Raw genomic sequence first — 288,358 nt, forward strand, 5'->3', positions numbered from 1 at the left:
ATATCACGTAAGTAGCTGAAAACTATTACAACTACCTAATTGTAAAATGTTTAATATAATCCCAATCTTTATTCACTTAATTCTAAAATAACTAATTATTATTAATTATTTTTGTAGTTTCAAATACAATATACATAAAATTTATAAATTATTGAAAATTTTGTGACTCAATAAAAAAGTCATAATTTTAATATGCCTTCATATTTTTATGATGGCATAACAATAATAACATACTATACTTGATATAAATAAAAATATAGAAACATTATTAAGCTTTATAAAACTAGTAACCTTCACTCAACAACATAAAAACATTTCGAGAGTGTATTCAATAGTATAATTTGATTGAATTAAGACGTATATAAGTTGACTACAAATAAATCAGAATAATAAGAAAAAATAACTAAAACTCAATTTTCACATTAATATAAAGTAATTTATACTAGTGGTATAAATAGTACAATACAAATATTGTATACTATTGAGACTTATTTATGACATTTAAAATTTTGGTAATAGTTTCGAACGTTTCGATGCTCTTGGATTGTTTATTTTGTTGTACATCTTTATCTCACAAATAATAATAATAATAATAATGATTACAATCTATTCAAAATTTAATACATTATGTAAATTAGTGAACAATATTATTATAATACAATGACGTGGAGGTGAATTGCTTGAGTAGAAAGTTTCACGATTGTGACACCATCCACGGACCAGTTCCGTTATAATCGCCTTTTAGGATTACAAAGTAGTGCGTATTTGATATACCAGTCGAGTAATAAGAAGGGTTTCGCGAGAAATTAGTTTAGAGTAGATAATATATATTCTATAGACTATTTTCATAGTTTCAGCAAATTTATTTATATTGAGTTTTGAACGAAGTGAGATGTTTATGATATGCTATATAAAGGCTTTGTAATTATTTCTGTGTATAGAAATGTTTGAATGGTCGGAGATACAGAAGGTAGATCTGTAAAGCAGTATTTATTAAGGCATTTTTAAGAGAAATCGTGCTATTAACATATCATTAAACTAGAATTATTTTTGGTATGTTTGTTTTTCAAATATGTATATGCGGACGATGAATGAAGGTTTCAAAAAAACGTCTACCAATTAATATTAAGGCTTAACTATTATATTTGAGATCATTTGGAAAGGAAGATCTTGTTCTATGAAACAGCTGTAGGTACATTCCTATAATAAACAAGCCAGAAAACTGTATAAACACTATAAACGTATTAACATAGTGTGTTATGCTTTTGATTCTTTATTTTTTATTTTTAAGTAAATTAATCATATTTATGGTGAGCTTACAAATTACAATGATTTTGTATATTATATTATATGTTGTATACATATATTATTGAGTGGATTTTCATAAGTTATATCAGAACACAAATCTCGTTTGATTATATTGTAATTTGGTTATAATATATGGACAACCATATTTTAAGTGATAATTTAGTCGTAAATTTAGACGATAAAAGAAAGAAATAGTGCAGAAAAATGGTTACACATTTAGTATTTACCTCAATTTATATCGTTTGATGATTTTTAATATAGGCAATTATATCAATATTTGGAAAAAACATATTTTATATAACATCTAATCGATGTAATTAATAATTATAAAGCCAACATAACAATTATTTATATTAAGTACAGGTACTCTAAATAACAACATTTATTATTTAAGACATAATCATAATTTCTAAGACAATTTTAGAAAATTTAATTGATCTTAGAAAAATTAAAGATTTAAATGTTATTTGAGAGTAAAAGTAAATAGATACTGTATTTAATATCAAAATTATACTATGACGATTTAAAAATCAATAATATTATAATATTTTTACCTATTTTAAAAGTTTAATTTAATTTAATAAAAATTAAGTTATGATTTTTAAAAATAGATTGTTGATTCTTTGATAAATCGAGACACATTTATTTAAAATAGTCTATATAGCTACCAATAATTTTTAATTGTTATAAAAATTAAAAACTGAGAATTATTACAACGTTCAACAAATTGTATACCTATATTTTACTTAATAAACTAAAATCTAAATACAAATTTGCATCTTGTTGGTTGATGTTATAGTAATTTTATACAATAAGTCTCGAAGAAAAAAGTTTTTTATTTTGGTTTTTTTTAAAAAGTAATTTAACTTTCGGACATTCGAAGAAATTCATATTTTAACAAACATATTTTTTAAAACGCCCTGAGCCAGATCATATTTCAATTTAGAAAATATTTTTCCTCTATACTTCGAATGCCGTATTAAATAATAATAAATATTATACATCTACCTGTGAAAGTTATATTTTTCAGTTTGAATCATTATAATAAAAATTCCATTGACGTAAAACATTTAATTCACACTTTTCAAAACAATAATAATAAGTCTTGATAACAAAATTTCAACTGTTGAACAAACAATAAAAATGTATTATTTAAGTAAAATCACAGTATTTTAGCAAACATAAGCAAACAAATATTTGTCTTCTTAAGGGGGTTTTTTATACTATTGAAATTATATTTACCGCAAGTGAAAAAACATTTAAAAATAATAATTTGTTATAAATTTTTATAAGAATAAAAATATTTAGTTTATATTTAAAAATTCTGATTTTAATTTTATAATAAATTACAATAAACTAAAGAACACAGTTAAGATATATTATGATTATAGTATTTGAATTTCCAAAAAAAAATTTGGGAGGCTGAGAGGAGTTAATCTACTACATGTGTTGAAAAAAAAATAGTTAGATACGAGTACAACGTGCATTATTTAAGCATAATAACGTAATGTCAAGAGAATCAGAAGAATATTTCCAAGTTGATTTTATAATGTTTTTCATAAAGTATTCAATGAACCTAATCCTAAAAAAATGCAACGTTCTAAATGTTCTCGTTTTATACTGCCGCAATCTCTTCGTTGGATAATACTCGTATTTCAAAAATCAAATTATTTGTAAAATATTGAAATTCGTAGTAATATCCGCTACTCTTATACCAACAATATTTAGATATCACAATTGCAGATTTTTTGTAGAACAACTTTTCTATACTACACGTAAAACCATCGAACTCAGTTTCGCGGATATGGCTATAGTAAATGGGCTTGTAACCGATAAAAAAAAAGATTATAGGTACCTAAAGCTGAACGTTTTTTTTTTTTTTTTTAAAGATTTTTGAATTTGTTGTATGATAGAGGCGTACTCGTGACTTAATACACCCCGTCGTTGATGTGACGATTATCATGAACGGAAATAGCAGTCTAGATACCATCGAAGACAACCCACGACGGCCGCCGTATATATAATAATATCGTCTTACCAGGGACTCGCAATAGTTTCTACGTTTTAATTTCCGATGCATACGCGTGTTTTCCCTCAGCTCCGGTCGTGTGCGTTTCTTTCCAATCGATTTTAAGGCGTGCGCTTGAACCAGTGGGTTGCACCCCCCCTCCCCCTCCCCGGGATTATCATCACACGTGACTGCCGTTTTTGCACCGCGAATCACCCTACTTCATCCCACTACGAACGCAATAACTAATTAATTATCCAAAACGCAATGTGCCAGAGGTGGATGTGTGGACGGCAAGCGACGAGAAGCCAACGTCTGCACCTTCCCAGCCTTCCACCGACCAACACACCAACAGCCTCCACCATCGCCAAGGATTGAGAGTTTTTACGATAAACTCTGAATAGAATTTTCGCCGCAAGGTTGATAAACGACACCGGATGCGTTTGAGGTCCTCGCGCGATGCTGAACGTCGTCTTTCACGTGCCACCATGCATTTATATGATATTGCATAGAATATCGTTTATTCGATGTGAATAAACTTGCGATACTCGAGCGGGGTGTGATGAAAGATGCTGTCTAAAAAGTTCACCGTATATTATGCTTGTATGCACGAGCATATATAATTAAATTATGGACTCGTGGGAGAAAATTAATCCTGCCCATCCAATATTAGATCATGCTCATCAGTGATAATTAGATTTCATAAACGTTGTGTGCGACGACCGATCCTATATGGTATTTAGATATTCACTTTTCAACCGAAGCGACAATGTTACGATGTTGCTACGTACACTCTGGGAAAATGAAGACGTTTATGGGTGTTCACTGATCTGAATCGGCCTGCTTTAGAGATCGGATACTGACGAATCCAACGATTTTCGGATGACTGTGGCTGTTTTTGCGAACCACCCTTGATCTCCTGAATTTGGCAGGTGAATCTTAAGGGATCGACACAAAAACTCAATATAATCGTGTTATTGTTTCTTTGTCTATCAACTGGTGATGGATTTAAGCTCTATCTTCCTAACCTACCACAGCCTCCACCGTTTATGGTTAAATCTATCGCATTACTAGACGACCAGGATTAAAAAAGTTGAACTAGTTTTTTTAAAATTTTTATCTTATACACATATATTATAAAAATATTAAGTTTTAAATTATTTGATGTAAGATGCAAAAAACTAAATATCTTACATTTATGATTTATAACTATCTCCCCTAAGTTAGAAATAGTGTTTATACTTACATTAACTTACATTAGTAACGTGGATAAATAATTTTACAAACGTCTTTATGATATTTTATGAACCATAATCACAATTTATAAAATGTGCTCTCTGATCAAGTGATCAAAATATTTTGTTATATCAATATTCCTAACTTCTTGTTCTCCATTTTAATTTTATTTATATTAATTAACAAAAAAAAAAAAAAAATAGTTTTATTTAATTTAAGTTATATCCAAATAGATCTTCTATACGTCCACTCATACATTTTTTTTTAAATTTAAAATACTGTTTTTTTCATTTCTTGTAACAAATGTAGTAAAATATTAGGATAACATAATATAACCAACCTCGGTACATAAAGGTATACTCGGTTTGCGTTTTCAGCATAATTTTTTGCCCACCAATTGATACATTTTCCCTGTATCTCAAGTTAGATTTTCGTATAAATCATTAATTCAATAGAATAATACCACACTGGCCACACGGCGATATGTATAGGCAATTCAGCTACGCTTGTGGGTTAAAATAAACGCATCTGTAGCCTATTCTATGCTCATGAAAAAAACGAATACAACAAATTTTAAATTATGAAATATCAGTTCGATCCATTGCGTTGTTTTATTCGACTTGAGGGGCAGGTTGTGATTTCGTGGTGGTTCCTTAGTTATGACATACAGTAATCCCTCGTTATCTTCGAAGGTTACGTTCCAGCAAACCTGCGCGGATAACGAAAATGCGGATAACGAGACCACAAATGAATGTAAAAGGGAGGTTTATTTATTTATTTTTTAAATTTTAAAAATCAATTAATAATTTTTAATTCATACAACTAATTTATTTACTATCTATTATTATTATTATATATTCAAACATTAAGAAGGATGGAAAATTCAGTAATAAATGTTTGTTTTCTTTTATTTTCTACATCTTACTTGTAATTCACCGTACCGTATGATATGATATTAGTATATTGCATTATAATGATTATAACTACTGTACCAACTATTTAATAATTATAACTATTATAGTAGTTCATTGTAATTTTTGTTAGAAAATTGGCTGAAGAATTATATTGTACACGATATCGAAAATTGAGTTATATCTCTAATCCGAATGATTTGATAACGTTACGTCATGGTCATTGTAACTTCGTCGTTTTCGTATGAAAGTTTCAATTTTCCAAGAATAACCTACTGGCATCAGTGACCTTCAAAGATAAAATTACCAGCGACGTGCAAGTATTCTGGAAGTTGTGACCCACGGGTAAATATTCAGGGAACACTAAAATTTAAACTCTTTAGCTAGGTACCATAACAAAAATACCAAATACGATACACTTTAATTCTTTTTATTTATTCACTGACGTCTCACCACTGCATTCCAATTGTATCTAGTTATTTTTTCTGATTTTTACCATGGCCGTGCAAATATTAGTGTTTTTTTTATCAGACGGGATTACTAATTTATCTATTCATTCCGTGGATATCTAATAAATTGGAAAACGTCAGAAAAATTGTGCAGGTGGTCCTTATGTAAACATCATCTAAATCACACGGTTAGAAAATAATTATGTTATAAAAGGAATCTTCTATGAGAAATTATGATGAAATATGGAATTTATGATGTCTGCATATAGCGTTATTACGACAACCGGTAAATTTCTCATACACCACTAAAAGGCATTGATGCATTAAGTGGGACAACATTTTGCTATCTATAGTTACGATGTGTTTTATTTGACATATTTAATATATGTTTATTTTTGTCAAACAATAGGTGATATCACAACAAATGCACTTTATCGAAGTCCATGTAAAATATGGGTAAGTAAAATAAAATATCTTTAAGCACTATAAATATGTGACAGCATAAATAAAGTTTACCTAAGTAAATTCAATTTATATACAATTATTTTGTTTCAATAATTTATTTATTATTATAAAACGTAAAATTAATTTTACAAAATACGTAGAAATGTCCATTATAATATAATATTATTATAATTATGTTCTTATTATTTGTATTTATTTTGTTCTGTTTATTTCCATTTATGTAACATTTCTTGTCAAGTAAATCAATTATTGAAACAAAATAAATTTACTTTGCATTTATTCGTAATATCACATATGTATAGTGCTTAAAGATACGCTTTTTTTTTTACTTACTCATGTTTTACAAGAAGTTTACTCAGTGGTTTTGTTATGATAATTTTTAATATTAAAACATTCGTAGATATGTATAGTACATTAATATGTTAGCAGCCTTCGTACTCACGCTCCGTTGCATAAATTTAATACATATTAATATACACACACTTGTAATGTCACTAGAGTAAAAACAGGAATAAATGCGTATATGCGTAGATGGACGTGTAAATGTTACTACAATCACTATAAGTCAGCGAATGATAATAATATATAATACATATAATACATATAATATGGCGCTTAAATTGGATCGGTAAACCACTAGGCCCGCAGACGAGATACTTATCCTCTCACCATTTCTACCAGTCCGCAGGCGACTATACCTATACATAATATAGATAATATCACCCGGCCATATTACACGTTACTTGTCAGTCATCGCAGTCATTTGATGTCTCCAGACAGGCTCAGATATTAGGATTATTATTATTATTGCGTGCTACAATATCGCTAATATTCTGTAAATATATAGTTAGGTAATAAATAACACGACCATGTTCTTATTTTTTTAAATCAGCCGACGACAGTGTGAAGTGGTCGAACTAATGATTTTACATCTTAAAAATACAATACAATATAAGCTGTATAGCCGCATTTTTACAGTATTAAAAAAAAAAAAACCAGTACTAAAATATTATCATAGGTTGAATTGATTTACTAACGTTGTGTTACTAGTTTAAAAACATTATAGGCATGTCGTCATTAAACTATATATTTTATGAGTATTATTCAATATACAACTGCTGAGTTTTTTTTTTTTCAAAATAAGACTACATCATTATAATTTATAATACGTATCTGCATTTATTGCAACTATGTTTCTGAAACACTGCTCTAATCCAACAACAGCAGCAGGTTCAACGTTTCCGGTCAATGTTTTTAGGTGTTTTTGTTTTTTGTTTACAGTCAATGTAGACATAAATAATAATATCATATTATGTACACAATAATATAAAGTGTTACTACTCGAAGTGACAATAATATGTTCTTTGCAAACCTTCGTTTTAGATATCATCTGGGTACTTAAACACCAATAACGAAAGGCGTATAGTGGGCGGCAAACTTTACGGTCTGATGCGTATTCATCTGTTTTACGACGTCACGAAATCGATTTTGACGTACATACAAGTATTTGTGCGTATGTGTGTGAGCGCACAATAGCCGTTATATGTGCCATTAAACTTCATCATCATCTATCTAGTCATCATCGTGTAGAGCAATCAACAGACTATTTTGTGTGCCGTTTAACTGCAGCATTGACCTAGAGCCTAATGAAACGGGCATACTGTCTGACTATCTAACTATATATATAATATATACATGTTATAAGTGGTATTAGTGTTTTTCGTGGGGGGGGGGGGGAGGAGTATAATAGGCATGACGAATCGAACGATGAAAACGAAAACAAAAAATATAATAATAATAAAACATTTGAAAAACCGCCCGGTACCGTTTAATTTTATTTTGCTTCATGTTTCTCCGGAGAACAATAATATAACAAAAAACACACGAAAAAAGAACACGTCGTAGAAACAATTATTGCATTTCCGTCTTATTATTTATATTGGGTATAATATATATATATCTTATATTGCTTTTTCTCAAGGGACCAATTTTCTTCTTATATTTTTTAAAACCTTAACGCATCCAATAAAAACTCGTCGCAATATCTAACGCATTTATCTTTTAGCGGGGGAAATAAAAGAGGGGGAGGAACAATTTTGTTGTGTTGGATTATGACTAAAAACATGTAGTGTTGACAAGTATCAGATATAAAACGAAAAATTGTTGGGGAATCATTTTAGCTATTGAGTATTCAATACACCTAACTTTCTCAAAAATAAATGAATATTGACGACACCAGCGTGGTTTAAAACTACAGCAATATGGGGATTATAGAAATTGTTTGGTATATTCCATTTCGTTACATTTAAAACTGATAATAGAGATTATTTGTTTTAGTCTAAGAAGCATACTGTCAATATGATTATTGATGTTCTATATATATAATAAATATAACATTTTTTTTTTTTTTGTAAAGCTGCAGTTCATGTTTTTTTCTTGATGTTTTGTTGGTGTTACTATACGTAACAATATATTTTTTATTATTCCTTGTATTTAGTAAATTTAAATTTATGGGTATTATATATACACATTCTACATATTTCAGGTTTATATTATATTGTGTATACAGGTCAATAGAGGTAAAATAATGTATGCACATCAAAAGCCGGTTGTTTTATGAATTACTGATTATCATGATAATCTGATTATAATAATAAAAGATGATAAAGACAATAAAACACAAAATTTTATATCTGAATAAATTTAAAATATAAGTATATATTTTGATAGCAGTTAATTTAGACGTACATTTAACACTTAATTTAAAACCACAACAATACTTATATACCTAACTATATATTTATAAAAAATAAAATAAAAATGACTTCAAAAATAGGTAATTAATAATTATATTCATTGAGATAAATTATTCACATTTTAATTTATTAATTTTCAGTACACATTTTATACTGTTTTGTTTTGATAATTCAATCTCAAATAAACCAATGAAAATATTAAGGTAAAAGTTTAAACTGAGAAATATATTAGTTCAAACAACTTGTATTCAAATTGAAATAGCTTATTTATGATGCGGGTCATAATGAATTATGCGTTGCAAGTAAGTAACTAATTAATGTTTGGTATAAATAACTATTTAACTCGTTCGATCATATAGCCTTATTTTGATTAATTCATCAACTTCTAGATCTTAATAAGTTTCTAACGAATATCAATTAGTCTTACATATATTCTTGTACAGTTTAATTGTTTTCGATTATAACAATGAATAAATTCACATCGTTGTAGAAAATGTTATAAAAATTATGATTCAAAATGTGTTGTATTTAGGTTATATCATGTTATATTATGTCCACCTCTCAAGATAATTGGTAAATATTTGTTGAAATTTTATATTTTATTGAAAAATTTAATTTAATATTAAATTATAGGAGATACATCTAGGGTGTTACCACTGGGTTAATCTCTAATCTTACGATTAATGCTATCTACTTTTATTTGTCGCGTATTATCAAACCTACTAATTTAAATAGAATATGCATAGATTATAGCTTTAATTCAATAAAATAAGAGATATTATCAACAGTCTAAATATTATAAACATTCTTACACACTTACTAATTAACTGTTAACTAAAATTATAAAAAAAGTATAAATATTTTACCATTCTGAATAAAAAATTCTGAATATTATTTTCAAGGGTATTTTTATTGATACTAGTTGGTATAATATGTGTATACTGTATACATGGTGATACATTAAGGTGTCTATAGCACTCTTTACTTGAAAAATTGAATAAACGAGTCCATCAAAATGTAGGTATACTTTACCCCAGTCATCTAAACATAAGTACTAACAAACGATTTAATACATTTTTTTTTTGTTATTCGATTTGTAGGTAATGAATAACTTCAAAAAATGTTCTGGATAAGAATAATATGTATAATTAAGCGAGAAAGAAGTCAGTCAAAAATTAATAAGTTAAAAATGATTAAAAAAGTGTAAAATATATAACTATAATCTATAAAAATGTTGCTATGACTAAGAATTATGTAAAATTATATTAATAATTATTAAACATAGGAAATACACTTTGCATATTAAGTATAAGAGTATAATATTATTACTGTTTCCAATATATTTTGATCATTGATCTTTAATTATTTACCCGGACATAATTTAGATTATTTAGTTCTTTGTTTAACGTATATTTCGAATTCCTATAACTGTTGTTAACGACAGTATCATAATAATATAATATACATTACCCGTGAATATAATATTACGATTATTAAAATACTCTGGTTAAGGATTTCAATTGATTGATTAACGTAGTATAATATGCCTAACATAGGTATTATTAAATGTTATACGCAAAGGTTCTCTATTCATATTAAGCCAACCTATGCGTCTGCTGCATGAATTGATTTTTGTTGATATGCACTTGTCAACATTAAACATGAAAATAATATACGGGGTAGGGAATCCGCCAACGATTACTAACATTAATAAATAAATTCTTATCATATTTATACTTTTTGAAAAAAAAAAAACTATGTTATTGATGTGAAAGTATAATATTAAAAATATGTTGTTGTATGTATAAATGAAGTTATATTCAACTACTGAACACAAACTAATTTATTGAAATTTATTTATATTCCTTTTATTTCAAGTATAAATAATTGAGTTAACATATTAATATTATATTCAATGATCATGATACACTTCAGGGTCTATTGAAACGTTTATTGCATTTTTCATTCATTTGAATTTATATAATATGAAGTACATTATAATACATTATACAGAACGCATACATATTTAAAGTATATATTATATAGAAGATACCTACACAACATTTTTAATTTAATACAGATTATAAATATATTTGTCTTATTATTAATAAAAAAAAGTTTAATACATTTCTATACAATATACACGTTTAAAAAAGAAAACATTTTCACATATTCAATCGATTAAAATAATATATAAATTTAAAGTAACTACCTAATCGGTATATGATTTCATTATAAAAAGTTATTACTTTTATGAATATTATTGGATGTATTTTATCTTCAATGTGCATCAATGATTATATCTGGAACTTTCGAGTAAATTAGATTTCTGTTTTTGTTTTTATCAACTTTATATTACAGGTATCAAATTGTCTTATAATTATTTATGGCAATATTATTAAATATAGTTATTATATTTATTTTTTATTATAAAAGTTATAAAAAATATTAAACTTTTTAAAAATTTGTTATGCAGGTATCTAATGATTAAAATTACCTATAAATATCTTTTAACGGTACAAAACCTATTACAATAAATTATAGTTATCTCACATTTTTTCATTGAAAAGAAATCATTGATTAATGGCTATAAAAGTAATGAGTATAGGTTTAGAGTTTAAAAATGTATCGATTTTATTAACAGATGGAAATTTAATTTACTATTCGTTGCATATATGTTGTATATATGTATCAGTATAAAATTATTTTATTCAATCAATTAAAACGTGAAAACCCGTAGATACCTTTTTTTTCTTAATTGGTATTGTTAATACTGAACAATAAAATACGTAACCTAATGGATCTAAAATTTAATGGATTCACATTATCATTTTCAATTTATAAGGAACGTAAAAAGAAATGTATACATTTGAAATTTAAATCAATTTTTCGTGATAATTATTGATTACTAATATTTCAGAATTGATAGTAATTTTTAACCTATAATTTATATATTATGTTTAATATAATTTAACAATTATTATTTATTTCAAGGAATTTATTCTCTAGAAATGTTTGATAAATAATAAAATAATTAACGACAAAAAACTATACCAACAGTAAGTCATCAATCTGATGTATAATTATAAATTTATAATTTATAAAAAAGTAATACATTTGATTAACCGTATGATATCTTGTCACCAAAAAATTAAAATTAAAACCAAAGCAAAACTTACAAATAGCTGATTAATCGTACAAATTAATCTATATTATGTTTAGAGTTACTGTAGAAAAAAATCAATAGTAAAAATAGTATGCCACTCTTAATAATATTTTTTTTCCGTTATAAAGGAAAAATCATTGATATGATTTTTAAATAAAATGATAATGATTAAAAAAAAAAAATAATTTACTTAGTTTCTAATACTTTTTATGATTAAATAATTATTATATTATGCATCAGATGCTAAAGCTGCAACCTTGGAAATGTAATGCGAAATCATAACGTTTTTAACTCTTTAACGAAAACTCCATCGCAATTATTTAGCTAGGTACCCTGCTTTAATATAATATATCTGTTTAAAAAAAAAGCGGGTAAGTGGATGTCGCTCTGCTGTACATTAGGTGGCGGAGTGGACCTCTGACTAGGGTAGGTTAGATTTGAATGCAATGATAGGTATCATTGTATACGAAAAACGATTCTGAACGAAGATGATTTGTCAGTCAAGGATATATTATATTTAAATATTGTCATATATTCTATTTTGAAACAAATATTTTATTTTTCAATTAGGACGAATTTTACATAAGGCATGGTTAATCAATTTTTCCAAAAACATTGCATGTAGTTATCATAATTCATAATATCTTATATTATCATATATATACGAATACCTGGTTTGAGGATAAATCGTTATCGTTACCTACGTGATTTCATAAAAATTTAAAACTCAAACGCTCAAAACATTTTTCCTATAATGACGCTTCAAATTTCCTTTATAGCTATTTGAAGAAAAACTTATGGAAAACGTAGTGTTGTATTTTTAATCCCGAGTTATAAACACAAACAATTTTATGATTTTTCATCTTCAAAATTACTTGCAAATTTTCGCGTTTTCTACAGATTTCGTAAAAATTTGAACTATAAACGCTTATATAAAAAAAAATTGACTAACAAATTTTTAATTTTTTTTAGCTACGATAATAACAACCCATAAGGAACCTTCTATTAAATTTTCAAGTTTTTTTGGTAATCCAACATTTTTTTACCGACACTTCAAAAAAAAATTCTCAAAAAAATCGAAAATTTCAGTGGTCTATCAATAACACAAAGAAAGTCAAACATTTTTGAAAATTAACTGTATATATTTATCACTAACAAAAACATTTGGTGAAAATTTCAATTATTTATAGTGATGAGTTTTTGAATTACAACCATATGAAAAAAATCGATTTGGTCGAAAACTCGTGTCGTGTAAAAATTCCCGTTTTTCTGTTATCTCGATTTTTTTTAAAACTGTTAGAAAATGTTAACTTTTTACCTCTATAATGCACCAAGGATATTCAATTTTACATCAGAAACCGCCCCCAAAAATTGAAATTGAATTATTATTTCGAGTAGTTATGCTGTACACAGACACAAAAAAAAACACACACACACACATCATTGTAAAATCAATAAATTCATCACTTCGTTCAGAATCTAAAATGTTTAAATAATGTTGTCAGCATTTGAACATAAACTATTTTTCAATAAATAGTTTATATTATGTGGGTTAGATATATTTAATTATTTTTTTAAATTTGTAATAACAACTTATGTGGGTCTTTTTTGTTAAAATTCTTAATCGCAGTTTATTGAAAAAAATCAAATATTAAATGTCACAAACTAAAATTGAAAATCAAAATATATTTTTATACTAGATTTTAACGTGGAAAACACATCGTAAAACAAATATATTCATTTTTTCGCTCAGAATCAAAAAACATAACGTTGAATATTTAAAATTTTTTTAAATGTAATCAATGTTCTTATATCCAATGTATTATAATGCAAACAGTTATAGACTATCATATTTTAAACATAATTATTATGTTGTCTTTATATGTAATTAAATTATCTTCTTGTGTCAACATCCATACATAATAAAATATTCTGTTTAATCCGAAATGGTGTTGTATATTAAAAGCATCATAGAATATTATAGTTACACGTGTGTGTACCTATTTAATATTAATATAAGCATTGACATAAAAAAAATTAACTTTCTGTATTTGATATTTTAATTTTAAAAAAATTCTCTGTAAATCCGATTGTTTCAAATTTTTAAGAACATTTTTTTCTGGATAATTATATAATTTTCTCATATTATTCTATAGTAATATTCCTACTGGGATTTACATATGTATATAAGCTTCGAAATGATTTCCAAATTAATTCAGTGTGTATATCAATGTTAATACAATTGAATCATGCCTGGTATGTGAATCTTCAAATTATATTAATTATATTATTTGGACTTGAATAATATAATATATATTGAATACTATAATTTGACATATAGAATACCTATAGATATTGGAATGATATAAATGTTGAACTATAGTATCCTTACTTTGATAAATGTATATACATTAGACCTATTAATTTCAATGTGTATGTACCATTATAATTATCAGGGTACTAATATAAATTATTAATACATTCAATTTACTAAAGTTATAGTTATATATATATACACTTTTCATATGTAAAAGTGCGTAATACATTGTTCATCTAGTGTATGCCAATAAATTGTTTATTACTAATACTTCTGTTACTAATAATTGTGTATTTTGGTATTTAAAGGGTTAAAAAATATGTTAAGATATAAATAAAATGTTTGCATACCTACATCATAATGAAAAAAACATAAATTAGTCATAATATACTCATATTAATTGCTCGATTATGTAATTATTTTACAACAATTAACAATAAAAACAATATTATGCAATCAGTTACATATTTATTAATTATTAGTTATTTCTTATTACTATATTATGCAAATAACAAAAAGTGTGTCATAATAACATTTAACAATCTTCTAAGGTTTTAACCTTTCAACTTAATATTTGATTATCTCTGGTAAAATTAATGTAATCCTAATAAAATAATTCATAGTTCATACTATTATCATACTAAATTTCAAATACTATAATACAATAGTTACTCGTAAAGGGATAAACCTCAATTGCGCATAATCCTTTCTTCCTACTAAACGAGTCTGTTGGTTCAACGGTGGTCTAAAACGTTAGTTTAGCAAGCGTCGACTAAGCGTTTTATCGAAGGGCATGTATAGGTACTTGCAACATAACTGCTAAGGGAATCCAATGGAATATTGTATACGGTATTCAAACGAAACTATATAAGTGCATAATTCGGGTTTTATGCCAAGTTTCTGTATGTAAATTAAATATCTTGAATAATGTAATCAAATGTTGTTTTTAGGTTTTTGTTGTGTATTTATAATCTTAATTATTACTGTATGTAGCTTTAATGTCCGTTTAACGTTTTTTTTGGTCCATAATTCGTTCGTTGATTTATCGTGTAATTGTATATCATTGTAATCAATCACCGGTAATATAATTATTGCTGATTTATTAAGAATATGATCGATTATTAATGGTTTTTTTTTTTGCTATTGATAATTACAGAAAACTAAAAATTATTTTTAAATTCGAAGTGTATTACGATTTTATTTTATTTGGAAATTATAAATTATATGTTTATAATTTTAAATCAATACCATACTTTATCTATGTATTATGAGGAATATAGATATTTAATACTTAAGATTATCAGTTATATATGTATAATTATAAATTATATATATAATATATATACATATGTGGTAGGTATAATATATTATATTCTATCTATACAAAATTAAGTTTTATGTTAGAATTTGAACTAGAATTGTTATTATGTTTTTGTAATAGACAATTCGTGGTATCTATGACGTTTAGATAATACAAATATTGGCATCGTAACAATGATTTAAAGTTTAAATTGCAGTGTTTTTACAGTTTCGATACTTATAATAGATACATTTTCTTTGTAAGTTATAAGTTATTAAATACAAGATAAAATTAAATATACATCAAACAAAATACAATATTCTAATAATATACTATATTCATGCTATTATCAATATAAAAGTATTGAAAACAAATACTGGGAATCAATCTGTGTAAAAAATAATAATGCATTTCACATCAGTTACCTTTGTATCTAATATTTTTGATTATACGCCTTTATTTTTATATTATTCATATTATGAGTTCAGCGTTTATTAAAAAGACAAAATATTATAATATCTTCAAAATATATTAGTTATTATTAAAATGGTAAAACCATATAATTCTAAATTCAATTTATAGTTACAAATTATCAAAGATGGATAGAATATTTATTAAATATAATGAAGTTTATTAGATTTTGTGCTGAGTGAGAGGAATCTATTGATCTTACAAATTATGTATGTCTATTTTTTTCATATTTCACCGTGTTTTGGAACAGTAAAATTGCTTCAATCGTCGAATTAAGGGTTTTTGACATAATACCTAAATAAATATCGAAAATTAATTACCAAAACGTCTCTAAGTTATTGAGAAAAGCTATCGAAAATTGTAAGAAAACTGGAAGTGTTTTGCTTATTCTGTTTTTGAATTCAAAAATCAGTTTTATGCTCTTTTTATACTTCAATAGGAAATAATTAATAATCATTAAAACTTGAAATTACCATCTAGTTTGCAATTAGAATTTTATAAAAAATGGTATAATTCTAAAAAGATGTTCGGCATTTTTAAGCCAGTTAAATATGTTTCACATTATTTTCTTATAATTTAAATTAAAACATTTTTGTTTCTCCTTTAAAAACCTTGACAGTTTAATAAAAGGTTCTTCATAACATTTTATCTATATTGAAAATACTTTGTCACCATTTTCCTCCATAAGCGTTTGATATTCAGATGATAACAGTATTTGTCATTTGTCAAAACCAAAAACATCATAAAATTATATTGTAGTTAAGACTTTAAAAGTCATCAAAATGTTTAACTGTTATACTTTAAATATGTTATGATTTTTAAATGATCATAATACAAACAATGGTATAATACAGTTATTATTTTCTATTATAGGTTTATCAAACATTGTATTCAAAATTTTGTTTTAATAGAGTTTAAATTTTAGATAAAATTCCTTAATCTGTTTAATGCTGAAAATTAATTGCAAACCACTGGAAAATTAGTTATCTTCTTAAAACTGTACAACAGTAAAAAAAATAATACATTTTAGTTAAAATCATTACTTATTGTGATATAAATAAATGATTCCAAGACGTAAGTCTCAGTTCAAATTGTTTTCTGTTATAACCTTAATTGAATTTATATAAGTATGTATAACTCAATAATGAGTTTTACTTTAATTCTTCACAGCAGAGTAAGTATTTAGTTATTTATGTATATATATAATATTTTATATATATAAAACTAGGTTTGCAGTACAATATTTTTTATATGCTCATATAATTACGTCTAAAAATTTAAGTTAAGTAGATAAACAACAAAATATCGTAAACATTAATATTCAATAATACTTTTCTTGAAATAAGACATGTAATACGATAGGTATTCTATTACTATCTATTTTAAATAGTATTATGATATTATAATATTATTTAGGACTATATATTGTTAAGCTATTATTTGGAATTTAAAAACAGTATAGTTATAAAATATTCTGGAAGGCTTTAAAAAATAGATTGATTATTAAAAAATGGAAATCTGTACCTACCGATTTCAAAGAAAAACATTTTTCACAATAATTTAGTTCATAATAATCTGTCACAATTTAACACGAATTTATTATTAATTAACCAATATTCTGAGCTTCGGAATTGCATGTTTAATACTATGTTGATATTCCGAAAAATTTACCTATAAGTTGCCTACTGCACACCAATGGTCCATTTCAAACAATAACTATTTGTTTGTTCTACTATTACACCAGTGCACGCATGATAGTCGAGTCGGTTCGAGCTCTATACTGATGATTCTTTTATCAAACAACATTCATTATTTTAAAAACTAATGATTTTTTTTCAAATTTTAAATCCATCTTGTTGTAGAACTATATATTTTTAAAATATTTTCACCCTTACATTTATCAGGTAAACCATTATCAACTTTTGATTTTCAAATGACAACCTATACTTAAAATATCATAAACTAAAAAGGCTATTTTTCAATGAATTTTCACGTTTAAATTTTCATTTTTCGTTAATCCGTTTACAAGATATATCCTCCAAAGTTGGGTGATTTTGGGTGGTTTTTGTATGTTATAGGTGTATCTTAGGTGGTATTTACACACAAACACCCTATAAGTGTTGTTTGATAAAATAATCATCCTGTATAATTAGATATTACACGACTACATAATATATAAATGGCTATAATTGTATGCGCTATAATATATTGTTCACGGCTTTCCTTTGAGTTTCCTACAAGGCATTCTTCTGGATTCGTTTTTATTTAATTATAAATTATTCTTAATTTCTATTATCGATCACCTAATCTTATTTTTGTAACTGGAGACCAAGGTGTTTTAGAGGAAAAAAAGATCCAACATTGTGTTCAACGACGCTTCTACTTGGATCAGAAATAAGAGTCAACTCATATAAATTATTATAAACGCTTCAATTCTATTTTAATTACAATATATTCATAACAGAAATATTACTATCTAACATACAACATTGAAACTCAACTCATTATTATTATGTTTGTAAACGTCATATCAAACACAGTTAACCGCATCTCTCGTGGAAATCAGTTCGTTGAAAATATCTAAATTCAGTCTTCAATACCAGGACAAACATTCTGTTTAAAATGGTATATAATATTTTTATTATAGGTAGCATGCCGTCGCATTACAGTGTGACAGTGTCTACATATTATATAATTATATTTCCCTTATACGATTTAAATACGAACATGATGTTCGAATTATGAATTAAGTATTATAGTAGCCTTAAACTGAAATGAAATACAATATAAAACGTTTTTCATTTTTTTGAAAACTGATCTTTGAGTGAACACACTGTGAATAAAGTTAAGTACATTTGCAATTTATCATAATATAGACTATATATAGGTATTTTTTAAGATTCGCTGTTTATATCCATCATCAGAAAGATATATATCATATTTTACACAGACGTTTATATATTAACAGTGAGTACATTTTTAATATAATATGTAAAAATGTGTACGATACAATATTAGATTTTACAAACAAAGAATAAACGTATTATAAAATGTCTAAAATTCTAATAAATGTCTAAATCGGATGGTGTTATAACACATGGTATGATACCTTCAATTAAAAATTATAAAACGATTATTAAAAATAATTCTATGTCTATTCATATAGTATGCAATAGTTATATATTTTGAGTTTCAGTCAAGCGATGTGGATTAGTCCATGATCAAATGTTCGATTCCAAAACTTAGCTTCAAGTTGCCTCTGCATACTTGCCTCTGCAAAGGTCTATCATTCGTGTTAATGCATGTATTTCAAAATGTCAATAATTGAGACCAAAAATATTATCACAAAGTCGTATTATTAACGACTCTATAATTACTATACTTTTGATGGTGGCGTGGGGTGAGTTAATTTTAAGGAAAACGAAAATTATTATCGTGTGTTAGATCCCGATTTTTTTTTATTGTGTTTTGTGTGAGGGTAAATCGTTTTAAAATTACATTGGATACAATTTTTTTTCTGAAATTTTTGTTGTACACTTACTTTCATAGATACTAGGGAGGTATACTGTGTTTTGTTGGAGAAAGGGGTGGGAGAGAGGCGTCTACTGGTAGAAAATCGCATTATGTCCGCCAGAGGCTAATCGATATTTTTCTTGCGCTTACGGGTCAGCTAATATTTAAGCGTAATTGATGAAATAATAATAATAATAATAATGACAATAACTGCAACGATAATAATTCGGTTAGGAGATGGAGGAAAAAACCAAGCAAATAAAACAAACCGCCGCTGAGTACAACAAGGTCGCCACGGCACGTAACGTTCGGTCGCCGTCGGCCGTCAGATGGCGGTTTCTGCTGTCGTCGCCGGTCCCGCCGGCCACCGTCCCTAGAAACGTGTGCGAGTTCCAAGTGCGTCGCCTTTCTGCCCGGACCCTCCGAGCACGTTTTTTCTCTCTCCCTCGTCGTTCCTTTCGATCGTCCGCAGACGTCTTCCGCGTGTGCGTTTCCAATTTTCAGCCCTTGTTTTTGCGATTTGCACAACACTACAAATCACTGTTATAATATTGTTATTTGTATTATTAATATTAATTACATTTTTATCGAGTACCAACCTAATAATTCATACGGTTCTTCGTCTAAAGAAGCCGTGGAAATGAACGACTTTCGTGAAATCCCTGAAAACGAAACGAATCACCAGAAAATAGAACTTTAAAAACCGTAAGCCATACGATATTCTAACACCACAACCATCCATCCGTCGTCGTTCTCGTTGTCACCGTCACAACCTTTTATACGACAAAATTATTCAGATTGAATAGAAAACCCGTCGAATCCACAGATATCCACTTGATTTACTTCGGTCCCCAATGGCGGACCGGCGAGTGACGTGGTACGTGGCCACGCTGTCAGCAATAATAATTTCCGTCGCTGCTGGAATAGGTGAGTGATAATTATTTTGGTGTAGAGACTAGAGACCACTTGACGACGTTTAGTAGTGTGTACGAAAAACAAAAAAAAAAGCTAAAAATCCACCCCATATAATGACGGAAAAAAAAATCGTTTGCACAAGTGCGTGGAAAACGACAGATGGTACTCCTCATCAAGGAATTCCTTAAAATTAATTTTGAACGAAAAATAGTAATTATAATAATAATAATAGTAATAATAATAATAACACTATTATTTTATTTCCTAAGTATGTATACGAAACACGTCTAACATAACGCGATTTAATAACCTATAACCTCAGACGTAGTTTTAAAGTTAAAATTGTACACGAAAATTCCATTTTAATCATCCGGTAGTAAAATTGCTTATTTTTCGGTAAGCCGAACCAACCATAACGATATTATGTCATTACGAACTATTTCCAAACAGACATTTGATAATTTTAGTTCTATCTGTACAGCATACCAACAGTTATTGCAATTAACCATAGTTGACAGATATTAGTCGTTTTTCGTTACATAGTTCGACTTATTAAATACTCATATAGTCATATATGAGTTCGTATGAAAAAAATATATCTGAGTTATTGTTTAATGCACTGCTATTCGGTATGTAAAAGTTCAGCGCGTTATCCTATTGTGATGGCAGTAGTTGAAATATTCGCCGAGTTGAAAGTTTCAATTATTCTTATGAAACATAATTTCGTTTTAACGTAGTTTTTATCTACGAAAAAAATTCTTTGAAACTAATTTTAACTTAAATTTAAGTCAATTATAATTTTAATTAATATTTTCTTTGTTTAATTTCTTTATTCATCATAGTACTAAAAATTAGTTTTCTAATTCATGATTTATGTCATCAAAAATAAAAGTATTATCATAATTATAACTTAATGGTGTGTTATTAATAATTAACCTAGTTTTTTTTACTTTATTAGCTTTTCATGTATTATATTAAACGATTTTGTTAATTACACGTAACTTTTTTTTTTTTATATATATATGAAGGTAGGAAATACGTGTCGAAACAAATAAAATTAACTTAGTAATGATGCTTATCTGTTAAATTGTACGTTTGAAACAAATTAAAAACAATAGATTAAATTGGAATTAAGCGTTAAACTTTAAATTGAGAAAGAAATTGCATTCGTGTTAAATCTGATCTTACCTTTTTTCTATTTTTTTCAAGATTTCAGGGACTATTTTCTTAACTGAAATTCAGGGATGTAAACGATTTGTGATTTAGAAGCACTTTTATTTCAAATGTCTTTTATATCAATCGTTTTTTCACACCCTTTTACTTCAAACATTCAGGTTGTACTAACCAGAATTTATTATTGGTCTAATTTAACCAAAAGTACTCTGTAAAATTTGGTAGGTACTTATAGGAAAATCAATAGCTATAGGTTTTTTTTTAAGAACCTTACAATTTTTTTTCTCTTCACATTCAGATATTCAGTGTGTTAAAACACGTCATGGCTACGAACAATACTATTACAATGTAAACTACATAACAATTTTATTAAGAGTTAGTAATAATAAAAATTATTACCATTCACCTTCAATAAACTATTTTAATGTTAAGGTTTATGCTACACGGTGAAAGCATTTGACAAACCGTGTAGATCGTGGGGATTTTAATCATAACGAGTTTGGATGTAAAGCCGTTCAAAAAGGATTTAAAAAGAAAACCCGATTACATCGGCCGTAATCCCAATAAATACTGTGTATAATACATGGGTAGAATGGTACACATATATAATATATGAATTTAACCGAGATTATTGTTGAAACTGATAGTCACTTTTAGTCGAACGAATAGCTATCTCAGCGTTAACATTTTTGGGGGAATGGTGCTCCAAACTGTAAACAAATTAAAATTAAATAAAAACGAATTTGACATACGATCCACGATATCTAAACGTACGTAAGCAATTCTATATAATTCTAATTTAATGTTTACTAATTAGTAATTACCAACAGTAATACCTATTATTATACCATGGTATAATAAAATACCTACACCACACATGCACACCTATAGATCACTGACAAACTCAGTGCTGTATGGAGTTATATCGAGACAATGTGATCATGTGACTTGTCGGTTTGCCGAGATAGCGTATTATGAGTAATATGTTCTGTGTTTCACTTGATAATCATAATGATATTATATTATATTGTAGCATTGTACAGTGGTAATAATAATAATTAACTCCCCGACGTATGTACACTGCACATAGTGCACTGCATAATATATTCAAGGTGTAACAGATAGAACTGAATTTTGGAATAACTTCTGTTCTAATTAATACGTATAGGTATATTTGTTTTTCATTAAGAGACCTTAGAGCTACATGTATAATTTTTTTAGAACTGAAAATAAAAAAATGTAATTTAACTAAAATTATTTTAGATACCTAAATTAAAAATAGCCTATTTAGAATCTGGTTATAAGAACAATTTTGGTGGTAAAAATATTTATCTAAGTGACGTAGTCAATTTTTAGAATTTTTTAAAATTAAATATTATATCGTTTAAATTAATTTAGAACGTAATAACTTATTTAAAAATATGATTTTTGAGAATTAGCTGACATGAGTATATTTCTTAAATTATTTTTTTGTCATACGTTTAGCTAGCATATTTTTTTTCAGGTCTTTCTGTTACACCCTATATATATTATATATATATATAATATCATATATTACATTAATTATAAATACGAGAAATACACGTAGTATACAACAGAGTTTGAAATCCGTCGATACATAGTGTATTTATTATTTATACAATGTGCTCGGTGTTATATTTTATTCGAACGAGTCTGTCTTCGGATGACAAGACGCGTGTGTCAATGTATATGGGCCGCTGCAACGGCGTAAAGCCGTCATCGCAAAGAGTTTCGTAGTCCTAAGAAACTTTTGTGAAACATTGTTCTACGTTCAAACGAACGAATGAATAAACGAATGGTAATATTGTAATAATGACATCTTGCGTAATGAAAGCCTTTTGTTCTCGGGGCTGGTCGCAGTCGTCGGCAAAACTGTTGAAGAATATTTTTACATATATATATATATATATAATATTTTTACATATTTATATATATATATATAGTTCTTATATTCACATATTTTTGTTTCATCGTGCTAACTTATAATATTCACGTTACCTATTTAGTCCAAACACTCGTCGTCGCAGTTATAAGACGACTGGGTGTTGGCGGCCAAGGACAGGCTGGGGACCATGGGCTTAACAAGTTTTAAGATAAATATTGCTTGCTCTATTATTTTTCTTTCTCTTTACCGACATAAATATAAAATAAAACTTACGATAAATATATACTGGGAAAATGTCGTTTTCACGTGCGCGCACGGGAAACAGCCGAGTGATTTAGGAGACGCACTCGTCCTCTCTCCATCCCCCCTGACTAAATGGCTAGCAGTCGATGGAATTGGAAAACTTGTTACCTACTCGCGGCCTTGTATGACGACGACGAAAACTTACAGTATAATATAATGTCATTATAATAGTCCATGTATAAGGAGGGTACGGGCCAGGACTGCCGTCGAACGGTTTTGGTCTCATAAGTCCATTAATCACGCGCTCTGGTGATACAAATCCAGCCCGATGTTTTCGGAACGTTATGACATTATTATAATAATATATGATATTTATCTTACGTGCAATTATTATTGTTTTCGAAGTCGAATGGCTGAAAGTCGTTTGTTAATTATTGTTCAGTTGCGATTTCCGTACATTATTGGTTCGGGATTTGAGATTCACTCGAATATATTTATTACAAATAATAATAAGTAATAACAAAGAAAAAAAATAACCCATATGTGTATTATAATAAGCGAACCTTGAGTGCTTGCGCGCTCGTCGAATCAGTTTGTTCATGTATTATAGTGGTAGCGATGTTGGTTGTGGAATTATGGTGGAGTAGTTGTGGTTGGATGGCGGTGGACATTGCTATTTCTTGTTTATAAGGGATTTATACCCGAATTATCGTGCCGGTCGATCTTTAATTACATCAACCAAAATTATTTCATTTCATTTTTTTTTTTTTTTTGTTACTGTTATTATTTTTATCTCCAACTCTGACCCATATACGTCGGTTTTAGTGTAAACAGCTGTCATCCGCATAATTAATATAATTGAATGCGACTGGTTTTAAAAAAGTACGCTTTATTTTTGTTTGAAGTTCAATTACGATGAATTAAAAATAACTTCTATTTTAAATTACTTTATTTTTATAAATTATGAAAAAAACTACAAATATATGTTTATACTAAATATATTATGTACCTACCTATGTGGTCAGATTAACATTATCGGAACCTTAATTTAATGCAATTCGGTGGATGGGCGTATTTAGTTAATTTTTCTGTGCATGTAATGTATACAAAAAATAATTTTAATTTAAATTCTAAATTTATTTTAAATTAAAATATGCATAAATAAATACACATTATTTCTGATAATGTTACGTACTTTTTATGGAAACATTACTCAAAATAAACTAAAATATATTTATAGTCACATATAATAGGTAAGTATACATCATATAACCGTAGTAAATATCTGAGAACCAGCGTTTGTACTTAATCAGTTATCATGGATGGTGAAAAAAAATATGATATAGCGCTCCAACACGTATAAATGGAGTCCCCGAGGTGCTTTAAATTGTTGTTGAATACATAAAATACATCTTATACGGGGGAGTCGTCATTACGACGTGCACAGTATACAACCGTTTCACTCCGCAAAGAAAATAATAATATAATAGCCATAATACAATAATGATGCATAATAAAAAGTGATATTCAGGTGTAAACCATGACGTCAAATACTGAATAATAATAATAATAATAATAATCTGAAAATGCATGTTATTCCACGAAAACCATCAATAAATTATATTGGTTCTCATTATTATTAATATCGGCTATATAGTCATGTTAAAATATTATGTTTATAATAATATTGTCTTGACTAAATGTGTACATGACGTCTGCATGACTGTATGACTGTGACTATTATATTTCCATTATTTTGTATATTAAGCACGTGGCTATAAAATGGGTCTAATGCAATATTGATAATAATACTAGGTTTACAATGTTCACAGAGGTCCACTGAGACTTTTAACGATGATTATTTGTCTCTATGATTAGTGTATACAAAGGTCAAGCGATCGTTAAGACGTTCACATAACAATAATAATATGATAATGTACGGACTTCGCTAGTGTCTAAAATATTATATGTTACTATATCTTAAACAATAAAAACTAAAAATTTATTTTTATTTCGCAGTCGAATACAGTCACAACACATTCTTTATTAACCGGTGAAAACCAGACAAAAAACTAGCCGTTGTATTATCATTCAACTATTTTCACTCAGTACTTTGTAATTTTCTGCTGAAAATTAATATAAGATAATTTGCACTTACCTGTATTTCAGTGTCTGTCCGTATGTTTCAGCACGCTATACTGAAAGATTTAAATTTGAAGAGACTGTCTATGAGCAATACATTGTGCTAATGCGTCTCTGCGTCTTAAATCTTATCATACCAAAATCAAGGACACACGATCCGACTATTCCATATAAGTTATATTGGTAGTTGATATCACCCACGACATAGTATTACGTTCAATTTGATCAATTACCGTGAACTTACAACTAAAAAAACTACATCATAATAATATTATCGATAATACTTCACTTTTTCTTTGTATCACACGTTTACAGTAATTTCCTTTGTATATTACCATTGGCATATATTTTGTTTAAATTACATTAGAGATATTGAATCAATAATATGCATCAATATTTTAAGTTTTTTTTTATTTGTTCAATTCACTATTTTAAATAAATTGCACACTTCATAAAACAATTGTTTTTAAAAACCTTAATTTAAAAGAATCATAACAAATTACGCATTGTTTTTGACAAAAATGTTTCACTCTTTGTCGGACCTTCACACTAATAATATATAACCTATGTTAATTATAAATTTATCATAACCCAACTGTATTTTAACTTGTTTTATAATACGCTCGATGATATTTATAAATAAGACCAAGATAATTATGATAAAACTGCTTGTGACAAAGAAAATAAATGTACGTCAAAAGTAACACATATATATATTCTAGACACATTATTTACTCAGTTTGTATCACAAGTCCGGAAATTGAAGAATATTAACATATATAAGGGATGAATATTATATATTCTGACAACTTTGTTGTCTCCACCTATGACAGTTTCTACAATGTATCACATGGACACTAAAAATGCATTCAATCATTTTTACATGAAATTGGATTCAAAATAAAATACCTAGTTTAATGTTTATAATATGCAACCGTGATCCTAGTACCAATAAAAACTTTATACATTTTTTTTACTGTTATTGCATTATTATATTCATCTTTATTATTTCTATAGCATTGTTTACTATTAATTAAAACCACGTCTTGTATATTAAGCTGTACCTTTTTATACATTTATTTTTCCAGCGAATAAGGAACGTATTTATAATGCTAATTCAATATTTATACTCAGGTAGTTTATAATATTTTGAAATTGCAATAGTGCACAAGTGCAAATAGTGCATAACATATGTCAATAGTTTAAACATAATTTATCTAATTATCGGGTTCGATGTTAATAAATAATAATCTTATAAATTATAACAAAAACATGAATTTCATCTATGTAGATACTATAATATTATTAAAGTACATATCCATATAATGTTTTTGTTATTTTTTAGATGTATAAACTGAAATTGGTTTTGATCGTTAAATATTAAGCAATATTATATATTTATTATAGCTAGGTACCTCTTACACGTATTTAACAGTAAAATATTAATTGTATGCTACATATTGCATATATATATATATATATATGTATAATCCTACCGGAGTTAAAATATTATAAGCAAGACTAACAAATTTACTTATTATGTTAAGAATTTCATAAAAAAAAAACTTTTTTCATAATATAGTCATTACCATTTACATTTGACGATTATTGGTTTATATTTTCAGGCGTTTTCTCGTTTAGATAATCAAAAAGTTTGAAGTTTTTAACGAACTACCTATATAAAAAAAAAGTTTTTATAAACAATCTTAAATGCTGGAATATAATACGGCTTATTATAGCGAATCAGTTTTATACAACAAAAAAATAAAAATTATAATAATAATAATAGTAGGTAATTAATAATTGTTACCGATAAGAAGTTAAAAAATCGTGTGATTCGTTTTATTTGGTCAACCATTCAGTCATAATTATATAAACAGCTATATTTTTCAAAAATTAATCATTACCGTTTGCACTTGACAATTATCGGTTTAAATTTTTCAAACGTTTTCTCATTTAGATAATCAAAAAGTTTGAAGTTATTATCTAAATGTATAAAAAGTTTTAAATGTTTGAATATTATATGGCATATTATTATTGAGAGTCATTGTAACATTTACGAGTATAATAGTAATTAATAAATGTTACAAATAAAAAGTAAAAATTACTAACTCAATTATCAATAACTTCAGTTATTCACAGTAGTTTAAAAATGTGTCATTCATAATCAATTATATTGGTTTTTTTCGTGAACAAGAGCTGGTTTCTATTGTATAATGGCATAGGTCGTCGTCCGACCTTCGTCATACAAAATAAAGTAGCTTAAATTCTGTGTCCAATTAGTTTTTTAAAATTAGTTTCTTATACTATGTAGTTTTTTTTTTTACTATAATTAATGGTGTAAGGTTCGATAAAAATATTCATCGATTCGATTTACAACACCAGGAAATGCTATTTTCGCTTATTATTTATTTATTACACTCCTGTTCTAAATTCGAATACTTAACGACAAAGCTATAGATTATGTATTCGCAATGCGTATAAATCGCGTCACGATGCGTGGACAAGGCGACAGTAAAAAATAAAATAAAACCATATTGAATTTTTTCAAGTCATTGTAATATGGGTAAAATATCAGCGACCGACTGCGCAGAAATTCCCTTTGGCGTTCGTCCGGTATACGTGGTTATAAACAGCTACGTCCTCTGTCACGCGTACAAGCACACATCGCATAATGTAGCATACAATACCGTACTCCCGGGTTTCTTATACCTAATTAAATGTAAATATGGTGGTGACAAGCAAAAAATTAGATCGCAAACGCAAACATCTTAGCCGGATAAACTCTGAGCGAGAGACCCAGTCAATAGAAGTCAATTGACTGCCAACAATATAATGCCGCCACCGTATTACAATGAAATGTGTATGACAATGCACATGTATGTTGTGCGATTTATAATATTATTATTGTGTTATTATGACGTCATGTCCGGCGTGTGTGTTTTTTATTGCCTAAAAATGAAAAAAATAAAAACGGAAGCGGTGTTGCAGGTGCTCGAAACGACGGTGCAAAATACAAGAAAAGATATTTTGTAAACTTGTTTGTGGATGAATGTTACATAATAATAAAATATATTGCATTATAAATATAATATGAAATAAAATATATTACCTACTTATTCATTCACATTGTAATGTCCACATTAAATCTGTGTGTTTGCGTTTATTTATGATTACTCAATAGAAGTTAATATTTTGTAGCTTAATTTTTCGGTGATACCCATAAGCACAAATTGTTTATAATAATTATTATTTTTTAATAGCACATTTCAAAGTGTAAAATTGATTTGTTGTTTTGTACCTTAGTAGGAGGATAAAATCGTGAAAATAAGCTGCATTACCTGCAGGTATCATAATATATCAATTGCACTTTACAGCTTATAAGTTTTAATTTGAAATTTGACTACCTATTTATTTAGTTCTCAAAAATGCATAATACATTTTTCTATTTCAAAAAACAATGGTGATCGAATCTGATAAAATGTTGTGCATAATCATTTAAGATAACCATTTACAATTAAATATAATATACAGTATAAATAGCATACGCTTAGGTACATGCAATGTGTTTTTAAATAGAATTGCTATCTACATATTAGTTTTATTGAAAATGACAGCAAATATTCGTCACACCTATGTGCTGAGTTACCTTAAACGAACCAGAATCAAACTACCATCATTAATTGAAAGACTAACTTTACAATCCACCCACATAAAAAATATTTAGTAATTTTATTGAAGCACTTAAAGTAAATGACGTTTACTTAAAACTACAATCAAATGAACAAAAAATTAAAACTTATTATTTGCACTCGTGGGTTGTTAAAAAGGTAATTTTTTTGCGACCATGGGATGTTGATTTTTGTGCTTTTGAGTTGCGTTTGTGTCATATTTTGTGTTTATGAGTAACATCCACATGTTATATGTATCCACAGTTATATGTATACTTAAAAAAGGTAATTACAATTTTTGAATTTTTCTATAACAACTCATTTCTGAGTAGATATACTACTCGTGTTAGATATAAAATCAAAATATCATATCAATAAATTCAATTTTTTTATGTAACATAACTTCATTAAAATGTGTCATTAATAAAAATATGTATCTAATATACCTAATAGCTATGCATAATTTGATTCTCTAGAGGGATTTTGAAGGACCATAATATTAATTTTTAACAAAAATTATTGGATACTTAAAGATGATTCATTTGTTTTATTTAAACCGAAATAGGTTATGTTGATTAGTAGAAAAACAATAACATACATCTAGTTAAAAACAAAACATTATTACATTAATCGTTATTCTATAATTAGTTGTTTGGTAGAGTATTTAATGCTGGGTTGTAAAGATTGGCACGAGTACCATCTAGGTTATCTTTATAATTTATCAAGTCATCATAGTTTTGGTATCGATTTTTGGTTTGATAATTGATTGTGGGATCAAATTCATTCATTGCCGCAATATATTGTATAACATATTTGAACCACTGATTTTGGGACTTGAGAAGTTCATTTCTTGCTCTTTCTACAGCAGGAAATTCGACTTTTCTATCAAAATATTCTGTTTTCATGTCGTTCAATGCCTGCAAATCGTCCATCAAGTTCATTTCAGCTTCTCCCAATTTATAAAGATAGCTTTTTGTTGTATATAAATCTTGGTTTGATAATGGTTCAAATGATTCTGCATTGCATTCTATTGCACTGTAGCTTAAGATGGCGACCATCTAAAATTATAAAAATATTTTATCTTATAAATTATTAGACACCTAGTTTATACATTAAAATTGAGTATCTATTTAATGATTATTGGTAAGCGAATTATTACTAAAATGTAGTGAAAATCTCTTAAATTATAATTTTGTTTAAAGATAAAAAAAAAAAAAAAACACAGGTGTATTAATTTTTTCAAGATTTATAATAATTAATTTTTAATTTTTTGTAGTGGTAACATACTAATTTTACTACCATGGCAATGAATTGCATATATTTAACAGATTAGTAGATCATTGTATGTAAAATGATATATTTTAATATAGTTTTTACTTAAACATCTAACTATATTCCGGTTAAATTTAAGGGAACATAATATGAATATACTATAGATATAACAATACATTTATGTGAACTGTTATATTAACTTGTATAATTTTAATGTTCAATATGTTAATCAATTTTTATTTAATACGTAACGAAAGTCTATAATATAATAATACCAAAATGAGTATAGATATTAAAATGTTCTATGTAAATGTATAGTATTATTAACATACGATTATTAACTTACTAACGTATTGTTTGTAAAACATAACCCAAATAAGTAAAAGTTTTTCAGCAATTTTAATTTATTTCATTATATACGTATTATAAGTCCGTTACTCAAATTCAGTAGTATTTTATTTTATTTTTTTTAATTCTAAAATGTTAGACTTTTTTCTTACTTTTATAAATTGTAATTTAATTGTAACCTTATTTATATATTAAAAAAAAAGGTTTATTATTATAATGTATACACTACAAAAATACATACCACCAGACTGGAAAACATTGAAATTTCCTTGAAAGCCATATTTGGTTGGAATTTCCTCAAGTGTATTAAATATTTGTGTCAATTTTAAATGAATAAAATATTTAAATTCTGAACGGTATATATACGATTTGTTTTATGTTTGATCTCTACAATTTGTTGACGCAAGTGAAATTCATAATGTTTTACAAATAAAAAAAATATTAGTATGTATGTAAAGTAAATATTATGACGATGATATTCATTTCATTGTTTATACGGGGTACATACAATAATTCAAAATATGAACATATTTTGAATGAACTCATATTCGTTTTTTTTTATTGTTTTGTTTAATATATAAAAATATTTAATTGTTATCTATAACTATGAGGTTATTTTTTAAAATACGATTCAAACCTATAACAACAAAATTATAGTACATCAATAGGTGTGTTATGTATAGCGTGATATTTTATAGGACGTTTAATTATAGTTTTGATATGGTAAAGTAAAAACAATCAAAATAATAATCATTTAAAATCATTTTTCTATTACTTGTGAAATTGAACATCCTATACAGTACTTTTTGATGGTTGATTGAATGGTTTTTTTATTGATTTCAAAATCTATGTGAATATTACAATATGGCAAACAAAACCTTCATTTTAGATATTTTGAAACACACATGACAATATAACTAATGCAAGCAATATGATATTATTTTAATTACGTCATAATATTCACGATAATCGAAATCACACATAAATTTATGAAAATTAAATCAGTTATTTATTTAATAGTCGGATAGTATATCAAAAACTTGAAAAGTTATAGTGTGTTTTAAGCAAAAAACCATATTAAATTGTCCAATAAGTCTTTAAAGAGTTTTTCAATTTTTAATTTTTTTTCAACAAATATATTAAAATATCTTTTTAATATTCCTTTTATCTTAGATAAATGTTTTTGAAATTAATAATAAAATGTTATGTAGAACATGCATTTAGGTTTAGTGCTTAAACCGAGAAAGCTATTAGTTTCACGATAATGTTTTTTTTTTTTTTTTTTTAACAGCATTTTTTTTTTTACTTTGAGCAGTAAGAATGATTATTAAGACCCAAAATCCAGACAAAAACTGTTTAATTATTATTAATTCAGCATTTGTAAATTTAAAACTTTCTGATAAAATTAAATGTATAAGTTTTACCTACCGATTGGTAAAAATAATAGTATCCTAAAAATACTTTTTTTCTTTATTTAAATATACAGGATATAATTCTAAATCATTTTAATGTTCTTTAAGTTGGAGTATGGGGTTAGGTTAACTCTACATGATGAGGTAATTACTACTTATTCGTAATACTATCAAAAGTTAATGTAAATATTGTGTATTGTTATACGAATTATTAGAAAAGATCTCATTAATTTATTGTAATTATTAATTAAATGATTATAAATTTTCAAATATAATTTTCAAAGTTACTATCATTTGTACATTTCACGCTTCAAAATACGTTTTTCAATGTTTTTTTTTTTATTAATTGTTTATGGCATCAACTACGTGGTTATTAGCCGGCGTTATATATTAAATTTACATTCATTACTTACATACTTGCTTAATTTCTACTTATTACCTATATTTAAAGATTTACATTTTAATCTAAGTTAGAATATTCAAATCAGTTGACGCATTTCGGTTGAGTTGACGAAATTGAAGAGTTTTTTGGTCGTCTCGGGAGTGGGTGATAGCATCTCGTATAGTGTATCGGGTAGTTTTAGTTCAATGCGCCTTTCACTGAATTTATGACATTCTGTTAGTATATGCTTGACTGTAATGATTGTTCCACACGTCAGCCACGATGGAGGGTCTTCTTTGGCCAATGATGTTTAGATTTATATTAAGCATACCTATTACGAAATTTATGAATACAAAATTATTGCAGATTGTAAATTACTAATGCATTTGTCACTCATTTTATAGAAAGTTTGCATTGGAAAAAATAATTTATTTTTATTTTATGTATTAAAAAAAATATGAGCATTTTAATGAAGATTTAATGAAAACAATAACATATTATATATTTTATTAATTCATTGGTGAGAAATGTTAGGAAAATTTTACTTACTACAACCAAATATGAGTAAGTACGTAATAGATATATATATATCTTCTAGCCGTTATAATAAGTATTTTATTAAATTCATAAAATATACAATAAATGTTGTCTATATGATTGTATTACAATCAAGCACCGTGCGAACTACTTTTTCTGAATTCCGTAGTTAAAGGCACATGAATTAATTTATACTACAATTATTGGCACGTTGGAAAATATTTGAAGTGGAATATATTATTGTTATTTATTTGATAATGGTCAATATTTGATTGGGTTTAACACCGATGATTATTTACTAACACTTAAACTATCAAGGACGACTTGTTTAATTTTGTTGTTAAAAACTAAAAAGTTTGAAATTATCGATGCAAATTGGCATATTATTGTTGAGAAGGATATGATATTTTATTATTTTCCATATTTGATAACGATATAGGAGGAACATCATATGTAAATTAAGTTCAAAACTAATTACAATTTTTAATTTTACACACTCACATTCGTGATGGTTCTCACGTAACCCATCGTTGTTGTGTAGCAATACAATTATGATATACTATCTTTGTTATGTAAAACTCATTACAATAATTTCTTCCACGCCATTAAAATACTATATCCAAGTGCATGTATTACAGTGGTAACTGGGCAACTTTTATGTGTTTATCATTTTTTAATTCGTGATTGAGCGTCAACATAATTATATTTTCCTTATGTGTCTTGATTAAACCATTATGTGATGGTTTATACAAATCTATGTAGTCACGTGTTTGTGGTTTATTTTTAACTAATTTAACTATTATTGAATGAACGTTTACTGACAGTATTTAAAATATAATTGTTTCAACTATTTCATTGTACTCTTTAAGAAATAAAAATGCCAGTTTTGATCTGTATTAAATATAATAACAAATAATAAAATATCTATAGATATAATGGACAGACCAAACATATGAAACTAGATATAGTATTAATTAGTTTTAAAAAGTTTTAAAAAGTTACGATAAATATTTTGGTCCCGCAGTTCATGAAGGCAGTGAGCATGTATATGATTTTTGATTCATGGCAGTTAGTAGTAACCTGGCTAGAGAATTAACTGGCTTATAACCTTCTATTCCAATTAATCTATTTTTTATTGAGCCCCTTGATCTGGGTCAAAACTACTTCACTAACTATAAAGTTTTACTGAATAGTTTTAAATGTTTAAATAGTCAGATTACCGTTAACACTTAAATAATCAATATTTTACAATGTAGAACAAACCGTAAAACATATTTCAAAATACGTTGTTTTTTAAATAAATATAATGTAATTTATTTGTCATACATTTTTTTTTCTGTAGTAAATTATGTAATTGTATAAATAAATGTATATCGTACAATCGTATGAAATATATACGTGTAAACATATGAAAACCAAAGAATATAAATATATTATAACCAATATATTATTTTATTTATATATTTATTTATTTGAAGAAAAGTTTCGATTAAAAAAAAAGTGATTACCCACTTTAAGAATAAAATTGAAATGGGTTGAATACAAAATAAGTCATCCTTCCCAAGGTTGTGCTTTATCTTTTTTACGGTAGTGACAGTTAATTAGAATGGAGAAAAAACAATTGTTTCTTTTCATTTGAACGCTTTTAAAAAAGTTAAGCGACAGTATTAAAGAAAACATAAAAATTGTTTTTAACCATAGTTTTTGTAAAAACATCAATTTTTGAAACTTATAAATAAATATTAGCATCTTTTGTTTATGCAAATTACTTATTACACACATAACTTAATTCAATATCACTTCATAAGATTAGTCTTATTGACTATTTTTAGATAATAATTGGTTAACACTTAAATTTAAATATAACTTAAATTTATATACGTTTTATATTTTAAATAACAATAACATAAATAAAATTTATGAAGGATACCATAAAGGTCGATAAATGTTAAGGATTGGAAATAAGAAATTGGAATTTTATCAGTCATGATAATTTTAAAAAAAACTACAAGTAGTTATGTTTGAAAATATTTTGTAAATGAATTTATTAACAGACAACTAAAATTATGTAATATTTAAAGGTTACAATAAAATATTAGGGTCGATGGAAACACGGTCGTCCGTGTGATACACTGGAGAGTCTATAAACCCTAACTCATTTTTGTATTTTATCAGTGATTGGCGGTATTTAAGCAACTTATTTTCAAAGTAGTCTATAGCTTTTTCGAATTTGCTTAATTTTTCACTTATATCTAAATTGAGGTTATCTTGGTCTTTGTATAATGAACGGTAGTCGAAAGCACTTCTTGCAGAGCCAATTAAATTTAATAAAGCTTGGTTCATAGTGTATACACTTTTCTTGAAATCATTGAAGTTTGGAGTGGAGATTGGATAGTAGGGCATAGATGGCAAGTACATTGTTAATGTTGGCGGTTGCTGGAAATCAGCTTTGACATAAGCCAGAATCTGAAAAAAAAAATTGTTTTAATACTCGGCAATTGATTGGAAATGTACAAACGATTATAAAATAATAATAATTTAATATATTTCAACTTTTCAATAAAATCTTTGAAAAATGAAACTTTTATATTACATTTTTAAATAAAAAATAAACATAAAAAACTTATTTTTTTGTTTTTAAGATATATAATATTATATTATGCATGTTCAGGGTGCAAAATTTATTTTAGATGTTCACGTAAAAATTTCAATTTTACAATTTATTTAATGCAAACTAATAAGTGACTATATTATTATCATCATAACATAAAATATAATAGTTAATAACGTTAAGCGATACAATATAATATAATATTATGAATTATTTCGGAAATGATAGTTATTATTAAAATATACGTACCAGAACGACAGCAAAAACTGAAATTTTAGCCGTCATCTTCGTAACAGTGTTATTTACTGCTGACAATATAGAAAACCCAAAATTGATGTCTAAAGCAGAGACTATGGGTTTTATACAGTTTTTCAAACAGCGTAATTTCGATTATGTTATTTCAGGTGTTTTCAGACGTGATTGTTACCTGTCATCTGCAGTAAAGTGTAACAAAACAAATATGGATTATGCTATTCACTTTAAAATATTGTACAGGTCGATATTGAAAAGCCTACATAGAACCAAGAACAAACACGTTATTAAAACTATGACGATCAAATATTATAGATAGTGAATGGACACAGTCAAGAAGACTTGATAGAGTTATAATAGGATTTTTATTTATTTCTCAAAAACAATATATACACTTTCAATAATATGTTATGTATAGGTTGAATAGTGGTGACCCTGTATATATTTATATACGGTTCAAATGTGCTTTGACTTAAATGACTTTGACTTTCCGTAAAATGTAAATACATTTTGACATTGGTATTGACATATTTACTATTTTAAATAAACATACGTAATATTTTATGGTAGCTATCACAAAATTTTTCCGTGGAAGTAATGATGGTTATTGATTTGATATCTTGAATATTTGACGTCAATAATACTTACATCATTTACTCTTGAATATATGAACCGAAATATATTACGACGATCGAAAAAAGAATTAGGAAATCATTCTCTAGCCTGATATAAATACAATAAGATGGGATTACCTGATTCACACATCCACGCACTCTTATCTTTTTCTCCTTTGAGGTAGAACTTCATACTTTATTGATCATAAAAACTATCTTTATATAATGCATTTTTATGATAAACTTTTTTAGTTGAACTAATTTGATTTAAATTCCAAAATGTATAAGTAATATGTAAGTTAATAATTAGTTTTTAATAATGCTATACCTATTTGGCTAAATGAGCCAATTTTGAACATTACCTACTATGTTTACCAATCTAAAAACAAATATAACTATGAGTGTTTTATGAAATAGTACAAAATCCTAAAATCATGCCTGACCCCTAACAGAAATAAATATATTTACGGTACTTATAATACTTAAGCTAAGGAATTATATTTATTTTATACCTATTTTGATAGTTTGCACCATCATAAATGTTGAATACTTATATTATGTGTGAAACTTGATCAATTAAAATAAAAAGTGTGTGCATTCGATAATAATACTTTTTAATTTATTTACATTGAAAACTGTTAGTAAATTCAATTTTTTAATATTAAAATCTAAATTAATTTTCCCGCCAAAATAAATTTTCAGAGAAGTATTTTGTATTCCCTTCAAGTATAAAACTCATTATATTGCAATACCAACTAATAGCTCTGAGCCTAAAGCTCTTAAATTTTTCTTCTTAATCGTTATAGTATATTAATCTGTGTCTTAATCATTGACATTATTAAATTTGCATTTATATGATAACATTGGTAGGTAGTATAATTTATAATATATATATATATAATCAGTACTATTTTCGATGATTGAATTTAAAGTAATAGAAGAATTAAATATCCTAGAGTACCCAGTAAAATCATTAACCAAAGTTAAGAACGAAGATAAAACCCCAACCCCACTAATGGCAGTTCAACTGATAAATTATCGTAAATCACAAGAATTTTCAAACTCTGCAAGCTTCTAAATTGCCTAATTAAAACCAAAAACCATGTCGGAAATCGAAAGATTCTCTCCAATATACAAATTTCTAAAGATTTGGTTACTTACACAAACATTGTAAACTCCAAATACGATGTGAGAAATGTAATATCTCACATAATTATTCAAACTGTTGTAAAACATCAGAAATCCCTCCTAACTACGTAAATTGCAATGGAGTTCACCCAGTTTGTTATAAGGGTTGCACCTATTTTAAAAATATCAAAAGAAAAAAAAACTACACCAAAAAAACCCCACTTAACCGAAAATTATCCCTACCATACTCTTAGGAGATTTAAAATCTAAAAATGAAATATGGGGTCGCCTAAAAAACAAACCCAAATGGTAATAAATTATTCCAATTCACTTCTGAATTAAGAATCATACTATTACAACCCTTCAAACCCACCTTCCACATAACAGGTAGACAACCAAACATATTAAACATTTATCTTGTTTCAAATTTCACGACACAATTACATCACAAAGTTTCGAATGAATTAGAGTCTGATCACGCTCCAGTTATCATAACTTTGTATAAACAAATAGTATTAATTTCTCAAACCCCAAAATTAATAAATCGGCCATTTAACTATGACATTTTCAGAGAAAATTAATAAAAGAAAACCAATTAATACGAAGAGTCAAGTAGGAACTTGATAACAATAGATTTAAATCTTACAAAACATATCTATCAATAATGAATCCAAACGCTACAATAAGAATACCTAGTCAAACAAAGGGACACTATTTCTCCGCTTTATGTTGGACTAGCAAACTACGGAACAAACATTAACAAATGCAAAATTTTTACCCAGCACTTTGAAAATTGTTTCACAACTGGGGCTACTAACACAAATACAACACAGCAAATAGACTCTATAATTACATATTCTACGGAAATATATACTATCCATCCATGCAGTCCCGAGAAATCAAAATAGATAATAGACAGACTTGCAAATAAAAAAATTCCTGGACACGGCCTTATTACCAATAAAATTCTCAAAAACCTTATCCAAAAAGCCCTCTCATTCTTAGCTAGGCTTTTAAACGGACAAACTCGAGTTGGGTCCCAGATTTCAAAAACAGCACGAGTTGGGTCCCGGTATACTTTATGGAGTACATTAGTTGGGTCCCGGTATATTTTATGCAAAGGTGGGCAAGTTAATGAAAATAATTGAATCAAATTAATTAAAATTAAAGTTAAGATATAAAATAAAATTAACTTAATTCAGTAAAAAATTGTACATCAGTTGGGACTAGCCTATTTGCGTTACCCAGGAGACATTACCGCGGACCCAATTCGAGTATTATCAAATATTACCGCGGACCCGATTCGAGTATTATATCATTTATATCAAATAATACTGCGGACCCTGTTCGATCCTTTTGTCCAAAATTGATTACCGCCGGTCTTGGACATAGGTATGATAAGTGACCGCGCTCGGTAACTCGCGTTGTTGGCAGCACTGACGTGTCCGTCACCCTGGTCCGGGCAACAACGTATACGCCGCCGCCAACGGTCGTCGCTGTTGTTTACGTTTGTTATGATCCGTTCGCCGTTGCGTATTATTCACGTGCTCTTGTGTTAACGGCCATCTTGTCGCCAAAAAGTGTGCTCTCACAACAAGATTATTGTTCTTTTTGCTATTGCTATATCAGCATATTATAAATCCGATCGATTTATCCGTCGACCTCATCGAGCTCCCGATCGAAACAGTTATTTAATATGCAAGTGTCGATACGACGTTGATCCGCGTGTGAGACGTTCCGGTGCTCCCCGTTACTCACGTGTTCTTAAAATCTTCAGTTCCGAGATATAGCCGCTCCGCCTTCAATCGACGATCCACCAGCAGTTCAGCTAAGTCACTGGAAGTTCCGCCCGACATTGAGTGTTCCCTCAGAGCGGTGTTCCCCGCCCCCTTATTTCGCTTGTTAATATACATATTGCATATATATATGTAATTATGTAAAATATATCAATTGTGTCGTTAATATTTAAATCGCTGTTATTCATTACCACAAGGTGTTATCTATTTCTCACAAGGCTCCGGATGACCGTGTGCCCGACGACAACCTTATTAAAAGGCTCGTTGGTACAAACAGACCCAACTCGTGTTTTTTTTAAGAGATCAAATATCTCAGGACCCAACTCGCGTTTTCCCTTTTAAAATCCATTTTAAGAATAGGATATTTTCCAAACACCTGGAAACAAGCAATTATCATTCTTATACACAAACCTGGGAAACTTAAACAGTTTACCGGAAAGCTATAGACGTATTAGTTCACTACCTAATCTCTCCAAACTACCAGATATGATACTGCTACACAGATCGAAACTATACTTAAAAATTATTCCACTTCATCAATTCGACTTCAAACCTCACTACTCCACATGTCATAAGCTTCAACGAATATCAGAAACAATAATAGATGAATTTGAAAATTAAATAAAACCAAAATCGTTATCGTGGTTGTACTTTATATCATGTTTATGTTTAATATCATAAGTATTTGACATAGATATTACAATATAATGGGTATATGAGTCAAATATATTAAACAATATTATAATTATATATAATCATTATTTATCAACCATGCTGAAAAAATGTGATTCTTTGTTTAATAATCTAAATTTATAATGATAGCATATTAAAAGTATAAACGACACGTTCATCTATTATTTAATCGTCATTAATTAATGATTTTTCAATTGAAATCCATTAATTAGTTTCATTCAGAATGAAAATTAAACAAAGAGTAAAATATTATATGACAATATTATATTAGGAGAATGCTAGGTTATTTACATTTTAATTGATTCGATTAAAAATGTAAATCATTCTACATTGTGAAAATAATCAATACACGTTTTACATTGTATGATAATTATGATTTATTAATAGGTATCTACTTATATACGTTACAAGTTAAGCTAGAACAAAAAAAATGTCTGGACAGTTAATACAACATTATATAATACAACATTTTATCAAAACAAAAAAAAAAAATTCCACTAAATAGTTTTTGTATAGTAGTTACATAGAAATAAATTATCTAATTTTCCAGACAATATTGAGTTCAAATACATTAACATTTTTTTTTTTAAAGTTTTTTTTATAAAATTTTTCCATGTAAGATATTTTTGAGACCAAATGAAATTATTGTTAAAAGTTATTATAAATATGTATTATTATTTTTGAAAAAAATGTCATGCTACTCTGATCACATGTGTATATTGATGTATTTCATTGCGTTTCAATTATTATTTTGATTAGTTTTTAAAACCATGAATAATTCAAAATTTTTATTCTTTAATCTCTATACAAAACTGCATGTTTGTACGTAGATAATTAGAAATACATATATTTATGATTTATAACCTTTTATTATTTAAAATTTTACATATTATAATACGCATTATCTTGATATACTTTATTCATCGATTAAAATCTGTTTTATTATTTGGAGGAAACTATAACTATATATAAGAAGAAAAAAATAATTTGATTTTATTTTAGAAAAATTTACATAATACAAACTAATTATCAAATTTGATTGACAGGTAGATTTTCCTCATTTTCTCTTACTTGCCAAATCATAAAATATTATTAACATTTGCTAGACATTTAAAAATTAAGTTGTTTTTGATTCTTCATGTCCCTGTTATACCCATGGTAGCAGTTTTATTTTATTTCAAATATTGTTTTTGCGTAAATATGATTATTTTTAGTCATGAACAAGATACGAGTTATGTAAATAATAAAACATCAATCATAATAATCAAAATCATATTATTTGTGTAATGTAGATCACGAAATTTTGACAACAGTATGTTATGTAATTTATGTATAGCATTTAATTCGTTTATGGTGAATGTAGGTTTGTACACACAATGAACAACAAAATAAATAACAATATTTAGAAAAATTCAAAAAAGTTTTTATAATAATGTCATTTGGTAAAAATTCATTTTAAAACGGTTTTTTTTTTTGTTCTTTTAAAAGCAAACTCAGAGCAATCAGTCATTAAATCGGAAATAGACAAATAGTTTTATTACCGTTTTGTGTTAAGATGTTAAAGAACAAATACGATAGGTATCTTTGAAATATAACGTGGCCATTTGTGAGACAAATCGGTCTTGTGACATAAACCACCGGTATCAGTATATTTGCTGCGTTACGCGTTCCATTGATTTTACGTTTATTGCCTATAATATAGCACAATGTTTTCTAAAATACATGAACAATAGCTAGGTATAGTGAGATGTTATCAAAATAATTTGAAACTATAAATTAATATACCTCGTTCTTAATTTTAGAGCATTTAATATTCGGTGAAATAATACAAATCGACGTTCTGAAGCAAAGATCTATTATTATAAATCAGTTACTTAACATGATAATAATCGGGGGTTATTTATTTCCAGGTGGTGAGTGATAATATTATGTTGAAGTCTAAGATCAAGATTATATAAGGCATTAAGGCACGGTTAAAAACACGTAAATCTTTTGCATGAGTTTTAACAAATGACTTTTAAAATGTACACCGAACAAATAGAAATCTGTTTAGTTTAAAAGCAAGTTTGAGAATGGATTTTGATGGCCGTCAAAAAAACAAAATATCGGAAAAATATTTGAACGAAATAAATAAGTATGGCATTAGGTATTTGCGATTAAAAACAGCACTGACATTTTGATAATAAGAAGGGATTATCGGGAACAAATTAAAAATAGTTACAGTTTATATTATATATAGGTGGCACGTTAATATGAATTGAATAATCGATAAAACGTGTAATGCCGATAATATAATATACATATATATAATATATATATACCCTTAATATTACATGGTTCTGAGTACCTACCCACCTACTCGAATATAGCAGTAACGGAATTAAAATCATTTCTGGATGCTTTTTCGTGAATGGGATAATGTAAATTACGTGAAATTATATAATAATATTCCACCATTTAGGTGATCAATGTAATATGTATATATTATTATTATATTGTGTACCTATAATGTATATTATTGTGATGTTGGTTTCATTGCTAAATACTCTGCCAACAATATTGTTATTAAATTAATAGCGGAGGGAATTGAATACCAAACTGAGTATGTTTAATGGGATTTAATTTTGGTTCAGATATACTTGCAGCGTACGCCCTCGAGAAACCGAAAACTGTTTCCCTGGGGTTAAACGTCACCCGCCGGTACGTCATCGACGTACGGTCCACGAGGGATACGTCATCGAAAATAAAATCATATTATAGTTCATATATCGAAAGTATTACAACCCTCTTGATAGAAAAAAAAAATCCATAATATCATGACGGATTTGGAGAAAAAAATCGACGAAACCATTCACAGCTAACTTCCGTCATGGAGTCCAGGGAGAAACACGACAATATGTCAATGCATTTATTTTGCGTACAACATAAAATACATATCTCTTCGTAGGTACCTATGGGGACGTTTTAGGACGCTAATCAAACGCACCGGCATCCGGTCGGACTGGCCGCAAACGCATTGCACTGTTTCGTAAACAAATAAGACGTGGGCGAAATAAATGTTAGCTGTGGTGTGCGGGTGGAGTGTGCGTAGTGCACGGCTACGTGGAATACCGGCGACCGGAAAGATCGCATTGCAGTGTAATGCAAAAAGGATTGCATGAAAAAGGAACACCGCATTTAATACAACAATCTCGGACGTGACGTTTTTCTGGTTAGAGAAACGAAAAAAATGTTTTCTAGGTATATAACGATACGACTACAACGTACGGCATCGCGTTGAAACACTACATAAACCCATTTACTCGACTACCTATACACACCTACGAAATAGTTCCAAAACATGAAAGTAGATTTTAAAATTAGGATCATAGGACATTGGGTAGGTGATAATGTGATATTGAAATTATTAATTAAACATATATACGTGTTTTTATAACGTTTAAACACTAACGACATAAATCCAATTTGTTTTCAATTTTATTTGTATGCTCAAAAATATAATGTTACAATACTATGCCAATCGAATATAATAATAGGTACTTATTAATAAAGTAAAAACAGAAATTTTAATACTTTAGACGAAGAGGTGATCGTTTGTAATTAATTTTAAAGCCGCGGGGTTTCCGATTAGTTTTAAGCTGATTTGTACTCTGCTGCCGCCTGCCGGTGCATTGTCACGACTAAATATAATATTCAGTCGGTAATTATTATTATCACCAAGCTCGAATGCGTCGTCGTATCTGAAAATAGGTATTATTATCGTTGTGAAAACCTCGCGTGTAGATTATTGTCGACAATAACCGAAATACGATCGGCCCGATATTAAAATAACACACTAATACGCAACGTCGTCAGGATCTCACTGCTGGGGTGGTGCTAGTTTTGTGCATCATGATTGCACATTTTTACTTTCACCTAAAAAAAATATAACTCAATTACGCGCTCAAGCCGAAAAATAAATAAACTCAAAATATTTTCTGCTTAAAACTTTTTAAAGCATAATAGAAATATTATTGAACAAGTATTTATTTTATATCGACTGTTAAAAAACGAATAGTTGACTTGGTAAACTATGTAAACACTTTGAAATTTTAGGTGCCTTAATTACACCTATAGTTATTATTGTTTTGAACAAAAATGTATTTTAAAGATAAACAAATGTCAGTTGATCATCATAAATATTATATTATATTATTATACATAGAATTCATAGCGCCTCATGGAGAAATTCGTCTAATTTATATATTTTATTGTTTATGACCTGATTAACATTATAATTAGTATTATTTACGAAATTTTATGAAAGGATCTGGAAAAATAAATACGAATTATTAACTAGAAATACAACATTTTTTTACTCATGAAAAGAGAAATATCGGGAATTCAAAATTGTCCGATTATGTGATTTTTTCCAGGTAAAAAAAGGAGAAAGTGTACGCACTTGCGTTGGTTCACGCAATACATTCAGAATTTTTACACGCATCGTCAATATACGCCGTATAGTTGGTCATTTTGGAATTTTAGAGTATTTATTGTAATTATTCAGGTACAACATCCAATTTCACTCATGAAAGCTGTTGCTGTCGGGTAAACTCGTACAACCGTGAAATTATTGGATCACATGGACAAGAAATTCTAATCACCCGGCGGCTGCTGAAGAACCGTCGGGTAAGTGTCCTAAAAGTACCAAATGGGTATCTAAAGAGTGTCGAAATAGTATCCAAAGTATGACCGACGCGACGGCTGTCTCTGTACCACCGTTTACGCCGTCGTTATCGACTCAACCAGGAGACAAACATACGTACAACAATAAATTAAATTCGAATACTTTCCAGTTTTGGGATTGGTCTCTCGGTTTCTTTCGCTGTTGTGAATTTTGCTTTAATAATCATTCAGTGTTACCGTGGAAGGACGGTTCGAATTGCCAGGACCGAATATGCAGCCCCGCGGGATCAAAAGATTTAACGTGAAACCGCTCGCCAAACGGGTTTCGCGGATTAATAACCGTATCCCAACGGTGCATTAAGTCCAAGCTTTTCTCGATCTAGAATCGATTTACTGAGGAATCAATTTTATATTAAAAATACATATATAACATAATAATAATATAGCAGAATAAAATAAATAAATTTTCCATCTTTAATATTGTTTGAATTTATAACCTGTTCATGTATCGCCAAATCTTAATATTTTATTTCGTATTTCAATAACATATAAAATGTGTGTTTGACCGTTTAAATAATATAATAACGTCTACTCGTCGAGTGAATTGCATTATGTAGATACTTGGAAATGAACTGTTGTACCCCTTCATTTTAGAGGGTGAACAAAAGTCGTTTTTAGTCACAAAAACATATTTTTGTGTACATACTGAGTAACTCACAGACTATATTACTATTAAATAACCGTTCAACAATAATTTGTGTACATTTCATTAAGTTTTATCAGATTGTATTGTTCTAACATTAAAAATAGATTTTCTCTTAAATGAAATACATTAGATGCTATTATTAATATCCCAAGTTTCAACGCAGTATAAGATTTGGATTCGTAAACAAGTATAAAATTTAAAAAAAAATCAATATCAACTAAAAATAATAATATAAAATAACAATATTTACACAATGAGGTTAATACAGTCAATATTATGCGTGATTAGTATAATCTAAATAAGTATACTTTAAAGAAAAATATTCGTATACAACTAAAATACTCCTAAGCAAATATTCTAAACCATATTTTTAATGGTATTAAAAATGTCTTCTTACGACAATAGTGCTCACGGAATTATCACAGTGGATTATTAATTACTTCTGGATTTATAAGAAAAAAGCATGAAATAAAAGTTAGGTACAGCAGACGTGGCTTGTATGTCAAAGTTCTTGTGAGCTCTTTCGCGTTAGTGAATTTGGATTATATTTTCAATTAAAACGGATTTAATCTGTTTCCTGGGTTTTATCAAAACTTCCAAAACATTAAATCAAAACTTAAAATAAATATGATATTTGAAAGCAATGCCATTAAATCAGAAACGATTTAATTTACTAATAATATTACAAGTATTTTGGTAGGTACAGAAAAATTGAAAAAAAAAATTCAAATACAAATTATCGATAAGAAATCGGACGCTTCAACTCAAAAATACATACAAATAATTACGAAAAAAAAAATTGTAAAAATGATAATGTATTAGTTTTATAATAATTATGAGTTAGTGTTTTAATGTTATGTTATATTATATTATTATTTTTTTTTTTTTTGGCCGTCATTTCATCATATTATTTTAAGAAATATTCAACTTTGAGATTGGTCTATAGTTTCTACTTTAATATTATGTTAGTTGTACTTTAGGTTGTAAAAGGCAGAAAAATTCTTGAATTTATCAAAATTGGAGTGTAAAAATAAAATTAGAGAAAACAGGAATGTTTATGTAAAATAAGTTTTTAATAATACTTTGTTTATTTGTTGTTATTCAAAAATGAATTATATTTTATCCGAAAATATTTCTTTATTATCACAATATGCTATAAAAAATATTAAAATATTATTTTTTAGTAAACATTTGAATGTTATGGATTTTTTAGATTTTTGTTGATTTATGTACCTTTAATATATTTTTGTTATTATATCAAAATTCATAGATAATGACATTATTATGCGAGGTTTTAGACAGCAGATTTTACAGAAAAATAAATACGTTATAAATAAATGAGACATTTTTTTTTTAATGTTAATTTTGACTTTGGAACGGATTTTTTTTAAATTATATTATTTTATTTTATTTATTTATATTATTTATATACTCGTATATATATTTATATACCTATGAAAATATTGAATTTTCCTGAAATGATTTTAACGTTATAATATCACAAACATTTTTCACTGTAAACGTATACAACTTGTTGGAACTATGTTCATCATAATTTTATATACACAATGAAAATTTTAATATATTTTATTCGGATTAATTTGAAATATTCTATTGGCCAATATTCACACAATATTTTTATAGTTATTATGTAAAATTGGTATTTAATATGAGATTTTTTTGGCAAGAATTAGTTTAACATACTAGAGTACTAATAATAGAAAACTAAATTATAAATAGTACTATTTTAATAAAATATTGTTATTATCTACGTCGTATCAGCTCGAGTACAGTAATAAGATGATTAAAATATTTAAACAGTAAAGTATATACAACGATGGGCATGATAATATAAAATATTATTCATACGTAAATAGTAAAATGTATATTAAACATAAATTACATTTTTAATATAAACAGTGGAATGTGATTTTTGCTAATAATCTATATTTGTTTTATTATAATAAATTATAAATATAATATTTCATGTTTTCGATTAATCCATTCTATTACTTGTAATATTTTCAGAAGTAATCAATTCTGCAAAGCTATATTTGACGATATATTATAATATTATGTATAGTTCACAATATAAACATACAGGGAAATTTATGAGAAATACCTGTTCTGAATTCATTGTTAATTTTAGTTCACACACTAAAATCTTGTATTTATAATTAATGGAATATTCTGAGCTATAATCGATTTGATTGTTCGTCGCCCTTTTGCGTACAAATTGATCAATCGGGTGTATAAGGTTATATAGTTACACCATAAACAGCATAACTAAAATTGTTGAATTCATAGATATGTCTGTAAACGACCCTTTCCTGTATACAATGACCCAGAAACAAAGAAACCTTTTGGTTCGTTGTTAATCACTCTGAATTCTGGAGTATCAAATGTTTCAGGGAGGTCTTAGTGACATTTTGGTTATGTCGAAACTGTCTAAATTGGAAGTACTCTATTAAACGATTCAAGCCGGCCTAGCGAACAGTAAGCTCGTATTTATAGTAGTCATCTAAACAGTGGTAATAATAAGCTCAAATTTGTTAGTTTTACTGATCAGTAATATGCATTAAATGATGTCAACCATGTCATGGTTATAATATTGCTTTTTCCTTTTGATAAGCTTACATAATTATACTAAAAGTAAAATGACTAAACGATAAATTATAAAGTCTATGATGACAATAAATATGAATCATACACAGTTTTGACCAGTGCAGTTTTTTTTTTTTTAGATACTCCTTTCAGAGGATTCATGTTTTTTTTTTTTAAACCATTCCATTCATCATTGCAATACTCGTTTTAAAAATTTTAAAACCAGTGAACATAGGATTAACTTAGGCAACGCTCCTAAAGTATTTAATATCACTTCTATCCGTTGATTTTTTTTACATATAAAAATAAAACATTTAAATAAAGAAATTATCCCAAGGTGGTAGTTGTCAATGCACTCTTAATAATTTTCAAAATAGCTATATATGTTGCTAATTTAAGTTTTAACTGTATATAAATTCAATTTGATTAATTCATTAGAACTATATTTAAAATTGTATAACTAAACAACATATCTATGTAACATTAACTTTAATTGGATTATAACAAAATATAATGTTCATTATTTTTCATTTAAATTTTAAAAACAACTATGAGATATTATTATTATTATATATATATATATATATATATATATATATATGTAGATAATTTATTTTAATTTTTTAATATATATAATCATCATTTAAAATAGTTGGTTTATAATAATATCCATAATATATGCTAATATATATTATATATATTATATACTTACATTAAATTATTATTAAAAATATATATATATATATATATTTGTTGATAATATATGTATTAGGGTGTTCCTTAACTATATATGATGAAAAAAATATATCAGTTGTATATTAACTATAATGATTACTTTACAATGATTTTAGTAACATAATACACAAAAATATGAATTAATCTTAAAATAATAATAAAAATATTTACCTACCATAAATTACAGATACATATTATAAATATTTTATTTGATATGAATGATTTATTTTCATTTTGTATATTATTTTCTCTAATGTTATTATTTTATAAGGTTTTTTTTTTTTTTTTTTTATTGAACTTAAAATCATCAACATCAATGTGAATTATAGTTTTTCGTTTAATACATAATAAGTGATTTATAGAACTAAAATTATATAGTTAATATGGTGTTAATTTTGTGTGATTTCCACTAACATTAATATTATGATTATCGTTAGCAGAAGGTTTAAATTGTATTGTATAGGTTGGTTTTTCTTAGGAAAGCTAACTCTTTATTAGTCTATTTGAATACAAACATACATTTATATTACAAATTTTTGTCAAATTAGTTATTTTCAAAACTAAAACATTTATTTCAGCAGCATTTTAATTAATATGAAACCTTGAATTAAGTAGAATATAATATATGTAAATATATTATACACAATTTACATTGTTTACTATAATTTTAGAAGAGTTGTTAGAAATATTGATATTTCAGTTTCATTATCGTAACTATACGTAACTATATATTTTAGATTTTTATTTTGATATGAATTCGAATACCAAAAATGGTATTGAATTGTCTAAGAGTAATTTAAGTTCAATAAAATAAATAATATTTTTGTTAATTTCAAATATATGAGAAATATTTAACTGCAATAAACTGAATAGACTTAGCGATTATGCAAGTAGACTCGTTCCTTTTACAGGATGTTGGCTGATTGATTGCTGCTGTGCAGGGATGACATTTTCAGTGTACTATTTGAAATGAAAGGGTGTATGTGACTATGAGGGGGCTTCTATTGCTAATTGTCCCCTGAAAAATGTATGGAGAAATAATACATTTCACTGGCTATGGTCCTAATAATAAATTGCCATGTTATTTTTTTCAAAACAGAAAAAAATAACTAAATAATAGTAAAAATAATAAAAATCGTACAATAGAAAAAAGGTTTTTTTAATACGAATAAAAACTAAAAAAATCAAAAGGAATAAAAGAAACTTAAAGAACCTATTAACTATCCAAGCCCTTAGTGGCAATTTTCTGTTATTTTCCGGTATTGCTCCCGGTCTCTTAATGACTTTCAGGGCTAATTAGTTTTCTGTGGTCGAGTAGAAGGGTTGTTGGATTATTGTTAATTACATAGAAAGATATATTATTCATTTTTAAACAATTCGAAATGCTTACTTAAGGTGTTGTATTATTTTAATTCGATTGTTTTACACTGGAATTAATTAAAGGCAATTTATTCCACCTCCTCCCAAAAAAGTCACTTATTAACTTATCACGTTCTACTTAGCACTATTAGTAGTGTTTGATTATGTGTCGATGTGCGACAAATCAAACACAAGACCTCTTTCTGAATACATTGTATAGTTTTATATGTTTCTGAAACAATGAACATTTGTACTTTATACACACACATATATATGTATATAATATAATTAATATAACTTTGTTAGATCAGTATTGTTAAAGCGTAATTCATAAGGGTAAGAAATGTAGGAACTAATTCAAATTTAATTTTCTGAATACATTTTTAAATGTTAATCTTTTCCAATTGTATTAGTATTTTTAAATTATTACACGTAGTATTTGTTCACATATAAGAAGTTGATAAAAAAATAAAAAAATAAACTGCAATCGTTAAGTAAAGAAAATATCATACCAATTTTGTTGTTTTCATTAAAAGCTTCAAACAAACATAATAAGTTTACGTCATATAGTTTTACTACTGTTTTTGAGAATGTACTCAATATATTCAACAGCAGTAAAGTTACATTAAGTAAGTACATGAATATGCATTAGAAATACGTGTATGAATAATAATATACATTGTTCTGATTTAACAGAGTTAATTCCTTTTTATACATTGCAAACACTGTTCTGTTTTCATTTTCGTACTCGACTTACATATATTTCAATAAACTTGAATCAATATTATCCAATATGAAATATCTTATTCATAAAATACATACCTTCATGAGTACTAAAAAATATGAAGAAACACACGAATCACCACTATTAAACAAACAACAGATACTGATAACAAACAATACACGGACCTGGGAAAAGGTTAGCAGATTGGGTTGCAAGTAACCAGTAAATGACTACAATGAATAAGACAAATAAAAATGGGAAAATAAAAATAAAATTTGATCGCATCGCTTTCGAGCAATCACCTAAGAATTATTACAGCACAATGTGTTGAACACGTTGCCGCGGTGAAATTCGTACATGACTCTATGAGTAAAAGTATTTTATATTTATTGTAAGTGATGTGGGTCAATGAATAACACCTTACCTCCATATTTTTATAACACATCTTCTTCACAAACTTCATTGTTTTGGTATAGGTACTTTTCATGAGAATGGATATTAATATTTTAAAATAAATTTTTTAAGTGTTCCACTATTATAACCATAAAAACTTATTTAGGTGCTTTTAAAATATGTTTTATTTACGTAAAAATTATTACTATCTTAAGACACCTTAAACATTATACGAGTATACTTTAACTTTTAGTAGATATCATGTTCAAAACTCTAAATAATTTTCGAGCATTATAAAAATAGTTCTATAATTGTAGCTGATTCTTAAAAATAAAAACTAAGATTAAATATTGTAAATATAATATGCGATACTATAATTCGTGAAAATATACATAACGTATAACGTTAAGTTTATTCACTAAAAATACTTTTGTTTATAATTAAAAAAAAAAGTTTTTTATTTTATATAACTGACATGGAAGTTATGTTGTTTTGATTCCGAAAGAGTGGTACATGCAAATAATTTCCAATAGACATTTCAAACGACAGTAAGTTGTGCTGTGAGTTTGTAGTGCAGTTAATTAATATTTTAACTTCTCACCACCTCGATAACACAATTAAAACCCATGGTAGATACTCAATATATTACTCAGGTGTTGTTGTTTGTTATTGTTGTGCTTAGTCCTCATACTTAAAAATATCGTTTTGAATCTCAAACATCTTGTCTTCTCTTAAAATTATTCCTTGAATTATATTCCATAACCTTTTCCACTGATAAATTAAAATGATCAAAGAGATTTTATATTTTTATAATTTATGATGTAATGTATGAACAAAAAATTATAAATAAAAAATATTATCAAATAGTATTAAAACAATGTTCATCTTTTATGTGTGATGTGTACTCATTCAGACTAATTCAAAAGTCCATTTTTCCTGCATTTGTTTATATAATAAATTATCAAAACAACGCATTTTTTGTTGGACTCGATTTTTAACTGTGTAAGCTGCAAATAATGGTCACAGATTGTCTTGGCAACACCTTTATATTGGTTTTTATGTGACGGATATTCTGCTAGAGAAGGCTGGCATACGGGTGAAAGTAGATTTAAGTGACGGGGTTAAAGCAAAAAAAGAAAGTGGTTAATTTTTAGGGTTCACGAATGCGGAAAAACGGGAAATTGCCGTAGGACAGGATATTGGGGAGATTTTTCCGTCTTCTATCCGCTTTTCTGGGACGTAAAGCGAACGTGATGTGAATATCCAATGGACAGCTTCCGTTTACTATGAAAAACGAAGGAGAAGGGTAGTTAGGTTCAAAATGAAGGATCGTCCGGTTTGATGGTAGTAGTGGTGTGGTGTATATTGGGGTTAAATTGTCCTCCTTTCCTTACAAACTATCGCTGAATGAGCGTGTAAATAAATAGATGTATGCATGTGTGTAAATTTAGCTATTGGATTTCCGGAAATTAACATGAAATAAAATATACGTGATCAATTTCATTCAGTATAAAAACATATATCACTGTTATAGTGTTATTAAGTACTCGTGGTGAAAGGTGTTGAATATACTTAAAAGTACTAACTATGGTCTTCAATAAAAAATAAACTAAATCTGCTTAATATTAAATAGTAACTATATTTGTTAATTTATAGTATAATTAGTTCAACATTATTTCTCGTATACGACGGGTTTTGTTTTAGAATATTTATATCTTTTTTTAAAATTTATCGCATGAATTTTATTTTATTTCATTTCAGTACAACGTTTGATTCATACCTGATTTTGATAAATCAACTGTATTGAATAGTTAGATTACTCACGAATCATTAGAGTATTTATTACTTTTAATAGGTAAAGAATCTAAAACGAATAAACCTAGCATAAAATATGAACTCTATTCTATATACTCAATCATACCTAAAATAGGCTTCAAATGAAAATGAATTATCAAATATTAAATTAAAGTGCCATACAATATATATGTATATAATAATGATAAATTATTATCAGAGACATAATATACCATTTAGATGGGCATATATATTATGTAATAATTAATTTTAACTTTTAATGGCTGTATAATTATTATGTACCACACTGCTGTACACAAAAGCTGCTTTATAATAACCTTATTATAGAAGACAAAAATTATTAACAGATCTTCAACAATTTTTCTATAATTTATGCGTTTATAAATGTTCGATAAAACCGGTACATCTATATAATATGCTATAAAATAGAATCACCAATCTTTTAGTTTAAAATAACTACTACTCATCGTATAACATCAATAATCTTGGTCCATAAAAAAAATAAGTCAATATTAGTTACACATCATAAGTTGAAAAATAATATACATGTGTAATAATAAAAACATATTTTTTATTGTGCGATTATTTATTGTTATGATGACCGTAATAGTATTTCTATAATTTTTTTTTGGTCCAACTAAATATTTCATAAGATAAATAAATTAATAATTAAGAGGCATAATAATATGTGATTATGCAATTAAATCATTATAATATTATATAATTTCATGTAAAAAATAGTATAGATTTGTCAGTAAATATATTATAATAAACGCTGTGGTGATAAATAACAGTTTTAATTTTACTATTTTTTAATAGAATTTAGGTGTAGCAATACAAATAATTGTAACCTAAACAAAAGGTTCATGTTTTTTTTTATCTTATGTCTAATTTGTTTGAGGTCAAGTTTACTATTTTAAAAATTTTATTTCATTTTAAATTATATTTTATATACAATGAAGTTTATCTTATTAAAAAATAAAAAACTTTTAAAATTTATATTTTGAGTTTTATTTTGCTTTAAGTTTATGTAACTTTACAATAATGCATATTTTATTCTATATATGTAATTTGCTCGTAGTATAGAGTTTACTCAGTACAGTATATACTTGAACATAGTTTTATCTATTATAAAAATGTATTTTTGAAAATGTGTGTATTGGCTTGAATATTAGTGAAAACCCAAAGAATTATTTGATCTTAGTATCATTGTGAGTTAAAATTGTTAGTCCGTTACCACGGGCAACGTTGAAAAGTGTTTCTTTTTTGTTTGGTTGGTAAAAGAAAAATCGTTAGTGGTTATAGACTATTTCATTCCTAAATCATTAGGGTCCCTAAAGGGAAACTCTCATAATAATGTTTAAGTGCATCACAACATTATTTAGAGGTATTTTAGAAGCCATCGTACTAATAAAAGTTTGTTTTGACTTAAGTTACGTTTTTCACAACAACGTCATCATGGGAAATGTTATTCACTAAATAATATTCGATAAACCATTCTATTGACATAGATTTTTATAATATCAATTTTTGATAAATAATTTATTGTTATTATGGCTGTTTAAAAAAAAAATAATGTATAAAATATATATATTATATTTATATTTAAACTTATATATTTATATTTTGCGTTGACATAAATAAAATACTTTATATATTTTATGACCATATTTTCTTAGTAATGGTTTATAAACATAAAAGTTTAGGTTCTATACATAGAAGTTAAAAACAAAAGAACTAAGATTTGGAAAAATAACTCAACACTAGTATTATCTACGAACTCAATAAATGAAGGTTTTGAAACTATTGTATTTTTTTGGTATGATGTATTTATATTTATAATATAAATAGTGCGTTTTAAGCAAAATTTAATGTTGGTAAATAATTGTTACCTATTAACTTTTTCTTAAAATTTGAAAGATTTTGAACGTGTCTCTAAATAATAAAATACTGTTAATCAATAGGTAATTTATAATGCCATAATTATATTTACACATGAAAAATAAAGGTATAAATTTAAAATAAGCAAATTAAAATGTACATACATTTATGCATTGCAAATTGTAAATAACTAGTGTTCATTTAACACATAAATATAAAAAGGGTCAATATTTTTTAGTACTTTGAGATATATTTTAACGATTAAAAATTACTTTCGACGTTGAGTTACTGTTTTAAATGTTGATTAAAAATATATACACGTATTTAAACATTATCATAGTTGGTTATTAATCTCTAATTATTTATATATTATTTTTGTCTGTTTCAGGTAAAGTATTGATCAATCTAGATTACTTATCAAGTTTCATCAATTGTAAGACATATTAGTACTCGTATATAATATTATGTTATGTATAACCAATCGATAATAAGATTAATTTACTATTGAAAATAATTGTATCGGGAAGTGAGTATTTAATTTATATCATAAAAATCGAATACATTATATCAAAGATGGTTTTTGAATAGGAAACTTTAATTTTTATATAACCAAAAACTGAAGTACACATGTATAACTGTATAAGCTTAAAATTAATACATTTATAATAGAATAGTGTATTTTAAAATATTACAATGGAATACGAATATTGTTTACAATGGCATGCGTTTCATGAACTACTATTCAACAGTTGAATCGTTTATTTCCTCAGAAGCTTGTACCTAATTAATTTAAAAATGTGATATCTTTAGTTATATTATATAAAACTATGTTTCTATGATAGTCGACTAAATGTAAATATATTATTAAACTTTAATGGATTAATAACAGTTATATAATAATTCTGGTTTTATATTTATAAGAAATTTAGATAAATAAAAATTTGATGTACTAGGTATATAATATTGTCATCAAACTTGAGTGATGAACTGCTGAAAGAAATTATCGTTATCGTGTGATACCATCATAAAAATTAAAATTAACGCCAACACGCAGGTTGGGCATATTTCTCTTTGACGAATATAATATATTGTAAGAAAAACAACGTGGCATAGGATATTCCTGTTGGCACGCGATTGGAAACCCTTCTAATAAGCTTAAGTACTGCTTTCAAATTTCCTGTTGTGTACATATTTGAGTAAGGTGATGTACTACTGCATAATATTGACGAGAATATAATACAAATATCCAATAAAATATATATACATATTATATTGTATATTGCTAAAAGCAAAAAAGCTATTTTAGATTTACATAATATATATATATATAAATAACATTCAAAAAGTTGAAAATATAATCATCAAACGGATAAATGCTTTTACATGTCTAACTTTATACTTACATATTTATGTTTAAAACTATTAGTATACATTTTTTTTTTTTTTCACAAAACTATCAACTGAAAAATGACAAATGTAGATGATGTTCGGAAAAGTTTTAACATATTTCAAAAAGAAAAGTTCACATATTAACGTAATCACATTTTCTTTCCTGATAAAAAAAAACTTGTTTGGAAGATATTTAGCGTGAAATTTAAAGCGCAGAAAATGGGTACCTTTTATGGAATACATTTCTTCCAAAGTTTTAAATTGTTACCTTTCTATTAAAGTTAAAATTTTATTGATAGGTATTAGTTTTTTTTCTAACCTTGAATTATTAATTTAATGTTAATATGATTATTATTATTATTATTATTATTTTTTTTTAAAGGTGTATATTTTGTTCAAATGAGTATACCTTAATAAAATAAAAATATATTGAAATAATTGTTATTGTGTAATTACAATATTATTTAGTATATTTTTGTATTGTGGTATTATAATTTATATGATAAATAAACACCGTAAAATAAACTAAATAAATCATTAATTTCTTCATCAAAAATCCACTCATTGATTTTTAAAACATTGTAATATGTTACAATCATAAATAATATGTTTGTATATTGAAGAATATTTATAATTTAAAGTCCATTATTAATAATATATACATTATATATGCTAATATCTTTGAAATAATTAGAACTTTATTTATTTATCTCTCTTAGTAAGAACAATGATTGTAAGTAACCGTTTTAGTATACAGTTTAAATTTAGTTATATAAATTGAAAATTGTATACGTTTTTAACAACAAAATGATCTTCAAATTTCTTGATTTAAATGAATTTCGTCAACATTTGAACTTTAAGTGCACAAAAAAAAAAAAAAAACGTGTGATATATATCTTTAATGTTTTTTTAAAATTCAAATACTTTAATTTTGTTATATATTCCTAGTTATTATGAAATGTTTTGAACACTTCATTTTTGAACCACCAAAGTAGGTTTTCCTCTAAAAAATGTAATATACGAAATAAAAACACACCATCTCTCCAGTCAAAATTTAAATCTTATTATTATTCTAATATGATATTATTATTTTCAATAAATTGTATGCAGTTGTAAAAATTTTAATTCCCGATATGATACGTAATTGTTTTTAAGTTATTATATAATTCATAGTATTTTATAGCTGGCGAATCGTTCCTACGAGAATTTAAAATAGGGTTGAACGTCAGGAAGACGAGCTGGAAAATAGTATAATGGACATTTATACCACATAAAAACCGGAGCGAATAACTTTTTCTGTGCAAGTCGGCTATTTTTCGTAGCCATTTTTGTTTTCTTAAGAACGAGTCGTGAATCACTCCACGTAATCTAGTGCATCGCATTTTACCATCTCGGATTCAGTAAAACGAACTATTATTTATGCCAGTCTCGGGCGTATTTTAAGAATAATATGGACGTTGCGGAAAGCACAAATATTTTCTCCTGATGGAGTTTCGTTTTAAGAAAAAATAAAATAAAAATATTTCACATGCATAAGCAAAATATTTGATATGTTTGTCGTTGAGTTCCTATCCAACAAAAAAGTGATACTTTTTGCAATTAGTAAGGGTCACTTCAGAAGTATTCTGAAGACAACATTATTATTATTGTTTAGATGGAAAAAAAGTACCTCCTGTACGTAATACCTATCTATCTACCTATAGAATATGTACTTGCGTGCTTACATGAAGTACTGTCCAACGCATGGACCACAACACATTTCGTTATAAAGTTTAAAAATACGAAACACATGTATATAGTAAACGTGTTTTATTAGAAGTATCGAATATTAATTTATATTTTTGACGTCAAACCTATGCTATATTTTTTGTCGGATATCATGTGAACACAAAAAACAAAAAAAACAAAATGATAAAGTACGATGTTGTGAGATGGCCAAAAGAGAAAAAGTACGAAAATTGTCAAACCTGAATAAAGGTTTACCAATAAAAAAAGTAATTATGTCAGGTCAGTCACCTCGGTCGTCAATTCTCAAAATTTAGGTAGTATGTTTTATCACAATTTATGGTATGCAATTATCCCTCTTCATATAATAATCTAGTCGATCTATTTTGGGGTTTTGATTTTCCTTCAAATCCTTTCACGCCAATTTCCTGAATAATATTATTCACTTTTTGTTTGTCTATTCTGTTCAAAACTCCGCCTTAATGCACCCTTATATATTTTATTATTATTATCGAATATTTTTAATTTTTTTCTTATGACAATACTGAACTTATATTAATAATTTATATAATTTGAAAATTGGTAAATTTGTGATACGTCATATCAGTATATGACTATTTCGTACCTTAAAATAAATTTCAAGAAAAATTAGTTATGTACTACCTATAAGAAACAAATTAAAAAACAAAAGTTTAAAATTACGTAATTCATAACTTGATAATTCGAAAGTCTCAATGTCTCAATAACATCTCTTTATACTATTTTAAATTTATAACTCTTACGAAAGACGGAGTTTTATCATTCTCTTGAATTTCAATTCACTTATATCATTCAATCGTATTCAATTTACCCACAATTGGTTACATAATGTGGTCGCATAATGCAACTACACAATGGAATTCTTGTTAAATCATCAGATTCTATACCCGTGATTATTTTCATCAACTTAGAGTTTAATAACAATAAAAATTAACATATTTTAAAATATTGATTCGTTTCGATGTTCTTGTTTCTCATAATACACTGCCATAGTTTCATAGTGTCCAATATTCGTGAACGCATCATATTATATCGTGATTCATATATTAATAGGTGATATATTATTATCTGAGTATATTAATACTATCTGCATAATAAGAATAAACAAATAAATAATACAACGCTATCGGATAACGCCCCCGAACGAGTGCATTATACGTTTTTCATATTATACTTTTTTTTTTTGGGGGGGGGGGGCAGCTTTTTTCATAGAACTGTTAAAATAATTTTAATCGAGGGTTATACCATAATAATACTTCGCATGTAGAATATAGCATCTGAAACTGAATCACGCCCACCAATAATATCCACACACGTCTGTTTAATGACTTCGGGTACAAAATTTATTAATTTTTGTATATTTACCCGCAAAAACGAAGTTTCCAATCTAGCTCGATGAATTATAAATTATAATAATAAGCGTTTGAACAATGAATATATAATGCACCGATTGTTTTCGTTTGTTTAGTGACACGCACAAAAACGATGACACATAAAGTTTGGCTGTCATCAAATACCTAAACAAAATAAATCAATTGCTACATTTGATTTTATAATTGTTTTTTTTTTTATTATCATTATATCTGAGCCCAGATATTATCTGAATACTTAATGTAATATGTGTTTTTCATCCTCCATATTTTATATTTGAAAATTTAAAATAGTTATTATAATATAAACGCATATTTTATTATGAGTGAACATCGAAATTCAATTTGGTTACCCACGTTAAATATGACAAACAAATTTGAACAAAAATGTTATTTTCAGCAAATTTTTAAACAAACGAATTGTCACTTTGATATAATCTTTTTTATTTCCAAAAACAACGTTCAACTTATAATAATACTACAGTTTATCACGATAAGTGCATCAAGAAATTAGTAAAACCTTGTAACTACGTGCAAAGGCATAATAGGTATACATTACATCCTCATTTCCTATTGTTCTATTTTAGTTTTTTTTTTTACAGAACCCTATAGGACATTTTTCAATACTTCATTCAACGACTATACTATAAACTTTTACTAAGTTCCATGAAAACTTATACGAGCAATTTTATTATGTGTTGAAAAATACTGCTTTTCCGATAAATGTTCAATTATAATGTCCAATAATTTAATTGATTTTCAGAAACAATCAATCTATTTTTTTAAATTAAAAAAGAATGGCAGACAAATTAATGTATAGTATTATTTTTTCTTTAGTCTATATAACATAATCATAAATTTGGTATAAATTAAACACATTTTGTTCTGTTTGCATTCAATTTAAATCACAAACGTATTTGAACAATACACTATGTGAAAAATTGAAAGGCCATATTAGTTGTATTTACCAGATTGTTTGTAAACAAAAGAAGATAATATAATAAATTCACAGTGAAATATATTAAAACAATTACTGGTTAATAGTCTCTTTTAATGTGATTGAAATTTGTTCGTTGAATTTACAGTAGGTATTTACAATTATAGTGGTAATTTTCAATGAAAATATTGTGTCTGTATGATATGAAGAATATGATTGTTGAAATTGTCTGGGGAAAATGAAAGGACAATAATATTATTTGTAATCTATAAAATAAAATATTAATTGATATGATGATTATAAAACGTTAAATATCTAATCAAATTTAATTAGGAAAACAATAGTATTATCTATCAAGATATTTTAGAGTAGTTTATTTCTTTAGTAATTGAATATAAATGATAAAATTGAATGTTTCTTACCGTCATATAGATTTTAATTATAGTATATATATACATTATATATGTAAAAAAACAAAAAAAAACTTTAAACTACAAACTAAGATTAATTTTTGAGACTAAACAATTATTTGTCAGGTATTAGTGTATTACACTTTTATATTATTATAGCTAAAATAAATTTAAAAATAAATGTTAATTTAATAAATATGACTTAATTAACTTACTGTATGGTTGATAAAATATACAAAATATATAGGTTGTGGAAGTGTTTCAGATTTACAATATATTTTACTTTATTCCTGAATAGGTGTAATTTTAAAAACGTTGTAATATATTTAAATATTAATGGTTACGCTTTAAAATATGTTAAATAATATGAATAATTCAAGAAAATCATACAAATAAAATATGAAATGTTTTTTTCTTTAAATTTGTGAAAGCAATGGAAATTTTTATTAGTGATATAAATCATCCATCCAAAAATGAATAGTAAATTAAATCTAACAATACAAAATGTAGCATTTTATTTTTAGATTTTTAATGACTTGTTTTTATTTCAACTTTATAGATAACTATATAAGTAAATCTATAACTTGCCCATAATATCTTAAAATTATTCAAACTAATTTTTATCGTACATTTTACGTGAGTAATAAATACTTATATTCCAACATTACATTATTACAAATTTTTAAAATTATTTGGTTGTAGGTAAATGTTCATATATACTAATACTATAATATATACATTATATCCATAAAGTCTATAATGTTATATACATAATTTATGTTGTTCGAAATCATTTTCACAGATTACGGTCGTTTAAAAATAACCATATACAATGTTTATCCATTATTTCCTTTTTGAATTAATAATTTAAAAGTTTTTTTGTTTTTTTTTTTTTAATTTGACACACATTATGTAGCAAAGTTACTTATCTGCTATTTCTGTATTGCAAACCGTTTTAATTTTAATTTTTTTCCAAAACGATGTTTTGTATGACTTTTGTCATATTAGGCCACATTTACAAATGCAAGAGTTAAACACCTCTATTATAAATTCACAACAAAATGTATATAGCATTTTCAGAAGTAAAAAAAATATGAGCTCAAACATTTATTTTGACATAAAAATAAATAAAATTTGTTATATATAAAGTTTTAACTAAAATACGAACTCTATCTTCTGAAAACTACTTTTCAAGAAATTAAATAATACTAACAACTATTTATAAGTGTTAACATATAAAAAAAATATAACAACAGTGATCATTATAAGTCCATTAAATTCTAACAGTAGATACAAACCAATATAAATATGCTGAGTTCAGTTAAAGACTTAAAGTACAAAGAACCTTTACCTGAACCAACTTATATTATCATAAAATTATTATTATTAAAGTTCTCCATTAATATTTTTGAATGGTTAAAAAAAATATAAAAATGAATAGTTTTTTTTTTTTTTTTTAAATTTGAATGAGGTTCAATGGTTGAAAATACAAAAGGTAAATATGAGTTTTATTGATCTGCAAAATATTGAATTGAATATTTCTTTAAGGCCACAGGTATGTGCAATTAAATCATTAAAATTTACTAACCACACATTTTTTTATTAGTCGAGTAAAATGAAAAATTAAGCGCAAGAGGTACCAGCAATTATACCATGCTAACGTTTTTGACTACCAGTAATTCATGCAAGTGTTTTTAATGAGATTTAAATAGTTTTAACTAAATGTTTAGTCTTTATATAAATAAACCATAATAAAAATAAACGAGATATTTTGACTCAATTACACTTTTAACATGCAGAAAAATAATTAATATTTAATATTTCTATAAGTAGGTATATTATATTCTGCAATAAACTTTATATTTTTAGGTATCTTATTATTTGTTATTCTTATTAATATATATATAATAAATAATAAAAATAAACAAAATATGCATATTAATAATTATTTATATAGCTATGAATCACTATTTACCTAATATAAATTTAAAAAAAAATAAATACAATACAAGAATGTTATAATAATTAGAAACCTAAATTATTCTTAAGATTAAAGAAAGTAGTAATTTATGAAGTGCTTTACTAGTAATCATCACATTTTTTTTTATTCAGAAAATTAATATAGCTATATCACAATAAATGCTTAAAATATCTAAAAGTTTGATATTTAAATAGCTAAACTATTATAATCTTGTGATATCAGCCGACTGCGTTTAATATATGTTATTAGGTATAGTATATTATTCTGATTATTACAAGTTAAAAAATGTATCTTTTTTACATTGAAAAACCACAAAAAAATCTCAACACACAATAACGAAATAAAATACTAAAATACTGCAATCTAATAACATTATAATATTATATATTTTATATAGTAACATCAATTATTATATTTTTTATGATTATGAGTTTTTGTACTTAAAGTTATTTTTTTTTCTTTTTGACAATTTAGAAAATATGATTGATATTAGTAAGCTTTTGTATACATTATATATTATTGCATCATATTGCTTAGACTTATTTCAATTAAATAATTAATAAAACAAAAAGATACTCGACATAACATGTTGTAAACACAATAACAACATGGCGTTCTTCTTCTAATAATGTTCGATCAATTGTGTAACATGTTGTATTTATCGCAGAAAGCCAGGCTTCGATTATGGAGTTCGTTTAATCTTCCTGTATATAAATGTAAAATTATTGTCGGTAGGTGTATATTTTACAGTAGAGAAAAGTGGTTTAACATGTTTCTTGTTTTTGAATGACTTATTATGTGAATTGTTACACCCTTGAAAAAAAAAAAAATAAAATACTGTCTTACTTGGTATTTTGATGTCCTAAAGGTAATTTTCCTCTCAGATATGATTTCATCGTGGAAATGTCTGTCTAAATGATTTTATTTCATAGTCTGTTAATTATAATTCATATTTTATCTGTTTGTTAATAAAAATTCAAAGTCCAAAACATTAAATTTAAAATGGCAGTTTATGTTTTATTGACATTAAAGATAGATAAGACAAGTTAAAAAATTTAATAATATGCATTAACTCATTACCTAGTTGTTAATACAGAGTGATTCATTTAAGTGAGTACACTAATTATCTCGAAAAGTATTACTTAAAAAAAATTGTTTTTTAACTTTTAGGTTTATGTTTTTCTAAGCTCGTGAAAAAAATTCACAAGTATATTTATTGGTTAGTCATTTATTGGTGAAATCACTATCAACTTTTGATTTTAAAATGGTCACATATAATTAAAATATCATGAATTAATAAAACCATTTTTTTTTTTTTTTCATGAATTAAAGTGCTAACATTTTTATTTTTCATTGATTAGTTTATGAAATACAGTTCTTAAAAATATAAGTGGTTTTTACTATTTTTCCAATAATTGTAAAGACCAGGAGATAGTGATAAATTCGATATCGCTGATGAGTCCAAGGTAATAAAATAAATAACAATTAATATAAGATTACTATTGTACATTGAACCCTGATCACTTTTTAACTTTTAGACTAATTGGATTTATTTTGTTTCCTTGGATTCAGCGATATCGAATTTATCACTATCTCCTGCAGATCTTTACAATTATTGGAAAAATAGTAAAAAACCACCAATACTTTGAAGAGCTATATCTCACAAACTAATCAACAAAAAATAAAACTGTTAACACTTAATTCATGAAACAAATGGTTTTGTTAATTCATGATATTTAAACATTTTAAAATCAAAATTTGATTGTGATTTCACCAATTAATAGAATTGTGCATAAAATTAAAATATTATATGGATTTACAAACACATAAACTTAAAAGTTTAGGGGAAAAAAAGTTAATACTTTTCGAGATAGTTAGTTTACCCACTTAAATGGATCACCTGTATATTATTTAATCAAAGCTGACTAAACTGCTCCACTAAAGTAAATAAATTTCATACTAAGATTAAAATTGTGTGCTACGTTTAATATTATAGTATCATATATCCATTATTTTTCCTTGTATTAATTTATGTCTATGGAGAACACAAATATATAATTTGATTGTTTTACATTGTTTTGAACTACAATTGGATGAATGTTTTTTATTTTAATGAAGATAATATGAAAATATCGTACGACGTAATAATGATAATTTCACATCTTAAAATCCAATCCCGTCCAATTTCAAAGATTTCAGCGAGCCGGATATGTGTCCAACAACAAATTATAACCACCACGTACTTCAATAGCTTTCAAGGAAGTCTTTGAAAATATCTTCAAAGGAAACGTTGTAATAGGCCTACGCAATCAGTAGAAATATGAGATCACGCCATAATAATTATTTCCTGTTTGATATTCTTATTAAAAATTATCGTAAATAATTAAAACAATATAAAATTATTGTTACCTGTTTTTGTAACTTTATAATATAATATTTTTTTACATTTAATGTGTGTTTTGAATTTAAAAAATTTAATAGATAATAATAATAATGATAATAGTAATACTTATATTTTATATATAAAAAAGTTCCATTGTGTATGAAATTATTATAAACAGTAACATAAATAGATAAGGTGCAACGTTAACTGTGTTTTAGCTGAAGCCAAAATTATGAGCTCACAAAATCATTTGTTATATTATAACATGTATATTTTATCAGAACCCCTTTTTTGTTGACGTTTTCTTTTTTTTTTCAAACAGTTTATATTATAGTACGACTGAAGATAAAACCATAGTTTGAGCATAATATGGCAGTTATTTGGTTTGTGAACAGCCATCGTACTTATACATCTCATATACACACATCGGAATGTAAAAACAATTTGGCTTACGATTTATTTTTAGAGGATCGAATCTATCGAATCTAATGAAAACGAATAGCCTTTCGTCATTTATTGAAATTGATAATATTATCAAATGCTCTGCATTCGGTGACTCGAGTTTTATATTTTATTTATAGACGGATTTTTATTTATGCAACGGTCGTAATACCTAATGCCTGGGCATAAATAATTTGTCGATGATCACATGAGTTGTACTACAGTCGTACACACATAATATCGACAAAATATAAACTAAAAACTTCTCCGAATGATGATATAAAAATTGATCCGCCATCACCTGGGCATCATAAACACGACAAGCAAATTATCCTGGTAGTACCAACGTTGTTGTAGTGAAATTGCGTTCTTCGATCATCACGTGGTCTTTTTATTTTTGTTCTCTTACCCTAATGAAATCAAACGGCCCTTAAAATGATAATAATAAAAACAATTTCACATTGTGTATTCAAATCAATTTCAACAGGATGAAATTCCTTCTTTTTTTTTAGATTGAAAATGCATTAAAAATTAAATGCAATTTAACTTTGATTTTATCCACCGTGTAAATTGTTCAATGTATCCATGGTAAATCCATTACATAATAGAAAAGCTACATAATACTTAATCCTTAACGCCAAAAACTCGATCGGAATGAGTATGATTTATTTGTTTTTACTATAGTATTGTGCTAAGAATTGGCAACATCAATCAAGTTTCAATATATACCGTCCCAGATAGCTCGTCTATACTATGATGATGCCACGTCTGAAAATAGCGTATAACATTGAATGTTTCGTCGATAGTATTTTGTCATACAAATTATCTAAAAGAAAAAAACCCATGTCGACCATGGCGGAAGGTTAGGGTTAGGTTAAGGGTGTGTAAAAATAAAAATCACAGCACACACACTCGCCAACTGCTGAAACGACAGTGTGAAATTCTCTACTGACAACAAATATGACGTAGAAATAGAGGGGACGTGCGAAAAGCTTGCGGGTGGAGTGACGATTTTATGCGGTCAGTCGTCGAGACGGATGTCAGTATGGAACTCGTAATATTGAACACTGGTGGGCGTATGATTTGTTTTAATGACCAGGTCAGCATGGATCGATTTGGATACTGTTTTTATTATTAATTTATTTTTAACGTTTTTGTTTTATTAATAATATAATAATATAGTACAAGGGTTGTGAAACTGCGAGGGTGTGTCATCGGTGGTATAATGAATTTTGACCGTGGCATCCGCGAACGGTTGTGCGGGTGGTTACACACGGCCAATATTTTAATCACAGGCCCAGGGTACGGTTAAGCTATATCATTTTACGCGCGGACGACGAACGAACAAAAACGATAATATACGCTTTCCGATTCCCAATAAACTCGTGGACCCGTGACGCTTCGTATAATAATCATACGACATAAAAATTATTACGGAATTATTCTGATATTTCGCTATAATACAACGTACACGAACAATCAACTGCAGTCATAAGCTATTTTTTGCAGTAGACTTGTTGTTGAATACACCGTGACGACGAAGGTTAGAGAATTATCATATTTTAGATGGTCGGACAAAGTTGCAAAACGGTAAAGCGTACAACGTAGTGACATAGAAAAAGTAAACTATTTATAGTTATTATATCATTATTATCGTTAAATTGATGTATTAACAAATATAAATTATACTACTATGGTATGCAATATCCGTCAACACAAAGAGCGAACACGTTTTAACGGTGAGATATATTTGCCTGCACTGAGCATTTCAGATATTTTGTATTATTATGGCCTTAAAACGAAAATCGTGTGATAGCAAGCACCCTAAGCGAATTGAATCATGACACCATGACATTATAGCCGCATGCGGTATCAGGAAACTCATTACTTATTACACTTGACACTGTCTCTCGGTTCGCGTATCTGAGCGCATTATAATACGGCAATGAATAATGATTTACTCGCGTATATTCGATATTGTCAAATGTACGTTAATTAATGTCCCTTTTTTTCGGTTTCTCTCCATTAATTCGTTCGTACCTACCATCACTATAATAATAATAATAATATTATACGTGAGATGCTTACACGTTGTTTTCCACAAACACCTCACTAAAAATGTGTGATACTTCAACGTCGCATATCGTTCGCGATTTGTAAAACATATCTACGGTCCAAACAAATAATAGTTGGTACCAGATCTTCTTTCTAGTTTCTTCGAAAGTTTATGTTTCTTCGAAATCAATCATATTTTTTTTGATTTATTGAACGCACGCAGCAATAAAACAAAGCCTGACGAATGATCATGTGTATAGTATAATATGCACTACACACGAACACAGAGAAAGTTAATGTTTTCCAGTTAATTACAGCATTAGTTGAAATGCGTTTAAGGTGGAGTTGGTGGTAAAGGTGAATTTTTCGGTGGAGAACCAACGTATACCTTACTATGACTAACGTATACCAACTCATAGGGTTGTAAAAACAATTTGGCTTAAGATTTATTTTTAGCGGACCAAATCGATCAAGTCTAATGGAAGCGAATAGCGTTTCGGCAGTTATTAAAATTGATAATATTATCGAATGTGCTTACATTCGGTGGTTCGAATTATATTTATTTATACTCGTATCGTTCGTGTAATGACATCAAGACATAAATAATAATTTGATAGTGACATTATTCGAACTACTTGTATAAATACATAATATTGGTGTAATTAGAAATAAAAACTCTGTCGACCAATAGTATAAATATTGATTCGTTGTCGAAAGACTGGGCAAAGACGACTCACAAACTAATAAGTATAATTCTACGACAAGAGTGTAGTGAAATTGCCTACTTCGAACGCCGTGCAATGTTTTTATTTTAGTTTTTCTACCCCAATAAAATTAAATGGCTCTTAAAATGATAAGATTAAATTACTTTTTTGAGATCGATACACTAAATAATCAGCGTAATATTAACTGTGATTCACACTGCCTATTTATTTTCAAGAGAGAATCCACTAATGTATGTATGACATCAACAAATCCAAAAATTTGAAGAAATATGATACGATTTTTTGATTTGTACCATACATTTGGCATTAGTCCTAATTAATAATATTCATCAAGTTTCGTTACTCTTTTTTAAAAATCTTGTCTGTTAACTCATTATATATTATTTTTTCTCTGCAATATTAAATAGCTAAGTAAATTATAGATGGTTCACTGAATTTGGTTGCTGTTCTGAATATATGCCTGTGTTATAATTGTTTTTTTTTTTACCTATATAATTTATAAAACTCTCAGTTCTAGAAAACGAGAAATATCAAATTAAAAATATACAAATTTCTATTCGTCAGTTCATCAGTCAAAATCTGTCATAATGGTAATATTGCCTTAGATTTTTGATAACAGTGATGAAGTTTAGTAAAGTTGATGATTAAACCAGCATAAATACGCATTCATATACATTTAAATCAGATTTTTACATGCACTAATACTATTATACAATACAGAGTGTAGCAAAAGTCGGTTCCTGAATTTACACAACAAAGAAATTGCATCAAATAAAGTGTTAAGTGTTTATGTTGTATATTGATTTATTAAATATCATAGATTATAGATAATAAGCAGTCTTTCGATAACAAGACAGCAGGAACCGACATATGCCGCTCCCTGTATATCTATTAATCTAACCTAACACATAATTATTATTCTATATTTTATAATATAATATTTTCTTAATTATTTATGAATGGATTCTTATAAAATTAATCTAGCGTAAATCATCAAAAATATAACTATACTGATACAATTAATTGTTAGAATAAACGATTTCTGTCTTTTTCGTGAGTTGTGAATTAGTTGAACGTGATTATTAGGTATGGTTAACGTCGCTTAACCGAATAATTATCATTTTATATGAATAAAGTGACCAAAGACACTACAAATAAGTATGTATAGACCATAATTGTAATTTATTATATGTTTATTTATAAATATAATTTTAATGAATTCAAACCCGTCTCTAGTTCAATCAATCATTAATGACAACTATTTTTTGATCTTATGATTTTAGATGTATTAAGTTTGAACTTAATTTAAAATTAATTTTTACAATGTCCATCGAAGGTTTTTCAACACATTTTCACAAACTAAGAGGCCCGTTGCTAAAAGATTGATATAGTATGATTCATTATTGCAATATTCAACCAAAATATAATTTTGAGTTAACCATGATATATTAATCATACATTTAATTCATATATAATAATAAAACTAAATATAAATTTCTTTTAAATATACAGCCTTAACATTACAAGACCGAAATAACCTAATAAATCTCTTACTATTTATTCAATAATACATATTATAAACGGTTATGTAGGTTTTTCATCACTATTTGTATCACATTTTGAAACTATCGATTGGTAGATTGTTATACAATACGCAAATAAATAATTTTAAGACTCAGTATATACTTAAATGCAGTAACTTTAATATGTACTTAAAATAATATCTTTACTGAATTTTAATTTAATGTAATTAAATAAATACTCAGTCTTGTAGTGGTATTTTATGATTTCCATAATAATCGAGTTTTTTAATTAATATTCAAATGTTGACTATATCATGCTAATAATTCAGAATGTATTGTATATTTATTAATTATGGCTCATTTTGAATCATAAACTATCTAAAAAATTGTCAATAAATTACCATCCCGTTATAATTTACTGGGTTTTTAATTATTATTTGTATTAAAAAATAGCAATATATTAATTATACATTTTTATTTTAAGAAAAGTTTTATTAGAAAGCAAAATGTAAATAGAAAAAAGAGCAGTGCATGTTTTGAAAAGTTTTAAAGTTTTCATATAACTTTATCGTGTTTTCTAGACAGTTCAAACTAAGCTTCCATATAGAATAACATTGAAAAAAATCATATACATTTATTTGTTATACACCGTTGGATTGTTTCACTTCTGGCCTTGAATCAAAAACTTATGCCAAGCGTATCATAATTTTATATTTGATATGACTCATAAGTACAAAGAATAGTTTCTTGTATGATATTATACGATTTAATTTGATTATTATATCCTTATGCTTTCTTTACATTTTCATATTTTATCGAAACAAATGATCACACGTTTATTTGAAATTTTGATTCAAACTAAGAAATTGCAATAATATGTTTGATTGTTTCATTAGCACTTTTCTAACCACGAAAATCTAACCACCATCATTTTAAAGTTTAAACACACAATCTAGTAACGAATAGTATATTCAATAAATCATTTTTAATTAATTTACCTGAATGTTTATTACTTAATTTTCGTGTGTCAAACGCCAATCGATAGATTTGATACAATTATAAAATATCTGGTTTAGATGTATAGATTGTAAATACATACATTTAATACAGACAAGAATAGGTTAGTTAAGATGTAACCTAAATCTTAGCTAGTATCAAATATATCTTATATTAACATATGAAATTTTTATATAAAATCAAACTATGCAGATATATAAATTAACTTACTCTATGTTTGTGTCTCAGAGAGTGTGGTTTAGTATATAATTATAATTATAATATGTTTTAATTATATAACTATTAATCAGTAAGCATTTTATTTAAATTAAAACAAATTGAAAACTGATTGCAAAACAAACAATTTTATAAAAATAAAAACATGCTGTGGGTAGAATATTTAGTTCAAGTGTTGAACTAATGAATCAAACGGTACCTATCTTACAAAACACTTTGTATCACAATGTAATTGTTATACCTATCAACAAAAAATGTTTTTGAGAGTTGAAAAAAAAAAATCACAAACACCAATAAGAACGCAGATATGGTGTACCTATGTTAGTGAAATCGTTGAACTCTGTGAAATTGCCCACTGTAGTATAACGAATTGCGCTTGAAAACCGCAGTGATGTTCAAAGAGAGAGAATAAAAGAGCACAAAAAGTAGGGCACAATATTTTACTTCACAACGAATATATTATATCGATCAACTACTATAAGTTTGGCGTATTTCAATTTTTATTCAGAACACTTGTAATAATATTATTTAAATTTAAAAACAATTCCGATACCATGATTCCGCTTTGCACCGTATCATAAATGTAAATCCAATGCCATCTCAGAAATTTAAGCAATCACGATTCGATCGCAGCAATGTGCGTTTATTATATAACTACGTCCAATCGTGTTCGTCCGACTATATTATAGCAACGATGACATCAATATAATAACTGTACGACATCGCGGCGTCCGATGGTTTTAACCGAGGAATATATTATATTAATTGACACGACTTAATTGTGTCGTCGAATAATATATTATATCCTGCAGTGAATTAATTCATCCAATCTCTGCGGACCATTTGTGTCATGTGTGACAATGCGCACTATAGTCGCGTTTTTCGTTAGGAATAATAATATTGTTAAAAATAAAATTACACTTTTCAAATATAACCCTGCACCTACTTACCTACCGATTTTTTAGTGTCTTTTACGACATTTTCTTTGCGGGAAAAATGACGTTATCGCGAGTGTTAGCCTTGGGGGGGGGGGGGGGTGGGTGAATACAATTTCGGATATACAGTTATATCATACACGATAATCGGTAAAATCGCACGCACAATTTGTCGACGACTTAATCGTACGACCGACGCAACGCCTAGGTTGTTTTTATCGTCATTTTCCCGTCATTTTTCCGTCATTCTTCCTCGTCCGACGAACAGGATGAGCTGGCGGACGGGACGGGTGGGTGCATGACGACACAAATCATGCTCAATTCATCTTCTCGCCGTGTAGCACGTTGGGTTAGGTTTTTTTTGTTATTTCCATGCAAAGCGATAAAACACATTTGTGCGAGCGAGGAAAGGGCACGCGCACGGTCATTTACCGTGTGACGTGTCTATTCGGCGGCGGGGCCACACCGTTTGCCATGTTTTATTCATATAAAAGAAGAAAAAAAAAGCTACGGGAGAGAATCGAACAAATATTTATCCGGAGCACACGCGCGACGGCGGCAGAAGCAATGGCGGCAGTGGCAGACACCGTGCCGAAAGACACAGCACGCGCGAGCTTCACCCACCGCCAACGCGCCGACGCCGCCCGCACGGCTTGTATCGTGTCTTATTTTTCCGTCGCTCTTTCCTCGTCCACACGCGCCCTTTTCCGCGCACGTGTGTATCCGCGGAAACTTCTCCGGTCTTATAATATATCCGCGACGCGATAGACCCGCAGAAACATATAATATTATGTCACCCGTACACATATTTTATTATATATACGCCGCGCGTGTTCGGCCGGTTTGTAGGTTATATACGCTTGTAACCGAATGGCCGCGAGACGAATGATTTATAATAATCATATATTTATATATACATGAAATATATACAGAAGTATATAAACTGCAATATGTGATATATATATATATCATCGCACATTGAGCCGGGGTGGGACGAGTATCGGCGGGGTCCGGCGAGGAGTGGTAGAATATAATAGTAGTCGTACTATATCATATACATATAATAATATATTGTACAGTGATCGGTGTGGTGCTGCAGTGTACAGGGATCGAGGGGGGTCGAGGTGGGCATGGGGGTTAAGGGATTTAAACGGTCCGGAAAAACCGACCTCCGACAGAAGCGGCCGCGCGCATATAATAATAATAATAACAATCGCGTATATCTCGTGTGTGTGTGTGTGTGTGTGTGTAAGCGCGATTTTTTGGTGTCGCTGAACGACGAAGAAAATATGTGGCTGGAAAACAGCGGGGAGGTTTATGAAACGTTGTCGGCCGGCATGAAAGAGGTGTAAGCGGTCGCGCGGAATACGCCACACGTGTGTGTATTAAATACGATGATAAATTTACAACTTTTGCATTTAGATCCACAGCCGTTTCCGACCCTCACCCCCCCCCCCCCCCACTACACATCCCTAACACACACACACACACACACACACACTCGTATTTTAATACAGCTGTTGTTGTTGTATTGCTTTTACCATCTCAGCCCACTCTGGGATTTTGCCTACGCCGCCGTACTAATTTCGCACACGCGAACGAGCGCTGCTTTTAGGTTTATTATAATAAGCGCCACCGCAGACACCGGAAGACGACGGGACGGGACGAATGGTCGTAATAATAATCACTGTCACACAGAGTTAACCGTCCGTACGAAACGAGTCCGTTGCACGTTGGTCGGCTGACGGGGGAAAGGGAGAACGAAGAAGTTTGCAATGACTGCGAATAATTATTTTATTTTTTTTGTTTTTAATGATACAAGAGACGACAAGGACATTCCTGCTAATGCAACTCCACGTCACGTCACGGCGTGATTATAATTATATTATATTAATATTGTGATCCCGAAGAGTTATAGTTGGGCTCGGCAACACGCCTAAAATGTTATTATAATAATATTATTATAGTATACATCAGACACCGAAACGGCGGTGGCCGAGCAGAGACCAGTAGTCCGTTTGATTTCCGCTACGACTGTGAATAAAATGTATGTACGAATATTGCAATTATTTTAATGTTCATTTTACGCGTGACCACAACGTACCGCTGTACTTCCGACTGATGCGACTACCACATAAATTACGCGATGAAATAATAATAAATTAATTTTAATTTTAATGGTTGCATCTCCATCTTGCATCGTTTCCGTTTTTATGAATGCGGCAAGTATCCTCTCAAAAGTGTACCTGAATGTATATAGGTGCCTGTCGTGACTTAATTACAATTTGTGGTCATTAAACATAGACGACATACTCGTATATATATATCAATGTCGAATAATATTACTAGCATAATCGTCAACCCGAATTATATAATAATAATATGTAGTTATTTCTATCGTATATAATAATTGTGCCATGGAACACACCTAATAATTTTAAATTATAACAATAAGAATTGCAAACAAATTAATATTTTTTATACAAACTGTATATTTATATGATTTTTTATTTAAATATATACAAAACCACTTAATAGAAAATGTCATAGGTATTATTATATCGAGTTTCTATGATACATATTAACTTTTATTTTTATGAATTTGTTATGGTATTCTTTGAAAAGTTATAACAAATGTTTAATATAGTTTTTAGTACAACATTTTAAGAACATGTATCTCAACTTTTGAGTATAATTTTTAGTAGCGGCGAATTTAAAATTATATTGTCTTATATTTTATTCAAATAAGCACAAAATAATAAAGAAATATATTATTATAGTTCACATATAACTTATTTTGTATAGTAATCGGTATTAAATTTACGAATTATTATGAACTGTAAATTATTTAAGACGTATGGCTTATAGTATAAACTTTATATTGCAATAAACCTTTTATGTATAAATTCAAACCATCGATAAAAGATCATCATAACCCCCAAAATTTAGCACCCTTAAAATTGCAAATAAAATAAAACACATTAAGTATTCACTATAATAAAAAAAGATGCTATAGACTAGCCATTCAATTATGTTTACTAAATTATATCACGAATTCTACTAGTTGATAGCAAACTATGATTTAAAATTTTATAAATAAAAATAAAATTAACTGTAAATATTATTGTACAGTGTTATAATATATTTTACATGTATTTAAACTTGTTAAGGCAGCGTGTATCGTAAATATTTTTACTTTCAAAACAAATATAACATTTAATGTTTAAGCATTGAAAACGGTCACATCTCACATATATTTGATCAACATTAGTTTTTACTTTCATATTGGTTTCCGATTATTCGTAGGTATACTGTTAAATTTAAAACCATGTTTTCTTGAGTGAATGAAACACGATTTATTTAAATTATTGTATTATCTAACAAATAATGATACGCATGCAATTTAAAATTAGTAGATTATGTTAAACAACATATTTTAGTTGAATAAGAAATGCGTTTCACCACAAGATTTGTGATTTCAACGCATCAGCAAATTCAATATTTACGTTGAAAAAATAATAAAGATATGGTCAAATTGGTTGAGAAACCATTAGCCATTAGGACTAGAATTTCGTGGTAGTTTCAGGCTACTCGGAGTGAGTGAGTAGAAACCCAACCCATTGACTATATTCACGTTAGATCAGGGTGATATATTGCTAGGGAAATGATTCGCAGTTCTACATTGTAGGTTATTTACAATCCTATATTTTACAACCTAACCGAAGAAAAAGTAGAAACGAATATCTATACGCTGTGTGCACGCGCTTATATGTATTTATCTATAAGTATATGGATATATGTAATATATATTCATTTCTGTAGCGTCCCTTTTTCCGGCCTCATACACGCACAAAAGGCAGATATTTGAGACCCGAACAAAAGCGGAACACCTCAGACGGTACACGATAATTGGAACTCGTGTCTCATTCGGCGGAAGTTCCACCTTAACATTATCTTCTTGTTCAATAAATTTCCTTCCCGCAATGTCGGTGGTTAGTAGCTGAATGAGGTTTTCGCCTTTTAAAACTTCTTTTACCTCCAGCTTTAAATCGGATTTTGTCATCATTCTATAAAATATAATAAAATATATTTTATACATATATATATATATATACATTTGAATTTATCGTTGATAGTTTCTCCAACACCAAACATGATAATATTTTCAGCCGTAGATCTTGCATTTAATAATAAAAAAAACTTCTAAGTCTTCATTTCTTTTGTAGTTCATTTATTTATTACATTTGTTATTTTATTAGTAATTTTTAAAGATGTGCATTATAAATTTATAACTAGTGCAGTGCCTCATTATATACTTTTTAAGAAATACATAAGATTTGGGCTGGACATCAGTTAACTATATCAAAAAAGTTCTTAAGATCTAAGTGTTGAAAAGTAGGAACATATTTTATTGTATAAGCCAAACACCTAGTTTAAAATATAAATCATCACCTGTTATTTTGCCTACGCATTCATACATACTAAAAAGGACACTTTTCTAACCACTCTATGATATATTGTATAAATTCGAATAAATAATTATATTTGTAATATTTCTTATACATTCCATGTAATAATATGTTGCCAAAAATACATATTGTACATAATATTTTTAAATTTTTTAAATACTTGATTTTGGTAATTTGAAATGATTGTACTATGGATATTTTAAAAAATAATACCTAATAAAAGAATACTTCCTTATACCATAGGTAATTCATCATCGTATATTATTTATAAAAAAATATATCATATAATCTATATTCTACACAGATGCATGGATTTAGGTACTAACTTTGTTTACTTTGGTACACATGTCATATGTTATAACATTTATAAAGAATGATCACTTATAAGTAACGGTTTTGTATACAGCCCAGTCAAAACAGAGCTTGTTGATTTTTCTTCAAACATTTTTAAAATGTTGCTGTCAGTGTTTTTGCTTATGGTTCGAGAAACTACAAAGAAAATCGGAAAATTACCTCTTTAAAACGCCATATAGATAAGATTTAAAATCTATAAAGGTCCAATGTTAAACTTTTGATACACTCTTTTGAATCCCAAAAAAGTGTTTGTTGTAAAAGATAAAAATAAAACATGATTTAAAAACCTTTATTTTATACATTTCACATTGAGTTTAAAATATTATAAATCTAACGCCAGTTATAATCTTTATATTTTATCAGATAAGTAATGAAAATTTGTAATTACTATCAATATATAGTCACAATAGAATAAAAAAATATGAACGAACAATATTGTCTTGATATAAATTAAATGTTATATTACTAGTAGTTATAATGATTACGATAATTTCAATCTGTTTATTTACCATAATATGTTTACCGTTCAATTAGTGTACAATACATGTTTTAAAATTACTTGAATAACTTTAACAGCTAGACATGGAGCTCTTGTTACTAGATTCAATATTCAGCTCAAAAACAGACCATCTAAGTGTGCCCCAATAAAATTCAAATGACTACATCTGTGTAATATACCTTGTTACAACGCTGTATGTAAAATAACAGCGTTTTATGGGGCCCATTGTTGAATAATCGCTGTCAAAAGGGGTGAATATTGTTCATTTTGGGGCCAAAATACTATGTAAAATAATATATTTCTAAAGAAACCCTAACGGTGAGCTGAATGATAAGAAGTGGCTAAATTAAAATCTAATTTCACACGGTTTCCGCGTAGGTAAGAAAAAAAATCACGTTTCACCGTGAACCCTCGTTATCGTGTCTTATATGTTGGAGAGCAGAGATGTAAGCATATATAGGTGTGGTGTACGCAATATTTGAACCTAGTACCGGTGAAATACGGAATGTGGAGGTAAAGGAGGAAAAAAGAGAAAAAAATCGTGGAATAAAAATACCGAGGCTGAGGACAAACTCTCTAGATGGATGTGATAATATTAAAACGTAATCTACGACACCGTGAACAGTATTTTCTTGCCAAGTGTTACAGAGGTAGCGATGGTGATACCCATGAAGGCGGAGGTGGCAAATATACATAAATAAATATATATACACATACATAAATAAATATATATATATATATACACATAAATAAATAAATATATATATAAATTATATAAGGGATATATCTGACGCTTAGACGGGTTCGCGCAACTCTCCTTAACAAGTTTTTACATCGGATGGGATTATGATATTGGGTGCGTTGCTGGTATGGACGAAAGAGGGATGAAAACTAAAAGGGAAATGACAACAGGCCTACGAGTTAACAAGGGAAATAAAAACATAGCGCGAACATTGACCAAAACATCTTAACTTTTTTTGACGTTTATTGTTTACAGATTCTCTAAGACCTAGGCTATTCAAACTAGGCTAGGATTTTTGTTTTGCGTCTGTCAACTTTCATTAATCGTTTTAATCCTGTGTTCGAAATTATATATATGGACCATTCTTTGTGGTGAAAACATATTATTATTATATGTGAAAGATTTGTGTTTTTTGTAATCCCAGAAAAAACAGTTTTTTTTTGTACGCATTTTTCCTGCTCTCAAACATTCAATCAGCTATAAGATACTTAAGAGTTAAGACATGCGATGTAGTTGCGAACCTTCAATGAAACAAAAAAATATAAAATTAACTTTGACTGTTGCACCGTTCCACATAACAATGCATACTAATATTTTTTACAAGCATCCAGCACAAAAATATACGCTTCGATTTAATATTGTTTTATGTTCATTTTATTTTTATTTTTACGTAACAACGCAAAGATAAAACCGAACGTAATTTAATATATCAAAATTACAAAAATAAATTGAAAGAAAGTATCAAAAAAAAAAAAATGTATATTTATACCGTTACTTAATACTAAAAAAAAAAAATGCTTTGAAAGGTTAGTTTATTTCATTTATTTTTACAGAAATCCAAACGAATTTATCAATTATCTCGTTACGTTTTTTTTTTCTTAATATTTGTTCCTTATCAATATATTTCACAAAATCTTCTTTTTATGTTCACTTAAATTATCGTCGTTAAATTCATAGAGTATTTAAATTAATTTAATAACACAAGACGTGCCACTCCATTTACCTTCTCAAGGATAAAATTGCAAAAACAAGTATCCAAATAAATTATTACACACAATGGTTTTTTTTTCAAGTAGATTATATATATATATATAACTTTATATATGGTTATTATGTGTAGAGGGTCAGTTCTACCACTCGAAACGCTATTATTTGATACTCGAAAATTGGATACTTTTGATTCAATACAGTAATATTAATATATGCTCCTGCATCCCTTAATGCCGATATTCCACAGATATTACACTTTTACAGAAGTATATCGTCACTATAGTCGTTTATTTGTTATGACGTAAATTATTATTATACCACTGTAACATGCTTTGGAGGCCGTATATATAATTAACCGTTGTTGACGGATGATTTAGTGAATTAAAAATTAAAAGATCATTCCTAGAAAATGTTTAATATTCAGATAAAATAAGTTATAGTTAAAGTTTTGTGTTGTTTAAATTCACTAAAAACTTAATGGTTACATTACAGATATAATGAACAGTATTTTTCATGCGCTTTTTTCAAGCTAATTAATACAATAACACAAGAAACTTATGCATTATGTTACACACGGGTACCGTGTGCGATATTATTACATCGTGTATTTGAACAGAAAACATATTATGTTGAGTATATATTATTTTTATAAAACAAAAGACTCATACAATGTATTAATATGTACAATAAATTGCATATTAAAAATGATAAAGAATTAAACAAACTGTGTTCTAATATATAAAATGAGATGATCAAAAAAAAAAAAATAATAATAATAATACCTACTAATCATAATTTATCAAATAAATTTGAAATGTTGATTTTAAAACAAACTTCTTCTTATTTAATTTTAATATGAATGAAATAAAATAAAGTTTATGTTGTTTAATAATCAATGATTGTGATGATAATATCCAAAAAACACTCATTGTAATTTTATGTAAATAATACTTATTTAATTAATTTTATTTTTTCATAGGTAAGAATGATTATATCCTAGATGATGGATTATGCTAAAAATTATTTCAAACAAAGTGCAAGTAACACCTATTTAGTAATTTTTAAACTGGTATTATTATAATATTATATGTCTTTGATATTTAAATTTAAATTTCGTATACGTTATACTATTATAAATGCAAATTATATGAATTTTTAACGTAAGAGAGGTACTAATTATTTGAGAGAACATTTAATTTCTACTATTTTATCGAGAAAATATACTATAAATTTTAAACATCTACTCACGCCATATCGCCATTATCGCTATTATTGAATAGTTTCTTCAACAAGCCAACCAAGCTCTTTTATGTATCCCTCCATCTATTGTACTTATTGTACAAATATTAGTGCAGATTGTGCAAATTAAAATAAATTCTTAACATATAAAAATAATTTTTGAAATACTGGTTAGATTTTTTAACGTTTTTACATTTCAGTCAATATTTATTCATTTATTTTAAAATTGTGTTATTTTTATGAAAATTGTGATAAACATAATAATCGAATCATTAAATAATTAACTATTAGTATTAAACGTCTAGAATAATTAAATACCTACATATGAATTCAATGTAATTTTGTGCTAATTAAAATTAAATAATAACAAGTAGTTAATTCAATATAACCAATTATTTTATAAAAACGCATAATGCTAACAATGATGAATAATAAAATATTAGTAAAAACATTATGAACATGACTATATACTGTATAATTGAAAAAAATAATAGTTAATTGATTCTGGAAAAAAAAAAAATCACGATAGTCATTGGAATGAAATTTGGTAAGTAACAAATACCATTCGATAATCGTATCACATTTTAAAATTAATTAAATAAAAAATAATTTTTTTTTATTAAAAGATAAAGTAAATTTAAAACGAAAATCTAATAACTTTAATTTTAAGACTTTTATCTGCGTTCAATACTATACCTAAATGCCCTGTGAAAAATTTAGCTGATGAACTGCAGTGTTTTGGAATTTACCGACCAGGTATTGCATTGAAGATGATATAGTTTGGTAGCAAATATTAAAGTAATAATAATATTAATGCGTTCTTCTTTCGAAACACATACCTACCGCATGTGTTACGGATTTGACAAACTTTAAATCTCCATATATGTATACGTATATAAGAAGAATCGCGGGTGTGTGATAGAATAAAACGCCCTGTAAAGCTGTCCTTCGAAACTTCAGGCGATTATTTCAAGTCACCTCATAGGACACGCATAGATGGGCGCATCGAGTTCGGGAGCGAGACTATAATATAAACTATACCGCATGCAGTTGTTACGGTACAAACGACTTTTTATATTCCGTTTTTCTCGAATATGTATATTCGTTTATATATGGGTAGGTTAGGTACATAATATATACATTTTGTAGTATACATTGTAGTCTAACGCCGCCCGGGAATCCCTTCGATCGCAACCCAACGGAGCGAACGCTCAAGCGACGCCGCCGCCATCGTTAGCGGAAACAGTGTGGAATTTAGCATAGAGATTACTGGTGCAGTTCACGATATTATACCGCGACTTGTGTAGAAGAAAAAGTTTCCGGATCCACACACACACACATGCAACCGCTGCACCACGAGACAAACCGCTGCACATGGTCAAACGTGTTTAACCATGTATTATTGTTCTATATCATTATTATTGTGATATTGCATACCCTTGGAACTGCGTACAAGTGGTGCACGCTCCTTACGATATGAATATGTATGGCATTGAACTTTTAAAATCCATTTGTTAACATAATAATAATATCTTATATTTACATAATATTATAAACACACTGTACACACCTACCTATGCACGTATGATGCTATATGCACTGTATGTTAATAAATTATTTAACTGCGTATTATTGCGCACAACACGCGTTTAATGGTATAATGTCTGCCTGCGAAATTATTAACATCCCGGGGTTGACGTACGAATATTACATAATAATATAATATATGCACTGTCGTATTCGAACAAATACGATTTCGGAACTTCTATATATATTATCATATCATTTACATCGTTATTTCAAATTTAACGAGGTTGAAAATTGGCAATGACTTTATTTTATATTCAGAAGAACGTTAAATTCTATTTAGATCATAAAAATCTAATAAAACGTTTGTCATTGAAAATGGGGATTATTTACGTCGTTACAAAAACGTGCCCGGTTTCGTTAACTTAAAGCGCCTAAACCATTGAATTATTTTTTAATTTTCTCGAAATTATGTTTAGGTAGTTGGATTAATTAAATGGAATTAAATTACAGAAAATTCCAGTCATTAACTGTATTCAATCATGTGTAATTCGAATTGTAAGCGTCGTAATTTTTAAAATAATTATGCCCATTAGTATTTTTTTTTTTTTTTTACTTGACAGCGTAATGATTTTATATTTTAATATATTAACAATATACTCGTTTGTATAGTATTATCTGGACTAATATTATAAATCTGAAGAATTAAAAAATTTGAAAGCGCTAATCTCAGGAACTACTATTTCAAATTTAAAAATTATTTTTTGTTGGATTGTCCATTTATCGAGGAAGGCTATAGGCTATATAATATGTTTAAAAAGTTCACAGGTTAAATTGGAACTTAAGAATTTATAAGAAATTTAAGATTTTCCTATTTAAAAACCGTAAAAAATATCATAATTTTAAAATAACTAAGCAAAAAAATAATATTAATAAGACGTATTCGTATTAATTTGTATTAATTTTTTTTATTAAAGTTGTATTATTATTGTATATATTAAAACTGCATAAACATTGTACATCAAAATGGTGCTACTAGATCTAAACCTGTATCATGTATGCAGTTTTATGCCTTTAGACTCATTGCGAGAACAGATGACTTTAATAGCTTATATTATTTCAAAGGATTATTAAATCAATATTCTGTTGATATGGTGGAAAAAATATATCTGGGGGGCTTAATTCTGTTAAAAGAAATTTAAAAAAAAAAATGAATGAAGAAGAATACATTCATTTAAAAGATGCCAAGACTAATGAAGACAATTAATATAGACGCTTTTAATATTAGCCTGCATACTATTTTTCCATCGTCATTAATAGGATCTCCAAGATACATGAATGAAAAAGCTCAAGATGGCATAATATACTTCAGAAAGTTGGAAAGACTAGACCTCTTATCATTAAATTCACCTGTAATCCAGAATAGTTAGAAATACAAAATAAACTATTACCTGATCAAAAATCTTACGATAGACAAATAAGTATGATTATTTAATTTAGTATGGAATAATGTATCAACAATTTGTTATTAGGTACCAATTTTAAAAATTTTTTCACCTTTACAAAGCTAAAAATTCGAGAAAATATCACTATAATTTGTCAAGGGAAGTGTTGAACAAGACCAGGTGGATATTAAACGACGAATTAATAATCATATACAGTTGGTATTTTTTTTAACGGGCGACGAAAAGCACATCAGGGTTCAACTAGTATTTTTTAAAGTACGAAATAATATTTTTTAGGAATTTTGTATTAAAATCCCAATTATTGTTCATAGTTAAAATTGCAGTTTGTGCACAATATAATTTACATATACTACTAAACTTGTGCATAATGATATACTACAACAGATATATCCATATAATTTATTAAATATTACAAAATATATGTTCACTTCACGTATTAACAAATCTGTAAAATAATTAAGATACAAAGTCACATAGCCATAATTTTACATTGTACATAACTAAGAATCAATTATGCAAGGTAACTATCCAAATGAAAATATATGGATTTTTATATTTTATATATTTTAATAAAATTAGTTATTGTAGATCGTTCATTGCTTGTAACACTATCTTAAATCTATTCATGATATCGCTAATTTGTTAACCTAGTTATTTACTACTAATTGTGTTAATATTGTTTTTATAAATAGCTAAACATTTTGTACATTATACCTAAGTTTAGATTATTTTATCAGGGAAATTTTATAAATAATAATATTATTAAAAAAAAAAAATAATGATTTTCGTGATTTTCATGTTTAATAATGCGTTTGTATATTGAAAATATGTTTTGTCTTATTAAAATTCTAAATAAATGAAAAATCAACATATTGTTGTACACAGTACGTTAAACTTATGCATTCCAATATTTATTTAAAAATACATTTTATTAGATACTAAATCATGTACATTTTTTTCATAAAGGAGTTGAAAAATCTTTACGCTAAAATAATAATATAGTTATTATCTATTGTTGTTAATAATTTGTTCTAGCATTGGGAGAAAAAAATGTATTGTAAAAAGTATTTACAAATAAATTATCTTTCTGATAAGTGAATATTGAAACGTATGACGGCGCACAATATATGCAATTTTACTGCACTATTGTGTAGGAGGTCATTTGTTTAGTTTTCAATATAACTAAAATATAGTATGGACAAATGTACCATGGTTATAAAAATATTTGAAGTTATTTGAAATTCACTAAGAAATATTAAAATATTATTCAAAAAGTGATTTCTATTTCAATTTTATATTATAAATGAATAATTATTTCCACTAGGGAAAAAATCTCTAAATGAATGTTTAAAAAAATCTAATAATACTAAGTATTACATTTGTTCTTACGTTTAAATATAATTATTTTGTAAATGTTTAACTAAAATATTTATTTTCAGTTAATTATTAATTACTTTATATTATTATAAGATGCTTACAAAAATAATAGTTTCAATGAAATATTATTATAACATGATATGATATAATAAATTAAAAAATGACTTATTTAGTTCTGAATTTTTATTCTTTTAAACAATATAAACTGCATAGAACAAAACGATTTGGATAATTTTAGGCTGTTTTTAATGAAAAAATTAAATTCTATATATTTTAAGAATATAATATATGGTTATATTTTCATTAAATCGTTTAAAATACATAGACAATTTAATAATGTACACAATTATATTTGGTATTTGAATTTCGAATACTAATACTAATACTTAATGAAATCATATTGTATTAAAATACAATACTACTTATCTAAATAAAATTTAAGACCTCATATTTAAAATTCACTTATCATATGATTAAATACTAAACTTGAATAGTGACCAAACAATAACTAGAATACCACATTTTAAAATATTTTTAATAGACAAAACTGTGACTTTTAACATTTTTATTTTTGAATAAAAATGATTATGATATAATACATAGAAAAATAATACATTGTGAAATCGATCGTACTTTTTATTGAGAAAATAAATAAACACCAAATTACATAAATATTGATACCGTACAGAAAATGATGTGTATTATGCCTCATTTGATCCATTACGTGATATTTTATTTTACTATCAATGAATTTAAAAGTCATAGTTCTTAGCACTTTTTTTCGCATTCAAAATTGCCAGTATTTCCACTTCCACCAGGTTGGAAGCGTACATTCCACTTTTATGGACGTGCGACCAATAGCCCGTAACGACCGTGCTCCTGTCGAAATACCCCATCCAAGAACAAATATAATCCTGAAGTAAAACGTCTTCTATGTGCCTAGTACCACTATAGTGCACTTTGAGAGTGTGAAACATTTTCGACAGCGGTAAAAGGTCAGTCGATTCATACAATGAAGAAATTTCTTGACGTCGGAATCTCGATCAACACGAGAATAAAGTCAAAAATGGAGAAAAACACACTTAGGATCTAACTTTATTGAAAAGCGTTTTAAGGTTTTTTTTCTTTTCATTTGATAAGAATATATTTATCGAGAAATCAACAGAGATTATAGATAGGAAATTCTATTGACTTTTAATTATTTGCGTCCGACCTGAAGCACATTCATTGTGACACTCAATAAGTTTTTTTATCTTTTAAAATATGTATATTAAAATAAAATTCAATGTTTGTAGTACAGTATTGTAAATACTCAAATGTGTCTTTATATTCAATAACATTGCTATGTCTATATAATATATAGTTATAATATTATTATGAAAATACATTGACATACTCGTGTTGTTTTGTTTGAATTTTAGTTTAACACCAACCAGAAAGCCTTAATATTGAACAATTATTCGATTCAATATGTTATCATTACTATAAACATATTTTAGGTAGAGATTTTTTTGCTAATACAAATAAAATATGATATACATAATCACATATAACAATTTTGACTATTAGAATCCCTTAGTTTTTAATTTTTTTTTTTATATAACCATTGAAAGTTTTTCATTTATTTATACGTATGAATAAAATTAATCATGGATATTTGTATTCATGACTTTCTTAGTATTTATTTTGAGGTGAGTTATGCAGTGCTACGATATTTTTTATTTTGTTTTTTACAAATTATGGTTCAAAAATTATAGCTGATATATATATAAAAAAAAAATAAAAAAAAAAAAAAAACAGACAACCAATTATTATTCTCTATACACAAACAATATATTATTATTATTATAATATATTATATTTACATATCACATTTTCACATAAATACAAATAATCGTTATTATTATTGTTATTTTGTTCCCTTATTAGTTAAGCATCAACTACAAAGGTTATTAGCTTTTTACAAAAACGTTATTGTTATCCGTTACACAGTATGATATTTTTTTCTGGGAAAAACTTTATAAAATACACATTTTTAAGCAATACTAATATTGTAGTGATTTATTTAATATACCTCTGCTTTCAATATTAATAAAATTTTATGTGAACCAAGTGGCTAATGATTCCGGTGTTATATATACAATTAAAAAATATATATACATATATATATATTAAAATTTTAAATGATAATAAAGTAGAAACAAAGAGTTGGCCTATTAATTGATATCCCTACAAACTTCTTGTGACGTCTATGTGTATATAAATATTTGCGCCTGACAGCCTTAAAATTTTAGACAAGTTTATAGAAACCAATAAAATCATAGAATGCAATTTTTGTTCACTCGATCACTCAATATTTCTGGTACTGTACTATAATAGGGTAAGATACATAGATACATAATCTATTGTATTTTGTCATCAAAACATCATACATCACAGCGAAGAGCGAAATGTAGTTATATAGCTCGTATTTCTGTTGTAATACACAGTTCTTGTCTAGTAGTATAAGGTCTATAGACGTTATGTGTAAATGTAATAATTTAATTTATTCAACTTCAAATACATTCACACATATGTATTTTAGTGTGATGTAACGTGCAGATTGACGGATAAAAAAAAATACAAACTATGAAACGCGTATATAGGTATAAAAAACCTACTCACCTATGTATTTTATAGAAATTATTAGACACATTCATGCATAAGCATTATTTTGAGTTATGATAACGATACGTTGATATAATCTTTGGTTCATTTTAATTTCTAACAGAGATAGCGAATACATTCTACACGACGGTAGTCTGCAGTAGTACAATTGAAATCTATATTATCGTTCTCTGGTGGATTATTCAATAAACTACACCCCGAGCGATGACCAATTTATTTTTATTATATCAATTCACCGAACTTAACCTGAACTACATATCAACTCCCTCTTTGTTCGAACGTTGCTCGTGTATAAATTATTATGTATTTACGTGATCTCAAGGTTTATGATGAACACACTTTCAAGTCATCGCCGATCATCTGACCCGATTATCAACCCAGAAGTCATTCTTCGGTATAGGGGTTTTCGGTTCGACATAGAAAATTACTGTCGTAGAAAAGGGATCGCCGAGTGGATAGATGCAATTCATTTTGTGCGTACAAATAAAAATGGCACTCAGTAACTTTTGAATGACCAATTTGATTGCTTTTTCTTAAGGTTTTTTGGCACATTTCGATAATATTGATCATGACTTAAAAAAATGGATTAACGCTAAAATAATATAATGAGCTTTTTATGCGTATTATTAAATTATTACAGATTTTATGTACCTATATATTATTCATTCAACAAGTCATCTTTATTCATAAAATATTGTAAGTGATTTTTATTTTATTTTATTTCAATAATTTCAACCCGATGTACACATACTCGCAATATTTAAAAATCATAAATTGTTTTAATCATGCATAATTCTTTTCAAGTCAAAAGCAATTAGTATTAAACATCAAGTAGGTACTTGTTAATAGTTTAATTCAACAGTCATACAGGTATAATTCAATTATTGAGCATATAAATCTATTTTAATAAATTTAAGTCCATTTTATGTTCTTTTTAGTTTAACGGAAAATGTATACATCATTAAATATATATTTTAAGTCATATTATAATCCCCTGATTTCCGAACTATCTACCAACACTATTCCTGGTGACCCCAGAAGGCGTCTAAAACGTACCTGGTGTCGTGACCTACTAATCTAAAATTGTTTATACCTCTATCTCCCTTAATTTTGTAATCACACCCTCTCCTACTAGCAAACTAAAATCCTAGCCTAAAATCCTAACCTTAAGTGCCTCCAATGGGCGGTTTCTTATTTCCAGCCTCTCAAAAACCATATCACCTCCATCACATGCACTTATTGTAAAACAACATTTACAGATTGTGTATATTTAAATAAACGTTAAAAAAAAAAAAAAAAGTCATATTATATTATACATAACATACATAATAAACCTATATACATATATTTAGTTAATGTTATGTATTTATAGAATCTTTAATACAAAATCATAAAATATGTTTCATTCAAAATACCTAAATTTAAATTTGATATAATATACTTAAGTTGATTCTTAAATTGACTTACATCCCTTCCTAAATTTATAGTATTTAATATCAACTCTTAAGATACCGTTTCGGTAAAAGTTAAAAATATATGGAATTATAAATATGACGAGAAAATTGTTCGGTAAAATAGTAAACCAAATTTTATACTCAAGTAAGTAGTAATTTAGTTTTAATTACAAAAATAATTTTTGATCAACCATTATATAAATATAAAATTTAATGATATTTAACTTTAGTAAGTTTATTTTTTTTTACGTCCATTTAAGAGGTAAATTATTCGTTTAATGAGATCCTGTTTCAAATTTGAACCGTGTAATTTATATTTGTTGTAATTTTTGATTGTTGTACCTACAAGAAAATGTTAAAATATATATATACGAGTATATATATATATATATATATATTCAGAAAATAATCAACAGCTGGGCCAGTAGTCTACTTAAATCTTGGATTTACTTTAATTGTTGAAAAATTTTTGGCATTTGCTAATTTAAATGATTAAAATAAACTAGAACGCTGAAATAATAAAATTACTTACACATGCAAGTAAACCAAAACTGCGTCTTTCAAACTCCACGTTATTTATATTTTATTTATTTTCCTTTGATCAATTAAAAATAAAATATTTATTCTTACTTTAATTAAAAACTTAAAAGCTCAAAAGTTTTAGAATATAATTAGAAAATGTAAATATATTCCTTTTATACATTTGAATGGAATTGAAATTCAGTCATTTACTCTTCAAATAAGTAAATAATATATATGTCTACTCACATACATTCTCTAAATTTTGTAAAAAAATATTTACAATTGAATGAGATGATAATTATTGCGTAATAAGTTAATTTTATACATTCTTGAACATGTTTAAAACAATTTATAATACGCATAGATTTAAACTTTTTTAATTAGAGCGTTTTTGCGTGAGCTTTTACATTCATACAGTTCATTATTTACATCAGTGTCTTCTCATATATAGTGCTGTGCAATGTGTGTTTGCAATTTTTGAACAAATGAGTAGTAGATAAATACTTTTTTCAATCAACCACGTAAATCAGAAAAAGTGCAAAAGATAATAATTTATTTCATTTGAGGCATTTGGACACTTTTTGAGTGTCGAACAGAATGAGTAAACTATAGAATTATTATATCATAAATATTTTATGAACACGGTGTGTTGTCCCAACATATTTGAAATTGGAAAATTTGCTTGAATTAAAACGTTTTGAAAGCCTCTTGAACGATGGGGCATGTTTTTTTTTTTTTTAAATAGCGTTTATTGAAAATTTACAATCTATACAAGTTTTGTGCAATGAGAAATTGGAGGGAGGTATGACAATGATGGGGCGGTGGAGGGAAGCTCAAAGTTTAGCTACTTTTTAATGAGTCTTAAATATGGTTAGATAAATATAATAGAATAGAATTTTAGACAAGGTCTCGGGGCCAATTTCTGTTTAGTCGGCGAGAATGGGGCATGTTACAATAAAAATAGCAAATCTTGGAGTTATATAATACGTATATTATGCGCGATGAAAGTGTGGCACGTTATAAGGTGCGAGCTCGTTTGCTATGACCGTAACCGCGGTTTCGATTGCGGTTAAACGTCATTGTCGTAGTTTCCGGCCAAAAGTGTAGTCATAAACTTAGGAACCTATACAATAATAGTGGTAAAGAGTACGTATACACGGGCGTTGGCATCGTTCGTGAGGGGCGTCCAAAGTCGTTTATTTACCATTACAGGCATTTTCACGGTCTACAAAACGACCGACTTATGTAATATTATATATTTAGAGACCCACCCACACACGTCACGACACAATAATAATAATAATATCGTACTTTATTCGGCCACCGTCCCGCGTAATCTCGTCGGGTATTTACATCAGTGTTATCCTATTGTTACACGTGTGTGCTTGTGTGTGTTTGTGCGTACGTGCGTGCGAGCGAACAGGTTTTGACGAGAAAAAAAACCATAATACCTCGGCCTTTTTACACGGTTCAACGATCGGTATGTGAAATTATCGGCCTGCGTGCCCCGTTATTGGTAAGCATCGGCCATTTGTATGGAAAAAATAGTATAAAGAACCACCACATAAATACACACATAATAAGAACGGTGTATTGGCTTGGTGTGCGATGCAAAGACGACGTAGGTCCGAGGGACCATATTATTGTTGTGTACACTACGAAATTTGGCAGTCGACCAAGTCGAAGAGGCTACCATGCATGTCGCTGAAACACGACGCTAGTATAGTCAGTCCGCGCCATCCCTTCTCCCCATCAACCGATCGCGATATCCATGGTGGGGTTGAACGTGACGGGGATTGCGGTGGAGACGCGTGGGTTGGTTTTGTGGTCTTATAGTGTGGATGAGGGGGATTATTCGAAATTCGAAGTTTCAGCGTCTAATGACGTGTGTATTATATAAGGTCAGAAACGCGTAACCCGCTCTACTCGGACAGAGTCTATTCAATATTATTGACGACACGACGACGGCGACAGCGACGGTCGTTTGTTGTGCGCGATTCGGTGACGTGTTGCAATTGAACTTAATGAACTTAATACAAAAAATCGTTAATTTTTTAATGATGTAATTCATTAAGTTGCACAACAATAATTAATAGACAAATAGGTGATATTCAGCATGAAATTTATAATTAAAATATAAAATTGGTCTGAAGAAATAAAATATATTATACATAATACATTTAATTCTCCTGGCTACAAAAAACTCATTTAGGCTTTGCGTCCGTGTTATAATTTTACGTACCACAATGACATCGATCTCCTAACCAAGATGTTGTTCAAAATTAATTAACATATTGTCACTATAATAATTTTATAGTATTTAATAGATTTTTTAATAGAAAATACCTAATATGAAAAATAACCATATTCTTCAAGTAATGTATTGCTTAATAATTTCCTATATTAATAATATTCAGTTCAAACTGTAGTTGTTACAAAGTGTTAATATTTTTCATTTTCTGTATGATCGTTTGGTTATTTTAATAAGTTTTTATTTTTTCTTTTGGCACCGATCTCAGAGATATATAATTTTTTTTTTTTTTGGCTACCACAATAAAAATGTAATGGAACGGCGTTGGGGGATTTATGGTCGGTTGATTGAGTTTGACGACGGAATGTACTCAAGAATTGTGCGCTTTATTACGCTATACGTTTTGTTCATCTGTCTTGTTGTTATTAAATTGGGCGGTTTTAAAGGCTGCAGTCTGCGAGAATGCAATGGGACACGGAAAAATGAATGTATACACGAGAACCGCTCTCGCTCCACCATCCTCCTGTCATCGACTCGCGAATTACGTTGGTAACATTTTCCAGGGAAACATTTTGCCCGGTCCCATACAACTGAATATCATAACTGTCGTTCACATTTCTTACATTATGTTGACATTTTTATTGGTTTTAACGTTTTCGGGACATCATCTGTGTTTTGTACCAAAACGATTTTATATGAAAAAATGAACCTGGTTTTTGATGGCATTTAAATACACAGAATCGTGAAAATTTATGAATTGTTATTAGAAAAAAGTCACTTTATTTTACTAGAATAAAAAACAAAATATTTTTAATTACATTTGTTGACAGTGTCAAGCATACCAGTAAATAATTAGTTTTCAAATTATATTTTGTGATACAAAATACACATAAATATTAAAATAGTATACAAGTTAAGAGTACAGATGTAAAATTAAATTTGTACATTTCTGCTATTGATTCTCATAATTATTGTATGTAAATTAAAATAAACGAAATCATGATTAATTAATCATTATAGCTTGGTCGATGTGGTAATGCTAATCAGATGAAAATACGAAAACCGTCTTATCCGTGAAATAATATTGATGGTTTAAATTTCGGTGAACGTCAACGCATTGATATTTTAATTTTCCATGAGGATAACCATGATCATTTAAGCTTAACTAATTTATTTTGAATTTATTATAAGTAAAAATAATAATAGTATCAACGAAACAAAAAGAGAAAAGAAAAAAAAAAAAACGTTCCATACTGTAAACCGTGAATCCGAAAAATGATGGTAATGTTGTAGCGTATCTGCGTATATGATTATATACATATATATGACGAAAAACTATATTTCATGAAATTATTACAGTATCATAATATTATATTACACCACGGAATACAGTGCGAGATATAATAATATGCTATGGGATTTAAAGTCTAGGTCAACCATTTAAAAAAAAATTTAAAAGGGACTAATATTTTGACTCTTATAACCCAAATAAAACAATACACTATGTTTTATCTGTTTTTTACTATTCAACAAAATAATAAATTAAAAAATTATACTATACTTTTATTCGATTTTGACCTTCATTATTTCAAAACATATTTTTTATATCACATTTTTATTCAACTATTTTGTTTTTGTAATGTCTGTGTTATATTTTCTTATCTAACTATTTACTTTGAATAGAAAATACCATTTAACACTATTAAAAAAAAATAATTATTCTGTCTCATTTGAATCTTTTAAAATCAGAAAATTAAAAAAACCATCACGTAAATAAAAAAGTAAAAAATTAATTTTTGCACCTAATATATATTATATTCTAAATAGTAGTTTATTCTAATCATTGTACGTATTGTAAACTTAATTTTTCAGTGCCCGTTAATTGAACAACGCCAGAATACGAGAACCTACAGTTTCGTTTTGTATTAAAACGCTGCATACATAAATTATAGAACTCATCTCTGCCCACATGCACACTAACAAGAGTAAATGTTATGCTTGATGTGAAAATATGACATTATGCATTTTTATTTTGCATGTTTTATAACGGTGTTATTAAAGATAAAACTTTTAAAATTAAGTATAAATTATATATTTTTAATCCTATAAACTACTTATTTTCACGTTAATTTAATTTTGGAAATATACCTACTAGAAGCTACACACTATAATTATTAATAATATATGTAAGAGGACCGTTTCTAAATTCTAAAAAAAATTCCATTATGAAAATATTATTTGTGTTTGTATATAGGCTGTTAATTTGACACGTAAACTATCCAACTTTTAAAAGCTCATTAAAATGTGACTTAGTCATAAAAATGTATAAATAATTTATGATTTCAAAATTAATCATTTTAAAAATAATAATACGTATATGTAGTAAGATAAAACGTTATTTTAACCATATTAAAATAAACATTTTTCTTAACTTTTTTATGATCTTATGTACTTGACGGTTTTATACTCAAACCTAAAAATTATATTACTGTTTTAAGAATTTCAGAAACTTCACAACACCAAGCAGAAAATAGTTTGCATAAAACGGGTTTATCGTACATTTTGCTAATTTGTTTTTAATTTTCGATAGTTTTTTCCCTATATTCTCTAGAATCAATTTAAAATACGTTTTCACATAGAACTTATATCACTTTAAGTCTGAATAAACAAAACAACGGTCAAACGTGATATTGAATCAATAGTATAGTATGATTATAGTGTAACTACATCATCAACGAATAGGTATGTCACTGTAATATTATTGATAACACTTTTTTTAAATAGAACTTATATACCATATTGTCCTTATTAGTTTTCTAAAAACTATTCCGATGATAAATGGTTTACCATTCTTTATTTCTAAGGATATTTTTTACAATTTAATTATTTTTGATATTAAATATTAAAAATTTATTTTTTATTTTTTATAAAATATATGTAGAACTATTTTTTTTTTAAATTAATTGTATTTATATTCTTTATATTAAGTTTACTATATTTAAATTTCTACAAAAAAAAAAAAAATGTATACCATAACTGTTATGTTTTGTTTGATTATCGTTAATTTTATTAAAAACTGAACTTCAAACGTTTAAAAATATAATGTTTGTTATTTGTAAACTTCTGTAAGACCAACTTTCTACGAGCAATATTTTATTATATTTTTATCATTTTCATAAAACCCTATTTACCTATTTATAAAAATTGAAAATATAAACTTGTTAAATGTCTAAAATCTATAGCTATAATCAATTAGATTAAATAACTTCAAATTTCTATTCTAAAATTATAACTTTATTATAACCTAACCTAACCTAACCTTAGTAATGGAAAAATGTTTTAATTTTTCACTGGTAATATTTGTTGAATGACAACAAACTTAGTCAAGTCGTAAGGAAATCGTTATTACACATTTTATTGTTTGAATGTCCATTTTTCAAAATTAAAAGTAACTTTACTGAAAAAAACTTAGCTTTACATCATTAAACTTATATTTTTATTCAATTTAAACAACTAAATAATATACATTTTTTTACTAAATCTTAAAGTTTTATCAGTCCATTTAAATGTCCATGAATAACTGAAAATGATCTCAATATTTTTTAATTTACCTATACAATTATTTGAAAAGATTAAATAAATTTTTAATGAAAATTCTATACACCTACGCACATGGTTATTTCATTTTGAATCACAAAAAAAAATTGATTCCTCCCGAAAATTGGTATTGTGTAAATATTCTGTTATTCCTTTGGTTTTTTTTTGTTTTTTAGCTTATGTACTGCTTCTAAAGGCGACGCAATAAAAAAATAAAAAATGAAAAAAGACACATCATTGTAAAACCTATGCATTCTTTACCCGCTTAGAATCTGAAACTATAAATTTACAAACACAATAATATTTCAAATTTTTTTTTATTTGCAATTCTAGGTTAGGGTAAATTATGCTTGTAATTTTCTTATTTATTAACTAAGTATATATTACAACTATTCCTAGATGTTTTGATGTAACCTATACTAGAAATTAGAAAACAGATTTATTTGGAAACTATATTGAAACCTACTTCAGATAACTGTTATCAAATTTATAATATCATGACCATTTTTTGAATAATTTAACTGCCTTAATTGTTTTATCTATCGTTCGTTAAAAATATGCTACCTTTATCATATATAGGTATCTTCACTATCGCCAAAAAAATAATAGAATAAACCCTTCTGTCTTCGATGCTTCTATACCTCACCATATCAACCACACATGTCATAGCACGTCAACAGGTGTAACCAATTGTCTCTACAAGCTAGACCTCGGAGTCATTTACAATAACTAACAAGAAAACGTATTTCATGTAAGGTGCAGTCTCAATGCCTTTTAAGCGAAATTCGATCTTAATGTTCTCGTAAGTTGAAGAGAATGTGTAACGAATGGTGTCGATGACATTATGAAATTACTTTTAACATGAAAAGTCTATTTCGATTACGAAGTCGTTATTTCGAAAGAGTTTTATTGAAGACGCGAGCGCCGGTCATTCTAGGTTGGAGTTGATTGCCGACGTTAAATAATTAAGGTGAATTCTCTCGATGACTGTTACTGATGGCGTCAACAACGTCACCGATGACGGAGTGATCATTGGCCGCAGTTCTGTGCGTGGGAAAGTAGGGCGGGAAATAGGATATCCGATTATAATTCTGATGGAATCAAAATTGGTCCATCGGAAAGAGAGGACGCTCATCAATCCATCAGAGTAGCTGCTGCAAGCCACACCGTCGCTACTGCCGGAGAGTATCAAGGCTGCTTCCTTCCGCCAACGGCAATGTCGGCAGCCAATCATCAATCTTATTCGCCTTCGGCTCCGACTTCGGCAGCGGTGATAGCGCATTTATACCCGTCAGCGAAGTTTTCCACTTTCATACCACCACCGCACCATCGCCGCTGCCGATGACGTCGTCGCCTTCGTCAGTCGACCGTTTCCGTTGACTGTGGTCGAAAACAAAGCGGAGGAATAACCGAGTGGGGCAGTAACTCTCCGATGCTGATGGTGGCGACGGCCCTAAAGTTAAAATATCGAAAATATCAATCGTTCGGTCGTACGATTTTGTTTTTTTTCCGATACATGTACGCACGCACACACATTTTTCACTACCAAAATACCATATATAAATATTTACATGAGTATTGCATGTGCACTCACTGAGGTGGTTATTGCGCCGTATTTAATCAATTCACGAGAAGCTGATAACTTTTAGATACGATGCCCTGTCAAAAGTGCATATGTGTCCTTGACGGGATAGGTGGAAAACGGGTGTTAGGTCCGGTATGGTGTACGGGTCATATTTCAAAACGAATGCCGTTAACCAGGTCTCCCTACTACCATTGCGTTCCCTTAAAATTAGCGATAGTCAGGAGGAACGGGAAGGGAAAAAAGGATCGACGATTAACATCGGGTCGTTACTGCCCACCTCCTATCCTCTCCCTTCGCTGTCACCCACGTTCTTGACGTCGTTTTCTCTGCCAAAATTATTACACCTCGGGAAATCGTTTTCATTTAAACGGAAATTGACTATAATTTATGTGGCTAACGGCTTATTAAAATTTTAAATCGATACTCTGGAATATGTATAAATAAGAATATATAATACTAAAAAAATAGAATTATAAGTGCATGCTGAAATTAATTATTGTAATACAAAAAAAATTAAGAACCGTTTTCATATAATAAATAAAATGACAACCAAATATAATTTTAAAGAATTGTCTGCAAAAATTATAAATAATTATTTATTTTAGCTGTGCATGCAATTAATATATGAATGATTATAAAATTATATACCATTAATTTTATAATTAATAAAATAGAACCATATTTTTTTAATATTTGAACATTTTATAATATAACCACAATTAATGAGAGTTATATAATATTATAATAATAGTTATATAAATACATTATTATAGGTAAAACAATTATTTTTTATTTTTCACTTATCTATTTGGCTGTTAAATATTTAGTATCAAATTAAAATAATCTTTGAATTATGTGTGAAGGATATCTGCAACAAAAATAAAAACATTTTAATAAAATTAATGTTTAACTTTGACAATTCGTATTATTGGTGTTGAAAAATGGAAATTATCTTAGATAGAAGTAAGGAAACATTTTAAACTTGTAATATTCAGAAACATATTATTTTAATGCAATGATGAGTGTAAGCTTATAAATGGCTTTGATAATATTATTTTAATAAGCCATTTCTAATGAATACAAAAGAGTAATTCAACATTTTCAATGGCATCTCATTGTTTATACTTTAAATTAAAAAAACTGAATTAAAATACTTTAGTATATAAAATATTAACACAATAGAATCATTAGGATATAAAAGTAGTGAATGAAAATATTTAATCATCAGATTGAAAATTATATAAAATAAAATAATTAATAAGCACTATCATATTATCTGCAAGTCAAATTGCCATACTAGTTAAACCTAACGAGTGGAATAATGACTGAAAACTTTAACATTCACAACTTTCTACTTTACTTTACACAATAGGTATGTTTATTAATTAAACAGTCAATAAACCTAATAAATAATATAGTACTAATATTTTAATGGAGTTATTTTAAATCAACGAATGGCATTCCCTTATTTACTGTAATTTTAAAATTTAAAATTTGTAAAACCATTTATATGAACTACTATTCTTAATACAAACATTTAAATGAATGAAAAAATAATAATCATCAAATTTTGAACTATGTACTTCTTGAATTTATAAAGGAACTTTCAATAAAGTTATCCCCCAAATTATATACAGTAAAAAAGGGTAGTTCTCATTTGAAAAAAAAAACAAAAGTTTGAATCTCTACAGGATACTCTATAGTCTTTAATTAGTACAAAACATATCAATGATTTAAAAATATAGTCAACAAGTATATTTCAAAATTTCAAAATTTAGATTTTAACTTTTAAGTAACTGCATCATTTAAGATAAAATGGGGTAAGCATATAGCGGGTGATTCTTTTATTATTGAACACTCATTTTGACTGTATTGTTTGAAATAAAAATGTCACTGTGGAAAAAATCGATTCAAGTAAAATATGTCTCAAAAAATATAAAATATAATATTAAAGTGTAAAATATGTCCTACAAAACCAAAACAACGTAAAATATGCATTTATATGCACAATAAAAATTTCAAAACTAGCTTTGTGGAAGCATGAAACGTATTTGTTTCGCACTCATATTGGCCTCAATATTTTCAAAACAATAAAGGGATTATATTTTTTGCAGTCACTATGATATACCAGAGGTAAATGTAATTTTTTTAATCATTTATAATCTCAGGATTGAATATAACTACGTTTGGATTTATTCTTTCGTGTATCTAGATTTAAGTTTAAACGCAAATCGTTTTAAATTAATAAAAAAAGATATAAATAATTATTTACCCTGTATAGGTTTTTATATTATTATTTTTTAAATGCATAAACATTTATCGGCTGCTGTGATAAAAAAGTGGAAAATACCTCACCCTAAAAAACCTACCATGCCCCAACAGTTATAATATGCAAACGTTTATGGTAAGGTAAGAAAAAAAAAAGACAGCTTTTTGTAAACTTGTAGTCGCTTAAATGAAAACGTTCGATAGGTATTTCGCACCTTTTTTTCACCCCAATCTAGTTCGACCAACCTATATTGGACGTCCAAAAGTTTTTATGCAGCCAGGAAATTCATTAAACTTTTACGGTCAGTGAATTTTGAAGTTGGAATCTCAATCTCGTTCTAATGTATTTTATTTATAGTATTTTTTTTTCGTGCATAGTCAATTGAAAATGAACATTTAATGAAGACCACTGAGTAGAAGTTCTTACAATTATTATTGATGATGAACGGGTGTAGAAGACGTCATGTATTATAGTTTTATATTGACCCTAGTAAAAACTTCTCGCACGGCCTTCCTTTCTTTATAATTATATAAACAATAGCAGGTCTGATGAGAAACTCCGTTAATTGAATAACCACCTTACAAAAATCAATAATCTCATTTAAATGAAAAATAGACAGTTTGAAAAAGTTCAGATTTAAGAAAGAAAAACAATTAAAAAATAAAGCTAAATGGTATTTTTTTATCATTATTCATAATACAATTCTAAATTATAGAAGTTCAATAGCTATAAAAAAAAAAATAATAATAATAATAATAAAATGTTAAAATAATTATAATTATAATAAATTATTCCATTTTTTCTTTTATATAATATCAGTATAGTATTTATAATACAATATAATATTAGAGAATTATATTTATTTATTGATAGTGTACATTTAAAATTGTATGATCGTTGCTCGTATAATATATTTTATATTTTATAAGTAGATAACCAAACATTAGAATAATTTTTATAGATAATATTATAATTTTATTGAATCTGAAACTGTAAAAAACAATCTCATATACGAAGTTTAAAGTGACTATTGTATAATTTTATTTCAAGTCTATAAAAAAAAAAAATAATTTATATTATTTTTTAAGTTGATTCCATCATTAATATACTATTGTATAACACTGTAAAAATAACATTTCAGTTAAGTTATTGAAATTTTAATATTTTTTCCAAACATTGGCGACGACAGTTAGTTTTCGTTTCACAATATTTGTGGGTATAGTACAAAATATTATTATAACATGAAACAATCGCTTTATTTTAAAATTATTATTTGCCGTTTGTTTGTTTTTAATTTTAATATTAATTTGATCGTTAATGCAGAACATAATTTGTTCAATTCAATTTTCAGATATTATTATTTTTTAATTTGTCAATAAATTGAATATTAGTATAATATATCTATAATACATTCTGAATTAATTTTGTAATTGTCCATCATTATTACAGATGTTTTCGAAAGTGAAATGCTTTTGGTATGTACTCCAAATACTAGTTCTATAACATAAATCTCTCTTCATAACGCTGAAAAATATTTTTTTAAATACACACAATTGTTCTCAGTTAAAGGTTTGTGTTTATCTATAAACAAATTATAAATAATTTTAGAACGAATAAACCATGTGATACCAATAAGCAATCAGTTAAAAATTGTGAAGTTTGTCATTTCAATGATAAAAAAATTATTAATTAACAATAATCATAATAATTAGTTTAATGTTTTAAAAAATGTTTATTAGATATCTAGTATGATATTAATTTCTTCCTTAAATGGAAATATTTTTTATATAACGTATAACCTACCTAGATAAAATTATGACTATTTATTAATTCATAAAATCTGAATAAATGCGGTAATATTTACTCATTAGTACCTATTGTCATTCAAATATATGAAATAAATAAATTAAAAATTAAATATTTTCTAATTGAATTTGTCTTTTTTTTTTAGGAATTTATATTTCCATTGATTTAATTAATTGAACCGTAAATAATCCTTTTTTTCCGTTCTAAGGTAAATTATTTTATTTAATAATAATAAATTGAGAATTTCAAGCGGCTGTCACGTTTAAACAACAATATAGTAAAATTCAATAAACAGTAGAAAGAAAATATATCACCTTGTTATAATAATATGTAAAACAAAATTTCTGAGTAGATGGTTTTTTTTTTTTAGTAAATCATTAATTACAACGATTATTTTATATAAATACGTGAATTCCATGTATAATAGTCTCATTAAGTAAATATATCTCTCTGAATTAGAAATATTATTAATCAATTCTATGGTACAGTTGTATGATCATAAACTATATAACGGCTGTAACATTTATAATATCTAATTCTCTTCCGAATTAATTCTTAGAACACCATGTATGCTACCAATGGGTAGAAAATTAAACGTTTTTATACAAATAACATATTAAGCATAAAACCCGTATGTGAATACTTAAATCATGTGTCATATTTTGACATTTTAGTATAATTAAGGACTTAATATTTAAAGAAAGACCTACATATTTGCAATTCTCTATAAAATCATTTACATCATAAAATTTTCAAATATTTTACAAGTTTAAATAAAGGCACTCCTCGAAAACAATGTCTTTATTATATTATTTAAAATAACAACTAATATGATATTGAAGAGAGTGAACATTACTACAGAGTGTTACCTGAGTCGTAGCCTACGTTAAATATTTGCCCATCATGATGGTTTAATCCCAGTTTAATACTGAACGAATTAGTTTTGAATAGTAATCTCCATTCGTTGGTCACGTGATTATATCAAGATAAAATACCATTTTTGGTGTTTGAGAAACAATTAATATGGATAGTCGGTGGATGGGTTCTCTGAATCGGTTGATATCCGAAAAGCTTTCATGTCGCACATTGGAGTTGCGGAACCTTGGCACATAAAGTAGACAGATTTGATGTCCAAAACGCAAATTAGAAAGTTAGTTCAAAACGCGGTCGACTAATAATAAAGTCCTTGTCCAGAAACGAAGAAAGTTTTCTAAATTAGATGTCATGCACAGACGAAATCCACTCTATTCTAGTATAGGCAACCTATATATAACCTAGGTATACTGATAACACATTATATATTTTGAACACTTAAATACGTCCTCCATAATTTCGTGAAGTATAAATAAGCAATTCATAGTATCGATTATAAATAATATTCATTTGGAAACAATAGAATAGTCTCTCTTTGAGCGTATAACTTAATATTATGTAATGAAATTCGTATTCATATTGTGATGACGATATTCCCTTTTCAATTTGTATCAAAATAGTTACAATTTTTATGAAAGAACCTATTTGAATTGATTACCATAACATAATATACATTGAACAAGAATTAAGTTTATTATTTTAATAGTATCATATTATGCAAATGACTTATCATGAAACACTTATTCTTATTTTTTTAAAGTATGTTAACTATTATGAAATAAAATATATATTATATATAAATACAGGGTGATTCTTTTAAGTGAGTACACTAATTATCTCGAAAAGTATTTACTTTTTTCAAAATATTTTTTTACATGGTTTCAGGTTGTTAAAAAACCAACGTTTTTATTAAAAAATTATATTTTTAAATATTTTTTATCCTTATCATTTTTTAAGTTTTTTCCTTTTTTGAATGACAACATAGAGTTTTAATTTCATATTCCAAAGCAGAATATTTTTCTAAGTATTTTGATTCATAAAAATCGAATTTAGGGCTAGTAGTTTTTGAGTTATAAGTATTTTAAGTTTAGACAAGCGGAGTAGTGGACAAACACTTTGCGGGGTAACCCTGTACCACTCCACTCTGCCAATCTAAACTTTAAATACTTATAACTCAAAAACTACTAGCCCTAAATTCGATTTTTATGAATTAAAATACTTAGAAAAATATTCTGCTTTGGAATATGAAATTAAAACTCTATGTTGTCATTCAAAAAAGTAAAAAACTTAAAAATGATAAGGATAAAAAATATTTAAAAATATAATTTTTTAATTAAAACGTTGGTTTTTTAACATTTTGAAACCATGTAAAAAAATATTTTGAAAAAAGTAAATACTTTTCGAGATAATTAGTGTACCCACTTAAAAGAATCACCTTGTACCTATATATTTTACACCCTGCCATTAATCAATAATATACTAACGTTATTTTTATATCTCAAATAAAATATTTTAGCGGTATTTACCTATATTTTCCTATAAAATGCATGCATGGCAATATTTAAATAGGAAAAAAAAAATCTAAACCAGTAGATAAAAATAATCATGTTTGAGCTACTGCCAATGTAATAAATTCAACGTTATTTGTGTTGCTCTTTCCGTTTGCCATTACTATACGTCTCTACCTGTGTTTAACTACTTATATCAATTTTTGAACAAGATTTAGAGTGAACACCTATTAAACGTCAGGAAACGAACCCGGATAAAGTTCAGTCTACATCACGAAGACTATTGTATAGTGAACTCACACAGATGTAGATACATGAAAAAATAAAATACTCGATCTCCGGGAGTTTTGTGATTTTTACAGTGATTCGTATTTGCAGTGTCAGATTATCTGAAAGGTTATAGAACAACAATTGGACACCACATCCCGCAATATGCATACAGTAGATGCATACATATTTGGCTAAATTAATTTTATAAAAAGAATAAAGCTGGTACAAACTAAAAATATACGGGTTGTTTAATCCGTTCAATCTGATTTATAATCTCGTCAAATTAAAAATGCATATACTAAGAGCCAATTAAATGATAATTAAGTTTAAAACAATAATTAAATAGGCGATGGTCATATTTATTTATTTTTTATAATGTAAAATATTAATATATATTTATCGATATTTTTATAATTTATTTTCTTTGTGGATTTTTGATTTATGACAATTATATTCAAGTGCACTTACCAATATGATAACAATATTAGTATATTATAGAGTTAATAAATCATCATCAATACCTGCTGAGGTTATATTTTAATAAAATCTGGTGAGATAATCGAGGAGTTATATCAGTACGATTTTAATCGAGTTTTATACCTTTTAATGCACTTTCATATTGTTTACTTCGTTGACCTTTTGTCATCACATATTCTAATTTATTATTTAAACCTTTATAATCGATATTTGGATGAGATAAAACAATCGTTTCGCTTTAATACTTAAATTAAAAATAATAATAATAGTAAACTAAAATTTAAAGAAAGAACTTTTTTGTGGCAGAATCCGTTACAATATGCATTTGGCACAGTCGTTTAATGTTCGTAATTATCATTCGTAATGTTTATAGTATACATATATATATATTTATAAACATTATACGCATATAATTTTATTTCATTATATTTGGCATACATCCAAAGTCATTTAGCATCAACTTTTAGCAATTTTTCACGGCCAACTTTTTTCCTCTCGCGGTGGTAGTTTGGAGTCATTATTATTTAGAACCCTTTGAAACTTCGCAATAATTATTAATCCTTTCATGAGTATTTCAGTGGAATCACATTAAACTTTTATTACAACCACAGTTTTATTTTTTTACGAAAGTCTCGACTTTTAGTTAAAACCACCCGGCTAATTTGACTATGGCAGTGTGGTCTTTGAAAATTCAAGAACACAATGTCTAAATTTTCGGAACAGTCCCACGAGGCTGCGGTGTTCATTGACGAATAACTATATTATATAATAGGGCCAATTTATTTATACCATTAAAACGACTGCACTACTGAGGTGATTCTTTATTTTTTGCTCATACGCATGCGATCGAGCTCTTGAACCGGTCTAGGTCAAATTTCAACAACTCATTTTTATCTAGAGATCATTAATTCGTTTACGCGATTTGAATACATTACGTGATATCGTAGTCAAGCTGTTGGAACAAGGCCAACCACGCTAGGTTGTACGTTTATGTACCGGAGTGTCAGCCCATAGGTACAATCGACCCTTTTTACAAAAGCTCATTTTTCAAGATTACGTGACAGTGTACGTGTGCGAGTGTTGGTATTATGTGTACATTTGGATTACGACAATTCCCGCCATGGATAGATATACGTATACGCTTACCTTAAAAAATGTGGCTGTAAATCAAATCTTTATTAAGAGATCAGACTGTTATGGTCATGAAATCGTTGAAAAATAAATAAAATATTCATGTAGGAACATCGGATGGAAATTGTATAGCGCGTGTAGTTTATTTCCCTCCAAATTTACTTTGTGGTACACTTTTAGGCCGTGCGTACGGGAAAATACGATGATTGCTACGTGTATAAAAGTATAAATAATAAATTTGATAGTTGAAAACTTTAACAAATATCATCGATTATTTGACGATTTTTTTAAAACGCCAATAAAACGATCATCATATTATATCTTCCAAATTTTCAACACTTAGATTTTACTTTTAAACAAGTATATCTTATTTTTTCCTGTATCCATAAAAATAAATCAGAGTTGTAATTACTAGCATAATAACAAAGAATTTTAAATCTTAAAATAAATTATCATAAATTATTTTTCTATATTAATTTTTCAAGAAATAGAAATAAATATTAATAAGATCTTATAAAATAACACAAAATTAACTAATACTATTAGAAACACGAGTTGCAGAATTTCAATGATTTCCTTGATATTTTTAAATTTTTATGATTATATAAAATCTTAAATGTAAAAATATTATCATGCTAAACATAATATATGAATAATGAATTAATCTTATAATTAAATTATTCTCATTGGTTGAAGTTATGTGAACAAAATTCTTGATAATAATTCAAAATGGGAATTAATGCATAAAGTGTTAATGTAACAAATTATTATTTTACTAGCTTTAAAATTGGATATAGTTCCAGAAATGTATCATCTACGCTAACAGGCTTCTTCTAATATTGTTCCTACGGCTATCTTATTTACCATTTAAGCATTACACGATAGACCAATATGAGCATGTATAGAATTCATAATTTCACTTTGATCATCACACCGAGAATATCACTTTGCATACATTTTGGTTAAAATCTAAGTCATGGTAAACTTTATAATTTGAATAAATGTCAATGTAGTGCAGATAAGTTAATATGAGGTAGGTATAGTTATAAATTGTTCATAAGGAAAGTTTCATATTGTATTTTATTTTTATTTAAAAAATACATTAAGTTAAATAACACCTATTATATAAAACATATATAGTACATTATATATTATGTCGTATCGTATATTGTAAAAAATATACATTTAAATACGAAATAATTATAATACCGCTTATTACATAGGTAACTACATTAATTCGTATTATACGTGGTTAATAAATTAAACGTATTATTTATATTCCAAGTGGAACACTCGATTTCTGAAATAACGATGTTATTTTTTTTAACATTACATACTTTTAATTGTACCAAATCAAATTCGTGTTTGCAATCAATGTTAGTTTTGATTTTTTTCGCCATGCAGGCAAAAAGGGTCAGATGATTGGAAAAAACAGTTTTTTTTTAACTCTTCGACGTTCATTCTATCGTCGAATGTCCAATATTATTCCATTTCGTAATGACATCCTGGGGTGGAAAAAAAAACCTTGGGAAAAGGGAGAAATAATGCGGACACAATTATAGTCGATGATTGCGTTCTATTGTTGTGTCCGTCCAAAATCGATTCAGTTTGACTTTCCATTAGCATCACTTTCTATGGCCCTTGTATTATAACATTTAATGCGCATATTTAGTTTAAGCTTATGTTTATGTATGTGAGAGTGTGTGTGGGTTCTACTATAATAATAATAATTATTATTATTAATGTTGCACATTATTCGCGGGTGGCCTCTATGCTGCCATGTATATTTACATACGTAACGAGCCGGCGCATACCGGAAGTAACTTCCTGCCACTCTTCTTCATCGCCGTGGTAACTGACTGGATGGAGCTTTTAACTGGACCGGATTTATTTGGTAGTTGTAACGCACCGTGTGTCTAGGACCGGAAACTTCATTTTCGAATGCACGTAGAAAAAAGAAGAAAAGCGACAAGACACGAAATCAACAGCAAAGTTACATTATTTTTATGTTACATGTTATTCATTCTGTGCGTAGTGCGAACAAAAATGTTTAACCCTTTCACTGATGTGAAAGTGTATACACTTCAGAGCAAGGTACCTCCCGTGTGCTGTGGACGTGTATACACGTTTTTATCAATTAAAATTATTTAAAACGTCATGAAAAAATAAATTATATTCTATAGATTTTTAAATTGTCTATCCAATGAAAGAAAAATCAAAAGCCTATCATAAAAACTTCATTGTTATGAAAATTTACGTGTTTGGTGAAGATAAATGTATCCCAAAATGGTGATATTTCTTATCACGAATTTTTTTATCAGGCAAAAAATACTGTTGACTGTTTATTTTTTTTAATTTTCTGGCCAAAAGTAAAAATAGCTGCTTAGCTGTTTATACTTATATTTTTTTCAATAAAAAATTTTTAATTGTGTTGAAAAAATATTTGTGACTTAAAAAGATTGAAAAACTTAATGTATTATTAATAATAATGTCTTAATTATTTAGTACTTTAATTTATTTAAGCGAGTGCATTTTGAGAACCACCGTCTAAGAGTTTTACAATTATCTATAACTTAGTAAGTTTTGGTCCAAATTTTTTTTTAAAATTTTTTTCTGATTCGTTGAGCATAGATCTATTCTTTATGGTAGCTAAACCATTTATATAATTTATGAAATGTAGTCAGCACACAGCAGGTGCTTTAGATTTTATTGGTCAGCATTGAAAGGGTTTTAATATAGAATAGTTACAAGAATAACGAAAATTGAAAACCGTGAGAAAATTATTTTTACAATGGTAAGAATAAAACGCACATCCAGTCACAATATATGTTGAATACAAATATAATCAGTGTTTAATCTTTAGTATTGATCTAGCTATTATTGTATTATAATATTTAAAACATTCCATTCTTAATATGATTTATTAATTTAATCATCCAAACCATGATGTTTTATTCCTTGAAATAAACGATTTATAAATTATAAGTATTATGAATATTAAAAATAAGTGCAGAAAACTTAAAACCATAGTTGAAAATGGTATAATATGATTGTTTGATATTGATATATTTCTAATTGTTATTAGTCGAATGATGCTACATGATGATGACAATGGTGATTGATCATAATATTATTATTCTTTATTGAGTATTCATATTCAGTTAAAAGTTTTATCGGTAACTATTTTTTATTTATGGCAAACACAAAGCAATTGAGACAACAATACGGTTTGAAACTTCAACAAATCCATTAAATAAATAAAAAAAACAAATAATATTCAGAGGTGTTTAAAATGTAACGTGATTAAATCGAGAAGGGTTTCTGTTCAAAATTAGGTCGTATTTATTTTCCAGCTTCTGTTGGTAACGAAGTAGACAATATACTATATATCAGTATTTGTTTACATTGAAAAATTACGATAACTCTAATTTTAAATTCTATATTGGATTGATTCGTTACCTATTTACATTTAAAACAAATCTTCCTTAATGTTGGTAATATCAATATGTCAACTGTATTTTTATTTTTAAAATAAATAATTAATTCCTTATAAAAAAATACATATAACAATAACAATTTTCATCGATTTTTAATTTAATTTATACTATTGATTATCGTACATAAATAAATCAATTAAAATTAAAGTAGTATGATATTTATTAGATTTTAATTACTATGAAAATAAAAATAAAAATAAATAAGACAATCGATAAATCGTTGATTAAAGTAGTTATTGCTTTATTTATTATTCATTTTAGACATAATATTTTTACGTTGAATATTTTGTATGAAATAAGGAACTAATTATAACAACTAGACCAACTTACAAAAACAGCACATCATTAGATAGTGAATTTTCCTCGTAATTGAGTAGGCAATGTTAAACTGTATGCTCTTTTTCTTTGTATATGAAATTTTTTTATACCTAATTATAAGATAAGTATAACTTATTTTATATAGAAAAAAAACCTAGTGTAAAGATGTTTCACGATTTAAATCAGTTTAGAATTTAATTTACTTATAATAATAGAGGAACTATCAACATCAAATTTTCAATCGATTGAACACCGTTTTAGTAAGTTTTGAATGATTTTCAATTTTAAATACTTTAATCTAGATTCTTGGTGTAACGAGGAAAGAAATACATTTTTTTTTAATAGAAAAATAAGGTTGCTGAAATTCTAGTACCTTAAATATTAAGTAGAAAATCAAAAACAAAACATGACAAACGATGATTAAAACATCTTCAAAATATGTAAAGGAATTCACAAAAATTCCTTTTATTAATTTTCATATGCATCCTTTTATTTTTTCTAAACTTTAGAATGTTTTACCATGCTTTTTTAACGTAAAAAGCAATTCCTGGTCTGTTGTATTTTTTAATTATTCTGAAATAATGCTTTAATGTGTTTCATTGTTTTTTAATTTTTAAAGTTTTGAAAATAATAATTTAGAACGAACAGTTTGCAATTCATAGTATAATTAATTTAAACATTTGTTATTTTTTCTAACCTAAAATATTCAAACAAAATAAAATAAAATGATAATGTTTGATTCGTTTTGTTTTTTTTTTTTTTATTCTGATTATTTTAATAATTTTGTTATAAATTCTGTAGTGAATATGTATCAAAACATAATTAATAGCTTTAAAATGTTTTTAAATTTATAAAGTTTAAAATAAACAATATCCAAATACATGTGTATAAACGAGGGAGTGTAATTTTTAAGGATTGTTTCAAAATAAGTACTTCAACCAATCGCCATGGGAATAGGGGACGTAAAACGTTGTACGCGATACTCGATGGTATAATAACATAATTCACGGATTATGCAAATAAGTGTTCAATTTTTTGCAATGCATAAATAAGCATGATTATATATTATTAGTGTTGTAGTCATACTAATAATAATAGCGATAATGAGACTATAACCATCCATCGTGTAGTTGATCCTGAGCGTCGCCCGTCATAAAATGTGTTTTTTCGCCAGAACGAGCCCCATCCGTTCGCATTTTAAGACCTGTTCGCGATCAGAATTGTTAGCTCAGCATTATCGCGAACGTCTCTGTAATAATAATAATAATAATCATATCATTGCAGTGTAATATATATATATATATATATATATATATATATATTATATAGTACGCGGACGGCCAGCCAAAACCGTTTCGGACCAAACACATAGCGCGTTCAGTGTTTTCCGTCCGCAATTTTGTGCGCGTCTTATGTATAATAATAATATTATACCGTACATTTCCTCCATACCGCCTGCAACCATCCCACACCGCCACCGTGCGTATGAAAGCAAATGGCCAACAATCGTACGGGCGGTGACAGCTGAAAATTCTTATCACGATTTCCCATTCCCAGTGCGCTTATTATTTCTAATGCAATGCACCGTATATATATACGTATACATGTATACATAAACATATATACAGAGCGTCTATGGCGTTCAGTATATATTATTGTTATACGGTGTATACGCGTGGAGTAGACGGGTATAATACAAGTTGTAGTTGAAAAGAAACAGCGTCGCGCACCCGCGTGGGCAATCGTGAAGATGTAATAAAATTTCCGTACACCAACTCGTACACATCGGTCCCGCAGGAGGACGCGATCGCAGAGATATGCCCACTATACCCCTCCCACACAATGGGTCCCATCGGATACGTTCACGTATATATAATATATATATATATATATACATAAGTATATGTTTATGTATGTATATTATAATATTATGTACTCACACGAGCGATAGGCACAACTACCACACTCTCCAAGAATCCTCTGACGCACGCACGTCGGTGCGTCTAGTATAGTCGTAGTCGAAGTCGTCGTCGTCGTTTGGTAGTTTATTGTTATTCCGGTCGCGATTTCTCTCAAAGATCGTATAAAAGCCAGCGGCTCTTCTCTCCTTCCCCCCCCCACCACTCCATATACACGTCCGGTCTCTCTCCACGCACAGACGACTAACGAACGAACGAAACGTCGAGTGTGCAGTGCGTACGGGTGGCTTGTGCGAGGGGTTGGGATTTGGCCTCCAGCTAATAAACACGTTTCCATCCCCTTTATATATATATATATATATATATATATATGTAAGTATATGTATATGATACATGCATGTATGTATTCTCTCGTGAACCACGGGGCTCGGCGTTAAACCCGTCACGTGTTTAAACTGCGCGCCACCATCGTCCCGTCTTCCGATCACCTACTGTGTCAACCATCCGTGACAAAAAAAATCCACAAGAGATGAATACTATAACGCGCGTATGTGTAGGTGTGTATGCGTGTGTGCGTGATGCCGGTGATCGGTAGGGATTGGGTTACTCACCGTATCAGAGCAAACTGTTCTCGAGTCATATACAGTACGTTTATAGATACACTCAAATTGTATATGAAATATAATATCTTAGTGAAAATGAAATTAATATGTATATTTCTCTCCTCTGAGTTTTGATTCCCAAACGAAGCATTAAAAAAAAAAAAATTAATTGATTAACGGGTTTTCCGTAGTAATTCTGCATTGTTCAAAAAATGTTTAACACGTCTCATGCAGTCCGTAATAATATTCAATTTTATGAATAAATATTTACCATTGTGTTTTGACATTGTGATAGCTCCCAAACGCAAAATATAAACGAGGAATGTAGACTAAGTACATGTTAATAAAACATGTTGTGTTTGATAAGCATAATAGTTTTTCCAAACGATTTCCTCGAGTTGGTGGAGCATAGTTTTAGGTACATGAAACTATGAAAGTCCATGATCCTTGTGGTGACGTTAATTACTTTACTCACTTAACATTTTTTGAATGCGAAACATCTACGACGTATTGCGATGTAATGTATTTTTTCTTTAGATTGCATCAAGTTTATAAACTGTTAAATTTCAAAAATTGTGTCATTTATCTCAAATAAATTGGTTTTCTTTATGATATATACCAACAATTGAACACTAATCTAATAATATTAACATAATACCACCATAATTTTTACATCATAATAATAATTATTTTCATTATTATCGTGTAGCTGCAAACCAGATTCGTTTTCGCCAATTTGTATTTTAAGTCTTACAGTAGAAAAAAAATAATAGTCTACCATTATTGTACACAATGATGGCAAAATAGGGACATGAGCCATGCCAATAGCTCATAAAAGGGTACACACCAGTTGCTATCTGGCACTAGTGTTAAGCCGCTTCTCCAGAGGATTGTTTCCCAATAGTTGGTAATCCGAAAATTTGAGCCTCATCGAATGTATGCCTTAAAAAATATAATTGATTATTTATTAATCAACAGGAAAAAAAATTAACTGTGATGGAATATTCTAAAAAAAATTAAAATAAATTCATGAATATAATTTATACAATATGAAATAATAGTGTAATAGTGTTTGTAGAACTTTGAATTATTATAGTACTTATAATTTTAACTATCAGTTTAACCAGAAAATTCTTGGAATAATTTTCATTTAAAATTAAAATTGAAAACATCCTATTTAAACTATACACAGTCAAAATAACTTCAAGTTTCATTGATTTTTTTTTTTATGAAGCTAGGTTATTAGATAAATTACTAGTTGAATTTTTTTTTTTTTTTTATTTAGATTACAATAAAACATTCATACAGATTAATGGTAATAAAATATAATAAATTAAAATAATATTTAATTTAATTTAATTTTAAATTAAAACCTGGAATCTGGATTTACTATAAAGGTATATTGTATAGATATATATATATATATATATAATATATATACTGGCTTCAAGTGAACTATTGTTTTGTGTAGGGTGTAGGTCAGTGAAAAATAGGAAAATAATAATAGGATATTAGGTTATGAGTTATAAGTAGGCCATTTTTTTTTTTTTTATTGATCTTGAAATTTACATAAATAAATTTCAGATTCGACAACACAGGCAACTAGCGTTACAATAATAAATATGGTATAGGTATATCTTAACTAATTTTACAATATTTTAGTTGTGCCTTACAGAAGGTTTATTATTTTTGTTGTTTTGAAAAATTATTCTATTGTGTTAGATTTATTTTCAGGGTTTGAACCTAGATTTATTTCGCTGTCGTGGCTATGTTTAGTTCTTCTCTTTGTATTTAGTATATTCTGTATTCTTCAAAAATGTGTTTAATTGTGAGTGTAGTGCCACATGTTTGGCATATTGGTGGTTCGTTTTTTGCCATCAAATATCCGTGGATCAATTTTGAGTGTCCTATTCTAGCTCGATTCAGTTTTTTTTTTCGTTTGTAGTATTAATGTTTGGGTTTCCTTTTCATCTTTTTATTGTTTTTTTTTAATTTGGTTTAATTTGTTTGTTTGGATGTTCAATATGTTTTTCCAAAGGAAGATTGTATTTTGTCTAATCTGTTTTCTTACGTCAGTGTACTGGGAAATGTTTATGAATTGTGCGTCGTTTGAGCGGATAGTAAGTTAGGCTTGTCTATCTGCCCTTTCATTTCAATCTATTCCTATATGTCCAGGTATCCAAATAAGAATTCTAGTATTGTTCCTTTTTTTTTGCTTCCTCTAATCTGTTTTTAATTTGTATTGCTATATCACTAGGATTAAATTTGTTTTTTATACTAATGATGGAGCTAAACGAGTCACTTAGAATAATAGATTTTTCATTTTCATTTTATAACTGTATTTACAAGTTGTACAATGGGTCAATTTCATGAAAAAAATCTTTAGATATACCGTAGGTCCCTAGATAAGTTCCTTTTAAAGTGCTTGTGTGAATTTGCTCGGATGAAAAATGAGTGTTAATATGATTTAAGCTGGAACTGAATGTGTTGAGTTTTTTTTTATTTGTAGGTGAGCATACCAAGACTATTTAAGGTTATTCTTTATAAAATGAATCAAAATACCATAATAGATTTTGAATATTATTTATTTATCATTAAAATGAACTAACAGTCAAATATATAAATATTGCTAAAACTCCAAGTATAACTGTATTAATTTTCCGGGATTTGATTAAAAATTGTATTTTTATAATATTGAAAAAAAAGAGCAAACATAATTTTATTTTTATTCATCAAATTGTTATTTAAAATTTTTGTGCATATAAAAAAAAAAACGTTTGGTAAAAACAATATTAAATTATAATAAATCAAATAAGAATGGTTTTTGGCATACCGGAAGATGCTAACCAAAAGTCGTATAATGTCATTATAGTTTTAGATGTATTATAATTGTCTCAATGTTTTATGATTTCCTCAGGAAATAACGAAAAATTGTAAGCTCAGGAAATACCAAATGACAAAAATCTATAATCATTTTTAAGTGATACACATGTTATGCAATATTTTTAATGTATAAAAAAATTAAAATATTATTTTTGTAATCGTTATTACCTACTATTGCATCATTTTTCGTGCACAGTATTTACATTTTTAATCTTTTAAAATATTTAATACATTTTTTCGAAACGAAAAACTTACCCTATAAAGCGTGTGTGGCTAGCTCTCAAAATGCATACAAACAAAAGTATCGAGAACAATACCTCTGCAGTAACTCTATCACTATCATAGATGTTTGATGTCACTTCGGTCAGTCAATAATTTGTTAAATTCGGTGCGTGAAACTGAAATCTAATACAAGACTGTAACTGACGGCTGCAGACCGGAGGTTCTTAATCCGGTTTTTTTTTTTTAAGCACTCGAGTAGTTTTTTTTCACCAATTTAAATACGCGAGGCGTTTAAAGATCGAATCGATTAGGATTATCACGGAACATTGGTGAACCGACGAGCGGACAAACTGTTAATGTGTTTATAGTGTCGAGGGACAACAACAATATTTACCTGATAACCCCTGCGAAAAGTTAATACAACGGTATTAATTAAACGAGCTCGCGATACCGTGCGGAAAATACCTGTCTACCGTAATTTCGCTGTGGCGGTATCGTATGCTTTACCGTCGGGCAGCGAAAGTTTAATGGCGTATAAAAACTATAGGCGTGTTGTTGTCACGTTCATAAAGCTATTCACTCGTGCGATGCTGCAATAATGGACGCGTTCGCCACTGTTTTACAACTGCATATATAGTGAGATGTTGTAATACGAGACATGAAAAAAAAAAAACGATTATCAAATCAAATGCAATATCTATGTTGTTACTGTTACTGTTGTTATTATTATTATTATTCTCATCACTATAATACTGTAATTATTATTGTTGGAGACTTTTTACGGCTGCTCCTCTGTCACTCGTAACTCACAACTACAGCCACAATTATTATTTCAATCATACTGAATTACTTACATTATTTTAGTTTTGGGGTTCTCATAATGCAGATTTTCCATTGAAAAAGTAAAAAAAAAAAAAGCGGGAAAGTGGATATCGCTCTGCTGTACATTAGGTGGATAGGTGGACCTCTGACTGGGGTAGGTTAGAATTTAATGCAATGATAAGTATCATTGTATACGAAAAACGATTCTGAACGGAGATGATTTGTCAGTCTAGGATATATTATATGTAAATATTGTCATATATTCTATTTTGAAACAAATATTATATTATTTTTCAATTAGGACGCATTTTGAATAAGGCATGGTTAATCAATTTTTCTAAAAACCTTGCATGTAGTTATCATAATTCATAATGCCTTATATTATCATAGATATACATATACCAGGTTTGAGGATAAATCATTACCATTACGTGATTTCAAAAAAAATTAAAACTCAAACGCTCAAAACATTTTTCCTATAATGACGCTTCAAATTTTCTCTATAGCTATTTGAAGCAAAGCTTATGGAAAACTTAGTGTTGTATTTTTAATCCTAAGTTATAAATACAAACAACTTTATGATTTTTCAACTTTAAAATTACTTAAAAATTTTCGCGTTTTCGACAGATTTCATAAAAATTTGAACTATAAACAATTATAAAAAAAAATTGTGCCTATGTATTCTTATAATTTTTTAATCACTATAAGGATAACTTATTAGAAACATTGTATTCAATTTTCAAGTATTTTGATAGGGTCAAAAAAATTTTATCGACACTTCAAAAAAAAAATTTTTAAATTTCAGTTGTCTATGAATATCTCAAAAAAAGTCAAAATACTCTGAAAATTAAATCATGTAAATAAAATGCCAATCTAAATCACTGGTAAAATTTTTATAGATCTACGACTTATACTTTTTGAATAATAACACATATTTAAAATCGTTTGAGGATAAATCGTTATCGTTACGCTATTTCGTAAAAATTTAAAATTCAAACGCACTTAATATTTTTCCTATAATGATGCTTCTAGTTTTCTCTATAGCTACTTGACGGAAAACTTATGGAAAAATTAGTGTTGTATTTTTAATCTTAAGTTATAAACACAAACAATTTTATGATTTTTCAACTTCAAAATTACTTGCAAATTTTCGCGTTTTTGACAGATTTCGTAAAAATTTGAATTATAAACGATTATAAAAAAAAAAATTGTGACTAACAATTTTTAATTTGTTTTAGCTACAATACTAACAACTCATAAGGAACCATGTATTACATTTTCAAGTTTTTTGGTCATCCAACATTTTTTTACCAACTTCAAAAAAAAATTCTCAAAAAAATCGAAAATTTCAGAGGTCTATAAATAACTCAAAAAAGTCAAAAAATTTTGAAAATTAAACTGTATATATATATCACTAACATAAACATTTGGTGAAAATTTCAAGTATTTGCAATGATTAGTTTTTGAATTACAACCATATAAAAAAATCGATTTTTTTGAAAACTGTTGGAAATTGTTTACTTTTGATCTCTATAATGCACCAAGGATATTCATTTTTACATCGGAAACCACCCCCAAAGTTTGAAATCGAAGCATTATTTCGACTAGTTATGCTGTACACAGACACAAAAAAAAAACACACACATCATTGTAAAATCAATACATTCATCACTTCGTTCAGAATCTAAAAATTAGGAAAACATAAAAATAAATATTCCAATACTTTTTTATAGAATGCAGAACAGTGAGAAGCATGTGCTACATATTTGACAGTCTGTATTTTGTGTTTTTATAGGTATACATGTCGTTTAATTAGATTGTTTGTAATTTTTATGAGTACTTTTATAAATTAAAATGTATAATGAAAATAATTCATTTAAACATTAAATATTTGATATTTTACTTTTATGCAGTCAAAATCAGAAATATTATTTTATATAACACATTATGTATACACCTATTTTACGTAAATATATTTAATGGTTTCTGTCACATTTCTCCAAAGCCTTTCATAACAGCTTGTCATCGAAACTAAGCATGGTTCGATCGTGTTCACTATAAATATAATACGATAAATACGCATCATATTATTGTGTTGTATACCATCAGTAATTTTAAACATTAATCGCTTAGATTTTACTAGATATATTTTATACATATATTTTCGAATTGTTACAATATGTCCTGTATAAATTACAATGAATTAATCATTAATGCATCCTGGTTCACTTTAAACGCGTAATATTATATATTAAACGTATATCGAAATTTCACCGCGACAAAATTAATTTTCCGCTGACATTTTAATAATAATAAAATGTAATTAATTACTCGTTAGGTCATTAATGGTTATCGTTTTATCATGGACCACATCCACAACCTTATAATATGAAGAATATTTTGCATTTTAAATGGTACACTTAACATTATATTATAATAAATTATAATTATGTTATTTATAATAGAAAATTATGAAGAATATTTTTCGATGCTGACGATAAGTTTGTTTAAAAACAATTTTTGGCACTTATTTAATTCACATAAATAACTAAAAATATGTAAACTAAAATAAAAATCCTAGTTTTGTATACATAAAGAATAACTGTAATTAACCGAATGATATTATGGAGTTTAAAGTTCTAACCACAATTATACGATATACAACACACACAGCCGATATTTTTTGTTTCATGTTATCATTTTCATCTAAATTATTTGCCATTTGACGTTAAATGCGCCATCATAGGTTCCATGATAAATTACAGTGCTCAAAGGAAATAACCATTTTACTTAACACCGTACAGTGGGTTATATTTTATTATTCGTTCTTTATTGACCATTCACAAAAGGTCGTTGTCATTTGCTGATACGGTTCGCTAATAGTTTTCGTTTGCAAATTAACTCTTATGGCATTCCAATGAAGTGGAAGGTGAAATCATCTTCTACGGTTTCAATCGAAAATAATTGAACACCCTGAAATTCAAAATCATAATAAAATAGTAACATTATCATTCCAGAAAAATGTTATTTAATCATTGAGTAAGCAAGCATATAGAGACTCGTCGTTTTGTCGTGTAACCCCCAGGGTAATATTATTATTATTTGTCGTTGCTTTTGGATTTGAAACCAATATATTGTTTCCCCCTTTATTTCTCGTTCCTGGTGCGTGCCAATAGTGTGGACGGAACAACGGGTTGACATAATTTTAATATATTTCTGTGACGCACGTGATAATTTCCTAAATGATTTGTGACGCTTTTTTCCCTTACTCGTCGTTTATCTATAAATCAAGGGTCAATAATTAATTATAAAATAAAATAATGGGCATACAATAAATGTTCACCTATGGGAGAAAAAAACCAATTTAGTGTATTTTTATTACCCATTATAAACGATTCTATTTTCATTTAAAATCGATTTACTTTAACATCGACGACACTAAAACGATTTAAAATTCTTCATTTCACATCACTTAATCAAGCGTTTAGAGGAAATGATCAATTTTCTGATGCTCAAAATACTAACAGAGCAACATTATTTCTTTCTTCATCATGTGTCCAAGTCCAACAACAGTTTTTTTACGATTAAAATGTTTACTACAATAAATCAAATGATTTTAGTTATTGGCTGTCGTCCAAAATGCTACATATCGCTATTTTGATACCAATGAAAATAATTCAAATATTCGATATACTGTTTCGGTTTCAGTTATTATTAATGTATCAAAGAATAAGAAAACGGTACGCGATAGCTGCAAGATGAAGCTAACTGATTTGGGAATACTAATCTATATACAATACCTAAGAAACCATTAGAAAACTAAGAAGTTGTAAATCTATCAAGCACGTAAACTGCAGTAGATACCTACCAATAATTTGCTAAAAAAATATTGTGGACGATAAATGAAGTCCAATAGTTAACCAAACGTTAATATGAACAATTTAAAATTGAGTTTTAAGTTGTTTGTAACAAATCTTGATAAAGTTTTGAAGTTATTAAAAACATGAGATAAAAACAAAAAAACCACTACATTTAAATGTTGAAAAACTTTTTTTTTTAATTAAAAAAAAATGTTTAAAGAAACACCAATAGGAATAAAAACAATAAAAGTAAAGTTTTGATTTGTTTGAAAAACCACTCATAAAATAATGGTTTCAATAAATAACTGCCTTTGATGATCTATTATAAATATAACCAACGACAAAATACTTATCTCAAATGTAATATTGCATAATAGAACATAATTTATGAAATCCTATTTTAATAATATTGTTAATTGTTATAAATTCAAAATAATAAAAATAAACTGATCACCATTTTATGTATTTAGCGATGATCACCGATACTAGTTTCTGAAATACAATGAACATTATTCATTAATTTTATTGACTCTATGCTAATTGCTAATATTGACTATTTTAAGATAGTTATTTAATAGTAATATATATATTTATAAATCTCACACTTTCAAAATCATTGTTTATTAGCAAAGATACATTTGTTATTTTATTTCATATAAAATAAACTTAAATTTAATTTAAAAAAATAGATTTTTATGAAATACTTATTCTGGAGTGCAAAATTTGAGTTTCATAAATTATATTCACTAAGATAGTACAATGAAATGTAATTAACTAAGCAAAAATATAAAGGCACTATCAATATGATATAAGTTATTACACGGGGAAAAAAAGGTTAATATACTCGTTATTGAACCTTTTGGACTTTTCAAGGTTAATACCTAACTGTAATCTATAGTGACTTATATTTAAATGAGAATTTTTCGCTTTGCAGCGAATAATATAACTATAACTGATTATACAGAACATTTGTGTATAGACACTTTGACGCATTGGCGAGAAATAAGTATGAATTTTTGTTGGGGCTGATTTCATATCCAGCGAATACCCAATTTTAAAATTTTAAAATTTCAAAATTTCAAAATGTATCGTAACTCAAAGCTCGCTCAAAGTCATCGTAATAATAACGACGATAATAATAATAATAATAATTATTATATTAATGATCTGACGCAAATATCGAAAAAGAGATATGCAAAAAAAAAACATTATTATAATTGGGAAACAAAAGGGTTGTAAAAACTGTGGCACGTTTTACCTCACTCGATCAATCCTGGGTTGCACACAGATTAAACGCGCCGGTGCACGGTGGCAGTGGTGGCGGTTGACCGCTTTTCATACTCGACACGTCACCGGACGTCGTTTATTATTTCGGCTGTATGTTCGGTCGTACACCTACTACGACGACGGAAGCCAACGAAATGAGGTGTGTGTATGTGTGTTTGTTTTTGTGTGTGTAGGGGTGGATTTGATCCTGGCTGACTGGTGAAATATCATTTCATCGGTTGGGTGGAGAGAACAACTATAATGGATGAGGACTAGTGGCGAGAGCAAATAAAAAAAATGTCCCGATTGATCAAATTTTTCTAAAGATTTCTTTTTTTTAAAATTCGTAGATCTGTGTGGTCACAAAACGAATACTTAAAATGTTTATTGAACATTCTAATAATCTTGTAGCGATAGTATCACGAAACTCTAGCTAAATTTTGTAATCGTGTCAGAGACAACTGCCAGATATTATGGCGAAATGTCCATATGATCAATAGGATAGCGAGAACTTATCACAGTAAATTAAAATTTCTAATGGTAGGTAAAAATAATTAGGTACGTGTTTAACTTTAATAACTTACTTCTTAAAGATCCGCAAAGTCATTCATATTGAACAGTTTTTTTTTTTTTTTTAAATAAAGTATTTGCTGTGGTATCCTTGTTTTTACTTTTTTAATGTAAACCTTTTGGTATTGGGTTTTATTTTTTTTTTTTTACATAAGCCTTCAATTGAGCGTACGATAAAAGTTATACTACTTCTGGATAAATAATTGATGTAAAACACTTATCCCATTTCAGTATTTCACACAATAAAAGTTCTAGAAATTTTATATTAACTTTGTCAGAAATTTACATTTTACCATAGACGCCGTGAACGAATTTGTATCGAATAATGCTTATCTTTGTACTCGAAAAAAGATAATATGCAAATCCGGTGATCCCTGCAATGGTTGAATATTGATAGCGCACTTACTAAAAGGTCTATCTTTTTAGTCGACCAGTTTAAGGTTAAAATAATTTCTGTTATATCACTTTAGGGTTCTACTAGCATTTTCATTAACCCTCTTCATACACCAGTGACTATTTGGTTAAAATGTATACCCAAACATTTAACTGATCATTTTTTTTTTTTTTTTGACTTCACGATAATTATAAGCAGGTAATTTATTACTGGAATTTCGGTTATATAAATAATCTTACAAGAAATATAAAAGTTAAATAATTTCACTTTTAGTAGATTTACTGTTTTAATAAAATACAAACCCTACCAATTCTAATATCAAATCACATTTATTTAATGGATAAATATCAATTTTCAGTCATTGTAAAAAATATGAAGCCAAATTTAGGGAAAAAATTAAAGTATTTTGTAACTGAACATAATTCTTCCAAACAATAGAAACCATAGTTATAACTAAACATCGAAATTAAACCTAACTATTAATGTATATTTAATATTACATTTTTTAAATATTTTTCCTTATTGTCTTTTCGTTTTACATTATTCGATTTTATTTTTTATAACTATCAAGACATTGCCTTGAAAATGTTGAATAAATAAGTTAGAAATTTCCTCTAGAATCACGTTTTGGATCAGCTGTGATTTTGAATTATTGAAGTGATGGTCGTGTAAACAAACGAGGTATTATACAGTTAACTGTTTAATTTAAACAAATAAATTAAATAAATATTTTTTTTTAGTAATTATAAAACAAAGGTTGACGTAGCCTCCATAACAGCTACAATAAAAATCTTTGTAGACTAGAACAAAGTTTATCTTTTAGTTTTATGTTTTTATGCCGAAATATTTAGTAACAATGTGATGAACTTATAATTGTATATTATTAAATTCATTTAAACTTCAATACATGAGCACACTTCAAATTAATACTTTATACTCAATCTGCTTAAAATAAACAAAAATATATATGCTATATTTATGTATATACATTTAAAAGTATTATGTTTAATGAGTGTATGTTAGAATCCACACATATAATATAAACCAAAATATGTACAAAGTAAACTTGCAAGCTAAAATTAAAATGATTGTGTAAGTTAAACGAATAATAATAATAATAACAATAAAAATCAAATAGTGAAATATTAATTAACAATTTAATATAGCAGATTCAGGTTGTAACCAATAATATTAACTTTACACTAAAATGTAGTTGGGGGGAGAGCATTTCAAAAGTACTTAAAAAGTATAAAAGTATTATAAAATGTAATGTAGTGAACAAAAATGTGTGATAATTGGATTTCATATTTTCTTTGATATACCTAAGCTTAGACTACCACTGTGTTGAGCATAAACATATTTTTTGTATTATTAAAATTAAAATAAGTTTATTTAATTCTTATTTGAAGTACAAAAAAATGTTTACAATATAATTCCGAAAAAACACAATTAATTTAAGTGTTTTGAGTAATATATTCTATTTTTTTTTTTTTTTGTGGTATTTATTAAATACGTTTTTCAATGTGCAATGCAATTTTTATGTAGGTACTAATAATTGTGGCTATTTTGAAAAATATATCTCATCTATATTATTACGCATTACACCTAAACTAAAATTATTTGATAAGGAAAAAAGTTTCAGACCTTACGTATTCTTAAGATAATGACATAAAAACCAACCATTACCTAATCATTAAATAGTAACAATGTATTATTTAAGCTACACGTTTATATAAAATAATCATGGAGTGTTTTAAATTTTACACTCGAATATGAATCTTAACATAATAAATTATATTTTAATATAAATTATTGAATATCAAAATATCAACAAATTAATTTAGTTAAAATATTAAATATAATATAAGTAACTGAATAATAATAAGCAAAAGGTGCCAAAACCACATAAAATATGATTAAATTAACTATCCTAATGTATAAGTTATTAAATAACTTCCGAAATTTATATTAATTTTGAACTAAAATACATGTTTTTTTTTAGGAGAAATTTATTAAACTATTTATTTTTTTTCAAATGCTACTGAACATATTATTAAAAATTATAACTCATATTATCTATGGTAGATAAATGAGATGAAATTGTATAATATATATCAATAATTTAATTGTAATATAATATTTAAGAATTTCATTTATCTGAATATAACTACTTAGTCGATATCAAAAAAATCAATATCAAAATATATTCCAAATAATTATCGCAGCACCTACATATGTATGTATATATATATATATATATATATTTCGATCTGTAAGATATTTGTATAAATTGTTTCAAATGTTTTTATGAAACAGCGTCAGAAAATATTAATTTTTAAAACTATTCATTTTCATTAAAATACCTTTAAATTTAAATTATATTAAATTATAAATTGCAATTAGCAAAAAAATATTATTTCTACATAATATTTTGAAAATATATTATTATAAGTCTTCACCTACCTATTTTAAACACACGTTTATGATACCAATTTTTATTTTACACTTGGCAGAATAAAATATTTTATTGAAGATAAAATTCCTAACATAATGATATTATACTTTTATCTCAGAAGCTATGATCAATAAATCTAATAATAAACTACCGTAGTTAAGTCAGATGTTTGATAGTGTATATTCAATAGTATTAATTATTTATATGAGCCATTCCCTTGAGTCTATTGTTTCCAATCGGCCTTAGCTGTTCTATTAATACGTAATATACATTACCTGAGACTTACTAGCAACAGTTGTCGATGATTTGGTACGATGTATATGCATACGAGCTTAGTGAGGCCAAACAAAACCATTCGTTTTGCAGGTCCCCTTTTGACTTCCAACTTGAAACTTACCTGACAAAGTTTGTCTGTCCTTTCTAATTTTAGAAACCATTAAGCTTTGATAATATATCCGTTCATTGTCAGGCGCTAGAGCCCTGGCCGGTAATTAATGTGGCTGAGTTAATACTGAAGCAGCTGGATCATCAGTTTTAACTAGCTAATTGCAGACCTGACTATAGAAAGTAGTAAGTTTAATGGGATATATTGGTGTTAGTCGACCCCGTACACCTACTCTTTCGCCATCGAAAGTTTAAATGCACCCACTTCCAGTCCTTGGCTTTTGTGCCAACTAATCTGGCGTTGTAAACTATTATTAATTCAATCAAACCCTGTGGCATCAGCTGACCGTTTAGAAATCGAGTCTCAACATGGGATCAAAATGTGCATTCACACATTTGTAACAAAATAATTCAAATCGTATAAATAATCATCAGTGAACCGGTCGCGGAAGTCACTAACAATTTAAATCACAAGGTATCTGGTATAAAAACGACGAACTCCATAAGCCATAAACGAGTAATAATTTAGCGATCTCACCTTTAATTGGTTCACCTCCGATGACTTATTGTTTTATTTTAAAAGATTGCAATCCATTTAAAAGTAGCGTAAGAGCCTGCTGTGGTTAAGGCAATAAAACGTAAAAGGATTTCTCTGACAAAGAATAATAACGCGAAAGGCACCGAAATGTTCCTTTGCAACCGCAGGACAACGGGATAACGTTCCCACGAGGGTCCTTATGAAACTTTTATTTTTCCCAAGTCGATATAATCTTTTTGATTTAGTTTTATCGGCGAGACTGTATCGTCATAGCAGCGATGCAGTATAGAGCAAAAATAAGACGAAAAAAAAAGAGTTAGTCGATTTTTCTTACACAGCTGTTTACGAAGCTCAGAGCACACATCGTTGTTCGGGGGTCGGAGAGTCACACAGGGAATGTTTTTTTCTATCTTTCTCATCCAACATTCCTCCAAGTGTACAGTATTGTATATTGTAGTGTCCCACGGGTTTCCACATACTCGCGTTTGAGCAATAAACATTTCGTATGTGCTTTGAATTTCAATATAGTCCTTTTTTTCTACGACGCGCATTATTCCATCGTAATTACAAAGGGTAACTTAAGTGCACTTGAGCGTTTTTAATAGGCTAACGGAGTTTATTGGGCACAATGTTCCCTCTACCATTGAAACGCATAGAAACGACCGTGACGGTATCATTGAATCAATTATTTCCATTATTGACGCTGCTGACCCGATGTCATGGCGCCGAGTAATATTAATTTGACTTTACCACTATTTAAATCCAAATCTACTTCACTTACAGACAATGTTCTAAAAAATACATAAGTGGATTAAATTTAAACACGATACACTATTTGCATTTTTAAAAATGCCATCGACCCCAAAGCGACATTCAACGCTAGGTATACGAAATAAAAACCGACAATACGCATTACGTTCAATTCGGAAAATTCACGATTTTAATGCAATAATTTACGAATTGTATTCCAAAAATCAGCCGCAAATAGGTTTAACGCATAATTGCATATTTAATTCAACATCTCATAGAGTTATAGCTAAAATATTAATATTTACATATATGTATACGTGGGTGGGTGGTGTGCATTTCGTTCGGTACGAGTGACGGAAAACTACGGCTAGTGAGACCGGAAGTGGTGGAATGACGACGCAGAAGGCCAACAACATCATTTCCTATTCGAGGTTCCTCTCAATTAGAATCTAGATAGAATGATTTATAGTGGGATGGTCGGAATTTCCAGTAGAGTTTCGTGGTAGTGCAAACGTAAAAATTACCATATCCATTGTTGTTTTTCCATTTTTCGTTGATTGTTCACTGTAAAATCGGCCAGTATGTTTACCTGAATTCTCAGTAATAATACATGAATGTTATATCAAATCAGTCAGAATAGGTATGTATATCGATTATTAAAAATAAATGTATTTATTGTACATTGAAGTTAATGAACATGATGATAATTTGTTAATCTTAACCAATCAATAATGTGACTTAAATTTATTTAGTTTCTCATTAATTTTAACCAGAAAGGATAACAAAGTATAGTGCTTTTCTCTGCTTATGATCGTAATACAACTTGTTTCAAAATCATAATACACCTAAAGCATCAAACATCCTTTATCCTTTTCACTGTCTATATAACTTTTGTATTCAATCTTAATGGGTTTTGGTTAATTTGAAATTATTTGAAATTATTAATGGATCGTATACGCAATTGTGAAATATATTAAAGTAAGAAACTTTTAGAACAGGATTTTTTTTTCTTAAAGAAATATAATTTAATCTTACAGATAGGTACTTTGAGCTTTTAGATTAATTTTAATTTGTAATTCATGAGTTTGTGCTGATGTATAAGTTTTTGAAATGACTTATAGTACATAGTTATTTAGATTACAGTAACAAGTATTTGAATATTTTGGACACAAAGAAGTTGTTTCTAAATTCTTTAGTGTACGTGGAGCAGTAATTTTGAGTAAAAAACGTACCAACTTGAAGTGTAAACTACATAACTCTGAAGCGTGGCGCGTATCACATATATTAATTGATGAATTTTAAGAACATTTTCACTAATTTCGACTATCTTTTCATTTGTTTATTAAAAATTAAAAATTATTTATTTTACGTGAATTATAATTTTTAATTTCTTTTTCTTTTTTTTGCAAAACTTCCTTCGCATTCTTATATAATATATTTTGCACTATTTTTTCAATACTATAGTATTTCGTTAATAATGATGACGTAAAATAACGTCCACATTTAAGTTACATTCTGCATGATATTGTTGTTATAATTTAAAATAACAATATATCCCTAAGATCTTAATAGATAATAAATTATAGTGAATAAATAAATAAAGATATAACGCCCCCCCTCCTGGACTTCTTGTACACTTTTCACTCAGATCCAAGATATTGGTAACGTTCGTGTTTCCAGCATGCCTATAAGGTAGTGAATCAATTTGACAATATTATGCTGATCTATGCGTTTTCATAATGTCGATATACTACTTATTTTTTCTATTTGTTATGTCTTGTTGTGTTCACATTAACGATTGTTTATTAATCATCGTAAATTAATTGATTTATCGATATTACAAAATTGTCAAAAATGTTTTGTTGGATAAAGTTACTAAATAGGTATGACATTTTTTATATTATTTAAATAAATAGGGTTGTGTTACCAATAAATATATCATTATTTTATTTTATTTTTAAATTTAAATTTTATAAATGTTATCATAAATTTCATATTAAAAATGTTGACAAATTTGTTTGAGAATAATTAATTCTGGAGTTTTCATTAGCAATACAAATTTCTTAATTAATAGGTTAGTTTAATAAATACCTAATTAAAATATGAGCAAACAATTCTAACTGTATCATAATTTTAATATATCCATTGAATAACAAATTTAATATTATTACTTTTATGATGATTTTTTTATAATTTCAAATTGCTTAATCTGGAAAGCGTTAAAGCTTTAATGTAGCTTACGATTATGTTGTGTATAGAGGTACCACTGTTAGTGACATGATCAACAAAAAATAAAAATCTATAAAATATTTAACTTAAATTTAAGATAAAAGGTTGTAGAGGATTTGCCTATATTGTACGTAATCCTTTAATTCAGCACTTCGTCATGAATAATTAATAAGAGAATGGATTATTCACAGGCCATAACTCAGTTAAAAATATTCTGAAACTATAATAACAAAATACGATTAAATATGTTCATAAAGTAAGCAACACGTATGAAAATATAATTTTAACGTGGTCACTAAAATATTCGATTTTAAATACATTTTTTAATCAATTCTATATCAAGTTTCCATTGATACATTTTACAGCCACCTGTTTCTAGATTTTTCATAGCATAGTGTAATAGTTTAAAAAAATTGAAGTTGAGAAGAATGTGGTAACTTACTAAAAAAAACAAATATCATACAATTATATTACTATATATATTGCCTATTTGGTATTCTGAAATGGAAACATTGATAAAAAAAAATAAAAAATAATAATTCCGAGAAAAAAGGTTACTGGAAGAGTAAAATACAGACAATAAATTTAATATTAACCAAAAAGCGATCAACTTGTATTTAACTTTATATAAACAAATAATAATAATTGAAGACCCTTTACAAAACAATGATCGTCAAATTAATAACATTAGCCCGATAATTTTTGAGATTGTGAACGTGGTAACTGCACGTGATCCCGTTCCATAGTGACCATCGTGTATTATGTACCCATATTATAGAAAACGTCGAAGTACAATGATAATATAATTTGTGTACCTATGGTGCAAAAAGTATAAATTAAATACTCGTTACCAGACGTGACTCACAATGTAACAATGGCAGAGTACTATTGGGCAACTATTGAACTGAGCTTTTAGACTATGTCGTAGTTTTTACATCGTACGAGTTTTGAACCAGAGCGAGGTTGTCGTCACGCCGTCTAGTAGTTGTAGCTGAAACTTTTGTGATAAAAAGTTATTAATATTCTATTATAATAATAGTATAATTATTATTATTATTGTTAAAACGAATTTGTAATTTGTTCATTTTCGTTATAGACTATTAATTTTAATTTCCCGATGCCCTTATTTGTTTTCGCAGGTAGTAATAAAGGTGGTCTCATATTGTCAAAATTAGTCATACCTCAGTGGGCAGACTTGAGGAGTTCGGTGACGCTTTATTGCCAGTTTGACACGGGCGGTGACAGTCTGTACTCAGTGAAATGGTACAAGGACGATCACGAATTCTTCCGATACACGCCTGGATTGAATCCACAGACGCTTGTGTTCGACGTGGACGGCGTAAACGTGGACGTGAGTACACAATTTTGTCACCAAGTTGCCGTTTTTCGTCGGTTTTCGTCTTCTTCTTAGTTTTTTTTTTTTTTTTTGTTATTTCATTTCTTTTCTTTTCGGGCGGTAAATTATTTTATCGCACGCCGCGTGTACTCCGCGTGGGGTGGCGGCGGCTTAAAAATTACGGCCAAAACTTTCTTAGGCTACGGGGATGGGAGAGTTTGTCACCGCCCGCCGCCGACGCCGCTGAATGGAACGTGGTTAAGTTAGGTTAGGTAAGCGCGAGAGATAGGGACGGTGGCGTTGAGCAGGTAGAGACGCTTAAACACCGAGATGAAACAACGAAACGTCGTGTAATCCTGCAGCGAATATCATGTACGTATATAATATATTTTCATGAAAATTTGTGGTGAAAGTTTTCGACTCATTGACCTACATAAGAACCGCGAAAACATTATCACATAACCCGGTGAATTTGTATCTCATACTTTATATCGGCTAGGCAGCCGTTTTTACACGGAACGCCCGAATAAAAATCCAACGAAATAAAGGACACCCGTCCGCCATGTATTCTCTATTTCCCCCACACCCTACCCTTCACATAAACAATAGAATATACAAACGACACTGAGGCACTGTTGTACAATATCGTAGTTTATTTCGTATTCATATGCGGGACTTAAGATCCCCTCCCGAGGTAGAGCAATTTACAGCGCCTATACCATCGCTGTAGTCGTAGCCGTCGCCAGCACAGTTGTTTTACAACGTCATAACAATTCAACGTCGTAATACCGTATAATTTTAGTTTTATGTTTGATTTATATTATTTTTGATTCTTACAGAGTGAATACTTTGACATTAATTATGTTAATGTTCTTCTATCGCGATTTAAAATAATCAAAATTACACAATATTAAAGACAATTGTTCAATAGGTATTTTATAAAAAAAAAATTAATTTTTAACGCATTGTTTATTTTATTAAATCTTACACTTATAGTTAAAAATTATTACAATATTATACTATAGGTTAGCTAAAACCTAAAACAAATATATTTATTTTAGTGTTTCATAAAACTATAGATACTGCAGATTTTATTATTAAATGAACTATAGAACATCTAAATGTACTTAGCTATATTATGTGTATTGTGATAATAAAGACATTAATGTATAAATATAATATTTTGGTAACATCAAGTATCTATATCAAGTATTTCATTGTGTTCAAAACTATAATTACTGTATTTACATACGATAATATTAATTATTTTCAAACTATAGTACACAATTTAATCTTCATCGCATTCACATTTTCGGGTAGATATTTAGATTTTAATTATTGTTGTTATTATCCACTAGGAGAGTAAGTCATCTGCTAGTGAAGTGACTCTGTATCCGTTGACCAGGACGAGCAACGGCAATTACAAGTGTGAAGTATCTACGGATGCTCCAAATTTCCCAACGGTTGTTGAAGACGCCAATATGTCAGTCATCGGTGAGAAATAACTTTAAAATTATTTAAACACCATATTCATGTACATATATTTTTTAATTAAGCGGTACAAACAGTTTGTTCTCCCAAAACTAAAAATATTCATATTAATATACTGTCTAATAAATTATAACATAAAATAATATTAGGTATAACAATTTTATTTTTATTTACATAATTGATATTCAAAGACAATACGAACTAAATATTGAATGCTGAAATTCATATTTCCCTTGAGTAAACTTCAAAAGTTGTTCGTGATATGAATTAAATGAATTCAATGCATACAAATTTTGAATAAAAAGCTTACACTTTACGTCACAACTATCCCAAAATAAATCAATGTACATTGTACATATACGTTTCCCCGTGTAATGTATGTTACTTATGTATATTGTATTAAAATATAAATAAGTATATATTATTATCTCTGTGGTTTTAAATTTGTTAGTTTTATTTAATTTTTTTTTTTTTTTTTTTTCTGAACCAGTAGGTATTTAAGAGTGATTTATCTTAACATTATGTTCAGATTAAGTTTCAGCATAAATATTTCAACGGTTATCTTCTGAGCTTTGTGCTGACAATAGTGTAAATAGTAAATACTAAACCATTTACATGGTTTTACTGATATTTATGATAAGGTATCGTTACCGGAACGTTAGGAAACCATTCTATGCAGTCCCATTCTTCCAGTCAATGCATCACATTTTATCCATAGTCTATTGGCGTTCAATATTTGTGATTATTTGTTGAAATATAATACATTAAATGCCAACGTTACTTGTATCCAATTATTTTATTTCATCACATCAACTAAAGTTTTCAATCTCAATAAATGCATTAATTAATAAAAATAAAGTTGTAATTTTTCACATGATGTTTACTCCGATTGGGTATCGTTATTCGACAGTTCTTTATTGCACTCGTTATCTATAAAAGTAGAACAATAAGGATAGTAAATAGTATTATATACACAGTACAAAAATAATAATTAATCGTTATACAAATCTAATTTTAATTTTTTTTATCTAATATCTATGAATTGAAAAATTACACTATTATATATTTTTCATAAAATCACAAACCTATTTTATATTTAAATTGTTATGGCCATAATCTAAATAAAAAAACAATATCGAGTTTTTCAGCAGGTAAATTTTCAAAATAATTGTTATTGCCAATATAAATGTCAATATCCATCATTGTTTTTTTTTTTTTATTATTATTATTGGTCTAAGATCTTAAGCCCGGCGACTAAGGCTATTAGCTGTTGCAGGGGTTATGGACTGTGGTAGGGGTAAGGTTTTTGATTCGGTAAGTTGTTTTTACGATTGTTACGGTAGAGCAAACACGTGTATGTGTGGCAAGGTTTTTTAACTACTACAAACCCGGGTGGTCACCCATCCGGGAGCTAGTAGCTTTGGCGTAACTTACTCCCAGTCACATTTCGTGATTGTTAGCAGCCAAGGCAGCCAAGGCAGCCAAGCCACACCATCATTGTTATTCATAACATAAAAACACAAATATAATATTGAAGTAGTGATCTAATGTATTGTTGGGGAAAATATTTGAATTATTAATTCGCTGTCAGAATAACAATAGGTCAGGTTCAAAAAAATACATTTTTATCGTATATACTCTTATCGCAGCAATTAATCCTACTGATGGGACATGTTGGAATAATTTTTATCTGTTATGTTTCAAATATAGCATTTCCTGATGATGGTCCGAGGATAGAAGGACTCCGGCCATTATACTCAGTAGGTGAATTCTTGGAAGCCAACTGTACAGCAAAAATGACATTTCCCCTAGCACAGGTCACTTGGTTCATTAACAACTTGGAGGTGAGTACAAGTAGTTTTTAGCATAATACTTTAGCATGAAAAAAAAACCGACGGGCACTGACAGATGGACCGGTTAATGTCTTAGATAATTTATTTCTCCCGTGAAGAAGAAATAAAAACGTATAAAATTGTAGCGTAGTGTATATGTATGCTCTGGTGATTACTTTTCTCCGGTTGTGCGTCCGAAAGTTTTCACGTTATAAGCTCAATAAAACGCATTGGGAAGTGCCCTGCGAGTTTTAATAACAGTTTAAAACTCGTTTGGACACACACACACACACACACACACATGCGTGCATCAACCTCGTCCACCCCCAAACATGTTTTGCTGACCGTTCATCGTTTATAATAGAAAAAGTTCATCGATCAAGCGCTTTTAAAACGAGTGCACAACTTTTACACCAGCCCATCTCGTGACGGTGGCGTCGGCGACGGTGTGGCTCCGACAACAACTACAAAAGTACAAACGGACTCTCGCAAACGGGCGTGAGATCTGTCGCGCGGATGGTTACTCACGCGCTAAAACCATTTACTATACATAGGTCGAACACCCATATTATGGCACATATGCTCAGTATTAGATCGTATAATATATCTTTATACGTATTAAAAAGACATCCAGATAAATCGGTCACTTGGGAGTTGGGGACCGGTAAACTGGTTGAAAAATGTCCGGCGGATAAACGGACTACTAAAACGATGAAATCGAAAAATCGTTTTACTTCGTTCGTGTTCTTCTCTCTATATCTCTCTCTTCTATCTTCCTCTATAACTCTAATCTCTCTTTTTTTATATACGGATAGATTTAACCACGCTGCATACATTCGATTCACCGAAACACCACCACTACCAAGGGGATGTAGTTCTGTCGATACTACTACTGTTTCTGCCGACCGATGTCTCAAGAATTATGTTACTTAAAAAAAAAAAATAATAATGATAATAATAATAAATATAAAGTTTCAACTCGTTATCTTCACAAATTTCCCCCGAGAACGTGTTATATAGTTTTTTGTATAGTAAATTACTATAAATGAAAAATAAAACTGCAAAAAGAAAATTCCGTCTCGTGACACGTGACTATGAATAGGTGAACTTTGAACTTTCTCTTAAATCGTAACGTAAAAAACGTTTCTTGATCGAATACAAAACCATTGATGTTATTACATATCCATAAAATATTGATAAATATGTTTTCCAAGTTCTTTTCCAAAAAGTTTAACGTGTATAATTATATTTTTATTTTTTGTAAGCAATCAAGTAAAAGTTAGAAATAAATAAAATATAATAGAATTTTCGTTCAAATGAAACAACGAAATTCATATATTATATTTTAAAGTTTGTAATGTATAACATTTTTCACGTTGTCGGCATATTATGCAGTTAAGATTATCGAAAATAATTTATAGTCGTTGTTCCGTTTTATATATTCAATAACAATATTACTAGGTACAGTTCAAAAAATATTATATGATTTAATAATATTAAAATATAAATGTACAACGTATTTGATTTATTTAAATTTTAAATTTATAATTTGAAACGGTGGGTGTAATAATGTCTGAAATTGAGTATAATAAAAAAAATATAGTATCGTTACACATATTTTTATAGTGTTTTTGAAATAAATAGAAGATAAAATGTAAATTTTCTTTAAAAATGTAATGTATTTTAATATGAGGTGAAAAATGAGTTCGTTTTTAAGTCTAAAAATACATTTATTTTATTATATATTTTTCTTAATATTGTTGAAATATATAATATAACTGTGATAAAAAAAGTCTGAAGCAATTTGCATTAAAATGTTATTATTATTGGTAATGTTTGATCAAATCGTAAAACTATACCGAAAGATTGATTAAATTACCAAACAGTCACTTAACAATTATTTTCTTCGCTTTTGAAAATTAAACTGTCCTGGATTATAATAAAACGATGGGTCTAGTACTATCTAAAATCATGCCACTTAATTTCGAGATGTCGTTTACGATTTACGTGAATATTAAACTTAGTAAATCATTTCTCGAAACTCGAAAGTCTGTTCGTACTAAATGTACCAAACGATAGTTTTCAAAATGTTCGTATCAACTCGAGACCAATTCTCTCGAGACCGTATAAATACCTTTACGACGTTTGAGCGACTTATGGGCACACTCGGTTGTTTACGGAGCTTTTTATTTTTATTTTTTTTACTATGGATCGCTTAATCACATAGTCGTATACCGATTTCGAACTCTATACCAGGCGCACTGCTATATTGGTCGTCTCGCAATAATTGTACTTGAAATCCATTTTAATCAACGTTTCATGGTTGAAACTTCTCTCTTCTTTATCCTAAATGGAAAGTCTATGAATTATATTTAACTTTAATTTATATGAATCTGTTTTCGTGTGAATCTGTATCATTGAGTCGATAGAATTCACAGGTATCACAAGAAACTCTGAAAACCACTTTATACTAAGATTCTTTTAAAATATAATACGTACCTATAAATATTTAAAAGCAACTTATTTCCTTTTTATTCTTATACTTTATAGTTTTTATCACTTATGTAATAAACGTATCGATTTCATTGATTATTATTCTATGATTTTAGAATTGAAAATGTGGAAACAAAAATTAAACCTAAAATTTGTTATGTTCAATACATAAACTGTTTTTATTTATTGCTTAAAAAGATTTGCCGACATTTTTTTATAGGATATTTTTATTTCCTAAAATGTAAAGTAAGTAACTCTATGACGAATAAAAATTGTGGATTCTTAGGAAACATGAATGATGACGATAATAATATTGTGAGCTGAAATTACAATTTATTTTATCTCAGAACACTTCACATATCATTATAATTTGAAATAAACTTTTGTTTTTCGTAAGAACGAAATTGAAGAATAAATTATTAATGGTTAAGTTCTCTCCGGAAATGTGTCAAACAAACGAATTAATCGAAAATGGTTTGCATAACCAAAAAAGTGTTTTATCTCGTTTCCTAGTTTCCCTTCTCACGCCATAGGTTTCTAATATCGGCCAGTCGGATACGTTTTGAAGCTAAAAAGGTCTTATTTACAAAAGGAAGCCTCTTTGCATATCAATTCGTTGAAAATAGAGTAAAGAAAAAAAATTCCACGAAGAGAAAATCGGTTAACCCACGATTTATTTCAGAATTATTTAGTCCCTCTTCCCTCGTGACTAAGAGCTGGAGTTGACTTGGAACCTAAACTTAGTGATTTATCGGAGACGAAGGATAAAGACAAATTCTACTCAAAATAGTATGTGACCCATGAGAGATAGAGGGAGATAAATGGAACTGAATTTTATGAGCCCTGAATTCGCGGTTTTGTTTTGACCAGTGCAACACTGTAACCATCTGTGTTTGAATATAATAATTATAGTATATCTATATATTTCTCAAAAGAGTAAAATGAAAAAAATCATTGTACTTGTATATCAAGTTAACAGTAAAACAATCTTAAGTACATTTCTATTAATAAATATATAAATAACCTTTAACATGATGTTATGTATTTATAATAATAATTATATTTTTAAAATTATCTCTTTCGTTTTATTTCTAATTGTTTTATATGATGCATATGAGGCACATGGATATTTTCCTCTTAAATTGTATTTCATTATTTAAATAATGTTTGATCTTTTAGAATAGTACAGTTAATGAGTTAAATAATATTAGTTATTATTTTTTTTTTAATAGATTAGTTTATAGAAAAAAAACGATATAGTTAAAACTTTTTGGTACAAACAATTTATTTTATTGCCATATCATTAAACTAGTTTATTATATTAATTTAATTTTAGTTTAATATGAAAACTGATCTATTAAATATCATTATTAGATATTTGTATTTGATGGTGGAATTTGATTTTAAATGTTTTTGATCGTAAGTAATAGCAATAAAGACTGAAATTATAAAATATCGTATGTAGTTACTGTTGCTTCAGTTACGTTTAGTTGTGTGAAATGTATACTATTTAGTATAATTGTGCTATTTACAGATTTTTTTGTTTTTTGTATTGTCGCAATTTTAAAATTAACTATACAGATGGGTATAGCTTATTTTTATTTTATTTTTTTTTTTTTATATAAAAACGGTATACATGAATGTGAATAAGGTGTAGATATAAAATGAAGCCCGACGACTTTCGGATCCATCTCAACGCGTTTAATGAAAAACTGAAAATGTATCACACCGGTATAAAAAATTACCATAGGAAATGACTGTAGGGAAATAAATGTATTTCGAGCGACGTATGCGTATCATTCGTCATACTCATCGAATTACCCACGGAAAACCTTTCAGCCCCGAGGAACGTTGAATTTTCCGTATGCACACACACACCAAAAGTATATGTATGTGAGTGGGCATGTGCATTCATGCGTGAGTGTGCGTGCGAAAACGTATTTTTAGTTTTATCTTAAAGCCACCATATCGTTGTGTTATTTTAACGCGTCGTGAGAAACACACTATACGTAATGTACATCTAAATCAACACGCTTTAAGCGCGCTTGGGAATTTATTTTCAAAGCGGTCGTGTCCCGTAAGAAGTTGGCCTTTCTGTCTCCGGTACAGACGCGCTTCAACCCTCCGAAATTAATTATATCGGTCGCCAAGTGCAGTCGCGATGGAACCGCTGACGAACACCCTTGGGTCCTATATCCAATCAATATAATTTATATAGAATATATATGTATATACATAGGTATGCACTTGATTTGAACCCAAATGTTGTGGTTGAGTAGACAAGAGACATGACCCATAGCGTCTTCTAATATTGTTGAAGCAGAAAATACTTCAAGACAGAAGACTGCCAATATAAAAATTATTCTTATTATATTGTGTACTATACCGTTTCTTCTATGTAATTTTCGCTTTCGTATTTTAACGATGCACACTTTGGTAGTCCCCATTCAAAACTAACAAATACGTATTGTTCTTATACTTTGAGAACGATAAAATTTTTATTTTTTTATTTTAACGGTTAACAGTTTATAGGATTTAACATTCTTACGGGAGGTTATTACAAAATTACAACAAATCGTTTGATTTATTGACGTGATTAGGATTAGTATCGATAATTACATTTTTGTGTTAAAATAATTAAAGTGATTATCATATTAATATTTACCTGGGTTTCGTAATAATACGAATGTGACCATAACATTTTTAATGATATTAAATGTATCATTTTCAAAAATACTGCGTTGGTACTCTTGTTTCACATAAGAATTTGTTGACTTTAGGATTTTACCGCACAATTACATAAATAAAATCAACTAATAACCTAATTATATATAATGGTTCACCAAAACTCATTGTAAATAGCCACCTAAATTAGTAATAAAACCGCAAAAATTTGTGTGAAAAATGATTATTAAATATACCCCACTTATAGGCATGGAGTATATAGATACAATGAAAAATGTTGACGATAAAAACGGACGTTTCAGTCAGTCAGAAATAACGTGACGACTTAATCGAAAACGACTTATTAACATATGAAATAAACATCATGCGCAAAAAACTTGTATTTTTAAATAATAATAACCTTACCTTTGGAAAGTATCTTATAATTCCCCACCCTCATGACAGTCCCAAAACTACTATCATGAATACATGAACGTCCTAAACTCTAAGTGTGTGTAATGCAAAGGATTTGCAAACGTTTTTTTTTTTTTTTTCATGTAAATATTTATTCATGTTTTAGTTAAGTCTATAGTTCTATCATTAGCACTAAATGTCTGACTCTTATGTGTACAATGTATCGTGTATTCTTCCACGGTTCAACTTACGAGTTTTGTTATAACTCTGTCATAAGAATTTATTTTATAATTCATGATACTTAAGAACTCATCAGTGAATAATTTATCTATTTTCGAGTTCCAGACCTCAAAAAACCTTTGAACATCCGGATAATGATATTACAATTATTAACTTCTATGATTTAAATACAACATATTGTTTTTTTTTTTTTGCTGTAATAAATTCGCTAAATGTTTTTAGTAGCCATTCTATTTTTTTTTTCATGGTAATATATTATATTTATACCGCAAAAAGTAAAAGTATGGGTAGACCACAGTATATTGCCTTATACACTCTACTGAAAACGACATTAAAATATGAAAATAAGAATTTTATTAAAATACCCAAATTGATGGAAGAGAAACATAAATTATTCAATTGATTAAAAACAATATTATATTATTGTAGATTTTGATGTGTTTATCAGAAAATACTAGTAGACACGAAGATATTAAATTACGTATAGTCGCTCAAAGCAGTTATTTTTGTTAGTGTTTACTATTTGCATCCGGTTATCGAGTACTTACATAATAATATTACTATTTATTTTAGAATATATAAATATATTATACTTCCAGCATAATTTCAGTGATATAATATGTATATGTATATGTAAATGTATATGAAAACAACGATGATAAAGCGCGTAAACTGAATATCGAGCAAAATTTGAATACCGTCAGTGGTGTATTTAATACATTTTGTATAAAACAAAATTAATTTAGATCTGAGAACACTGTATATCCTAAACTTTTTTATTTTTTAATCATAATACACAAAATATACAAACTGAATCGTATTCAAATTAAAATATTCGTTTTACAACATTAAGCGAATTCCACCTTAATTTATTTCATCAGTACATCGATCGCTGGTTGTTCCATTAAAATTAATGCAGTTAACCGTGCTTAGGTGGTAAACAATTTTTTTCATGAATTTCCAAGTTACAAATGTTGTTATGTTTAGTGTACCAGTTCGTTTAATCATATTAATATCACAATAAAATCTTCTTCTTTTGTATATACAGTATGTCCCATAAGTCCCGTATCGCCCTTAATATCTCCATGAGAAATCAATATATTTAAACGCGGTTTTTTTCCAAACACTAAGTATGGAAATTCTGATTTTCAAATTAAAAAATTCCAAAAAAATTTTTAATGCATATAAGAATTTAAAATTTGTAAGATAACCATTTTGCTAAACATATTTTTTAAAACAGTAAAAAAAAAATATATATATATAAATTGAATAAAAATTGACCAAGTTAGAGCAAGTTATGTTTTTGAATAATTATAATAATAGTTGTTACCTATCAATACACGAATTACTAGATTTAATCAATCTCTATTGGAACGCTGATTTTTTATGTCAATCTGTAAATATCTAACTATTAGTGGAGCTTTTAGGAAAGATTAAAATTAAAATTCAGATAATATTTTTAATAATAAAAAAGTTACAAAAATGTTTCCATAAAAACGAAAATTATGTATTACATATTTTTTTTTTATAAATGTTCAAAGTGAGCTCCATTATTTGTAACTCAGAGTTCAATACTTAAAAAAAACGAGTTTTGCTGTTCAACAAACGATAAGAAACGAATATTTTTATTTCTATTCAAATCAAAATTTTAATTAGTTATGTAAAAGTATTGTCATGCTGAAATAGATATTTTATTATTGAAATGTGAAACAATTAATATTTTGATTATAATTATTCAAAAACATAACTTGTTCTAACTTGGTCAATTTTTATTCAATTTTTATATATATATTTTTTTTTTTGAACTGTTAAAAAATATGTTTAAAAAAATGGTTATTTTACAAATTTTAAATTCTTAAATGCATAAAAAATATTTTTTGAATTTTTGAATTTAAAAAAAAAAATTTAATTGTTATGCCATTCAATCAGAATTTCCATACTTAGTATTGTAAAAAACCCGCGTTTAAATATATTGATTTCCCATGGAGATATTAAGGGTGATACGGGACTTATGGGACACTGTATAAGGGAATTTGTTCTCCAGAGGTATCACCGTAGAGCCCAAACCACAAGGCAGATCTGCTTAAAATTTACAGGATGGATTAATATTATAATTTCACCGTGCTTTAAGAAAGGATTTTTGGAAATTCAACTTCTATAGGTAAAATTAAGTGGTTGTAAGTATACAATAGTGGCGCCATCTAACAAGTTATATCTAATATTATTAATATTATAATTATTTATTTAAATTATTAAATTATTATTATTATTGATTAGAGGTTGTCATTACTCATTGCCCATTGGCAATATAATATGGACATAAGATATTATTTGTTATTCAGTTATTTTTTCACGTTAATTTCAAAAATGACTTTGCTAATCGGATTAGGTACTGTAGTAAAAATTATAAAGGAACTCACACACAAAATATATCCAAGAATCAAAATATCAATGATGAATTAATGGACTGGTTATGTGAGAGAGCCATATTGACATAAAATGAAAAATGATACAGCAGGAGACATAAACAAAATATTATTGGACTCTTTTAAAAAATAAAATATTGAATACAGATCAGTAAATTCAATACTGGAAGTAGATGATGCAGTTAATTATCCAGTTGAATTTCTCAATTCACTCAACCCTCCTGGATTTCCACTACATTTATTAATATTAAAAATTTGTTGTCCTATAATGTTTCTGAGAAATCTTAGTCCACCAAAATTGTGCAGTGGGACACATCTACGGATTATTAGTCTACAAAAGAATTTGATTGAAGCTATTATTATGACTGGATCTGCAAAAGGTGAATCAGTTCTTATTCCTCGCATACCAACGATACCATCAGATTATCCTTTCCATTTCAAGAGAATGTAGTTTCTTGAAAAAGTATGTTTTGCCATGACAATAAACAAATCACAAGGGCAAACCTTGAAATTTGTAGGGATCGATATAAGAGAAGATTGTTTTTCACATGGTCAATCGTATGTGGCATGCTACATAGTCAGTACACCCACGTTTTTAGTTATTTTAAGAACATTAGGAATTACAGCTAATGTAGTATATAGAGAAATATTATACTAACGAAAAATTTAAATACTGATACATTATAAATGGCCAGTAACCTAGAACATACTGAAAACATTGATAATGCTTTGGCATATGTATTAGTCTGATTATCACTTTTAACTATTATTTGAATATATATTTTTTCGTAAAAAAATGATAACTTGCTGTGTTATAATATTTATTCACTATGTTTACAAACAAAATATATCAATAAATCAGATTGTCGACCTTAAATATATTATTACGTTAGATTGATTTTATTCGATATACGATATAATTACGTTTGTTCGTTTCAAATACAAAACTAATAAAATTAAGTCTACAATGAATATTTGTGATAAAGAACATTTCGAAATATAAATAAAAAATTACTTCAATATTGTATGGCCTTAACAAGCTATATTTTAGCTTTTTATATTCAATGTCTAGTCTAACATCATTACTCACTAGATTTTCGTAATAATTCCTATTAAATGAAAACATGAAAAACTACCCATGTTGAACAAAAAATAATATCATGTATAATATGCTTTAAATATATATTTTTCTTTCAAATTAATATACAGACTAAAGCCTGATGGTGCTTATAGTAGATAGTATTATCATCTGAAAAAAAAATATTTTCATGGAAAGTATGGTAAATGCATATATTAGAAAATATATAAGTATACGTTATTTATATACACACAAAGGATCTTGAATTTTTATGAGCAGAATGAAATCGCAGCAAACGCAATTGCGTTCCTTTAGAATAATAATAATATAACCCAATAAAACTTTATACGGCTACCGAACTATCTTTCTTGCTCCACGCGAATTTATGGTCGATACAATAACATTAACTCGATTATATGTATAAAAAAAAAAAATGAAGATTTAGAAGTACCATATGGAAAAAAATCCCATTATGACTGAACGAAATGCAACCGTAAGTTGTGTGTGTATGTGTGTGAGAGAGAGCGTGAATATCCAGCAATTGTTATTATTATGGGGTACAATACGTGTCAGGAAAAATGTGATCAAGAAAATTGCTAGATACATTTTTACTACAGCTTTTAAGATAAAAACGTTTTGGATGGTATGATTGTACGATTGTATAAAATATAAGTGTGGGTGTTTAGAACTGTAACTAAACACGTTTAATAACGTTTTAATTATTCGACTGTCACATAATCGGTTGTTTCAAATTATTATATATGTTGTAATATCAAAACATCAAATTAATATACGAGTGCTTACACTAATATAAATTGTAATAGCACACTTAGCCGCATCCCATTTTCGGTATTATGTGCTAGAGAGAGTTAATCTTACATTTTCGGGATCTAAAACAAATACAATATAAGTAATTAAAATATACAATTATATTTGCACCACGAGAGATATCATTTTTTTCTGGGTATGTAGGTATACTTCAATAAAAAAATCACTTCTTGGATGTATTATCATCAACTACATAAAAAATGAGATTACCAAAAAATAATATATAAATACTTTGTGCTCTTTCGTATATTCAGCGTCATATTTTTGTTGGTATCCTAAATGATTTTTTAAAATAGCGACCCAATCATATTATCTTCACTTAACCCTTTGATATCGGTACTATAACACCTCACAAATTAAAAAGCTACTGTTTAATTGCTCTAATTTGTTATTCAATGCTCTTTCCAGTTGTTTCAGTTTTCTTCTTTCAAAACGCAATATATTTATTTAAAAAAAAAATCCTAATTCAGTAACTGATTTTATGAACTCACAATTTATTGACATTTTTAAAATAATTTTCACATCTTGAACCTAATATTTTATGAAAAATGACATCAAGGGCTTTCCTAAAAAAAAATCAGAACCAAATATTTATCAAGAATGAAGATAAAAAAAAAACTAGGAATCAGTATTAGGAGCCAAAAACAAAAATCCTTATTTTGGTCTACATATTACATAACATTTCTTTAACCAACTGAAGGCCAAAATTTAAAACTTATCTTCACTCATGTGAATATATTATATAACTGTAAATATATTACTGACAAATTATATTATGAATCCATTTTTTTGAATTAATATTTTAATGAAATTGTCAAAACCTTGAAAGCAAATTTTAAGCAATTAATTGTAGGCATTTTTTTGGTTTTTAACTTAAAATAATACATTATTGTATTTTAAATTAAAATCAGATTTTAATTGTTTCGTATTACTTTTACAGCATTACGCATGTTAATATTTATTTTTAATCAATAATATTTCAAAAATATTTATTTAAGCTATTCAAACATGTTTACAAAGTTTACGCTAAGATTTTATAGTATTTTCATTTGATAATAAATGATTTTTTGGCAGTCAGTTATGAGGAATTAATAATGCATTTAATAAATATAATAATATACATATGTCAAGTAATAATATAATTATTATTAAAATGTTTGCTGTTAATAATTATTTTAATTCGATTTTATGTAGTACAAGTAAAAGTAGGTATATTTTACCTATTAACACGAAAAATAATATCATTTTTATTTGATCGTGGGGACAACTTATTAATTTAAGTTTTCTGAAATGTAACATTTTATTGTTTGCGCTACTATATACATGTTATATTTTCTGAATAAAATTATGTTTAAATATTTGTATAACATCCTTTTATTATAATTTGATGTAGTGTGTAGATGTATTTCATACTGTATCAGGATTTTATATGTGACTTAATGTAGCAGAATCACTCATATTAAAATTTAATTTTGTTTGTTTCATACCATAAATACATATGGTCTTTGGCCATTCAAATTATATGCTACGATAGAACAGAGATTCACAATACAGTGTGATCGCTCATCATTTTATTAACATCAAATTCATACGCTACGATATATAGCCATATAAACTTCGCCAAATTTATTATGCTCTTAAAGTGACCAAGTGAATAAATATGCAAATATAATCAAGTGTTTATAATTGACTTTGTCTTCTAACAAATTAAAATAAAAAGTTATAATTATAATAAACATATAAATATAATACTATATAAAATATATTTTATTTTTAATAAATAAGACGTGAAGGAATTGACATTCACAATATTTCATAATTCAGGTACATATACAATTGAATAACTATCAAAATACTTTGAAAATAATAAGGGCACTTTAATGGAACAAAAAAAAATAAAAATAAAAATATTTTAATAGAGAAAGTTAATAATATTCGCACATTTACTTTCTAAAGCTTACAGTTTGTTTTTATTTTCATATATTTTTGTCACCGTTATTGTATTAAAAAGCATTTTTATGGAGTTTTGAAAGGTTTTCATTTCTATAAGTTTTATATTGAAATATAAAGTATTATACTGTGAAAAATATTATTAATAAATTGTCTATAATCCAATTTATGATAATAAAAGGTTTTACCTTTATAGTTTTAAATTGAGTCACAAGTAATTTATGTATTATTATTTTCTTTACATTCGTATTGCATCATGTTTACTGTCAATTTATTATGATTGAATGATTGAATTATAAAACAGAAAATAAAAGTGTTAGTAAGAACGTTTGGGATAGTTTCTCAGACAATAATCAAATTATTAAAAACAGAAAAGTGTCGGGTAAAGTTCTATAGTGTGTTTAAGTAAAACATTTTTTTTCTTACATAATATTATTATCTTATTTTATAATCATTTAATTGAAAGCAATATGCAGTATCATGTCTATAATTTACGTTGTTGTAATTATATTCATGTATTAAATTTACGAATGTTTGTAAATCATTTTGTATTCATATTTCTAGAATTTACGTGAATACTAGTATGGATTTTAATGATTAGGCGAAAAGTGATGTTCAATATAATATTCTACATACATTATTCTGGATGATGAGTTCATGTGCATAAAAAATGTCACCGATCGACAAAATTAATTCCATAGTATTTATATGTGTACTACGCATATGTGTATAACAGATCCCATTGTTTTTGTAGTTATATTGAAAACGATCATTGTATAAAAACATTTTGAGTGAATAGATGTGTGAGTACGAGTGCGTCACTAGGCCGTGATAATACGCGCAATTACCTTTTTTATCGATTACATTGGACATTTGGAGTCTTATGATATTTGGCATGAAAGATCGTGAATTATTTTCCGTTTTTGTTGACAGTAAGTATATGGGGTGATTTTCTGATAAAAATATTCATTTTTTGTTAGAAAAATTGAAATTCGTCTAAAACCAATGTATGACAAATTATGGGGATTGAAAACGAAACTGTGATAACATCCTAAGTTTCAAGGATTATGTTTGAAAAATGTAATATAAATGGGATAATTAATATCCAAGTCTACAAGTTTATATTATGCACATCTATTTTAATATATTATAAATATGGATAGATGATATACAATATAGTATAGCACATTATACATCACATTGCATGAATTTCATGAATGAACATCTTTATTAGAACACTTAACCCGTATCCCAACACTGTACGTATTACTGCCTGATTTCGTGATCGCGTTATTTTGGGATACATAACAGCGTCCAGGGCTTAACCACTCAACAGCTGACAGCCGGGTGAATGGTAAATTTTATTAACGAGTGTAGTAGAGCTTTTGTACATAGGATTTCCACGCACCTCTATGACGGTCGTGTTTTAATTACCACATGCTGCCAGCAGAAAAATCGATACGAGGGCAAACAGTTAAATCACAAATGTGATTCTAATAACTACTTGAAACTTTACTCGCATACTAATGTTGCGTATAGTATGCACGTTACTACACTTTGAACGGCGAGTGAAAAAAATAACGTTGTTTTTTTTTTTGATTTTTAAAAAAGAAATCAATTCTGTAAACTAAATTGCATAAATACGTATCATTCATTAAAAATGTGCATACTAAACCACGTATACGTTAAATCACTATGTTATGAAGACTGCAAATAATATTTATGAGTACGAGCATATTATATTCAAAAAAAATTATTAACTGTGATATATGAATATATATATAAATAATTTATTTTAAATCTTTGTATAATATAATTGTTTTATACCAATATATTAGGACATGTAATGGTATTAGAATTCATTATTTTCAATAAACAATTACACTATCAATTATAATTATAATTATTATAAATTGTAAAACATTGTAAAAATACTTGGTTTATTGACACAATCAAATAAATAAATTAAAAAAAAAATTATTTCTAATGAAATACGTAATTTATTTTGATTGGTTTAATTTTAAGTTTTTTGTATTCATATTATAATAATTTAATATATTAGAATGCTATTTGAATATGATGAAATAAATTCTTAAGTTTTTAACTTAGAAATAAAATATAAAAATACAATATGCCTGTAGACTATAATCGATTAATTAAATGTTTACAGTTTAGATATTTTACAAAACAAACAATAATTATAGCTGAATAATATCTATAAACAATAAAAAGGACAATTTATTCAATTTTTAGTATAAGCTGTTGGGATATAAACCATTAAGTACATTACTATAGACAATAGTATTTTAAAAAAAAAAAACGCAATAGGTACATCGTTTATGGTTATTTATAAAACATTATATTGAATTATTGGAGACGAGTTGTTATACTTTTTGTCGACATACAAATAAATGAATTGGGGGGGGGGGGGGAGTGGCCGAGTGGACTAAGGCCTCGGTAGCGACGCATGCAGTCGCCGGTTCGAATCTCGGTCACGGACGGCATCGCTCTTTGGGCATTTCGCGGTGTCTGGAAAGAGAGGCTACGCCCCCCAACCGGGCATGGCAGAAACCTACGGGTGCCCATTCAAAATTCAGCCAAAAACCCACGTGTTAAAAACCTACAGTACCTCCCCCTACAGTTCCCCAGGCTAATGACCTCAGTTGTCGAAGCCCTCCCTAAAAAAAAAAAAATAAAATAAATGAATCTTAAAATGATGGTTATTAAATGTTTTCCTAGCGGAAATTATGCATTAAATTATATTTTGAAAGGATATTATAATGGTAATATAATTTAATTTATAATTACTATAGAATTAAAAATGATTGCAAGACATGGTGGACCTTGGATGAATAATATTATTTATAAATTAAGTGAAAAAAGACACCTACAGTGCCGGTAAACTGACGTGTCAAACAAATAAAGACACAAAAAATGATGCCCATTTGAAAAAAAATTATAAATTCAAAAGAACAATCCTGACTTATAAACTCAAACGGAAAATGACATTATAATATTTCAACTTGTATACAACAATAATTCGTAATCTTGATGAAAAATAAACAATACCATTTATTGCATTTAAATTTAAAAAAATAACTTGGATCAATAATTTTTATGAATTTTGTACCTAATTATTCAATATTTATATTTGACTTATTATAATCTATACTTAGTCATTATAATATTATGTATTAAAATTAATTTTATTAATAATGTATTAAAAATATATGACGGCGCAATGTTTAGGCAAAAGTGATACATCATAATAAGCAATAATAACAATAACAATAACAATAATAATTTGAATCATTTATTTTATATGGTTTCATTATACATAGTATTATGTGATTACTAATTGATAAGGTTTTTTTTTTGAGGTTTTAATATTTATTTATTTTTTTTTTTTTTTACATAGGAGTGATTTAAACATCATTTTGATTCGTATCAATTCACATTTTTTTTTTAAATATTTATTTATAGACATTTACTAATTGAATTTTTATATTGAGTAAAATTGAACAATATATATTTATATAAATAAATATTATTTTACACGTTTAAAATATCAAAACACATATATTATATGAATCACGTGATATTAAGTAAAAACATAAATGTATTATATTTTAATAAAAAATAAGATATAATTATTTAAAGTGTCAAATGCAGTTGAGGATCTAATATTATTTATTTTTTTATGTTTCTAACCCAATTATTCGTACATAAACAGCTTTATAGTATATATATATTATATACCATACCTTAAGATAAAATCGATAATACGCATACATCGTTTGTGTATTTCACTATAAATCTAACCTGAAAATGACCTGGTGTATGTTTATGATAAACAACGTGATTTCCGTGACATGTGTAACATTATCAAAAGGGTTGTGGTGGTGACACGATCCATCGCTTTAATCATATATTGTCCGATAACATATAGTTACATACCTACTCAACTTAGATTTATGGACATGGAATAACAGGCTAATAAACTTAACGGAATGTATAAGGGTACAACAGTTATTTATGGAGGATTAACAAATACAACAAATGACAATTCTGTTACAGATTTTCTTACTATTTTTATAAATAATTTTTTATCAAATAATTGAATGCATTCATCCAACTAAATACATCAATACTATATCATATTTTTTGATTAACACATAAATAATATTATTTAAAATATTTTATATAATTATATAAATCAAAACAATAAATTCATATAATTTTTCAATATCTAAATAATATTTAAAGCTCAACAAAAATTATTTAAAAATTATATCAAATTTAAACTAAAGAAATATTTTGTTTTTAGTAACTTTGAATGAAAGAGAAAAATTCAACACAGAGTTTTAGTATAACTGAACTAACAAAATGCATTGGTGCATTTGACTGCATTCTTATTAAATTCTGAAAAGTTGTGTGTAAACAAAAGAACGCAGTTATTCCCCATTAATGCATTATTTAACATTAATGAAATAAAGTTTATTTTCATGAATATAATTGGACTTTTTAATTATATAAATATTCAAACTATTATGATTATACCACTTAAACAGTAATATTAATTGTAAGACCCAATGCAATTATTTTTATTTTTATTATTTAACAATTTGTCACAGGTTAAAAATCTACATAAAAACAATTAACAACATTAAAAGATCAGGTACTAAAAAATAAAATGCTTTGTATGTAACCATAACATGTTAAGAACTTATTTTTATATTATTTTTTTTTTGGCAAATCATTAAAAATAAGACATTTGACACTATTGACGTTTGATGAAATTAGGTGAACCTTCTGCACACTGACAAGTTTTACCAATACTTTAATGACATTTTTAAGTTCAACCAATTATCTGCCAAGGTATTTTCAAACCAATTGTGACAAATTGAGTTTTTTGGATTTTTTAGGTTTTAAGTAAGAAGTATAAAAACTTCACAAATCATTTCTGTAAGATTACCTACACATAAGAAAAATATTTAAATCTTGAAATTGGTCCATTTTGTATTTTTGTCCGTTCATATAATATGTATTTAATTTTAGACTAAGTAATAAAAAATATTCTCGTGTTGTTTTTGATGTTTGCCCAGTACTTCTAATTTCAATATAAACATCAGATTATAAATTCTTTATCACTTCAATAAATTGAAATATATTTGGATTGTTTAAATTTCCATTGAAATACCTTAAAACTATAAGTTATGTGTTATAGCATTGAATAGAATTATCTGCCTATACACGAGGAGGGAATAAAGCATGATAATTCAAACCATAATTATTTATTTTTTTTTTATTAAAGCCGCAACAACTAAGGTTATTGACATAAACCATAATTATACATTTATACATTAAATAAGTTAAAGACTAACTATTAATTATTCGAATGATTTTGTATTAATATTTTTAATCGAATTCGGAAGAACATTAAAATGTAAATACCGAAAATAGTTATATAATATGATGAATTTGTTATCGTAATATAGTAGATGGCCAATAATCGATATATATGCTACGGGCAAAGTATACAATTTCGGCATTTTATACATTGTCCGGACATTTTAAACAATGCCCTTCGTATATTGGGCAAGGGCATGGACCAGTTGCGCCTAAAACAATATTTGTATTTTAGGTCAGTGTACCAATTGCGCCGCTTAAATTTTAGGTTAGTACACCAATTTGTTGTATTGACTGAAAAAATCTATTTACAATACATATTTTTATAAAGTATTTTTATATACTTGGTGTAATGTAGAATAATATTTTAAAACCTGAAAACAACTGAGCGCAATTGGTCTATCGACTCAAAAAAGACAAGGCGCAATTGGTATATAGACCCAAAAAAGACAGAGCGCAATTGGTATATTAAAAGGTAATTTTAAGCGCAATTGGTAAACTCCCTTGGGCAATATAGATAATGGATGAGATGATTTAATGAAATATGATAAATCGTAAAACATAGTTAAAATAAAGTCAAATTATTATCTAAAAGTTATTATACGTCACTAATTTGTTTGTTCATATGGTATTTTTACAATGGGGACGTCCACTTTTCCACATGTTATACACGTGTACGTGACATAATATATTATAACTATATTTACCGATTTATAAGTTATATTGTATGTACATCAAAATGTCACGGAAGCAGTACATGCGAAAAAAAGTGATAGTAAAATTTAAAAAACTTATTATATTTTCTAATAATATAAATACATGTCATTATTCATTAAATCATCTCGTCCGTTATATATATTGGCCAATATACGTAGGGTATTATACTTATAAAATGTCCGGGCAATGTATAAAAATCTTTGGCATTGTATAAAATGCCCAAATTGTATACTTTACCCGTAACATATATATTATATACATACATATATATATATATATATATATATATATATATATATATATGGGTACATATATACAACGGCAATCGTGGTAGCTATACTCACACCTTATCTCTACATGATAATAATATTGAGCAGAATTGACTTTCATTCAGAAAATATCTGTGAATATTCGTAAGTTAATAATGTAGTGGATAAATTTTTCAATTTGAATTTATAAAAATGTTTTCATTTCAGTTAAAAAAACAACAACATTTTAATATTGTGTAAAATATCGATTTAAATTTTATCTGTACACAACTTGTATAAAACTTGGTAACAAAACAGTTTGGACACAACTCGTTTATTTCTATATGTATATGCGTTTAAAAAAATGTGGTCATAGTACCTAAAGGTTATTGAATGGTATTATAATTTTAATAATGATATTAATTGTACACTAATGTGAAGTCTAAAAAAATGTATAATGTTCTTAAAGTTTTGTTATATCATATTCGTATTAACATTGAACCAAATAATAAGTACTTACTTTAATAAAACATTGTATGATTCTCTTAGAATGATTTATTTATGCATAATACTTGAATACTGTTTTTAATGTAGTTTTTGTGTTATTATGAAATATTATGATATTCTAGAAATCTTCAAAGGATATTTAATCAAACTTAATTCAATCAGAATAATAGATTACTTTATTAAGTATTAATACTATACATCTGAATTTCTCATTTAACATTCAAGGAGCATAATACCTTACCTACTTTTTATTTATACATTGATATTAATTTGAATGTATTTTTAATTATATGCAATACGCGAATCAATCAATAAACTTATTTACAGTACGTTTTGGTTGTAGCCATAGTTTTAAAAAATACCCCTAAGCTGCAGTAATTTGCAACATTTTATTATCAACAGTATATTTTGTAGCGAAAAAAAAAATTGGTTTGAGTTTATTGATAAAAATATTAAACACACATACATTGTAATAATTGCTTTAAAGTTTAGTGGTCACTGCTTATAGTGATCATATTCATTCAAGAGTACTTTGATCACTATAATTGAAAATCATGATAAGTGGTGAACAAAAAAACAGGTAGAAAATAACCTAAAAACATTTAAATATTAAAATTATATTTATGTAGTATTATTATTTTTATTTTTTATACTATAAATACAGTACACTGAACGACGTACGAAAACAAACAGCGTATAAAGTGTAAAACATCGGTGCTCGTGAGAATAAAAATGGTTTCAAACATGTACGAATGTACGATATTATGAATTATTGCTCATTACGTGGGTTACATTTATATAATATTAGCTCGATTAAAGTTCACGATTAAGATAATTGTCATTCGTAATTGTTTTCCGTGTACTCAAAAAGAGGTGATATTATTGATTGTAAATTTTATTTGTATTTTATATTTCTGATCACAGTAACCGAATACCTGAACACTGTATGTGACGAAAAATGCATTTATAACGGCTGTTTGTTCTGTTCCTAGCATTTTTGATCACTATAATCAGTATGAGCGGTCGATTCTTATAACCAGTGAACACTATAAGCGGCGACTGTAATTAAAATATTTGTAATTGTCATGTATTTAAACAACAATTTAAGTATCTACAACTAACAGAAATATTATATAATTGTACCAAATGGTTTCATTATCTGTATTCTGTATAAAATTGGATTAATGTCTTACTGCTTTGGAGAAAGTGTAAAATATTTTCTTATGTTTTTAGCTGTACGTTTTATATATCCAGAACTCCATATATTTTATTACCCTTAACTTATGGGTACTTAAATCTTGAATCCTTCGAACAGGGCAAAATAAAACTTGATTTATATTTTATTTATAAGTAATTAAATGTCTATATTGACTGTACGAAATTCTTAACCAGTCTATCATTAAAAGTCCCCCCCAACCCGATCATATCACCTATTTATTGAAAATCTCAAACAAATAATTATGCTACTCACATGTCACATAATAATGATGGACTTTTTTAATAATTATAACACAGATCTACATTGTTTTGTTTAAAAGTACCAATTAAAAAATATATTTCCAATAACGTACATACATAAATGTATACCCATGTATATTATTTATTGTATTTTGTATGTAATATGATATTAATTATTATTATTGTTTAAAAATATTTTAGAATGCTATGTATTATTAAATTGATTTAATAATTGCATCTAAACCCATATAATATTTCAATAAAATAAAATAAAAATAAATGCATAATAACATCCATATAATAATCGAAGATATAGGTAAAAATATGATAACCTATTTCATAAGAAGCTTGTACAAAAGTAATCGAAAATAGTGAAATGCATACTGCACGCACACCTTGATATCATATTATCATCTCCTGCAGCGTGATACGACAGGCAATAACTTATATTTTCGAAACAGACGATTGCAGTCGTCGATTGATGGTGAGAAGCATTATGAAAGAGATATCTGGGTTGTTCAAACTATAGGTATAGTTGTATACAAACATACATACATACATACATACATACATTATATATATATATATATATATATAAAGACGAACTTTACCATCGTATGGAGTTGAGGAAAAGTGATAGGGGTGACGAAGGTGTGGTGACAAAAGAAAGCAATCGAAAATAAATTTTCACAATTTCTCAAAACCTATCGTGACCAAACGAGTCTGAAACGTCTGCAAACAGTAAGAATGTTGAAGGCGATCGGCGAGGTGTTATTGATGGTTGAGGGTGGAGTGTTGATCCCACAAGACTGAGTAAAAGAACCACTCTGCCGCTGCCCAACGTTGTACAAAATATACAATATACATACACATGGACACATTATCGAAATTGGTGCCGCCTGATCCATTAGCCCCGATAAAAACGGCTGTGGAATCTTTTGTTCGAATCCGACTGCACTGGTTAAAGCCCGGCGAAACGTAAAAACTCGCTTTTCCCTACGCTGTTCTGTCACCGCCACCGGACAACACTATTAAGTACGCCACTGCAGTTTACGATCCGGAGCTACTCAGATGTGTGTAAATGCGCGTTTGCGAATAACCAAGAAGCAGATGTTTGTGTGGAAAACTTTGGAGTTGTGAACTTAAGATTTTCGCTCGGTATGATTACATACACCACAGCCATGATGTGGTGTTTAAAGCCGACTTTGGGAATAAGATACACATTTCCGGCCGTGCAATCGGAAATGTATATATACTAGAACCGTGCCACTTCCGGGCTTTAGACGGCATCCGTCGACAGCGCACTGACCGTACAACTATATTCTGAACGGTTTGATGGACCGGCTGAAACACCAAGTACTCGCCAAAAACATACTATACACATTACACAGGGTGATTTATTTAAAGTTTAACACTCTAATCTGATTGAAAAAAATATTTCGTTACATATTTTTAACATTTTAAATTATAACATTTTTGAAAAAATTATATAGTAACAATACCTACCTAATATAAGAAATGCTTTTAATATCATATTCTATAACAAAATTTTTTTCTGAGAATTTCATTGTATACAAATCTTATTTCAAACGAGTATTTAAATAGTTATTAGTTGTAGGTATTGAAATTAGATAAACGGCCACAAAGCTCTGACCAATATTTTATTGGGTACCTCTGGGCCACTGAACTTTATTCATATACAGTGTAATATAATAATTTTTAACTAATCAACAAGTTGTTCATAAAATAATTTTCATATATTAAAATTCTCAGAAAAATATGATGTTTAAGAATTGTAAATTCAAAATAAATGTTTTCATTAGAAAATTTGAAAACGTTTAAATATAAAACAAATAATTTTTTGATAATTTTGTGTCATGTTAAAGTAAATATTTAGGTACAAAAGTGTTAATACTCCTTAAAATAATGGTTTATCTTAAATAAAATCACCTCGTGTATATAATATAAGTATTATAATGTATCTATAAAATATAACTATTAACAACAATAACAACCGGTGACCGGTATGACTAAAAGAGATGGTGTATATATATGGTTATATCTTATATATATTATTTAATGCGGCACTATTAATTATGACTTCCCGATGAACTTAAATGATTTAAGTGAGTACTTACGTAAATTAATAATAAAAGTGCCCAGGAAAATAAAGCTCCCGACTTCAGTTGCGTGACATATACCCAATAATTTTCCTTTGTTATAAGACTAACCTTATCAATTATTACAGGGTGTGGTTGATTAAACCGAAAAAAAATGTCCTTTTTCCGTGATTTCCAAAACACTTCTTTCACTGATATCGTGTTACCACAAACATTTAATTTAAGTTTTACTTCGATGAAAGAATTTCATTACGTATTACCTCTATACTACATATAGTTGGCGGATACAATTTCAGTACGGCATTACTGCTATGAGATTGTATCTGCGTTATACTTTAATGTCCATAAGCGATTTTTTTTTTTTTTTTTTTTTAGGAATAATATACGTTTATACAACGATGTTATTACCCCGTTAAAGGATTAGGTGCATTTTTATGAGATTACTAAATCTCATACTGAAATATATTTATGTTTTTTGAGAAATACATTTACTTAAATAATAACAAATGTTTCAAAAAGTTTTCCAATAAAAATAGCATACACACGCACGCAAACACGAAGCAAATTTGAATTATATAATGCAATATTTATATAAAAATAAATAAATAACACTTTAATATGATTTCAATTGATGACATAGTTTATATTAAACAACATACTATACAATATTGTATTTTTGCCATTTTTGAAAATTTATGTCGCTATTAGATTATTGTTATTGCCGTCAATACTATAAACCAGTGTTTTTCTCGTTTCCATCTAGGTCGTTCGCCGTCCCGTAACGTGCAATGGTTGTAAAAATAATTTCAAACGCCATTTCACTACCGTATTTCCCTAAAATAATATCGACGAATAGTCAGATAAATTACATCAACCGTGCAATTTCAAATTTGGTGCTTCCGCTTTGATAATATCCACGTACTGTAATTTATTACATTACCTTGTAACACTGACAATTAAGACGGCGAACGTCCTTAACGTAATTATTGTCCCGGAAGTTTTAAAGGGGACGTGAAAACTTTGCGGTTGGTCCTGTCCATTATGAGGCTGCTGAATGTGTGTAATATTATAAACCGAACAGCGAGTTTACTAGCGTAAGAAACTAAGAACATTCCGCTGCCGAACGTAATTTAACCGTCAATATATTTCAACGTAATAATAACAGTACATAACGCATTAATAAAAAAAAAAATATATGCCCGGAGGGAGTAAAAGAAAAAAAAACGTAAAATCGGAAACGAAAATGTTCTCAAAAGCTAGACAGTTGTTACTTCACATTATAGTGGGACCATGATTATAAAAGTCAAATGATAATATGGTACCTAATAATAATAATAATAATAATGAAAATAAAATAATAATAATATCAAAGAGTGAATGGGAAGACAAAATGGCAGCGTACAAAGTATATGTGTATGTATGCATAAATGCCTATATGCATGTGCATGTTTATTTGTATACATATATGTGTGGGTGCGGAGAATGAAGAGGTAATACACCATCAGTAACTCAATAAAATTGAATGACCCGTGTGTAAAAACTTAGTGTGGCATATAGAACTCGAATTGTAGTGAATAGAGGTGAATACGTATATGTATTTGGAAGACACTGTGGCATTTCCATTAAATATAAAGGCCGTGCGTGTGTGTTGAGCATGGTAGAGTGAATGGGTGTAGAGAGGAGTGTGTTTTTTCTTTAATCCTACGCCGCAAAAATAACCAATACATACATTTACTAAAAATCGTTGATGGACTGATGTAATGAAATGCATAGGAAAAAAAAAACGTATAAATTAACACTATTGGACGTGTTTCTGCGTGGTTGACTTTAAACTGAAAATAAAGTAGGTGGTCTCGGAACGCGGTTATAATGTTTTTTCAACAAACATAGACGTTCATAGCGAATATTTCCGACCGTTTCTTCTTTTTCTGTTTTTAACAATAATTTATAAAAATTAAAGCGGTCAACTATATAGTACACTATGGACTAACACATTATAAAATGGCTACTATATGAAATTCTTTATTAACTATATTATATAAATAATTTTACGTAAACATAAAATTGTGTGGTAGTTTCATAATTTATAACGAGCCCATAGCCACACATAAACCTCAAAATAAATCAAACAAAGCATTGAGAAACTAACAATTTTTAGAGGAGAAATATACGCGAGAAACGTACAGTGCAAACATGACCTGTTTATATTATTTATATGTAGTTATACATTATTATTGAACAAGTTTCAGTGAAACATAAAATATGATCCTTTAAGATATTTAATTTCTTTTAATACATTAATATTGTTTTTTGGATCAAACAAATAATATTATAATGATTAAGCTGATTGATATAAAAATTTCGTTCAAGAAATTATATCTATTATTTTTTCTTCATATATTTGAATTAGATAATATTCTTGAAAATACCTATATATATTTTTTCTAATAATTGCATCTGTTAAGTAATAAATAAATAATGATTTAACAATGCAAAAAATAGTCCATCGTTAGTTAATGTTATAAACGTTAGGTATAAATCATAATCATGTAATATCCTCAATGAATTTTAATAATATTAGTAGAAAATCATATAGATTAAAATAACAGTAACGGAACAAAAACTTGTCAACTAGAAATTCATCATGGATATGGTGATATAAAATATGCGTTTGTCATATTTTTTGCACTTAACTTCAAAAATAAAATACACAAATATATATATTTGATTAAAAGTGTGATGGCGTTATGACTGTAGCAGTAAATTCTATTTGGGTAGAATTTAACTCCTGGTTTAATACAATTTCACATTGTAATTTAAAGTACAAAAAGTATAAACAACCAATGAGAGAGCACATATTTTAATAATAAACATTTTCAATGTGTGAATGTCTCGCGGCTAACAACGAAATTTTCATTTCAGAACCGTAAATGTATGTAAACATGCAGTATTGTTAGAAAACGTTCATTTTCGCTATTTTTCGACTCCGAGTTTATATAATATTATTAATTATGTTTGCGTTATAGGTACTGGCGTTATTAATTGCTATACCGAAAAATGAATAGTATATAACGCAATGGTTTTTGGATCAATGAACGTTTTATTTTGTTCGTTAGTGTAATATAAAAAATAAGTAAGAAATTAAACATTTTTTATGAATCAATTTAAACTAAGCAGATTGACAAAAGTTTTTACCTTTGTTTATTAATTATTTTTAATTAGCATACCTTTATTCCGAGTGAAAATAATAACAATAATTGATTGTGTATATACCGTTATGTTTATTTAAAACGTAATGATTTCGTTTCAGTAAAATTTGGTTCATGGAGAATATGTACTGTTGTAAAACGTAAATTTGGCCGTCTAAATAAAACAGTATTTAATTATACTTCATTTGACAGGTTTAATATAGAAGTTTTTGATAAACGTTTTTTTTTCTTTCGTAAACATTTGAGGGAAAATAATACAGGATAAGAAAAATATACCTTCGATTCATAATTTATTGTTCACCAAAAAAAACTTTCATTACCTTCGCACGCAACTTGCAGTTCGATCAAAGTTATTTATTTTAATTTACCCATAAATAGCGTTGCTACGCTTAGTCGTATCATATTCAGTATATCATCTAGTATTGGGTCTTTTTTATGCCAGACTAAAAAAAACATTGGATGGATAAAATATATCAATGATAATATTATTTTGTCTACATTTTTTTTTTACGTTCTTGTTACTTATAGTTTATTTATATATACCTAAATAGGGTGATTCACCATGAATGCTGATCCTTATATTTTCCTAAAATTCTAATTATATTCAAATATTATTATTTTTAGAATTTTTAGTACAAATAACTAATAAGTAAATTATTAGTAATATATATATATTACTATATATACTATATACACTATATATACTATATGTATATTAGATTTTTTTACTGTATAAGAGGTTTGTTTTCAAACTATGACTAACCTACTTTTAATTGTTAAGCAGTTGATTTTTTTAGTGAATGTAAAAATATCTAAATCAAATTTCTTACATGTTAATAAACGTATATCTTATAATGACAAATTATGTAAACAAATTACCACTAAGACATACATGTATTCGACCAGTTACGTGACAAAAAATACACAGGTTGACAGTCACGGTCAAAATAGTTCAAAAAACTTGGCGTAACTAGACGCAAAAAAGTGTAAGTTCACCAATAACGCATGTTTCTAGAACAATTTTTAAGTAAACCTTGTGACTTTATACAAACTAAATAGTGAAGCATCATGTCAAATACACATCAAACACACATTTCTAATGGGTTTCCTAACCACAAAACATCCGTTTTTGGACCTATCACTCACTTCCCAACCAACCATATTATTACAACATACGTCCCTAAGCCATCACTTTATCTCAACGGTAGTACTTGCTTGAACGGACACGAAAATGACGAAATCCGATTCACACTATACAAACCCATATAACATATTCATCACACATTGTAATTAGCAACGGGCCTGTATGGTCGACGATAAGGGATAATTGCCCACGCAGGCCACCTCATACGGTCCAATCAGCCGGTATAGACTCGTCTTTCTCATTATTATATATAAATATATTTTAACGTGATTACTATTTAAACCTGTGTACACGTTATATACGAAAGCGCACGTATTGCGCACACTGTTTCAATACTAAGGATAATAGTACTTAAAAGTGAAGATTTAAAAAAAAAAGTTTAATATTTATTTAATTCAATCTAATAGGTACCTACTAAATTTAAATGTATTATAGGTACGATTGGTATAAATTAAAAAATGTTAATTGACTAAGTCAAGGGCAGTCATAATCTTTCATACAATAAGTTAAATAACTCACGATCTACTCGTTAGAACTTCGATTTAGCATACTTAAACATTTTCAACAAAATAATTGAATACGGTTTTAACGTTATAACGGCCATGCAGCGGTTTATCAGACATTAAATATAATTTTAGTTCGCATTTCCTTGCTTTTATTATTGTATTTCTTTATTTTTTCGACCTTGTGTACAATTTGAAAAATAACCGCAACTTTCAACGGCTGCCTCTGCAACGATACGAAACTTTTTCTTTAGTAATTTACTAGCTATGTAATTTGATCCTCAAAATGTGTGTTCATTTAACCATTCCCACGGGACCATAAACAGGTGTCCAACAATTTGATTTCCCTTAAACAAAAAATAAACATTAAGTGTTTTCGGAGAAAAAAAATATTTTTGGTAAGTTTTATTTGGAAACTTTTACTAAACTTAACTCATACCCTGAGAAACTGATGATATTTCATATTTTACTAATATGCTTTATATTTCAAATTTTATTTTGAAAGAAATTATTTTAAGTATCCTAAATTTCAAATTGTTCAAAAAATTAAAGCCATTTTTAATATAAGTTTATAAAATTATATCAATATTAAATTTAATTAAATGAATCCATTTCAAAATTATTTTTGAAAATATTAACTGTTTTTAAATAGTATAATAAATTCAATCATCTTAAGTTAAATCATAAAGTTTTATTTCAAAATAAACGTAAGCACTTCATTTATAATTATAATATTATATCTAACTACTGGTAAATATATTTTGTTAAAATTTATAGTAAATATTTCATATTTTTCCCCCCAAATACAATCTTTTATGCGTATAAAATATATTATATTGTTATATTATGCACTGTGTGTACATTTTTTCATAAAAAATGTTCGGAAATATTTTATTTACATGTATTTATATTACATTTTAAATAGAAACTATATTTAACTGTTTACATAAATATCCATCAATCAATAGCTTATTAATGTATTCTTATTAATGTTACTTAACATTTGCATTAAAATTGAAAACATATTTTAAACAAAAAAAGATAATTTTCATATTTAGGCATTTTATTAAAGATTTATTAACCAATGTTTAATTTAAAATTAATTTTTCTGCAAATCACATAATTTATTTTATTTGTTTTTTGATTATTATCAAAAACTAATTACATATTTTTTTAAATATGAAAACATATATTATTTATCACGGTTCTGCATTTATTTTACTTAATTATATTATTTATATTTTATGAAACTAGTTTTTATTCAGACATAATAACGTTACTTGTTACTTATTAGTAATAATTTTAATATGTGTATAGTTGTTTTAAGTTTTAAGTGAAATACAAAATATTTGAAATAATACAACATAAAAATTTTTTTATCAATAATCACGATAGCATTCCGCTATTTAGATGGATATTTTAGACAATAATTTGAAGTTCCTATAAAGTTCAGACCTACACAATAAACATAGGTAAATATTACATCAAGACAAACAATGAATACCTAGCATACAAATGAGATATCACTATTATTAGACTATCTACGAAAACGTATAATTAATAATACTTGGAAAATAAACCTACGAGCATTTTCTTAGGTTGTAACTTATTACGCTACAAACATTTTTACTTTTTTTTTTCGAAACCGTTTTTATTGAGAGTTATTTTTCAATATTATAATTTTTAACTCTATACAGCTACTGCTGTTGTTAAATTTTCCACTTTATAATCTGCTTGGATTGATTTAAAATTAATCCGTACACATAATGCCACCAGGCAATGATAGTTTTTCTATACTGTTCGTGAAAGTATAAAGACTTTATTATATTATAATTATTACTGTTGACTGGCAGTTACACTTTACAAAAACAAAATAATATATGTATAATATGATCTCAAGTGCACGAAGCTTTAAACATGAAAGTACACGTCATGGTATGTCACAGCATGTATATAGGTTTCATATATAGGTTTTAATAAAATATTATATCACTGATTTTTTAATACAATATCAATATGTGTTCGGTACATGCTAGATTCTGAGAACGCATCAATTAATTAAAAATGTTCGATCGTTAATAAATTATCCGTGTATGGATTTTGGTTATTTTCAACAAATGATATTAAAATATTTTTATTGGTGGAAGTGAATGAATAGGTTGTGGAAAGAGCCTAGTCGCAGTCAGATGAGAAGTGCTGTAAAACCATATGCATACCCATTACCCATATTATAATAATATTGCGGAAAAAAAATTACAAACGAATTATTATCTAATAATAACACTATTTCACATATAATAAAAATAATAATAATAAAAATAATATTTCAATATCCGCAATCGGTATCTTGTTGTGTACATCGATTTATTTCAGAAATAACAAGTAAACATGATAATAATATACGTTTACGGTTTACCTAGTAGGTATATCGTTGTTATTGTGCGTACATTATTATTAACATCAAACTTGGTATAGGGGTTGGTAGGTGGGTAAAGTTTTGTTATCGCCACGCCGACCTTTAATGCCATGTCCTCGCGCGTTTAAACACATTGTACCATGCCAAAATCCAACGTGTAGCCCTATGTGCTCTGCTACGATCCGCCGAACTGTAATTTGGTGTAATGCAGTTAACATGTAACAAAACTAAACCTAAGGGGGTGCCCCCGCACCGTTATTACGTTATTTTTAATTGGACGACGTCGGGTGCCCATTTTAAAATGTTTATGTTCGTTAGAGAAATGCACATAATAATATTATATCAGGTTATAATATTATAATATTATAAAATATTATTATTATATTGTGCACGCGTGTGCGTTAATGGACGAGTTCTAAATACTACTAGGTAAAACTTGTTCCAAAATAATCATATTAATTTATGAAATTATTATATTATATGCCATAATAATAATATGACCTGCCAAAATAAATAAACTTATTACGTATTCATACATATATATATACATATAATAATAATAATAATGCACAATATTCGAACATATAAACTCATGTTTCTTATAAATTAAAATTTTAAAATTTCTGGGAGTAGCGTTGCAAGCGATCTAGAACGAATTAATATAGCCATTTGGATGTGGGGACAATTGGATGTCAAAAAAATAATATATACATCAGTAAATAAAATTAATAAGCAATTTATATTTATTATTATACGTCAAAAATTATACAATATTTAAAAGTACAAATTATTCATTATATAAAATACTAAAATTAAAAATATATTAAAAATACATTTTTATTAAAAATAAGTACGCCAACAATTAAAATACAATATCAAAAAAAGTTATTTATACTAATTACATTTAATATATTACGTTAAAACTAAAAATGTATATAAAACATAAAAAATTATTTAAAATATCTAAAAAGTTGTTGAATGACAAATATTATTTATATTAACTATATTATATCTAATTTAATTCAGACAAATATTTTGAGCGATTTCGCGTTAAAATTATATTTTAGTTCTAGCCTCATAACTTTGAACAATTTTTAAAACAAGTTTATCCGCGTCAATAAATTTCTTTATAAATACACCAGAACGTCCAGAACTATTAATTTTTAGTATTTTTGAATTTTTCTTAATATATTTTGATGATGATCTATTATAATATTATTTATTTTATTTATATTTTATATTTTACTTCCAAATGGCCACGTCCAAACGGTTATGTCCATTTGTCCTATTCGCACTACGAGATTGCTGCCATCATTCACACAACTTGGTTGAGTATACGCACCATCTTCTGCCCTAGTTACTAGATGGGTAGATACATTGCCATGCTCACACACACACACGTGTTCCAAACTAATCGTAACCTCCCTTACAGTTAAAAAACATACTAAAAATAGCATACAGTGGTCTTATGTTGACACTGGATTAATTAATTACCTAATAATAAAAATAATAAAAATGTATTTAATTCTGTACTTAAATTATAGTTTTGTTTTTTACGACAAAACCATTATCTCGATATCAAACAACATGGTAGTATAATATTAGTATAATCTTATTTAGTATTTTTGTAACTATGTACAAGACGTTAAAAAAATAATTTCAAGAATTTGTGACATCAATGAATAACATTTTTTTTTTAAATTCAAATTCAATTATTTTCCAGTCAAAAAATCAATTGAGTTATCTAACTGTCAATATATTTGCATTCATCACAATCGTCATTTCATTATTATATTACAATACATTACTTACTATTTATTTTGTCAATTATGTTTTTATGGATATTAATTCCTTGTAATCTATCAATTGATTTTATAAGAACATTATAATAGGCAGTAACCCCAAATACGTATAATAATGAAGGGTACATTTATCTTGTTGAGTAATTATATATTTTAACGTAAAACGACTAGCTTAATTAATATATATATATACTATCAATAAAACTCCTTACAAATGGAACATATTACTTTCACATAATATGTCCAACTTAAGCATAATTATATTTTAGTTATGTTATTCAAATACGATAGTTATTATTAAAACGAAATTGTATGCCATTTCAGGTGGACAGTTACCTGCTCGAACGTTATACTCCTGAAGTATCTGAAGGCCCGTTCTACAACTCCACGTTGGGACTGCGGTTTCCACTCAAAAAGGAATGGGTAGACATGAACAAAAAACTTATGTACGTAAAATGTACTGCAAAGGTGGCTGGAGCTGAAGCCAAGTCAGACGAGTTGAGTGTGCGGCTGCGACTCGTTCCCGATCAAACATTATCGCAAGAGAGGCACATTCTTAATGCTGGTAAATAAATACCATTGTTTTGTTTGTATTAATTCGTAATCGCGCGCGTAGGTAATAGATTTTATTTCAAAAGGCCAAACAACATAATGGATGAAAAAAATACCAACATCGATTATAATAAAGAATAAAAATCACGTTATAATATTATGTTCTCGCATAACATAAAAGGCCGTATATCATTTGCGCATCGTCTGTTTACCTGAACCAAAATATCGTACATCATTTGCACATCAACGCTAATTATCGTTTGCGCATTTCCCATTTTACCTGCACCAAATTATCATACATCAAATGCGGATCAACATGCTGAAAAATTGAATTGTATAAAAAATAGTTTTTAATTGAAAATATAATGATTTTCATAAATCATAATATAATAAATAAATCCAAATAATCCAAATAAATTAAGCTTTAAAATAAATAATATAATTAATCAATACTGGGTATATTATAATGTCCCATTATTTTAACAAAATGAAACCTGTTTATTTCACCGGAAGTATATTTAAGCCAATTTTATTAAAGTAGTCTAATTTTTGACGTTCTGGTGCCCGTTGTACATGATGAATACTTCTATAGAAATATCTTTAATTTTAACATAGGTCACTGTCTGTATTTCTTTTTCAACGTTTCTATTACTTAAGTACATATATAAAAAAAAATTATTAAATTAACTAAATTCATAATTTATAATTTATAAAAATGACTACAATTTCATACTTTCCATATTGAAGGATGAGTACTGTAAAATTGTGCATTATAATGAAAATGAAATGTCTCAGGTCCATTTGTAGTTTTAGGTAAATCTGATGATTTTTCTACCCACATCTCTAGAGGAAATAAAAAATTATCTTGAATATAATTGTCTTATATATAACCGCTAAAATTCAATACATCGCTATTTGGTGCAATTTCGATTAATTCACAAAACACATCAGAAATTTCTTCAGGGGAAATGAAAGATAAACCAAAGAAATATTTCATCCATTTACCGATTTTGGTATTAGTTTTATATTCGTTTCTAAGGTAAGGAAAATCTTGATTGAGCTTCCTATACCAAGCTTGCCCTAAATGAAATCTGCATCCGTATATATCGCATACCTAGCGGAAAACGTGTATAATTGCCAAATGTGTACTCCTTTCAAAATCTACTCTGATTGTTTTAGGGTTGAATATAAAATTCATTGATTCACACGTATTTGTTAAAGATTGCCACATTTCAATATAATCAGTTGTAGTTTTTTCGGTTAAAAAATAATAAACTAAGGGTAAATATAGATCGTTTTCATAAATGTGGGGCGACAATGCAAAACGTACTATTTGCGTTGTACATATTTTTCAGGAAAGGTCATTTTCTGCTGTGCATTAAATATTTGAGATATACATGTTGTGAAAATGTTTAAAAATAGATAAAAAACTATGAAATAAATTTCTGCAGGTAAAAGTATTTTAAAATGTATTTTTTGTACTTAAATATAACTTTTTAAATTTTGAATTGGATCAAAACGTACTATTTACAACAAATGGTACGTTTTGCTTTGATTAACAAAAATAGTACGTTTTGACCAATATTTTTACAAAACGTTCTATTTGCATAAATTACATTTTACAATAAATATAATTTAATATAATTATATGTTAAGAAATTAAAATACTTTGACTCAACTAAGTGTAATAATATTACACTTACTAGTTACTTATACTTATTCAATTAAGTTTATTTAAATTAAGAAAATATATAACATATAGGGAACCGATGGTAGCATCCATATAGGTGAAAGGAATACAAGTTAGGTATAATATATTTTAATAAAACACTTTTTTAATAACTTTTAATTAATAAAAACTAAAACAAGGTAAATAAAAGATTAAAGAACACTTAAAAAAGTAAAAAAAAAGAATAATATAATATCAAGTTTTAAATATTTAAAATGTAAAAATTGTGTAAAATATATTTAGACAATGTTCTTATAATTGAAAATTTTTAAAAATAAAACAACTAATAGGTACTGTATTATGATAGAATACATCTAGTTAAGTTATGAAGTATAATTAAGTTTTTATTTAGAAGTAATATCTATTAAGTACCTATTTATTAAGTTAATGATAACATTAGTGTTGTTAGGAAAATAATATTTTGTACCTATCTACAATTAAATCAAAATATAGTTCTTAATGTACGTCATCCATCAGTATTATTTTAAAGTTTAGTCTTACATGTGATGAAGAAAATTATAAATTAAAATAAAAAAAATTAACTCAACATAATATAATATGCAGTAATTAAGTGCATTACATAATCTTTAATTTTAGTGTTAACTGTTAATTTGTAAAAAATGTATAATAATATATTCCTTTTCAAAAATAGGTTGTTTAAAAATAGTATAAATAATATGCTTAGAAAAATATATTCTTAAAATAATAATGAATTAGTGTTATATCCAATAAAAGCACTGTTGTATTTAAATAGTTTACCATATCTAAGAATATAAACAAAATAATGATACAACTTTTAACTGAATTAAAACCTTATATTTATAAACTTTAATTTAATTTAAATAAAGTAGGTGACTATTATAAAATACAAATACAAATATCTGATACCTGTAGCCATTGTGCACATATCTTGTCATTAGATACAGCTTGTTGTGATTCATAATCATAACTTTTTTTTTTTAATGAACTTACTGTCAGTGGTCCATGATTTGAATCATTGGCAACTAAAATAGGTATCTATAATATAATAATTAGTAATTATTATAATTGCATTAGAACAAAAATGTAGATGACTATTACTACTCTAGACAAAATATACATATAATAAATTAATAAGTTAGTATAAAATAGTAGTTTTCTAATAGGTTAGAAAACAATTTGTATAGGTGTAAGCATTACCTTATTTCTAGCAGTATTAAGAATGTTGATGCTCTGCAGCTTCTTAGCATCAACTACCTGAAGATATGAGTTATAGAAATTAAAAAATAGTTATTGATTATTGTATTATAGAATTGGTAGTATACAAAATATTAAAAGTTCTTTCATGTTATTTTTTAAATAGTACAATAATATATATTGTTTTACTAGATGTATGTACCTACCTTGTTTTTCGCCTTGTCCATCATCAATTTTATTCTTTTCGACATGGTAAATTATAATAAATTATAATAATTATAAAAAACATTAAGTACCTAAATAGCAAGCTGCAAGAGTAAGGTACTTTAAAAATAGAATATGTGTTATCATAAATGAATTAATGAAATAGTTTCATTGATTAGACCTTATCACTAAGTTTTGGCGCGCATAATAATTAATGTTTCAAAGTTATAAACGATTTTTTTTTTTTTATAATTTAGGTTAGCACGTAGATAATATGTTAAACAAAATACGTATATCATATATTAAATCTATATAATTTAATAAAATGTAACAATAAAAACAAATTTTAAAACACAGTCGTTTTTGTAAATAGTACGTTTTGCATCAATACATTTTTAGTCCTATACCGTGTACATTGGAAATAGTACATTTTGCATTATGAATGGAAATAGTACGTTTTGGAAAAATTGATGTAATTAGCACGTTTTGACAAATTTTTTTTTACTTTTTATTACGGAATCTATAGCAAATAGTACGTTCTGCATCAAACAGTAAATAGTTCGTTTTGAAAAAATGTATATTGTGCAAATAGTACGTTTTGCTTCAATTTACTATTTTAAAAACGGTTATTGAATGGGAAATAGTACGTTTTTACCTAATCTGATGATGCCAATCGATCCGCCGCCATTTCAAACATATAATTCAATGTATAACTCCATTTTGACAAAAATGCAAATAGTACGTTTTGCATTGTCGCCCCACAAATATGAATAGTGTACAATTAATAAAAATATTTTTGACAATATCTAAAGGTCCCGTCTGTCAGAATGTGTTCGGAATTTTTACATAAAGTTTTCAAATTTGTTTTGCAAGTTAATAACATAATTTTATTGTTATTTATAAAAAGAAATTTTTCTTTTTTGGAAGTTACAAGTGTTTCTTGGGAAGACATTAATTGTGAAATAACTTCATCATAGGATTTCGGCAACACTGGTAAAACTTCCCTACGTTTTCTATAAATATTTTGTCTATAATTGGTAATATCATTGGCCGTTACATGATCAGCGTCATATATATTGCTTTCCGTATAATTTTGTTAGGCCTCATTGATATTTCTTTTGTAGGTTTTCTTTTTATAGTGTTTTTAATCTAAAAAAAGTTTGCACTATAGTATATCCGTATTACGACTATATTGTATTATAAAAATAAGTTAAATAATCGTTATATTTCTCATGCTTTCCGCCCCTCTTTCCATACAGTGCAATATATAATATGTCCTAATCTTATAATATTTAATATAGTATACATTTATATACGATTTACAATTGATGATATATGATATTATATATATAACCTTTCAGGTTTTGGCGAATGTGCTATCTTAATGTAATTTTTTTAAATAATTTAATGACCGTAAGTATACATATATACAGAATTATGTGAATTATGTGAATTATATATTATGTATATTATATTATATGAATAATTTTTTATTCGAATAAAAAAATATCTAAATACAATTTTAATAACTCCCTGCTCTGAGCATAATTGCACGCATATTAACTCTTGTTAGTTGTTGTTAAATCGAATCAATTTCGCTTTCACAAATTTATTTAATATGTTCTCCACGTATTTCTAACACCGATCTTCGATGTTCATCAATTTTTATTGAGGCGTAACAGTTTTTTTTCGGACACATAAATATAACCTAATATAACATAATATAACCTTGAAAGTTGATGTATAAATTTTACGATCAAATTTGAAAACAATACTAGCACTTTTTGGTATACACCTATTTTTTAAATTATATTGTTAAATAATATTGATGCGTAAATGATGTAAGACCTTTTAAACGGCTATTTCGCAAATTATATATAACACAAAAATCGAACGATGCGCAACTGTCTTACTAAAAGTGTCAAAATTAACAATAGCGATGCGCAAATGACAACCGGTGACATAAAATTAATTCTAGAATTATGTGAAGGGTACTTCAATAGACAGTGAAGATTATTTTAAACGATTACTAACCATATATTGTAAAAATATGTAACTAATATTCATTATTATATTTAATCATTATTGTTACTGCAAGAATGGAATATGTTCATTGTAAAATGCTCATATAAATATATATTAATATGCACTATTTACAGTATTTTTGATAATTCTTATTTGTAACATTAATAAGTAAATTTTGTAAAAATTTAATGAACTTTAACAAAACATATTATAATCATTAATCAAATAATAATATGCAATTTATACTAATACACACGACATCCCTAAAATGTACACATTTATTAATAGTCATTTATTGTTTTGGAATAGCTAACAATTATACTCATTATATTTAAAAGTATTCACTACAATATGAGAATCTAAGCTAGTATAATTACTACTGCAGTTAAATAAAAATGTACATAAATTATTCAGGTATTTATAATGGGAAATGTTTTCATGTGTAATTTTGAATAATATCCAAATAGCGAAAGTATATTATAAATATTTTAGTTTTTCATCAAATCATAACTTCGGCTTTTCATAGCTCAAAGGCCATTCATTTTTTCATTTTCTACATTACATTTTTTTTATGGTATTTTTTAATGATTAAATATACCAAGCAATTCATTTTTTTATAATATCGTAATTTTTTGGGTGTTTTACGCATTTGGACAAAGCACAATTCCCATGTGTTTTCCATTTTATACATTAGATTTTTTATTAAAATCATCCGTATATAATTACTGAAATCAGTTGATATAATATTTTCAACCGTCACGATACATATGAAAGTGTGTATTGCAAGATGTATATTATTTTTCCATACGAAACCCGTGTGCTATTAAGCTATAACACATGCTTTGAATTGTATAGTTTTTTTTTTTTTTTTTTTTTTAAATTCAGGGTTTCGCTATTTGTGTATTAATTTCGTTCAGTTGAGAGATTATTCAATAATTATTGTGATACAATTGAACTTTATTATTTATCTTTATTTTTAAACCTAATTATGACGTTAAAATTTAAAACTATGTATTCAGGGGTTGTGTATATTTATAGTTGATACATTTTTAATAGTGAATGACTTTTAACATAATTTAAAAACAAAATAAAAAAAACCAGAATACCCATGGAGCAGTTATGGAGTTATGATAACATGACTTTTTTTTTTTTTAACGATAATTTACTAACATTCATTAGTCATTTCATTGATCGACGCGTAGTTCTCAGCGTATACATAATTCTATTTATACGCAATACTACGAGTAATTGATATTAACTAATGCACAGTCACAATATTTGCACACATTAATCCAATACATGTAATTATTTCGTCAAAGAGACCGGGTTTTGATACTTGAAATTGATAAACGTTTATACGTTTATAATAATTGTGTGGTTTCAAAAAAAAATTTTAAAAAATATGAATTTAGTTCGATTTCGAATTCCAAACAGCGAATCATTTTTTGAAACAATTATATTTAATATTATACTTTTTAATTAATATATTTTCGCGAAATACTTTTGTATTTCATTCATTAAAAAATATTATATTATTGTGTATAGAATAAATTATATGTATACGTATTTTGTTTGTACCATTATACATTTAAAATTAAATGTTTACAAAAAATGTCAGTTTGTTGTACTTATCAATCCATATTATATTAAATTATAAACATACATAGTCCATGCTCTTGGGAGGAGTGTTAAATGATTTTCTTTGATGTATTTTATTTAAATAAAGTTCATAGTTGTTATTATTCCTTGTAGTTTTCACAATAATTATATATATGCATCATGGCAATTAAAATAAGTGCTTTAGAAATACGAGTGGTTATGTATCGCAACCAATATCATTAGTTATTGTCTCTACTAACTCGATCTATACTTGGTCTAGGAAACTTGGTAATTTGTTTCAATCCAAAGTTTATACAATCATTAAACTTAAACAAAATTAAAAAATTTTCTACGCCACATAACATATCTACTTTGTAAAACACCAAATTCAATTAAAATGTTTTAGTTTAATTATTGTCAGCTTGCTCTAATAGCAATTTCGAGTGGCAGAAAATAATATTTTGTCTGTATTTAGGAATTGAAAGTATCTAATTTACTGTCAAATGTGTTTGATTTCAATTATAAAAGATTGGTGCTATAAACATTTTATTTATTTATTGGAAAAAGTTATTATAATATTATAATTTAAAATAAAATTTTAATTGTGATAATACAAAATAATAAAACAAAATCTATTTATCTTTTAAAATAGTTTTAAATGATTTTTATTTGAACATTAAATTTAAATGCACAATTGTGCTATTATAAAAATATTTATAAATATTTTCATATGAATTCTTATAGATACACTCAACCATTCAAGTTTACTATGTCCTTGTTAAATAAATAAAAAGAACTTTCTTTAAACATTTATTGATTTATAATATTTATTACAATATATCTGTAAATTGATTATAATTCATTAATTCATTTTCCATTTCAGGCTTTTATAGAATGTTAAATTATTTTTATACTTAATTATCATATTATATTGAGATGAGTTGAGGATAAGGAATAACTAAATGCCTTACTTATCCCAATATATATATAAAATTTCGTCAAGTTTTTCTTAATTTAGATTTTATATTGGATAAAATAATAATCTAAGACACACATTTTGATTAATAGGTAATTAATTTTCTTTAAAAATTATTACTTTTTTTAGTAACACAAAAACGGTAATATAATTAATTTATATGCATACAATTTGTATATTATACAAAGATATAATGGTGTATCCATGTTGTGTAGAAAATGACTTCATTTGTATGGTATTTTCTTTTTTTAGGTGCTGATGCTGCCATCAACAACCATTGTGCCATAATATTGATCATATCTGCTATATATTACTACGAAGTGTATAATTAAGTTGAAGATTTAAGTAAAACCTCGATTAACCTAACCAAAGATAAAACACATAAAATTTATAATCAATAATGTGCAATTAGGATGAAAAACTTTTCCATTTTTATTTTTATTTTTTTTATAAAATGGAATTTTTTTTCATTGTTGTCGCCTGGTTGTCTTGGACTTCACTGCATAATAATGGCCTGAACTTCAAACACAAAAATGCCTTCAAAGTGAAGTCGTGTACACAAACGTGGTATCCGTGGTATCAATTAGAGAGTTCGTGCTATTTTTTCAAAGAGCTTTTTAAACCTTTAAACTTTTTATTGAAAGTTCAGGCCTTTGTGTGGGACCGTTAAAAGATGACTCACCATCTTATTAACCTTTAAATAATAATAATTTGGTTGAAAGTTTTTTTTTCCTTTAACACCATCGCATGAGAAACATATAAAACAAAAACGTGTTTGATGTAAGTCGAGTGTTTTTAAAAATAATTCCATATTTTCCTATTTTTTGACCATATTATGTTTACATGTTTTGCGATGAGTAAACACCGTGGTGCTGATTAGCTCCAATGCTTTTTTACCTTTCCCTATTTACCTATATACTTTCATATTATAAACAAATTTGACTTCCTAAAAGCTAAGGGTTTTTGAGTACTGTGAGTACAAGTCAACAAATATGACAAATGTCTTGGTTTTCGTTTTAATTTTTTGTAAATACTATTTATCGATGTTCCGTACAATTAGATATTATATTATATTATACTCAATAATATATAACCAATATAAATATATGTAATTTAATTCATAGTTAATTGTTGTTACCTATTATAAAAAAAAAAGATAAGGCATACTTATCTTACTAATCAAAACTAGTCCACGTGCATTTTATTATTTCATATAATGCGCCATCGAATAATTTTTTTTGTTCATAAAACGTATTTAATCGAATTTCCCACCTTCATTGGATTTATTGTAAGTAATATATTATTGATACCTACCAAAGTTAGAAAAATAAAAATAAATATTTTAATTTTTTAATTTATATATAATAATATGCAACCCATCATATAAGGAATATTATAACACAGTATAAACTATTTACAATAAATCATTTAAAAAAAGACGTGTACTTACGTTTTAAATATATTGTAACGATGTATTTGAATCAATTTAAATATTCTCATATAATAATATCTGAAAAATATTTTATAATCTACAACAATGAATGTCAAGCTTGTGTAATTAAATCTCTAGAAAATATACAGATTGTATCCATAAATAATGTTGAACGCATATGTAAATTGAATAAAAGTTTTTAATGTTTTATAAATTATTTTCCGTTTATAGTTGAGACGTCTTATAAACTCATAAATTTTATTATCTGAAGGTAATTGGAAACATTTCTACTGTTTACCATTCAATTCCTTTGCATTTAATATAAACCGACATTTTAAAACGTGTACAAAATGACGATGTTTAAAATTATCAGACTTTGCAAACAAAATAGGTTCCTATAGTTTCATTACCAGTGATTTTTGTACAATATCTGTATTGGACGTTTCAATAATATCTTGGAGAGTCTCGATTCTGTCTCAATGTTAAAATATTTTATAGATAGTCTGAAATGTTTCCATGTCAGCTAAGGAATAATAAGTTTTAGAAACTTAAATCGATGGATATTAAGTTTTATCGATGAAAATCATATTGCATTATTAGATATATACATATATTAAATATGTAATATCATGTGCATTACAATTAAAATTAACAGAATCAAAAAGTTTAATAATAAAATAAGCCTTATAAAATATGTGGACAATTTATAAATAAAATATTGTAAAAATATCGAAAATTATAACAATTGTATTATAAAATAGAATTAGTTTAAAATTGTTTATACAATAATATAGCATTTGAGTATATTATGGTACATTTGGATTCCATATAAAGTAATTTAATACGTACTGATTGTTTATGACCAACTATTTACGATAAAAAAATGTTGACTTAAGGTATCATATTGTTTAAACAATCACTCAAAATTGATATACACTTGGTCAATAAAAATATTGTTTCATGTTTTTTTTTGTTTTCTTCCTAACGAAATAAATTGATTTTGTACTGTGTTATTATACAGTTTTATATAACATTCCAAATTTTTTGTTACCATAATATTATTTTATTAATGTCGAAATAATACAATATATTATAATAAATTCATGGAATATGTTACGATTCAACTATATACTATAACTTATAACTTATAATGTTACATGGGATATAGTTAATTTAATTATAGTATGTTGGCAATTATTATTTTCAGATTTTAGTTCAATTCAGTTAAAATTAACAGTATCTATATCGGTACATTGCAAAACGTGATTACTTAATGTGTAGTATAATACATTTATTTTTTCATCTATGAATATAATAAATGTAAACTATAGGAACATAGTAGTTTTTAAACGTGTCTCGTTTAGATTTGTTTTTAACACCTTAATATTGTTGATTTCTGTACATAAATTTTGTTGTTTACGACACTTTACAATTCTTAACTCTAATTTTAATTTTAGCTTACACGTTTCTAAATTTACATTATTCATAAAAAAATAAATAAAAATACAATTTATCTTTTTACTATAATCAACGTTATCTATTTAAATGTGAAAACTACTTACATTTTTTTTTTTTTTTTTGTTATATTATGATACCTACCTACTTGTAATATTGTCACCTTAAAATAAATGTATACTTTTAAATAAATAAATATATTTAAATATATAGTTATTTATACATACCATTATTATATCCATGAAACATTTATGTAAAAATATAAAATGTAAATACACTTTTTAAAACGGATTTTATCTCTTGTTATTTTTTTTTTTTTACCTTCAATAATTTTAATTTTCTTTCATATACACAATATAATGCTGGTCTCGATTAAGTTAATATTCATTTATACACGTAATATTATCGAATCCAATATTTTTCATCCAAAACGTTTAAAAAATAGGTTTAAAAATAGACGCAAGTAATATAAAACTCTAAGAAACTGCACACGTAGAAGGTATATTGCTGTTCTTAAGAGGCAGGTTACGAACAGAGAAATGTAAGTATATTGAAAATTAAGATCTCAAATATATAATATATACTATATAGATTTTTCTATTCTTTTATTAGTACCACTGAAAAGAAATACAAGTGTAATGTGTCTGAAATAAAAACGTTAAAGATAATATCATGTTACATCGTGCCAAAAATAATTTATTTTTTCATTCTACTTGTAAAACAATACTAATAAAATTTTTCATGGAGGTAAGAAGTTATCTGAATAATAAATCAGAATAGATTGATACAAATATATATTTGAATGTATCAACAATTCACTACATGACGTAAAATTTTTATTTGCATGTAAAAAACATCACAAACTGTTAAAAAAAGTTGCTACCTTTTTAAAGGCCCACAATATATAATATTTTAAATCATCTTTATACTATGTTTAGTATATATATATATTCATACTGTATACTATTTTTGTGAAAATGTTTATGAAAAAAAAAATGTAAAAATTATGGTCTTCATATTTTTTTTAATATTTGATGATTTGTTAAAATTTTCTGCTTATACATTTTTAGTTGTAACTGGTGTAAAGATCATTTAATATTATAAAACATAGTCTATAGCTATTCAAATCATTTATTTTTTTTTTTTCTATGTTCTAGTACATTAATATTACATATTTTTGCAAGATTTATTTCAAGATATTCGTTAAAATCTTGTAGTTTTATTATTATAGTAAGCTCTTGAACTTTTATTACTATTCAATCGTTTGATAAATCGGTGCTCAGTGAAACATCTCCAAACGAACACCTTTGAATAGTGGACACTGGACACATCCAACTAATGAACATTTTCTTTGAAACAAATTTCAAACTTTCAATAATCTAAAATTCTAAACTCTCTGAATTGCTAACTCTTCCAAATAGTGGAAACAATGTTAGTGACCCAGAGTTTTCTAATAGCTGGATATTTAACTGTATACTAAACTACTTAGTACTTTTTTATCATGTTACAATGCTGAAACAAACAATAAAATGTACTATAGGTACCTAACTTCACAGTAATACAGGCAAAATTAGATAATGATTGTACCTATTGTAATGTTGTAATCAAGAGTAGATGAATCACTGTTTTTGTGTTCCAGTAAACAAAGTTTTTGATTAAATATTTCAGAATATTTTCAGTTTCCTTCTTGACATAAAAAAAAATATGTGTATTAAAATGTGAAGTTTTCTCATTAATTGCATACAAATTTTTGCATCGTTATCTATAGCACCTTGTCGGGCACCTTTTTAATCCATAATAGTTCGGACATTGCTTTTAAAGTAAAAATGAAAAAAATATATTACAGGTATATGGTCGCATATACCACAACTATACTATACGCTATCGGCAGAATATTTCGTATTTATGTCGTCGGTACGATAAATAATGGGATTTTTTATCTACCTCCAATTTATTTTAAGTGCGTATTATTTTTTCCTTCTAGCTTCTACTGAACTCAACGTTTACACTTAATATATATTATATATACATGGGCTATATTATATAGCACTGTGTATTATGAGTGTACGGGCACATACACACTTAAACTTACTGTATAATATTATAACGTCTTCGGTTCCCCGCTGAGAGAGCGTAAGATGGTGATGTAGGGAGGGGAGTGGAAGTCGGTTAGAGGGGCTGTTTCACCAGACGGTGCACTCGATGAATATAAAACAGGGGCGGAGGCGGCGGTTAATGTGCATAATTATGTTCGAAATTTTCAAATGGAATTGAAATTCAAGAACCGCTAGGATGACGGGGAAAATTCTCCACTCCTCCAACCACTGTTGCGATGGTAATGAAAAACACACTTATGCGTGCCGTATAGACGTCCATCAGCGCGAAATGAAAGGGAAAATTTTCAGCGGAGAAAAAATTCAATAAAGTAGTGGAAAAAACCCGCATAGGAAACAGAAAACAAATCCACGAGGACGGGGGTCCGTGGAACAGCGAGAGACGCGAAATTATTGAGGGTAACGGTGGCTGGCTGACTTCTATATACACTGCAGTATATATTATATAGCTGCTGTTGTTTCATGCTCCGGTGTTATTTTCGGCGAGATGGTGTTTATTATGGCTCTGTGGTCGGTTGCGAGGGGGTGTGTCGAAGGGGGCGCCGCGGTGTTCGCGCTAGGGGTGTTTCTTCTGGGGTGACGGGCAGGGAGGATGTTGCCAACTTTTGATATAATAACAACGGACAGCGCGCGTGAACCGAGGGACTATAAAGATAATATCACCGCCGCCGGAGATCTTTTAGCCATAAATTTTACTTATATACACCACCGCGAGAAAATGTGCGCTTATACGAGTGCGTGAGTGTGTGTGTGTGAGTGAGAGAGAGAGAAAGAGAATGAGAGGAACCATGGTCTTTTTATCGTTAAAGCTTTTGCTCGAGCCGTGAAATGGATCGACTTTTGTTTTTTTTTTTTTTTTGTCGTTTTTATACCCCGCAACCAACTGCGCACGTCATGTACGGTTATTATACCGTATATGTATACCGAAAAATTTTTAAAACGCATTTTTCCATCCCTCTCGTATTCGTACTCCTACCATTATCACAAGGTTAGTCTTTCGAAATTATCTGTAGGAATGCACTCACCGTGGAACGCCTGGAATGACACACACACACACGAGCGGTGAGATCGTAGGTTCGCTTATTTATTTTGGTCCAGTCCCAGAATTTTAAAGCGGGGAACGATGATGTCCTTTGCAGTTCTATGATACACACACACACACAAAATACAAAACAAATAGAAGTAATCGGTTAAAGTATTGGACGTTTATGCTTTGTGAATTCCACCAGAAAATACAAACATTTAATAATACATTATTAAACTTTTAAAATCGAAAATGATACATGAACGCCATGAACACACGTACACACTAATATGCCATTCCCGGATATAAAAAATGTCAACAGTTTCATCATTAAAATACATTTTATCGCCCCTATTTTTACCCCCCCCCCCCCCAACCAACTATTTTTTTCATAAAATTATTTTATGTTATATTTTCATATAATTAAATAAGCATATTATTTATATTTAAAAGTTTGTATTTGTATTGTTTGAAACTTCTGGTGAAATATTTTAATAGGCAAAGTAAACGTCATTTCTTGATATTTATAAGATATAAGAACAACGACGCAAGTTTTAATACAACAATATTAATATCTAAATCACTTGAAAACTGCAATTTAATAACGAAGGAAAACAACCAGTATATGTATACGAATATATCTATATGATACGGAACTTTTTTAATCAATAAACACTGGACAATATTAAAACATTAATACATGGACAGTGCAATATAATAACCACTATATTTAATTATTATAATTTACTTAGCCGGTAGTGTTGGTGAGTCAAACAGCGTAGAAGTTTAATCTTTGAGCATCGACGAAATCGTATGGAATACCGATCGGATCGCCGTTATATTCCAAGTAGATCAAGTACGAGTCGTGCGTGACACGAGTAAAATTCTCGTCACGCCACAGTCTGTCAATCGACGGCGTGAACGGTCGTGTTTGCGAAACGTAACGCATAACAATAATGATATATGATTCCCGCTGTCCCTCCGTCATATTTCTATGAGGATATTATAAAACACCACAACACGGTGTTGATTATTCATCGTGCGGGGCACGGCGGAACGGGTGGGCTCACGTATTTAACCACACGGACAGTCCTGAGCGGTCTGAGCGCAGGGATCAAATTTAAATTCGGGACGCTCAGTCAATCCGGGCGCGCACGGATCGTTTAACTCAACGTCCCCCCCCCGTGGCCCCAAAACTCTCCCCCCCCGTAACGCGCCCCCTACAAATTGGCATCGTCGGCGCAAAAGGGGTTAAGAATATTATTATCATGACGGTTTGCTCGTTAGCTGGCAAATCAACGAAGTCGGCGGTGGCGCACGGTGTTGGCCTATCACCGTCGTATATATTTGAAATTCAACAACGACGACAGTGGCTTGATTCTCTCTCGTCTTCGATACGAGTGTGTGTGTGTGTGTGTTTGTGTGTAAGAGAGAGAGAGAGAGAGAGATACTTCACGTGATTCGGTTATAGCTGTGTCTCTTTTACCCCGTAGGCGATGTCGTATTATATACCTTCCATGAGTATCGTAATAACAATACACCTACACGTGTGTGTGTGTGTGTGTGTGTGTGTGTGTACACTCACGCGCACTTGGCCAGGACGAGTGAGAATGAGTGAAGAGCGGCGGAAACACGTACACGCGAGTGGCACGTTTTATTGTTATTATTCTAATATCATCTATACATAAATGTGTGTGTTAGTGTTTGTATTTATATATGATTATGCATATCATCGAGTTCGTTAACGCGATAACGTTTCGGTAGGTAGTTGCCGTATACGTGTTTCTTTATTTTTTTTTTTTTTTTGTTAATTTTTGCTCGAAGACACGCTCCCAGATTATTGAACGCATACGATACGCGTCATTCCATCGACGCTATTCGCGAGACGAGAAGAGTTTTATGGATTCGGCAATTTGCATTCATCAAGCGTTAACATGCTCGATCTTAAATCAAATAATCCAACGCATATAATATAGTTAAATATAAACTCGAACGTCGTACTATATACACGAGTAATCAGAACAATAGAACATAGTGTATTATTATTATAAATTACATAGGTAGTAGTATCAATTATTTACCTAGGCACTATACATTCTGGTTAAAATTATAACCATTGAGGTGAAATTAACCTAAGATGAATCTGGAATACAAGTAGTAAAAATTAAACTGATCAGACATAATTTTTAAATATTATCTTTTACATAATATATAATACATTGACTTTTTTTTTTTAAATAGAATTCTAATGTTGTCTAATGTTGTCTAATGTCTAATTCTAATTAAAGTACATAAGACATACTACTCAGATCCATTATTTATCAGTTTCAACATTTTATTCTTAATGAAGGCATTTAAAATGCATATATTATTAATGTTTCAACTGAATATGCGTTTCCAAAAAACTAATGCTTAATAATATAATTAACTACCACTATTTTATTTTTGGTAAAAAACAAACCGTCTAAAATCATAATATATTATCACACGTTTTATCAATGTTTAAATAGTAAATACCACAAATAATATAAATTTAGAATATATTTAAGTAAACTTAATATATATAATAACAGTTCTTAAGTTAATTTCATAAAAATAAATAATAAACTGCAACTCCAATAAATGAATTTTAAAATTCTTATTCTTATTTTGAGAATGTCTATTTTTTAGTCAATAAAAATTTAATAAATCATATTAGCAATATACTTTTACCTTATTTAGAACAAAGATTTTATCGTAAAGATAAGATAGATAACATATTATACTTTTCTCTCAAACTATAACATAAGATATAGGTCATATACTCATATTTATATTTAAGATTTGACAGAATTTATAAATATCACAAAATAAAAATACTATAACTAGTATATTTTCTGCATATAGAAGATATGATCTCTTGGATTATTGGACTAAATTATGTAATTTACATAATATTAAAATTTGGTTGAAAATATCATTGTCATCAAAAAATATATTGTGTACTGAGCGTTGAATATCGCTTATTTTCAAAATGTACCTACTGATTCGGTAAATAAATTACTTAAATACTATATTATACATACTAATTCCTTTTTTTTTTATTATTAATATATGTATATTTTTTTTTTATTGAATGATACACAAAAAATGTAGTTACACATTTATAGATATATTACAATTATTGTTGTAAACTGTACGTATGTTATGCATTCCCAGTTTCTAAACATAATATACACAAAATTAACTTGTTATATATATATAAGTACTAACCTAAATTATTATACCTCCAGAAGAAAGGAAAATTGAAATTACGCAGCTAAAAACGGTTCGATAAATACTTCTACGGCAAAATATATTAATAATTTAGGATTTATTTCCTAGAATGACAGATTGTTCTTATTTGTATATATTCGTATGCTGATATTTTTTTATAGTATATGATTTGACTTTTACTAGCTGTTATTGATTTTGTGAATTCAATAGTTTTCCAACATTCAGGCAACACATCAATCGCAGAGTTGAAACACTTAAGTTTTAGAATGAAAATTTATTTAGATAGTTTATAGCTTTATACGAAAACTATAAAATAATCATCGCTAATATTATAGGTGATCCGTAAAATAACAAATATTTAATTAAAATTAACTGAATATATACGTTTTAGCTGTAACAATAACATTAAAATATTAATTTTGAAAGCGGTATTATTATAATAATTTTGTTTTTAAATAATTCGAGCAACCACAAAAATACAGGAATTCGTAAGTATACAAGTGTAATAGAAATAAAAAATACTTAGTGAAATTAAAATATACATTATGTAGACGCGAATAAAAATACTTTAGTCAATAAAAAACCCGTGGAAATACAGAATTTTGAAATACAAAATTAAAATAAATTCCTCAAAAATAGGTTTAAAAAATCATAAATTTATTTAATCCTTTTTATTATATATTTACTAATGTGAAGAAATCATTTGTGAAATCATATTTTTGAACAATTGTATAAGCTTATACACGTTTTATTAAATTAAATATTCAAATCTCAGCTCTGAACGCAATTTTAATTTTATGTTATTATGTAATAACAAGAACACAATAATTATTAAAGTGCATGGAATGTTCTATATTGGATTGTATTATATTGTTAGTTAATTTTAGTTCCACGCCATATGGTTCGCTATGCCATATGATGACAGTACAATTAGATAGTTAAACTGAAACATTATAATACACTCTATCAAATGTAAAAATTCCTTTTTGGTACAAAATGAAACTAAGCATTATACATTATTATTAAAATACTTAAGTTTATATAATAATGAAACATAAATGTATGTAAATTGTTTAAAATTAAGTTTTTGTTAAAAAAAAAAATTAATTAAATTCTTTAAATAACAAATCGTACTGATTTGTAGAGTAAATTACACAATTTATAGATTATTACTTTAGTATTTTTAATCCAAATATTTTTTTTAGAATTAAAATCGAATCACGTAAACCAATTTTAGTTTTGTCAACAGCTTAGGTTTTATAATCAAAAATTTTCAGACCTCTTCGAGTTTTTTAGAATATAAAATAAAAATAGATATTATATTATTATATAGCATACATATAAAACTTTATACTTAACCAAATAATTTAAGAACTTAGTTATTATTATTTTTTTTTTTTTGATAATAAGGTTTCAACAACAAGGTAATTAGCCTGCGGTAGGTTTACATTGTTAAATAGTAACTTGGTAATTATTATGGCAAGTAATTAATAGATATTCACAAGTAAAATATTAACTGTGACAATGGTTATTTATTGTATTAAATATTTTACTGTATAATTTACAACTTATAATCGTATAATATAATAAAAATATGTTCTTTAATATTTTTTTTAAATTGATGGTCAATGAAAAAAAAAAAATACACATTATTCTGAATTAAAAATCACAATAATGTTTGGGTATTTAGGAATATAAAAGGAAACAAACCATAGAAGTAGCTATATAGAAATTGTGATGATAAATTTGGAATTTGGATGACCAATAGAATCAAAATATGAACATAATATGCTAATAAAATTGTGAGTAACATTTTGTTAAATTGATATGAATTTTGACTTGGAAAAAATGAAATCATATTAAATCCGAAAAAAATGTGCCAATGTGACCAATATAATGCTTGATGAAAAACTCAAGTTTCTATATAAGATTATAATTTATTTTAATTTACTGAAATTGGTATGTCCAAAATTTTTATTTCTTAAATATTCACGTATTCCGTAATTATTCTCCAATATCTATAACCAGTAACTGTATCCTAATTTACTTCCTGAAATCTTCCTCAAACTTGAATATTGAAGCTTTGGATAATGACAGACAAATATTAAATTAACGTAATAAGTCTTCAAGAAGAGATTATTCTTTATAAGAATGTACCAACGATAAAAAAAATATGTGTAATCGATACTTAATTTTAAAATCCTCTTCAAGAATTTGTTTAATATTATTTATAAAAAATTTTTGCGTGAAATGAAATATATAAATGTTATAGGAACTTAAGAAACAACATTTCCATATGTTTATTATGTGTCTTATTTTATTCATTTTAAAACATAGGCACCTAATGTACTTCAATACATGAGGTTCCCATTCTGTTTCATTGATATGTCCCACCAATGAAAAATATTATAACTAATAATTTGTACGTGATAGTATTATAGAATAACTATAATAATCAATAAATGTCTATCGATTTAAAAAAACTTGTAATATACATACGAGACAAGTATAATGTGCATAGAAATATTTACATAAATACGTAATAAAAAGTCTACAATATATAGTATACAGAATTATTTCAACAGAAAATATACATTACCTCTAAAAGTATTTATGTTTTAAAAACATTTTTTTTTTTTTTTTTTACATCATTTTAAGTAATTATTAAACAATGTTAAAAAGAATACGGTTGCTATTTTTCTCGTTATCATTAATCGTGTTTTATCTTTATGCTGTTATTTTTATAGATAATGATTTTAGTGATTTTAGTTTTTACTGATTCAATTCAATTTTCCCAAATGGACAACCCCAAATAGAAGATTTATTTGTTTTCTCCATTTTTCTTAAATTTTTTTTTGTATTTTTTTTTTATTTTATACATACCTATTAACAATAACAGAATCTTTCTATATAATAACTGACCTGACTTGAAGATTTTAGGGGCTTAACAATGTTTGATATAATATTTACAGAGGTCAAAATGTATACTATATCTGTCTATATGTATATTAGCTTATTTTTTTAATTTTTAAATGTGAGCACAGTTATATCGTATTATATTTATTTATTTATTTATTTACAGGATAGAAGCCAAATAGTACAACATAATTTATAACAATAAATAAATTTGAATATTATTATCATTTACAGTTTTCAAATCATATAATAAACAACAATACAATGGTTAAAATTTTTAGCTAAAAGAATTAATATTTATCTATTATCACTTTGGCACATGCCACATACAACAACAACAATACAATGGTTAAAATTCACGAATGGTAATTATAAAAAATTGTAATAAACAGATAGCGTATTATGACTATCGAAAACATTTTAAGAGTAGCTTAGGTGCTCGTTACCCACCACTAAATACATTTATATACATTCATTTGTGTGTGTGTGTGTGTGTGTGTGTGTGTGTGTGTGTGTGTGTGTGTGTGTGTGTGTGTGTGTGTGTGTGTGTGTGTGTGTGTGTGTGTGTGTGTGTGTGTGTGTGTGTGTGTGTGTGTGTGGGTGTGGGTGTGTGTGGGTGTGTTGAAATGTAAATGATAGAGCATAGAGGTAGATTTGAATATTATGATACTGAGCCAAACATCATATTAAGTCTTAAAATTAAATGTGAACATAAATTTAACGATAAACACTTAAAGTTATTAAAAAAAACACCTGGTAAATTAAGCTTCCTTTCCTATCAATATAGGCTGTGATTCCAAAGTGCAAAGTATAATTTTATTACTATGATTTAATTTAATTTGAATGGTTATGACAATGTATTAGTTCAATAGAAATAATTTGAACTGGTATATATATAATACAAATAATATTCACTTCGTCATACTGTTTGTTCCAATGAAAAGACGCGAAATGATTGTATTGCACTAACTTATAGTTATGTAAACTTGTGTGAATCATGATGAGTGATATATTATTATTATTGTAAAATTATTAATCCTCATTCCGTTTTGAGTACCTATACATACAGAGTCACGGGTTCAGCGTATTATAATCTCCAATGTTTTATACGATTCACCAAGGATCGATAGCTAACCGAAACGTGTATTACGTATACTATATTATAATATAAAGCGGACAATTTATAAATAAATAGTTGGGTTGCACGCGTAATGAATAAAAAACACGATAATTTGCATAATAATTATAATAATAGTAATAAAACATGTAAAAAAATCAAACCGAGAATGCACGAGAATTCATACACAATACATTATATATTTTACATTTGACACTACCTAACCGTAACTAACCTAAACGTATAGGTATTCGTACACGGTTAGCATAAGATTTTATCAATTCGTGAAATATGCATAACAATGTGACAATTCTGCAAACGTTCAGACATCAACGTTTTCACCAGTAAACCGACACACATCGACAATACAATATATTTTATTGTTGTTGTGTATTTCACGGTAACGTCTAGTGGCATATTTTATATATACGTGTTAAATATAATAAAGTGTGTAGCCGGAGGAGAGAGAGAGAGAGAGGGAAAAAAAGATATCGGAATTTTGCTGGCTGCCAACGAGAGCGCGAATCGGAAACACCGGTTTGGAAAACACGCTTCGCCGGCACCCAATCAATCGAAATTTGTCGGATAACTGTTTTCGTTTGGTGCATATCGGTGGTGGCGATGGCGTGGCGGTAGACGTGGTGGTCGAATGAAAATCAAAGAAAAATTCTATTATCGTTGGTAATTTTTCGTACGCAGCAGTGTGTTGTGCACACAAAAACAAACGCAAAAGACCGAGCGTAATAAGCGGCGTTTTACCCCTGTAGAAGGGTGTGGTATCAGGGAAGGAAGAGGGTAAGAGAGTCGTCGTCCGTGTTATGTAAGTCCGTTGGAAAAAAAGAGGACAAACGTCCAGTGATTTGTTAGGGTTAGAGCGTGCTGCGCGATCGTGTAGTACGCGGTGGCGTGTTGTTGAAGGCGGGATGGTGACGACTTAGAGGGGATGATTTTTAGTGGTGGGAGGGAGGAACTAGACGGACGTTTGTACGTGATCAAACTTGAGAAAAACACAGAGCAAAAATTAAAAGAAATTCTCCTTGGCGTCGGCCGACGAAAATGACGATGGCCGCTGTGTTGCGGCGTATTCTCCGTTTATTAGTTTCGTAAAATGAGATTTGATATTATTATTAAATCCTTGTCGTCCCCGGCCCGCAGTTTATACTCAGCTCCTAAGTCCTATTTAATATTTCCACGGTGTTTTACACGTGACCGGAGGGGTTATTTTTTCTTTCTTTTCACCTTCTAACGTCGACACGTCTGAAACCGTTCGCTGATATGCCACCTCCATACAACAGCTTTATACTCCACTGCTTGTCACTATTTCAAATATTGAGTAGTGCATCAGCTTACTATTTAAACGTGACATTAGTGGGTAGATAACGTGACGTTAGGAGATTTTAATATTGCACAAGCGCTTTTTGATGTCTGCTGTAAATTATGGACATATATAAAAACGTTAAACACCGTAAAAGCGTAAAGCTGTTTTTCTTAAAACCAAACATTAATAATAAATAATTTATTATTAATTTATGTGAATCAGACCATAGTTTTATGAACATTGAATTCGATTGTTAAATGTATAAAAATTCAAAACTATTCGATTAAAAATATGAAAAAATGCGAAATGACGAAGTGCTTCCTTTAATGTACAGGCGAGTGAATACGTAAATCAAAATATTGTAATATCTTTAAAATAAATATAACTTGTCAAACATGATAAACGCTCTATAGAACCATTTTAACTCAGGTTAAAGCATTTTGGCTAAAAGCCAAAACCTCATTGTTATCCGTCTTGTTCTTTTTGGCAATAAGAGTAAATTGATATTGAACATTTTTGTTGGACCAATACAAAATATAGAAGTTTGTTTTCTAATTTCTCATATAATGTTTTCAGAGATACAACATAAGTTAATTTTTAACAAAGTATAGATACAGTGTTTCTCAGGATATTATAGTTAAATTTATAAAAAAAAATAAACAGAAGAAGACCAACAACTCTGTTGTATGTTATAACAATTTACTTATATCTCTATAATATGTATTACAAACTTTGTGTAGGTACGTATTAAAAAATAGTATTAGGTATTTAAATTAATATCATCTGAAAATACAAAACTTACTTTGTGAATTATTTAAATCATCATGAAGCGTTTTTTTGTCGACAAATATTAGATTTATAATTATGAGTTAAGCCATGTGAATAATACAATTTTTCATTACCTCTTTCATTTTTTAAGTGCACTAGAATAAAGAAAATTTTAAAATGAAAACTGTTGTCAATATTAATCAATTTTGTTTCATGAAGTAAAAATATATTGTTAGGTCTTATGTATTTTTGGAATCCAAACTTATTCAAATTGGAAAAAAAGTCGTTTATCCAGCATTACTAGTATACAAGTAAAAAAAAAATTGGGTGTGATTCTTTAGTGAATATTAAAACATATAAGAAGAATAACGTATGGTGACTAAAGCATAAAATAAATCCTGCCGAAGTTTAATAAAACATAATTTGAAATTCATTGGCAAACTTATGCCGAGTTCATCAACATAAATTAAAAAGCAAATATCTTATCAAAATAACACGAGCTGATAAAAAGTAATATTGTTATCATTTGAATTATAACATAGCATTAGATAACAACTAAATTAGGTTGAAACTACTCAATTAGATGTGTTGTGTAAGGTATAAAACGCATTCATATATTTTAATAAATTAACATTATATTTTAAAACACAACAATTATTATTTGCATAATGTATTTTTGAAGCCATCAAATAATTATTTGTCATTAAATTTCACAGGGAATCGCTAATATCTATTTAATTTTTTCTGCAGTAAAATAATTTAACTAATATTTTTTATAAAGAAACATTTAAATAGTAAGTACCACTATGTTATATTATCGTAAATAATGAATACATTCAATAGAGATATTAGAGATATGTACGCTCAGTAGTTAACATTATACATTTGTATAAGCATTTTGAATGTGAAACATAACATACATTTTTTTAGTGAGCAAACATAACGAAACACAATAATTAATCTTTGATGTCAAATTTTACCTAATCGTTTTTATTATAATTAGTATTTTTTTTTTCCTATTAACTACAAAAAAAAAATAAATAAAAAACTGTGATAACTCTTACCATGTACATTTTAATTAAACATTGTATCCAACACTAATTAATGAAGATTAATATGCATAATATTGTAGTCATTAAATAAGTATTAACAATTATTTACTGGAATGATAAATAATAAAAATGAATTTCTCAAAATCGTCTAATAATATTATATTAGTTATAAAATATACTAATTTTCATATTATTATTATTGTAGAATATTGTTTTGATTAGTATTAGTTCTATGTGCATTATCCTCAATACAATACTTTATTCCTATCGATGTATTTTGATTAAAGTTATAATTGATGTATCTACTTGAATAATTACTATAATAATCCTTACATAATACTTGGCGTATTATTATTGATGTGGATGCCATAAATTATATTGAAAGTCAATCAATATAAATGATTTTATGAGTTCCTTTATTAAACGCTGAATGTATGTTTATTTTAATGATATTATTATTACTACGGTTATTTTTATTTGTCTGTGCAATCAAATTTTTGGGCAGAAATCACATACGAATTTTCATGCCAGAAGATGCTTTGTGAAAGAGGCATTATATCAAATTTAATACTTAACCTGCTTACATGCGCTGATATAATACTTTATAAGTTAACTTAGTAGTATCAATAAATAACTTTACTCAGATTTTATCTTTATAATCATGTTTAAAACAATTTCAAAATTGTCTTCATGATAAGAATCATTAAAATATTTCAATGGTTATAGAAAAAAACAGACATTAGGTAGTATAAATAGAATAAGTTTGCTATTATTATAGTTTCAAGATTAATGTGCATAATATGGCAATATAATCACAAATAAGCCTATATCAAAAGATGTTCTAACTGACGTAGAAAAATCTGTTATAGGTAATCTATTATGTTTAAGCATATAAAAATATTATATTTTTAAACACAAGGATAATTATAAATTAAGGTTATTATTAAAAAATATATTCAGAACTCAAAAAAAAACTACAAAAAATATTTTTAAACCGCAGGATTATAATAACTTGAGATTTAAAATCTTTTAATCAATAAAATTTACTACGTAATGCTTTGTAAAACAATATTATACAAAGCTATATGAAACATACTATTGCAAGAAAACTAAATTCAAATCTTTCAATCATTAATTTTTAATGATAAATATATATACCAAAGTAAGGTTGGTATAACAGTTTAAGCTTTAATTAGTATTTACCTTATACGTTTTTTATCTATATTAATTGTTAGTGATAATATTTTGCACTCCTTCAGTTGAAATATTTAAGCTCGACCTATAATATATTGGACTCAAAACTCTTGTTTTGTAAGATTTTTGATCAAGTAATATCAATATAATTTTTCAAAAATAACACATTACAGTGTGTAATACATAAGTTTAGTACTTACATCTTCCTTTTTATTTTCAAATAAAGCATACATATGACATACATTTATAATTTATAAGCAATAAAAAATTACTTGTCAGGAAATTATAATAACTTGTATTTTATATTTAATAGCGAGTCTTCGTTGTAACCAGTATGTTATTTTAAAAATGAAATGAATTAATTATGGGATTTTTTTCATTTTATATTTTTCAAGTTTATTACTGTATAGTATATTTATTATTTGTTTTTAATTTATATTTATAATCATAGTTACATTAAAAACAAATTAGATACACAATAAGCACGCACCATAAGTATGTTTTTTAAAATAAAATAATATATATAAATATTGTTTCTAATAACAGAAATAAAAAAATGATCTTATTTATCACAATAATAATATTATTAATTACAGTTGTTGCTTAATAAAACACATATTTTTAAGTCTGAGATTTTTTAGTATAAATTATTTTGGTTATGATTGATATACTTAATTATCAAAATTAATAACAAGGTAGTATTGAAGATCAATTTTTGATTTAGATTAGGTATGTATTTATTTTACTCATTAAGTAAAAATCACTATATGTTTATGTTATACATAATTTATTTAGTGTAATAAGTATTTTTTTGAAATTATTTGTACTATTTATGATTTTCAACGTCCAGGCTACAGGATAGTTAACCATTTCAAATATTATAACAAACATGTTTATATCTGATGAAAAACAAAAAATTACACTGCATTTTTTTTTTTTAATTCATCATATTGAATTAGTTTAAACCATACATCAAAACGTCTGTTCAGCAGATTTAAAATGTGTTGTTTAAAACTACCTAGAGTTTTACTAACAGCTTGGATGTGCTGCATTCAACTAAAAAAAAAAAAATAATAAATAAATAAAAACGCTTTTAATAATAACGTTTAACACTGAAAAAAAAACTCATTTAATAAAGAAGAAACATGTACACGTCCGTCACGCTGACGTACGTGATGGATGTGAATGAACCATGAATAAAACCTTATGGTAAAAACTGGTGAGGGATATCAGTGTCTCTTGAGGAAAACTTGGGCACCCTCGTAAAGGGTGGAAGTTGTGACTTCCAAAATAATTTTATTTATGATACAGAAGAAAGTTCAAATAAAACTTTATGTTATGACATTGAATGAGGTGGGTGCAACAGTGTGGTTTATACGTGACTGAAACAGAAAACAATATTCGTAGATAAATCAATATTTAATAATTATAAAATAAAATAATATAATGTATAACTTATAATTGATTAAAATTACTCAATTAACTGAACAAATTCACTATAAACATTTAAAAAAATTGTAAAAAAAAATCTATTCGAAACATCTCATCGAACTAATAAAAAATTAAAAGTATTAAGAATCATTTATTTATGAATAATGTTATTATTAAAGTAATTTATTCCTCAATATCTTTATTCATGTCCATATTTAATTAATGTCGTTAATTTGTGTAAAGCAAAGATACTGCTTCCATTTGAGATTTAATATTGTTTAATGAATATCATAATATTACGTAATACCTACTTTGTTGTGTTGTAATAATATTACTATACATACCAAATATATTAAAATCGAAGATTGTTGTTATATTATGTACTTGCATAATCTAATTAGGTAGTAGAAAAGATTTAAAAGATTCTAGATCCATTTTTATAGGGACGAGAAAAGAATTAAAGTGAACATATTCCACTTGGAGTACAAATGTATAATCAATCACATTCTAATTTCCAAAGAAATTATAAACGGTTGATTGGTAGTTGTATAGCACGATAAAAAATGACCCTGTACATTTTATAAAATGATATTAGTACACAATTTGTTAAGATAAATAAATAAAAATATTATTTTTTTTTTTTTTAATAAATTATTATAAATTATCAAATGATACATATTTAATTTAATAATTTATACTTCAAAGCTGAAAGTTAAATTATTTATTCAACTGCTAATGAACCATTCTGTCTTATTTTTTTCAATTTTTCTTAGAAATCATTTTGGAAATATTTTCTCTTCAACATTATTCATATTTAAAAAAAAAAAATGGTACCTGTAAAAGCCCCAAATATAAACTAATATTATTATTGTTACTTAAAATTAACTACTGTAACTAATGATTAAAGATATAATAAAATAAAATGTTTTTACCCATCCATAAGTCAAATTATATAAAATACATTTATTAAAAATAAAAACAATTATAATTCTGTTCTACCACGTATTAGTTTTGTCTTTAAATTATTGTTTATTACTCGTACTTCGAATTGTTTAAGAGTTGGCCTTAACTTCTAATAAGTATCTTAAATGATATTAGACAAACTTTGTCGGACTGTCTTTAATGAAAGAATCTCTGCCAAAAAATCTTTTAGACTTCCTAGAAATAGTAAATGATATTAAATGGACGTTAATTAGGTGCTATTTTTTTGCTATGACTTCAGTTAAAACAATTATTTTAATATTTAATTAAGTTTTGGTAAGCCATGTAACATTAGCATTAGGTAAAGTGTGTGATCTAATTTTTTCGATATAAACCATAACCATTCATTTATATAAATGATTTTGAACATTTTATTAATCCTGTGATTATAGGTAATATGAAACCAATACAAAATGTATGGTCAATATTAAAATGTCGTGGTTCATTATTAATTCAAGAAGTCAATCGGGTGTGAAATCACGAAAACTGGAAAAATAATTGAAATCCGTGTCTAAAAAACCTAAAATTAAAACCTAACCCAATTACGTTAAATTTAATGTCTTCAAAAAGTCTTCAAAACCAAAAAACTGGTTCATTTCTACCTGTTAACTAAAATTAAAATAGCAAGAGCATATTTTGATACAAATGTGTGCAAATTAATCAGTACATAACATAAGGATCTATTTTTCGGAAACTCGCGTTAATGAGTGAAACTTAGTTATTTTTTTAAAATGCCAAATGAATTTACAATTTACATTTTAATTTCTACTTTATTACCCAAATGATTGTAATATGGCGGAAACCTTTGATAGTAGTGTTTTATTGTTTTTTTTTTTTTTTTTATATTGGAAGTCTCAACCTGTTATTCAATTTAGATATTTTGGTAAATAGCTCATCGATCACAACACAATTATTTTTCTACCAATACTATAGGTCCATACTATCAATATTATCATATAAACTTTTCCATATTTATTATTGATTGTCATACATTTTTCATCTTGATATTCATTGCTAATATTTAATTGGAATTTTATTCCAATAAAATAAAATGTGTAATGGTTCGGGTACTATGTTTGTATCGTTCTTCAATAATTTACATTTTCTGTTGGATAAGCCGTTGAAGATTTTCATTTTATTTCATAATTCTATAGATCAAGGAACTGAATTTTAACCATCTATTTATTTTACTTGTTTTAAGTTTATTGGAAGCTTTAGATTAAGACTTTTTAAGCAGTGTTAGATCAGCAGCTGTAAATTTTCTTTTAATTTGTTGAATGCCTTTTATTTTATGATGCAATCACATTTGGAGTTCCTTCGTGGAACAGGAGACATTTTCTCTTTGAACTAAGTTCTTCCTATTACCAAGTTTATAGCGGAAGTTAAAGCTGCGTGAGAAACATTATTATCATTATTATCATCAGAGTTATTTGAAGAATTGTTTATTTTTTGCGTGTCTGTGTCTGTGTACACGATAAGTTGTCGAAATAATGTTTCGATTTTCAACTTCAGTAGCTCTTACGGTTGGAAAGTGAATCTAGTTAGTTCATCGTGGAGGTCAAATTTTGAAATTCACAATAGTTTTCAATAGCACCAAAAAAATTTAAGGAAAAACTAGAATTTTTACTAAACAAATTACCATAAACACATGAAATTTTCACTAAATGTTTATACTGGCATTTTTATGCATGGTAAGATTTTAAAAATATTTTAAATATTTTAAAGTTATTTATAAACATTTTCAATTTTCAATCTTTTTAGTCTTTTTTTTTATAAATGACAATAAAATCTTATTTTTTGGCTAAAAAAGTTTCAAGTTTAATAAAAGACTCCTTATATATTGCCACAATGATGATTGTTAAAAAATATTAAAAATATATACACTTTTTTTTTTTTAATAATCATTGAAAGTTTGAATTCTAACAAATACTTAAAAATTACGACAATTTGCAATTTATTTTGAGTTTAAAATTTATAAAAATGTATGCTGTTATATCTAAGATTTAAAAAACCAATACAAGATTTTTCATGAGTTTGCCTACTTTTATCAAAAAATCTAACCTAACCGGAAAGTCAAATTAAATTTTTATGAACATTTGAATTACAAAATTGGATATTCACTCAATTTCTCGTACATCAATATTCTTATTTAAATGTTATTCAAAACAATAATAACGTAATGGCGAGGCCGAGGGCAAAATCAGGATTTCGTATGTTTGATCCTTTTAATCATTTAAACGTGCCACCGATTAGTGACCACTGTAAGAAGCCGTATTGTATCCAGACTGTCGGGGACGCCACTTAAAATCTGAAATTTGTTTAACACCTTAGTTTATTTCGATCTGATAAAAAATACTTCACGTGTTTTGTAATTATAAAAATGTTTAGTTGATTTTTCCCTGAAAATAATCTCTCATGACGATTCAGAGGACTAAGCGTCTGGTGAACGCCCTTCAAGCAGCTCGTTAGCACACACCGTATTAATATTTTATGGGTAGTTTACGGTTAGGCGATTTTGTAAAAATTGGAATGTAGTAGTGTGATTTGGTACAAATTATGATGTGAGCGAATGAGTTTAAAACATTACGATGCATTATTGGGTGACCTTTTTTAATATTCTTCGATCGAAATGCATCGTTTATTTTATTTATTCTTAATAAAACTTTTAACTATCAATTATAAAATCCATATTTGGAATACTCTACGACGTGTGACGTACGTAATAAATAATACTGGCACTATAGGTACTGAGTTCACATTTCCAATGCTCGAGCAAAACTGATATTTGTGCCATAACCTAAAATTATTAAGTTTTTGTTGATTTAATGCACGAGATAATATTAGTTTTTCTTAATCATTACAATTTTTTTTCATCATTCAAATTGTATCATACTTGCCTAAACAAGCATAGTAGAAGAAACTTGCCCAAACACATTGATTTTATCTAAAAGATATTTTATCGGTAATTCTCCAAACATATGACGCTCATTTTTATTATTATTGTTGTAGGCTTTATGTAAATGGTACAATAATAATAGGTATATCCATTCACAGCTTCAGTCATCAGCGCGTGGGAATTCAGAAAATTAATCTGTTGACAGTTTATTTACTCGTGAAATTAACGAAACGGAATGATCAAGACACGGTTTGACGATATTGAATCAGCATTGTAATGAGTGGAACGGCGGAAAGTGCTTGTGGCAGATGGACGACAAAACTTTGCTTTCATCGCACATTGGCGAAAAACTTTGTTTTGAAGCCTTATCGGCGACGTCAAGACACAATACCGCACTTTTACGTATTTTAGTGGTAAATATATTATATTATTGTTGATATCCATTTAGCCACGGATTTCTGAATTAACACGTCCTTAAATTCTTATTTTGAATTTTCATCTCCATCTAATCCCACATCGATTTTTTTTCATCGACTCATAATAATATAAGAAGATAAGTACTTACAGTAGATGGTTAAAACTGACGTCTGATACGATCTAACAACATTATTAAATATTTGTATTTTTTAAATTTTTTACCGAAACATTAAAATAAATTGAAAAATTAAATAATTGTAGTTCTTAACCCTATGAGTCTTATTATAAAACCAGAATTTTGATATCTCCATTATTTCGTGAGATATCGAAATGGTTAAATCCTCGTGGGACACCCTGTATATAGTAATATATCATATTATGCTAGTTTTAAATGTATATACCCATCTCTGTATATAGTTTTACTATTAAACGAGTAAATTAAAGTAGTATAAATTATCAGTCGTAGATTGTAATCATTTGATCAATATACAATTTCATTGTTTTCATTCAAAACACGAAATAAACTATATTATTATACCATGAATGCATTTGAGTACAAAAATAGTATAATACTTATACGACTATATAGGGTGATTTTTTTTATCAAAACACACTCATTATTTAAAAAAAGTATTTAATTTTTTCAAAATATTTTTTTACATGGTTTCAAGTTGTAAAAAAACCAACGTTTTTATTAAAAAATATAATTTTTGATATTTTTTATCCTTATAATTTTTTTACGTTTTTACTTTTTTGAATTAGTCCAGTCGATGAAAAATAGGGGGGGGGATAGCTGTAAAGTATTCCGAAGGTAATGGAATTTTTACAGGTTGTTTTACAGGACTTTGTGCTAACTTAGGCGGGGAGGGGTGCAAAAAGCTTAAAACTTTCAGTTTTTTGCTTATATCTAGTAAACTAATCATATTTTGTGTTCCATAGAGTGATACAAAGTTGTAGACCATCAAATTTACCAAAATTCGGTTGGTAAATAAATTTATTTACAAAAAGCAAAATTAAGATAATTGCAGTTGTTATGTACAATGTACATACGTAGAAATAATTTAAAATTATTAATATACACGAAGGTTTCGACCCTATAACTACATATTGATATATTATAATAAAGTATTGGGTACCATAATTTCCATTTTAACTTATTAGCGCAGTGCGTTGTCATTTAGAAACGGAGATAGTCAATAGATCTATTTTTAGGAATTTCTGGTGAATTAAATATTACACTTATCGCGATAATGACGATTTGTCTAGCTATATTTTATTTTTAAATACTTTTATCAATACTGTTATAAAATCCGATTGGTGTATATTAATATAATTAAAATAAAAGAATTAGAATAATACGTGTATAATCAAATACCATTATATTGATATTTAATAAATAATTTTATGGTTTAGATCTCAGCTATTGTGAGATATTGAACCGTTTTATTTGTACTTTTGATGATGTTCATACAACATACAACTTAGAAATCGCTTTTTTGGGTAAGTAATATTTTATCATATTATATTCAATGTATTTTTCATGTTATTTTTATTTATACACATTATATAATATACTCTAATATATAATCTATGTTTATTTATTTATTGTATTAATTATTAAAATTAAAATATAAAATGTTTCATATTAACAATATTAATTATGTCGGTACTCAATATAATATTATTACCTATTTTAGTATTTCAAAACATAAATATTACTATTTTTATTATAACATTTGTAATAAATGAACATATATGGCCATTGAATTTATCTAGATGAGATAATAAGAAAATGTACTTATTTTTATTTAGTTAAATTAATTATGAACAATGTTTTTTTATTGTAATGAACTCAAAGTACTTTCATATTTCGATTATTTTACATAGGAAATCGAATAATCAGAATATCGATCAATTGTGGATATACAGTATTTTCCGTTGAGTACACAACTTATAATTTGACATGGCATCTACTTCGACTTCAGAGATGGTTCGGTGTTTTATTCGTGAGGAAAGTTTAGAAGGTGGTGAAGTGTCTGTAGTAAAAAAGATAGGAGTTGTTACACTTCTTGCTTCTGCTGGAAAACGAAGACAACGCGAACATTGACGTTTGTTGGAAGGAGTGAGTGAAATTACAATCCACACAGCTTGCCAAAAAAAAATACAACAACGAGAAATTAATTGTGGCAACTTTGCGTCCTGAAAGTGAAACTCGTGCACTTCCCCCAAGCCGACTCGCTCAAGTACAGTCTCATTATCATTTGATTTCAATAACAAGTGCTTTTCGAAGATTCGGTTACTGAAGAGTACAGGCAAAGACAGAACAAGTTACCAGTTGAAAGAAAAATATTGTAATCATTCGATTGACTTGAGTGATATGTTTGTGCATCAAATGCGAGTTCAGGTTTTTCAGTAATTGTTTTGGGTGCTCGTTTATTTCGCCACTGAAAGTTGGCATTGTTAGTTCGATTTTGCTTGTTCTCGTACTTGTGTTGTCTTGACTTGCTGTCTTCATCAATTGGATGTCCTTCACGTTTTGCTGCTTCGGCCGTTATTCTTGTATCCGTGTCATTGATTAGTTGCCTAATTGTGTCTGTAGCTTCTCGTAACTCCATAGCTAAGTTATGGAGTGCGGTGCTCTGAGCATTTACAATATCTTGGAGCTGTCGCACCGTGTTCTTCCCCATCTTTGATGATGTCGTCTACGGTTGATCTCGTTGTCGTGGTCTTCTTGCCACTGGATGGGCGCCAATTGTAACGGAGCTACCGAAGACGATACTCTGTCACTTTTAATAATTTAAACAAGTGGTGTTTTGTGTAATTATCCTGTTTATTTCATATACAAATATATTTATAACTTGGGGGGGATTTGACTGCTCACGTTCCCGTGACTACCTGTATTAATACTCGGGTATGAGGCGGTCTTACATAATCGGGTATTTGCTATTATATATACATTGAGGAACGGCCCGGGTGGGTATGATCAGCCCACTCGAGAAAGTTGCGTCGATCAATAGTCCCGGGTGGGAAGCGTGGCCTAGGCTGGCGCGCTTGGGGAGTCTATCTATGTCGTTCATAGCACTGATAAGAGCCGTTTAAATTTCCGCCGAGTATACGGAGTAAAGTGTGGTTCTCTGAATCCTCTTCGAAGCACTCCGGGATGGTTCTGGCTCGGCTCCTTGGATGATTGTTGGTGGTCAAGAGTTCGTATCGTCTCTGCGTACTGCGTGTCAGGATAGCCACAACACACTGTCCCAATCCGTCGGCGATGTTGGTGGCGTGAGTCGTATCGACGTGAGGTGTCTGTGAACGTCGTTGCTATTGCTACTGTGGTTGATATGACCGGGTCACAATTACGTCGGTATGGCTTAGCCCGGAAATGGGGGCTGTGTTTTGATATGGTACGGTCGATGTCGGCGGCTGGCTGTGTCGCCGTCCGTTGGTCTGGATTGCACTGGTGCTGCTCGATGTCAGTCTTCACTAGCGGTGGCCGGTGTTGGTGGTTGCGGTTTTTTTTCTTAGGCGTTGGTTATTCTCCTTTGATCCTTCAGTAGACGGCAGAGTGTGTTGATTTTCTGAGGTCTTGGTGTTTTGATGATTGAAGGAGTACTCAGTACTTCAATCAGCAAGTACTCAGTACTGACACTATTTGGTAAAATGCACCCGTATATACCCATTTCTGCTCCGGGTGCTGTTCTCATTGGTGGGAGTCTTTGTTTTGACGAGTGAATATGACATCAACCCTATAACCTGTTAGGCATCGTTAATGTCATTTTCACTCGTCATTCTCGTCGACAATACTTCTTGAAAATCGTATCGTTTTTATTTATTGTATGCATGTTCATGTTATATTATATTGTCATACGTATCGAATCAGTGACCGTGAAAACGGCTGTTTTAGGTGTCGTCGTTTGTGCCGTATCAACAATCAATTGACATTGCTGCAAAACCTTTGCCATTTCAGAGTTCTTTGAAATGTTGCAGGTTGGAGTTTCATTGCTTTGCATATTTAATGACAATTTCAGCGCTGAATGGGCTGTTCGGCCACCTTCAAGCAAAGTTGCTGCGATTCCCGACGAAGCGAGTGCAAGTGCAATTTTATTTTGTGAGCGTATTGTTGCTAATAATAGAAAAGTTTTTTCTGTACCACCTGGTGCATCTAAGAAGTATATCCCTCCAGTTTCATCATTTGTTACTTTCATAAGAGCATCAAATACATACTTATGTTGTTCATTCAACAGTGGGAGATTTGTTTGAATTAATTCTTTCAAAGTGTTGAGATCATACAGTTTTTCTCGATGCACCTCTTGGTTAAAAGCATCATGCATTGGACTATTGGGCGTGGTAAGGCCTAATTGAATTAATAGTTTGTTTGGCATCATCAAGCTCATGTCCTCAATTGAAATCAATGCTTCGTTTTAAATTTCTTCACTGATTTGTATATTTGGATTTCCCATTCTATTCCGTATTTGATACAAAATATCATCACACATATAATCTTTGTACTTGATCTACAAATCGATTGGGTTTGATGGGAAGCATGTACATATGATTATAGAAAATATTGTTCGTATTTGGTGAGCATGTAATGATATTACAGCATCATTGAGAGTTTGATCCCAATGATCGTCATTTTCTAGCAATTGCAAACGTTGACAGACTTCTCTATAGGATCCACACAATTCACCATCAACAGTTCGTAAATGGAATGATTTTGGCCCACGTACATTGACTAATAGCAGTCGTAAATAAAAACATTCATCATTGCTTGGATGTACTGAATAAAATCGACCAATCGCATCGGTGGAATATACATCTGGGTATTCTGGAACTGGTTTTCCTTATTTCCGTCGTATAAATTTCCTTGAGGATTGATTCCAAGTGTAATATTTTGGCATTTCAGAATATAGCAATGTTTATGAAAAATCATCGTTTTGGCATGTCTCAAAGAAACTGGTTAATGTAGTAGAAGGTGGCTGAGCAGCTCTTTGTACTGAGTTCTGTGCTGTAAAATACACTCTTTGTCCATTTTCTAAATGCACAGCTAAGTGAACAACAGAAGGTTAGGTTAAGTCTCATGAATAGGAAAAGAAAATAATCGCCATACTACTTCATTACTACTAACATAGCGGCCCATTTGGTATTGGGTAACTTCATCATTGGAATTCTCTGCAGCAATTCCAATCACAGCCATATCACTCCCTTTGGTTACATATTTGCAAATGTATTTAATAGATTTTACTGAATGGCAAGATTCAACGTTGATGTGTGCTTTGAAGGTCTTTGATAAAATGGATGAACAATCCAACGATTATCTATTTCAATATATTGTTGATTTAATTTGACAATATTTTTGTGCAACAATTTAAATTAAATGTAACAATTTAATTCGTGTATCAGTTGACAAAAGCAAACTCAGTAGAATAGGACAGAAAATCCAAGAAAAACAACACTTACGACATATTGACAGTTTGTTGATGTTTCAATTTAATGTACGTCTTTAAATAATATACATAAACGAATAAAGAATAAAAAATGTAATGGTATTGTAAATTGTTCATCTATCAAATCATTATAATTCTAATCGATCATTAACAGAGAGTTTACAAATAATCGACCACCATAGATGATGTTCTTGATCAGTGATTACATTGCCACGGAGACGATCATTATTATCCATATTATAAAAAGGGCTATTTTAAAAAGAAAAGGGCGGTTTTTAGGATCTTTCCAGCAATTATTCGAATTTTTCTCGCTGTAAAAACCATCATTGGACTTCAACGAACATTAAAAACAAAAAAAATTGGCTAAATTGGTCCAGGCGTTGTTGAATTATGCGTTTACCAACACATTTTACGATTCATTTTTATATTATAGATTATATATAATCAATCAATCAACCAATTTATAAAAAAAATAATAAAACCGTTAGTAGTTTAAATCATGAATATACGAGTACCATACAGTTGGTTATTTAAACAAAATGTAGCAATTGAATAAAATAACCGAATTTAACGCAATAGGTATATTATTGTATTTTATTAGAATATTTAATAATTTTATTATATACACTTATACAATACTGTATATTCTTTAAAATAATTTAAACATTTATTTGTATTCACTTTTTTAATTACTATTCAAAGTATCATATTGAAATTTTTACATTTTAGAACATTTAATAATTTAAAGCAATTGAGCGTGATTTGTTTCATTAAGAATCTCCTGTGATCGTGTACAAATTAATTTTTTAATTACTTTTATTATTTCAACATTATACAAAGTAATTTAATAAAATAAATAAAAACGTATTTTTCTTAGTGTTAACTTCCAAATATTTTTATTTTTTCATACACGTAGGTACATGACATAACTTAATTAATCTAAATTATTGAATTATTTATGAATTATTGATCTCAAACTTATTATCGAAAATAAATAATTATTTTTCTTAGTGTGCAAAATTTGCTTTTTATGTTAAAACGTTTGAACTTTTTTGGTATGTATTTAATTAAAATATATATAATACATATTTTTTTAGTCACATTTTATGCCTTGTACTACATTTTAGAATGTCATTGTAAAAACTGTTTGTATTTAAAATATCCAAGTGTTTTTGTTTATGTTATAAATTATAAACGTATTTTAATTCTTTTTTATATTTGTGTTTTTCATTTTAAACAGTCATCGAGTTTGATACCATAATATATACTAAGTAGTAAGTACCAAACACTACTTTAATATAAATAGGTATAAATTAAATAAGCACATTTTATTTGAAACAAAAAATTATGCTATTGTATAATATTTACATATATATTAAAAGCCTTGTTCTTTTGGAATATCATATTACATTGTATCACTGGAGAACGAAAGTACGCTTACAGTATTTTTCTACATATTGAAATTTCATTCATCACGCGATATTTTAAGTTATTTTCAATAAAATCTATTGCGTACAGGTACAGACGTAGGTGCCGTTTAAAAATCAACCACGAAAATAATATCATGTTAATTGCAAATAAATAAACGGTCCTGAAAAAAATTATAGATAAGTAAATATCTCGAGCTTAACTGCTTAAGTCTGTTTCAAACTGATAAAGTGGACCGACAATTGGTTTTCTTCTAATCGGTATTCGATGTGTCGTGAACATTTTTTCCACGGAACTTGCAAACTTTTAAATCACAGAGTATCCCCTTGTGTTGCAGTTTGTTATCCACGTCTAGCTTATCTACTAAAGTTTTCCCAGTGGTACAAAATGTAAAAAAAAATAAAGGATGAAATCGTTTAGCGAGTTCCCCAAACTTGCCATCGCGTCTATTGGACACGGTCCAATACGATGTATGTATCTAATGTACCTGTGTGTTGACCATCTAACTTGCTATGTTAGCCTGGATTTTCTAAAAGCAAAAGCTATATTTCCTCCTTGCCAGATATTTTACACGTGAACGGAAAAAAAAAACATTTTGCTGTTTTTTTTTTCTGATTTTCATTTCAATGTATTAAAATATAATGTAGGTACATCAGTATATATTTTTATCTTCCTATTTTGATATTAGTTTTAGACAGAAAACCCTCAAAAATATTTTGAAAACCAATTTTGGGTCACCGCCCATAGGTTGTAAAATACTGGTATTCTGAATTCTAATTCTAATTATGAATATAATTATTTAACTTAAAATTATATATATTATATTATACTGAATACAGAACAGTATTAAAACTAATTTTTTAATTAAAATAAAATTCAGTAGAACTACAGTTTTTTGGTTGGTTCTTAAAATAATATGGATTAACTATTTTGAAATATAATCAATGGTTTCGCTTTAAATGTACTTGGATAAAGCTTATTTTAAGAGGACGCCACACCCGCATGTGTTGTCTCCGTCTTACAAACGTATAACATAGCAAAATCTGTTTAGCGCGGGACAACTGTTCTCCCTCAATATTTATAATAGAATTTTCAAAATTTCACAACGCATAGGTAAGAACTTTATCTGTGTCATAGCATCGTTATTTTTTTGATAATACAAACCAATAATTTTAAGTAATTTAATGAAAAAATAAAAAATAAATGTATTTTCTTAAGCTTATAACTTTAATTATATTTATGTTATCAAAAAAATAACGACGCTATGACACAGATAAAGTTCTTACCTATGCGTTGTGAAATTTTGAAAAATCTATTATAAATATTGAGGGACAGTGGCGTGCCCCGGGGGGGGGGGGGGGGGGGGTTATATTCCCCCCCATTGGCTTTTTTTTATTAACTTCAACTTATTAGATATTACCATAGACATATATAAACATTTATATATGGATATGGATATTACTTTTAAAATTATCAGTAATAAGTTATTGCTTATAAATTATTTCCCATTGGCTATTATAAACATTCACTATACGGATTATACTGATTATAGATCAGTGATTATGTATTCATGTTCGTAAGCAATAAATCCTCTAAGTAATAATTAATAATTAATTATGTTTATGGTAAGATATAAGATAGAATGATGGATCATGCTTATCACGTAGACTAAAAGTATAAATATAAATTTTCGTTTGGAATAACGAATAACTAAGTTGTTTTTAAGAATTATTTTTCTTTTGTATGTTAATTATTTTAATAAAGGTTATAAATGTTTTTAGTTTAATGTTGTCATTTTATTTAAACAATAGTGTATAGTGTGTGACTATTTAAATTAATTCTAATTGTAGAATGATACTCAATATTTAGCAATTTTTGTGTTTGGATAACCATGATTAATTTAAATGTACCTACTTTTACTAAAAAATGTATAACATATATCCCTCTCCGTTGAAATTTCCTGGGCACGCCACTGTTGAGGGAGAACAGTTTTCCTGCGCTTAACAGATTTTGCTATGTTATACGTTTGTAAGACGAAGACAACACATGCGGGTGTGGCGTCCTCTTAACAGTAATAATTTACGCGCACACACGAACAAAATTCAACCGAATCTTGATTACAAGAAATATGTAGGACACTCTGGTAAAACAAAGTTATAAAGTATACCGATAAAATTGTTTGCAACAATTTCATGCTCAACATAATTTCTTATAATTTTCGATTTATTTTCAAATTATTTGATTGATTTAATTCCTTACATGATATAACCATGGATGAATTTCAACCTTTACTTATGTATAAACACGTCAAGATCAATACTTTAATGAATTTTTTTAAATAAAGCATAAAAAGTAGGTAAATGCCCGGTCCGCTCAGTATAATACAAGTAATTATATTTTATTACCTAGTACTGTTTATAATAAGGATTTTTTCATCAAAATCGGTTAAATATAAATTTAAAAAAAAGTATTAGAAGTTAAAGACGTCACAGTATATTAAAAAAAAAAAAAGGTAAAAATCATTAATTTATTACCAACCTCATGAATGAAATACTATTGATTATTATACAAAATAAATTGCTTTTTTGGGTACTTTCCTCGTTAAAAATCTGAGTACTATAACTGCAGAAGCAGTATTTTTTTTACTTTTAAACCGAAATTCAATAACTTTAATGATCTTATTCAAAAAGCTCTAGAACAGTACATTTTATATAAAAATAGAAATTATGAGTGTAATGGCATATCAAACGGATATACTATGGTTACCTATAATACATGTATACCTACTGGTTACTCTTAGGCTTAAGTGGATGTCCACGCACAATTTGTTTCTCTGGATCTTTTCAGCAGAACCTTTCTTGAAGTGTTATTAGATTTAATTGAATTTAATTGATGTAAATTATTGACCTATTATCAAACTGTCGCAAACAGTGTATGACGTATTCGTATTGATACGTTGAATTTTTATTGAGTTTGAACTTTTCTGTATGGTATGAGCATTTTCAATATAAACTAGCTGATCCCGTGCACTTCGTTGCCCGTTAAATGTACCATCTCCATATGACTCAAACTTTATTCAATTGTATTCAATTTTATTTGTTATTTGTTATTTTATTTAATTTGTATCACCTCCCTGTCACCGTACTCGTCCTGTCGGGGCAAAAATTCTCCTGAACAGAACCGTCACCCTGGTGATAGGGCGGTGTGAATAAAAAATAATTAAATAAAAGTAATAAAACATATATAAGCATTTAAAAGTAAGTAATCGCTTTATTGTTAATCATGTCAATCATAATTATTAACAAAAATCAGTTTTATTTTCATTGTAGTGCTTTGTACTATACGATGTTTTTTGTTTGATTACCTGGCGCATAGACAAACAAATCTGATGGTTTCCCAACACGGGAACAGGCAACATACAATTGTCCATGTGAGAAACATGGGTTTTCCAGATTAATACCACAAACACTTATAATAACACTTATATTATAACCACATATCTACTCTTCAGATCGGAGTTTTGTCTGATTCAACCTGATGAATATTAATCTCTCCGTTTCAATTTTAACATACATTTCAACAACATATATTTTGTGATATAATCGCCAACATTTCAATATGTGATTGTCTTCATTTTCCCGAATCATTAAGTGGTATGAATAATAGTTCATTGAACTGACTTTTTTGTTGGTTTCAGAACCTGTAATAATAATATAATAATAATAACATTGAAATATAAAATTAAAATACATAATATGGTGACTGAGACATTATCGCCATAGCTAAACTAATATTTTAATTACCTGTAATGGGATTTATCATTTTTATTGAGAAATCATAGCCATCTTCACCTTGCCAAAATAGAATGGGATATTGCAGTGCATCATATGAGCGCGGTGTGTTTCCTTTATACGTTGTAATCGATCATTCTGACGATGTAAAACAATATCACGGGATTCCAAGTTTTCTCCAACTACAACGATAGCAACTTCATCAATAGTTGGTGCATTAAAACGTCTTGCATGTTGACCCGCAGGTGTTTTATCAGCTCTGATTACAATTTTGTAATTATCAGATGGCATCATGCAAATAATTAGTGATCATAGGTAACTTAACACTCTGCACAAAATACGATATACGAATTTAATCCGTGTATCAGTTGACAAAAGCAAACTCGGTAGAATAGGACAGAAAATCCAAGAAAAACAACACTTACGACATATTGACAGTTTGTTGATGTTTCAATTTAATGTACGTCTTTAAATAATATACATACACGAATAATGAATAAAAAATGTAATGGCATTGTAAATTGTTCCTCTACCAAATCATTATAATTCTAATCGATCATTAACAGAGAGTTTACAAATAATCGACCACCATAGATGATGTTCTTGATCAGTGATTACATTGCCACGGAGACGATCATTATTATCCATATTATAAAAAGGGCTATTTTAAAAAGAAAAGGGCTGTTTTTAGGGTCTCCTCAGAAATTACTCGAATTTTTCTCGCTGTAAAAACCATCCTTGGACTTCAACGAACATTAAAAACAAATTGGTCAAATTAGTCCAGGCTTTGTTGAGTTATGCGCTTACCAACACATTTTACGATTCATTTTTATATTATAGATTTACATAGGTACTCGTAAAATTTTTATACCTACAACATTTGAAGTATCGTGAATAAAAAATAAAAAAAACATACAAATGTGGATGCCCACTTAATTATTGTTGTTCTCGAATCGGTAATATGTAATATAAAATCACACTACAACAGTTCGAAAAGACAAGATTTCAGGTTCGGCCGAACGCAAATGTGCTGCTGTGTTTTGCGAGTAGCTGGGTCGTGGATAGTGAATAATAAACAGTTGGTCGACAAACAGCCGATCGAAATACCTAAGTCTGGTAACTACTGAAACCAGTGTGTAACACGATAGTGTGTACATACGGTTATATATTTGTCGAATTCTCGTCGTCGTATAATAGCGGTGTCTCACATGTCCGGATGATTGTTTTATGGTCCAAAAGTGCCATCGTCAAGTGCAGCACGAGTGTCTGGTGGTCGTGGAGAGAAGGACATCGGTGGTCGTCGGGCTGGCGGGACATGACCGTCAAACACGAGTAAATTTATGCGGCATTCAGCCTTTAAAATGTCCGGTGTCATTAAATGGCGCAAACAACGCTCTGGTATCGTTCCGCTGCGGTGGTGACGAGCTGCTTACGGTCTCGCGAGCGTGCCATAACGATAATGACGACATGAATATTCACGATCCTCGAACGGTGATGAAATTCATTGGTGTTGCGATGTTGGCGATTAATCTCCGCGAAACGCCACTACCGTGGCCGAGCAACTGATGCTGATTGTCAACACGATAGCTCTCGGTGGTTGCTGCAATATTTAGGCTCGAAAATCCGAAACCAATCGTTGTTGTATTGGTGGCGATTTTTGAATTATCGTAGTCTGCAAGCGCTATAACTACAGTATAACGGAAACGGAACAGTTATAAATTATTGTCTGTTATCGACAATGGAACGATTGAACAATCAACATGACACGTTGTGCTACTCGCTACTCGCACCTATATTATTATTATTATAATTATTATTATCATAGAGATAATATAAATGATTTCCGAGTGACGAAAAAATAAATTTTCTTACGAGGTACTGTCGGTTTAAAACGTAAGAACAAGTTAAGTATCAAATTTTTTGACAATTGACGATTCTTTGGACTCCTTGACTTCATATTGAAATCCCATATTATTATGACAAAGAAAACGACTTTTAAGTTAAATATTGTACCTACCTTTCTGTAGTATTTACATTTAGTTTTGTTTGCATTTCACTGTCTTACGGTGAGTGTTTATTATTATTATTACGCACTTGTACAATATTAATAATTAATAATTTATTCATATCATGCAAACTGCCACCCGTTAATATTTACTAATTAAATTATTTAGCGGTGATCTAAAATTCACATCAAACGTCCGGGTGAAGTAATTAAATATCTTCACACTAAGCGACGCAGAATACGTTTCAATGTTTGTCACGTTGAATCTGAGATTTAATAAGATTGCATATAATTCAGAATATATTATTTTTCATAGCGATATTTCAGATTTGAATAGAAATCTAATATTTTAGATTTTGTCATGAAATGATTTTATATTCAATTTATATGATATTCATTGGTTTAGTGTTTAAAAACAAACACGTTTAAAAGGGTTAATTACTATCCAATGTCACGCAAAGTATTGTAAATTGAAGTGATTAATAATTATTGCGATATTATCAATAACTTTATATGTTTAGATTTAATTTATATCATTTGGATATGTATGCGATTGGTTGCAACAAATGGCCGAAATTCAAAGGTCGACGAAATAAATGGCTGGAAGCCAAATCACTGTCATGTAAATCCGGGTGATGAATAAAGTGACCCACGATACAATTATAATAGTGAGCCAAATAAAAAAGCGACAATACTTAATTGGTTGGAAATATAATAATATGCATGATTCGAATTTTACAATAAAATATGATTATTATACATTTTGTAAACGTTTATACGCCAAAACATTTTTATATACGAAAACAATTGTAACGATGATAATATATTCAAATGACATTTCCTTTAAAACAGGACTTAGCATGAAACACAGTTTTAACTCTTATAAAATGCTTTAAAAAAGAAATTTTATTTTATTCAAGTTATGGTTTTTTTAAATTGTAGGAATTACAAAAACTTCACTGATTATGAATGATGAGGATAAACATTTAGTGGATCGAGAACTTTGAGACGTTGTATTACAGTGCTAAACCACTCTTTAAACACTGATAAATCTTAAAACACTAACCGACTATCTGAATATGTATTCAACGTGCCTTATCTACTCTTATTGACACCAAAACTATGCTTAAAAGAAAAGACAAATGTTCAAACAAAAACATAATAATAATAATAAATGATGGACCACTCTATTTAATTACACAACAAACTCTTATAAAAATGGTTTAGAAAGATTTGAAGTTGTTGATACAATGACATTACAAACGTATTACATAAATATGATAATGGAAAGAAAATACTGCAGGCAATATCAATGGAAGTTATTGATTTATAAAGATGTGTAATATATGTGATTAGGCGGTCTATAAATACCCTTAAAAACTACTTGAAAAATAATATAAGGTAGGAACTTCTAATATAATTTAGTTTCATATTTTAGTTTTTATTTAAATACGAAAAACACAAAATAGTTGTTTTCTAAAATAATAATTGAAAAATTCAAAATTAATGATAGGAAATTATATTGTGTAGCAATAATTTGTGAGTTAATGGGTACTTATGACTATGATTCATGAATATCAAAACTAGGAGTATAATCGAATATTTGTCATAAATTATTACAAAATAAGTTTACAAAACTTAGAAAAAACTTTAAATTATTAAGATAAATATTTCTTAAATTCATATTTATGATTTCGGAAAAACGTCAAACTTTCTAAAAATTGATTATTTTTAATTTTAATTTTGGAAATTTCTTAACTGATCGTCAATAATAAAAATATTGAACAGATAATAAACATTTTTCCAAAACATATGAACATCAACATTAAACAATATTATAAATGTATAATAATTAAAAGGGATGTTATGAGTTCAAAGGTTTTATTTCGAATATGGTGAGAATATGATTTTATCAATTTTTTATTTTTACGTGTGTTATCAATAATGATTTTAAAAAATTATCTTTATCACATTTAAATATCTTACGTGGAAAATATTTACAAAAGTTTTAGGTGTATTTTACTATGTCAATGAAGTATAATATAATTATTGGATACTACATCAAACTGCTGAAAAGTTATATAATATATTTGTGATATGCTTATGGAAAATGCAATATATTGGCAGTGGCATGGGTCGTATTGTGAGCGATGCGTAACGTCCGAACGACGCGACCTTCCTATAATATTATTACCAGCGATTTATACGTATGATATACGCCTTACCACCGTTATGATTTTGTTGATTGTAAAAAGGAATCAACATTAATGTAGGCGATAATAAAATCTAATAAAAACATTTCAATATCATTGTTATAATAATAATTATAAAACATAATAATACATTAATAAAAACTAATTCATTAATCGTTTTTGGTGAATAGAATATAGTATAATCAGTGAGCTATGGTTGCAAATCAATTTTTACATTGCAAGTTTAACGTTTATTTTAACATTTTTGTTTAATTTCCTGTATGATGAATTTAGCACTGTACGGAAATTAAAAATTTGATTTAAATATTTCAAATCCTATGATTTCAGTCACATTAATTAAGTTTTAAACTTTAAGAATAATTAAATTTCTCTTTAACAATTATTATTACAAAGTACCGCTGTGTTTGAGCTTTGAAAGTTAATTTTGAAATATTAAAAATATTGAACAATGTTTTGTAAATATTCTGTATTATTATTATTATTATAGATGACATAAAAATGACCTCCTTTATTATAACATTATATGTTTGATACAATTTTATAAATATACTTGTGAAATAATAATGTAAATAATATGAACACATAAATATGTTTAATATTAAATTCGAGTTTCATGTTAATGTATATTATATTTATAAATTCCAAACTTTTAAAATTATATTATAAAAATAAAAATAGTAATTTACTCATGCACGGTATAAATAATAATATATAGTTTATTGACAACGTGCATTGTGTGCAACATATAAACCACAAAAAATTATTACAATTAATTTTAAATTAAAATCATAAATTGTAATTTTTTAAGCGTCATATCATGTTAGGTTTATGTATAATGTACCTACGTATAATACACTACGTAATTGCTTTAAAACAGTGGTTCCCAACTGGTGGTCCGTGGACTCATCTTAAGTGGTCCGCGAATAAAAAAATTTTAATTTAAATTATGAGCGAAATTATACTTGATATTTTTTATTATTAACGGCTTAGCGCCTAACAGCCAGATAACACACTATCGCGACCGATTACAATTTATGTACGGATATAAATAACATTCGGTCATGCGGGTATAGCTAAATTGTGATAAATATTTATCTGCGTTTTTCCACTATTGACTATACTACTATATTACGGTAACTATTACTAGTTATGTCTCATATCTCAGATCTTCAGAACGACAGCAACTTGAAGAGTTCGTTTGAATATAGTACAAACTTAGAAGAGTTTTGATGTAAAAATGCCATGGGATATCCAAACATTCGGCAAACAGCATTACGTTTCCTCGTGGTTTTTTCAACCACATATTTATGTGATCAAGGATTTTCTTCACTATTATCAATAAAAATAAACAATGAAATCATCTGAATCCAAGTGATGATATGCGACTGGCACTAAGCAACAGCATCGTTCCAAGAATTTCACAACTGGTAAAAGAAGCACGCCCTAATAAGTCACATTAATACTCAATAATATAAATTTGTTATATTTTTAAATATATTTAAATAAGTGATATAAAGAGGGGGAGGGGTTGAAATCAGGGAGTGGTCCATGACGGTGAAAAATTTATAAAAGTGTTCCGTGCCTATTGTTGAGTTGGGAACCACTGCTTTAAAATATACATGACACCAAATTAAATATTATTGAGTACTATGGTTTAATATTAGTTTACAAATTTTTAGCACAAGGTTAACCTATTTCAAAATCACATTTTATATGTCAACTCAAAGTTCCGCGGTGGAAGCCATCCGATACACACGTGTCTCTGTGCGCTCCTCTCGTAATTAATATAATCGCACTCATTAGCGTTCACTGTTCAGTGACAATGAGTAAATCTTAGTTGTACTTTAGTGTTTCTTTTTTCGCAACCTACTAGCAGTGTTTTTATTATGATAAACTTACCAACGTCGCTTGTATAAGTTCTCCAAAATCGTCGTTTAAAATCCTTACATAAGTTCGCCGTACTCACATTACTGCGTTATTACGCAATAGTGCATACGAGTTCTCCTTATCTGCGACCGCCACCAGGCGGTCTAGATAAAACAAACACACGCCGCCGCCGCAATTTAATTAATTATGAATAATATTAATAATAGAGCTAATCAGCAAATCGGTCAACGCAAAACAACAACGTCCAGTCAGCCAATTAAGTCAAACCCTCACGCTTCTAATACCAAATATGACGACGCAACTTCAAATAAAAATCCAAATGACAATGTTACTCATGCTACTCAAGGTAAAAGAAATCTCTCTTCATCTTCTCAAACCTCATCGACAAGCGATCAGGTCAATATTATATCGCAAAATATTAAAAAAAAAAAAACCAAACTGTTTAAATCAACAAATCGGTTTGAAATCCTAAATCAACTTGACGAGCCTGACCAAAACTCGTCTTCTCAACAGCTGCCTGACGAACCAAACAATGATATCTCAGACGAAGTTTTCAAACCCCCACCTCCTATTTTTGTAAGGGGCGTGTTAAACTACTTAGACCTATGTACATCGCTAATTGAATTAATTGGTGTAGATAATTTCTTCTGCAAAACGTCTGCTGACCGTTTAAAAATTCAAACATCGAATCCTGAATCATACAGGGCACTTATTCACTTTTTAAAAGATCAAGAAGCGGAATTTCACACTTACCAGCTCAAACAAGATAAACCACTCCGTGTCGTCATACGTAACCTTCATCCAACCACTAATGTAGACACAATTAAAGAAGAACTAGAAGTTCGTTTGTTTGAAATAAGACGTGTTACAAATGTTCTCCACAAAGTAACAAAAATTCCACTTCCGCTCTTTTTCGTAGATCTAGAGCCATCAATCAAGTCAGCTGAAATCTTTCATCTGTCCTCACTGTTGCACACGAAAATCAAAGTCGAAGAGCCCTACAAGTCTAAAACAATCAGCCAATGTACAAACTGTCAGGAATACGGTCACACAAAAACCTACTGCGGTTACCCTTCACGCTGCGTCCGCTGTGGCTCAAATCACAAGTCCCCCGACTGTCCAAATCCACGCTCCGATCCACCAAAGTGTGCTCTCTGTAGAGGCGATCATCCTGCAAGTTACAAAGGCTGTTCCATATACAAGGATCTCCAGCGTGCCAAAAAACCATACACCAAAAGTAACTTTGTACCAACTAACACTAGATTTAATACCACAAATGTTAGAGATAGTCATCCAATAAATGACACCCACCCAATTCAGCCCGATTCTCATTCCCCCACCTATGCCCAGGCTACTTCTGGTAGGTCAGCTAATAATCCAAATCCTTCAACCGCTCCTGATTTAAATTCTACCATCACAAACTTCCTTGAGGATTTCAAATCACTGATAAATCCTCTAATATCCCTACTCACCAAAGTAATCGAAAAACTTCTTGCTAAATAAAATGTCAGACAAAGCTACAAATAAATCACTTTTAATACTACAATTTAATGCAAATGGAATAAAAAATCACGTCAACGAACTCCAAACAGTTCTTTACAATTCACGCATTGACTTAGCACTTATTACTGAAACCCATCTCACCAAATACTCCAACATTTATATACCAGGGTATAAGCTTTTAAAAACCGACCATCCTGATAACACGGCTCATGGTGGTGTCGCTATTCTCATAAAAAATGCTATTCAATTTCAACCTCTTCCACATTTTTGTTTTAATTATTTACAATCCTGTTCCCTAATCATAAAGTTAAATAATATTCCTATTACTATTGCGGCCGTCTACTCTCCTCCAAAACATAAGATAACGTTTCAAAATTTTACTAATTACTTTAACTCTGTGCATAACAATTGCATTATTGGTGGTGACTTCAATGCAAAACACCATTCCTGGGGTTGCCGTGCAAACAATCCGCGTGGTCAGGTTCTTCATAATTTTGTAACTAGAGAAAATCTTAAAGTCCTTGCTCCACCAGGCCCAACATATTGGCCGACCTCAGCACGTAAAAACCCAGATATTCTAAATATTTTCATCACAAAAATCCCAAACAACATTCACTGTACTACGGAGAATATACTTGACTTAAATTCTGACCATTCCTCAGTACTGCTAACTCTTAATGTCTCTCCTCCTCTTCGACAGGAATCCCCGAAATTATTTAACCATACTACTAATAAAATCAAATTTCATGACCTTGTAGACCAACAAATCAAATTAAACATTAAATTAAAATCCTATGACGACCTGGATCTAGCTGTTTACAATTTCACAAACCTCATTCAAAGTGCAGCTTGGTCATCTACAGTCACCTCCCTCAAACTTTCTAAGACTCCTGCTATACCAGTCCACATTCGTGAAATCATTGTTGAAAAACGTAGGTCAAGGGCTCTTTACCAGCGAACCCGCTTGCCTTCACACAAGCAAAAATACAATAAATTAGCCAACCATCTAAAAAAATTGTTAGCTAAACTCAAAACTAAATCTTTTGAAAGCTTTCTAACTAATCTCTCTGCAAATGATGGTAGTCTTTGGAAAGCAACAAAAAATGCATGTAAAACTAAAGCCCCTAACGTCCCAATAAAAAAAAACGATGGCAGCTTTGCTATATCTGATACAGATAAAGCTGAACTGTTCAAACTCCACCTATCTGAAACTTTCCAACCTCACCCTGATATTGCCTCTCCAAATAACATCAACTCTGTGGAAGAGTTTCTAAACTCCCCACTACCAGTTGCTCTCCCTGTCAAACATTTCACTCCGAATGAAGTTAAATATGCTATTGATAAATACCCTCTCAAAAAATCTCCCGGGTTTGATCAAATTACTGCTGAAGTTGCCAGATGCCTGCCAAAAAAAGCGATCATCCACCTCTCACATCTATTTAACTCTGTTCTTAGGCTCTCATATTTTCCTTCCCTCTGGAAATTCTCGATTATTATTCTGGTTCCAAAGCCCAATAAACCTCCTGACACCATTTCCTCTTATCGCCCCATTAGTCTATTACCTTTTTTCGCTAAAATCCTTGAAAGACTTTTACTTAAACGTATTCTACCATGCCTAACTATGAATTCCATTCTTCCCAACTCTCAGTTTGGATTTCGATCTACCCACTCAACAATCCACCAAGTTCATAGAGTTGTAGATGCAATTTCTTATGCTTTAGAAAAAAAATTATATTGTACTTGCGTTTTTCTTGATATCTCTCAAGCATTTGATAGGGTCTGGCACCATGGGCTCCTTTTCAAATTGAAAAAATTTTTACATCCTGTATTCTTCCTGATCATTAAATCATATCTTTCTGACAGATATTTCAGTACTCGTTTCGGTGAAACCCTCTCCAGTATAGCCAAAATATCGGCAGGCGTTCCACAAGGTGGAATTCTTTCGCCTGTGCTCTACAACATCTACGCCTCTGATCAACCAACCTCCCCGAATACGCTAGTCGCCGACTATGCTGACGATAAAGCTATAATCTCAATAAATAATGACCCGGTTATTGCCTCCCACCATCTTCAAAATCACCTCTCCCTCATGGAAGAATGGTACACCAACTGGTGGTTGAAAATAAATCAGTCCAAATCCATACATTGTACTTTTACCCTTAGACCTCCTACCTGCCCAGCTGTCTCCATTCATGGCATCCCTATTCCAAACTCACAAACAGTTAAATATCTTGGACTAACTTTAGATCGTAGATTAACCTGGGCCCACCATATTAAGTCTAAACGAACAAACTTAAACGCTCGTTTACGCCTTCTTAAAACATTTATTAACAATAACAAATTCACTAATATCAACTCAAAACTGCTCATATATAAATCTTTAATCAAACCAGTCTGGACTTATGGAATAGAGTTATGGGGTAATGCAAAAAAATCAAATATAAACAAAATACAAACTTTTCAAAACATAGCACTCAGGAAACTTCTAAACGCTCCTCCTTACGTCTCAAACCACACTATTCACACTGATCTAAAAATGAAACTGGTACATGAAGAAGCTATAGATCATTACCAACGCTTCCACAATCGTCTTTCCTCAAATAGCAACCCGCTAATACGTAATCTTGCAGTCCATACTATTCCTGGTAACCCACCCAGACGTTTAAAACGTAAATGGTGTCGTGACCTACTTGCTCACCCCCCTGCCCTCAACTAATCATTTACAGAGTATCAGTTGTTTAACTAATTATTCTAAAAATAAAAAAAAAAAAAAAAATTTAAAAAATTAAAAAAAAAAAAATCAATCAATTTGAGTGTCATTAGTGGATGACTTCTCACGTCAAGCGTATCATGTTGTAAATTCTCTAACCATATAAACTTATTGTGCCCCTAAGGTATAGATTGTTTATCTCAAATAAAGAAAAAAAAAAAAAAAAAAAATATGTCAACTATTCAAATAATGCAGAATGTAGATATTGTCATTATCAAATCTATACGTTTAACATAGTTTACTAAGTATATAATAATTGTTCGTTCCTATATCTTTATATATTATAGTTAGGCTGTTAGATTGGATCAGACCTTAAACATTTGCAGTATTTAAAATGACCGTTAGGTTTTTAATTGTTTATATATATTTTTTAATTGTTTAAAAATAATACCTTGCAATGTTTATAATTGGTCATCTATTTTCAAAGCTTTCAGTAAATACAATTACCTATATAGCAACTGAGGGCCATAGTTTCCATGTTTTTGATTAGTAAAAAATTTAAAAAAAATTTAAAAAATTTAAATACTTCAATATTACAACAGGCATCAATGCATTTATACATTTTTTAATAAAGCAAAGAAAAATATGATGATATAGTAAAAAAAATACCCAGCTAAGTGTATTACTTCCATAATTATAATTTTCGTTCCAATAAGACCAATACTAATCTAAAATAATTTTATTAATTTTTATTGAATATTTTAAATGGTAGAATCAGTTAAAATTAGTTAAAAAATTATTGCTGGTATCTTGTAATTCTATTGTTGATTTTCTGAATTATACGTACTATCCATATCAGAAGCAAAATCGTTTTTTAAACTAAATAGATTAAAACAGGTTACCGCAAGCTTGTATATGGAACATATATTGGACAACTAGTCAATGAAGAAGAGAACATTTGAAAACTTAACATTTAACTAAATATGATTTAATTTTTGATTCTTATGCGTACATTGAGATTTTTCACGGTTAATAAAATCAATATAAATGGATCACAATGTCTAATCAGTGTTTTTATTCTAGACGATGAATAATTAGAAAAGAATTTAAAAATTTAATTATTAATGCAATATTTATAATTTATTATTGTAAATATATTAACGATAATTGAATATATTTGACTATCAATATTAAATGATATATTATACTTTTCGTTTCAATAACTCCAATGTTATATTATAAATATTATGGCATGAGCGTTGTATATTGACGATTTTTAATTCAATTTGAAAATTGAAATAAACTTCTTAACGGTTTGAAGGATCATTATTAATTTAATTTAAATTAAAATATAACTTGTACGCCTGCAATAAAAGTACCTGTTAATTTGTTGTTTCATATTACAATTTAACCATAGATTTTGTTAAACGGTTATAATATCAGATAAAAACATTTGCTAAGTTTCGATACCATAATTTAAATAAATATTGTATCTTTTAATATTTGTGAATTTTATTTATTTTCATTTATGTTATTTACTTAGATCATAATTATTATGATATACAATAAACGTTAATTATTTAAAATAATTAAACTAAAAATATATATATATATATATATTTTTATTATATATATATCTTATATTCTGAGTTAAATTAAAATAAAATAGATTTATACACAATAATATAGTAGTGAATACCAGTAAATGAAATAACTTTTTTCAACAACATGGTACCTACGCAAATCTAAATATCATTATATTATATTATACCTGTAAAATATTTGTCAAGGTTTCAAAAGACAATTTTTCTTAAACCCAGATTTTTAGCCAAGTTCATTGATTTTATACACTATGATTTCTATGTTTTTATTGTGTGTCTATGTGTGTGTGTTCTGTACGGTGAATTTCCCAGGTAGAAAGGGTGCTCAAACAGTTCCAATTTGACAAAATCTAATAGAGAGTTATAGAAAATACAATAAAAGGCTAATGTTTCAGTCGGTTTAAAACGCTAATGTTTCAGTTGGTTAGTTCACCAAAGTTAAGACGAAATTACTGACAATCGTAATAATTTGAATCAGTAATTAAATGACGTGATGATGTATCATTGTTTTAAAATGTAAAGTCAGCATTGGCAAAATGATCAAAACGATGAGTACATCATTAAAATCCTGGTTTTATTTTTTATTTTTATTCAGATTAACACACCGTTATTACGCTAATATAATAAAAATTAAATTTCAGTGATTTTTAGATTATTTAATTATCAAAATACATACCCTAATACTATAATTATATTTTTGTATTTAAAATAATGTTGCTAAAATAATTTCATTTTCATTATTAAATTAATATTATTTAATATAAACTTAACAAACATAATTTTGTTGTTCAAAGAAAAAAATTAATCTTGCGAATTTTTAAATTATATTTAATCAAATCATCATTTGAGTTAGCGGTTTACCAAAAATAATGTTACAATAGATTACACTTTTTCTTAGCATGTAAGACGTAAATAAGTATTCCGTATTTAATTTAAGCTCTCGTATTGTTAAGATTATGAATCTGTAAACGGTTAAACATTTGTACAGTTCACAATAACGATTAAGACTGATAAAACGAGTGTTAACTTACGTGTCTTTATTAATATGATTACACTTTATTTACTTTTGTTTTATGTTTACTATATATAAGATAATTTTAAAATAAAAATTTTTTTGAAAAGTAATGTAATCAAATCATATTATATAATTTAAATAAAAAAAGTAATATAATAAATAATATAATATATTATAACAAGAATATGAGATAAGACTTTTCTGTCATGAATTCAAATCGCATTTCAGGTTAATCCTTTTAAAATCAACATACTATATTTTTCATCACAAGGAATTCCTAACCTCCATGTATTATAGCTAAACGCAATATTTCTTCCAAATTTTTATTAAATATTAAGTAAAAGTCTTTTAATTCTCTGAGTAGTTCTGATTTACTTGGATGCGACTCATAAAAGTAACTTCTAAATAATCTAAATGAGCACACATTTTAACTAAGATTCCTACATCGCCACGATACATCATTCCTATTTTGTAATTAATAATATAACAAAGTTGTCCACACTTAAAACCAACTTTTAAATAATAATCATTAGAAAATTAATTTAAAGTATTTTTCCAAAAATAATCTATACGAGTTATGCATTGAATAATTATTAATCAGTACATGATTGTATTTTTTTTAATAAGCTTTTTAAAGATTACTAGATTTTCATCATGTAACAGTAAGCTATACATCAATACAACTCTTTTGAAAGTATCAACCACAAAATCTCTATTTAAATATAGTCAATTCAATTATTTCACATGCATCAACACAATTATAACAATTATAATAATATATAATAATAATGACAGAATCAATACTATCAATTAATTATTTTCCTTTAAAAACATTTCTAAAAAAAAATTATTTTATTCCAGTGAAAATAAAAAAAATATTAAGGCTAATTTTTTAAATCGTTAATAATCTTCAGTTTATTATAAATCTCCTCATATTCAAGTATACCAATAAATTATTCACTAATTAATAAAAATTAGTAACAAAACATATTTGGTATTTTTCCAAGCTAAGAACATTCATCAAAAGATACATTAATCTCAAACACGTTAATATTCTGAGTTATTTAATATCAGTGCTGATTAATATTTTAATTTTAATATTAAAATAATTCGATATTTCTTTTATAATTATACAATTATTATATTTTTATAATATTAAAAAATAAAAAATAAAAAAATGTATACAAATTTGAAATTAGTAACAACTATTATTATATATATTTTTAGATTGAATTTTATTTTTCATGATACATTACTTTTCATTTAAATATGAAAAAAGTGAGACAAAATAAAAACTATTAATAAGAACATAAATTTACATTACAAGCCAACTCACGTTGAAAATACATTGTACATTATTTTTAATTTAAAAGCAAGAGATATTTTTATGATTTAAAAACTCAATTATACTAAAGTCAAGAAACAAAATCAATTTTGTTATTATACGTTTTTAATTAGTTTGCTAAATTATTCTGATATCTTTAAATGTAATATATTGCATGTAATTAAAATGAAATGTAATTAATATTGAAATAATTACTATTCGCCTAATAAAATAATTTATAGACTATGGATATTTTTGATAAACATTTTTATTATTGTTAACGTATTGTGTATGTGTAAACTTTTAAAAAACATCTAGGAAACTTTACGATCTCGTTTTAAATGGATTTCTCATAAATGTATTTTATTGAAAACAGAACACACAGTTTACACTGCTCAGTTCAAATAAGACAGATTGTGGTATATGCCATCTGGTACGAAATAAACCAACCACAAAATTAATCACTCCCTTTTACTATGAAAATGTAATCTTACTTGCTATGACTTGACTATGCAGTTAACTAACAATGTAAATCGTACATCGTTTAGTCTTAGTTGAATCGTTAAATCAAAGCAACATTTAAATAAAATAGTGTATCATCTTAGTACATTATAAATATTAATTCACAGCATCTAAGTAGTTAACTAATTAGTAATAATGAAAGTTAAAGACGTAATTTATGGCTTATACTTTGTAGTATAATATGTACATTTCTCGTCTATAATAGTTCATTTAAAATTTTCAGAACTGTCGTATTTACTGCATAGCTGATTTTTTTGAAAATAAGAAAGTTTAATTAAAAGTAAAAACTAAAAAAAAAAAAACATTCCTTGAACAAATTGAGATAAATTTGTTAGTTGTAATTTCAATACAAAAATCGATCCATTCAGAATCAAATACGATTTTTATTTTTTTAATCATCCAAGACTTCGGACGCAAATGTTTTAAATATTATATTTTCTGACAACACATCCAAGTCATAAAATGTGATCACCGTGAAATTCGGATTGCATACAACATTAGACTAAAAGCTTATACAGATATTAAGCTCTTTACTGTCTCTACTTATAATGTCAAAAATAAATATGGTTTCAATAAAGTATAAACACTGTTTTTGTATGTTTAATTTTTACTAGGATAGGTCCAAATATAATTGCCCACACTTTATATGAATATAAAATGCACCTTAGAGTTTTAGTAAATATTTCACAGTCAAAGTTCATATTAAATTTGAACTAAACTTTTTGTCCAAATAATGGTTTGGGTGCATGACAAAACACAGAAAACTCCGAAAAACTACCTAAAATAAATCATGTGGTTGTATTTCCTCATGGCCCTTTTGCACTAATTACATTCAAAGTAATAGCTGTTGGAGACACACAATTTCCATAGTTCTTAATTACAATGACTGGGTACACTATTTTGCCTGCTTAGCACCATAGTTGCAGCTGTGCTCTTCAGATGGTAATCTTAATTAAAACGAATGTAGTAGGGACGCCCGTAGAGACATTATGATTACACGACTTGCTCCGGTGGCTATAAAAAATAACAGTAAAAAGGAGTGGCCCTAAAAACGCAACGATGACAAATTGAGATGAGTTTTGATTTTTTGTTTAGTACCTAAAATAAAATTGTCTGTAACCGTGCTGGTATATTATATTATTGTATCCAACTGTTGGTTGTAAATAACAGTGTAATAATTCCATAGGTATAAAATACATAACTGTTATGCTTTTGTGACACGCGATAATCAAGTCCGTAAAATATAGTTTTTTGGTCAGTCTAAAATTGTCCGTACTAACAATGTTTAATAAACATTTATTTTTTATTACAGTAAATTATATTTGCACGCATACCATATTGTAATATAATTTTTGAGTGTACTTGAGTAAAACAAAAAATGTGAAGAGCTCTAAAGCACAATAAAAATAGACTGATCACTATCCAGTTATATTTTTATATTTATTATTTTATAACACTTATCTAATTAATCTAAACAAGAACTTGTCTAAGCGATTATAAAAATAATTCAAGTGAATTCATAAAAATAACTTTTGGTGAAATCAAATATTGTGGTTGGTATACATATAGTATATACTATCAAATAATCCACTCTGAGCTCCCAAAACCAAACGAGTGTAAAAGTCAACTGTACTTTTAGAGAGAAGTCTGTTTCTGACATAATATCAATTTTCTACATTGTACATCCCGATTCACATTTATTCATTATTGTAAAATCCATTTTAATATTATATAATACTTTATAATATCCGTCATTTAGTGTATCGTTCAAAAAATTATTTTAGTTATGTACCTAATTACTCAGTTTCAATTTTATAATCAAACGATTTAGAAAAATATCATCGTAACATAATGATTAAATAAAAAAAACGGGAAAGTGGATATCGCTCTGGTGTACAGTAGGTTACAAGTGGGTTACTGGAATGGATGGAATTAAATTTGAATCCAATGATATTAAATCATTGTATACGAAAAACGATTCTGAGCAGAAACGGTTTATCTGTCTAGGATATATTATAGATTATTAAAAATTTTAAAATCTTAGATTTAAAAAGAAACATTTTTATGAATTTTCGTGATTTTTATGTATGTTGTCAAAATTAAAATTTGAATGCTTGTAAAAAAAAATTATAACTAGTATTTCTTTTATTTTTCAACTGCTATAGTAAAAATATTTTAGGAGCCTTGTATTAAATTTTCAAATCTTAGATATAAAAGGAAATTTTTTTATGAATTTCTAGCATAAAATAATTTACGAATTTTCGTGATTTTTACGTATGTTGTCAAAATTCAAATTTTAAATGTTAAGAATTTTTTACTTTTGACCTCCCAAAGTACCGGTACTGAAGTCAAAAATCGAAGCACTTTTACAGCCCCAAAACACGATGATAGACACAAAAAATAAAAATAAAGACACACATCATGGTAAAAATCAATACCTATATTCATCGTCCTGCTCAGAATCTAAAAGAATTGATGACTATTTGAAACAATATACAGGGTGATTTTTTTATCATGAACCAGTTAATATCTCGGTAAGTATTAGGAATTTTAAAATAATTTTTTTTTTAAACTTTCTAGGTTTTACTATTTTACACTGTGTTACAATTTTCATAATTTTAACTACCTCCCTTATTAGATAAAACACTATCAACTTTAGATTTTCAAATGGTAATACCTATTTTTAATAACGAAAATCTATAAACATACTGAAAGAAATAATTTTAACGTTTACAGAATTTTATTTGAGTAATTAGTTTGCGACTTATTAATGCTTAAATATTCGTTCAATTTGCTGCTACTGGGCAATTTTACAAACCCAACAGTAAAAACCAGAAGTCAAAATGAAATTTTATCTCAATTTAACAATACCCATAACGGTCATTATCGATAATAACAAGATAGATAAACAATACCAATAAAAAAAAAAAAAAAAAAAAAAAAAAAAAAAAAGGTGTCTTATCATCACTCCCACCCGAACGACAAGTGTCGGTGAACGACTAGCCAGCAGAAGCGCAGCTGTATCAGCTATAAAGTATAAAAATAACATTTTAACATTTTACACTTTACCATCATGGTTACAAAATATATCACTGGTTACTGATTCCTGGTATACGATCTTATCACGTATTAGTAGATAGACGATAATAAATGTCGGTAAACCGTTTCTGAAAACATGTGGTTAATCGTTATTCGTTAATGTTAGTTTTCCATTATCAAGTATGGAATATTAATTATAAATTAATTACTATTCTTTGACTGTTTAACCAAAGAAAACCTTTTAAGTAAATACTATGTTATGTCGTTATGTGTATTATTTAAAATATAAATTTAAAGGTTAAGCCAATTATTCCAATGCATACCATACCACGAATAATAATACGTATCTTAATTCGTGATGCATACCTGTTATATTTTTTGATCGTGTTTTAATGTTGTATTTTGGTTAACAAATTTGAATTTAATTAAAAATATACCTCTTTCCAATCAGTAATATTATAAGGTATTTGGGAATCAGATTTCGTACTTTGCCGACACCTTATTTGTATAATTTATTGGATATTAACAGAAAAGTAATATATGTATTTAAAAGTAACTCTGTGAGATGTTAACTCAACGGAGAACAGATAAAATGTGAAAAACCAATAGTACTATAAATGTATGAGATAGATAGGTACCTTTATCTTTTTTATGTGTGTGAAACATGTCATATTCATCATTAAATCAATTATGTTTTATATTGATATGTAGGTATACTTATAGGTATGTAACTTAGATAACTAAAATTAAATAAATTTGGAAAACCCAATGCTTTATGTTAAGAAGATATTATGTTGTATATTTTGTTAATTTATTTAAGTTTATTATTTGTTAATTATACATAATACATATGTGTTTATTTAATATAATTTATATTTCTATATCAGATTGACGAGTAAATTACAAAATAAATATTTTTTAAAAACAGTATGGTGTATCTTAATTTCTATAGTAAATGATTATACTAAACAGATAACATATATTCATTTTAAAACAAAGTAAATCAACAATTTCTATGTATTTAGAAAAATAATTTATAACTATGCAGATAAAAATGTATTATTTATGTACTTGGATTCAAGATTTAGAGCCAAGACTAAAGTAGTTAAAGGTCTATTCACACATTCCTTTTTTTTTTTTTTTTAAGTTATATAATATGTTTACAAAGCTCCTGTCATTTAAGGTTTTCATTTCATTAAAAATAAATAATTACAAATCAATCTGTGTATACTAAAAAAAAAAAAAATAGAATAGGTAAGTCATTTTGATTACATGTTTTGTGCATTGAGGAAGTGAGTCAATCTGATGCGAGGCTATAGGCCCAGGGCCTGTTGTTCATAGTGCCTACCCGACTTTCCATTTATAAATATTAAATATTCAGGGATATTTTTTTTATATAGTGTATAATTTGCATTTCATATTAAAAATAACTTGTGTAGTTGTGTGTGAATAGACAAATAATGGACATTAATTCATTACTAAATTATCTAAGGAAATAAACACATTAGTTATCAATAATTTTACTAGAGTATGAACAAATTTCCGTAGTGCAAGTTATTGCAGGATTTGGGTAAGGTCATAACTAATAAAAAATATTAACACTTAACATGTCCACTACCCTAGATAAATTAATAAAAATTAAATGAACATTAAACATACTTTATATGTATTATCTACTCTATATTGCAACATATTTTTAGGGCTATGGATGTTTTAAAAAATTATTCAATTTTACACTTATTTTTGAAATTATGTTAATTTTTAATTAATATTTTATGATATAAAAATCTTTTAATATTACGTAAAACTGGCACTACCGTATTCAAAAAAAATTTTCAATTTACCAATTTAGGTTAATAAAAACTCCATAGCCCTAATTATAGAAAATAGTAAATCAATAACTTAACTTAACTTAATTATTTAAACATAAAATTAACAATTAATGTGACAATCAACAAATGTTACAAATATAGAAGTAGTTGCGGTCTTGATGCTGCGCTGTTTTCTTTTTTCATCTGAATGAAACTGAAAAAAAAAACATTAAGTTATTTATAGAAATGATTTATTGTATAAAAAAATTGTTTATCCATACTTATTAAGTTATCAGTTGAGATGTACTATGCTGTGACTAACCACAATAACAAATTGTATTTGTTCATCCAATCTTGTTATAAATATTTGAATTAAAAGTTAGTACTACAAATTGCAATTGAAATTTGAAAGAAAACAAAATTAATTTTCTAAAATATAAGCAAAAATTATGATAAATATCAAATTATTTATTTTATAAAAAAAATTCATACTTACATAATAATTTGTTTAGATTGTTTAAAGATTAAAATATAATATGTAAAGAAATATGGATATTTTATTCTTTTATTCCATATTAATTTATAGTCATCGGATACCAGTAGCAAGCAATGTAAATTTGCATTAATTGCTGGTCAAATTAAGCTTTCTAGTCATATAGTTCATTGTATTTTTTGATTAATCATATAAACTCTACTAATTGCCACTGAAATAAAATTAAAATATTTGAACCATGGTTATTATTTGTCAATAATATGTATAAATCATTTAATAAAAAAATAAATAAAATTCTCATATATTAAATTTGGATTGACCTTACCAATAAATTATACAAATAAGGTGTCGGCAAAGTACGAAATCTGATTCCCAAATACCTTATAATATTACTGATTGGAAAGAGGTATATTTTTAATTAAATTCAAATTTGTTAACCAAAATACAACATTAAAACACGATCAAAAAATATAACAGGTATGCATCACGAATTAAGATACGTATTATTATTCGTGGTATGGTATGCATTGGAATAATTGGCTTAACCTTTAAATTTATATTTTAAATAATACACATAACGACATAACATAGTATTTACTTAAAAGGTTTTCTTTGGTTAAACAGTCAAAGAATAGTAATTAATTTATAATTAATATTCCATACTTGATAATGGAAAACTAACATTAACGAATAACGATTAACCACATGTTTTCAGAAACGGTTTACCGACATTTATTATCGTCTATCTACTAATACGTGATAAGATCGTATACCAGGAATCAGTAACCAGTGATATATTTTGTAACCATGATGGTAAAGTGTAAAATGTTAAAATGTTATTTTTATACTTTATAGCTGATACAGCTGCGCTTCTGCTGGCTAGTCGTTCACCGACACTTGGCGTTCGGGTGGGAGTGATGATAAGACACCTTTTTTTTTTTTTTTTTTTTTTTTTTTTTTTTTATTGGTATTGTTTATCTATCTTGTTATTATCGATAATGACCGTTATGGGTATTGTTAAATTGAGATAAAATTTCATTTTGACTTCTGGTTTTTACTGTTGGGTTTGTAAAATTGCCCAGTAGCAGCAAATTGAACGAATATTTAAGCATTAATAAGTCGCAAACTAATTACTCAAATAAAATTCTGTAAACGTTAAAATTATTTTTTTCAGTATGTTTATAGATTTTCGTTATTAAAAATAGGTATTACCATTTGAAAATCTAAAGTTGATAGTGTTTTATCTAATAAGGGAGGTAGTTAAAATTATGAAAATTGTAACACAGTGTAAAATAGTAAAACCTAGAAAGTTTAAAAAAAAAATGATTTTAAAATTCCTAATACTGACCGAGATATTAACTGGTTCATGATAAAAAAATCACCCTGTATGCAATTTTTAACGAATGATTCATTTATGCGTGTATGGAAAATATTAAATATTTTCAAAGATTTCATATAATATAATGTACATTATATTATGGCTTATTCCACTTAAAAAGAATAAAGTCTACTGAATATGATTGCATATATTATGCGTATTAGTAACTTAAGGCTAAGTTAAATACATCTAATGGATATTACGCATAATTAAATTTAATATTGTAATATTTGCGTAATAGTAGTGCACAAAAAATACACTTTATTTAAGATTATAAAAAAGAAATCTACGATGTGAGTTCAAAAAAATCATGCACCACATCGTTGAAATTATATTTTAATTTGATATAATACAAACAGTGAGTTGCAAATAATTCAGTAAAGCATCTGGAAATGTATATATCTTTACCAAAAATGATAAAATTAAATAATGTATATGAAACATTATAATCATTTTATATTCCAACAATATTATTTTTATAACGTGAACCTAACAGCGTCTGCTAGCTGATCATGTTTCTATCATAAAATCCACTTATCAATGAATTGTAAAGTCTTCCTATCTATCCTATCTAGAAATATCACATCAAGACCTACAGTATCTACTATTGTTTACTTTTTGCTCTCTATTACTTTGTTTTTTAATATTTCTTATAGTTACTTTAAAAATGTCAATTTTTACCATCATTAATTAATTAATAATTATATAATCTATATATTCAATTTAATGTTACGTTAAATGGCCACAGATACCATTTTCGTTTTTTTAATAAAATATATATTATATATATTAATGATATTCTTAATACTACTGTACATTATACTATTATAGTATATCGTATTAATGACGTGCCAACATTTTGTACGAAAGTAGGTATTAAAATATTATTGGTTATTGATACTATAAGAATTGAACGCATAATGTGTATAATATTATTAGATAAATGTTTTGTTAATGAACATTATAATATCAGTAGTTCACCGCTCGATAATAAACGATTTGTTCGGATTAAAAATCTTCATTTATTCAATCTCCATTAGATGTATTCCACTCTCATCTAGATAGTATATCATATTTTTTACATTTTTATTTTTGTTTACGTCACGTCTGATTAAAAAATCTGTGACTTGAAATCTAAGCTTTTCATTTTTAAAATATAATTTTATTGATTTATACACGCGCCGAAATCCCTAAAAATAGTGTGATCTTCATATTTTCACACCATAAATATGTGATTATTACGATTGTGATTCAATACAGCTACGCACTATTATACCTAGATGTAATATAATTTTATATTATGCATACGCGATACGATATCTAATCCAAACGTTCATTAAATTATTTCGTTAATGTAGAAGTGATCTATCAAATATTTTGCCAACGTATTAAGTTTTCATGACGTAAATAAGAGGTATAAGCACAATATGGTTTATTTTGTCTTCAGTTTATGGCGTATTCTCGTAAGATCAAAAGATCAAAAGGACGTATACGAAGGATTTTTTCGAAAATCGATTGAAATGATTTGGCGAAACGCACGCGATTGAAACTATAATAAATTATAGTGTAATCGAATCATTATATGAATCGTCGTATATAATCGGTCATCGTCAATACGATCGTCGATTGGCTAAAACTTTACACTGCAATGCAATTTGTAATATTCTATTTGAATCTCCGTCCGTTCGTTTGCGAATTATTGTCAGAGTCATTGATACTTCAGACAAAGATCCATCGCAAAACGTAGTCCAACAAAAACAATCTTCTACGATATCGAACTAATTATTCGAAGTATTGTATTGTGAAGACGTAAATATTACTACATAAACACATGGTGGTTTGTTAAAGCGTCAATTTAAGACGAAGTGTGAAAGATCAAAAATAGATATACGAAGGATTTATGGTAAACCTACATCAACTATAATATTAATATCCTACATTGTAATGAAAATATTGTTATAAACCGACATATACGATTGGTTGGCGAAAGACGATTGGCTGTGTGGTTTAGTGTTGTATTCTATTCAGATCATTGTTCGTTCACGAATCGTCAGTCATTGATAGATACGTCAGACAGTCGCCTGCCCCGGAGCAACGGTTGTGTACTTTTGAGGCGTAGCGTAATATAACAAAAACAATTGCCGACCCTTCGTAAGGTTAATGGACCATGCCCGTAACGGACGACTTCGGTACGACAATGACAGTATTTAAACAACAAAATATTATTAATAATAATGATGGTAACGACAATGACGATGATCGTAGTAGATCAACTGTACGCATAATTGTTTATCATGCATGTTTCATGAATTACGGTGAAGTTTATAAATTTCGAGGAGCTTAACAATTTTAAAGTTGATAATAATTTAATAACGAAACCAGCATGCCAAGCTCATTTTTGATGTAACAAATATAAAATTATTTTAAAATATAATATAAAAATCTATGATAATTATTGTATTTAATAAAACAATATACATAGATTATTTTGTCTTTCTATGATATAAGTAAGTATATTAATATAGTATGTCATTAAAACGTATTTTAATAACATTTTAGAAAAAGGTTTTATTTTTTTTAACGGCTTCTTGGAATTATCTGCTAATATAGAATGACATTATAATATCATTTCAATATAATTAATACTAGTTCTTAGTACCTTTTAAATTATTTACAACGTTTGTCTACTATATTACACGTGTTTAGCAAGATGATTTTCGATTCACTAATAAAACGTTAATTGACTTCACGTCATACTATTTGTCGATCACCACGGTTAATACTAGTGTTAATGTTAAAATATGAATAATATGTACATTGTACTTGGTCAAGATTTACTACTCATAATTACCACATAATTACTACTCCAAATTTTATAAGGATCAAGTAAGAAAAAATTGTACAGCATTATCAAAGTAACAATTTAACTAGCAAAATGATTTAGTTGTAGAGAATTAATAGTTCTGCAGTAACAGAATAAATTAGATTAAGTTCAAAACAAATATTATATTTCCAGTATCGCTTAATTGTTTTAAGTTAAGCACATAATATATTCTATTACAATTCCTACTCAATGACAAGTTGATTTAGACTTTTACTGCACAGCAGAGCGATTACCTACTATACCCATTTAAAATGATTTGATTAAAATTTTAGTGATATAAACATTCTGCATCTAAAATTGGTTAAAATATTTAAGGCAAGAAAACAAAAATGACCAACTAAATTGATATTTGTGCAATATTTAAATTAAAAATTAATATTTAATATTACATAAATACTGTAATTTATCCAATTGTTCAAATTTTATTAAATTTTAGAGCATGCACGGATTTTGTTTTAATTATGTTTGTGAAACAAAAATACTAAAACTTAAATCAATAGTGAACATGTACAGTAAGTATACAAAAATAAAACAATGCATTGTTTATTAAAACAATTAGTTTGTTCTTCTTTAATTGTGGTCTGTGCTAATATCATAAAAACAATATCATAATAATTTATAATACTGTTATGATAGTGCTTACTCACTTACTCACGATATTGACGATGACGTGACAGGATAGTCTCGTATGATTAAAATAATAATAAAGATAAAAGCTATGAGTGGTCCACTTGTGTTATTATACTATTATATATATGTCCCAACTATATATTTTGACAATGGAAATTCCGCGATAAACTCAGTTTTCCGTTTCTCTAGCCAATCAAAAGCAGAACTGCTTGATAGGCCACATGTGTATACAACGACTTCTTCGCGTTACATATTATTTCCTTTTTTTACTACATTCATTTTTTTTCGTACGCTGTATGCCGTACGGATACAATAATATACACATAGACACACACACACGAACACACATATACTTGTATATTATATTATTATTATGTCTGTGTACCACGGCTGTAGAAACGCACATGGGTCGTGTGTGCGAAGCAATTCCAGTCTGGCGGAGTTGACAGCGAGTAATGGACGTGTATCTTTCTCTCTCTCTCTCTCTGTATTTTCCGCAATCGCTCTCTTTCTTACCGCGGTTACCGTGTATAATGTTCAAGATTCGTTCTCGGATATGATCTAGTGCTCTATTTAAACCGAGACTCGCTTTCACCCCGCTGCTACCCTTCGCCACAATCACCACCACCTACTCATACGTGACTCGTCCTCCTCGGGTATATTGGCGCGAATGGGGTCCACCGTGTGATGAAAATGTCTTGATAAATGGAACCCTCTTTCGTGCCGGCTTGCGTGCGCCCGTGCAGTGCGGACCCACTTCTGCAATATAATTCACCGTTTTGACGTTTCCATCGACTCGTCCGCAAAAAGCTCTGCCACCTTTACCCGTTCTCAGCGATATACACGTTCATACGTTAACATCCATCCACTCGAAATATCCCGGGGTGACAATAATAACACGAGTGTTACATGAGGAAGCGATGGAACACGGAAGTATGACTACAAGCTTTCGTGTGGTGTAGGGCGGAAGTGTCGAGAATATATATATATGACGAGACACTTCAGACACTGCCAAAACAGCTACTGCACCACTGCGTTCACTGCATTTGTGACACTGGACATGACAACTTACTATAACCGTCATACTGATACCGATATATTGTCGTTAGGTCCACGATGCGGTTAAAAATAAAAATAAAATATCAACCTCCTGTCTCCAACGCATTGAATTATCACTGTGTGTAGAGTTCAGTGCTCGAAATGTCAAGTTCCGTCGTACTTTTTATAAAAAATAATTATCATATTATTATTACTACGCTACGTGCATTTCCTGCTCATCTATATGTAATATTTGCTCGGCAATCGTGGTTGTCTATTTATTTAAGGAATGGAAATAAAAATACACTATAATTTATTATTAAAGGAAGTCCTAGTCCCAGTCCTACAGACTTACCCTAACGTAAATAGTTTCGAAAACCATAAAGCTATATATTATATTACAATATCTACATGGTTTTATTCAGTTCATATTATACGTAAAACTTGATATCTACTATATTCTACGTAATATATAATGCATATTATTATATACTCAGGAGAACGCTACAGCATCAAATTTTGTTGTCTTAATCTTATAAAGTACAACACAGAAATAATAATATATACCTAATATGTATTATTATATAATATAGCGTAGAGAATTATTGACCAGTTATCAAATACAAATATAATAGTATTTACTATTTCGTAGTAATATTTTAATTTTAAAGTTATATCAATGTAAACCATTAATATTTAAAAATTCTCATAATTCTTCTCGAAGTTTATATGTATTTATATCTATAATAATCTGAAATATGTCTCAGACAATAAAAAGAATTTTAAATTTTATAATAGTCTTATATTAAGACTAATGGCATAAACAGGATTCTACAGAAAATAAATTTAATATGTTATATATTTGTACGACGAAGACAACTTTTTGTTATGTGCTGGGAGTAATCTTATCTAAATAGATTATAGGGCATATTTAGTTCGTAAAATCATGAAAATATTTTTAATTTGTAATAAAATCCTGTTTGAAATCAAACAACAATAAGAGTATAAGGTTAGTATTATAGTGAACTGATCGAGAATTAAAACAATATTATTCTAAAAATGTCATATTTTAAAAATTGTATGGTTATTTAGCTAATTATTATTAAAAAAACATTTTTGTTGAAATGTATTATAAAAATAACGAAAATAAAGCATAATAATAACTACACCCAAATTAAATATTTAGAATAAAAATGTATTGAAATTTAAAAAAATCGAGGACTTCTTAGATATCAATGTAATATTGAGTCATTGAGTAGGTGTAACTGAAACAAATAATGTGTTACTACTAATTCAATGATTTCGGCTACCTTAATAAATAATAATTGAGATAACAGAAAAACAAATTTATTCCTCAAACTGAAAGTGCAATCTGTGACGGGCATTCTGAAATTAAACAGTATTTAATGTGTTTTATGTATTTTTAATTTTAAATTTGTAAAAATTATTTCATCTTATACGTTGTATCATTAAGTAGAAAATTATTAATTCATGTACATTTTATAACATAGGTTCATTTAATTCTACAACATGGTATCAAATACATATAATTATTTTTAAAATGCCACATAAACAACTCATTAAATGCATAACCAATATTTTATAACTTTTTTAACTTCAAAATCAATTTTGTCAAAAACTGGAATTGCGAATATTCACTCGTTTATCCGTAGTGGCTCGAAAATACCATATAGATGAAATTTGCAAACAAAAACTACCCTCAAAATAGAATATTGAAGCTTTTTTATTACTCTTAAGTCGGTTACTCCGCTTCTGACTTATTCACGACTTCACGTAACCGTGGGAAATGACACTCCCTGAACGGTTTATTCATGTTATCGACAAAGAAAAAAAAACGTATACAGCATGTTAATGTGAAGCTTAAATATTCATACTCGATCGACGTGTGGGTACAGCGTGTACCAAGTTTACACTAATATGCCATGTAAAACAACCATGACAAATATCAAATGTAATTAATCCAACCCAGATTACCAAAAGTAAAACCTAAAAAAAACGTCATAAGGTAATAGTCTCCTAGATAAATGCCTTAAAGTTGACGTCAGATACAAAAGTAAATAATTAACTGCATTCATTATATTACACCAAATGTACTTATCGCATTGAACAGCATATAAGATGAATCATAATATAACAAAATGTTGATTTTAATTATTATTTTATTATACATGTTTACTGTAGATTGAGTTTTTCTATATATTTCTTCCAAGGTCAATATACTGCTACAAGTTCAGCCATATAGAACTTTAATTTTAAATCATTGCTTATAAATATAACAATTTTGTTTAAGTATTCCACGGTTAAACAATTGAATTGTTTTAAATGATCAAATATAAATTTTAGAATGAATAATAAATAAATGTAAAATACTATTTGTGTTTTTGAACATAAAACAAAAATATATACCTACTAAGTTTGATTTATTGGTAATTGAAATACTTGAATATTGTTATATACATTATACATACTTCAATTTTATTAAATAGGTATATAAAACTTTTGAACTATATGTATGTATAATATGTATATGTACTTGAATAAAATGCATCAGTGTTGTATTGTTAAGAAATCACCTCGTAAAATATACAGTAGATATATAGAATACTATTGTGGTTATAATTCTCTGATCATGTTATAAAGTTTTAGATCCTCAATTATTGTATGCTAAAACGTTATTAATTCAAGATGTAACTTTGAAGGTTACTTTGGTGGTCGAAGATTTGAATAAGTATTACAAACTTTGTAAAATAATATATTTATTTGAAGAAAATCAACTTTTTAAGTGTCTTTTCAAAAACATGAATATAATATTGTTTAACGACATTCATCAGTTCAGTTCCGAATGTCGTAATGTGCGCACGTCTGTTCATTAGAAGTATGCTCGCTGCTCTCTTTATCTAATTGTAACCCTCATTCACTGCTTCGTCTATAATAATAATCAAGTTATTATGTCACCTCATCCTAGCGTGGTTTCTTCCAAAAATACAAACAAAAGAAATATCTCTGCTTCTTCCCTCTCGCCAAAGGCAAAAGAAAACAAAACCAAATTATTCTCAAGTCCAAATCGGTTCTTCGTTCTCTCTAAGTGCGACGACGTCGACACGAACACATTTACAATCAACGTCCAAATCCGCAACAGCGATGACAAAATAAAGGTAACGCCTATCTACATTAAAAATGTGGGTAACATATCCGCCTTCATCTCTAGTCTTTTGACGAAACTGGACTCTAAAGATTTTATTCGTAAATCCACGCCCTCCTATCTTATATCTGCACTCATTTTTTTGAACATTAAAATCAGTTATTAACGTATTTAAAGGAGAATAATATTATAGTTATCAATTTATCATTGATATCAGCCAGATTCTATGCGCCCGCTACGCGTAGTTATTCGAAATCTCCACATAACTAGTACACTTGAAGACATCACCGCCGGCCTTTCAAAATTAGTCCACCACGTCACCAACATACACAACATTAAGCGATTTTCGGAATAAACGTCCTTGCCACTTTTCTTTGTTGATATCGAAAAAGTTACCAACAATTCGGATGTATTCAAGAGTGAGTTTCTGCTTAACTCAAAAATTATTATTGAAAAAACCACATCCACCAAAAAACTCTCCACAGTGCTATATATGCCAGTCTTACAGTATTACTCGAAAATATTGTTATCATGATCCACGTTGTGTAAAATGTGGAGAAAACCACGTCTCAGGTTCCTGTACCAAGCTACTCGACTCTCCAGCCAAATGTGCCCTATGCAATGGCAGCCACACTGCCAACTATAAAGGTGGCCCCGATTACAAAAAACTTAAACGTGTTACTCCTCCAATTAGGTAAAATCCTCCCATACCTACTTCTTCACCAAAAACCAATACTACCAAAACCTTATACTCAAGCCACCTTCTCTGGTCAAAACTATTCTATGCTTCCTTCAAGTATTGAAACTTTATTATCCTCTTTCATCTCCGAAATTTCTAATATCATAAAACCTTTCTCTCCCTCCTTACTTCACTTCTAAATAAGTCTCAATTATCAACAGTTTAAATACATCAAATCGTGTTAATCAAGTTATACCTATTTGCTTGTTATCTGTTCATTACCTATCCTTTAAATAAAATTATCTTATATTCTGTACATTCATATCTTATATTTATATTTATTTATATATTTAATGTCATTGTATGTTCAAACTATCAATTTATTGTATGTCATGCTATTTAATACTCTATCTTTGTTTTGTGTTAGGCTATAATTTTATTCTAAAGTCGTTACATAATTGCTAGGTATTGTTGTATACTTGTTGAGCTATAATAGTTATTCTAGAAGCTAATAAAAAAAAAAAAAAATAAAAAAAAGCAAATTAAAAGGAACTAGATTTACGCAAAAAAGTTTTATTTTATTTTATTTTTAAAATTTCAAATGTAAGCAAATAGTTATTATTTGTAGTGTAGCAAGTTTTGTTTGAGTTTTCTACAAGTTTTATTACAAATTATAGAATAATAATTTAGTTTTGTAGAGTTTATAAAATTTAACAGTTTGATAGTTTTTTTTTCCTGTTAGAACCGACAGTAGAGGAGGATATGTTTGCACAATACTACTCCTATCAGTTCGATAGTTAACTGGTTTGTTCATAGCATAATAAACCCACGTCTACAAGAATTTATATAACGAAAATTGTTTTATTGAAAATATTTTTATTGCATTCGGAGCATTTTAAAAACGTTTAAAACAATAATAGTTTATCCGAAAAAAACATTACTCAAATGTGTATCAAAAAAATTTTAAATTTTAACTTAACATACTTTCTTATTTTTTTATTGAAAATAATATTTCAGTAGTTTAATTTATTGTATTTAGAAGTTATTAACATGTCACATATTTTAAAATATTTTTACAAGCTTAGTTAGATAACGTCATTAAAACATAATTACTAAGTACCTTGTGGTTGAAGTAGAATTTTAATTTTATTCAGAAGATTTTTCAAGCATTTATTATAAACAGTTATTCAAATAATGAGTTACAAGTTAAAATTTTAAATAAAAATTGATGTTTTCTTTTTATAATAAAATATATATTTTATAAATTATAATAAATAATAATTTTCCAGGTTAATAACCACTGATGTCAAAGTTTTAACAGATAGGTTTAAAAAAAGTTTTGAAATTAATTTATTTTAATAAATAACAATATTATTTTTTATTAGTTTAAACTTAGCAAGCAACAATTAATTAAATTAAGGCAAAATTAAGATGATTTAATAATTTTTATATTCAATTATATTACAAATGTAGTAATAATAATAATTATAGTAGTTATTACTACTTTGTCTTGTTTTAAATACTAAATTACTTTGTATATCTTTTTAAATAATAATGTAATATGTAAATATACTAATAGATAATGTACTGTCACATCCAATGGCCATAGACGCCGCGGATAGTTGTTTAATAAAAAAAAAAAAATAATAATAATAATAATTATAGTTATAATAAGACAGAATTAAAGTAAAAACAATAACATAATTCATTATTTTTGTTTATTGAACGGAAAAGCCGCGGCAGCTCTGGTTCATTGGTTTAAAATAGAATTAAATTATAACATATAATATTTAGATACATATAAAGAAACATAACTTAAGAATTTGTAATATTGTATTATACAAATTGGATTTTTTTTTTAAATAAATAAATTGCGAATCGCAATTCAATCCGGACTGAAAATGTTGTATAGATGAGTGGAACAGAGGGTTTCCACTTGTTAATTGAAGATGAGCTTAATAGTCAGTTGAACACCACATGTTAGACATTTGGATAGCTCGTCTTTTGTCATTAGATGTTGATGAGTAAGCGGAGGTGATCTGTCCTTTTCTGAGACGATTTAAATTTTTTTTTTTGTTTTCTTGAGCAATTTAAACAGTATTAAAGACTTCGAGTCTTATACATAACTTAAGTACTATAAAAACACTTATGCTTTTTGCTTCCAAGAAACTAACCTTAAACCTGATCAAAAATTTCCCATACGTGGATATGAAGGGTACTTCAAAAGTCGCCAAAATACCTCCCGTACTAGTGGGGGTGTCGCCACCTTCATCACGAATCTCATAAAAAGCAAAGAAATCCAAATTCAGTCTCACCTTGAAGTAATTGCTGTCCTTATTGAACTCAGAAACCCTTTATGCATCTGCAACATTTATGTGCCTGACAGCACCAATCTGCTACTTAACGACCTCAACCAAATCATCCAACAACTGCCCAAGCCTTTTATACTCTTAGGGGACTTCAATAGTCGAAATACAATGTGGGGATCAAACCACACTGACCTCAGAGGGAAAATAATGGAAAAATTTCTAGATAATGATCAACTTATACTACTCAACACGGGAGATTACACCAGACATGACTCAACAAACAAATTGTTCTCCGCTATAGACTTATCAATATCCAACAGCACACTCGCACCACAAATAGAATGGCGAGTACTTAACGAATACAAATGCAGCGACCACTGGCCTATATCCATAACCTTTCTTGACCTGCTACCTAAAACGTCGCCACACACGCACTGGAATCTCAAAAACCCAAATTGGGAATTATACCAAGATTTTATAAACCAAAATTTTTTAGAAAATCCCATCAAAATAGACACTGAATCCCAACAGACACAAGCACAAATAAACTCCATAATAACTCAGCTCTCAGACATTATATTAGATGCCGCCAACAAAACTATTGGGAAAACAAACATAATACAAAAAAGAAAAACAGTACCATTGTGGAACAAAAAAATGCAAAGATGCAATAAGAAAATACAAAAAATGCCTCAGCAAATTTAAAAAAACCAGATCACCCTCTGATCACATAAAACTTAAAGAATCTCGAGCAGCATCTAGATACATTACCAAAAAATACAAAACTAAATCCTGGCAACAATACACCAATTCAATAAAATACAACTCCTGCTCTACAGAAATATGAAAAAAAATTAAAGCAATTAAAGGAATAACACACCAACCCCTTCCACCCTTTTTGAAACATAATGATACTCTACTCTCATCTCCTTCAGCCATAAGCGACGCATTCGCACAATCATTCGCAAAAAATAGCTGCGACTCAAATTTTGACCCAGCCTTCTCACACTATAAACACAACATCGCAAATATCATCACAAACGAACTTCAAAACAACTCCCAACATCAAGACAACCACATAAATACCTCCTTCAATGAAAACGAACTCCTAAATGCCATGTCAAATTGCAAAAGCAAAAGCCCCGGGCCTGATAACATACCCTATTCATTTATCCAAAACCTTCCACCAAACGGTAAAACTCAACTATTAAAAATATACAACACAATATGGAACAACGGCGTTTTCCCAGACCAGTGGCGAAATGCAATAGTCATGCCCATCCCAAAACCTAACAAAAACAAATTTGACATAGCTAACTACCGACCAATCTCACTCATAAACACAATAAATTGGAAAAATTATGGAAAAAATGGTAAACAAACGCCTCATTTGGCATTTGGAGACATCCTTTTTTTTTTACCGAAGAACAATGCGGTTTCCGCCAAAATCATTTAACAATAGATACTCTCTTAAAACTTCATACCGACATAACAAATGCAAAACGCAATAAACAGCATCTTTGCCTAATCGCCCTGGACATTGAAAAAGCATACGACATGGCTTGGCGCAACAGAATTCTCGAAATAATCCAAAGGGCAAATATAAATGGTAAAATGTTCCTTTTTTTGAAAAACTTTCTTAATAATCGCACAATACAAATCAAAGCACTCAATGAAATATCTAACATATATACAACGGAAAACGGCATTCCACAAGGATCAGTCATAAGCGTCACAATGTTTCTAATAGCTATAAACGATATTTTTTGCAAAATACCAAATCCCACAAAACACATTATTTTCGCTGACGACTGCTATATATATTGTAGTGGCAATAATATAACAACTACACAAAAGATCTTACAATCATCATTACATATTCTTCAAAACTGGATTTAAAGTTTCCGCTACCAAATGTCAATACATTGTCTTTAATTATAAATCTGAAATAAATCAACACCTATATCTCAATAACCAACCGATCGCTAAACAAAAAAACATGAAAATACTTGGAATAATTTTTGACGATAATCTCAAATGGACATCTCATTTAAAACAACTTAAAAGTTTTTGTAAAAATAAAATGAACGTAGTTAAAACTCTGTCCCACCACACATGGGGAGCAAATCAAAAACCACTTCTAAGTATATACAAATCTTTAATTTTATCAAAAATCAAATATGGCTCACTATTATATAATACAACTAAACCCAATCTCCTCAAGATACTAGATCTAATCCACAACTAAGGAATCCGTTTGGCAATTGGAGCCTTTAGGACAAGCCCAACTGACAGTATCCTCAATTACGCTGGAGAATTACCCCTTCAATTTCAAAGATACCAAGACACACTAACATACATCACACAAAGGAAAAGCACAACCAATCATATAGGATACAAGGCCATCTTCGACAACCATGCTGCATTTCCAATAAACACGGAACACAAAAAAAAACCTCTCGGTACGAGATTTATACGCAAAACTACAACAATCAATGGACGTACACACCGCAGTCGTAAACAAAATTACATTTCAAACATTTCCTCCCTGGAAATGGGAACTAAAACTAAACACGGATCTCCTCAATTTTAGTAAAAATGAATTAAACCATGGCATAATTAAGTCTCAGTTCCTAGACACAATTCAGCACTCATCCCCCTAATCACACCAAAATATACACAGATGCATCTAAATCCGAACATGGGGTAGGCTTTGCAGTGGTTAAGGATGACACAATCATCCAACACAAACTCCCAAAAATAACCAGTATATTCTCTGCCGAAAACTATGCCATATTTGAAGGGGTAAAACTTGCTAATACCCTAGAGACTAACGATATACTCATAATTAGTGACTCCCTCAGCACCCTACTAGCACTCAAAAACACATCACCAAGAAATGAAATAACATCAAACATCCAAGCATGCCCGGTCCAAACAAAAAAAAACATTGCATTCATGTGGGTCCCATCTCACACCGGAATTATAGGGAATGAAAAAGCAGACAAACATGCCGAACTGGCAACGAAAACCATCCTTAACCCTACAATAAACAACATATCCAGCATCGACATCAAAAACTCTATAAACCTTAAAATCCTCTCATCTTGGCAAAACTACTGGAACTCAATAACATTGTCTAACAAACTCAAAAATATTAAAAAAACAATCAAAAAATGGAACACCCCTTCCCCCCAAATATCAACCGACGCCAAGACATTGCAATCACCCGCACCAGAATCGGACACTCTTTCCTCACTCACTCATACCTAATCAGTAAAGAACCTCAACCAATTTGTGAACCCTGTCACACCGCACTAACCGTCAAGCACATAATAGAAGAGTGCCCACAATACTCCCAAATTCGCACCGATCTCAACATGCCACCCACCATAGCAGAAGCACTTGGCAAAAATCAATCAAACAAAATACTAACCTTTTTAAACATCACAAATATTATAAAAAATTGTAACAATAAAATATGTATATACTATGTAATAACTAATCTTAAGAAAAATACCATGTAATAATTTAATGTCAGGCTAATAACCTATGTTTTTGAAGTCTTTTCTTTAAATAAAATAAAAAAAAACACTTATGATAGATAATATTTAATCAGATTCTAGAACTAGAAAATTAAAATGAGAGTTATTTTCTAAGTATTCATAAAATTCATTGATGAATAGGAGGGATTTAGCATAAAGAAAATTGAATTCATGAAAAGTATGATGATGAGTGTGCTTAAGCAGCCTTGATGGACACCAGAAGGCACATCAGATAATATTGATATTGAGTCGTTAAGCATGACTAATCACTTCCTGGATAATATATTAGGTAGGTTCTAGGTACGACTAAAGTCAATAAAAAAGTGGATTACCGATACCAAGTACCTATGGCCCGCTTAAAAAGAGGCCAAAATCAACGATACTGAAGACCTCGTTAAAATCTATGTAGATTATATTATCAACTTAACTGAGGTGTACAATTAAATTAGTATTATTATTATTTTATAATTAGACCATAATATTTTTTTGAATTTCAATTATATTTATATACCTACAATATACATCAACATTTAACGTGGTATTTAGGTACCTAAGATAACGTTTTAATTTCTGATTATTAATACACATAATATTATTTAAAAATAATTACGATAAATCTATGATCTACGTACCATGTTCATATATTTTATTATAAATATTAATATTAAACTTCAACTACACAATAATTATCATAAATTAATAATATTAAGTTTATCTTTGAATATATGCAGTAATTTACAAGATATAATAATATCTGATGTAATACTATTGTACTGCTATTTTGTAATAATTATTAAAAAAGCTATATGTTTACTATTATATATATATATGTAAGTTCATATTATGTTCACATGATGTAGGTATATTTTTTCTATATCTACTACTATATCGTATAAAAAATATTTTTAATGACGAGTTTTTTTGGTTTTTTTTCGACGAATTCAGTAATAAAAACTCAGGGAAAAACTCACTTGTGAAAAATCTGCATCATAAAAGAGTTTACATATATTTATTTGGCGATAAAACTCAATAATAGTGTAACGACTGCCGATAACAAATTTAATTACGCTATTAGGACCTGCATATTTGGGTTGAATTTAAAATTCAAAATCGAAATGTAATCCCTGCGCCCGCATCATATCCGTACGTACCTATCTACTGTATGTACATAGATGTAATATATATATATATATATATATATATATATATATATATATATATATGTCCAATTTAACAGCTTTTGCCGGCGTATTTAAATTTCCTCAAACCGTTTTACATACGCAAATCAGACGCAACCGAAAAACCCGTACGCCATAAAATCTTGATTAACCGATCCCGTGTAAAAATGCACGTGTGGGCTTCTTTCCAGAAAAAAAAAGGAGAAACCGAAAGAGAGGAATGAAAAAAAAACCTGGCTAGTATTCGAGCTCGTTCGACCGGCATTATGAGGATTAGCTGTAAAACCCAATCGACTGTAAAAAAGTATGTGTGTGTGTGCGTGTGTGTTTGTGTACTGCGAGCACTAACCCTTGCGGCTTTATTCGTCCACCAATGTTTCTCTCGTCTTCCCCATACATTTCAAAAGAATTCGATATTAAAACCACCAAAAAAATCAACTCGACCATATACGACGTCGCAACGGTTTCTTCTGCATTATCAAAATCTTTAGGTTCTCGTAATATTGATACATTTGCGTTTAACGAATTTATACGGTATACGTATTCCAAGTATATATATATATATATATATATATATATATATATATATATATATATATATAATGTATGTATATGCTGTATATGCTGTATACGTCCGACTGCAAGGATAAGCCTCGAATTTTAACCGATTTTCGATGTAATCTCGAAATATCTCAGCCCACCGACATTGGAGATCCTATGAATACGCGCGTCGCTGATCGTGATAGTTGTACGTCAAAAAAAGTTAGTTTTCCATTTCTAGGATTTTGGTTTTTTAATCTTCTATAGTCTGTACTAACTGGAATTGCGGATCAAAAAATCAAAAATGTCAAATGTTTATCCCACATGGCATTACGGCATTCCATCTCACATGTGACCTAATCCATGTCCAAATCGTTCCTTCTGGACACGATATGTCATTACTTCAAAAATCTATATATCACCGTATTGGTATAGAATACGTTCGTCGTATAAAAGGAAAAAGTTATTCATGAAAAAAGACTTTACGTTTAACGTATTCATAATGTTCAGAAATGTTTCGAAAAATTAATATAAAATAATAATAATAATTTTATTATTATTGTTTTATATAATATCTGCCTATTGAACCATATATTATTAGAACATAGTAAACTAATATGTTAAAACTTGAATTGTGCAAAATATACCGAATTCATTCATAAACAATAGCATTAAAATATTATTAAACATTATAACTTAAAAATATTGCACCAATTAATAATTATCAAAACTTTAAATCAAATTTAAATGAATAAAATCGAAGTAGGTATTATCAACGACTAAATATTTTAATTTGCTTGCTTATAGAATATTAATGCACATAATTGAATATATTTTAATTTTTCTGAGCGTTGTAAACATTTAAATCATACAGTGATATAAAATATTTATTATTAACTAAATCAACATTGACATTAATAAAAAGTAACCATATATGATTCAAATTTTTTGCAAATTCATGTTTGATAAAGATTTAATTATTACTATAAATAAATTTAATTATAGTTCTTTGAACATCGTAAGGCGTAAAAATTACATTTAGCTATGAAACAAATAGGTACAACTAAAAAGCATTACAAGCTACGCATTGTTTATATGTTACGAGTATATACTTTGTATACTCTAAGTTTATATCGTATTTACTTTACAGCGTTTTATCAATCTAAATAAAAAATAAAAACAAATTAAACGATAGTCATAATCATTCATTTTCCACAGTGACAAACAAACAACGACTATTTTCACATTTATTTTGTTTCATAAACACACGCACGTGCATACACAATACATATATTATACATATTATATATACATGATAAAAACCTGCAATATAGACAAATATGATTATCTAATCCAAATATGAACTTATTATTGGACCTGTAGCAATATCTTAAATGAATGGTATGATTTGCAACACACATAGTATAATCATATTGAATACACATATATTTTAACACTTTATATTATTACTATACCGTTAGCTGATTTCAGATAACGACTCGTACGATATAGACACATACGAAAAAAAAATGTATAATACTGAACGTGCCAAACTTTGTGTCCAACCGATCCTCGTCGCAGACCCATCCAGGGTTTTCTGGCCGTCTAGTGGTATAATAATAAATCAAAACTTCTCCTCGGCAGGGCTTATTAATCCGGTCTCTTTTTCATCATCACCTTTCCTGGCCCCGGGGCTTTTATACCCGCGCGTTACGCCGACGGCGACTCGGCCCCGCTCTTCCACATTCGGGAAGGCATTTACCCCGCCGGCGGCCCATCATTGGCAGGATGTAATCATGACGTCGACCCCTTACACCCGTACATATCCCACCACCTCACGTATATTATTATAACGGAGACATAAATTATTTCTTTTATCATTACACACAGGGGCATTATTAATTAAACTCATTTCTCTCACAAAATTTCTCGCTACTATATATAGCTTTAGTTATTTATCCACTAGGTCGCTTTGACGCGGGGACGTCGAGCCGAGAAAAATGGCAAAGTCTTGACCCGATTTTCGCCTTGGCCTCCAACAGGCAATGATGTGTACGTGGAAAAGACATAGACTATAAGCTAACGATCATCTTAGTATATTATACTGCTTGGTCAACTAAGTAGACTCCTCTATCCTGACAAAAGTTTCTTTACGGTACATAATATTTATGTTAGAAGACGATTTCGGCGTGCATATGGTATATAATGCTTGTTCGACTAATATATTGTTTTGTTTTTTTTTTTTTTTTTGGTTCCGTGAAAATAAATCAAAACAATCTTTAAAAACCTGAAAATTTGATTTTGTTTAATATGCATAGTTTTATTTTTATACCTTCACTATAAATAATTTTTATGAACATATAAAATGCTTAAAGATTACATTTATCCATAATCTATACGCATATAAATTATGCGAGTCAATCTAGTATAGATAATCCTAAAATTCCAAGTTTTCCAGTTTCGTTATATTAACAACAGCCTATACTATAACTGGCTTAGAGTTGCAGTCTATCGTATAGTTTTATAATGTTTTTACCATGCATAAAATCTCAACAAAAAGTACCGATCCCAATATTATATAAATAAATGTTATGTGCTTCAAGTTGACTTTAATTAAATTACCTAGAAAAAAAAAGGAGTAGGTATTCTCAAGTAGAATATGTCATACATAATCAATCAATGATAGATATAACCATTCGAAAAAATGAATAAAGTCTAGAACGCATGTTTATTTAAATTGAGTGACAAGTTAATAATCTGTATTGAAAAATATGAAATAAATTTAAATCGTACAAAATGTATATTAAAAAAAAATACACATGTGATACAATCGTGTTTCATAGACCATACTTTATATCTCAAAATCAACCACCTACTGTTAAAAAAAGTGACAGTAAATCTATTCGGAACGATATTTTTTTCGTATTTTTAGTACACTGATTGAATGGATGTTTATATTTTTAGGTTTTAACATAATATAACGGTATACTTTGTTATCAATTGTTAACTTGCTAAGTTTAACGAGGTCAGAAACAATATATTACATTATACATATATTATTGTGTCAAACAGTTCTGTGATACGAAATCAGTGAATTTCCACCGAACAAGAGTAGGTAACATATTATTATAATTAGCACCAGCCCGAGTTCACTATTTGTCCAAACGTTTAGTAACTGACTAAAACGAACGGCAACGCTGGCCATTTTGGTCGACAAATGCACTGTACATTATCGTCCAAATGAGCGATTTCCACGCAACAGCAAGTTTGGGCTGTCAGTTGAGCACTTTACCCCAACGGGATTGTGTTGGACGCCGTTGGTATGTGTTATGTGTATTCTGTTGTACAAATAGCGCCATTTTCAATATAAATTGTTATATGTCGTTATTGTGCACTTGATGAACTGCGCTGTTTCGATTGTAATAATGTTTTATTAAGTAATAATGTGTTCATTTCTTAGACATTTTGATGGGTTTTCGTTTATCAAAAGTACACGTTACATACATTATCACACAGAATAAGGTAGGTATATGAAAATCATTGTGGTCAAAAATATGCTACAGAAATAAATTCCTGAAAAATCAAATTACACCAAATTGGTTTTGTTCAATAATTTAAATATCGTATTATCGTATATTCGTATCATTCGGTTTATTTCATGAAAAATATTGAAATAAACAACATCTAATGCACCAATCGATATTGTAAATGATTTTGTTTTTATTTTCCTATATAATAACTACAAATAAATAATTAATCAAATTCAAAATGTTTATCAATTTTTTTTTCTCTTACATATTATTACAGTCTATGACAAATTCAATCTGATAGCTAAACATAATTTAATATGAAATCACTAGCATGGTGAAATAAGATGATCGATGAACTGTAAAATATGTCTGTCGAAACTGGTCGCTTACAGTCGATGATCTATCTTCAAAAGAAACGAGAGATTAAATTTCAAAATGAAAAAAAAGTGGTACGTAAAAATGGGGTGAAAAAAACAAATATTAGAACAAAAGGATTTGCGTGTGTGCAGTTTTATAAAACCAAGAGCACAGCAAAAACTGTGCTTTTAAAAGTTTCAAGTGCACACACATTGAATAAACCCCCGTGTTGACTCTGGGAAACGTTTAATTATTACTCCATCCAAGTGTGTTGTGGGTGTTCACGATTTCCACGCATAATTTCTTCAAAATGTCTTAGTAATATTACCTGTAGGCTGTGAATAATGCGTGTATTATGACATTGTACGCCGTTTTCGTCAATTTGACGAGTACCTAGTCATATTTCTCAAATATTTTTAATCTATGATTCATGACATTTGTGGTGATAAATCCGTTATATTTATTTATTTTTTTGCGTCTCAGTCAAGTTTCGGTGTTATTCATCTTGCATAACTGCAATATTCACTACGGCGTCGACAAAAGGTCACCCGTAACCGGACGCCATACGCAGTTTGCCACTCATCAATTTGAGGTAGAAAAGGCACTATGTGGATTATAAATTCCAGTGAATTAGTGTATTACGAATATTATCATACATATACTTACATACTATAGGCTATAGGTTTACCTACACAACCTCAGGTGCTGCAGCTGTCACAACCGGTATCGCATGATAAAGGTCCGTATGTCCGGCGGCGGTGGTCCGAAAGGTTCGGCCAAAACGCACATAGGTACCTACGTTTATTTATAATAATAATAATATGATCTTGCGTGTGCGTATATGTAAGAAGCCTCCGCAGTGGGTGCGAAAGGGCCAACGGCATAGGATATGTCTGGTGCCCGACGACGACGATATAATAATAGCGTGCGGGCAACGTGGCGGATTGCCAACGGGAATCTGTGTGTTCCGGTTGTGCCGGATCGCTGGATTCGCCGGGCGGTTAATAAACCGGAATAGATGGCTTTTATATTGCGCACACGGCCACGCCCAATATTACGACGACGACGACGACAATATTTGCGACCACCGTCGCGGCACCCCTACACGCCAAATGACGGTTGTATATATTATTATTATATTCTCACACACACACACACACACCCGCTCACCCACACGCATATATATTATATTATTTATTATGTGTATATACGACCGCGAGGGTGTCTTATTTATAGCACAATCATTATGTCTGCGCGATTACTATAATATTTACTGCTGCATCAGCAGCGGCTTCGGTCGAATATACAAAATATTATTATTGTTGTTGTTGTTGTTATTATTATTATTATTATCATACACTATATACACACCTATAGTATTTAATAGAAAAGAAAACTGTCTCTTGTAATATTGAATGGATTTGGATAGATATACGTACAGCTAACAATATATTAATATTATTGATACCGCTGTACTCGGATAAACGTAATAACAATTGAATTGTAATGTTAAAAGTCTATCAAACGCCAAGTATGGCGACGATACGGCATTGTTTAACGACAAAGTTTTGGTGTCGGTTTACACTAACTATCAATGATGCTGTGGACTCGAAGTTTTACATTATGACCATTCGCCCGTGAATCGCGGTTCACCCTAACCCAAAACCCAGTAAACGTTTCCCGAGTGAACTATACCTATATATTATAAGAAGATACACACTGCTATGGATAACAAAACAATGTTCTAAAATGCTAAATATTTTATTATTGAACTTTTGTATTGTAGAAAAACTCTAGACTTACCTACTGTAGTGGGAAACTCGTCACAAGCGTGCATGATTTTATATGAATTTTCAATTTTATTTTATTATTTAGCAAAATATTATGAAAATACGATAAATATTGTACCGTTATCAATTTCAGGTAAATCGGTAGGCTACAGCCCTATTACGAGATAATAATATTACTATGGATAAACGCTGTTCTATATCTAAACAATGCAGTTTTAGGTAAATACACTTTTAGGACAACTTCCATGTCCATATAGAAGAGCTCCATGTCCCCGGCATCCCCACTTTGAACTTTCGTAAAAAAACCCGGGGCGATCGTTTGTACCCGGTTTGTACCGCAAAAATCATCGTTTGTACCAAAAGCTGTAAAAAGTTACAAACGTTTTAAGTTGGGGGTGCTGGAGACATGCCAGCACCCCCACTTTGAGCTTTCGTAAAAAAACCCGGGGCGATCGTTTGTACTCTGTTTGTACCGGTTTGTACCGCAAAAATCGTCGTTTGTACCGAAAGCTGTAAAAAGTTACAAACGTTTTAAGTTGGGGGTGCTGGAGACATGCCAGCACCCCCACTTTGAGCTTTCGTAAAAAAAACCCGGGCGATCGTTTGTACTCTGTTTGTACCGGTTTGTACCGCAAAAATCGTCGTTTGTACCGAAAGCTGTAAAAAGTTACAAACGTTTTAAGTTGGGGGTGCTGGAGACATGCCAGCACCCCCACTTTGAGCTTTCGAAAAAAAAACCAGATCCATCGTTTGTACTCTGTTTGTACCGGTTTGTACCGCAAAAATCGTCGTTTGTACCGAAAGCTGCAAAAAGTTATTAACGTTTTAAGTTGGGGGTGCTGGAGACATGCCAGCACTCCCCACTTTGAGCTTTCGTAAAAAAAACATGGGCAGATCGTTTGTACTCTGTTTATACCGCAAAAGTCGTCGTTTGTACCGAAAGCTGTAAAAAGTCATAAAAGTTTCGGACACGACTACGGCATCCCCACTTTGAGGGTAGGCATAAAAATTCGGCCAAAATATAAGGATTGAGTGACTGTAAACTTAAAATACACTTATAGAATTATATTTGAAACAAAAATATAACAAAACCATTTAAAACCCATTGAAAAATAAACATTTTAAATTATTTGTTGCAAAATAAAAATAACAAATAATATATACAGGGTGCTTCTTTTAAGGGGGTACATTAATTATCTCGAAAAGTATTTACTTTTTTCAAAATATTTTTTACGTGGTTTATAGTTGTTAAAAAACCAACGTTTTTATTAAAAAATTATATTTTTAAATATTTTTTATCCTTATCATTTTTTAAGTTTTACTATATTTCAAAGCAGAATATATTTCTAAGTATTTTGATTCCTAAAAGTCGAATTTAGGACGAGTAGTTTATGAGTAATATGTAGGCTTAGGGACTTATAGCATTTGCATACTTTGTTTAATTATTGTTAAATATAGCAGAGTGCGAAATCAATTTATTTCTCGGTGCCACGATATCAGTTCTAAAATTTGAATGTGCATATTTTTGCATATTTGATAAATTTTGCAGGAAAGTGCTTATTTTAACATTTTTATGCTTATTTTGCATATTTTGGCAATTTTTTTAAATTTCAAATTGAAAACTATAGATAGTTAACATGTTGAGTGCGGCACGAGTTGAACCGGGCGACTTAAAATGTACAAAAGGCAAAGCAGTCGTAAAGAAGTTAAACGACGTTTTAGGAAAAAATCCTGGTTACAAATCTTTATTAAAAATTTCAAAAATTTTAAGCGGTGAAGTTGAAGATATGGAAGGATTGCCTGAAGACTTGACAAGTAATGATCTGGTTTATTTTATGTATGCTCCAATGTCGTCTGTAGATGTTGAAAGAAGTTTTTCCGTCTATAAAAATTTACTATCAAGTAATCGTCGTAGATTCACGTTTGAAATCATCAGGAAATATCTTATTGTGCAATGCAATTTTCAAGGTAAAGAAATTAATAAAATAATAAGAATTAAAACATTTAAATATTTAAACATTATTTTATTTTTACTTTAGGATCGGAAGACACGGAAGAACACTAAAATTTAAACCAATGATCTTATAAAAATTCAATTTATTATATCATTTTCAATTCAAGTAATAATATTCTTATATAATATAAATTCTAATAAAATAAATATTTAATTTTATCACATATTTGTTATACCTATTTTTTGGGAGCCATATCATAATACATAGGTATACGGTTATTTTTAGGTGCATATTTTAGAGCATATTTGGTCATTTTTTGGTGCATATTTGCATGCATATTTAGGTATTTTTTAGAGCTACAAGTCCCTAAGCCTATATATAAGTAATATATATACATATATATATATATATATCTAACATAAAAATTAAAAATATTAATTTTTTCTAATAAATGATAAAAACATAAAGGTATCTAAAACTAGCATCTAATCGCTGTAAATTAACATTTTAAAATATTCTTTTGTAAATAAAACATAGCATTAAATTCCGTATTTTAACCCTTTCCCGCCCAATTTTTTTTTTTCAAATCTTTCGGAAAAAGTAATTTAATTCTTATCATAATAAATACAATAAAAACATGAGTAATATTAATCATATGTTAAAAACAGTGGTACCATTTAATAGAACATAAAATTGTTTATATTTAATGGGTCCATTTGGAGTCTTCGAACTATTGGTATTGGAATAACGTTTAAGAATACAATACGTAATCCAAATGGACCCAATGGGCTGGAAAGGGTAAGAAATAATAAGTTAATAAGTAACAAACAATAGTGATTTAATAAAATTGTTTTGATTTCATATAATATTATTTAAAGTTTTGAAAACCATTATCAAATAAAAAAAACGTTGTTACTTTGCTGTATAGAAGTTGTCGAGTGACAATGTATGTATTATTATTAAACTTGAATACAGTGTTAATAATTAAGTCACTTTTATTAATACGGTAATTTCGAAGTTTTATTAATATTCTTATTTCGAATGTTCATTTGAAGAATTTTGGAAATATTTGAACTTCAAACAATAATTAATCAAATTGCGCATATTATGTATTTTAATAATTGTTTAATGGCTGTAAGCGACCAACTTATGAAAACCTTTGTACCTATTACATTTTCAAGTATTTTAACTCAGCAATACAATATATATCAATATATTTTATAACAAAAAAATTGAATATTTCAAATACCTATAAATAGCTAAAAAAAATACAGAAATATTTTGAAAAGAAAATTATGTAAAGCTCATTTTTAAGCTAGGGATTCGAAATAGGTAATTTATTTTATTGATACGTTTTTTTTTTTTTTGCTTTGTTAAATTTTCATTCAGATTCTGGAGATTCTGTATGAATCTGCATAAGTTTGTCTTAGGTAAAGTCATTCAAAAATTATTAAAATAAATACGTGAAATTTATTTGTGTTTGAAGTTCAAATATTGACGAAATTTTATAATATATGAGAATTTGAAATTTAAATTTTACTAACAATCGTCAAAATTAAATTATTTATAAGAGAAACTTAATTATTAACAATGTAAAGGTAATAAAATTAAATACACTAATAATTTTTCTTCAGATAAGTACAATGCCGGTGTAGCAGCCTCTTAAAGAATTTAAAAATAAAATAAGATTATCAGTAGACTATACATAGGTAGGACTGTCACTGCACATCAGACTAGCAAACTAGTTCTTATCTGAACCTGTCAAAGAAAACCGATAATACGCAATTGTAATTACCATACACAAAGTACCGTATACAATACCTAGAAAGGTACTGATCAAAGGTTCGTATTTTTTGACCAGTTCGGCAGGACTATTGTATTCGTTGGAACTCGTGACAATATCGTATAGCCAATCGAATACGATTGTTGTATATCAATATGTATATATATTATTTGTTATTTTTATTTTGCAACAAATAATTTAAAATGTTTATTTTTCAATGGGTTTTAAATGGTTTTGTTATAGTTTTGTGTCAAATATAATTCTATAAGTGAATTTAAAGTTTACAGTCACTCAATCCTCATTAAAATATAATACATTTTAAAACCAAGTACATTTGTTTTAATAATTGGGATATTACCAATTTCGTTTCATATTTTATTAATATCTTATAATTTTAGAGCCCCTTTTTAAAAAAAATTACGAAAAACAAATATTAAAATCGGAGGGGTTGCAAGACCAATGAACCTTCTACTCAAAGCTATATATCAATGGTGTTTAGAAAAACATTTTTCGAATTAACAAAAAATCAAAAACTAACTAAGATCACAATAAATGTTGCGATAAGTGCGTAGGCTGAGTGGTGAAAGAGTCATATTTTGGCCGATTTTTTATGCCTACCCTCAAAGTGGGGATGCTGTAGTCGTGTCCGAAACTTTTATGACTTTTTACAGCTTTCGGTACAAACGACGACTTTTGCGGTATAAACAGAGTACAAACGATCTGCCCATGTTTTATTATTAAAACAAATGTACTTGGTTTTAAAATGTATTATATTTTAATGAGGATTGAGTGACTGTAAACTTTAAATTCACTTATAGAATTATATTTGACACAAAACTATAACAAAACCATTTAAAACCCATTGAAAAATAAACATTTTAAATTATTTGTTGCAAAATAAAAATAACAAATAATATATATACATATTGATATACAACAATCGTATTCGATTGGCTATACGATATTGTCACGAGTTCCAACGAATACAATAGTCCTGCCGAACTGGTCAAAAAATACGAACCTTTGATCAGTACCTTTCTAGGTATTGTATACGGTACTTTGTGTATGGTAATTACAATTGCGTATTATCGGTTTTCTTTGACAGGTTCAGATAAGAACTAGTTTGCTAGTCTGATGTGCAGTGACAGTCCTACCTATGTATAGTCTACTGATAATCTTATTTTATTTTTAAATTCTTTAAGAGGCTGCTACACCGGCATTGTACTTATCTGAAGAAAAATTATTAGTGTATTTAATTTTATTACCTTTACATTGTTAATAATTAAGTTTCTCTTATAAATAATTTAATTTTGACGATTGTTAGTAAAATTTAAATTTCAAATTCTCATATATTATAAAATTTCGTCAATATTTGAACTTCAAACACAAATAAATTTCACGTATTTATTTTAATAATTTTTGAATGACTTTACCTAAGACAAACTTATGCAGATTCATACAGAATCTCCAGAATCTGAATGAAAATTTAACAAAGCAAAAAAAAAAAAAACGTATCAATAAAATAAATTACCTATTTCGAATCCCTAGCTTAAAAATGAGCTTTACATAATTTTCTTTTCAAAATATTTCTGTATTTTTTTTAGCTATTTATAGGTATTTGAAATATTCAATTTTTTTGTTATAAAATATATTGATATATATTGTATTGCTGAGTTAAAATACTTGAAAATGTAATAGGTACAAAGGTTTTCATAAGTTGGTCGCTTACAGCCATTAAACAATTATTAAAATACATAATATGCGCAATTTGATTAATTATTGTTTGAAGTTCAAATATTTCCAAAATTCTTCAAATGAACATTCGAAATAAGAATATTAATAAAACTTCGAAATTACCGTATTAATAAAAGTGACTTAATTATTAACACTGTATTCAAGTTTAATAATAATACATACATTGTCACTCGACAACTTCTATACAGCAAAGTAACAACGTTTTTTTTATTTGATAATGGTTTTCAAAACTTTAAATAATATTATATGAAATCAAAACAATTTTATTAAATCACTATTGTTTGTTACTTATTAACTTATTATTTCTTACCCTTTCCAGCCCATTGGGTCCATTTGGATTACGTATTGTATTCTTAAACGTTATTCCAATACCAATAGTTCGAAGACTCCAAATGGACCCATTAAATATAAACAATTTTATGTTCTATTAAATGGTACCACTGTTTTTAACATATGATTAATATTACTCATGTTTTTATTGTATTTATTATGATAAGAATTAAATTACTTTTTCCGAAAGATTTGAAAAAAAAAAATTGGGCGGGAAAGGGTTAAAATACGGAATTTAATGCTATGTTTTATTTACAAAAGAATATTTTAAAATGTTAATTTACAGCGATTAGATGCTAGTTTTAGATACCTTTATGTTTTTATCATTTATTAGAAAAAATTAATATTTTTAATTTTTATGTTAGATATATATATATATATATGTATATATATTACTTATATATAGGCTTAGGGACTTGTAGCTCTAAAAAATACCTAAATATGCATGCAAATATGCACCAAAAAATGACCAAATATGCTCTAAAATATGCACCTAAAAATAACCGTATACCTATGTATTATGATATGGCTCCCAAAAAATAGGTATAACAAATATGTGATAAAATTAAATATTTATTTTATTAGAATTTATATTATATAAGAATATTATTACTTGAATTGAAAATGATATAATAAATTGAATTTTTATAAGATCATTGGTTTAAATTTTAGTGTTCTTCCGTGTCTTCCGATCCTAAAGTAAAAATAAAATAATGTTTAAATATTTAAATGTTTTAATTCTTATTATTTTATTAATTTCTTTACCTTGAAAATTGCATTGCACAATAAGATATTTCCTGATGATTTCAAACGTGAATCTACGACGATTACTTGATAGTAAATTTTTATAGACGGAAAAACTTCTTTCAACATCTACAGACGACATTGGAGCATACATAAAATAAACCAGATCATTACTTGTCAAGTCTTCAGGCAATCCTTCCATATCTTCAACTTCACCGCTTAAAATTTTTGAAATTTTTAATAAAGATTTGTAACCAGGATTTTTTCCTAAAACGTCGTTTAACTTCTTTACGACTGCTTTGCCTTTTGTACATTTTAAGTCGCCCGGTTCAACTCGTGCCGCACTCAACATGTTAACTATCTATAGTTTTCAATTTGAAATTTAAAAAAATTGCCAAAATATGCAAAATAAGCATAAAAATGTTAAAATAAGCACTTTCCTGCAAAATTTATCAAATATGCAAAAATATGCACATTCAAATTTTAGAACTGATATCGTGGCACCGAGAAATAAATTGATTTCGCACTCTGCTATATTTAACAATAATTAAACAAAGTATGCAAATGCTATAAGTCCCTAAGCCTACATATTACTCATAAACTACTCGTCCTAAATTCGACTTTTAGGAATCAAAATACTTAGAAATATATTCTGCTTTGAAATATAGTAAAACTTAAAAAATGATAAGGATAAAAAATATTTAAAAATATAATTTTTTAATAAAAACGTTGGTTTTTTAACAACTATAAACCACGTAAAAAATATTTTGAAAAAAGTAAATACTTTTCGAGATAATTAATGTACCCCCTTAAAAGAAGCACCCTGTATATATTATTTGTTATTTTTATTTTGCAACAAATAATTTAAAATGTTTATTTTTCAATGGGTTTTAAATGGTTTTGTTATATTTTTGTTTCAAATATAATTCTATAAGTGTATTTTAAGTTTACAGTCACTCAATCCTTATATTTTGGCCGAATTTTTATGCCTACCCTCAAAGTGGGGATGCCGTAGTCGTGTCCGAAACTTTTATGACTTTTTACAGCTTTCGGTACAAACGACGACTTTTGCGGTATAAACAGAGTACAAACGATCTGCCCATGTTTTTTTTACGAAAGCTCAAAGTGGGGAGTGCTGGCATGTCTCCAGCACCCCCAACTTAAAACGTTAATAACTTTTTGCAGCTTTCGGTACAAACGACGATTTTTGCGGTACAAACCGGTACAAACAGAGTACAAACGATGGATCTGGTTTTTTTTTCGAAAGCTCAAAGTGGGGGTGCTGGCATGTCTCCAGCACCCCCAACTTAAAACGTTTGTAACTTTTTACAGCTTTCGGTACAAACGACGATTTTTGCGGTACAAACCGGTACAAACAGAGTACAAACGATCGCCCGGGTTTTTTTTACGAAAGCTCAAAGTGGGGGTGCTGGCATGTCTCCAGCACCCCCAACTTAAAACGTTTGTAACTTTTTACAGCTTTCGGTACAAACGACGATTTTTGCGGTACAAACCGGTACAAACAGAGTACAAACGATCGCCCGGGTTTTTTTTACGAAAGCTCAAAGTGGGGGTGCTGGCATGTCTCCAGCACCCCCAACTTAAAACGTTTGTAACTTTTTACAGCTTTCGGTACAAACGACGATTTTTGCGGTACAAACCGGTACAAACAGAGTACAAACGATCGCCCCGGGTTTTTTTACGAAAGCTCAAAGTGGGGGTGCTGGCATGTCTCCAGCACCCCCAACTTAAAACGTTTGTAACTTTTTACAGCTTTTGGTACAAACGATGATTTTTGCGGTACAAACCGGTACAAACAGAGTACAAACGATCGCCCCGGGTTTTTTTACGAAAGTTCAAAGTGGGGATGCCGGGGACATGGACCTATATAGAAGAATAGGTTGCGTCGTGGTTTGTGTGTGATAAAATAAACAACAATCGTTTTATCTACTGCGTTATTACGATTTTGTGTCCTCGGCCGCACTATTTCGTCAAACACATGGTATAATATACATACATCGTTTCCTGCGATATCGTAGAGGATAATAATAATAACAACAGTAATAATAATAATAAGTAATAACAATAATAATATGACACGGCTGTACGATGAGTATATGGACACATAAATGCTAATAATCTGACGCACAATTGTTTTGGGTTAATATGCGTGTTGTTTACGTGTGTAAAAGGTGTAACGGAAACGGCAAAAGTAGCATTAACGCTTGAGTTGAGACAATCGTACTGTAATGTCTACAATGGCGACGAGAACGGCAGTTGAATGGGGACGACCTCTTTCTACTCGTACAAGCAGTGTCTCATACGACTATTAGAAAGAAATGCTCAATGCTCATATAAATCGAATACAATTGAATGGAAAAATGAATAAAAGAAATATACGCTGCACGGTACGTTGAGGTAGAACAATGGCAAAATATGATGTAGACTGCTAACGATATATGGAATCAGCAATAGATTTACGAAAAAAATATGCTGAATGCTGATAAGAATTCCGTGTTGTTTTATCGTGAACAAAACTCAAACGTTATATTATATATATATATAAGTGTAATTATATACAATACAAATAACGCACTAAATAATATAGAAATAAATAAAATAATAACAACAAAATATTGAATTCACCACTTGTCAAAACACTGAACATTTCATTTAGGGCTTATTAATTGTATTTGTTATTTCGGTTTCAAGCACATAATAACGTATTTTCTATAACTATTGTCGTTGTCATCGTTTCGGCTATAACAGACTGTCGTGGCATTCATATATAAAATTATACCAATGTACAATACGTAAATGGCTGGCTAGAAGATGCGATTTCCTGGACGAACGACCAACATTATAGACATTAAATGTGAAAAAGGATTACCGCATTCCGTTTTAAATTGTATTAGCTTATACTGAGATATCTTGTTTATCGTCGTCTTGTAAACCGATTCGTTTTCGAGCGCTATCTTAGTAAAAAAATCACAAGTAGCATTACGCTTTAATCTTATTCACGTTACGGTTATGTTAACCTAAAATGTAAATGTCTGAATTACTTAAGCTTCGAGGTACGCTTATCTGTTCCACGAATTCGAATTTTACATTTGTTTCGAGTGCGAAGTGCCTTATATACGACAAATGTGGATCTGTGTCCATAATAGTTTAATAAATAATTTAACAAACATTCAAACCTCTGATATAATTAAATTTTAGAATTTTGAATAAAAGTAAAATAGTCAACAAATATTGTTTTTTTCTTATAAATACCATTATAATGTAAATTTCAACATTATTTAGTGGTTTTCCAAAAGTTATTCAGAAGTTTCCAGAAATTATTGAGCACTGAGAAATAATTACCTTTTTGAGTATATAATACATTTTGATATAATATATTATATTCAACAGACATCAATTGTAATATAAAATCAGCTTTTATGAATAAATTCTACAGCTTTAGAAAATCATTATTTTTTGTGAGTAGTCATAGTTACACTTAAAATTAAAAAAAATATATTATTAAATATTTTAAATTACGTTTTGTGAGATCTAATAAATGGGTTAGTGTATTTTAATATTATTTATTATTAAAAGTTAGATTAATGAAAAATTCAAAAATATTATGTATATTTATTGATATTAAAATGTTATTATAATATTATAAGCTATTGTGTTGTAGCAAATAACTTATGGAAGACTTTACTAAAATTATTTTGTTTTATTAATCAAAAATTGTTTAATTTAAATTTTAATTTACTTATTATAAAAAAATATTTTTTTAAAACTAATAACAATCTTAAGTGTTAAGTCATAATCAGGTAGTTGTGTGAATGATTTAAGTAATATTAAATCATTTAACTACTTCATTAAATTATAAAAATATATAACATAATTGTTTAAGATTAAAATTGTTTTTCAATTAATTAAGATGACGACCGTTTTAAATGTAATTCTATTGTCTACCATCATTAGATTTTCTGCCATTGTCCTTTAGTAAATCTCTCATGTAGTTCATAACATTAGCACATTACAAGAAAAATATAATAAATACAATATGGAATCATCCATATAATATATACAATACATATACATATAGAATCATAAAGTTCATATTCAACTAAAAATACCACATTATAATACATTTTTTTTTTTACTTACTCATTTGTATCAACATTTTTTATAATAATTATAAACGATTACGAATATGCTTAAAAGTTGAGTACATAATAGCATAAAATATGATTGATAAATCGGATTTTCCTAAAAAATCTATAAAATTTTGTTGTAAATCGTAAGCGTATTTGATAATATTTTATTTAAATGGATGTATCTCATAACTAGGACCTGGAATTATATGCAATAAAAATTTATGAAATATGCATGCATATATGCACTTAAATTACGCAAAAATATGTTAACGAAAATGCATTTTAATTAAATGTATTTAGTTTAAAAATGTATATAATTCATTAAATAATTAATAACAAAAAAAATGCATTAAATGCCAATTTTACATAATTGAATGTATTTTGTATGATATATTCAATAGTATGTTGCATTTTGAACCTTCACTCATCTAAATAAAAATTCATGAACAAAAATCAAATAAAACAAATTTAGTATATTTTTATAATATTCAAAATTACACGGAGAGTTAGCTACTAAAGACTTGGATACATTTTCAAATAAAAATGCACTTCGATTTTCAGAAAATTTTTTTCTTTTCACATCCACGGGTTTTTCATATGACAGAGCATTAAGTATTACTATTAATAACATTCTAGGTACCATTTTTTCATAAATATGCATTTTTTTTTTAGAAAAATTAAAAAATATGTATAAAAATTAAAAATGTTTCAAATATACAACATTTAATTTTGCATTAGGTTAAGTTTCAACTTTGTATACGTACGTTGCACCAGCACCGCCCATTAAAAAATTTTGATTTTTATTTCATCAATAATTAGCACGCAATTAGCATGAATTCGCATAACTAATTTTCCAATTTGCACGATATCGGTGTCTCTGGAATCGTAAAAATTAATGGGCGGTGCTGGTGAAACATTTCGCCAACACCGCCCGACCAAAAAAAAAAGGATTCTTTTTATATTTTTATATAACCTTCATTTAGCACGCATTTAGCACGACTATCGCCGAAATTCGGACGATCGTCACATCCATGCGAAATCTCCAGTAATTTATTGTAATTTAAATTATAAAAATTCAAATTTAAATAAAAATCGCAAGTGGAATATAAAATCTATATTTAATAAAAAAAAATAAATACATTTATAAAAATTAGTTTCATTTTTTATCATAACAGTGTTTTTTACAAAATTTTTGATTTCTTATCAAATATTGATTTTTATCAGTTAATTTTTTATGAGGTATATATTGAAGTTTTAAGTTGAATAAAAAATATTCTATTTTTATAAGAAATGCTAAAAAATATATATTAAATAAAAAAATTTATATTTGATAAAAAATGTATTTAATATACAATCCATATTTTATAAAAAAATGAATTGAATAAATAATCAATATTGGATAAGAAATCAAAAATGTAAAAAACACTGTAATCATAAAAAATGAAGCTAAATAAAGAATTTAAAAACAAATTATATATTTAATAAAAATATTAAAATTGATTTTTATAAATATATTTTTTATACATTTTGTAAATTCTTTATTTAGCTTAATTTTTTATGATTACAGTGTTTTTTAAAATATTTTTGATTCCTTATCAAATATTGAATTTTTATTGAATTAATATAATATCAAATACATTTTTTTATCAAATATAAACTTTTTTATTTAATATATATTTTTTAGCATTTTTTTTATAAAATAGAATATTTTTTATCCATCTTTAAACTTCAATATATATATATATCTTATAAAAATTAACTGATAAAAATCAATATTTGATAAGAATATCAAAAATTTTGTAAAAAACACTGTTATGATAAAAAATGAAACTAATTTTTATAAATGTATTTTTTTTATTAAATATAGATTTTATATTCCACTTGTGGTTTTTATTTAAATTTGGTTTTTTATAATTTGAATTACAATAAATTACTGGAGATTTCCCACGGATGTGCCGATCGCGCGAATTTCGGCGATAGTCGTGCAAATTCATGCTAAATTATGGTGTAGTTCAATTTTAGAAATTTGAAAATTTTCACTCTAGGGCGGTGCTGGCGAAACGCCCAAATTATTGAAGACGATTTCGCACGGAAGTGACGATCGTACGAATTTCGGCGATAGTCGTGCAAATCCATGCTAAATGAAGGTTATATAAAAATATAAAAATTCCTTTTTTTTTGGTCCGGTGGTGTTGGTGAAATGTTTCACCAGCACCGCCCGTTGATTTTTACGATTCCGGAGACACCGATGTCGTGCAAATTGCAAAATTAGACATGCAAATCATGCTAATTGCGTGCTAATTATTGATGAAATAAAAATTTTTTAATATGCGGTGCTGGTGCAACGTACGTAAAGTATGATTATTATTTATCAAATTTCTGATTATTTTGAAAGTTTTAAATTTAACAATACTTGCTTCAAAATTATAATATCAATACAAGCCTCCGAAATACTATGTATAATAATCTTACCCATAAATTGTATAATAGTTTGATTCGTTTCATAATAACAAATTTAAAATGCGTTATTTTTAACATACAATTTACAACAATGCACTTTACACTTAGATGGAAATAACACAAACGGAATTATGGATGTGACATTGTGTATTAATATTTTTTTTTTCAAATATCTAAACAATAAATTGGCAATTTTATTATAGCTGTATAAATATTGTATAGTCAAAAAGTAGAGGTAGTTATTGCAATTGTTTATAAATCGATAATACTTTAAATTTTAATATATTTTTATATAATTATACCTGACATAACGATAATATGTTAATTAATACTATTAAATATCATTATCTTATGATGACATATCATCAGAACACAATGTGAAGTTTTATCTATCGATCAATATATATATAACAAAAATATACCATAATCCTTCAATATACAATAAATACACTCTATAATATATTATTATTAAAGACTAACTCAAAAGTTTGACGTATGGTGCGAGGTTCTTTGTATATATCATATTTTAGGCAGTTCGTCGATTAGTAAAGTAAACTGATATCCCTTCAAGTGTCCGATAACAAATTTAGTTTAAAATTAGTTTATGGCTTAATGATAATTTTAATATCATGTTATATCATAATTCGTGTTATTTCGATTATTATCAGTGTTATTATGTATATTGTTGATTATTTCGCTAACAACATTTAAAATTGTCTAATATTATTTCCACAAAATGTGTTTTATTAAATCGTTTTAAAACGGTTTTTTTTTTTAAACGTAGAACACAAACACTAAATTTCTAGTTGACCACACCATTATGAAAATATAATATAGTTATGGGTACCTTTCACAATTACAACATAACATTCCCATATTTAATCGTTTTTAAAAATAATATAAGATACTAATGCTTTTTTTCCAAGACCCTCATTCATATTCCTCCCAGTACCTAAAAACAGCACAGAAGTTTATAATACGATAGACTAGTACAACTACTGTGACAATCATAATTAATAAAATATGCATAATTTTATTATTGCATTAATATTATGTTTTGTTGTTTTAATAACAACGGCGGGCGCGGCATTACGCAGGAAACGCGTCATGACGACCGAAAAGATGTATAAACGTTTTGTTCGTCGCTAAAACCAATGGCACATGGTATTTCATACAAAATATTATTTTATTCCTGTAGAATGCTTTATATAGGTAAAAATAATAATATATGAAAAATTTCATTGTCATTCCACAGCGATGGCTTCGTCTTTAGGCCGCGTGCCGAGATTAAGCTACTGGAAGCTGCGATGTTTTATACTGAATGTCTTGCCGAACACAACTGGAGATCACACTCGATTTACGATTGTAATCGAAAAAGTAGCTAGACGGTACGGTACGCAAGCGTTCTTAGCCAACCCGAGAAACGCTCGGAATCTGACGGATGTAATAAGCGTATTGCTACAGTCTAAACAGTTCAGGCTGATTGACGTAAGTGCATCCAAATCAATGTACGTATGCATGTTATGTAGTGTGGTAGAGTGTTGTATGTCTTGTATTAATTTAGTCTCCGGCATTGTCTTAAGGCGACATCATACTCTGACAAAAAATAAAACTCAAAATATAAATTTATATTTTACGAATTTATGGTGTGTACAATTTTGAAAACAAAAATATTACTTTTCATTTTACCAAAAACACATTTTATATAAGTAGGGGTTGTATATTTTGGAAAACTATTATTATAATATAAATCAGGGTGGTCCAACCCACGGTCTGCGAAGCTTTTTTTTTGGCCCCTCCAACAATTTTAAATTTAAATTTTAAATCACAATTATATTATGACAAAATTGCAATAAGAAGATATACAATTTATACTATCTTATTACGAATTTATACTTTAAATTTACACTTTATTGTTATACCGCGGAAGTTACCGGGTGTCGATCATATCCGCGATAAGACGCGATGAACGGCCTGAATGTTATCCACAATCGCACAATTGCGAGCATTAAATATTTCTCTAAACTAAATCTAAATCTAATCAGTAATCATTAACCAGTCGAACCCGTGTGTTAAAAACAAAGCCTATCATCACATTAATAGTTTTTTTTATTATTATTATTGTTATAAGAAATTCCTCGCCTAATTTATTGATAATTTTAAACAAGAAAACATTAAATAATAATAATAATTTTTGCATTATATAAAATAAAATATAAATAGGTAATAATATAATTTTTTTTCTTCTGGCGGCCCCCAGTGTTTTTATGAAAGTGTAAATTAGCCCGCCTACTACAAAAGGTTGGACTCAACTGTGATTCCAAAAAGAAAAAATAATTTTTTACTTTATGGTAAGTTTAAGTGTTATGAAATTATTTAAGTGTTTGAATGATGTAATTGAATGGTAACTGGTAAGTATAATTTGGTTCTACTTTCTTGTATACCAGTATACCTATATGATGTTCTTAAAAAAAAAGCGGGTAAGTCGTGGATGTCGCTCTGCTGTACAGTAGGTTACTGTAATGGATGGGATTAAATTTGAATGCAATGATAGGTATCTTAGGTATAAAAAGAAAAATTTTTATGAATTTCTAGGATAAAATAATTTACGAATTTTCGTGATTTTTACGTATGTTGTCAAAATTAAAATTTGAATACATGTAAAAAAAAAATTGTGGCTTTATATTTATTTTATTTTTCAACTGCTATTGTAAAAAATTATTATGAGCCTTGTATTTAACTATCAAATCTTAGAATTAAAAAGAAAATTTTTTATGAATTTCGATCTAAGAATATAATTTGAAAATTGCCGTAATTTTTACGTATTAAGTCAATATTTGAACTTCAAATGCTAATAAAAAAAAATCGTGCATATGCATTTTTATAATTTTTTAATCACTATAAGAATAACTTATGAGGAACTTTTTATTAAATTTTCAAGTATTTTGATAGGGCCATAAAAATTTTATCGACACTTCAAAAAAAAATTTTCAGAAAAATTGAAAATTTCAGTTGTCTATAAATACCTCAAAAGAGTCAAAATATTTTGAAAATTGAATCATGTAAAGAAAATGCCAATCTAAATAACTGGTAAAAATTTCAAGTATCTACGACATATACTTTTTGAAAAATAACAAATGTTTAAAATCGTTTGAGGATAAATCATTATCGTTACGCTATTTCGTAAAAATTTAAAATTCAAACGCACTTAAAATTTTTCCTATAATAATGCTCCGAGTTTTCTCTATAGCTACTTGAAGGAAAACTTATCGAAAACTTAGTGTTGTCTTTTGAATCCTTAGTTATAAACGCAAAAAATGTTATGATTTTTCAACTTCAAAATTACTTACAAATTTTCGCGTTTTCGACAGATTTCGTAAAATTTTGAACTATAAACGCTTATTAAAAAAAATTGTGATTTACGATTTTTAATTTTTTTTAGCTGCAATAAGAAAAACTCATAAGGAACCTTGTATTAAATTTTCAAGTTTTTTTGGTCGATCAACATTTTTTTACCGACGCTTCAACAAAAAATTGAAAATTTCAGTGGTCTATAAATAACTCAAAAAAAGTTAAACATATTTGAAAATTAAACTGTATATAGATAACACTAACATAAACATTTTGTGAAAATTTCAAGTATTTACAGTGATTAGTTTTTGAATTATAACCATATAAAAATATCGATTTGGTCGAAAACTGGTTTTGTGTAAAAATTCCCGTTTTTCTGTCATTTTTTTTTTTGTTTTTCTCGATTTTTTTGAAAACTGTTGGAAAATGTTTACTTTTGACCTTTATAATGCCCCAAGGATCTTCAATTTTACATCGGAAACGACCCCCAAAATTTGAAATCGAAGCATTATTTCGACTAGTTATGCTGTACACAGACACAAAAAAAAACACACATCATTGTAAAATCAATACATTCATCACTTCATTCAGAATCTAAAAAAATTAGCCCTATTATTTTGCTAGATTTACTGGTTAGTAAGCGGTATAGGGACATATTATACTGGTATAAAGGATGCACTATCGTATTACAATAGTATATTATTTCATATACAAGAAATTAGAACCCAATTACATCAGTTACCACCTACCATTTAATTACATCATTCAAACACTTTAATAATTTCATTACACTAAAAATTACCTTACAGCAAAAAATGATTTTTCCTTGAAAATTACATTCTCACGATACAGAGTGAAACTACCTTGATGATTACAACAATAGTTTTCCAAATATGTAAGCAACTTATGTATTATGGGTTGAAGATTATTTTTGTTTTTGAAATCGTACATACCACAAAGTAAAATATAAATTATATTTTGAGTTTTTTTATTTTTTTATTTTTGCGAACAAACCACCTACAAAATAATAATATTAAGCCAATGTATTTGGTTGTGAATGTATAATATTGATTTAAAATAACTGCTACATGTTACCTTTGAAAAATAGTGTCAAAGTAGCAAGATGAATAGTACTCAACTCCCTATGAGCTTGTCCCTTCTTGGTTTGATTTTTTTTATGATTTTTAACACGGCGGAATGTATAGGCAATATAGGTACATGTATGTGTACGAAGACAATAATAATATTATCATTTAAATTTTAAATACGAAAATATATTATTTTTTTTTTTTTTTCGTCTATGATTATAATTTTATATAATTTTTTTTAAATGTTGGTTTACATATTATTGTTATAAAAATTTGTCTCTGCGCTCATAAATATTGAGGATTTCAAAAAAACCAACATTTACCTATATTACAAAATTTAGGTATATAATTAAAAGAAAGAATCATATTATTTAACAAATGATAAAATATAATATTATGTTAAGCATTAGCAAAATAAAAATTAATCAAAATTAGCACAATATGTCCTTGAAACATAAGTATTTAATGTTTTGATTTTTAACCAATGAATATCTCCATAGGATAGATTTTAAAGCAATTTCGTTTTGGCTCCCAAAAATAAAAAATAAATTGAATTTTTATTTTAAATAAAAATGACCGTTGACAAAAGAAATAAAAGATACTTTTATGTAACTAGATTATTATGTAGAATACTCATATATACTTATATAATCAAAACTACTTGATCGGTTTTAACCATTAACATTTGTAATTGAAAATAAATAGCATATAGGCCGTAAGCTACAATAATACACACACAATATTGACAAAAATATCAGATGATCCCTAAAACTGTATATTATAGTGCGATTCAACTAACATTTATTTAAATCTCGGCTGAAAACGAGAACCGAAAAAATGATTGTATTAAAATTTAATGGATTCCGTTGTATGAATTTTATTTAAGTCCCGGACTATTGTGGCTTATACTTTAAGACGGTCCCCGTCTTTATTTCCTACAATGCCAATGAACAGTGAACGAATAAAACTCCCCCTTTAAATGTATGGGCGTCTGCTTTATTACGATATCATGGCAATGTCCAAATTTCGATTTTAAACTAAGTCCAATCCAATTTGGATTGGTTAATATATGTATTTTTTTTTTTGTATATATTATAGATTAGTACGAATCCACCTGGTGCTAGGCATTCCAGCTGCAGTAAGCGTTCGGGTTCTGATTCTCGACGATTGACCCCCGAGCGGCTGGAATGCAACATGTGCTACCCGCTATCAATAAACAACAACTGATCCATTCATTATATTATATTCATACTCATCAGAGCGATAACGTAACGTGCAAATTTTGGTATTATACTTAACCGGATTGGAATATTGCAGTCATCAATCGTGCAAAACTATAATGTATTTAAATTATATTATAACTTTGTGATATATGTTTATTTTATCTTAATTATACAAAAACTGTGTTTTTTTAAACAAAAATTTTTTTTCTAAATTCATCACATAATTTTTTAGAGAATTGATTCAAATATCACTATTAAAATAACATAATATAACATATTATTTTAACAAACCTTTATTTAGCATCGTTTATTTTATTTTATAATTATATTGACTGTTGCATATTCAGCATTTATATTAAATTATATTACACATGGCATACTGTTTATACTAACAATAATCATAAGTATTATATTACGATCATTCGGGACTGTCCATCAGTTATTAGCGAATAGAACTATAATGTACGTCATCACGATTTATACTGTTAACAATAAATGTCTATATAATACGTTTATGTTATTATTTATATTTATAATACGTAACAAATTGGTGACGAATAAAATAATAATTTAATCGTAATCACTTGTGTATTAGAAGATTCAAGTGTTGTATTCATACTAATACAAAATGGCAACTCCTAAGACAGAATCCATGACGAACTTCAATCAAGTTATTGGGTCACCTAGAAACGTCGAAACAGGTATGGATATTACAATTTTTTATTCAAAATTGACAAATTTTTTTTGGCAAATGCAATCGAAAACAATATTCAAAATAGAGCTGCAATACTATTATCATCAGTCAGTGAAGAAATTCACAAAGTATTTTTTCGTTTATGTGTTCCTAGCACGACGATGTGACGAGTATAACACTCTAATGAAAAGTTTGAACAAATATTTCGAACCAATAAAATCGTATTTCACGGCTAGGTATACATTTTATCAAGCTAAACAAAGACAAGATGAATCGGTGTGCATGTGTCAAAAATCTTGCATTAAAATGTGGGTTTTCGTCGGAACTAACAACAGTCATTCGAGAAATATTTTTTGTCGGTATGGGTTCAAAACCAATCCAAGATCGTCTGTTAAAGAAGATTCTTCAAAAGTTGGTGTTGCATATTAAAATTTAATTATTGAAATCGCGACAGCCAAATAAGCTGCAATAAATGATAAGAGTGGTTGGAAAAAAGAAGAATACGCAGACTTGAAGTACCAAAAAATAAAAATAATGGACATAGTGCCAAGCAGGGGTTCAACACGCACAAGAAATCAAAAATAAAATGTGGGATTTATGGCCGTTCCAATCACTTTCAAAAAGACTGCAGATACAAGGGTGATGCCCATTTCCACCAAAATTGTACCTTTCCCTTTTCCACCAATACCCGTTTCCACCAAAAGTGTATCTTTCCCTTTTCCATCAATATCCGTTTCCACCAAATAAAATTATTTACCACGTTTTTACAAAAACAATTGTATACTACTATATTCTACGATTGAAAAAAAAATCAACCAATTATATATGGCGTATAAGTAGATACAATATATTATACATACCTAAATACACTAATATATTATTTTTTCAATCCAGCATTAGTATTTTAAATAAACTTATTACTGTATTAAAGATTTTAATATAAGTATACAAATTATGTATAGTTACAGTTAGTTGTATAGTATACAAATTATTTTGGTAAATTAACCGTGGTTAAATTATAGGTAGTTCTCATTAGGGGGTAACGGATATTGGTGGAAAAGGGAAAGATACACCTTTGGTGGAAACGGGTATTGGTGGAAAAGGGAAAGGTCTACTTTTGGTGGAAACGTGTTACGCCCGATACAAAGACTTCGAATGCAAAAATTGTGGTGGAAAAGGTCATTTGTCCACCGTATGTAAAAAGTTCTTACCCTTTTTACATACGGGTAAGAAAGAAAGGAAAAATAAAAAAACACAAGATAAATTTTTATATGATATCGATGATGATGACAAAACAGTTAATTATGATCTTCCAAATACTTTTTTTTCCATAATGATCGAAATTCTGGAAATAAAGCTGTGAAATTGTTATAATAAACTTAATCGTAGAAAACAATAATGTAAGCTTTGAAATTGATCCGGTTCACAATACAGCGTAATTTCAAAAATATATATCATCAACTGTTTGGTCATATCAAATCAAAAAAAATTAATTACATTTCGCTATCTGATTACGTTGGCAACGACATTAAACCAATGGGAAAAATATTTGACGATTCGGTTTACCAAAATAAAAAGTTTACAATCTACCTTTATGCTATCGAAAATGGTAGTCCTCCACTAATAGGTCGAAATGATATAAAAAAAAAATAAAATGTTATACCTTGTTTACTATTGAAAATGAAAGTAAGTGTCGATATTATTATAAAAAAGTATAACAATGTTTTTAAAGATGAGATAGACACTTTTAACAAGTACGAAATTTCATTAAATATCAAAGCGGAGGTGGTACCTAAATTTTACAATCATAGGTCTATTCCTTTAGCATTAAAGGGAAAAGTTGAAACCGAAATTAAGCGTTTAGTCAAAAGCAACATTCTAGTTCCCGTCGACCACAGTGAATGGGCAACTCCAATAGTACTAATATTAAAACTAGATGGCACTGTCAGAATTTACGGTTTAAAATAACAATAAATCCGTTAGAAGGGACTGAATATCCTCTTCCAAAAATAAAACATTTATACATAAATTTTAGTGGTTCAAAATATTTTTCGAAAATAGATTTAAAAGACGCATACCAACAAATGGTTATTAAAAAATCTGATCACAAATATACCATTATAAACACACATACAGGTTTATTTAGCTTATACACGTAACCCTTTTGGAAAAAACTCGTCAGCAGGGGAGTTTCAAAAAACTATGGAATCTTCCACAGCAGGTCTTAAAGGCATAGGTATATTCCAAGATGAAATTATTGTTGCAGGTTCCAATATCACAGAGCACAATGCTCGTTAAGACAAATTACTAAATATATTGTCAAATGCAGGTTTAAGAGTAAAGTCGAATAAGTTGCAAATTCATATAAAAGTAAATTGAATATTTGGGTCACAGGTTAGATGAAAATGGTTTACACACAGATGTTGTAAACAATGCCATTATCCCAGAAAATAAAACATTGCTAAAACCATTTTTAGGATTAGTTACGTATTATATAAAATTTATTCCAAACGCTGCAGATATTTTAAAACCATTGTACACTCTTCTACGCAATGGCAGTGAATGGAATTGGACGTTAGGATATGACCAAGCATTCAATAAAGTTAAACCAATTTTAATTTTGAAACTCGTATTATTGGCACATTATACCTATATTATTATCTTCCGATTAAACTCGTTGTAGACTCATCATCTTATTCACTAGGTGCAGGTCTTTCTCATGTGTACCTAGATCGTACAGAAAAACCCATAACATATGCATCAAAAACAATTACATCAGATGGTGCAAAATTTTTGACAAGTTTTGAATTTCAAGCATATTGCAAAAGTCTAGGCATAAGGCATATGACAAGCGCTCCATTTCATCCAGAATCCAACGGTTGCGCAGAATCAGCAGTCAAAACAATAAAAAAATGCTCGACTGCACACTCCCAATTAAATAAATTTCTTTTGATGTATCGTAATACACCTCATTCAACAACACGTGAAACGCCCGCTAAACTAATGTTAGGTTGATCAACATGTTTACAATTTGACGCGTTAATTCCGAATACAATTAGTAAAGTGGTTATTGAACGACAAATATCACAAATAATGGTGGTAATAGGGTAGTATCATTTAATACAGGCGATAATGTTTAAGCTAGAGATCATAGGTATAATAACAATAAATAGCAAAAGGGTAAAATTTTAAAATCCATTAGTTGCAATACACATGATGTAGAGCTCGACGGCGGAACTATTTGGAAGAAGCACAATGATCAATTATTACTCATTGATAAATCGCTGACACCAGCGAATAATTCAATTTCACTTACACCCGCTAGACAATAACAAATGAAAATAATGAAAATATCGAAACAGTATGTGCAAAACAAAATCCTGATACTACAATAATAGATAAAACATCTAGACCAATTAGATCTAGAAAACCACCTCAGTGATATTCTCCAAATGATTAAAATTAATGTAATTAAACTTACTAACACACTAACATAACGATTTAGTAATACACTAACTACAATTTATTTGTTTTTTTTTTTTTTTAAGGAAAGATATGTTGCATATTATTCAGCATTTATATTATATAATATTACACGTATACTGTTTATACTTACAATAACCATAAGTATCATATTACGATCGGTTAGGACTGTCCATCGGTTATTAGTGAGCAGAACTATAATGTACGTCCACGATTTAATATATTGTTAACAATAATTAATGTCTATGCATATAATACGTTTATGTTATTATTTATATTGATAATACGTAACGTAAACGTATAATAAAATATTTGCATATTGGAAATACAAATTAAAATTAAAAACATATTATAATATAAACCAGAATTGACAGAATATTGTTATTTAAATTTCATTATCAAATAAATTAAAAATTTGTAGTTTATTATGAATTTTATTTTTTATTTTAGAATAAATGTCTAGTCAATCAAGATTATTAAAATAATGAAAAACAAAAGTTTTTTTAATAGTTAAAACAAATCAGTATAAGTAGTATTCAATTATTATAAATTCAATTTAATAAAAAATAATGCTTATGAAAAATTTTTTTTTTAATTTGTGATTAATCTTGTTTTAAAATATTATATTGCATATTATTTTAAAATAATATTAATTAAAAGTGTCCAAGCTTTATTTCATTTCAACTGCACGAATTGTTTTTTTTCTTTGGGCTAATTTTTTATTTGATGTATTGATTTGTTGGTCTTATAAGACGCTATAACCACCACCGTATTTTTAGTTATATTTTATGTTGTGTGATAATCATCCCTAATATTTTACAGGTAATTCCATGTCCTCAAAACACCGTAGCGCCTAATGTATTTCAATAAGATGTATCCAATGACATTCAAATTTCAAACAAAATTATTATATTATTTACATTTTTGAATAATGTGAAGTTTTTTTTTCTACTACATAACCATATTTACCATGGCTGACCCATGTTCGTTCCACAAAACATTTTATACATTTGGTGAATACTATTTATTTGTTATGATAATCATATCATAGGCTCAGATAGCCATCATTTTAGTAGGTACATTATGGTTACAGCAACACAAAATATACAGCTGTATAATTATGTTCGCTACATTATTACTCTAATAGCAAAAATAGCTAAATATTTCCCATTGCTTTATATAATATCCTTTTGTTACTATGAAGGGTTAGGTTTACCAGAAGGCCATTGCATTTATATATAATATTTGTTTTTACATTTTATCATTTTATTTATAATGAGACCAAAGCGTGTGAATCTTTGGGTTTATTCTCGTACATTATCAATATTATTCTTTCATTATAATCCATATTTTGTGATTAATTTATTTGTGTTTTTTTCATCGTTAGAATAATATTATTATAAAGCAACATAATATTTTGATCCACCAAGAAATCTGCAACCTTTTTTAATGCATTCACCTACATTTCCACCATTCACTAGCACTAACTGGTTTTGTTTAGCAACCATGTTCGCTTACTTTGAGCTGCTACAACATATATATTCTATGCATAAAATGTACATAGCGGGGAGTAGTAACGCAACGCTAAACATTTCTATCAGGGTTACTCTTTCAGTAATATAGGCCATACATAATTCGTTCCCGGCCCACACAATTTAAGGTAAAATTTTGAATGTGTTTGTTCAATGGTCATAATATTATTTTATTGTATTCAGAATGAAATTATTCTATTTAGGCATTAACTTGATTATTAAGTTAATTTAAAAATCGTATGGCATAAAGATGTTGGTATACATGACGTATAAATGTGCAATTTATTATTTTTAATTTTATTTAAAATAAAAAGTTTTAATTTGAGCATGTATATCCGTAAAGTGTTATAGATAACTATAATAATTTACTGTATAATGTTTATACTAGTCTTAAATTAGATAATTTGTATTTTATTTTATTTATATGAAATAAGTAATAATCACTCTTTAAAATTATTATTTTAAATGTTACCTAATTGATTTACTTTCAAAATTATTTATGTTTTATATCAGTAAGATGATAATAGCAGAAATAGTATCAATTACATACCTAGTTAATTGTTTTAATAATGTTATGTGTAAAATAAATTAAAAACTCCGTTTTCCAGTAAATATCAATAATTACCTGAGAAATAACTAATCAACTACAAATAATGTATTATCTAATAACAGTATTGTTCCTAGTCGATATATAGAAATCTTTACTAAATAGCGTTATAAAACTTATAAATTATAAATTATTTCTGATTATCGTATTATCATAAATTTAACATAGTATTTTTTCGTTTTAGCCGTAGCAAATTGTACGCATACATATACGCCAAAACGACCATGCCAAATTGTTCTAGACCGATTAAAACGCGAATGATTTAGTTGCATTTTCGTCATCGAATAAGTAACTAAAACAAATTGAGTCGATACCGCGTAAGTATCGAGTTGTTAGATGATATATGAATAAAATCCGTTCAACGTTATATGAAAAAATGCATAATAATACTGGCCGTGACTGGATTAAAGATAAGTTGTATTTGAATTTTTCGTAAAACACACACTGCGAAAATAATGTTTTATATCCCGAGAAAAATGATCGGTTCGGGATAAATTTCGTTCCAGTCTCTTATGCTGCACGAGTGTATATTATTTATGTCTGTATGTATATGCGTACATGTGTGTGTATGTGTGTGTGTGTGTATGTGTGTGTTTTGGCCCGTAATCGTATAACGATCATACAATCTGTTAGCTCAATCCCCGATAACGACGTCGACGCCGAACGAATTAGTCGCCGACGACGGCGTGTGCGTGCTGTGAGAGGGACTCATCTTTGCGCTGCTCCTGCCGCTGATCCTGATCCTGATCCTGACTCATCCACCACCGCTATAGTGGTGGCACAGTGTCTGCGTTATGCGCGTAAGCCAATAGCGTACAGAAACAACACAGCAGCCATCCCCTTTGTAACAATTTTCACGCAATCAATCTTCCCCTTGCTACTGCTTTCACTGACAGGGTGTCTCTCGATTTTTTCCAGACCCGTCACCGATCCACGTCCACGAAAACTCAATCTGCTCCCCGCTGCGCGCGCCTCCCGTCATTTTCCCGCATACGTTCGATTAAAATAACATTTCGCGTTTTCGCCATAGTTGCCGTCGTCTCATCATCGTCGTTCAATATCTCTTCTCCAGACCAATTTCGTTTGTCGAAAATATATCGACGACAAGTTTTTTATTATTTAGACAAACGTCCGTTTCGACGTATTCGTAGGTATATATAATATAATTAATTTTAACCACACGAAGTCGTATACTTTGAGCATGCAGCTTAACATATAACTGGGGTTTGAAGTTTTTACCACAAAAACCTCCTAAGTGCTTAGTATAGAAAATATTACTCTGAAAGAATAATATTTGTGATATGTAGATGAAGAGGAATTTTCGGTGAATCTGCAAAACTGTCGCCAAAATCGGTGGGTTTTCATAGAATGGTAAGCATAAATGTGCATCGTGCTATTTATAATAATATGGTATTGAAGATTCAGATGTTCTGATGAAAGCTGTGGCGAAATTATGGTTAGATTATGACGTTGTATTTGTACACAGAAAACGTGTTGTAACCATGGTAACCGGTCAAAATGTGAACCGAAGATAATATTCTGCTGTGATTATTATTTTTTATGACCTTAGGCTTACTTAAGTCTGTCGTCTCGATAGCCAGAAGTCACAGTTGCAAAAAAAAAAAAAGTGGTATACACAAAATCTACACGAAAATAAATATTCTCGTTTTGCTCTAATATGGATTAATGTGTACCTATGATTTATCGTCATAATATATAATGATTAAAAGAAACAATAGTATATTATTCCAAAAATGATTATTAGTCAAACTCGATTTATTCTAATGTTAATATGGGCCATAGATATGTATAGTATTATGTCGATCTTACAAGTAATAAATAATTGAAAAATGTATCATTCAACACAGATCAAATGATATTTAATGTGTTCAACCTTGTATTATAATCTAAATAAATAATACTAAAATTTAAAGATTAAATCAAAAGAAACGTATAATTAATAATAACGATAACACAATATTTTAAGATCTCTCAGTATAATTATTGCATACCAAGGTTGATTACGCTATCTGAAGTATTTAAGATTGTTTTTCTTCAATTTTTGAATAATTATTAAATTTCAGTTAAAAATTAAAAAAAATTTTAGCCTTGAGGTTTTAAAACTTATATAAATAACCATATATTATGTTTTTTTGTAAAAATAAAACTTGAAATATTGATGTTTATAATAAAGAATAATTAATATTCTAGTAATTAAATTTTTAAATATATTACGTTGATCAATTCTCATCATTATTTTTTTTCAATGCTTAATTATGATTGTTTTTTTTTCTGTGTATTAATATTAAATTAATTTCTTTTGACGGTATTAATTTTAGAGTTTATATTAATCTGAAATGATTTTACGTTTATGAAATTATTCACTTTTATGACTCCATGAATTATAATTAATCTTTTCACTTTTTTGGTAACACGATTTTACATTTTCAGTCAGAATAATAAATATTTAATCAAAATAACCGTCTTCAACCTAGTTGATTACTATCACAACCCAAATTAAAATTTTTGAAATTAATCACATGACTATATTATTATATTATATATAAATTAAAAAATCAACCAAAAACATTTTATTTTTAAATGTCACTTGTGCATAGTTTTGTAAAATTAAATAACATATACTCTTTCTAAAACATACATACATATTACATATATCCGCGAATGATGGATTTAAAATGAGAATATTGTGCAGATAATTTAAAAAAAAAATCTATATTTTCAATCTATACATAAATCACAATAAATGAATTGGATAATAAAAGTAATAAAAAGATAAATTGATTGGCTTGAGGGAGAAAACCGTCCATCAACAGTACCTCTCCTGTTTAATTTGATGGGTTCATATAGAGAAACCGTTTACTTATTTTATTTTTACTTTTTGTATTAGACAAGGGCGTATTTTGGCCATTATTTTTAACCCTCTTGGAGGATTCTGGGTATGGTTAAAGAGGACATACGAGAAATAAGAGGGATTTGGTTTCAACTAGTTTTGAGTAGAATTTTTTATAATGTTGAGTTGATATTTCATTGACTGTTGAGATTTGTAGATCCTTAAGAAGTAATGCGTCGTTGGTCATGTAAATAATTAAAATTCAACTAGAAATTTGAATTAAATTAATGTAATATCAGGAGATATATAATTATACAGTTTTTCCCTTTTGTATATATAACAATTTATAGTATATTAATTATATCTAAATAAACACATCTTATGTTATATATGGAGTATAATGTACAATTTGGAGTTAGTGTATGATAATTATTTAAAAAAAATATACATAATATAAATATATATATATACTGTATTCAATGTATAATATATAATATGGTACAGAGTTATTCACCAAGCATGTTCGCTATTTTTTCTCTTCAATATTCCGCTCAAAATCGTAGGTACTTAAACAACATATTTTATAATTCTTGAGATTATTTTTTCTATCTAAAGACTAACCTTTGGAGATAATGAATTATTATAACTTATATAAATATAACTTCAATTTTTCTACTGTATATAATTTAGCAGATCGCAATATATCTAAAAATGTTTACGAATCGATATCAAAATTTGAAACGAAATGTTTTTGAATTATTTAATTTTGTGTACTAAAGATAATATTATATAGGCACTAATATTTTGACTATTTTGGGAAACAATAAGGAGAATATAGTGAATTAAAATTAAAATTATAATTCATATTAATCCATCGAAGTTTATAATTTGTAAAAATTGTTCAAGTACAATATGTACTAAATCAAGACGTATCATATTTATTTAATATTTCTGTTAAACATTTTTTTTTGGATCCTTATCCTTTATGTAAACAGTTTAACAACTGAGAGAGAACTCGTTATAATTTTTATTTTGATAAATTGACATTTTCAGATAAATTATTCACAAAATAATTTACAGTTAAAAAAGAGCATGGATTTTTCATTTGAAATCAGAAGTCAGTAAAACACATAATCTATATGTGTTGAAAAAATTGAGTTTTATGAATTTGAAAAAAAAATTATTGTCCACCAAAGGCATTAAAATAATATTGATGTCGGTTCATTATCAATGATATCGTTAATAAATACTACAGTTTTCAGTAAAAAGGTGATACTATTGAGTCTTCCTGAACGTCCGAGTTCGTTAGTGGCAATTAAACATTTAAAACGATTCTCGCCGCGTCCCGAAGCGATTTTAATTGGTCAAATAACATCTATTGTTCGACGAGCAGAAATCATTCCCGTCCGCATTTAAATAAGAGCTGATTAGTCTAATGAATCGCCAACGCATTATGCACGGTATTTTGAACCATTGGATTATACAGTTTCTTTTTTCTTTTTTTTTCGTTTCACCTTTTTCCCCTTTTTCTCATTTCATTTCATTCCATTCCATTCCATTTTTTATTTTTTTTTTATTAGAGGTAAAAAATACAACGTGTATATTATATATATATGTCTATAAATTGTTATATATATATATATATATATATATATATATATATACATATAAAATTTATATAAGCATCACGCCAGTGTGGGGTAACGGATAAAACCATTTTCTCTTTGACCGCATATCAAGCAAAATTAAAGATAATGACTGTGGGATTTTTGGTGGTAATTTAATTACCCAGTCGGCTTTTTGCGAACGTGTAGAGAGAAAAACGACGAGGGGGACCAGGGAAAAATCTACTTTCCTTCTCACTCTCTCATCATAGATGTGGCTAGGGTTATAACGTTATAATCTTCCATTATTCTACACGATAACGCTCTTATATTCGGAAAGCAACCACGTTATTCTAGCTCACATTTAAACAGTTTCATCGGCCTACTGAACATTTAATTTAATTTTTTTGTGTTTTTACTGTCACCCTTTTTGACCTGTACTAGACTTATTTATCACCTCTCGTCAAACAAACCCCACCTTGTACAAAATAGCCACCAGACACCGTAATTATTATAAAAAACTCGATTTTGACCGTTGGTTTGACATTTTTATGACATTCCACTGCTGCCGCAATGGTCAGAGTATTTATTTTGTAGGCAAGGATGTTGTTTACAAGTGCATTATATGCGCTCTAAACATTCCACACGCAAGTATCGGGTAATTACGATCTATATGGATTACGATGGTGATAAAACGATATTATGTGGTCGTAACAAAGTACTCGTACGTAATATACATTCAAACTAACGTTAACCGCATCGACAATAAAAAAAAAAATGCATGGATACCTCTATACCCACATAATATCATTATATGACAGACACAACGGTAGGTATGACATTATAATATCGTGATGTAATATTTCAACAAGGCTTTGCACTGGAGCTGAACGACCACATTAAAACGGCATTTGTCTCGAAACCCTACAATGACGTATAGTATTACGAGTAGGTAACGTATATGTATTAATGTTATATATAATGAGTGTTTCAGCTCTCCAGATACCAGCAGCAGCAATCATACAGACGGCGAGACGGTGCCGAAGTCGTTGCTTAAACCGATATTGTTAAAGATGTCTGTTCGATGATGATGCTGCTCCTGCAATGACGTCAATATATGCTTGTAACACATATATAGGCATATACCGTTCGTAAGTCACAAGCAGAAGTAAATATGTGGTAGAGGGCTGAAAGCAAATAATCTAATATTGAGCGTACGGTTTTGTATACACACGTGGAGGGTCCGTAAACTTGACGGAGAAATAGGTGTAAACACAGCATATTAAACTCATTAAGCACGACAAACACAAGATGTTTTCTAGCTGAGAGCCGGCCGAATTCACTGAGGGGAGAGATCTGAACATTTGACACCAACTACTAAAATCGGATGTGACAGTTAAAATTAAAAACGTTTTTTGCCCTGTCCCGTCACCATATACAGCTATATATATATATATATATATATATATATACTTGTAGGGTTATGTGTTATTCGTTTACAGTAATTACTAATTATTATTAAAATACGCAAACTATATGCACCTAAACGGTTCAAAACAATTTCACCAGTTATTTATGTATTTTTTATGACTTTTAACACGAATCCACTTGACTATCAAATTAAAACAATATATAACATAATACAATAAATTCATGTAGGTATATATAATAATAATAATAATAATAATGTATAATGGAATAACTTTAAATAGAATTATAATTATTGTCGGTTGAAAAAATGTGACGCGTACAAATATTATAAAGAAATAAAATTACGATATTATCAAAATAAATCATACTGTCGTTTTATACATTCAATATTGTACCAAGTAAAATAGATAAAATAATATTATGTGATATTCCAGATCCCACCATGTCATTATCACCTCATCACTATCGACAGTTATATTTTATATGGATAAATACCAATATCATAGAACTCGGCTATATAAATAATTATTATTGTTAATTATAATGATTTTCAATCACTATTTTTTTAATAAACCTAACTATAATAATATAATTTTAAGTTTGCAATGTATATACGAATTTATTATAATAGAGTATTTTATATAACCGTTAAACCTTAATTAAACTAAACAAAAATAAAAATTACTATTGAACTAATATAACCTACTCTTTTATGGAGAATGATATTATTATTATTATTATTATTATGACTTAATCGTTATAATATTTTCATCAAATAAACAAATATTTATTCAGATACATTTTTTAATCAGCATAATTTTTTTTTAAACAACATAAAATATTTTAAACACGTTTTACGATTAACTTTCGAGTGGATGATATTTTGGTGCTTGGTATATAATACATATTAGTATATATTATTTTTTAAATTATTATCACAGTTATATCCATACGCAGTTTTGTTTTATTTTTACAAAAATATTCTAATGTAATATTTTATGAAAATGTGTCTTGGTATTGTTCCGAAACCTTGATAAGTAACCATATTTTCTCAAAGACCTCAAAAACGTAAAAATGTCAGTGTTGGTAAGTAGAATTAAGGGTTTGCTACTTGTTATTTAGAGGTTTTGAAGTCCTTTTTAACGGGTGGCTTTGTGGCTCTTGCGAATTTTTTTGGTGTTGTTCTCTTTCTACTTTATCTGGTTAATTTATGACCCTCCTGAATTTATATGCATGTATATTTTCTATTTGTTTATTTTATTTTTATTCTTTTTTCGTTTGGAAGGGGATGGGGTTAAAAAAACATTGAATGGCTTATCCTAGCCTGGTGAAAAGAAAAAATAATTGAATAATTATTTATTACAAAAGGTCGTTATTAGAGGTTTCCACAATACCACTTTCTTTTTGAACAGTATAGTAAATCTTTTTGAGTATTGCCTAAATATTTAAATCCTACAGGCCAATTTATAAGGAAGTTTGTTCGATTCCATTGTAAATCACTCACTGTTAATGCTAACAAAAATAAAGAATCCTGAAAATGAATAAAATTCGAACACATTTTACATATTTTCATATGAACCATGCTTTAAGTAAAATAAAAACTAATTCCATTTGAACCGAGTACACCACAATGAAAATATCCTCCTTTGTGTTTGAAATTAAGAAGAAACATAGCAGTATAGGTACATGATATTTGTAAGATTTTAATTGTGTATGTTCAACTTATACCACTTGGGAATCTGACGGTCGGGCAAGTTGCGTAGCTAGTAAACATAAATAACATTGTGTTTTTGAATTAGAACCAACAAACGTTCATTGAACAAACGCGCGGAATGTTTCAGATTATGTTAATAACTTTCTTTTGTCTTCACGTTTATCTGATTTTATTTTTGATGGACATTATTAACTATAGGAATATTATATTATTTTTCAACAGTGTTGTTTTGAAATAAGAAAAAAACTGAGTTTTAATTTATTGTTATATAAAAAATTAATCATTTGCGTTGTTTTTTTTTTAATGACGCTGTCCATTCCGCATGAAGGATTTAATAATAGGTGTCAGGCGACACAATATTGATTTATAAATAAATTAAATGGGCACTCGTTGCACTTTGCAGCTTAATGATGATGCATATTATAATGTCACGCAGATTTAAATATATGGTAATACTCTAACACTTAAATACAGGATCAAAGGTTTATAATAATTTTGTTACAATATTAAACTAACGGTGAAGAGCCAACTGAATACCAGTGAGGTGTGGTGGTGCAGTCCAGTGGTTAACGTGTCGTGGTGACTTCGTTAATTGTATAGGCACGTGTACCGAAATTAGTTGCTACTTGGATATAGTGGAAAATTTTTAGATATTTGCTGCAATAGGCGTTTAATAATTTTACTAGCGATAAAATTAAATCCGATACCGCATCAATGTGACAGTTTGATCATAACATTCAATACTTGTCAATTGTATTTTTGAAAAAAGTTAATAAATTATATTATTATAAAAGCTTAAGATAAAATTAAAACATTACTGAAACAAAATTCCAAGGTTACAATATATTGATGGATAGTTTTCTGCCGTTTAAACGAAAGTGAAGAAACTAAAAAATCGAGTTATCAAATATATATTTGTCTGTGTTCATGTTAGTCGTACCTACAGTTCCTACTTAAAGTTCTTGTCAAATAATTCTCAAAAGTTATATTTTTTTTTTAATTTTCAAGTAAACTTTTAGTTTTAATACATACCAAGCGATTATACCCAAAACTTATTTTTTAAAAAGATTAATTTCATTAACATTATGTTATATTTATACAAGCAGTGTATTATTATATTATCATGTTAAAGCTAACATTGTCACAAAATTATTGTGTTTCCTTTGTTTGATTTTTATACAAGTTAACGTATTTTTTATAATTTTTTAATTTAGTGTTGAGTTACTTTTGACAAAAAATATATTTTTAAATCTTTTACTGAAAAATTTGATATATAAAATGTATTCAATATAATATATTCAATTTATTTTTTATAAACACTTAAATTATAGAATATAGATGTGAGCAAAAGTAGAAATATACATCAAATTGTATATCCACCGTTGATAAAAATTTAAAATACATAAATAATAAACAGTTGAATGCGTATTTGATATATCAACGTTTTCAGAAAGTTATTTTGCAATGCAATCCATACTATATATAAATTAATATTTGTTTCTTTCTCTCTTTTTTTCTCTTTTCTCCACGGACTCAAAAACTACTTGACCGTTTTCAATTAAAGTGATAACAAAAGATTCTTTGAGACTTGGGGATAGTTTGCTGCTTCGTTTTTCAAACCATATATGTCGTTATATAGGATGGCGCAAACATGTATTTTGGTTCAGAACACAAAAATAAAATGTTTTAGTTTTCAAAACATCATATGTTTAGAGTATATAATATATCGCTGTGACCGTAACACCATATATGTTACCAGAATATATGTAGTTAAAATATTGTTGATATGAATGTACTTGCTTATCATTCATAGTTACTATACCCACATTTTATTTGGAATTATAATTTATTGTGTTGTATTAAATATTACATTTAGAGATAGAGAGAGTGACAGAGCACTTTCTAATTTGTTTTTGTTTATACATTATAGGGTTGTCATTGGTTACAGACAATAAACAAGTTATAATGTTATAATGATTGAATATGATTTTGAACTAAAAAAATACTCAATCGATTTTGACAAAAACAATACTCGAATTATTTTAACCAAAGCAAAACGAAAACATTGGACAGATAAATCATACCGAAAAGTCGCCTAATACAAATATTATTAGTCGGGTTTCATATATTATAAATGACAAGTTTGGAAATCTATATTTTCAACAAATTGACACCAAATTTCACACATATATTATTTGTAATAGACCGTTTTAGAATAGTTGCAACTATTTTATATAAAAGGCTAAGTGTATTATAATAATTATTATAAGGCTTTTAAAATCAAAATACAAAAAGAATGTTTAGATAATTAATTGAACCATTTGTTTAGTGTAGCTAACCCAATATAACTATAATAATATAAAAATCTTAATAAAATATTTATTTATTTCTGTACGCAATTGACAATCAACAAAAAAAAGTTAATTACTAATATCCACCACAAGTGTATGATCGCTCATCTCGGTTTTATTTATACCTGCGCTATGCTGTTTAATACTACTAGCGTGAAGCAAAAATATGATAAAAATAATAATAATAAAGTAAAAATCACAATAATAAAGAAAACTAAATATTAGGTTTTTATTTAACAAAAATCTACAGTAATATTATATTTAATCATTAAAAACTTAAAATAATAACTGTTATGCATATATATTAACACTTACCAATCAAAAATCTTATAATTCAGTGAATATATTATGCATGCCTACATAAAAATACATATGCTCATTTTTTACTGTACAACATTTGAAGTTCATTTATATAACATCGAAATTAAATGATAGCTTACAGAAACCTGAAAATCATTATTTAGTTTAATTTTAATAAATTTAAATCATGCACTTATTCACTTCATTGTAGAGTATTATTTGTTGATATTGACTTAAGTTTATAACAGCTGCCAAATATGGTGGCATAAAATAATATTATACTAATAACTTTGAAATATATGCGATTTGTTATTGATAGCAAATAATGCAACTTACTATATAACTAAAATAAAAATAAAGTACTAACTAGAATACAAATATATAATAATAAAAATAATAACCTTAAATTTAGATTTATAGAACATCTACACTTTTTCTGAAAATATTGACCTTTCGAAATATTACTTTCGTTAATTTCCTAATTTTAATTTTTTTTTTTTTTTTTCAATTTCGAGAAAAATTGCAAATTATTTAATACCTATGTGTTATCAAATATAGTGACCCGGGATTAATAGAATAAATATGAAATAAAATATGATTATAAATGGTCAGGAACATAATCAGTGTGCCTAGTTATAATCATATTTTATTGCTTCAAAACCAAAAAAAAAATATAAAAAATCAGGAAATAATGAAAAAAAAATTTTAAAAATGTTGGAACGTCAATATTTCAGAAAAATAAACTCTACAATATATATGTATATAGCATAAATAGGCAATTTTTTTTTTTTAAATAATCTAATATAAAATATTTCATGTTTTAACTTTTTTACCAAAACATTATAGTTGATTAAAAAATGAAATAATTGTAGTTCTTATCCCTGTGAGTCTTATTTAAAAACCAGAATTTTGATATCTCCATTATTTTGTGAGATATCACAATGTTTAAATCCTCGCGAGACATCCTGTATATCCTTATATCTTATTATATATAATTTTAATTAGACTCAGATCCGTATGTAATATAAAAATAACAATTAAATAATGTTTATATTAAAATCTATCAAAATAAGTATCATTGAATAAATATTGACACATATTTCATTGTTGTATTAATAATAATAGCGTCTTATCTACTTAAATAATATTTTTATGATAATATTATATAGCCAACATTTCCAATCAGAATCATCAAAAATAATAATATAATACTTATCCGAAAAGATTAGTCAGATGCTCACATAAATCTTCATACAATGGTAATCATGATGTATTGCATTTGCAGTTTATTGTGACATAAGCCTTTGATTAGGATTTAAAATACCCAATAACTTTTAAGATTGTGGTCATAGGATTATTACTGGATTGGGATCTAGCATTGTCTTACGTATGGTGATTTATAGTTAAAAGATAGTTGAGATTTGTTTTAATGTATGGTTTTATTATTTATTATTTATTAGTTACCTATAGTTGTACCAAAATAAATTAAATTTTTAAATAATTTAAAAAAAATTTTATTTGCTGAATTAGATATTTATTTTTTGTAAACCTATAAATTATTAGTTATAATTGATAATTTATTATTTCAATAATTTTAATATTTTAAGGTAACATTTTAATAACCTGTAAAAAACTCTTATAAACCTAACCCTTATAAAACTGTCACCTAAATATGTCGCTTGTTAAGTATTTTATAATGCTATTCACATATATTTCATGGAAATTATTAATTTCAAGTATTTATTTTTCATATCCTAATCGATTTAGTTAATTCATATTAATTATTAAAAAACATGAGTACCTATTAAAATATAACCTATGAGCTTAAAATTGAACTCTAACAATCTCAAATTAACAATATATATTTCATGCGTATGTTAGAAACAAATTGTGTGAAAACCTTTATGTTCCAAGTGTACCATTAGATAAATTTCGTTTTTATAGGCTCTCATCCCAAATTATTGACACTCTAGGACTAGGACTGAGAATTCAATTCAAACTTCCGCCCCTAATTATGATTTGGATACAACGAATTTTCAACAACTCACAAACTGTCAACGTACAAGTAAAATCTTCAAGTTTCTTCATGACAAAATAATTTTATAATTTAAGAACCTAAGAAACAATAGGTGTGTTTCAAAAACAAGTAAGAAATTTAAAAAAAAAAATGAGTACCCAGTAAAAACTAAAAAGTTGTAAGCTTATAGACCTCTCTTTTTATCTGAGTTACGTCATTAATCATTTGTATTGTTTAAGTAGCTAAAATTGCTATATCTACCAGGAATATTCAAAGGTCTATTGATATTATATAACACCTTTATATTATATATTCAATAGCTTTAGGTTACTATAAAATAATCATATACTCAACTATTAATATATTTCTTCTATTCGTTTTATAAAATATTGATTTTATGTATGTA

At 27.8% G+C, this 288,358-nt stretch overlaps 4 protein-coding genes, 1 long non-coding RNA gene and 1 pseudogene across 5 annotated transcripts; 2 read left to right on the plus strand and 4 right to left on the minus strand.

Moving 5' to 3' along the window:
* Nucleotides 1–20,217: 20,217 nt before the first annotated feature.
* On the plus strand, nt 20,218–176,529 carry LOC107164060 (uncharacterized). Its single transcript, XM_089226896.1, has 6 exons — nt 20,218–20,827; nt 129,945–130,156; nt 131,500–131,635; nt 133,343–133,476; nt 165,415–165,655; nt 173,604–176,529. The coding sequence occupies exons 1-6, from the start codon at nt 20,755–20,757 to the stop codon at nt 173,681–173,683; spliced, it is 876 nt and encodes a 291-aa protein (XP_089083022.1). The 5' UTR covers nt 20,218–20,754; the 3' UTR covers nt 173,684–176,529.
* LOC107169196 (uncharacterized) lies at nt 30,478–31,957 on the minus strand. The gene is made up of 2 exons (XM_015518867.2): nt 31,812–31,957; nt 30,478–31,008 (listed from the first exon to the last, which is right to left on the minus strand). The coding sequence occupies exons 1-2, from the start codon at nt 31,848–31,850 to the stop codon at nt 30,595–30,597; spliced, it is 453 nt and encodes a 150-aa protein (XP_015374353.2). The 5' UTR covers nt 31,851–31,957; the 3' UTR covers nt 30,478–30,594.
* On the minus strand, nt 35,917–36,923 carry LOC107164064 (uncharacterized). Its single transcript, XM_015511745.2, has 2 exons — nt 36,762–36,923; nt 35,917–36,367 (listed from the first exon to the last, which is right to left on the minus strand). Exons 1-2 carry the CDS (start codon nt 36,795–36,797, stop codon nt 35,984–35,986), a joined length of 420 nt encoding a protein of 139 aa, XP_015367231.1. The 5' UTR covers nt 36,798–36,923; the 3' UTR covers nt 35,917–35,983.
* A 30,564-nt stretch (nt 176,530–207,093) lies between the features above and the next one.
* On the minus strand, nt 207,094–207,675 carry LOC149055812 (uncharacterized; annotated as a pseudogene).
* Nucleotides 207,676–226,252: 18,577 nt separating this feature from the next.
* Nucleotides 226,253–227,713, minus strand: LOC149055813 (uncharacterized). The gene is made up of 3 exons (XR_016191571.1): nt 227,511–227,713; nt 227,296–227,443; nt 226,253–227,228 (listed from the first exon to the last, which is right to left on the minus strand). It is a non-coding gene; the product is annotated as an uncharacterized LOC149055813 (long non-coding RNA).
* Nucleotides 227,714–264,963: 37,250 nt separating this feature from the next.
* Nucleotides 264,964–269,372, plus strand: LOC149055814 (uncharacterized). Its single transcript, XM_089226952.1, has 2 exons — nt 264,964–265,194; nt 269,244–269,372. Exons 1-2 carry the CDS (start codon nt 264,964–264,966, stop codon nt 269,370–269,372), a joined length of 360 nt encoding a protein of 119 aa, XP_089083078.1.
* The last annotated feature ends 18,986 nt before the right edge of the window (nt 269,373–288,358 follow it).

This window comes from Diuraphis noxia, unplaced genomic scaffold (genome assembly GCF_037042655.1).
Source record: "Diuraphis noxia isolate RWA-SAM2 unplaced genomic scaffold, SU_Dnox_SAM2 contig0004, whole genome shotgun sequence".
Classification (NCBI taxonomy): domain Eukaryota; kingdom Metazoa; phylum Arthropoda; class Insecta; order Hemiptera; family Aphididae; genus Diuraphis; species Diuraphis noxia.

Bases quoted from the DNA above. Each gene is read 5' to 3' on its own strand.
- LOC107169196 (XM_015518867.2), bottom strand. From the start codon at position 31,850: ATGGCTTTCAAGGAAATTTCAATGTTTTCCAGTCTGGTG. The intron at 31,009-31,811 runs GTATGTATTTTT...TTATAATTTTAG, and splicing joins CAATGTTTTCCAGTCTGGTG to ATGGTCGCCATCTTAAGCTA.
- LOC149055814 (XM_089226952.1), top strand. From the start codon at position 264,964: ATGGCTTCGTCTTTAGGCCGCGTGCCGAGATTAAGCTACTGGAAGCTG. The intron at 265,195-269,243 runs GTAAGTGCATCC...TATATATTATAG, and splicing joins AACAGTTCAGGCTGATTGAC to ATTAGTACGAATCCACCTGG.
- LOC107164060 (XM_089226896.1), top strand. From the start codon at position 20,755: ATGGCGGACCGGCGAGTGACGTGGTACGTGGCCACGCTGTCAGCAATA. The intron at 130,157-131,499 runs GTGAGTACACAA...ATTATCCACTAG, and splicing joins TGGACGGCGTAAACGTGGAC to GAGAGTAAGTCATCTGCTAG. The intron at 165,656-173,603 runs GTAAATAAATAC...TTCTTTTTTTAG, and splicing joins GAGGCACATTCTTAATGCTG to GTGCTGATGCTGCCATCAAC.
- LOC107164064 (XM_015511745.2), bottom strand. From the start codon at position 36,797: ATGACGGCTAAAATTTCAGTTTTTGCTGTCGTTCTG. The intron at 36,368-36,761 runs GTACGTATATTT...TTTTTTTTTCAG, and splicing joins CAGTTTTTGCTGTCGTTCTG to ATTCTGGCTTATGTCAAAGC.